Source organism: Chiloscyllium plagiosum, unplaced genomic scaffold, assembly GCF_037043375.1.
Source record: "Chiloscyllium plagiosum isolate Xiang-an unplaced genomic scaffold, Cpla_swu_hap1 HiC_scaffold_12, whole genome shotgun sequence".
NCBI lineage: Eukaryota > Metazoa > Chordata > Chondrichthyes > Orectolobiformes > Hemiscylliidae > Chiloscyllium > Chiloscyllium plagiosum.
The window spans coordinates 72893848-73096742 of NW_028270150.1; the positions used below are offsets into that span (position 1 = coordinate 72893848).

The following is a 202895-nucleotide window of genomic DNA, read 5'->3' on the forward strand; positions in this document are numbered from 1 at the left end:
GAGAGAGAGGATGTGAGAGAGATGATGTGAGAGTGGGAGAGAGGATGTGAGAGAGAGGATGTGAGAAAGAGAGAGAGGATGTGAGAGAGAGAGAGAGAAAGAGAGAGAGAGAAAGAGAGAGAGAGAAGAGAGAGGGAAAGAGAGAGGGAAAGAGAGAGGGAAAGAGAGAGGGAAAGAGAGAGGGAAAGAGAGAGAGAGAAGAGAGAGGGGGAGAGAGAGAGGGAGAGAGGGAGAGAGAGAGGGAGAGAGAGAGGGAGAGAGAGAGAGAGAGGGAGGGAGAGAGGGAGAGAGAGAGGGAGAGAGAGAGAGAGAGGGAGGGAGAGAGAGTGCTGCTCACAGCGCCTGAGACCCCGGGTTCAATTCCCGCCTCAGGCGACTGTGTGGAGTTTGCACGTTCTCCCCGTGTCTGCGTGGGTTTCCTCCCACAGTCCAAAGATGTGCAGGTCAGGTGAATTGGCCATGCTAAATTGCCCGTAGTGTTAGGCAAGGGGTAAATGTAGGGGCATGGGTTCGTTGCACTTCGGCAGGTCGGTGTGGACTTGTTGGGCCGAAGGGCCTGTTTCCACGCTGTAATGTAATCTAAAAAAAAACAATCCAGAAATCCAATGGTGAAATGATCTTTACAGAAACCATGAAAACCAAAAGAACTGTGAATGTTATAAATCAGGAACAAAACCAGGAAATGCTGGAAAATCTCAGCAGGTCGAGTAGCATCTGTGGATAGAAATCAGAATTAACATTTCGGGTCCAGTGACCTTTCCTCAGAACTAATGGTACTTAGGATGGGGGAAAGAGGGGATAAGGAGCAAACAATAGCTGGGTATAGAGGCCAAAGAGAGAGAAGAACAGTTGGACAGAAAAAGGAGTAGATAACAATCTGATGAGGAAGGTGAATGGCTATTAATGGGCACTATTAGTGGCTAACAATGGGTTGTGTGTAATAGCAGACTATATGATAACAAGACCTGGTGTTTGTGGGTTGGGGTAAGGAAATAGGAGAGCTCAAATCAGTACTTGAATACAGAAAGCTGCAGGATCCCCAAATGAAAAAGGAGGTGCTGTTCTTTCAGCTTCTGCCGGGCTTCGCTGGAGCACTATAGCAAGCCTGAGACAGATGTTGGCCAGGGAATAAGGTGGTTTTTCAAAGTTTGTGCGAAGATTTGTAGCTCGGGGTGCTCGTTGTTGTGGTTCTGTTCGCCGAGCTGGAAGTTTTTGTTGCAAACTTTTCGTCCCCTGGCTAGGCGACATCATCAGTGCTTGGGAGCCTCCTGCGAAGCGCTTCTTTGATGTTTCCTCCGGTGTTTATAGTGGTCTGTCCCTGCAGCTTCCGGTTGTCAGTTTCAGCTGTCCGCTGTCGTGGTTGGTATATTGGGTCCAGGTCGATGTGTTTGTTGATGGAGTTTGTGGATGAATGCCATGCCTCTAGGAATTCCCTGGCTGTTCTCTGTCTGGCTTGCCCTATGATAGTAGTGTTGTCCAATCGAATTCATGTTGCTTGTTGTCTGCGTGTGTGGCTACTAAGGATAGCTGGTCGTGTCGTTTCGTGGCTAGTTGATGTTCATGTATGCGGATTGTTAGCTGTCTTCCTGTTTGTCCTATATAGCGTTTAGTGCAGTCCTTGCATGGTATTTTGTACACTACATTCGTCTTGCTCATGTTGGGTATCGGGTCCTTCGTTCTGGTGAGTTGTTGTCTGAGCGTGGCTGTTGGTTTGTGTGCCGTTATGAGTCCTAGGGGTCGCAGTAGTCTGGCAGTCAGTTCCGAGATGCTCCTGATGTATGGTAGTGTGGCTAGTCCTTTTGGTTGTGGTATGTCCTCGTTCTGTGGTCTTTCTCTTAGGCATCTGCTGATGAAGTTGTGCGGGTATCCGTTTTTGGTGAATACCTTGTATAGGTGTTCCTCTTCTTCTTTTTGCAGTCCTGGTGTACTGCAGTGTGTTATGGCCCTTTTGAATAGTGTCCTGATGCAGCTTCGTTTGTGTGTGTTGGGTGGTTACTTTCATAGTTTAGGACTTGGTCTGTGTGTGTGGCTTTCCTGTATACTCTTGTAGTGAATTCTCCGTCTGGTGTTCTCTGTACCATTACGTCTAGGAATGGGAGTTGGCTATCCTTTTCTTCTTCTCTCGTTAATCGGATTCCTGCGAGTGTGGAGTTGATGATCCGGTGTGTTTTTTCTATTTCCGTGTTTTAATGATTACAAACGTGTCATCGACATATCTGACCCAGAGTTTGGATTGAATTTGTGGTAGGATTGTTTGTTCTAACCTTTGCATAACTGCCTCTGCTATGAGTCCCGAGATTGGGTGATAAAGTGACAGGCAAGTGGATGCATCTTTTTTGCAGCCATTTTTACAAGTCTTTTCTCTGTCCACAAAACAAGATCTGACCTTCCACTTGCCTGACACTGACAAACCACCTTGCTCCCTGGCCAACATCACTGTCTCAGGCTTGCTGCAGTGCTCCAGCGAAGCTCAGTGCAAGCTGGAAGAAGAGCAACTTATTTCCCAAATGGGAAACCTGCAGCCTACCTGCTCAATACTGATTTCAACAACATTAGGGTTTGAGCTCTCCCATGTCATTACCCTAATGCCACACACCAGGCATTGTTATAATCGTCTGCAATACACACAATCCATTGTTAGCCACTAACAGTCCCCACTGATAGCTTTGAGGAGAAAGTGAGGTCTGCAGATGCTGGAGATCAGAGCTGGAAATGTGTTGCTGGAAAAGCGCAGCAGGTCAGGCAGCATCCGGGGAACAGGAGAATCGACGTTTCGGGCATAAGCCCTTCTTCAGGAATGAGGAAAGTTTGTCCAGCAGGCTAAGATAAAAGGTAGGGAGGAGGGACTTGGGGGAGGGGCGTCAGAAATGTGATAAGTGAAAGAAGTCAAGGTGAGGGTGAAAGGTCAGACTGGGGTGGGGGCGGAGAGGTCGGGAAGAAGATTGCAGGTTAGGAAGGCGGTGCTGAATTCGATGGATTTGACTGAGACAGGGTGGGGGGAGGGGAAATGAGGAAACTGGTGAAATCCGAGTTCATCCCTTGTGGTTGGAGGTTCCGAGGCGGAAGATGAGGCGTTCTTCCTCCAACCGTCGTTTTGTTGTGTCTGACGATGGAGGAGTCCAAAGACCTGCATATCCTTGGTGGAGTGGGAGGGGGAATTGAAATGCTGAGCTACAGGGTGGTTGGGTTGGTTGGTCGGTCCGGGTGTCCCAGAGGTGTTCTCTGAAACGCTCCGCAAGTAGCCGGCCTGTCTCCCCAATATAGAGGAGGCCACATCGGTGCAGAGGATGCAATAGATGATGTGTGTGGAGGTGCAGGTGAATCTGTGGCGGATATGGAAGTTTCCTTTGGGGCCTTGGAGGGAGGTGAGGGGGGAGGTGTGGGCGCAAGTCTTGCACCTCCTGCGGTTGCAGGGGAAGGTGCCGGGAGTGGAGGTTGGGTTGGTGGGGGGTGTGGATCTGACGAGGGAGTCACGGAGGGAGTGGTCTTTACGGAATGCTGATAGGGGAGGGGAGGGAAATATATCCTTGGTGGTGGGGTCCGTTTGGAGGTAGCGAAAATGACGGCGGATGATGCGCTGTACATGGAGATTGGCGGGGTGGTAGGTGAGGATCAGTGGGGTTCTGTCCTGGTGGCGGTTGGAGGGGCGGGGCTCAAGGGCTCCATGTACAGCGCATCATCCGCCGTCATTTCCGCTACCTACAAACGGACCCCACCACCAAGGATATATTTCCCTCCCCTCCCCTATCAGCATTCCGTAAAGACCACTCCCCCCGTGACTCCCTCGTCAGATCCACACCCCCCACCAACCCAACATCCACTCCCGGCACCTTCCCCTGCAACCGCAGGAGGTGCAAGACTTGCGCCCACACCTCCCCCCTCACCTCCCTCCAAGGCCCCAAAGGAAACTTCCATATCCGCCACAGATTCACCTGCACCTCCACACACATCATCTATTGCATCCTCTGCACCCGATGTGGCCTCCTCTATATTGGGGAGACAGGCCAGCGACTTGCGGAGCGCTTCAGAGAACACCTCTGGGACACCCAGACCAACCAACCCAACCACCCTGTAGCTCAGCATTTCAATTCCCCCTCCCACTCCACCAAGGATATGCAGGTCTTTGGACTCCTCCATCGTCAGACCACAACAAAACGACGGTTGGAGGAAGAACGCCTCATCTTCTGCCTCGGAACCCCTCCAACCACAAGGGATGAACTCGGATTTCACCAGTTTCCTCATTTCCCCTCCCCCCACCCTGTCTCAGTCAAATCCATCGAATTCAGCACCGCCTTCCTAACCTGCAATCTTCTTCCCGACCTCTCCGCCCCCACCCCAGTCTGACCTTTCACCCTCACCTTGACCTCTTTCCACCTATCACATTTCCGACGCCCCTCCCCCAAGTCCCTCCTCCCTACCTTTTATCTTAGCCTGCTGGACAAACTTTCCTCATTCCTGAAGAAGGGCTTATGCTCGAAACGTCGATTCTCCTGTTCCCCAGATGCTGCCTGAGCTGCTGCGCTTTTCCAGCAACACATTCCCACTGATAGCTATTCACCCTTCTCGCCAGATCATTATCCACTCCTTTGTCTGTCCAACTCTTCTTCTCACTCTTTTGGCCTCCAAAAGAGCCTACATATCGCTTATTCCTTAGCCACTTCCCTCATCCTACCTTCTGCATATAATCCAACATTTTCCTAGCTACCATCTGTTTTGAGGAAGAGTCACTGGACCCAAAATGTTAACTCTGATTCCTTTCCACGGATGCTGCCAGACCTGCTGAGCTTTTCCAGCAATTTCTGGTTTTGTTTATAGAAACAATGCCCCCTTTTGAGTATTAGCTGTTCTGAGATTTAGAAGTCAGTAAGGCTTTTGCCCAAAATGTCGATTTTCCTGCTCTCCACTCTAACCAAGACTCTGATTTCCAGCATCTGCAGTCCTCACTTTTGCCTAGATGGTACAACCAGTCAATTTCACTCCCAACCCTTTGACTGTCCTAATAACCTTAACTTTATTTTGGTCCATTAATTCCCCATTCTCCCTTAATGGTAACTCCACTTAAACCTTCAACTCTCCGCCAACCCACTTACCTGACCCTCCAACTTAACCATCACCTCCCACCCTACCCACTGTAAGCAGTTGCCTTTCTACCTATTAATCACCCTAACCTCTTGGCATTCTTGCCACTCACCTTACACATTTACTAACATACTAAATAGCTATTTAAATATTCTAAACCTTTTCAGTGAATAAACATTTACCAGAACGTAGAAGAAAGTGAGGACTGCAGATGCTGGAGATCAGAGTCGAGAGTGGGGTGCTGGAAAAGAGCAGGAGAATCGATGATTCCGGCATAGGCCCTTCACCAGGATTCCTCAGCCGTTATGTTAAACAGGTTTATTTGGAAGCACTAGCTTTCGGAGTCCTGTTCCTTCATCAGGTGGTCGTGGAATATAAGATCGTAAGACACAGAGCTCTTCAATCATCTCGTGCACCAATTGTTCAGCAGGCGCCACAACCTTTAAATTACGATGGAGTCCACACACTCAGCCTGCACTCAGGGTACAGTCGTACAACTACAGGACATTGCCAAACAGGGAAGGCAACAAAACTACACCACATCCAAGAACAACAAATTGGAGAAACTTGGCAACACCACCAGCAGTAGCCAAGCCTGTCCTGGCACCATAGTGGAAAATGTTATCACCACGGGGAAGTCAATTGTCAACTTATCGGACCACACCCTTCAACAGGAAGAGATTGAAGTTCTTAGCAGAGGGCTCAATTTCTGGCCCACCAAGAAAATGAAACTCATTTACAGAAACTCAACACCCACGGACCAGTCGAGCTGGGAACATTCCTCGTAGCAATGGATGTTTCAGCACTCTACACCAGTATCCCCCACAATGACGGAAACGCAGCAACAGCCTCAGTCCTCAACACCAACAACTGCCAATCTCTGAGCACCATCTACAACTCATCCGCTTTATCCTCGACCACAACGTTTTCACCTTTGACAACCAGTTTTCATTCAGACATACGTAACAGCCATGAGGATCAAATTTGCATCCCAACATGCCAACATTTTCATGCACAGGTTGAACAAGATGACTTTGCTACTCAGGACCTCCAACCAACACTATACACCAGATATACTGATGATATTTTCTCCCTCTGGACCCATGGCAAGGAGTTACTGAAACAACTACACAGTGATATCAACGAGTTTGATCCCACCATCAAACTCACCATGGACTACCCTTTAGTATCTGTCTCATTCTTGGATACATGCATCTCCATCAAGGATGGGCACCTCAGCACCTCACTCTACCGCAAACCCACAGATAACCTCACGATGCTACTTCTCCAGCTTCCACCCAAAGCACATTAAAACAGCCATCCTCTATGGACAAGCCCTTCGCATACACAGGATCTGTTCAGGTAAGGAGGAACATGACGGACACTTGTACGTACTCAAGGATATCCTCATAAAAACAGGGCACGATGCTCAACTCATTGACTGCCAGTTCCGATGTGCCACAGTGAGAAACCGTAATGACATCCTCAGGAGACAGACATGAGCTGCAACCGACAGTGTACCCTTCATTGTCCAATACTTCCCAGGAGCTGAAAAACTACGTCATATTCTTCGCAGTTTGTAACACATTATCAATGAGAATGAGCACCTCGCCAAGACCTTCCCCTCACCTCCATATCTCGCCTTTAAACACCAAACCTCACACAGATCATTATTCGCAGCAAACTGCCTGGCTTTCAGGACAACATCATACAAGTCTGTCACAGTAGATGCTGCAAGACACCACCATTGCAACTGTCAACACACCACCATTACTCATGGGGACAGCACCCACCATGGATGTAGGTTTGCTCACTGAGCTGGAAGGTTCATTTTCAGACGTTTCGTTACCAGTCTTGGTAACATCTTCAGTGAGCCTCTGGTCAAAGCACTGCTGATGATTCCTGCTTTCTATTTATTTGTTTGGGTTTCTTTGGGTTGGTGATGTCACTTCCTTTTAGTTTTCTCAGAGCGTGGTAAATGGAGTCCAAGTCAACGTGTTTGGTGATAGAGTTCCAGTTGGAATGCCATGCCTCTAGGAATTCTTGTGCGTGTCTCTGTTCAGCTTATCCTAGGATGGATCTATTGCACCCAAAGTGGTATCCTTCCTTATCTGTATGTAAGCATTCCAACCAGAACTCTATGAACAAACACATTGACTTGGATCCCATTTACCACCCCTTGAAAAAAAGAACAGGAAGTGACACCACCACAGGAAATGATATCACCAACCCAAAGAAACCCAAACAAATAAAGTAGGAGTTATCAGCAGTGCTTCATCCTGAGGCTGACTGAAGATGTTACCTAGTATGGTGACGAAACATCTGAAAACGAATCTTCTAGCTCAGCAAGCAAACCTACATCCAGAACCTCAACCTGAGCTACAAATCTTCTCAATACACGCTACCACCCACCAAATATGCAGCAGGTACTCGTGACTCGGCCAATGTTGTCTATCTCATAAGCTGCAGGCAAGGATGTCCTGAGGCAGGATACTTTGGCAAGACCGAGCAGATGCTACAACAACGGGTGAATGGACACCACGCAACAATCAACAGACAGGAGTGTTCCCTCCCAGGCGGAGAACACTTAAGCGGTCCAGGACATTTGACCTCAGACCTTTGGGTGACCATTCTCCAAGGCAGACTTCAGGACAGGCATCAACACAAAGTGGTCAAGTATAGGCTGATAGCCAAGTTCGGTACTCATGAGAATGGCCTCAACTAGGACCTTGGGTTCATGTCTCACTCTAGGCGACCCCACTGCACTACACACTCTCACACACAAACACTCCTATAAACCCATACACTCCTATAGACCTTCTCTCATACACAAGCTCTTTCTCAGACTCTCACACATGCATCTCTCACAGACTTGTACCCCTTTACACTCACACACACTCTCACAGACCCCCACACACATAAGTTTGTGAGGTGAATTTGTATTTGCAGAATTACTTTTTATTTTGCTCAAAAAGTGCACGAATCCATGTAAGACTCTGTAAATCCTTTTTTAAGAAATACAATCAATCAGTCTGAATATTGGGGCACAGAAAACCTCACCTTCAAAGCATTATCTGAGCTGGCATAGCATGTATTGTAAAAGTTCACTTGAGAATGTAACTTTAAAAAAAGTTCTGGGATTTACATACAGTGTCATAGATGTACAGCACGGAAATAGACCTTTTGGTCCACTTCATCCATGCTGACCATATGAAAGAACCGACACCAACATGGTCATTCTAAACGTTGAGGGACTTAAACAATCCAGGTCTTTTTTTAATAAATAATTTCAGTTACATCATATTGTAAACTTTTGCTATAAATTCTGTCTTACAATCTTGTACTCCACAACCACCTAATGAAAGAGCAGTGCTCAGAAAGCTAGTGCTTCCAAATAAAGCTGTTGGACTCTAACTTGGGGTTGTGTGATTTTTTAAAAACTTTGTCCAACACCAGCACCTCCAAATCATTATTTTATCAAGGACTCTAATATCAGATAGGCCCCATATTTCTGCAGACAGATTTCAATCGAGCACAGGAAAAAAAAACGAACAGGAACAACGAAACAAGTGATTGCTACTCCTGCACGATTCAGAAGAAACACATCAAATCTGACACATTCAACTGAATAGAACCTCAAACAGATTCACCTCAAACAAACACACATTACAAAACTGTACACCAGATTTAGAGATTCACTCGGAAACTCACGCTAAACACAATCTCTATGCAGAACCACACATCACACCGTGCAAGCGACTGAGCACAAACATGCAAAACCCATTTTCACTGTCATGCCAGACTCTCTCAAACATACTCACTCCAATCACACGCCAGACGCTATCACACTCACTCTTGCCAAAGTACAGCAAACGTACTACCCAGTCACACATACTACAAACCAACATACTCTCTCCCACTGTCATGTGTTCTTCACACACACCCCATTTCCAAACAAAGTTAAAAATCACAACACCAGGTCATACTCCAACAGGTTTAAATGGAAGCACTAGCTTTCTGAGCACTGCTCCTTCATCAGGTGGTTGTGGAGTACAACATTGTAAGACACAGAATTCATAGCAAAAGTTTACAGTGTGATGTAAGTGAAATTATACATTGAAAAATACCTTGACACCTCGTCGCCCCCAAGTCAAAGTGCTGCACGACATTTAAATGGCTCCTATCAGCCGCCGAACGCCTGATAGAGTCATTCAGCCATAGGGATAAGACAGCACGGAAACAAGGGAGCGAGACTTATTGCGGACCAGGAAGACGATATGGATCTGGGAGCATCACATTCAGTAACTGCCAAGTCCCCAACGCCCAACCAACAGCAGCAACTTTTACAAATCTCAGCTGTTTGCTCACATTTAGGTTTTTTATAGCACGTTAACACCACAGAGGTGGAGGTGGAGATGAAGGCGGGGGCGGGTTTGGAAACGAATGATACTTTACTGAAATACCAACACACGGATTTAACGAACAGAATTTGCCATTTGTTCCGCCATTAACAGGCGCTTCGTTCAAAAGCTTAGCACGTGCCTCCGCATCCAACCGTCACCTGATCCTCGAAAGCCGGATTTATTCCTGGTTCGAGTATAAAATAGATAGTACTCACGGCTGTTCTCAAACAAATTGTACCAGTGGCGGAACTGGGACCCTTCAGGACACAAATGGCCTTCCTAACCTCCATAATGCCCCGATTTCAGCTCCCGGTATAACGGTCGGACAAGCAGCGAACGAACTGCGCAGCCGCATTGCAGCGTTCCTCTCCCGCCACGCAGGCGCACTTTGATGGATCAACTCGACAAGTTTCCACATGTTTAGATTAGAGTGGTGCTGGAAAAGCACAGTAGGTCAGACAGCATCCGAGGAGCAGGAAAATCGACATTTCGGGCAAAAGCCCTTCATCAGGAATAGTGGCAGGGTGCCTGTAGAGTGGAGAGATAAATGAGAGGAGAGGGGAGAAAGTAGCATAGAGTGCAATTGGTGAATGGGGGTGATAGGTCAGAGAGGAGGGTGGGGGGAAGGTAGCAAAGAGTACAATGGATGAATGGGGTTGGGGATGAAGGTCATAGAGGAGAAAGTGAGGTCTGCAGATGCTGGAGATCAAAGTTGAAACTTTATTGCTGGAACAGCACAGCAGGTCAGGCAGCATCCAGGGAACAGGAGATTCGACGTTTCGGGCACAGGCCCTTCTTCAGGAATCAAGGTCATAGGTCATAGGTCAGAGAGGAGGGTGGAGTGGACAGGTGGAAAGGAAGATAGGCAGGTAGAACAGGTCATGAGAGTGGTGCTGAGCTGGAAGGTTGGAGCTGGAGTGGGGGGAGGGAAATGAGGAAACTGGTGAAATCCACATTGATGCCCTGGGGTTGAAGTGTTCCGAGGAGGAAGATGAGGCGTCGGGCGGTGGGGTTGATTAGTGCTAGTGTCCTGGAAATATTCCATAAATCGCTCTGCTAGGAGGTGTCCAGTCTCCCCAATGTAGAGGAAACCGCATTGGGAGCAACGGATACAATAAATTATATTGGTGGATGTGCTGGTAACACTTTGATGGATGTGGAAGGCTCCTTTGGGGCCTTGAATGGAGGTGAGGGAGGTGTGGGCGCAGGTTTTGCAATTCCTGCGGTGGCAGGGGAGGGTGCCAGGAAGGAGGGTGGGTTGTTGGGGGGCGTGGACCTGACCAGGTAGTCATGGAGGGAACGGTCTTGGACTGGGGTGGACAAAGTTAAAAATCACACAACACCAGGTTGTGATCTAACAGGCTTATTTGGAAGTACAAGCTTTCAGACCACTGCTCCTTCGTCAGCTAGCCAGTAGGGCAGGATCGTAAGACACAGAATTTATAGTAAATTTTATAATAAGTTATATACTATAAATTCTATGTCCTATGATCCTGCCCCACAAGCTACCTGACGAAAGAGCAGTGCTGCATAGGCCTGTACTTCCAAATAAACTTGTTGGACTATGTGGGATATAGATAAAGTAGTGTTACTTCTGCAATCATAATTACTTATGCAAGGTAAATGAACTCACACTCGTATATAATTGTTTCAGCCAAGAGCTGAGTCAACAAAAATGAAAACTATGTGAAGGAAATACATAATTGTTTTTGTATTAGCTAAAATGTACATGCAAGAATGAAATGTGCCTGCAAACAATGATAGATGTTATAAATAGATAAGATGCTGTGAGGGGAGGGGGTTAAGCTAGATACGCCTGTACAAACAGTAGTTATAAGTATCTATTTCCCGCTTCTGCAAAAACAAGAACAAACCACAATCAAGAAGTCATGAGGTCATAAGATCATAACAAGTGAGGGAAACAGATGGTACTGAAGGAGGATATACCTAACAATGGACCACGGCGGGATATGGCCAAACAGCCTTGTGAGGCCAGAAATAAGCATTTTGTCACAGACAAGGCCGGATAAGGCAAGAGATGAACAAGAGTAATGGGCGCAGGTCTTAAGAGAGGTGGGAGATGTAAACAGGGGAGGAGCAATGGGATGAAAGAATAGGAACCAAATTACATAAATATTGTGTACTAGTTGAATTCAGTATGTGTGTGTGTCCCTGCCTTGTGGACAGTGGACACCACACCCCACTTGCAAAAGCGAAATAAATGACACTAGTGATTCAGATCTTGTCTCGGACTGAAATTATTGAAGTGAGTGAGCTTTGTTTCTCACAATTGTAACCTGGTGTTATGTGATTTTTAAGTCTGAGCAATGAAAGGAAGCATGTAAAACATCTTCTTAACAAGCCTGTCTACCCATGATGCAACGTTCAAAGAACTATGTATCTGAATCCCTAGGTTTCTCTCTTCAACAACACTCCCCAGGTCCCTAACATTAACTGTATAAGTCCTGCCCTTGTTTGTTTTACCAAAATGCACTTATTCAAATTAAAATCCATCTGCCACTCTTCAGCCCATCGGTCCAATATTTCAAGATCCCTTTGTAATCTTTGAAAACCATCTTCACTGTAGACTACACCACCAACTTTGGTGCTGTCTGCAAACTTACTAACCATGCCACCTAAATTCTCATTAAAATTATTTATATAAATGACAAACAAAAGTGGACCCAGCAGCGATCGTTGTGGAACAACGTTGGTCATAGGCCTCCAATCTGAAACACAACCCTTTACCACAACACCTTGTTTCTTACTGTCAAGCTAATTTTGTATCCAATTGCCAAGCTCTCTCTGATCCCATGTGATCTAGCTTTAGCTAGTCCACCAAGTGGAATCTTGTCAAAGGCTTTACTAAAGTGCATATACCACTCTGTCCTCATTAATCGTTTTTGGTTACACCCACAAAAAATTTAATCAAATTTGAGTGTCATGATTTCTCACACACAAAGCCATTCATAACCTTGAGTGATATTCATAACCTAACCTCTCCAAATGCATGTAAATCCTATTTCTCAGAATCCCCCTCCAATAACTTAACCATCACTGAGGTCAAACACACCAGTCTATAGTTCCCAGGCTTCCAGCACTTCCTCTTCTGTAATGTGGACTGTGTCCAAGACATCACTATTTTTCCCTAAGTTCCTTAGCCTCCATTTCTTTCTCCACAGTAAAAACTGTTCCAAATCTCTCCTATCTCCTGTTTTGTTTCCCCCCAACCTATCTCTGGTACTGAAGTTTTCATCACTAAAATTACTACAAATCTTTCTTGCATTTTCTTGATTTCACAATCTTTGTAAAACTTCAGGTGAGTTTGAGTATTTTATACAGATTTACCATAATCTATTTGCTTTTGTAACCTGTGGCCTCTGTTTATGAAAACTGGGATCCTATAAGCTTTATTCGCTGCTTTTTCCACATACCCCACCACTATCAGTAATGTGATATAGATTCCCACATCCCTCTGCTCATGCACCCTCTTTAAATTGGGATCTATTATTTTATATTGTCTCTCTTATTCTTGCAGCTTTAAAATCACCTTCTCTGTGATGCAGTACTTACCTTAGTTTGATTGACACCATTTCCACTGAGGTGATCACTTAACTAGTCCCCATGATAGCTCTGTAGCTTAGCTGACACTTCCATCATCTCTTCACCTGGATTAATGATAGTATTGACAATAAGAGCAGAAAGTCGATTTCTTGGGGAGAATGTGCCAAGAGACATCATCTGGACCAGACTGTAAGTGTTTAATAAAGTACAGCATCATTAACTGGTGAACAGTTAAAATCCTTAAGATTAATGAGTTGTATGCCCTCAAAATTGGCTAAGAGGCAGAGTAGTTATGATGAGTTTTCAAGACTGGAAGGGAGTGGTGTCACACAAGGCTCAATTTTGGGACCACTGTTCTCATTAATGATTTGGACATAAAAAAGTATAATAGTATAATTCCAAAGTTTGGTGCTGACACAGAATTCTTGTTAGAATACAAGTAGTGAACTAACAGTAACTATATATACTGGAAAAATGGGAAAACTCACAGCTTAAATTTAAGAGAAGTGTGAGATGATAATTTTTAGTGGAAAATAAGGACATGCATTAGAAACTAAATGATGTATTCTTAAGGAGATGCAGGATCAGAGACAACTGCATTTCCATACTGAAAGAAACCACATATTCTTACTCAGTAGACTAAGTTCTGCCTCTCTAGACTGGTATGTTGGAAATAAAACTGCACTATTCCTGAGTGGAGAAAATAAATAATATTTTATGAAAGTGCGCAAAATTCCTCAATTGACCGGTCTTTTCAAACCTGGTTGATTATGCACTAACTGGGTGTCTGTACTTAGCAAGTATTACTATTTATTACGTATAACATCAGTAGTTAAAACTTATTCTACACCCATACAGACACACAAAGAAATGAATGTCACAGGCAAAGGGAATAACTGGAAAGTAATTCAATGGTCCCTGTTCACAGGGCTTACTGAGATGATCCTTGTGGATAATTAAGATCTCTGTTCTTTCTCCAGGTACATTTGCTTGCTTGCAGGAGGCACGAAATGTCTGGTTAACAGTAAGCCATATCTTATCACTGATAAAGTAAATGTATTGGCTTTCTTCTGGTTGAGGTGTTTTTACGGCAACAAAATTAATGGGTTTTTTTCCTGCAGGAGGTCAATGGCATCTGCTAAGCATTCACACCTTGCTATGTCAGTCAGACTGCTATGTAGCCAAAATGACTGGAAAACTTTACAACCGGTGGGAAAAAAATCAGTAGGGCCCATTTTTGCTATTTGAGCAGTGAGATCGATCCATTATTAAAACTGAGTGGCTCAAAGAATTTTTAAAATTGAAGGTGCTCAGACTAATTCAGCAAAAGTTTGCTACAAATCAGTTAATACAGCAGATCCAGAGCTCGCCAGAGCCAGCAAACTGAAAATATCTCTCCCTTATTCTCCTAAGACAAAAAGGGCATGTCATCATTATTAAAAATCAAAAGGAATTGCAAAAAAGGAATTTAACCCTTGTGATCAGGACTTTTGATCTTCAGAATCTTTGTTTTCCTTGTATTTAAGCTTTTTACCCACAATGACTCCTAGGATGAGCCTCTGACTTCAACTGTAATTTAATTTCAATACCTTTCATTTCCCTCAGGGTTCCTTTGAAGCCACTTTTGTACTCTCCAGGATCATTTGCAGACTCATGTTTGACTCTGCCAACATATCAACCATGCCTCAGTTCAATTTTAATTATGTAACTAGGAAAGTCCAAATAATGCTATAATGATATTCATTTTTACAATGTAAAGTAGCAATTCCTCACATTGGTCCCTTTAACCAGTTGTGGGATATAAATGAATTAATGTTATTTCTGCAAGTATAAATTCTGATACAGAATAGGAATGAGAAAATACATATTCAGCAAAAAGAAAGGATATGTTAGCATGAGACATGAATACAGAACAATGGTGGATATATGGGCAAACAGGAAAGCATCTGTATCCCCCTACTCAAGACACAGGAACTAACCCTAATCAAAGAGGTCAAAGTGGCCTCTGGATGGAAATAGATGCTGATAGAAGAAAAGATATGCCTAATCAATAATCTATAATAGACTGACGTCAAACACCCTTATGGGAGTCAGAGATAAGAGTTTGTCACGGACAAAACAGGATAAACAGAAGTTGTGGGATAAGTCTTAAGGAAATGAGTGACGTAAGCGAAGCAGGGAACAGACAATGGAATAAGGAAAAACATATGGTATAAATTGCGAGGGTTTTTTGGATATAGTGGGCATTCTGTAATTACCTTACCTGGTAATTAGACAAGGCACCCACCTATAGGTGTATAAATAAAAAAGAAGCTGTTATTCAGATATTCGTCTCGGACTGAAAATAATTAAAGTGAGTGAGCTTTTGTTTCTCACAATTGGGAGCTCGTGTCCGGGATTTTCTTCCATCACCGGGGGGAGTGGCTGGCCTTGGACACTGGGAAGACGCGTCCCGTTCCCCATTGAGGAGCGGTCTCGTGTCCCGGTTTGGTCTGCTCCCTTGACTGATGTGACTGATGTGAATCCTATAAGAGAGACATCTGAATCAGACAGTGATAGGAGCTCGATAGAAGATACGGTGACAAAAGGGGCCAGACAATTCTGTGCACAGACCAAGGGAAGAAAATTGACTTTTAAGTATTGCCTTGGTGGCCGGGAAAAGAGGAATTTACTCGCTGGGGGACTAGCGAGGGCCCCGGGAAAATGGGGGGTAGGCAGAGTAGCTGTCACGGAGTAAGGGATGAAAAAGTCCCTGGTAACATTCCTCCTGAAAGTCCGTTGGGGAGGATGTTGCGGGATTGGACAAGTAATACTTGTACAAGGGCAAAAGATAAAAAGAAAATGATTAAATATTGTTGTTTAGTATGGACCAAAGAACCAATCTTTCGTCCGGCTGTCTTCTGGCCAAAGTATGGTTCGGACGAGGATTGGGTCTGTCAGTATTTAGGGTTGTATGTGAATGGAAAACAACCTTTTAGTCAAGAGGAGGCGGATTATGCGTCCTGTTGGAAGGGCAGTTTGGGAATGATGTTAGTAAAGACAAAGGATTCCCCCTCTGCCCCACCCAGTCCCTGGGATCCTCTTAACTGTTTGCCCCCCCCCCCCCCCCGTACCATAAAATCAGGTTAGGTGAACAAGGGGAAGGAGGACAGACAGACAGACAGGGAACAGATGATTCACAAGAGGAGGACGAAGGGACAGGGGCTGGGGATGTTGTTGTTCCTGACCCTCAATTCTCAGCAAAAGAAAGGGAAGCTACAGTAGATGTAGAGGAGGCCTCCGGAGAATCTAAATCAAAGTCTAAGGGGGGAAAACAAAAGAAAAAGGGGAAAAATGTAACGACTTATCCCCTTCGGGAGGTACCCATAGGGGACAAAGAGATTGGGTTTGTAAGTGCCCCCCTCACCAGTGGGGAGGTCAGAACATTTAAAAAGGAAATGAAAGTCCTGGTTGAGGATCTGGTGGGGTTGTCTGAACAAATTGATCAATTTTTGGGGCCCAGTCTGTATACCTGGGCTGAATTAATGTCTATTTTGAATATACTATTTACTGGGGAGGAGAGGGGACTTATACGAGGAGCTGCCATTAAAATATGGGACAGGGAACACCCGATTGGAGATGGGGATGCTGGACAGGGAGAGGTGAAGTTTCCCCTCAGAGACCCCCAGTGGGAAAACCAAAACCCGGAGCATAGAGAAGAAATGAGGGAATTGAAAGACCTGATTCTAAAAGGAATAAGGGAGGCAGTTCCGAAGTCACAGAATTTGATTAAAGCCTTTGAAATTAGACAGGAGAAAGATGAGACTCCCTCAGCTTTCTTGCAAAGATTAAGGGACTCAATGCGGAAATACTCTGGAATGAACCCTGAGGACCCAGTGGCACAGGGTCTTTTGAAAGTACATTTTGTGACAAAAGCATGGCCAGACATACAGAAGATAGAAGGATGGAGCGAAAAACCATTAGATGAATTGTTGAGGGAGGCACAGAAAGTGTTTGTAAAGAGGGAGGATGAGAGACAAAAACAGAAGGCAAAAATGATGGTAGCTACGGTTGATGAGGTAATTAAGAGGAGAATGGAACCAATAGTGAGCAACCGGAGCAGCAGGAGGCAGCATGTAGGACAGAGAGGAAGAGGAAGAGGGAGAGGACAAGGGGGAACATTTGATAGAGGGTTTGAGCGACAGGGGCAGAGATGGAAGTCGCTACAGGCAGGATGCTATTATTGTGGAAAGATAGGGCATTTTAAGCGGGAGTGTCCTGATCTACAAAGGGAAGAAAAGGCAATTCCGCTTATGAATTATGATGAAGAATAGGGGTGTCAGGGGTTCCTGCCCTCGGGGGCCCACCAGGAACCCTTGATAAACTTGAAGGTGGGACCCTGTAGGGAAGAGGTAGTCTTCCTAGTAGATACGGGGTCATCGCTAAATTTTAAACCAAAGAAAGTAGAAATGTTAACACGGTCAATTACTGTTTCGGGGGTGAAAGGGGAAGGATTTACTCTTCCACTATTTGAACCTAGGACGATAGAAGGTCCTAAAGGTAGGGTTACAGGGGAACTGCTGTATATCCCTGATATAGGAAGTAACTTACTGGGGAGAGACCTAATTATCCTTTTAGGACTGGAGATTGGAATTCAGGAAAAAGAATTAGTTGTACAACTGGCAATATTGACAGAGGATGCAGAGAGAGAGATAGACCCTATAGTATGGGCTAGAGAAGGGAATCGTGGAAAACTACAGATCCCTCCCCTTTTAATAAATTTAAAACGGAAAGGGGACGTTGTCTGTGAACGACAATATCCTATTTCCATAGAAGGTAAACGGGGACTGCAGCCAGTAATTGAGGGACTGATTAGAGATGGACTGTTGGAACCATGTATGTCTCCTTATAATACCCCAATTCTACCAGTGCGGAAATCTGATGGAACTTATCGATTGGTGCAAGATTTGAGAACATTAAATCGGATAGTACAGGTCAGGCACCCAGTGGTGCCAAACCCCTATACGTTATTAAGTAAGATCCCTCATGACCACAAATGGTTTAGTGTGATAGATTTAAAGGATGCCTTTTGGGCTTGTCCCTTGGCGGAGGAAAGTAGGAATTTGTTTGCCTTTGAATGGGAGGATCCCAAGACAGGGCGGAAACAGCAATACCGATGGACTGTGCTCCCCCAGGGGTTTACGGAATCCCCGAACTTATTTGGACAGAAGTTAGAACAAATATTGGAGAAATTTAGCAGCCCCAAGGGGACTACCCTGTTGCAGTATGTAGACGACCTCTTAGTATCAGGAATAAGAAGAGACAGAGTAGTAGAAGCCACTAACAAATTATTGAATTTTCTGGGCCAGCAGGGCCTGCGAGTATCTAAAAACAAATTACAATATGTGGAGCAAGAAGTAAAATACTTGGGACATTTAGTGAGTGAGGGTAAGCGAAAGATAAGCCCGGAGCGGATAGAGGGAATAGTGGGGATGCCACTGCCCAGCGCTAAACGAGAGTTACGCAAATTTTTGGGTCTAACGGGATATTGCAGATTATGGATAGATTCCTATGCTCAGAAGACTAGGAAATTATATCTCAAACTAATAGAGGGGGAGCCAGAACATCTAAATTGGAATGATGAGGAAAAAGAACTAGTCGAGAAACTCAAAAGAGATTTGATTTATGCCCCCGTGTTAGCCTTACCTTCCCTAGATAAACCCTTCCACCTCTTTGTCACCGTAGATAAGGGAGCGGCTTTAGGAGTATTAACCCAACGGTGGGGAGGGATGAAACAGCCAGTAGCATATCTTTCAAAGCTATTGGATCCAGTATCCCTAGGGTGGCCTGAGTGTGTGCAGGCTGTGGCTGCCACTGCACTGTTGGTGGAGGAAAGCAGAAAGCTTACATTTGGGGGAGCCCTAATAGTAAGCACTCCACATCAAATGAGAACAATCCTAAACCAAAAAGCTGGGCGATGGTTGACAGACTCGCGGATTTTGAAATATGAGGCGATACTGATAGAAAAGGATGATTTAGTGTTGGTCACCGACAATTGTTTAAATCCAGCTGCTTTTCTTTGGAAAGGGGAAGGAGACTCTCTTCAGAATCCAGGGCACGACTGCCTTGACATTATTGAATACCAAACTAAGGTCCGTATGGACCTGAGAGATGTTCCACTTCATGCAGGGGCTAGACTTTTTATAGACGGGTTATCCCGGGTGATTGAAGGGAAAAGGCATAATGGGTATGCAGTCGTAGACGGGACAGAAGGTCGTGTGGTGGAGGCAGGAAGGTTGCCAAATGGGTGGTCAGCTCAGACCTGCGAACTCTATGCATTGGAGAGAGCCCTTAGGACATTAGAAAATAAAGAGGGAACAGTATACACTGATTCTAAATATGCATTTGGTGTTGTGCACACGTTCGGAAAGATATGGCAGGAAAGAGGATTGATCAATAGCCGGGGGAAGGAATTAGTTCATGACGAATTGATTAAACGGGTCTTGGAATCTTTATTACTCCCCCAAGAGATAGCCGTAGTGCACGTAAATGGTCATCAGAAAGGAAATGAACCAGAGGTTAGGGGAAATAGATTAGCTGATGAAGTGGCTAGGGAAGCCGCCCTGAACCCACAAGAAGTGGTGATTCATTCCCTAATACCTACTGTTCCAGGTCCTAGGGAAGCTCCTATATTTACTGAAAAAGAAGAAAGAGAATTGAGAGATTTAGGGGCTACAAAGACAGCTGACGGGCATTGGAAGTTATCTGATGGAAGGGAAATGTTAAACAAAATGATGATGCGAGAGATTATGGCTATCCTACACCAAGGCAGTTATTGGGGAGTACAAGCAATGTGTGATTTAGTTCTTAGGGAATATGGATGTAAAGGGATATATACCATTGCTAAACAAATATGTGAGGGATGCATAATATGCAGAAAGGTAAATAAAAAAGTTCTGAGAAAACAGGCCCAGGGAGGAAGAGACCCAGGATTGAGACCCTTTCAGAGTATACAAGTAGATTATACTGAACTACCTAGAGTAGGAAGATTAAAATATATGTTGGTCATAGTAGATCATTTATCTGGTTGGGTTGAAGCATACCCCCTGGCTACCGCCACTGCAAATGGGGTGTCTAAAACAATTTTAGAGCACATAATTCCCCGATATGGGTTAGTGAACCGTATAGAATACGACCGAGGAACTCATTTTACCTCTAAAGTGTTACAGGGGGTAATGAAGGGGTTGGGGATTTCCTGGGAATTCCATACTCCATGGCATCCACCATCATCAGGAAGAGTCGAGAGAATGAACCAAACACTCAAACGACAGCTCTCTAAATTGATAATAGAAACCAGACTCCCTTGGACCAAATGTTTACCTTTCGCTCTCTTGCGAGTACAAACAGCCCCGAGGAAAGATTTCGGACTATCCCCCTATGAAATTTTATTTGGATTACCTTATTTGGGAACGCAGGGAGAATTGCCAATTCCTGAAACTAAAGATTTGTTTTTAAAGAAGTATATACTGGGCTTGTCCTCCTCTTTATCTTTCCTCAGAAAACAGGGTCTATTGGCACAGACTCCGCCCCTTGAATTTGCTGTTCATCCCATCCGGCCAGGAGATTGGGTCTTAATAAAATCATGGACAGAGACTAAGCTGCAGCCAGACTGGGAAGGGCCATACCAGGCTCTTTTGACTACCGAAACGGCAATAAGGACGGCGGAAAAAGGCTGGACTCATTACACTCGGATCAAAGGGCCAGTGGACCCTCCAGTTGAGGAAGAAGTCTGGACAGCCGAATCAACGCAAGACCCGCTGAAACTCAGACTAAAGAGACTTTGAGTAATTGACTATACAGTGGCGACGCAAGCGCGGGATTATTTCTGTAAGATTGTATATTAAGCCTTTTTGTGTTTTAGCATAGCGATTAGAATACTGGGAATGCTTAGAGTTATGATGCTAGTCCTCTTTGTATTAGGATTTTGTCAAATATCATTTTCATATGTATTATTAATGGTTCCTGAGTCTGATAATCCACAAGTAATAGACACTGATGTATGTAGCTTAGTAAATTGTGGGAATGTAGCTAATCAGAGACAATACCGCAACTCAGAGATACATCTTAAGTCCTATGGGGATGGCCTCGGGGATGGTACCTGGTATAATGGTCTTGTCACAATACACCGGGCCCCCTTCCGACCAGCACGCGATTGTCCCAATAAAAAGTGTAACTCCATATATTTAACGATAAGGAAAACCACATGGCACGAAGCAGTTTTGGGAGGTGGCACTTATGAGATACAATTAAATGAAACATTTGGGATTGAAATGAAAGCAAATGGGAAGGAGTTTGTGGGCAGTTGTTTTCGAATTAGCGTAGGACAGGGAAAACGGGTAGAATTACTGGGTAATGAGATACAACCTTTCACCCCTCCCGATGATCCTAAAGTAGTAAAAATTATAGAGGTAAAGGATTTGAAACAGACCATCGAGATAGAGACTGGGTACGGGGATGCAAATGCCTGGGTTGAATGGGTAAAGTATACTGTGAAAAGTCTGAACAAAAGCAATTGCTATGCATGTGCCTCCGGTAGGCTAGTGGCCCAGGTGGTTCCCTTCCCGCTCGGGTGGAAGCGAGACAGGAAGGGCATGAAATGTATGATAGCCCTGTACCAGGATGAGACTGCATGGAATGATAGGAATTGTACCTCCCTATCTCTGATGTTCCCTCCCTTGGAGGAGAAAGATGCAAAAGTTCCCCCCACATTTTCCGCCGCAGTTGGAAATCACACGTCATGTGTGCACAGGCGAGGTACGAGCCGGTCGAGAGATTTGGGGGAGCTGAAATTATGTACAGAGATTAAGAACGTTACCGAAATGGAGAAGGGAGGGAACTACTCTGCATTAAAGGTTCCCCGAGCGGATCTGTGGTGGTACTGTGGAGGACAAATATTGAGACCCACCCTACCTCCGGATTGGAAAGGGATATGCGCAATTGTACAATTGGCAATTCCATTTACCTTGGCATTTGAGAAGGAGAAGATAGTAAGAAAAAGGGGAAGGGGTAAGCGATTACTGTTAGATACTTCTTTTGATGACAGGATTTATCTTGATTCGGTAGGAGTTCCTAGGGGAGTACCTGATGAATTCAAGGCTCGTAACCAGATTGCAGCAGGCTTTGAGTCAGCTCTCTTTTGGTGGGTAACAATTAATAAAAATGTAGATTGGATAAATTACATTTTCTATAATCAACAGCGATTTATAAATTATACAAGAGAGGCGGTTAAAGGAATATCAGAACAGCTTGATGCGACGAGTAGGATGGCATGGGAAAATAGAATAGCCCTTGATATGATTTTAGCAGAGAAAGGGGGTGTATGTGTGATGTTAGGAGGAAGCTGTTGTACCTTTATTCCTAATAACACTGCGCCTGATGGTTCAATTACTCGGGCCTTACGGGGATTGACTACCTTAGCAGAGGAACTGGCTGAGAATTCAGGAGTAGACACATCTCTCACAGGGTGGCTTGAATCCTGCTTTGGAAAATGGAAGGGGGTGGTGGTTTCTATCCTTACTTCCCTGATAGTAGTAGTCGGGGTATTGGTGGCCATTGGCTGTTGTATCATACCCTGTATACGAGGACTCACCCAGAGGCTGATTGAAACAGCCTTGATGAAACGAATGCCCCTGAGGGGAAATTTGACAGAGGGACTTTATCAACTAAATAATAAGGAGATGAGTGAGACTAAGATGGATGAAATCTCTGAAATGATGCTTGCGAATTTTGGGAACAATGTTTAAAAAAAAAGGAGACAAAAATGCAGAAGATAACAGATAGTAATGAAAAGAAAAAGGGGAAATTGTGGGATATAAATGAATTAATGTTATTCTGCAAGTATAAATTCTGATACAGAATAGGAATGAGAAAATACATATTCAGCAAAAAGAAAGGATATGTTAGCATGAGACATGAATACAGAACAATGGTGGATATATGGGCAAACAGGAAAGCATCTGTTTCCCCCTACTCAAGACACAGGAACTAACTCTAATCAAAGAGGTCAAAGTGGCCTCTGGATGGAAATAGATGCTGATAGAAGATATGCCTAATCAATAATCTATAATAGACTGACGTCAAACACCCTTATGGGAGTCAGAGATAAGAGTTTGTCACGGACAAAACAGGATAAACAGAAGTTGTGGGATAAGTCTTAAGGAATTGAGTGACGTAAGCGAAGCAGGGAACAGACAATGGAATAAGGAAAAACATATGGTATAAATTGCGAGGGTTTTTTGGATATAATGTGCATTCTGTAATTACCTTACCTGGTAATTAGACAAGGCACCCACCTATAGGTGTATAAATAAAAAAGAAGCTGTTTATTCAGATATTCGTCTCGGACTGAAAATAATTAAAGTGAGTGAGCTTTTGTTTCTCACAATTGGGGGCTCGTGTCCGGGATTTTCTTCCATCACCGGGGGGAGTGGCTGGCCTTGGACACTGGGAAGACGAGTCCCGTTCCCCATTGAGGAGCGGTCTCGTGTCCCGGTTTGGTCTGCTCCCTTGGGTGACTGATGTGAATCCTATAAGAGAGACATCTGAATCAGACAGTGATAGGAGCTCGATAGAAGATACGGTGACAAAAGGGGCCAGACAATTCTGTGCACAGACCAAGGGAAGAAAATTGACTTTTAAGTATTGCCTTGGTGGCCGGGAAAAGAGGAATTTACTGAAAATAATTAAAGTGAGTGAGCTTTTGTTTCTCACACAGTGCACGCCCCTGCAGTGGCACCACATGTTCTGTGTAATCTTTGCTGGCTTTAATAGTAGTGCCCTTAACATCTCCCTGGATACTGATTCAGGAACCAGGGACACCGCTGTGCCTGTATCCATTTCCATTTTTAGTTTTCCCCTCTATTTTGGGAAGAACCCAGAAACTACCAGTTTTACCCTATACTGAGAGTCTATTTAACTAGAACTCTGGTGAGTCTGGGTTTTTCACCCGCAGACGCAGCTGATTCCATCAACTCCCTGGCTGGGGGCAAGTACCTATGCTTTGCCCTCTGACTCATCTCCTTCAGGCACCTCTTCTCTAAGTTGTGTTGTATTGGCAATTTCAAGCAACATGGCCCACTTCCTTATAACTGCAGCACTGGGTTTCTCAGGTCTAACATGTTGATTTCTTGTGGCCACTCTTGCCGCAAAGGTGGCATTTTACAGTTGATCCTGCAACCTGCCAAGATTCCACAACTTGATGCACCCAGGCATTGTCAGCCAACTTGGTTGCTTCACTAGTGTCCACAGAGGTAGCAATTTAGAAAGTTGCATAATATTCAGCTCTTTCCTTGTTAATCACATCCACTGGATGGCCTCATATTGAATGCCACAAACAGTCCTGCAAGGCATCCAGGAGAAATCCTCCAAATTTGCAATGTTATGTAAACCTCTTTGGATGATGGACTTTCCTTTGTGCTGTACTTGTTCATAAAAACAGAACTATTCAGCCATCATCAACGGCTTTGGTGCAAAGTAATTTTCTAACACTTCTCATAGCTCTTGAAATGTTGTCTCTGTGGGTTTCTCTGGTTGTACCAGATTCCTTAGAATCACAAAGGTCTTGCTGCCAATAGTACTTAAGAAAACTGTTACCATGATATCCTCAGCCACTTTGTTCTTCTTGAAGAACGAATTAGTGTCCTGTCAAGTCCAATTTCCCGACCTTTCATCAAATGCTCCCAATAGGAACTTAAGAGTGGTAGTGTTCTCATTAATGTGTTATCCTTGACCTTCAATGTGGAAGTGGTTTTGGGTTTGGAAGGTGCTGGCAAGGATCATTGGCAAATTTCTGCAGTGTATCTTGTGGATCGTATATACTTCTGTGACTGAGCATCAGTGATGGACAGAATGAATGTTTGTGGGTATAGTGCCAATCAAGCATGCTGCTATGTCCTGGATGATGTCAAGCTTCTTGAGTGTTGTTGGAGGCAAATGGGGTGAATTCTATCACAGGCCTAACTTTTGCCTTGTAGTTGGTGGGCAGATTTTGGAGAGTCAGGACATGACTTACTTGCTAAAGGGTTCCTAGCCTCTGAACTGCTCTTACAACCACAATATTTGAACAGTCTCAGTGATGGTAACACCGAATGTCAGGGGGTGATGGTTAGATTGTTTCTTATTGCTGATAGCTATTGTCTGGCATTGTGTGGTGTGAATATTTTTTGCTACTTCTCAGCATAAACCAGATACTTCCCAGCATTAACCAGAACATGGAGTGCTTCAGTAACAGAGGAGTCTTGAATGGTGCTGAACATTCTGCAATTATCAATGAACATCCCCACTTCTGACCTTAAAGTAAGTGGAAAGTCATTGAGGAAGCAACTGAAGATGGTTGAGCTTAGGACACTACTCTGAGGAACTCGGGCTCTTGTGGTGCAGTGATATTGCCCTCTCCCTGAACCAGGAGGCTGAGGTTCAAATTCCAACCTCGAGAGGTATAACAACTCTGAACAGATTGATTATACAAAATTATCTGCTCTGAAGGACTCCAGCAGACATATCCTGGAGCTGAAATGAGCTCCAACAACCACAAACAACTTACTTTGTGGCAGATACGACTCCAAACAACAGAGAGGTTTCCCCTAATTCCCATTCTGAGATGAAAGACTTAGTGATTAAACAGTGGCTGCAACTCACCATTCCAAATGTATGGCCTCATATTAGGATGACCACATTCTGTGGGACAGACACATTAAGCCTGCTTGGAATGAAAATCTGCCTCTTGCTATTGTTTTCTGAAATCATAATTAAAATGCAAGTTTTACTATTTGTCCTTGACTTTCAGTTTTTCCTTTTTATTTCAAATAATTCGTGAACAGCCAAAAATGCCATCATAACTTATTACATATTGCACTGAGTTGAGCAATTTCATTCTTGAACATTTTTACAAGGAAAACATAAATAATTGTTTAGGTTTTATTGAATCCTGCAAGTTAAAGCTCAAGAAAATTGTAAGCATTGTTTTTTCATTTCTGACTAGAATTGACAACTACCTGAAGCTCGCATAAGCGGAAATTATAAATACCTACAAAATTGACTGAATATTAATATCCATATTTGACTTTTTGATTTAAATAATAAAATGATAAAAGTTATCAGAGTAACATAGAATTTTACTGCAAAGAACAAAGATAAAGAAAGTAACTTCATAAAGAACGTTTTCAAACACTATGTAAATCTCCCACTTATGGTGAAACCTACTTCATTTTATTATTCAGCACACAGGGTATTACTCATTTCATTTTTTGACTACTTTTATTTGTTGGCTATTCCAATTATGCCCCAGGCTAAACCTTTTCCAGCATTTCCTGTTGCAGCACTCTCATCATTTTCACCTTTACCCAGGTCATCTTCATTCTCTGTAACCTTTGAGAAAGAAAAAGTTAATAATTTAACCTGCAAATAACAACATAGTAATGTTTTTACATAGTTACTTGAATAAAAATGAACAGTATATTCAAAAATATTTTCAATTCATCAACGAGCGTTTGATGGCCATTTTGCATGGTGGCTCAATACATAGCACTGCTGCCTCACAGCGCCTGGGACCCAGGTTTGACTCTTGCTTCAGGTGACTGAATGTGTGGAGTCTGCACATTCTCCTAAGTCTGAGATGAACTTCCTCTGGGTGCTCCAGTTTCATAGAATCCCTACAGTGTGGCAGCAGGCCATTTGGCCCAAGTCCACACCAATCTTCTGAAGAGTATCCCACCAGACCCATTCCCCTACCCTGTTGCTCCACATTTCCCTTGACTAATGCACCTAACCAACACATCCCTGAACACTAGGGGCAATTTAGATGGCCAATTCACCTAACTTACACATCTTTTGACTGTGGGAGGAAACCGGAGCACCCGGAGGAAACCCATGCAGACACAGGGAAAATGTGCAAATTCCACACAGACTGGAATTGAACGTGAATCCCTGATGTTGTGAGACAGCAGTGCTAACCACTGAGCCACTGTTTCCTCCCACACTCCAAAGATGTGCAGATTAGATAGATTGGCCATGCTAAATTGCTCATAGTGTCCAGGGATGTGCATGCACAGTGGACTCGCCATGGGAAATGCAGGGTTACAGGGATCGGGTAGGGGGTGAGTTTGCGTGGTATTTTCCTTGGAGGATTGGTGTATACTCAGTAGGCCAAATGGCCTGCTTCCACACAATAGGAATTCTATGATTTCATTCTCCCAACTGCAAGATCAAAACATATAAAAAACATTTGGTGGGCAAAGAGGTAGCTACCAATCTATGTCTTTTTCATAAACTACAGTATACAATTCAAAGAGGAGGAAAGTGAAATAATGATTCCTTTAAAAGGTTACACAAATGGGTTTAAAACAAACAATCTGTAGTTTATTTTGATGCTAATGATGCACAATATTGAAATATGGGGAGGAGAATTACTCCCATATAAATAACTTTGGATAGCCAGAGCAGGAAGTAGAAACATAAAAATAAGGGTCAGCCATTTAACCCCTTGAGCCCATTCTGTAATTCAAATAAATCATGGTTAATATGACAGATCTTCGCTGTCAGTTTTAAAAGACTGGAGCAACTTATGATAGTAATATCCATCAAGAATTACCTAGTTGTTTCCTTCAGTTATGACACAATTGTTCAATTATTTCTTAATGCTTTCTCACGAAATGGTACCTTGGGTTTTTGAAAGGCTTATAAATGATAACATCAGAAAATACTGAAAGAACGGAAGTGAGGGTTTGGACAGACAAGCGCAGAACAAGGAATTAGTTCAGAATTTTACTGACGTGCATTGTGAAAGAACTCCAAAAAGCTGGTGTTCCATTATCAAGTCACCCTTTATTTACATGTAGAAAGTCCAAGACACCGATCCAGCACTCTCACAGTTAGCTCTCACGCTGAACAAGATGTCTCCAACTTTTATCCATCAGCCAAAGCTTCCTGATTGAGGCTGTTAATCTGGTCCAATCAGGGAACACATGTGATCCACCTGGCTGACCTCATTACAATCACTACATTCCTCCCTTCTGGGTCTGAGGACATAGGCTGGTTTATTTTTTTGCAGCTCCACCATTTCAGAAAATCGGGTCAGGTTCCTCCAACTCTGCCTCTAATACCAGCAGTATGTAACGCACAGCAACTCATCTCTTGCGCCCAGAGCATTACAGAATTCATTCTCTTCTTCAGGCGGCAAAGGCATCAAGGTGGTGACATCCATCATGTTCATTTCAGATTCACAAGTATTGGAGTACTGTGCGCAGTTTTGGGCTCCACATCCCAGACCACAAACCCCTGCCAGATCTACTTAAGAGAGGTCAGGCAGTGCCACTCATAGTTTCAGGCTGAATTCAGCAGTGGGCTCTAATACTAAGTGCACATAATTACAAGTTGGTACACCTTCCAAGAGGCCAAGTAGCAAATGTGGATGTGTTGAGCCACCTCCTGCTGGCAGATACAAAACTGGTGGTAACTTTAACTGCCATCCCTTCATTGTTGGGCCCACTTCACTGAGGCAGCTGAACCCACACTCATCCCACAACCAAGAGTCCCTGGTTCAGATGCCAGGTCACAAGTCCCGCTTCATTTGTAGATGTTGCCTTTCTGGTGCTGCCATCTTGCAGAGTCCGTTGCCATCCCCAATCACTGAAGGAGCATAGCTGCTACTGCCACCAGCCCAAATGCCAGGAGGACGACCTCGCTGCCGCAGTCCCTTAATGGGCATCTTCAATTGGATATACTGAGTCAATGAGCATTCTTGGTTTGCTGCTGAGGCTCCAAGCATCACAGATGCCAAACTTCGACCAATCTGATTTAGTCTATTTGATATCAAGAAAGGACTGAAGACAGTGAATACTGCATATACAATGAACCCAAACAACTTTCAAGCAGAAATACAAAAGAGTTAGCTCTAGAGCTAGTCACTTCCTTGATCAAGCTGTTTTTGTACATAGTTAAAACACTAGTGTCTACCCAATCACGTCATAAATTAAACACATATGTCCTACCCACAACAAGTCAGGCAAATCCAACACAGCCAATAACTGCTCCACCAGTTCACGCTCTCAATCATGAAAAAATGTTGCAAGTTGTCACTGATAGCAATTACTCAACAATATTCTGCTAATTCACACAGTTTGGGCTCTTCTACCAGGTCCACTCAGCTCCTGACCTCATCACAGTATTGGTCCAAACATAGACAAAAGAGGTGAACTCAACAATAAAGCAGAGAGGGAGTGACTTGATAACAATGCAGAATTCCACAGTGTGGCTAAAGGAGCTGTAGCAAAGATTTCAAAGAAGCAATGGTGATCAGAAAAACTCACTGCTCATAGGAATCACATCTAACACAAAGGAAGATGGTTTATTTGTGGGAAGTGAATCATCTCAGTTATAGGGCATTACAGCAGGAGGTCCTCAAGGCAGTGTGTGAAGCCCAACGATCTTCAGCTGCTTTAATGACCTTCCCTCCATTACAAGCTAGAGGTAGGGTGATGTTTGCAAACTATTCAGGAGTATTCACAACTCCTCAGATTGTAGAAAAAACTAAATACAGGGAGATTATGCAATATTCTAAAGGAAATCTTATATGGAAGAAAAGTTTGCCTGGAAAACGTCTCTTCTGGGATACTATACATTCAACAGAGTGGGTCATTGAGCAAAGGTTGAGGAATAATCTTGTTAGCATGAAGGAAATGTCAGAGCAAAAAAAGATTTCCAAAGTAGATCGAGCAAGTCACCAGTTGTTACTGTTTTACAGAAAAGGTGCTTCCTTGAAGAAGTTAATGGCAATCTGAGATTAAGAGGCATTCAGGTGAAAAAAATCAAGTTTGGTGGGCGGCACGGTGGCACAGTGGTTAGCACTGCTGCCTCACAGCGCCTGAGACCCGGGTTCAATTCCCGCCTCAGGCGACTGACTGTGTGGAGTTTGCACGTTCTCCCCGTGTCTGCGTGGGTTTCCTCCGGGTGCTCCGGTTTCCTCCCACAGTCCAAAAAGATGTGCAGGGTCAGGTGAATTGGCCATGCTAAATTGCCCGTAGTGTTAGGTAAGGGGTAAATGTAGGGGTATGGGTGGGTTTCGCTTCGGCGGGTCGGTGTGGACTTGTTGGGCCGAAGGGCCTGTTTCCACACTGTAATGTAATCTAATCTAAAAAATCTAATCTAATCTAATCTAATTTTGTTTGGATCGCTTGATGACTAAATGTGTCATAATTATTTTGTTGATAAACTATGCCAGGTTGATTATGCTATAAAGAACATTGTTTTACTCTTGTCTTTTTTCTCTTCTACCAACGGCCCGGAGCAGAGGGGAAAGTGGCTAGTGGCCCTGAGTCAGGATGGCAGCCAGCAGCCCCAAGTGGAGAGAGGATCACAGCCATAGGCTGGAGTACAGTGCGAGCCGCCAATGGCCCAAGCGGAGCAGGGGCAACCAACAGCCCTGAACATGGGTGGTCAACCACCTGGAGCAAGGCGAGGGTGGCCAGCGGCCCCAGAACGATGGTTACTGGTTGGAAACCGGTGGAGCCTATTCAGAAGACGTGGAAGCCCTGACAGAATGACTGTAATGTCCATCTTTTTAGCTTTATCTTTTTCCTAACTTATTCTATGTATATCTCTAATGTAGTGTATTTTTTTTCTTTTCTTTGTGCCTAAGACTGGTATATAGGTACTTTGTACCTAAGATGGAACTGTGTATTGGCAATATTGCACACTTTTCAATGTGCAGAAAATGGGGGAGATACTAAACGAGTATTTTGCATCAGTATTTACTGTGGAAAAGGACATGGAAGATATAGAATGTGGGGAAATAGATGGTGACATCATAAAAAATGTTCATATTACAGAGGAGGAAGTGCTGGATGTCTTGAAATGCATAAAGGTGGATAAATCCCCAGGACCTGATTAGGTGTACCCTAGAACTCTGTGGGAAGCTAGGAAAGTGATTGCTGAGCCTCTTGCTGAGATATTTGTATCATTTATAGTCACAGGTGAGGTGCCGGAAGACTGGAGGCTGGCTAACGTGGTGCCACTCTTTAAGAAGGGTGGTAAGGACAAGCCAGAGAACTATAGACCAGTGAGCCTGATGTCGGTGACGGGCAAGTTGTTGGAGGGAACCCTGAGGGACAGGATGTACTTGTATTTGGAAAGGCAAAGGACTGATTAGTGATAGTCAACATGACTTTGTGTGCGGGAAATCATGTCTCACAAACTTGATTGAGTTTTTTGAAGAAGTAAAAAAGAGGATTGATGAGGGCAGAGCGGTAGACATGATGTTCATGGACTTCAGTAAGGCGTTTGACAAGGTTCCCCATGGGAGACTGGTTAGCAAGGTTAGGTCTCACGGAGTACAGGGAGAACTGGCCATTTTGGATACAGAACTGGCTCAAAGGTAGAAGACAGAGGGTGGTGGTGGAGGGTTGTTTTTCAGACTGGAGGCCTGTGACCAGTGGAGTGCCACAAGAATCAGTGCTGGGTCCTCTACTTTTCGTCATTTACATAAATGATTTGGATGCGAGCATAAGAGGTATAGTTAATAAGTTTGCAGATGACACCAAGATTAGAGGTGCAGTGGTCAGCGAAGAAGGTTAACTCAGATTACAACAGGATCTTGATCAGATGGGCCAATGGGCTGAGATGTGGCAGATGGAGTTTAATTCAGATAAATGCGAGGTGCTGCATTTTGGGAAAGCAAATTTTAGCAGCACTTATACACTTAATGGTAAGGTCCTAGGGAGTGTTGCTGAACAAAGAGACCTTGGAGTGCAGGTTCATAGTTCCTTAAAAGTAGAGTCGCAGGTAGATAGGAGAGCGAAGAAGGCGTTTGGTATGCTTTCCTTTATTGGTCATAGTGTTGAGTACAGGAGTTGGGAGGTCATGTTGCGGCTGTACAGGACATCGGTTAGGCCACTGTTGGAATATTGCGTGCAATTCTAGTCTCCTTTCTATCAGAAAAATGTTGTGAAACTTGAAAGAGTTCAGACAAGGATGTTACCAGGGTTGGAGGATTTGAGCTAGAGGGAGAGGCTGAACAGGCTGGGCTGTTTTACTTGGAGCATCGGAGACTAAGGGGTGACCTTATAGGGGTTCACAAAATTATGAGGGGCATGGATAGAATAAATAGAAAAAGTCGTTTCCCTGGGGTGGGACAGTCCAGAACGAGAGGGCATAGGTTTAGGATGAAAGGGGAAAGATACAAAAGAGACCGAAGAGGCAACTTGTTCACGCAGAGGGTGGTACGTGTATGGAATGAGCTGCCAGAGGAAGTGTTGGAGGCTGGTACAATCTCTATGACTTTATGCTCCTGTTCTTTTGTAACTTGAGTACAGAAGACAATAAACCTAATTCTAATTCTGAGGAAGCACTCTGGAAGACCAGTCCTGCTGATCATAAAGTCATCATAAAAATTAAACATTCCAGAAAGTATACAGAATTTCCCAATATACTGTCTTTTTGATAGGCTGTCAGAAAGCACAGACTACTTTCTGTAATTAACAAGAATTAATATTTATAACAGGGAGATAGAGAGAGAGAGAGAGCGAGCGAGAGAGAGAGAAATGCCCCACCAGTCTTTCTTCACATGTACTGCTACTGAACTGAACGAAAAACCCAAACCAAAAAAAGGCTAGCTACACAGATAGCTGGGCACTCCCCTTTGATTATACTTTTTTTTAAGACATGAAAGCCTTTGGCAGAGGCATTTTCTGTTAGGGGTAAACAAACAGGGCCCCAATACACCTTTCAAACCCAGCCGAGCTGGAGCCTGGCCAATTACCCCCTCTCTGGGAAAAAAACTCAAGGGCATAGTAACCTTACATAAACAAACATCATTGTGACAATGGTCACAAAAAATGGGTGTTATTGGTAGCAGGAAAGACTGATGAGGGAGTTCAGCGGTCCTTATTCATAGAATTTGCTCAGATGATCCTTTTGTTGATCCAAAAATTGCTGCTTAATCTTCTTTCGCCAGGTATTTTCACTGGTTTGCAGGAGACACAGGGTGAATGATTTACACTTACAAGGATCTCTGATTTCTTAATTAGAAGTCACAGTTACAGAAAATGATTAGGGAAAATAAACTAATTAATGACAGGCTTGAGATGCTTTTCACTGCAGAGCAAAAATACTTTCTTTTTCAGAGGTCCCAAGGCTTCTGACCTGAACATTTGCACCCCCAAACTGTTCAGTTATCAGGTAGCCAGAGTTTTGGCAAGCAGGAGGGCCTTTGTCATCAATAACTGGACACTAATCCCACAGACCAATCTGTTATTTGTTGTTAAACATAGCTCCATTGTTAGGTAACCTACCGGCTCCAGCTCATATGCAACTAGACTTGGCCCACTGCTTCAATCAAAGGCTGTGTAAACAGCATATGAGTGTCAGGTTACTTGCTTTAAAAATAGTGCAGCAATCCTTGGTTTTTAAAAAATGTTCCTTTTCTGTTCCAGCGATAAATCAAAAACACAGATAAAGATATTGTATTTACAATATGAAAAAATATAATAAAATTGATCAGGAACAAAATTTTGTACGTTAGATATACAGTGAATTTTCTTTTCATTAATTCTTAACTCAAGAAGCATTAAACCATCTAGAACAATGCCACCTGTTGATTGGATGCTTTTCCTTACCATCTTTCCTAAATAGTGGCACAATGTTAACTAACCTCCAGTCTTCCAGCACCTCACCTGTGACTACCAATGCATATATCTAAGCAAGGGGGCCAGCAATCATTTCCCTAGCTTCCCCCAGAGTTCAACAGTACACCTTATCAGGTCCCAGGGATTTATCCACATTTATACTTTTTAAGCCATTCAGCACCTCCTCCTCTATTATATGGACATTTTTCAGGATGCCGCTATTTACGTTCCCATATTCTATATCTTCCATATCCTTCTCCACATTAAACACTGTTGCAAAATACTCATTTAGTATCTCCCCCAACTCCTACGATTGCACATATGGGCAGCCTTGCTGATCTTTAAGGGGCCCTCTTCTCTCCCTAGTTACCCTTTAGTTCTTAAAGAATTTTCAGATCCCTTTGGATTCTCCTTAACCCTATTTGCCAAAGCTAACTCATGTCCCCTTTTTCCCTCTTAAGTATATTCCTACCACCTTTATACTCTTCTAGTGATTCACTTGATCTCTGCTGTCTATACCTGATATATGCTTCATTCCTTTTCTTCACCAAAATCTCAATTTCTCTAGTCATCCAACATTCACTACACCTACCAGATTTGCCTTTTACCCTAACAGGAACATACTGTCTCTGGGGTCTCATCTGATTTTCAAAGGCTTCCCCATTTTTCAGCCGTCCATTTACCTGGGAACATCCCTTCCCAAACAATTTTTGAAAGTTCTTGCCTAATACTGTCCTCCAATTCATAACTTTAACTTTTAGATCTGGTTCATCCTTTTCCAACACTATTGCAAAACTAATAGAATTACACTGGCCCCAAAATGCTTCCCCACTGACACCTTGCCCTGTCTTATTTCCCAAGAGTAGGTAAAATTCTGCAGCTTCTCTAGTAGGTATATCCACATGCTGAATCAGAAAATCATCTTGTACACACTTAACAAATTCCTCTCCATCCAAGTCTTTAACATTATGGCAGTCCCAGTTTATGTTTGGAAAGTCAAAATGCCCTACCGTAACTACCCTATCTTATCTTACAGACAACTGAGATCCTACAAATGTATTTCTCAATTTCCCACTGACTACTACTATAGTACAATCCAATAAAGGTGATCATATCTTTCATATTTCCCAAATAATTTCCGTGCATGTAGTTCAAGGAACATCCTCCCCAAGTATAGCTGTAATATTAACCAAAGAGAAACACCATGCCCTCTCCTTTCTTTCCTCCCTCTCAATTCTTCCCGCAGCATTTGTATCCTGGCACATTAATCTGTCATTCCAGTCCATCCCTGAGCCACATCTCTGTAATTGCTATGATATCCCATTCCCATGTTCCCAACCATGCCCTGAGTTCATCTGCCTTACCTGTTAGGCCTGTTGCATTGAAATACTTCAATCAGTTTAATTCATCAGTCTGACCTCATTCTCTGCTTTGCTCTTGCCTGCCCTGTTTGACTTGCTTCTTTTTCCAACTGTACCAGTCTCAGACTGATCTCTTTCCTCACTATCTCCTTGGGTCCCATTGTTTCCCCACTAGTTTGAATCCTCCCAAGCAGCTAGAGCAAATCTCCCCACTAATATGTTAAGCCCCTTCCAAGTCAGGTGCAATCCGTCCTTTTTGTACAGGTCACTTCTACCCCAGAAGTCTATCCAATGATCCAAAAGTATGAGATAATCATCAATAACATGGGAACTCCTCCTCATCTCCTACATCCAACAGGAAGCGGACATCACTCTACCAAAGGCCTAATTTGCTCCTTAACAATCTACAAACTCAGAAAATAGCACAGTCTTACTGCTCTAAAAAACACTGTTCCAGGCTAACTTAGTACCTATTTTTTGTGTTTTTAAAGTTTAATCAAGAATTGGATCTTAATATAACATATAATCTAAAAAGAACCCACTCAAGTCACTATCATAGATTTACAAGTAAAAAACAGCAAGTTTGCACTTTTAAAAACCACTTAGCTGCTCCTATGCTGTGAGCTTCCCCACACAGCTTTCTCCAAGGTCAGCTGCAAATTTCGCCATTTGTTAATTCTTCTTAAGACAAGTTTCAATGTCCAGATATACTTGAAATCAAACTGCAGAACAGTCAGCTGTGCAGATTCACTGCTGGGTCAGACAGCAGTCCAGGTTTATTTCTCCGTTTGATTTATTTCCTATGTGGTTGCTACCTTTGTCTGTCTTCTTCCTTTTTAAAGTGCCATTGTTTTGACCTTTCTTTTCCCCAAAGTTCCAAAACAATGCAACAGCTTAGAGAACAGCAATTGCTGCCTCTAGAATTTGAGGAAATCAGTTCCAACACTGAAAGTACCTCAAAAAAAGGAGCAGCTCTTACAGCCACAACTTTTTACCATCCTCCTTCTTGCCTCTCAGTGTCCCCCTGGACCTGGGTTCGATTCCATCCTTGGGCAACTGCCCATGTGGAGTTTGCACATGGGTTTCCTCCGGGTGCTCTGGTTTGCTCCCAAAGTCCAAAGATGTGCAAGTTAGGTGAATTGGCCATGCTAAATTGCCCATAGGGTCCAGGATGTGCAGGGTAGGTGGGTTGGCCATAGGAAATGCAGGGTGATTGAGTGGGGAGGTGGTTCTGGGTGGGATGCTCTTCAGAAGCTCAGTGTGTACTCGATGGACCAAATGGCCTGCTTCCACTTTGTAGGGATTCTAACAAAGATGACAACACTTGTGTCACACAAATGATGGTCAACTGACATCTCAAACAGAAGATAATCCACATTTACTGTCCATATTCAACAGCATTTTCAAATTTGACAAGCCACACCATCTTTTGTTGAGGTATCATATGGCATCAATGAGTCAGACCATGACCACTGCCACAGAACTGCATCATCTATCATGCCACCACTGTGATTCCATCTACATTGGGAGTAGTTAGACATCGTAGGAGGTTGAGGTAGGAAAAGATTCAACAAGAAAAAGAAATACCAATAAGTGACACCATGGGCTTAGAGCATGTAAGTAATGTAAATATAGTTACATCACTATATTTTCATTTATTTGTCATAAGAATGGTAGTGGCTGAATCCCTCCACTCATTTTCTAGTAAGCTCCTTGAACCACTTAACATAGTTGATGCATAACTTAATTCCATACCTTCATTCAATATCTTGATACTTTTCAGATCAAGTTTTGTGAGACAATGTTTTAAGTTGCAAATTTCTTATGATGCGGAGATTTCCATTATTTCACTATCCTTTTGTGTAAAATAGCTTTTTTCTGATTTCCCAACAAATTGCCTCACTGCATCTAACCTAACATATTAAACAGCTCAATCTGACTTTATTTAAACTTCCAAGAATATCGAGAATATGCAAAAGTTTGTGCAACCTGTGCTCACAACTGAACCACCCCATATCACTCTTTCCAAGGCTGAGATTTCATTCTCAAGATGGAATTCAATAGAACAAATAAGATCTGACTATTGTTTCAAATAACTCAAGGACAAGCTCCTCATTAACAACATAACTGATTTTGACTTGGGAAACAGTCGCACTAAATCAAAATTTGTAATGAGATCAAATTTGGGGACAGGGTGTGGGGATAGTAATTTCTGAGACAGTTATTTGTGGGTCAAGTTCAGGACTCGAGCGCAATAAAATCAGATTGATATATCAGTGCAACACTGAAGGAGGGAGTTCCACACTGTCAGATTTGAGACAAGGTATTAAACTGAGGGCCTTTCAGTTTTCTCAAGTGGACACTAAGGACCATATTGCTTCACTTCAAAGCACAGCAGGGTAGTTATCCCTGGCACCTTAGCTAATACTTATCTGCAAATAACATCACAAAAACAGACTACTTTGACACTATTATACTGCTGTGTACAACAGTTTGCTGTTTACAGATTGCCTATCACATTCCTACTTACAATAGTGAATATTCTATGATGCAAAGCATGGATTTAATTCCTGCACTGGCTGACGTTAATATGAAGAACTCGCTTTCTCAACATCTCCCCTCATCTGAGGGTTGATGACCCTAAACCACTACTAGTCATCTCTCTGTAATGAGACAGCATCCCTATTGTCTGGTTGGACTACAGTGACTTTACCTTTACTTCATAAGATTTTCATTGGCTGTAAAGTACTTTGGTTACCTGCTGTCTTAAATCCACAAAAGTAAAAAATTTGCAGATTGGGTGTGTAAATAGCAAATGAACCTCACATAAACATGTGTCAGGTGATATTTTCTGGACGAATAAGGAAACTAAATGGGATAGAAGAACAGAAAGATCAGGGGTACAAGTGTTATTATGATCCCATCCAATATTATTACTCGACAGATCATATCTGACATCAAAACCTAGCTTGCTAGATAATGTTTATTTTGGTTTTAACAAAGTGTTGTCTCATTGAAACATAAGCATGCAAGGTTGCAGCTTTTGTTTTAACCCTAAAACAGAAGTTTATTTACCAAAATAAATTCAATCAAATGAAATGATGATAAAACAAAATAACCAAAACTACTTATTTACAATACAAATTCAAATAATGTTAAGCACACAGAAACGTACAATCCCATTAATCCCACACATACCTTTACAAGTTCCAAACTAAAAACAATATGCCACTTATGTAACCTATTTATCTCACTCTGCAGAATCTGTGTCACTCTGACCCCTTGCCTCCCCAACCATTTTTATGTCATTTGTGAATTTGGATATAGTACAATCAATCACTTTCCTCATCAAGTTATTCATACATATTGGAAATAATACCCAGCATTGATTTCTGTGGCAAACCACCAATTACAGGTTGGTAGCTTGAATTTGCCCCTCCTTTTCCTAACTCTGTTTTCCATTAGACAATCCTTAATCAATTCTTATGTACTACCTCCAAAATCTTAGGATATTATCCGAACAAGTAACCTCAAGTTTAGTACCTTATTAAATACATTCTGAAAATTCATATTTATTACAGCCATTGCTTCCCCTTTATCTATTCTGCTGGTTACATTCTAAAAGAGTTCTCGTAAATTTGTCAAACATGATTTCCCCATTCATGAAGGCATGGTGGCTCTGCTTAATCATGTTAAGTATTCCTAAATGCTCTATTATCAAATCCTTTATATTAGTGTCTAACATTTTCCGAGTACAGATATTAAGCTAACTGGCCTATCTTTTTTATTGTCTCCTTCTATTTCCAAATAATAGGTTAGCTTTGCATAGATTTGAAGTTTTCCAATCCAGAATCTAAGAATTCATGGAAAATTACTACCATTGCATTCATGATCTTCCTTTCATACCTTTGGATACATCCCATAAGGTCCAGGGACTTAACGGTCTTTAGCCCCACTGGTTTCTCCCATGATAGTTATTGCATTTATTTTCTTTCCTCCTTTTGTCCCTTGAATATTTAGTAATTTTGGAATGCTATTTATGTTTTCCACTGTGAAGATTAATGCAAAGTATTTATTCAACTCCTTTGCCATTTCTTGGTTCCGCATTATTATTTCTCCTGCCTCATTCTCTAAGGGGCCTATATTCACCATGGCTTCTCTCTTCCTTTTTTATATATTTATAGAAACTTTTGCTGTCTGTCTTGATAATACTTGCAACTTTACTGTCAAAGTTTATTATTTCCCTTTGTTGATCTTTTGTTGATTTTGTAGTACCTTTCCAGTTCTCTGGCTTACCACTAACTTTTGCCACATATTATGTTTTTTTCTTTCCATTTAATGTTATCCTCATCTTTCCTGGCTAACCAAGATTAGTTCATTTTCCTTCCTAGACTCCTTCTTTCTCAATGGAATATGTCTTTGTTGTCAGCCATCATCATTGTTTCTCAACTGCCTTTCGCTGCTCCGTTCTCAAACCACTCCAGCAAGCTCTACCCTGATCTCTCTGTAATTACTATTATTTAATCTTAGTACAGTTGTTTCTAATTCCAAGTTCCTCCCTCTCAAACTGAATACTAAAGTCATCTGTGTTATTTCACTGTTCCCTGGCAATCTTTTACTCTGAGATCATTTATTAAACCTGAAACACATCACGAGTTTCAAAGTAGCTTATCCCTAGTTTGATCCACAACACAGTATTAGTGACAGGGAAAGGGTTTATTGAGGACAAAGAGAACGCTGCCCAAGTGAGAATGGAGGCAATGCCACAGAAGAGTTCAGAATCATTCTGCATTCCAATCTGTGATGGGGACATATTGGAATAAAATAGTCCTTTGTTGAGCATAGACTGTTCAGTGTCAGAGATCGAAGGTGAAACGGGAAAGTAAATACATGACGAGAGGTGGGATTAAAAGAAGATGAAATATGTAATATCGGTTAATAAAGCCATTGAAAAGTAAATGAAGCACAGAGGTTAATTTGTAGAGAAATAAAATTGACACTAGAAAATAAAACATTAGTTAATCATATTTGGAATATTGAAAATAGTTCTAAGTACTGAAGTGGTAAAATGGTTTATTAAAGTAATACCAGAATGGACAGGTTACACCTCTCAGTAAAAATTGGCTGGGCATCTTGAGCAAAAAAAAACGTAATCTTTAAGAATAAACATATAGAGATGTTATTACTTGTGGGTGGGACCAAAAGAAGAGACCGTAAAATGCAAGGCACTCACTGAAAAAAAAGTCTATAGAAAATTAACAGAGTTCTACTTTTCATCTAGAATGGCTGAAACATGGAACTCATGGAACTACAAAGAGTAGCTAAAGAAAACATTACAGATCCATCTCAGGGAAAATTGGATAAATGTAAGGGAGGAAAGATCAGGATACAACAGTGAGCCGAACACTCTGTATCTGTTCTTTAAATAGCTATTTAGTTATGTAATACACCTATCAAGCTTTGTTTGGCACTCCAAACTATTCATTCTGGGTAAAAAGGCTGAACAAGAACATTCTCAACAAAAGGAAGGAATCAATGTACAAGCCAGAAGAGGCAGGTGAGGTCCTAAACAAATACTTTGTATCAGTATTCACCAAAGAGAAGGAATTGGTGGAGGATATCTCAGGGAAGGGAGTGTCAAATTTCTAAGCCATGTTGCTATTAAACAGGAAGAGGTGTTGTGTTTCTTGAAAGATATTATGATAGTTAAGTCCTCAGGTCCAGATGGGATCTATCCCAGAATACGGAGGGAGGCAAAAAACCAAATTGCTGGAGCATTGACAGACATCTTTGTATCCTCTTTGGCCGCAGGTAAGATCCCACAGTACTGGAGAACAAGCAATGTTGTCCCATTGTTTAAGAAGGGTAGCAGGGATAGTCCAGCAAATTACAGGCCTGTGAGCCTCATTTCAGTGGTAGGGAATTTATTAGAAAAGATTCTCAGGGACAAGATCTATATGCATTTAGAAGCGAATGGAGTTAACAGCGATAGACAGCATTGTTTAGGATGGGGTCGGTCATGTCTCACTAACTTGATTGGGTTTTTTTTGAGGTTGTGAAGATGATGATCGATTGGGGAAAGCAGTTGATGTTGTCTACATGGACTCCAGTAAAGCCTTTGACAAGGTCCCTCATGGCAGACTGGTGCAGAAAGTGAAGTAACATGGTATCAGGGATGAACTGGCAAGATGGATACAGAACTGGCTTAGTCTTAGGAGACAGAAGGTACTGGTGGAAAGATGCTTTTTGGAATGGAGGGTTGTGACTATGATGTTCAACAGGGATCAGTGCTGGGACTCTGCTGTTCGTGGTCAACATACATGATTTGGAGGAAAACATACCTGATCTAATTAGTCAGCTTATGGATGATACAAATATTGGTAGAGTTGCAGATAGAGAGGATGGTTGTCAGAGGATGCAGAAGGATAAAGATCAGCTGGAGATGTGGGCAGAAAAATGGCTGATGGAATCTAATCTGGACAAATGTGAGGTGATGCATTTTGGAAGGTGAAGTACAGGTGGAAATTATACAGTCAATGGCAGAACCCTTGGGATTGATATGCAGAAGAATCTGGGTGTGCAGGTCCACAGATTACTAAAAGGAAGCATGCTTACCTTCATTGGAACGGGCATTGAATAGAAGGAGCTTTATAGAACTTAGACCACACTTAGAATATTGCGTACAGTTCTGGTCACCACACTACCGAAACGATGTGAATGCTTTGGAGAAGGTACAGGAAAGGTTTACTAGGATGTTGCTGGTCTGGGAGATTTTAGAAATGAAGAAAGGTTGGATAGACTGGATTTGTTTTCACTGGAACGCAGGAGGTTGAGGAACCGGATATAAGCTTATAGGATTGTGAATGACTAGGGTAGAGTGGAAAGTACAAGGCTTTTTTCTCAGGTTGGAGGTGTCAATTATGAGGGGACATGGGTTCAAGGTGCTAGGCTTTAAAAGAGATATGTGTGAGGCAAGTTTTTCAAAGGGTGGTGAGTGCCTGGAACACGCTGCTAAAGGAGGTGGTGGAAGCAGACACAATAGCAACATTCAAGAAAAACCTGAACAAATACATGAATAGGAAGGAGATAGATGGATACAGATCCTGTAATGAAGACAGCTTTGGTATGGAAGGGCAAAATGTGTTGGTGCAGATTGGAGGACCGAAGGGCCTGTTCCTGTGCTGTTTTGCTCTTTATTCAAAAGTGAGCAATTAAATACATTTAGCTTTTAAATTGATTTTGATTATTGCATAGCACAGCATTCGTTTTGTAAGGGAAAGTTTTCACATTGATGGAATCAGGTAGAAGGGTGTGTGACTGGTTGAAGTTAAAGTTAAGTTAAAAAAGTGACAATAGGTAACAACTGTTGAGATGGTTAACTGCCCTAGACTATCCAATGAAAGGGTGGGATAATGGCAGGAAAGTAAATTCATAAGATCAAATGTGTGCCGTATTATGCTTTAATTTTCATTCCAACAAGCCATTTGTTCAGTACAGCTGTATAACAACTGAGTCTGTGGGATGAAATATTTACCACCAAAGTGCGTCCAATTATTGAATAATTTCCAGCCAAGCGAAGAAGTCGGTCGTGCATTTCAAACTTAGCAACACCATCATCACTGGCTTCAACGTTACCCAGGTCACCAACATGTCTATAAAGAATTGTAGAAGTTTTAAAATTAGAAGTATGTTCTGCAAGAATAGATAAGAAATTACAATGACAATGCTTTTACGTAACTCTTTCAACATATAGAAAGGTGTTCAAGAACTGTCACATGAGGAAGATGGTGTTCAATTCAATTCATTCCACTGCAAGGCAGGGAGCCAATGTAAGCAATAAACGTCAGTGCTTAAATAATAGTTCACCCAGCCTGTATCACAGTCATGCAATACATGCCCCTAAACTATTTAATTGAAACAAAGTGTTCTTTAATTTAAAAGCAAATTACACAGCTATTGGAATCAGAAATTAAAAGAAGTTGTACTAAGCAGGTTAGGCAGCAACTGTGCAATACATTTTTTGGTTTGTGACCAATCATCATTTTAGGAAGATTGTGTCTGGATTCTTTGCCCATCCAATTGTACTGAGGATCAGGCACTTGTTCATTGCTGCACTGTAATTTCCAGCCAGGGAATTCACTTCGTTTTCTTAAAATTTGTTTTTAAATATCATGTGATATTGTTTAAACAGGTGATTTTCAGAACAAGAGGAGGGCAATACCAAAAAGAAAACAAGGATTACTACATTGCAGATCTAGACACACAAGTGTCACAACCAAAGCTGGAGAAATGCACTTCGCTCTTGTACCATTACCTCGTGGGTCACAGCTTAATATAAAAATATATTTCTCAGTTACTGAGATAGCCAACCAAGTATTATATTTATGTTGGTTTTAATTAAAAAGAGCCATCAACCAAGTTCCTTTAATAAACAATTGTTTATTATCAAAACAATACCTTTTCAAGGACTGGTTAACATATTCGGTCAGAAATATAAAGTCTAACAATGATCCCTCTAAATAATGCCAAATACACACTTCAGGAGAAGAAGAGAAAAAAGGAATTTTCTCTGCAATTCACTTAAAACAGCCACTTACTGACCAATAGGGTTATTCAGACAAGTAAACAAGATAATGCATATAATATTTTAAAGTCTGTCACTCCCTGACATTCTGGTACACATGGTTAAATTAATTATCATGCATGAATGCCTCTGGAGTATAGATAGACACAGCTTCCTCAGGAGAACAACTGTAGAACAAATAGATAAACACATTATGGAAAGATGCAGAGGCAACAGGATAGTGGTGAAGGGAGATTTTAATTTTCCCAACATTGACTGGGATTCACTTAGTGTCAGAGGTCTGGATGGAGCAGAACTTGTAAGAAGCATCCAGGAGAGTTTTCTAGAGCAGTATGTTAATAGTCCGATGAGGGAGGGGGCCATACTGGACCTGGTGTTGGGGAATGAGCCAGGCCAGGTGGTAGAAGTTGCAGTGGGGGATTTCTTTGGGAACTGCGACAATTCTGTAAGTTTTAGAATACTCGTAGACAAAGATGAGAGTGGTCCTAAGGGAAGTGTACTAAACTGGGTCAAGGCCAATTATATCAAAATTAGGCAGGAGCTGGGAAATGTGGATTGGACACAGCTATTTGAAAGGAAGTTCACAATTGATATGTGGGAGGCTTTCAAAGATAGGTTAAAGATAGTGCAGGATAGGCATGTCCTGTTGAAAGCAAAGGGTAGGAAAGGCAAGATTCGTGAACTGTTAATCACAGGAGAAATCGTACGACTAGCCAAGAGGAAAAGGGAAGCGTACTTAAGGTCCAGGCAGCTAAGAACCATAACAGGCCCTGGAGGAATATCGGAAGAGTAGGACCAGTCTTAAATGAGGAATCAAGCGGGCTAAAAGGGGTCATGAAATAGCTTAGCGAGCGGAATTAAGGAGAATCCCAAAGCTTTTTATTCTTATTTAAGAAGCAAGCAGGTAACTAGAGAAAGGATTGGTCCACTAAAGGGTAATGAAGGAAGGCTCTGTGTCGAACCTGAGAGAATGGGTGAGATTCTGAATGATTACTTTGCATCAGTGTTTACTGATTAGAGATGGAAGTTTGATAACTCTAGATCACGTTGACGTAAGTCGTGATGATATGTTGGGTAGACTAGAGGTTATTAAGGTGGTTAAGTCCCCAGGATCGGATGGGATCTATCCCAGATAGCTGAGGGAGGAGAGAGAGGGAATAGCTGGGGCCCTACAGATATTTTTGTAGCATTCTTAAATACAGGTGAGGTGCCAGAGGACTGGAAGATTGCTCATGTTGTCCCCCTGTACAAGAAGGGTACTAGGGACATTCCAGGTAACTACAGACCAGTGAGCCTGACGTCAGTGATGGGAAAGTTGCTGGAGAAGGTACTGAGGGATAGGATCTATTTATACTTAAAAAAGAATGGGCTTATCAATAATAGGCAACATGGTTTCATACAGGATAGATCGTGCCTTACCAACTTATTAGAGCTCTTTCAGGAAGTGACCAAGTTTATAGATGAAGGAAGGGCTGTAGATGTCATATACATGGACTTTAGTAAGACGTTTGATAAGGTTCCCTATGGTAAACTAATAGAGAATGTGAAGTCACATGTTGGGCAGGGTGTTCTAGCTAGGTGATAAAGAACTGGTTGAGCAACAGGAGACAGAGAGTAGTAGTTGAAGGGGGGTTCTCAACATGGAGAAAGGTGACCAGTGGTGTTCCATAGGGACCAGTGCTAGGGCCACTGTTGTTTGTGATATACATAAATGATCTGGAAGAGGGCACTATTGATATGATCAGCAAGTTTGCAGATGACAGGAAGATTGTTGGAGTAGCATAAAGCATAGGGGTCTGTCAAAGAATACAGCAGAATATAGATATACTGGAGAGTTCAGCAGAGAAGTGGCAGATGAAGTTCAATCCAGGCAAATGTGAGGTGATGCATTCTGGGAAGTCTAATTATAGAGCGAATTATACCGTAAACGGAAGAGCCTACGGAAAATTTGATGAGCAGAAAGATCTGGGAGAACAGGTCCATTATACCCTGAAGGTTGCTGCACAGGTGGATAGAGTGGTCCAGAAGGCATATGGTATGCTTGCCTTCATCAGACGGGGTATCGAGTATAAGAGCTGGCAGATCATATTAAAATTGTACACAACGTTGGTTCAGCCGCATTTAGAATACTGTGTACAGTTCTAGTCACCACATTACCAAAAGGACGTGGATGCTTTGGAGAGGGTGCAGACAAGGTTTACAAGGATGTTGCCAGGTATGGAAGGTGCTAGCTATGAAGAGAGGTTGAGTAGGTTAGGTTTGTTTCCATTTGAAAACAGGAGATTGAGGGGGGACCTGATTGAGGTCTACAAAATCATGAAGGGCATAGACAGGATAAATAGAGATAAGCTTTTTCCCAAGGTGAAGGATTCAATAACGAGAGGTCACACTTTCAAGGTGAGAGGTAAAAGGTTTAAGGGGGATACACGCAGCAAGTACTTTACACAGAAGGGTGGTAGGTGCCTGGAATGTGTTGCCAGCAGAGGCAGTAGAAACAGGCATGGTAGATTCATTTAAATGCTTTTGGACAGATGAATGAATAGGTGGGGAGCAGAGGGATACAGATGCTTAGGAATTAGGTGACAGGTTTAGACAGTAGATTTGGATTGATTCAGGCTTGGAGGGCCGAAGGGCCTGTTCCTGGGCTTTAAATTATCTTTGTTCTCTTTGTTCTTTGTTAAATACAATATTGGAAAGTTCCTGTAAGTATTCTTCACAAAGAAAGAAGGTTTCACCCAAAATCAATCACTTCAAAAAGTAGGATCAGCTGTGCAGCCCTTCCAAAAATGCTTCTGGTACCCCAACTATTTACAGATATCAATGCACTCTGTCTGTTAAGCCAATGTTCAAACAAGGCTCTGCAGCAAATCCAACGTCCACAATGGGCTTTCAATTATTTATTTTCATGAAATAAGTCTAGGCTTCTCTACTAAACTTCAACAACATCAGTTTTTCCACAATCCTTCAAAAACTTAAGTTGTGTGAGAAGCGTTAAACATGAAGAACCTTTGTAACAGAAATGACGAGACAGTTAGTACCAACATCATTGTTCCCAGAATCTGGGTCCAAGATACAAAAATCTTCAACTTATTTCATATAAGCAGGTACAATACGCAACACTATCTCTCTCGGGTTATGAGCGTGCTTTCCACTTTCTCCCTCAACAAATTTCAATACATTCTTCACCGTTAGTTCCAAATCAATGACCTCATCCATTGCAGTCCTCACATCAACTGCCAGTAGCATTATCTTTTCACATCTGACACATTTCCACTCTAATACCATGCGAAGGGGAGTAGCAAGACTGGGTATGAACAGTTGATGTCACAACCCTCATCCAAGTAGAGAAGGATGCTGTAAATATTAATGGCACAACAAAAAGAAACATATTCAGGCAAGGGTGGAAACTCATCTGAACAAGGTGTCTGCCTATCAACTGGCACTAATTCATATTCTATTTTCTTTGTAATGTACAACAAATTAATTTAAATTGCAAGTCTTTTTATTCTTTCTTGAGAAGTAGATGCCATTTTGTTACCCATCCCGAATTTCCTATGATTAAGTGGGCATGACACAGACATTACTGTTAGGAAAGAAATTCTAAGATTTTAATCCTCCAACATTGAAGGAACAGCAATATAGTTTCAAGTTAGAATTGTGAAGCTAGAGGTGAACCTGTAAGTGGGTTATATTTCCTTGTTTTGGCAACCCTTAATCTTCTAGCTTGGTTGAGGTTTCAGGTTTAGAATGTGCTGTCTCAGGACATATGATGAGCAGCCACAGTGCATCCTGCTGCCATTGTGCATTAGTGGCAAAAGATGCGACAGTTTGAGTTGGTGGCTGGATGTCAATCAAGCAAAGGGTTTTCTCAAGTGTTGTTGGAGCTGTACTTAACCAGGCAAGTGGAAACTATTCCATCCTACTCCTTAATTCTGCATTACAGGTAGTAGACAAACTCTAGGAAGTCAAAGAGTGAATTACTTGCGAAAAAAACTCTCAGCTTCACAGACCTGCTCACAGTCATTGTAGTTATATAGCTGGTCTAGTTCATTTTCTCATTAATGATAGCCCAGAGATGTTGACAATGAGTGGGTTTACTAATTCAAACGGCATTTCTTTTGCTGGAGTTTATTATTATCTAGCATCTTGTAAGTAACATTCAGGCTAACCCTCATCAGTATAAGTGATAACCCCACTTCTCCCATTGCCCCTATGAATGGAATGACACCTGATGATGAGGGAAACAATGTAACAAATAATTAAGGCAAAGAAACATATGTTTGAAGACGCTGGGGGTGCGAGACATCTTCAGTCTATAATATGAAGTTCAAATGATCCTATTAAATTTTCAGCCCTTAACTTGGCTTCCAGTATTCAAAGCTGATATGACCTTTAATAAAATGAGTTCTGGCCATCTTGATTCCAAACCTGGAACAGAAGTAATGTGTATTATATTATTGCTAGAGGAACTGGACAGATGAAAATCTGTAATATAAAACTCTGGAGAAAATACCAAGTTGTTAATGATAATTTCCCTTTATTCACCTCAAAAATCAGTCAATGAATTTAAAGAATTCAAGCTGTAATCTTCGGGCCAGAATCTGATATTGAGTTTGTCTTTGTAATGGTGACTCTTGTCCCTTTTTCTCGGTCTTTCTCAGCAACAATTTTACATGAGTTTAGATTAGATTAGATTACTTACAGTATGGAAACAGGCCCTTCAGCCCAACAAGTCCACACCGCCCCGCCGAAGCGCAACCCACCCATACTCCTACATTTACCCCTTACCTAACACTACGGGCAATTTAGCGTGGCCAATTCACCTTACCTGCACATCTTTGGACTGTGGGAGGAAACCGGAACACCCGGAGGAAACCCACGCAGACACGGGGAGAACGTGCAAACTCCACACAGTCAGTTGCCAGAGGCGGGAATTGAACCCGGGTCTCTGGCGCTGTGAGGCAGCAGTGCTAACCACTGTGCCACCGTGCCGCCCACGAATTTTTTTTTTTCCCTTCCCTTCACCCCTCCCCCCACCCCCTTTCTCCCCATAGGGGCATTCATAGGGGCAATGGGAGAAGTGGGGTTATCACTTATACTGATGTTCTCATAACATTTTTGGACTGACTTCGATCCATTCAAGAAAGCCTTGCTAGTTTCTGCCAAGTACTTTGTTTAATCAGTTAAAGTTTTTTTTAATAGATATTTTTATTGAAAATTTAACATATTTTTACAAGTTTACAAATTAAAAAAAACCCAAGTATAAACATATTAAACATATAACAAATTATATACAATTAAATCTTAAATAAATAATAAACAAAATTTGTCAAACAAAAAAAAAGATACCGAGAAAAAAAACAAAACTCAACTAACTACTAATTTAACCTACAACTAACCAGAGTGCATAATTAAGTCTTTTACATTATTCAAAGAAGTTAAAAAAAATGACAGATAACACAGAAATTGGGTAGTGAGATACATGCTCGTAATGTACAACATCAAATCGTAACAAAACCCATATTCGTGCAGGATTCCTCTCCCAAGTGGCCCCGGACCAGCCAGGTTTGCCATCTCAATTAAATAAAAGCCCTTGTTAGGATGGCCGAAATATGTGTACTTATGTAATTCAAGAAGAGCTGCCATATTTTACGGAATAATGCGGTATTTTGGTGCACAATATTTGTAAGGAAGTCAAGGGGAATACATTCCATGATTAATCTGTGCCAATTCGAAAGTCCAGGGGGGCCCTCAGCCACCCAGTTTACCAAAATATGTTTCCTTGCACAGAAAGAAAGAATAGAAAATAATCTCTTCCCGTGCATTTGCAGGGAGGGTAAGTTCGAAAAGCCCAAAAGGAGAGATACAGGGTCCACTCTAATTTCTGTTCCTAAGATTTCTGTCAGAGCACTTGCTACTTTAGTCCAATATCTACGGATCTTATGACAGGTCCATAAGCAATGTACAAGAGTGCCCACCTCTATTTTACATTTGGGACACATTGGAGATGCTCCTGCCTTAAATTTTGCCAATCGGTCTGGTGCTATATGGGCCCTATGAAGTATCTTCAACTGAATGACCTGAGTTCTGTTGCAGATGGTGATTCTTCTGGCATTTTCCCAAATGTCATTCCATGTTTCTATAGAGATTTCCAGTCCCAAATCCTGATCCCATGTTTTAAGCAGATTGTCCATATCTCCCGATACTTCATAATGTAATAAATGATAAATAGTGCTGACGGAAGATACCCCCATTGGCCATAGCACTCTACGTTCTCTACCTGATTTATAAAGACTATCTTTCTTCTTGTGTATGTAGTCTCGAATTTGGAAGTATCGAAAGAGGTCTCCATTAGGTAATCCAAATTTCTGACGCAGCTGTTCAAAAGACATCAGGACCCCTTTTTAAACAGTTCCCCTAAACATGAGATAACCCTGGATCTCCAGAGTTTGAAAGTGACATCTGTAAGCCCAGGTTGAAATCCCCATGTTCCCACTATCAGAGTATAGGGGGATGTTTTATGTGAGTTGCCCTCATTTTGCCACATTATATTCCAAGCTTTAATTGTGTTTAGTATTATAGGGTTTTTACATTGATCCGTAATGATTTTCCTCTTGTCTGAAAATAAAAGGTTAATAAGTGGGCATTTTACTTGAGAAGCCTCGATGTCCAGCTAGATTGATTGCAGGTCAGACAAGACCCAATCGGCCATGTAACTTAATAGGGAACTTAACTGATATTTCCTAAAATCTGGGAAATCCAATTCTCCCCTTGCCTGTGGAAGCTGTAGCTTCTTCAGCTTAATGAGAGGCCGTCTATGATTCCAGATAAAGGAACCCAACCAGCCATATAATTTACGTAGTGCCAGCCTCGGCAGCATCACCAGAAGCATTCTCATAGGGTATAGGAGACTAAGCAGGGCATTCATTTTAATTAGTGTTATTCTACCTAGCCAGGAAATTGGAAGGTCTTCCCATCGCTGGAGGTCCTGCCTTATCTTTCCAGTAAATGCACAAAGTTAGCCTTGTATAACTGACCAAATAGTGGGGTAATAAAAATGCCTAAATATAAGAAACCCTCCAGGGACCACCGAAAGGGAAAGTGGGATCCGTCCAATAAGTGGGATATACTAGCAAGGCCACCCATTGTCATAGCCTGATTTTGAGAAATTAATTTTAGAGCCTGAAAATACACTAAATGTATTAATAACTTGGATTAAGCGAGGCACGTTAATCAAAGGATTACTGAGAAATAGAAGATCATCTGCATAAAGGGTAATTTTATGTTTACCTGTATCAATCCTCGGGGCCGTTATATTAGGGTCAACCCGTATAGCTTCTGCTAGTGGCTCAATTATTAGCGTAAATAGCAATGGCGAAAGAGGACATCCCTGACAGCAGCCCCTACCTACACTGAAGCTATCGAGCCTAATCCATTGGTAATCACAACTGCTTTGGGATCACTAAACAGTGTTGAGACCCATTTGGTAAACGCCTTTCCAACGCCAAACCTTTCCAATGTGTAAAACAAATATGACTATTCAACCCTGTCGAATGCCTTTTCCACGTCTAATGAGACTACTACACCTAGTAGCTTTCCCTGATGGCAAGCTTGAATCACATTCAAAACCCTTCTGACATTATTGAATGATCTACGGCCCTTAATAAATCCCGTCTGATCCTCCTTTATGATATGTGGCAATATCCTTTCTAGTCTCAATGCTAACGTTTTAGAGAGGATTTTAAAATCTACATTTAGCAAGGATATTGTTCTGTATGACGCGCAATCTTCTGGGTCCTTTCCTTTTTTGAGGATAAGAGAGATATTCGCCTCTTTCAGCGAAAGCAGGAGACAACCCTGATTGTATGAACAGTTATACATGTCCATAAGTGGACCAGCCAATATTCCTGTAAATTCTTTATAGAATTCAGCTTGAAAGCCATCTGGGCCGGGCGCCTTACCGCTCTGAAGTTGCCTGATTGCGTCAAGTATTTCTTGGATTGTTAGGGGAACATTCAAGACCGATACCTGTTCCGGAGTTAGGTCCAGAAAGGTCAGGTTTTTAAAAAATGACTGCATCCTCCTAGTCCTGTCTTCGCAATCCTGCGATTTATATAAATCAGAATAAAATTTTCTAAAGATTGCGTTAATCCTTTTATGATCATGAATCAGAATACCCGTACTTTCCTTGATAGGCCTTCTTTTTCTTTGCGAGAAATGCCAAGTATCTACCAGGTTTATCGCCAAATTCATATAACCTTTGTTTTGCAAATAATATTTCCTTCTTAGTCATTTGGGTAAGCGTGGTGTTTAGAGCTGTCCTAAGGGCCGTAATCCTTTGTAATTTGATGATAGAAGATCTGTCAGCGTATGCTGTTTCAGCCGCTTTTAAGCGAGCTTCGAGCAGACCCTGTTGTTCTCCCTTTAATTTTTTCTGGGTCGCTGAGTATGAGATGATCAAACCTCGCACGTAAGCTTTGATGGTCTCCCACATCATTGATGGGTTGCTAGCTGTACCTGAATTAATTTCTAAAAAAGTTTTAAATTCTTGAGAGAAGCACTTTACAAATTTACTATCTTTCATCAGAAAGGAGTCCATACGCAATGCTGGGGGGATATCTCATTGTTCCTCACCTTGATTTCCATATATACAGCAACGTGATCAGAAGTTGCCTATTTTACAGGATGATATGGAATTTTTAAAAAATCAAGGGGGCAAAAAACATATTGATTCTGGTGTGACATTTATGTGGATTAGAGTAAAAAGAAAAATCTCTGCCCTGTGGATGAAGGCATCTCCATACATCTACTAGTCCTAATTCTTTGTTCAAATCCACCAATTGTCTAGATCTGGGAGATACTCCTGCAGTACTCTTGGGAATCCTATCTATTTCCCGATCCATAATACAATTAAAAATCTCCCCCTATAATTGTATGACGAGCACCGAGAGCCATCAATTTTGAGAAGGCTTCCGTTATAAATTTAAAAGGATGCGCCGGGGGGGGGGGGGCAATACAAATTTAAGATCCCATATTCCTCTCCATTTATAAGGGCTTTAATCAGAATATATCATCCAGATTCGTCTTTTATCTGATTTAGGATTTTGAAAGGGAAATTCTTCCGAATAAGAATAACAACTCCCCTGCTTTTTGAGCTGAAAGAAGAAAAAAAGGCCTGATCAAATCCACCCTGTCGTAATTTCAAGTGTTCTTTATCGAATAGGAGAGCTATAGAAGAGCTCTCCTGTAGGAGAGCTATATCAACCCTTTCTTTGAGGTTTGATAGTATTTTCTTCCTTTTGACTGGTGAATTACTCCCCTTGACATTCCAGATGCACCACTTAACCGACTAATCAACCATAATCGTCCGGGCAAGTCCAAGACCCTATCCAGAACATCCCGAGCATAGAGCATATAAATTTTACAAAAATAAAAGGCTCTTTAATACACTCACATCAATATAATAAAATAATTATTTCTAAATTTTAAAAATATAAAACATATTTAAATGGAGATTTTCCCCCTTTTTCACTGGGGGTATCACTTCCTTTCCAACAGTCCATCGTATCCTCTCCCAACCAGTGCCCCATCCTTTACCCAGGTGCTCCTCGATAGGATGAAGAAAATTCAAATATACTACAGAGCTAGAGTTAACAGTGAGCACCCTACACCCCACCCACACCAACATGTGGATATATTTGGTAATGTTAATACCATGTATAAACATATATAACTATAAAATTACAGCCTCAACAAGTAATAATTAAATATAATAATACAAAATAACAGGGGAAAACCTAAAGACAGAAATAAAACAGGATAAGGTAACCACCTCCCCCCACCAACATTATCTAGACCACCCAGCCTATATTTAAAAAAAGGGGGAGAAAATCGCTAAATAGAGAACAAATAAATAAATCCCTCTCCCCACCCCCTGAAGACAATATTAAACAGTTAGGTAAAAAAAGAGATTAATATAATAAAAAGGGAGGGGATGTAAACCGGAGTGGGGGGGAGAGCAAAACAACATCAATTAACTCTTAGGTAAATTTTAAGAGAGTCCAAAAATTCCTTGGCCTTTTCCGGCGATCCGAAGTTATACACGAACCCTTCATGGTTAAAGCGTAGCGTAAGGAATACTGAATATTTAAGTCCCTTCAACACTTCTTCGCTTCATCAAACGCCTTCCTCTTTCGGACCAGAGATGGGGAAAAGTCCTGGAATCCTTGGATCCTTTATAAATCATGATTTGGGGATCTTTCCCAAGATTTCTGGAAACTTCTAAGAGCATCTGCCTCTCCTTATAGCTCTGCAGCCGGAACAGGACCGGGCGGGGGCGCTGGTTTGAGCTGGGCCCGTGTATTGCAACCCAGCAGGCCCATTCCACCCTTAACTGGCCTGATCCAGCCTCCAGATTTAAAAGCTGTGGAAGCCATTGTTCGAGAAACGCTGTAAGCTGGCCTTCCTCTTCCCGTTCGGGAAGACCCAGCAAACGAATATTTATCCGATGACCTCGATTCTCGAGGTCGTCAATGTGATTCTCTAAGGTCCAGACTCACTGTTCGAGAGTCCAGACCCGCTCCATGGCCGATTTTGCTGTAGTCTTGGAGGTCGTGGTCTTTAGCACCGCCTGTCCGACTCGGCGCTCAATTTCCTTGATGTTTCAGTCATGCTTTTGTAGCGCAGCCGAGAGTGAGTCCCATCGGCTCTGGTACTCTTCGATGAAGGCGTCGATCTTCGCATCGGGTTTAGAGATTATTTCTGCGAGGCTCGCCACTGTAGGTAAGTCCCCCGGGGTGGCTGCGGACGCCTCTGCTGCAGCTGGAGAGGGTGGGGGAGGGGTTCCTGCCTGCTGTGGGCTCCCTTCCATTTAGTCATTTTTACTGGAGATTAAATTGTTTAAATTCAGTACTAAGCGACTAATTACATTAAGTAAAAACTATTTTGAATGATTTGGTGAGTGTGGTGGAGGTGGGTGACCCACTTTGCCCAAGTCTTGGGAGGAGCACTATAGACTCAGACTTGCTGGGTCGCCGCCATCTTGGATCCCCCAAACAAAGTATTTAACTTGGCATTTAAAGGAAAGACAGCAGGAATGCATAATAGGCACTCATCATTTTCATAGTTTATATTCCATTCAGGATGAAGAAGTTAAAAATCACTTCTGTTCAGCACCTAAATCAAGTCAATGGAAGGCCAACTTGTTTATGCAACTTATGATCCCAGAATAGAATTGACGGAAGGGTAGTCTCCCTCAACATTTGACACTCATCCAACATTGCCAAAAAAGAATACATGTTCTTTTACCTCAATTAAGGTTTTCGCAAAACATCCGTCGGATTTATTTAGCAACAGAGATTACACTCCAACCGTGATAGATTATCTGAGGAAAGCTTTGAAATATCAGAAATATAAAAAAAAGTGCTATGTAATGCAAGTTCTTTTGTCAATATTGCTTTATAAATGCCAGTCACTTTTGTTGAGATCCACAATTTTCTGAGTACAGGAGAAAAAGGGCTTACACTATGTATCAATATACAAAACTAGCTTTGGAGCTGAAAGACGAATGATACTTTTGAGGAGAACAGCTAACAGAACTTTTACTGGACGTTCAGCTTCTTATCATTCAGAGTTCCATTCAAATTGTCACCTTTAAAAACTTAGAACTATTTTTGCATGTCATAAAGTTTGGACCCTGAACACAAATCGAAAAATCACCTTTCTCAGGATATTTAATTCAAAAAAAGTTCTGAACAATTGATCAACTGTTAGTCTGCATAATTGGGGGAGAGTGAGTGTTGGGGGAGAGTGTGAGTGTGGGACGGGGGAGAGTGAGTGTGGGTTGGGGGAGAGAGTGAGGGGGCGGGAGATGAATGGGAGCGATGCCGAACAAAGAGACATGGGAGTGTAGGTTCTTAGTTCCTTGAAAGTGGAATTGTGGTGTTTGGCAAACTTGCCTTCATTGGTCTGTACACTGACTATAGGAGTTGGGATGTCATGTTGTGGCTGTACAGGACATCGGTAATACCATTTTCAGAATACTACGTTCAATTCTGCTCTGCCTTCTATAGGAAATATGTTGTTAAACTTGAAAGGCTCTGAAAAGATTGACAAAGATGTTGCCAGTGTCAGAGACTGAGGGATGGCCTTATGGAGGTTTTTAAAATCATGAGGGGCATGGATAGGGTAAAGAGCCTTTTTCCTAGGGTAGTCCAAAATAGAGGGCATAGGTTTAAGGAGAGAGGGGAAACGTTTAAAAGGGATCCAAGGGACAGCTTTTTCACTCAGAGGGTGGTGTGTGTATGGAACAAGCTGACAGAGGAGGTGGTGGAGGTAGTTGAAATTAAATAGTTAAAGAGCGTCTGGATGGGTACATGAATAGGAAAGGTGTAGAAGGATATGGGCCAAATGTTGGCCAATGGGACAAGATCAGCTTAGGATATCTGCTTGGACCGAAGGGTTTGTTTCCATGCTGTATAGCTCTGTGACTCTGTCGTATATTTGAAGTTTAAGAACTTTACTCAAAGTTACAAAAAGATTTATCAAAAACACAAACATAGGTGGCCTATATGTTTAATCTTTAAATATCTGAAGCACAAATTGATCTACTCAGAACTCTACTTAGAAACTAAATAAAGCATCTTAATGCAAGAAATACCTCACCTGTCTGCATCTTCTGGTCCACCATGTTTTTTGTTGCAGGGGTTATAATGAATGCCCGAACTCATGTACCCTAAAACAAATAATTTGCATTCGAGTTACTTTGTATTTAGTTCTGTAAACAACAGAAAATTACTAAACATGTCTTTTGACCTTGGATCATCACTTGTTTTCTGGCAATTTATGTTTTTTTGATCCCATAGAGGAAAGATGCAGAGAACAAATGGAAAATATGCAATACCAACACCACTATAAGTTTTAAATAACCAAATTAAAGAAGCTACACAGATACTCTCATACATGTAGACAATCAGAATGGAGGCATCTCCAAGAAGTACATTCAAAATGTATGAGAGAAGGAAATGAAAAAGAAACAAAAATGGAATCTTCAGGATTAATAAATAATTTTCTCCTTTAAAATACCCAAATATTTCACATAGGGAGATTGAGGAATAGTGGAAGAAAGATTGGGAAATAGGACCAAAAGCAAATTTGAACAATTTTACAGAAGAAGTTGAAGTGGCAGAGGGAATGGCAGAGAGAGGTTGGAGAAGAGAAGTTGAAGCACAAAAGACTAAATGTTATGAATTAGCTCTCCCATCATACATGATTTCAGAAGAGGCTAGAGTACCCAAAGTGATACTTTAGGGGAGGCTATAGTAGTTTTATTGCTGCACTAATAATCCAGTGACCCAAGTCATGTTGCGGGAGTTCAAATCCACACGGGAGATGGTGAAATTTAAATTTGATGCAAATCTGGAATCAAGAATCTAATAAGGACTATAAATCCATTGTTGATTGTTAGAAAAAAAACATTTGGTTCACTAATGTCCTTTAAAGAAGGAAGCTGCCATCCTTCCCTAATATTGCCTACATGTGATTCTGACTCGCAGCAGTGTCATTGATTCTTAACTGCCCTCTGGGCAAATTAGAGACGGGCAATAAATGCTAGTCTAACCAGTGATGCCCTCGTCCAACAAATAAAAAGAATTGTGTTCATTTATAAAACCTATCTCAGCATTTTCAATACTAATGAGAAAGGTAAACCATGTATAATGGGTTTTAGTTATGCATCAAAACTTACACAGGGGGGATCCAAGATGGCGGCGACCCAGTAAGACTGAGTCTATAGTGCTCCTCCCAAGACCTGGGCACAGTGGGTCATCTACCCCCTACCAAGCTCACCAAATCATTTATAAATCATTTTTAACAGTTTAGTAACTCAATTAGTTGTGCAATATTATATTTAAGCAACTTTATCCTAAGTTAAAATGACTAAAGGGAAGGGAGCCCGCAGCTCTCAGCAAGCAGGAACCCCTCCCCCACACTCTCCAGCTGCAGCAGAGGCGTCCACAGCCGCCCCGGGGGACTTACCTACAGTAGCAAGCCTTGCAGAAATGCTTTCCAAGCTTGACTCGAAGATCGATGCCTTTATCGTCGAATCCAGGAACCGTTGGGAGTCGTTGTCGGCCGCGCTGAAGAAGCACGACCGTGAAATTGAAGAAATTCAACGCCGAGTCGGAGGGGCGGAGCTAAAGGCCGCGACCTCGGAGACAACCGCTCAATCGGCCGTGGATCAGGTCCGGACTCTCGAGCAGCGAGTCCGGACCTTGGAAAATCATATTGACGACCTCGATAATCGAGGTCGTCGAAAAAATATTCGTTTGCTGGGCCTTCCCGAGCAGGAAGAGGAAGGCCAGCTTACAGCATTCCTGGAGCAGTGGCTGCCACAACTTTTAAATCTGCAAGCTGGATCAGGCCAGGTAAGGGTGGAATGGGCCTACCGGGTCGCAATACGCGGGCCCGGCTCGAACCAGCGCCCACGCCCGGTCCTGTTCCGGCTGCAGAGCTACAAGGAGAGGCAGATACTCCTAGAAGCCTCTAGAAATCTCGGAAAAGACCCCCAAGCTATGATCTACAAAGGATCCAAGATCATGCTATTTCAGGACTTTTCCCCGGCTCTGGTTCGAAAGAGGAAGGCATTCGACGAGGCGAAGAAGCGTTTAAGGGACTTAAATGTACAGTACTCCTTACGCTACCCCAGCGATGTTACGCTTTAACCATGAAGGATCTGTATATAACTTTGGATCACCAGAAAAGGCTAAGGAATTCTTGGACTCTCTTAGATAAACTGTAGGACATAATGGATGTTGGTCTGCCTTCCCCCCCCCCCCCCCCCCGTTTTGGTTTATATCCGCTCCCTTTTTTTTTTCTTACCTTATTGCTTAATATTATTATGGGGGGTGGGGAGAGGGATTTGATTTTCTCCCCCCCCCCCCCCGCCTTGGAGTTGTTTTCTGTTATTATTTTATGTATATATGAGAGGTGTATGTATATGTGTGTGTGTATATATATATATATATATATATGTATGTGTATGTATATATATGTATATATAAGCTGGGGGATTTGGTTAATGTTGGTGGGGGGAGGTGGTTACCTTATTCGATTTTACCTCTGTCTTTAGGAGCGGGGTTGTTTTTCCCTTCGTTATTTTGTATTATCATATTTAATTATTATTTGTTGAACTGGTAATTTTATAGTTATATGTTTATATATGGTATTAACATTACCAAATATACCCAGGTGTTGGTAGGGGTGGGGGTGGGGTGCTCACTGTTAACTCTAGCTTTGTATTATATTTGAATTTTCCTCATTTGATTGAGGAGTGCCTAGGTCAAGGGTGGGGCATCGGTTGGGAGAGGATATGAGGGATTTTTGGAGAGGAAGTGATGCCCCCTGGGAACAAGGGGGAAAGTCTCCACTTAGATACGTTTTATTTTTTTTTATTTAGAAATAGTTTTTTACTGTATTGTTGTGGGTGTATTAAAGAGGGTTTATTTTTGTAAATTTTACATGTTCCATGCTCGGGATGTTCTGGATAGGGTTCCCCCTCCCGAGGGGTCTCGGATTGGCCCAGAGGATTATGGTTGATCAATCGGTTAAGTGGTGCACCTGGAATGTCAAGGGGAGTAATTCGCCACTTAAAAGGAAGAAAATATTATCAAATCTTAAGAAGGAAAGAGTTGATATAGCTCTCCTACAGGAGACACACCTGTCAGATAAAGAACACTTGAAATTACGACAGGGCGGATTTGATCAGGCCTTTTTTCCTTCTTTTAGCTCAAAAAGCAGGGGAGTTGTTATTCTTGTTCGGAAGAATTTCCCTTTCAAAATCCTAAAGCAGATAAAAGACGAATCTGGACGATATATCTTGATTAAAGCTCTCATAAATGGAGAGGAATATGGGATTTTAAATTTGTACTGCCCCCCGGCACACCCCTTTAAATTTATAACGGAAGCCTTTTCAAAATTGATGGCTTTTGATGCCCGTCATATAATTATAGGGGGAGACTTTAACTGTATTATGGATCCGGAAATAGACAGGATTCCCAAGAGTACTGCAGGAGTATCTCCCAGATCTAGACAATTGATGGATCTGAACAAAGAATTAGGATTAGTAGATGTATGGAGATGTCTTCATCCACAGGGTAGAGATTTTTCTTTCTACTCTAATCCACATAAATGTCACACCAGAATTGATATGTTTTTTGCCCCCTCAATTTTTTTAAATTCCATATCATCCTGTAAAATAGGTAATATAGCAATTTCTGACCACGCTGCTGTATATATGGAAACTAAGGCGAGGAACAGTGGGACATCCCCTCGGCATTGGCGTATGGACCCCTTCTTAATGAAAGATAGTAAATTTGTAAAGTACTTCTCGCAAGAATTTAAAACTTTTTTAGAAATTAATTCAGGTACAGCTAGCAACCCATCAATGATGTGGGAGACCATCAAAGCTTACACGCGAGGCTTGATCATCTCCTACTCTGCGACCCAGAAGAAATTAAAGGGAGAACAACAGCGTCTGCTTGAAGCCCGCTTAAAAGCGGCTGAAACAGCATACACTGATAGACCCTCTATTATTAAATTGCAAAGGATTACAGCTCTTAGGACAGCTCTAAATACTACACTTACTCAAACGGCTAAGAGGGAAATATTATTTGCAAAGCAAAGGTTATATGAATATGGCGACAAACCGGGTAGATACTTAGCATTTCTTGCAAAGAAAAAAAAGGCCCCTCAGACTATTATGTCTATCAAGGAAAGTACGGGTATTTTGACTCATGATCATAAAAAGATTAATGCGGCCTTTAGAAAATTCTATTCTGAGTTATATAAATCACAGGATTGTGAAGATAGGACGAAGAGGATGCAGTCATTTTTTAAAAATTTGACTTTTCCAGACCTAACTCCGGAACAAGTATCGGTCCTAAATGCTCCTCTTACACCCCAAGAAATAGTTGATGCAATTAGGCACCTTCAAAATGGTAAGACGCCGGGCCCAGATGGCTTTCAAGCTGAATTCTATAAAGAATTTACAGAAATACTGGTTGGTCCACTTATGGATATGTATAACTATGCATATAGTCAGGGCTGTCTCCCGCCTTCGTTGAAAGAGGCAAATATCTCTCTTATCCTTAAAAAAGGAAAAGACCCAGAAGATTGTACATCATACAGACCAATATCCTTGCTAAATGTAGATTTTAAAATCCTCTCTAAAACGTTAGCACTGAGATTAGAAAGGATACTGCCACATATTATAAAGGAGGATCAGACGGGGTTTATTAAGGGCCGTAGATCATCCAATAATGTTAGAAGGGCTCTGAATATGATTCAAGCTTGTCAACAGGGAAAGATACCAGGAGTAGTGGTTTCATTAGACGCGGAAAAGGCATTTGATAGGGTCGAATGGTCATATTTGTTTTACACATTGGAGAGGTTTGGTGTTGGACAGGTGTTTACCAAATGGATCTCAACATTGTATAGTGATCCCAAAGCAGTTGTGGTTACCAATGGATTAGGCTCGGATAGCTTCAGTGTGGGTAGGGGCTGCCGTCAGGGATGTCCCCTCTCGCCATTGTTATTCACGCTAATAATTGAACCACTAGCAGAAGCTATACGAGCTGATCCTAATATAGTGGCCCCAAGGATTGGTACAGGTAAACATAAAATTACCCTTTATGCAGATGATGTTCTTCTATTCCTCAATAACCCTTTGACGTCCATACCTCGCTTAATCCAAGTTATTAATACATTTAGTGCATTCTCAGGTTATAAAATTAACTTTTCAAAATCGGAGGCAATGCCAATGGGTGGCCTTGCTGTGATACCCCGCTTAGCGGACGGTTCCCTTTTTCCCTTTCGCTGGTCCCTGGAGGGTTTCTTATATTTAGGCATTTTTATTACCCCAGTATTTGGTCAGTTGTATAAGGCTAATTTTGTGTATTTATTGGAAAGGATAAGGCAGGACCTCCAGCGATGGGGAGACCTGCCAATTTCCTGGTTGGGTAGAATAGCATTAATCAAAATGAATATCCTGCCCCGTCTCCTATATCCTATGAGAATGCTTCCGGTGATGCTGCCGAGGACAGCTTTATGTAAATTATACGGCTGGCTGAGTTCCTTTATCTGGAACCATAGGCGGCCCCTTATTAAGCTGAAGAAGCTACAGCTTCCACAGGCAAGGGGTGGATTGGACTTCCCAGATTTTAGGAAATATCAATTAAGTTCCCTATTAAGTTATATAGCTGATTGGGTCTTGTCTGATCCACAATCAATCTGGTTGGACATCGAGGCTTCTCAAGTAAAATACCCACTTATTAACCTTTTATTCTCAGACAAGAGGAAAATCATTACAGATCACTGTAAAAACCCTATAATACTGAATACAATCAAGGCTTGGAATATAATGCGGCAAAATGAGGGTAATTCACATAAAACATCCCCCTATGCACCGATAGTGGGAGCATGGGGATTCAAACCGGGGTTAACAGATGCCACTTTTAAACTCTGGAGATCCAGGGGTATCTCATGTCTCGGGGATTTATTTAAGGATGGGGTCCTGATGTCTTTCGGACAGCTGCGTCAGAAATTCGGACTATCCAATGGAGACCTCTTTCGATACTTCCAAATTCGAGATTTTATACAGAAGAAGACTACGTTATTAGATAGTCTTTATAAATCCGATAGAGAATGTAGTGTCCTATGACCAGTGGGGGTATCTTCCGTCAGTAATATTTATCATTTGCTACATGATGAAGTATCGGGAGATATGGATAATCTGCTTAAAACATGGGATCAGGATCTGGGACTAGAAATCTCCACAGAAACGTGGAATGATATCTGGGAAAATGCTAGAAGAATTACTATTTGCAACAGAACCCAGGCTATCCAGCTGAAGATACTTCATAGGGCCCATATAGCACCGGTTCGATTGGCAAAATTTAAGGCAGGAGCATCTCCAATGTGTCCTAAATGCAAAATAGAGGTGGGCACTCTTGTACATTGCTTATGGACCTGTCATAAGATCCGTAGATATTGGACTAAAGTAGCAAGCACCCTGACAGAAATTTTAGGAACGGAAATAAAAGTGGACCCCGTATCTCTCCTCTTGGGCTTTTCGAACTTTCCCTCCCTGGACACGTACGGGAAGAGACTATTTTCTATTCTTTCTTTCTGTGCAAGGAAAAATATTTTGATGAACTGGGTGGCGGAGGGCCCCCCTGGACTTTCAAATTGGCACAGACTAATTATGGAATGTATTCCCCTTGACTTCCTTACAAATATGGTGCACCGAAAGACCGAATTATTTTATAAAATATGGCAGCCCTTTTTGAATTACATAAATACAGATATTTCGGCTATCCTAACAAGGGCTTTTATTTAATTGAGACTACAGACCTGGCTGGTCCGCGGCCCCTCGGGGGAGGAATCCCGCACGAATACGGGTTTTATCATATCTGATGTTAACACATCCCGAGCATGTAAGAGACTTAAATATACACCCTGGTTAGTTGTAGGTTAGATTAGTAGATAGTTGAGTTTTGTTTGTTTGTGTTTTTTTTTTCTTTTCGTTTTTTTTTGTTTTGTTTTTTTTTCTATTTTTGTCAAATTATGGTTATTGTATATTTGAGCTAATTGTATATCAATGTTTATATCTGAGAGTTTTGTTTATTTTTGTAAACTTGTAAAAATGTTAAATTTCTAATAAAAATATCTATAAAAAAAAACTTACACAGATCATAATTAAGCAACATTCTACTTAGCTTTCCAACATGTTTTTTCTTTTCCCTTTAAAAATATACAGATGAAATATTGAGCCAAGATTTAAACTTTTTGCTTTGGAAGTAAAGAGAGTTAAAGAACAACTGGCCCATTCTGGAAATCTGAAGTAAAGGACTGAATCTTATAGTCTGAGCAATATTGAGTGTGGTGAAATCTGTGGGAGAAGCAGATAAGAATTCTAGTGAGGCCTGACACTGAGCCACTTGTGCCATATGTAATGCTTTTCAGAAGTGCTGTATTGGGTTTCTCACTCAGCAGCAGCAAGTTGCCAATTAAGGTGCATCTGGAGTACTGTGTACAGCACTGGTCACTGGAAGGCACTGGGAGCAGTTCAGAAAAAGTTGACTAGACCAAAAGCTGGAATGAGCAGACTGCCCCATGACGAAAGGCGAGACAGGCTAAAATTGTATTCTCTGGAATTCTGAAGAGTCTGAAATTACGTAAGTGAAACATATAAGATCCTGAGGAGACTCAACCAGGTGAGTATGGAAAAGATGTTTCCTCTAAAGGGAGAATCCAAAACTAGAGATCACAGTTTGAAAATAAGAGGTTACCCATTTAGAACAGAGGTGAGGAAATCAAAATCTCTCGGTATTGCAGGTCTTTGGAATTCCCTTTCTCCAAAGGCAGTGAATGCAGTATATTTAAATATTTTCAAGGCTGAGGTTGATAGATTCCTGATTACCAAGGAGAGATTATCAAGGGTGTGCAAGAATGTAGAATTGAGATTTAAACCAGATCAGCGATGATCACAGAATTCCTAGAGTGGGAACAGACCATTTGGCTCATCTAGTCCACACCAACCTTCCTAATAGCATCCCAGCCAGACCCATCCTCCTCGCGCACTCCATCCCCATTCCTATAACCCCACATTTCCCATGATTAACCTACCTAGCCCCCACATCCCTCGATACTAGGAGCAATTTAGCATGGCAACCTAATCTGCACATTTGAACTGTGGGAGGAAAACCAAGACATAGGGAGCATGTGCAAACTCCACACAGAGAGTCACCCAAGGCTGGAATAAAACCTGGGTCTCTGGCACTGTGAGGCAACAGTGGTAACCACTGTGCCACCTCATGCCACCCATGATTTCACTGAATGGCAGAGCAGGCTCGAAGAGCAGAATGGCCTACCCTTGTTCCTTGCTTCTAATATTTGTAAAGGAGACAAGCTGTAAAGTGCTTCAATGACAGCTCAACTCACCTCATTCATCTCCACCGATCTTTCCAAACTCACCTAACAAGTTAGACATTGAGAACCTCGACATGGAACTCAAAGCAGGTACTTGGCAGATTCAACTCTGAAAGAGTTCCATGCTGCATTTGATCAAACTGAACTTCACGATCCACAAGCACCAGCTGCACAGACCCTACGTCCAGGGACACTGGCATCTGCCAACCCATAACTATCAGTATTGGCACCTCTTGGATACACTTGAAACCTGCTTTGGAAGCACAGACTTGCATTTTTGGGCACACTGAAAGGTTGCAGCAATGACACTTCACACAGAGGGTCAGGCACCCAGTTCACAGACTGGAGTAGACGTCATCTCAGGGTGCCTGCTTACTCTCTTAACTCTCACTTACTTAGCACCTACCAACATGCTTTAAGCATCCATGCCTTGCAACACACCAGTTCTAAGGTTGCACTGAAGTGTTCTTTTGTGCAGAAAGTCAGACAGGCTGCTTGTCTGTAAGGATCTATCTGGGAAGGTGGAAAACAGACATTCTGGGTGAAAAGCACACTGAAAAGTCAATCTAATACTTGCAGCATGAACCAGCTGCTTGGGCAGCAAATTCACTGACATTAATATTTTGTGGTGAAAATCACCAGTCTCGGAGTGAGAATCGGGATTCAATGACAGAGTTTATTGTACAAAAAAAACCAGAGCTCTGGGGAGAAAGGGGCATCCGTCAGCATGGCTGTCAGCTGTGAGCCTTCTCTCTGTGAGCACATGTCATGATATTTTATACATTTCATGGTATACAAGTTCAAGTATGGAGTCTTTGTTTGTACAGCATGGTTTGTTTACAGAAAACATTTCAGAGTCATTGTCAGTTTCAGCAGCTATGCGCAAGTCCATTACTGCTGTAATTGGTTATGATCGTTCTTCCTAAGAAGGAAGATCGTTTTCCATTACTGCAAATCTGAAGTATTAACACTTGTATACAGGCAGTTCACATTTCTATTGAAGGTGGTGGCTGGACTCAGACACTTCGGCGGGCAGTAGACATTACTGATATGTATTCTCTCCCCCACCTGCCTTAAACTAATCATCTATGTTCTGTGTCTATTGTGCTGGTATCCTGTTGGCCTCTGGCAGTATCTTGCATATGCCTTCTGTACTTTTCCATGTAATGGCTCAGCAGCCATCTTGTGTGCTAAGTGACCAACTTATGGCTCAGCGGCCACCTTGTAACTGTGTGCCTTGTGTCAATTCCCACTTCAAATGGGAACGGTGGCACGGTGGCTCAGTGGTTAGCACTGCTGCCTCACAGCACTAGGGTCCCAGGTTCGATTCCAGCCTTGGGCGACTGTCTGCGTGGAGTTTGCACCATGTCTGTGTGGGTTTCCTCCGGGTGCTCCGGTTTCCTCCCACAATCCAAAGGTGTGCACTTCAGGTGAATTGGTCATGCTAAATTGTCCACTAATGTTAGTGTTAGGAGGGAAATGGTTTTGGGTGGGTTACTCTTCGGAGGGTCGGTATGGTCTGGTTGGGCCGAAGGGCCTGTTCCACACTGTAAGGAATCTAATCTAATCTCATATAACCAAATGGCCATGTTGGGAACTGGTAGGGGCTTGTCCTTAGTACAGTTCAAGGGCTGGGAGGGCATTGCTGTTGATCGGGGATCGTAGAACCATAAGTCACATACACAATCTGCATACAGTCCAGGGATATTACCACAGTAATTAATTTGTTTGGAATGCTCACAGTTATGTTCTCTACACTGGTTCACTAGATGTGAACTGCTGCTAGAAAATGGCAGAGATAAAACCCAGGATGGGCAGAATCATTGTCAGTTTGATGGGCAAAAGCATGAGATTTGGATTTGCTGAATGCTAGGATATTTTCGCAACAAAGACATGAGCCATTTGCAAAATACAGCTACACTTAATTTGAAATCATTAGTTCATTCATTTGTTTTGCGTACAGAGTGAACGTGATTAGGGGTCAGATGCTGGTCAAAGTCAATTTCCAGTAACCATTGATGCATGCAAATTGAACTTGGGCATTTCAATAATGTGGAGGGTCAGGTTGTAACTTTGCTCGCTGAGCTGGAAGATTTGTTTTCAGATGCTTCGTCACCATGCTAGGTAACATCATCAGATCTGAACCGGAAATGATAACACCCACCGTAACAGACCAAAACACATAAATAGAAATTGGGACAGAACACCAGCACTTCACTGGAGTCTCACTGATGATCTTACCAAGCATGGTGACAAAACGTCTGAAATTAAACCTTCCAGCTCAGTGAGCAAACTTACTACCTGAACGTCAACCTGAGCTACAAATCTTCCCAAAAATCACAATGTGGAAGTTATGTTAGTACAAAAGGCCAATAATGGCTGAAATGGAACCATTTCCAAAGATTTTGCATCAACCATACATCATTTCATCATCTCTTAGACAACTGCAATGATGGTCTGTACTGAACACAGTGTGAAGTTGAGAAACCAATGTCAGTTCAAGGTGGGATATTGCAGCATTGCAAGACTTCCCTTCTTGATTAAATTGGGTGGTCACTTGAATTCCCTTCTCAATTAAATTGGGTGGTCACTCAACTAGCACAACACCTTCACCAAGTTGATTCTGAGCATGAATGCCTCTGGATGATTGTGCCAGTTCCTCGTTATCAAGGAGCACAAATCTTACTGTATGTAGTTCTGCAGAATTCAACAATTAATGTACAAGTAATCTGTGATCACTCCTACCTCTTCTTGGAGGCATATGCCTGCCACCCTGGCTACCGGCACAACCCAAACATTCTGGAATACTTGTTTCCAGGTGTCTTACAAGGCTGGTGACTGGTGCACAAGGGATATAACTTAAACTGTGGCTCACAACACCACTGTGCAATCCTTGCTAATGCCAAACATAAGCTTCATGCTTCAATGAAGTCTGTGGCGGAGGAGAGTATAGGACTGCTGAAGATGTGGTTCCATTACTTGGACTGGTCTGATGGTGTCATCCCAGTATAGCCCACACAGTGTGTGCCGCATCATCCTGACATGTTGTGTTCTACACAATTACAATAAATGAGGTGATAAATGCAAAAGAACTGGGGAATGGGAGCAGTCTTGAGAAGGAAGCTGTTGTGGCCATGACAAATCCATGCACAAACCCGATAGAACTTAATATACGCCTACTTCCAACAAATGAGAGCTGAGTGCAGGAGACAACCAGGGATGGTAAAATATTCATTGGTCATGCTATCAAAATTTAGATAGCATTGTTGGGGTGGATTTCAAACTCTAATGTTTTATTTGTTTTCCCTTTTGCTTTTAATAAATAAAAGCTGATGTTTGGACTTTTCTGATTGCTTGCCTATATGTGACATACCTCTACTGGACAATGACAAGCTGTGGGACAGCGTAACACTGACTTACAGGTTGTTGAGTATGTATGGCACAGTGGTTGAATTGCAACACAGCTGAGAAAATGTAGTTTTATGTGCAGTGGTGTGTCAGCCATTTTGCTATGTGTCATGGGCTGCATGACTTTATGGCTACCATGTCAAGATGTTGCTGTTGAAATGCAACACTGGATTGTCTCTGGGTGCACAGTGGCCTTCAGGCAGATATCTACTCAGTGCTGGATTGTTCTGGGAACAGATGGGACCAGAATTGGACATATGTTACACCAAAGAGACAAGGTATGTATTTAGATACAATTTGTTAAGATACAGTGAAATAACTTATTAGGTCTCAGGGGAAAAAATCTCTCCAAAATAAAACAACTCCAAGGTAACTTAGGATACACAAAAAAACTAATTCTGCCCAAACAAAGACAATGTTGGAAATGCATGACAGCTCGAGCAATATTTGTAGAGAGACAGAATTAAAATTTCAGGTTGTAACCTCTCACAACTAGGACCCATTTAGCCATTCAAACCTGCTCTGTCATTCAAAACGATCATTATTTTAACTCAAGTTAAAATGTTAATGTCCACTGTACTATATTTCTATCAAAAAAATTACTTAATGACTGATCATTCACAGCATTCTCAGGCAGAAAATTTCAAAGGTTCACCTCATCTCAAATAAGTTAACACCTGAATCAGAGATAGTTACTCCATATTCTAGGATCCCTAGTTATAAAATTTTTAAAATTATCTATTAATCACCTTAAGAATACGATTGGTTTTCATCAGGCCAATTCTCATACCCTTAAATTCCAAGACATATATGTGGATGCTACTCAAATCTTTCTTCACCAAAACAATCCCCTTATCCCAGAACCAGTCTGGTGATGCTTTTCTGCACTCCTTGGATAAAAAAACCAAAGCTGCATACAATGGGTGACCTCACCAAATTCCCTAAACAACTGTCCTAACGCATCTGTACTTTTATACTCAAATCCCTTTGTAATAAACATACAATTTGTCTTCTTTACTGATGGGCAAATCTCTATGTTAACTTGCTGTGATTCATGTACAAGGACACTCAAGACCATCTGAGCTAAAACATTTCAATCTTTTGCCATTCAAAAGAACATTCAGCTTTTAAAACATTTAACCTACCAAAGTAGATCCTTTGCAGTTTTCTTGCTGATTTATCCAACTTGTCTGCATCATTCAGCAACATTCGCATTCTCCTCTCGCCCCTTACATACTCACTTAGATGTAGTCTTTCAGCAAACTTGGGATACTCACTGATCTAACTCATTAGTGCATATCACAAGTAGGTACGGTACGGTGGCTTAGTGGTTGGCACTGCTGCCTCACAGTGCCTGGGACCCAGGTTCGATTCCAGCCTCGGACAACTGTCTGTGTGGAGTTTGCACTTTCTCCCCGTGTCTGCATGGGTTTCCTCCCATAGTCCAAAGAATTGGACATGCTAAATTTTCCACAGTATTAGGTGCATTAGTCAGAGGGAAATGGGTCTGGGTGGGTTACTCTTTGGAGGGTCAGTGTGGACGTGTTGGGGCCAAAGGGCCTGTTCCATACTGTAGGGAATCTAATCTAATCTAGGTAAGGCCTCAACCCCAATTCTTTCAAACCAATTTGCTAACTCAAAATGCATCCTGTAATTCTATCCTCTGCTTTCCATCTATCAATATTCGATTAATGCTGATATATTATCCCCCATTCAGCCTTTCAAGCCTGCTCTGTCATCCACTATAATCATGATTGATCATCCAACTCAGTACCTTGTTCCTGCTTTCTCCCCATGCCCTTTGACCCCTTTTGCTCCATGAACTGGGTGGGTTACTCCTTCTTGAAAACATTCAATGTTTTGGCCTCAACCCTTTTCTGCGGCAAAAAATTCCAAAGGCTCACCAGTCTCAGGATGAATAAATTTCTCCTCATCATCATAAACTCTTGTGTGGTACCTTATTACAATCATCTTGAAAATCCAAAAATATTCATACTTTCAATTTTTGATATTTTAAGTTAGATCCTCAAGAATCTGACAGATTAGTTAAAGACCATTTTCCTTCCATAAATTCATGTTTACACTAAAATACCCTGGCACATTTTTCTCAGAACTCAAACTCAGTTTGGGTTTCTTCAAGATTACTCATTCCTGATCCAATTACAGTCATGGTCTAATCATGGATAAAAGAGCTGAATTCAAGAAGGAAGACGAGATTAACTGTTCTTGACATCAAAGCAGAATACTGCAGCAGGACTTTCTCAGTGGAGTGTCCTGGACTCAGCTGTTTCTTCAATAACCTTACCTTCATCATAACTCAGAATTGCAAATGCTCACCGATGATGCACAATGTTCAGCTCTAAATCATGGCACCCTAGACACAGACACTGAAGCATCCCACTTCTAAATGCAACAAGATCTCAAAAGCATTGAGCCTTATCTAATATGTGACAAGTAACATTTGCACCAGACAAGTGACAGAGAATAACTATCGTCTCACCTATACACTCAATGGCATTCACATTACTGAATACACCACTAGCAAAATCTTGGGAGTTACAATTGCCATGGTAGTGTTAAAATATGGATCAATTTTAAATTTCTGTCATCTGATTTTAATACCTGGAACATTTCATGGACTAAAATAGTTTCAAAAAAAGAGAAAACACTGATTTAAGGTTGCCACCTGAAAGATTACGCCAAGCTCATTAAGGCAATGCATAAGACGAACAAAGACATGAGTCATAGGCCACTGTTGGAATATTGCATGCAATTCTGGTCTTCTTCCTATCGGAAGGATGTTGTGAAATTTGAAAGGGTTCAGAAAAGATTTACAAGGATTGCCAGGGTTGGAGGATTTGAGCTGTAGGGAGAGGCTGAACAGGCTGGGGCTGTTTACCCTGGAGCGTCGGAGGCTGAGAGGTGACCTTATAGAGGTTTACAAAATGATGAGGGACATGGATAGAGTAAATAGACAAAGTCTTTTCCCTGGGGTCGGGGAGTCCAGAACTAGAGGGCATAGGTTTAGGGTGAAAGGGGAAAGATATAAAAGAGAGCTATGGGGCAACCTTTTCATTCAGAGGGTGGTACGTGTATAGAATGAGCTGCCAGAGGATGTGTGGAGGCTGGTGCAATTGCAACATTTAAGAGGCATTTGGATGGGTATATGAATAGGAAGGGTTTGGAGGGATATGGGCCGGGTGCTGGCAGTGGGACTAGATTGGGTTGGGATATCTGGTCGGCATGGACAGGTTGGATTGAAGGGTCTGTTTCCACGCTGTACATCTCTACGACTCGAAGACCTCAAGGATTCTGTAAATACTCTTATTGCTGATGACACAAGTTATACTGTTGTGGTCTCAGTTTTAACGTAACAACTCAGGACACTAGCAACCTTTTCAAACTTAATCTTTCTACTGAATCAGACTCCCTCTCCTTTTTAAATTTTTATCACGGTAATTGTGTTTGATATCACATCTTCTATTCATAGGTTTATTAAGTAATAAAATTCCTCTTTCAATCTGGAAACATTTTAATTGGTTCCTTAATTTGACTTGTACTATGTTTTAATTGAAGTGTGATATAGCTGCACACTAAAAAGATCAAGATTACACAAAGGGGGAACCAATTCACCCCTCCAGACTTGGTCATGACATCACTGACCAGAAACTGAATTGGGCCAGCCACATAAGTATTATGATGATAAATACAGATCAGAGGCTGGAAAGTCTTTGGCAAGCAACTCAACTCCACACCTCTTAACATCTACAGCTTCTTCATAGGTAGTCCCTGAGTCAGAAGATGGCTATCTTCCACTCTGGAGTTTTGGGTCCTGAGATTACAAAACAATATAATGCTGGATCCACACACCCTGCCCCAAGTGGGTTTTCTCACACTCCTTCCACTCTTAATTGTTGGTTTCCAACCATCAGAGATGTCTAAGATTGTTGGCACTTTCACTGATACTGTTTTTCCAATTTGGTCAGCCAAGGGTAAGAAATTCTCATAAGGTGGTAGAGATGTTGCCCTTATTCACAGAAACTTTGAGGACGTCCTTTAAATGATTTTCTCTGCCTTCCTGATAATCATTTGCTGTCTTGAAGTTCAGAGAAGAGAATTTGTTTTGAAAGTCTTAAGTCATGTGTCAGATGATTTGAACGAATAAAATAGCCTTTATTGTCACATGCACTCAACGAGTGCAGCGAAAAAAGTGTAATGTCGCCTCTCGGTACCAACTTAGGTACCGATACTTTAAGTGTTGTTACAGAGTTAAAAAAAATGTTAAGCATGGGAACACAGTTTAAAAGTTCAAAATGATAAAGATAGAATATAAAGTACTAAGTTTTGGAAGTTCTAGTACTTTCCAACATAAGTCCATGCTTGCTGGCTGCAGAACATGAGGCGATACTACCTCTACTCGCTGGCCTCCACCCAGACTAACTCTGCTGCCACTAGGACTACGACCCGTGCTCACCCTGCTGCTGTCGCTCCGGGTCCAGCCCATGTTCGCCCTGCTGCTGTCGCCCTGACTTCGGCCCTTGCCTTTCCAATGCAGCTGACTAACTGGTACCTTGATGCCAGAGACATTGGATTTGCAAGATTTTGTAGAAACATCACTGGTGACATTTTGTCTGGGATTTGAGATGCCTGTTATACATTTCCAACACTTACAGGTCAGGTAGCACTACTGCCTTGTAGCCTATGAGCCTGGTGCTGGGTTCAATGTCTTTGCCATCAAATTGTCTGTTCCTCAGGTGGTGAAAGACTGGCACACTGGCAGTGACGTTAAATTTCAAAATCAATGTCTGGTCTCACTGAAAGGAGACATCCAAACCGGTGGTTCACTGTAAATCCCAATGAAATCAGGGGATGGTGCCGCACACCAGAAGCAAGCTATTGGAGTATGTTAGATAAAACATAAAATGAGAGGCCCATTAGGTGACCTCCCCTGTGGCAGACAGCAGGTAGACCCCTCTGTTGTTATTACATTTGGTCATATTTCTTTACTTAAGGATGGTCATAATCAAAGTGTCTCAGAGATCCACGAGCATGCACTCCTCCATCCAGACAAGGGAGATGAGGGCAAGTATTCAGACCAAGAGTGCTTCTCTGCTGTAGTTCAGCAGTTATTCCATCTGCATTTGCTGCTTTGTTGGCTCTCAGTAAATCTCCTTATCATGACGAGAACTACGTCATCATTCCATCACTATCTGTAGATCAAAATCTTGGAACTACCTTCCTGAAGGCACAGTGTATGCACCTAAACCAGTTGCACTGCAATGTTTCAGCAAAGTACTTAACACCTTCTCAAGCGCATTTAGAGATGAGCAACAAATCGTAATCTATACAGCAAAGATAATACCAAGTGAAAGAAATTTTTTAAAATTCTAGCGCTCTTTCTACATCTGATATTGGACTAATTAGCCTACTTTCCAATTTTATCTCTTTATTCTTTCTTAACTAGCAGGATTGTGTTTGTTATCTTCTAGTCCTTGAGAAATGCTCTACAAGATTTAGAATATTGGAAGATTATAACCAATGCCTCTTATTTCTGAAGCTACCACTTTTTAAAACCTTAGCATGAAGGTCATCATATCCAGGAGACTTATTGCTACAAATTCAAATTAATTTCTCCAGTATTGTTTCTTCGATGACTGTATTTCTCACTTTGTAGTGCACCTACCTCCAAACGAGAAGCACTGAGTTCAAGCTCCATTCTAGGATTTATTGACAACAGAGCACTCAAGAGCTTGAGCAGACCATGTGGAAGCCCTTAGAAAAGTCTGTAATGTTTGTATTTTTAGCTTTATTTCTTATTTTTCTAACTCATACTATGTATATCTATAATCTAATGTAATCTTTTTCTTTATTTTTCTTGTACCTAAGATAGCACCGTGTGTTGCTGACATTGTACACTTTTTACTGTACTCCTGCTCTTATGTAACATGAGAACACGTGATAATAAATTTAATTCTAATTCTAAACAGACAGATAATCTGCTAATTCTTACTACACTTCCCCACCATACTCCAAAAGGGAAAAAGCTGTGTGAGAAGAAATAAAATGAACAAACTGATTTCATTATCTCTCGACCCGTGGTTTCCCATTTCTTCTGGAATGTATTTTATGCCATTTACTGTGAAGAACTAAAAACCCAATAAGATGTTCAAAAATCTCCACTTCAGATGTATATCGAGAAAAGAAATGCAAACACAATATTTGCTCAAGAAGATAAAACAGGTCAAGAGATATGTCTTTACCTATATAAACGACAATGTCTAATGGTAATTAATGATTAAGTAATCCAGGCTAATTCCACCTCTGCACACATCTCCTCCAAAAAATTCTATAATTAAGAAATGCAAAGGACTGCAAGAGCACCTTAGCATTGAAAACTGCAAATAGATTTATTATTTCCAGTTGTAGCATCTCTCCCTAGAAGCATTTCATTTTCTCAGAACCCCTGAAGACGACCTTTCACCATTTCTATAACAATGAAAACTGAGAACTGTTTACATTTACTTAACTTGCATGAATTAGCATATTGGCTGATAGATATTAAAACTATTGATTATTTGGAAACAGCAGAGCCTGTATAGTACGCACCATTAGTAATGTTGCCCAAAGAACAAACATAAAGACCATGTTTTCCTGGCTTCAATCCCTCAATAGTCCCTTGTACAAACACTTCTTCAGTTTCCTACAAGATTAAAAAAAAATCCAGGTTCATATAATTAAACATGAATCTTCATGCAAGTCTAATCATTCAAGTGAGGATATATACTGTTAATGTGAGTAGTTAGAAATATGGTTATTAGAAATGGTTTAGTTAGAAATATGGTTGCTTCTTGTAATACAGGAAAATGGAGATACAAAGGTCAGCTTTCACTCTCACTCTTCAGAGTACGTCAATTAAGCTTTTCCTGTACAGAATCCAATTCTTGGTACTGACAATCCAAGGGCTAATTTACAGTACGATTTCTCATCAACCCTGCTATTTATTTTTGGTGTACTGGGTTTCCATCAAATGTACCAATATAAGAACATAAGAAACAGGAGCAGGAGTATGCCATCTTGTCCTTCGAGCCCACTCCACCATTCTATAAGATTATGGCTGACCTTTTTGGGCTTCAGCTCCACTGACCAACCCTCTCACCATAACCCTTAATTTTTTGAACAGAAAAGGAATTATCATAGCTTTAAAAACATTTAATGAGGAAGCCTCAACCATTTCACTGGGCATGGAATTCCACAGATTCACAGCCCTCTGCATGAAGAAGTTCTTTCTCAATTCGGTCCTAAATCATCTTCCCCTAATATTGAGGCTATGCCCTCTTGTCCTAATTTCACCCGCCAGTGGAAACATCCTCTCTACTTCTATCTTATCTATTTCCTTCGTAATTTTATATGTTTCTATAAGATGTCCCCTCATTCTTCTAAATTCTAATGAATATAATACAGTCTACTTAGTCTCTCGTAATAAGCTAACTCCCTCAACTCCAGAATCAACCTGGTGAACCTCCTCTGCATCCCCTCTAGTGCCAGTATATCCTTTCTCAAATAATGAAACCAAAACTGCATGCACTACTCTACGCATGGCCCCACCAGACCCTACACAGCTGCAACATAACTACCCTGCTTTTAAACTCAATCCTTTTAGCAACGACAGACAAAAATATGCCTTCACACTCTGAAATAAAACCTCTTTGGAACTGTCAAAAGAACCAACATATGTCCTTCAGTCTTATTTTCAACATTAATTAATGTCTTCAGCAAATCATCTAGGTTTTGTTTAAAAGGTGCATTTTAAATTGCCATTGGGAAGTCCTACAAATAATCTAATGTAAAAAAAAGTGGGAGGCATGCCCATCAATGAGATCAGCTGTGTAGACTGTCAATCAAATGTTAACAAGATCCGGCCATAACATCATTTAGGCTTCACATCAGTGATTGTGGGTACAATCAACAGATCCTAAACTCACTTATCCTGTCTATAATTATAATCACATCACATTTTCAGTTATGCTTCTGATATCAAGATGTAGAATTAATTCTGTCTCAAGGAACACTTAGAATTAAAATCCATGTCAACATTATGCTGATTGGCAAATTTTTAAACTGTCTAAATACAGTCTTCAGATATGCCTATCAAGTGGTGGTATGGCATGAGTCTTTCAATTCTGCTTCCTAATTCCACAGATATTCGCAACTATCCCATAATTTCTTTTCCATTAATCTCTATCTTTAATATCCAATTTTTCTTACTGTTTCCAGATCTCCCATGACCTTAACCACACAATTTTGTCCCATGGACAATTCAAAACTCACTTCCCATTTATTTCCCTAAAGGTACAGGGTTGACCTTAAGCATAGCACCTTGGCTTCACATCTCACTTCACTTCAAATTGTGACACCTACCATCTGTATCCTGCATTTCTACAACCAAATCCTTATTACACAATGTCCAACCCTACAACATATCCTCACGTTTTCTGGGAATTTTCTCCTTAGTGAGCATTCTTCATGGTAATGGAAACATCATTGGATTTTTGAGAAAGATCAATGCCCGAGAAGCAATTAACATAACATTATTATGTAATCAAAGTGATCAAGTGTCACTGTAATTTACATTTATAGTCAACAAATATATGATGATTGATCATTATTTTGAACTATGGAAAAATTCAGGCCACATGACAGCAAAAAGTTCCAGACAAGACACAGAAGAGTCAATAACTTATCGTTGAAAAAGAATATCCACAGGATAAGCACAAGAGGCTATGAAGTCTTGGATTTTTTTTAAAATATACTATCTACATAGAAGTTGAACACTTGGTTCCTAAACAGAAATGGTAAAAATATAGAGGATTTTACCTGGTAACTGCTGAAGACAGCATAGTTAGTCTCAAAATTAAGTCTCAATTCAAGACGGAGACTAGGAGACATTTTATTGTTCAGAAGTTATGTCAGAGCAGGCCACAGAAAGCTGTGGATGCAGAACCCTTTTACATATTTAAAGCAGGGATAGACAGATTCCTGATCATTAAGGGAATCAAAAGTTATGGGGAAAGGGCAGGCCTCATTCCTGATGAAGGGCTCCTGCCCGAAACGTCGATTCTCCTGCTCTTTGAATGCTGCCTGACGTGCTGTGCTTTTCCAGCATCACTCTTATCTTTACTCTGATCTCCGGCATCTGCAGTCCTCACTTTTGCCTGTTTGAAGACGAGTAGAGTTCCAGCAAGTAGGCATTTTTGCATATCAAAACAGTCTTTAAGCATCTAATTAAGAGTTAAAACAAAGTCACAGGCTTTTCTGCCACTTGTCTTAACCTAGTCAAAAATCATGATACTGATTCCCGTGATCCTCGGGTTGCCAAGTAAAAACGACAGCGTTTCAGAATTAGAGGCGGCTTAGGATTGAAATATTCCTTAACTATGTTGTCAAATCTTGAAACATTTTAGTGTCTGGTGTCTCAGGGAAAGTTAGGCTTCTAATAAAGAAGAAGCTGCAGCTCCATACTGTCAGGAGAATTACTCGCTGCATTTCGTCTGCCACAGTGTTGTTCATCTGGAAACAATAATACATTTTTTCCACATATTGGGCTCGGTCCTCAATGGTAGGGTCGAATGAATCAAGCTTCCTAAACAAAGGCATGATGTAAGAAATGCTTACCATAACTCAAACACGATTATTGCAAGCAGGTTTCTTTAGGATCATGCTTTACCTCTATGACCAATGAAGTAACTCCACAGAGGCTGATATCCATCATCAATTGACCCTTTGTGTACACATGAACAGTCCTTGACTTTAGTACCACCAATTCTGTATCCAGACAGCCAGATTTCCCTGTATTCCATGCCTCCTTACTTTCTGAATGAGCCTACCATGGAGAACCTTGTTAAACGCCTTGCTAAAGTCCATGTACACCACATCTATTGTTCTACCTCTATCACTGTTTGGTCACATCCTCAAAGAATTCAATAAGGTTTGTGAGGTGTGACCAGCCCCTCACAAAGCTATGCTGACTATCTCTAATCAAACTATGGTTTTCCAAGTAATCACAAATCTTGTCTCTCAGAATCCTCTCTGATACTTTGTCCACAACAGATGTGAGACTGACTGGTCTGTAACTCCCAGGATGATCCCTATTCTCTTTTTTGAGTACGGGAATACTTGAATACTCCAGTGGACAGTGAGGATGCAAACATCATCACCAAAGACCTGGCAATCTCTTCCCTCGCTTCCTGTAGTAACCTAGGGTATATACGGTCTAGCCCAGGGGGCTTACCTATCTTCATGAATTTCAAAGTTTTCAGCCAATCCTCCTTCTTAACATCAACCCTTTTGGGCACATCAGTCTGTTGCAGGCTGTCCTCAGAAATGTCAAGATGTCTGTAGTGAATACTGAAGCAAAGAATTCATTAAGGACCTCCCTTACTCCTTCCGACTCCCGGGGCAAGTTCCCTCCACTATCCCTGATTGGCCCTACCCTCACTCTGGCCATCCTCGCATAGAATGCCTTATGGTCTTCCTTAATCCTACTGGCTAAAGCTTTTTCAGCAATGGCTCTCTCAACAGCCTCCACATTTCTATTGTGTATTTCCATGAAAATATCTGTTCCCAATTTAGGGTCCCCAGTTCTTGCCTAATAGCATTGTAATTCCCCCTCCCCCAATTAGATTAGATTCCCTACAGTGTGGAAACAGGCCTTTCGGCCCTACCAGTCCATACCGACCCTCCGAAGAGTAACCCACCAAGATTCATTTCCCTCTGACTAATGCACCTAACACTACGGGCAATTTAACATGGCCAACTCACCTGACCTGCACATCTTTAGACTGTGGGAGAAAACCAGAGCACCCGGAGGAAACCTACGCAGAGACGGGGAGAATGTGCAAACTCCACACACAGTCGCCCAAGGCTGGAATTGAACTTGGGACCCTGGTGCTGTAAGGTAGCAGTGCTAACCACTGTGCCACCCCTAAATACTTTCCCATACTGTCTTTACTATAATCATGACCATCTCTGTCCATGATTATATTAAAGGCAAAGGAGTTGTGATCACTATCACCGAAATGCTCTCCCATCTAGAAATCTGATACCTGGCATGGTTGATTGCCAAGCACCAAATCTAATCTGGCCTCCCCTCTAGTCAGTTTATCAGCATATTGAGTCAGGAACCCTTCCTGACACATCTGACAAAAGCAGCTCCATCCGAACTATTTGAACTAAGGAAGTTCCAATCAGTATTCAGGAAGTTAAAGTCACCCATGAAAACAACCTTGTTACTTCTGTACCTTGCCGAAATCTGCCTCCCAATCGGTCCTCCTTGTCTCTGTTGCTATTTGGGGAGCTGTAGAAAACTCCCAATAAAGTGACTGCTCCTTTCCTGTTTCTGACTTCCACCAATACTGACTCTGTAGACAAACCCTCCTTTTCTGCAGCTGTGATACTATCCCTGATTAGCAGTATCACTCCTCCAGCTTTTACATGCACCCCTATTCCTTCTGAAACATCTAAACCCTGGAACATCTAACAACCGTTCCTGCCCCTGTGATATCCAAGTCTCTGTGATGGCCCCAACATCATAGTTCTAATGCTGTAAGTTTGTCACCCTTATTCCTGATACTTCTTACATTAAGAGAGACACACTTCAAGCCATCACACTGACTGCCCCTTGGCCTATCAAGTGCCTATCCCTCCTCACAGACTCTCTGCATGCTGTATCTGGCTGCTCACTACCTACTCCATCATCTGATCCATAGCTCAGGTTCCCACCGGAGATAGGTGAGAATGTTTGTTTTGAAGAGTATATAGGTTCAAGACACATAGTTGAGTGAACGGACAAAAATCTGGCAGGTAGAATATAATGTCAGAAAATGTGTAGTTGGCTTCACAATTAAATGGAGAACAACTGCAGAATTCCATGAGCAGAAGAATGCAACGTTATTCGCGGGTGCACATGTTGTGGAGCTGTCACCCTTCTAACGCACATGCGCACCACCAAAATTCCGAGACCGTTATATCGACGCCCTGTCACTAAAGATCAACCGTTTAATATCCGCGACAAGTAATAGCTTGCAACGAAATATCGTTATTCCCATTCTATATTAATGTTTGAGAAACAAAATGAGACATTAATGTAACATTAACTGTACCTCATGGCGCCGCACCCTGACAATTTTTTTCTTTTGAATACATTTGAGACCAGCAACGTTTACTACACTTTATTACTATTTACACAACGCTTACATCCCATTCGAAGGTGACCGTTCCATGGATCGGGCTCTCACTTTCCTCACCCTTCAAAAGACAAATGCCCGTCGCAATCATTTTCTCGCCTCCACCGTCACCAATGAGAACTGAGCATGCGCCTTTTACACCACCTTCCCCCACCTTCCACTGCCCTCCAAAACCATCCAATGCACACGCGCACTCGAGAGACGGACTTCGCCACGTGCTGAGTTTGCACGTTGCATTGCAAAAGAGAAAGTACAAGAAAGACATATCACGGATGTGGATGCCTAATGACCCATTGGCGTAAAATATACAGAGGAATGATAATGTAATGAGGGTCATTAAGATGCCCAAACATTACTTACTTGGAGTTAAGAGTCAGACTTTCTCTGCAGCTTGAAGAGGGCGACTGGAGTGGGTTAAATGGGTTAGAATACCGTTGCAGTACCATCATTCGTAAATCGATATATTCTTCAAATGTGACCACCTCAGGTCACTGCCACCACAATATGAGTAAACTGCTTGCCTTATGCAAATAAAGATCTTGGTCCACTAATCACAAACCCCCTCCCTTTGTGTCATAGAATCATCAAGTCATAGAGATGTACAGCATGGAAACAGACCCTTCGGTCTAACCCGTCCATGCTGACCAGTATGTCAACCCAATCTAGTCCCACTTGCCAGCACCCGACCCATATCCCTCCAAACCCTTCCCATTCAAATGCCTTTTAAATGTAGCAATTGTACAAGCCTCCACCACTTCCTTTAGCAGCTCATCCCATACATGTATCACCCTCTGCATGAAAAAGTTACCCCTTAGGTTCTTTCTATATCTTTCCCCTCTCACCCTAAACCTATGCCCTCTAGTTCTGGACTCCCCCACTCCAAGGAAAATACTTTGTCTATTTATTCTATCCATGCCCCTCATAATTTTGTAAACTTCTATAAGGTCACCCCTCAGCCTCCGACACTCCAGGAAAAACAGCCCCAGCCTGTTCAGCCTCTCCCCATAGGTCAAATCCGCCAGCCCTGGCAACATCCTTGTAAATCTTTTCTGAACCCTTCCAAGTTTCACACCATCTTTCCGATAGGAAGGAGACCAGAATTGCACGCAATATTCCAACAGTGGCCTAACCAATGTCCTGTACAGCCGCAATATGACAGTTCAACGTCTGTACTCAATACTATGACCAATCAAAGAAAGCATACCAAACGCCTTCTTCACTATCCTATCTACCTGCGACTCCACTTTCAAGGAGCTATGAACCTGCACTCCAAGGTCTCTTTGTTCAGCAACACTCTCTAGGACCTTACCATTAAGTGTATAAGTCCTGCTAAGATTTGCTTTCCCAAAATGCAGCACCTCGCATTTATTTGAATTAAACTCCATTTGCCACTTCTCAGCCCATTGGCCCATCTGATCAAGATCCTGTTGTAATCTGAGGTAACCTTCTTCACTGTCCACTCCACCTCCAATTTTGGTGTCATCTGCAAACTCACTAACTGTACCTCTTATGCTTGCATCCAAATCATTTATGTAAATGACAATAAGTAGAGGACCCAGCACCGATCCTTGTGGCATTCCACTGGTCACAGGCCTCCAGTCTGAAAAACAACCCTCCACCACCACCCTCTGTCTTCTACCTTTGAGCCAGTTCTGTATCCCAACGACTAGTTCTCCCTGTATTCCGTGAGATCTAACCTTGCTAACGGGTCTCCCATGGGGAACCTTGTTGAATGCCTTACTGAAGTCCATACAGATCACATCTACCGCTCTGCCCTCATCAATCCTCTTTGTTACTTTCTCAAAAAACTCAATCAAGTTTGTGAGACATGACTTCCCACACACAAAGCCATGTTGACTATCCCTAATCAGTCCTTGTCTTTCCAAATACATGTACATCCTGTCCCTCAGGATTCCCTCCAACAACTTGCCCACCAATGACGTCAGGCTCACTGGTCTATAGTTCCCTGGCTTGGCCTTAACACCCTTCTTAAACAGTGGTACCACATTTGCCAACCTACAGTCTTCCAGCACCTCACCTGTGACTATCGATGATACAAATATCTCAGCAAGAGGCTCAGCAATCACTTCTCTAGCTTCCCACAGAGTTCTAGGGTACACCTGACCAGGTCCTGGGGATTTATCCTCCTTTATGCTTTTCAAGACATCCAGCACTTCCTCCTCTGTAACATGGACATTTTGCAAGGTGTCACCATCTATTTCCCTATATTCTACATCTTCCATGTCCTTTTCCACAGTAAATACTGATGCAAAATACTTGTTTAGTATGTCCCCCATTTTCTGCGGCTCCACACAAAGACCACCTTGCTGACCTTTAAGGGGCCATATTCTATCCCTAGTTATCCTTTTGTCCTTAATGTGATTGCAAATTCATTCTCTTTCATTCTATTTGCCAAAGCTATCTCATGTCCCTTTTTTGCCATCCTGACTTCCTTCTTAAGTCTACTCCTGCTCCCTTTATACTCTTCTAAGGATTCACTCAATCTATCCTGTCTATATCTTACTCATGCTTCCTTCTTTTTCTTAACCAAACCCTCAATTTCTTTCGTCATCCAGCATTCCCTATACTTACCAGCCTTTCCTTTCACCCTGACAGGAATATACTGTGAGAAACAAAGCCCACTCACATCAATAATTTCAGTCCGAGATCAAATATCTGAAACAGCAGCGTCATTTTATTTGTACACCTGCAGGTGGGTGTAATGCATGATGCCTAGAAAGGCAATGACAAATACACAGTAAACCCCAACAAACCCTCGCAATTTATACATTTTAAATTCCCATATTTTTTCTCATTTCATTGTTTGTTCCCTGCTTCGCATACGTCACTCATTTCCTTAAGACTGATCCCACAACTTCTGTTTATCCGGCCTTGTCAGTGACAAATGTCTATCTCTGCTCCCATAAGATTGTTTGACGTCATCCCATCCTTTGCTTACCATTATCTGCTCCCTCCATCTGCGCTGCCCCTCACAGCATCTTATCACTAAGCCCTTTTAATTGGGGTTTGTTCCTGTGTCTCTGTACAAGTGGGGAAACAGATGTTTTTTCCTGTTTGCCCATACATCCACCATTGTTCTGTAATCACGCCTCATGCTAACATACCATTTTCTTAAACGGATTATATGTTTCCTCATTTTTGCTAAGTCAGCTCTCGTCCGAAACAATCCCAAACTAATGTGAATTCATTTACTCTGTATCAGAACTTATAATTGCAGAAATAACATTAATTCACCTATATCCCACAATACTTTCTCTGGATTCTCATTATCTCATTTCTGAAGGCTTCCCATTTTCCAGCCGTCCCTTTACCTGCAAACATCTGCCCCCAGTCAGCTTTTGAAAGTTCTTGCCGAATACTGTCAAAATCGGCCTTCCTCCAATTTAGAACTTCAACTTTTAGATCTGGTCTATCCTTTTCCATCACTATTTTAAATCTAATAGAATTGTGTGTTACATATAAAGGAACCAGTTGTTACGAGAATATACAAGCAGGGTGCCACATTTACTGTGCTGACCAACACTATCAGTCCTGGGTTACATGAAGAATGTACATATGTACAAATATATGAATTAGGAGCAGAGGAAGACCTTTCAATCCTTTCAATCTGCTCTGCCTTTCAACATGCTAGTGGTTGATCTGATTACATAACATTCCCACCTATCCCTGATAACTTTTCAACCCCTTCTTATCAAGAATCTATCTACATTTGCATTCAAAATATTTAAATATTAAAAATGTGATGGGAGCAGAATTCCATAGATTCATTGCCCTCTTGAAACAAAATTCTCATCTTTGTCTGAAATGGGTAAGCCTCTATTTTCAAATCTAGCGAATGTTACATAAACTGTTATTTTGTTTCTCAAACATTTATATAGAATGGGAATAACGATATTTCCGCTGCAAGCTATTACTTGTCGCGGATATTAAACGGTTGATCTTTCGTGACAAGGCGTCGATATAACGGTCTCGGAATTTTGGTGGTGCGCATGTGCGTTAGAAGGGTGACAGCTCCACAACATGTGCACCCGCGAATAACGTTGAATCCCTCTGTTGAATTCCATAGTTGCCAGATATAAATTCACATATATAAAATACTATCGGATACAATAGCTAGAAATGTACTCAGCACTCCAAGTTTTGAGTATAAAATATGATTATTTCTAACTCGGGAATCAGAAGACATAATACTTCATTTATCAGCATTTTTGGTACATGATTTAAGATCTTTAGCATCTATCAAGAGGTCCTTCAGGCCTACTACATTTATGCTATCCATTCTTTGATTCATAATCTCTCAGTCATTTAAAAGTGTCTTCTCTTATTTTTCAAAGATCAAGCGTAAAGGGAGACGTGGTAGAATTCCCATTTCAAAGAAGGAAATGGTTCCTTCTTGCCTAACGAAGCTGGATGTTGTTCTCCGTAAGCATTACAGAAAATATCCAAAAGCTCACATATGCAGCCTTCAAATGAGGGGACTGAATCAAAGTTCGAGCCAAATTTGAAAAAATAAATGCAGGTTGTTCATTCCACTGACATTAAACTGCCCCAGATCTGCATTGCAGGACTTCTGATGTGCAATGAAGCACACAGACTTGACTCAGTGTAAACCACTGTAATTTAAATGGGAAGAAGCAGTGACAGTGGCAGTCACACCGGATGGTGAAATTTGAATTCAATAAAATTTAGAATCAAAAACTAACCTAATGGTGACCACCTGCTGTTGATTTTTGTTCAAAGACAAAATCTGGTTCACTAACTTTCTTTAGGGAAGGAAATCTGCCATCCTTATATGGTCTGACCTACATGAGTCCAGATTCTTAATGCCCTCTGAACAGTCCTCTGAATTGTCCATGCTAAATTGCCCGTAGTGTTAGCTGAAGGGGTAAATGTAGGAGTATGGGTCTGGGTGGTATACACTTCGGCGGGTCGGTGTGGACTTGTTGGGCCGAAGGGCCTGTTTCCACACTGTAAGTAATCTAATCTAATCAAGGGCACTCACATCTCATTACACCTCCCACTTTAGTGGGCGGCACGGTGGTTAGCACTGCTGCCTCACAGCACCTGAGACCCGGGTTCAGTTCCCACCTCAGGCGACTGTCTGTGTGGAGTTTGCACGTTCTCCCCGTGTCTGCGTGGGTTTCCTCCGGGTGCTCTGGTTTCCTCCCACTGTCCAAAAGATGTGCAGGTCAGGTAAATTGGCCATGCTAAATTGCCCATAGTGTTAGGTAAGGGGCAAATGTAGGGGTATGGGTGGGTTGCGCTTCGGCGGGTCGGTGTGGACTTGTTGGGCCGAAGGGCCTGTTTCCACACTGTAATGTAATGTAATCTCGTCTAAGCAAGCGATTCAGTTGTATTAATATGCTTTAATATCTAAACAAAGAGATGATACCAAACAGATCACTTGACCATTGGCAAACACAGCCCTACCGACACTGCTAAATCCTCCCTGATAGCAAGTAGAGATTTGTGCCAAAATTGGGATAGCTGTTTCACAGACTAGTCAAGCCCAGCTATGTCCTGTGTATAAAAAGCAAGATCAATCCAACAGTGACGACAAGGGTTGTTGAAAGTGTTACCTAGCATCACTGGTAAAGGAAATAACCTGATCAGCGATGCTCAGTTGGGTTTTGCTTGGGTTCCTGCTCTCATTACAGCCTTGGTGCAAATAAGGTCCGAACAGCTCAGATCTTACGTTTGTTGTTGGATCACTTAGCCTTGTCTTTTTCTTTTTTCTGTTTAGTGTGCACATAGTCCTGTGCTGAAGCTTCACCAAGCTGCCACCTTATTTTTAAGCTTCTGGCATGCCCTCCTGCATTCTTCATTGAACTGGGGTAGAATTCCTAGCTAGATGGTAATGGTAAAGTAGGGGATATGCTGGGGCATGAGTTTACAGACTATGGTTGAATATAATTCCGTTGCTGATGGGCCCAAAGCACCTTATGGATGCCCAGTTTTAAGCTGCTAGATCTGCTTAAAGTTTGTCCAGTTTGCACGATTTTAGTGCCACACAATGGAAGTTATCCACAATGTGAAGTCAGAATATTGTCTCCACAACAATGGTGCAACAGTAACTGCTACTGATATCATCATCAACAGATTTCACTTCAAAATGTAGATTGGTGAGGATAGAGTGGACTTTTCCCTCTTGTTGGTTCCCTAATGACCCAGTCTAACACCAACATTCTTTAGGAACTGTTCTTATCTCTCTGCTGTGTCTCATAAAATTGGAAAATGTAAACGTCTTTACAGGAATGTGATCTCATTGAGCAGTTGCATAGAAATATTCTAAATCTGCTCTATATACAAGAGATTGACTAATAAAGTTTGGCAGTAATATTTAACTGGTGCACCAACACAAAATGTACAAACAAACTCACATTTTGGTAACAAACTTTAATGACATTTGGTTAAAAAAAAACAAATTTTATATTGAGACATTTAATTTTATCCTGTATTAAACACATCTCTTCAAAAAAATTATAAAACAAATGCCTATTTTCTGCATTGTAGCACATTGGTATATATTAAATTTAATGTGAAAACATTTTTTTACTAACATTTGACTGCCGACATGGAACTGGTTAGACATGTGTGCTTTTTTAATTGGCAGTGACATCAGCTATTCCAATGACTCCCCAGGCTAAACCTGTAATAGCGTTCCCTGTGATGAGGCTCTCTTCATTTTCACCCTTTCCCAGATCATCTTCCTCTGCTTGAATCTTTAGAAAGTAAAAAATGTCTACATTTAAAACAATAATACATTTAAAACAACAATAATTGACATGCACACAGATTCACACAAGAAATAAGATTAATCATTCTTTGCAATCAACGTAATGGCAATTTCTGACAATTTCCCAGAGCATTTTCTCCTTCAAGGGTGGATTGATTAAAAAATTTACTCCCACGTTTGAGGGAAAATCTCAAATTATCCTTCACTTTTTGACGAAATAAGGTACAGAGACACATATGTATCACAATTTTATTATCAGCAGTAGCACAACATGATTAAATGAAAGGCCTGGTTTTCAGCAGGCAAAGAAGCAAAGCCAGCACAAATTAGGTTTTTTTAAAAGGAAGATCTCACTTTTATTACGTACTGTCATAAGAACTTAATTCTTTAGAAAATATTGGTCTCTTTTTTCCAAGTTAGGGTACATAGGGTACATATAATTATTACAAAAATAGGCCTGCATCAAGACAAACCATCAAATAAATACACAATTAAACTGCACCCCTGAATAAAACTGAAAATGAAAATTTTCATTTTCACCATTATATCTGCATTGTGTTGCCAGTCGCACTACAATAAAGAGTTTATTAATTATAATATTGAAAAAGTATTTAGAAATTAGCAATCTGATTAATCTGATTTAAGTGCATGGAGATTATGCTTATATCGCGTATAAATAAGAGTTGATTGTCAATAATTTTGATTATTGTCTCTTAAAATCTTTGCTTATTTACTTGCTTTGGCAATTTCTTGTTCGTTGTTTCAGAACATACAAGGTCAAAAATCCATGTTCAACATGTCACACTGATATGAATATAGATTATAGATCTTTGAATACCATAGTCTGTTTCAATACCTGGGGCTTTCATGGACAGAAATGGTTTTAAAAGAGGACCAAAAATGCAAACTTATAATGGCCACAGCCATCACGTGACCACAAAGGTTTCATGAAAGTAACAAGGCTACACTAAAAAAAGCTTGAGATGAAATTCATTTTCCTGATGTAATAAAACCAGTCAGTAAACAAATCCTTAGGCCCCAAGGGAGGTGTGAAAAAGCCTCCTCTCATATGTATTTGCACAATCGTGAGGGAAGAAACATTACCTGCATATACAACATGTAAACAGGCTGCAATTTCAAATGGATCTCTTTGTGACACTTGCAGAGTGGACTTTTGACTGTTGGATTGAAATAGACCAGGGCTGGAAAGGCATTTGTTCTCCGCCTTTCATTAGGAAAAGCCAGCAGCAACACTGACTGGAAAGGAATACCAGAAAACTGAGTACTTAAATATGAGGATCTAAAATTTGAATTTAGGTTGTTGTCAGAAGCAACAAGTATATGTAGATTTTTACTAACCACAAAATGGCTTTTCAATTTAAAATAACACAACAAAATGGCTGAAAATAATGATTGAACTCTGTGAACTTATACTACTGCTTTGCAGAATTAAGCTAAAATCCAAAGATAAGAAAGAACAATGGAGTTTTCATAAAATGAATACTGACACATTAATTGACCATTCAAACTAACCTTAAACTGCTACAATGACATGACAATTTACGTAATTAAGACCCCTTTCCCAGAGAATATCATTGGATTTGCCTGTTGTGGATCATGTCACCATATTACAGTTGATTGGACTTTTCTTGTAATTAAGACCCCTTTCCCGGGGAATATAATTGGATTAACCTGCTGTAAGTCATGTCACCTTATAATATATGATTGGTCTTTTCCTGTAATTAAGGCTGTACTGTCTCTAAAAGAAAACATATAAATAATGTGTAATTTTCGAATGTATTTGCACGGAACACAGAAGTTTTAACCTCTGTGTTGCTGGACAGAATTGTGTCACGGTGCCTTACTTTAATGACCTTGCTTTGTACAGACTGCATTCCGTTGATTCTTTTGACCGATCTCGAACCAAGATAACTGCGATATTCTCTACTTTGTGATTTATTTACTTTTATTAAAGCATATGTAAGATCTGCAGTGAGAACCATAATTGTTTTGGATGAATCAGTGGGTAGACCCAGAGGATCTCAAAGCAGGTTTTATCCTTGTCACCAGTTTTCATTTTATGTTACGTGCCAAGAAGGACCAGGATGCCAAAGTATTGAACATCAGGAGCTTTATTAAGGAGGTACTCACTCTGCAGGCAACAAGATTAGGCTAAACTGTTTGCTGCTCAGAATGACTGATAATGTTATCAGTACATCACACAAATACTCGACAAAGGTTGGAATCACAAAATTACAGAATTGTTCATAGAATAATCACAGAAAACTAATGGGGGAACAGGTGGCTTGGTAGTGATTTGACCTGAACTGCCTAATTCATCGGCAGAGGGCTTAATATTCATCATTAAGGATGAATATCGGCTGCCAAAGCTGGAAGAACAATTGGAGGCCCTTCAACATTGATTAAATAGCAGGATGCTAACTTCAGATCATGAAGAGATGGCACCTCAAAAGTTCCACACTGACAGGCTGTTTTTTTCCCCGAGTGTGAACCATCCCCAGTTGTCAAGGTTGTATTCTTTCTTTATCCAAATAATGTATTGCATCTAAATGCTGCTTCAGAATAAATTCAGTAAACTATCAGAAAATTGTAATAAATCATCAACTGCCTGTATTAAGTAACTCTGACCACTGTTATGACCAGGCCAGACCCCTCAAAACATTTTAAAAAGATAGTCCAGAATCTAACTTTTCTAGTTATTTTAAGCAGATGTAAGGTGAATATTCCAGGATCAAGGCAGCAGGGCAAACCATTGGGTTTTAAACAAATAGAATTTATTTACACACAAACAAAAGAAAACCAAATTTAGAATAACATAACTATTTGAAAACCCAACCGACACGAAAACACAACAAAGAGCTGTTCCGATTTCCTGCAACATCCCATAATACTTCCTTGGCAAAAAGGGTAAATTCAAACACAGATTATTACAGGAGAGAGATTACCGAGAGAGAGAGAGAGTGAAAGAATCAATATGGAGCTGTTTTTTTGCGTCCCCAGCTAAAACTAACCCAAAACGAGAAAAAATCCTGAACTGGGAGAACTGGTCATTCCCCTTTCATTGTACTTTTTTTTTAAATACTTAAAAGCCTTTTCAAGTGGGTATATCCAGATTAATTGGAACCTCTGCCTTTATGACCCCTCTCGACAGAAAAACAAGGACAGAATAACCTTGTTAAAGGAGCAATAGACAAGAGGTGCAGGAGTAGGCCATTCTGCCCTTCGAGCCTGCACCACCATTCATTATGATCATGGCTGATCATCCTCAATCAGTATCCTGTTCCTGCCTTATCTCCATAACCCTCGATTCCACTATCCTTGAGAGCTCTATCCAACTCTTTCTTAAACGAATCCAGAGACTGGGCCTCCACTGCCTTCTGGGCAGAGCATTCCACACACCCACGACTCTCTGGGTGAAGAAGTTTCTCCTCATCTCTGTCCTAAATGGCCTACACCTTATTTTTAAGCTGTGTCCTCTGGTTCGGCACTCACCCATCAGTGGAAACATGTTTCCCCACTCGAGTGTGCAATCCTTTAATAATCTTATACGTCTCAATCAGATTCCCTCTCAGTCTTCTAAACTCAAGGGTATACAAGCTCAGTCGCTCCAATCTTTCAACATAAGGTAGTCCCGTCATTCCAGGAATTGACCTTGTGAACCTACACTGCACTCCCTCAATAGCCAGAATGTCTTTCCTCAAATTTGGAGACCAGAACTGCACACAATATTCCAGGTGCGGTCTCACCAGGGCCCTGTACAGCTGCAGAAGAACCTCTTTGCTTCTATACTCAATCCCTCTTGTTATGAAGGCCAGCATGCTATTAGCCTTCGTCACTACCTGCTGTACCTGCATGCTTGCCTTCATTGACTGGTGTACAAGAACACCCAGATCTCTTTGTACTGCCCCTTTATCTAACTTGACTCTATTTAGGTAGTAATCTACCTTCCTGTTCTTGCCACCAAAGTGGATAACCATACATTTATCCACATGAAACTGCATCTGCCATGCATCTGTCCACTCACCTAACCTGTCTAGGTCACCCTGTAATCTCCTAACATCCTCTTCACATTTCACCCTGCCACCCAGCTTTGTATCATCAGCAAATTTGCTAATGTTACTATTAATACCATCTTCTATATCATTAATATACATTGTAAAAAGCTGTGGTCCCAACACTGATCCCTGCGGTACCCCACTGGTCACCGCCTGCCATTCAGAAAGGGAGCCGTTTATCACTACTCTTGGTTTCCTGTCAGCCAACCAATTTTCAATCCAAGTCAGTACTTTGCCCCCAATACCATGTGCCCTAAGTTTGCTCACTAACCTCCTATGAGGGACTTCTGAAAGTCCAGGTACACTACATCTACTGTCCATCTCCCTTGTCCATCTTCAGAGTTACATCCTCAAAAAGTTCCAGAAGATTAGTCAAGCATGATTTCCCCTTCATAAATCCATGCTGACTCTGACCTATCCTGTTACTGCTATCGAGATGTGTCGTAATTTCATTCTTTATAATTGACTCCAGCATCTTTCCCACCACTGAGGTCAGACTAACTGGTCTATAATTTCCTGCTTTCTCTCTCGCTTCTTTCTTAAAAAGTAGTACAACATGAGCCACCCTCCAATCCGCAGGAACTTATCCTGAATCTATCGAACTCTGGAAAATAATCACCAACGCATCCAAGATTTCTACAGCCATCTCCTTCAGTACCCTGGGATGTAGGCCATCAGCCCCCAGGGACTTATTAACTGATCCGGCATCTTCTGCATTATACCCAGAAATATCTGCCATTGTTCCTCCACTGCCATCCCTGCTAAGGTATTGCACCATTGAACTTTGGCCAGCTCCTCCCTCATAGCTCCATAGTTCCCTTTATTCAACTGAAATATTGTCACTACCGATTGTACCCTCTCCCTTTCAAATTGCAGATTGAAGCTTATTGTATTATGGTCACTACCTCCTAATGGCTCCTTCACTTCGAGGTCCCTGCTCAATTCTGGTTCATTGCACAATACCAGATCCAGAATTGCCTTCTCCCAGGTAGGCTCCAGCACCAGCTGTTCTAAGAATCCATCTCTGAGGCACTCCACAAAGTCTCTTTCTTGAGGTCCAATTCCATCCTGATTCTCCCAGTCTACCTGCATGTTGAAATCCCCCAGAACAACTATAGTAACATCTTTGTGACAGGCCAATTTCAGCTCCTTATTCAACTTACACCCTACATCCATACTACTGTTTGGGGGCCTATAGATAACTCCAAAGAGGGTCTTTCTACCCTTAGAATTTCTCAGCTCTATCCATACTGACTCTACATCTCCTGATTCTAGGTCTCCCCGCGCAAGGGACTGAATATCATCCCTTACCAACAGGGTCACCCCACCCCCTCTGCCCATCAGCATTAGGCAGCAGCATCACATCACAAACCCCAGAAAATAGAAGGATGTAATATAGCAGTCTCATGGCTCTAAATTCAGAATACAGCAGCTGTCCTGATGGATGTATCTACTCACCTTTCCACTTAACACTATGTATACAGCCTTGACTTCAAATTAAGAAATCACATTATTGTTTTAGAAATCCTTGTTGTATGATTGATACAATTAGAATGCATAATGTAACCTGGTGCTGAAGAAGGGTTATAACCAAAACATTGACTTCTTCATCTCCTAATGCTGCCTGGCTTGCTGTATACTTCAACCTTCTGTCTGTCTACTTTGAATTCCAGCATCTGCAGTTTTTTTTGTCTCTAATGCAACCTGGTGGCAGTATTAATTTTGAAGATTTGACAGGAAATATACAAACTCAACCCTTCATATGCAGCAGCAGGAATAATGTGAAAATGAAAAAATGTTCAAATACTTGTTTTACTGCAGCACTCTATGAATACGACATACAGTACCTTTGTTCTTGATATCTAACATTTCACATTATACAATATAGGCAAGTCAAGTGGATGGTGCAGCATCATTAAACCACACATAAATTGCACACCTTTAAACAAAATACATAATGCATGTGGTACCAGAGAATACAGAAAGTGTCAATACAGAAAGCAAAGGCCAGAACAAATTGTTTGGCATTGAGAAGCTAGATCCAGTGAAAACTAATACACAAATACTGAGCATACTCTACCTGATGCATATGAAAGAATGCATTAGCATACTGTAGTACCAAAACACATCTTTACCACATTCAGATTATGTGTCCTCAGATGCAACAATAGCACAAATTGTAGTCATAACTGAAAACCATTCTTCCACTTTGCAAAATGAATTGCATAGAAATGTGGCAATTAGATCAAAGGTATCCATGGGCCTCAATGTGAGTGAACAGCACTAAAGAGGCTTGTGTAAGGTTTGCCACCCTACTTATGATTTGCTGATGAAATCGGAGAAAGGTGATGGAGTGGCTGGAAAGGATATACAAGGAGTCACATGTTACAGAGTATCTCATAGAGTCAGACCCCGGAAACGAACACTCCTTTTGCACTCTCAACCAGAAGCCTGTCTCTTCGTCTGTCTTTGTTATCCAGATTTCCAACACTTTTTCATATTGAAAACTGATGCCAGTCTTCTTGACCTAGATGCAGTGCTATCATGATTCAGAACAGAATAGTTAGAACACATGTACCAGTCAAGATCTCAAGTTCAATGAGAGGAATATGGAGAACTACTCTGGTATGAAACTCAAACTGCTAAATTTGAGGTGGGCTATTTTCCTAGAAATTCAGAGACATTCTGATTGGTACATAGTTTTAAGTGTTTACAGACAACAACCCACTCACCTACTTTCAAACTTCTACCAAGCTTGGCAGAAACTGCTGAACGGGTATGGTTTCCATTCCAGACCTGGTACAGGTCATACTAAAGTTATGTAAATACCGTTGCTCTCAGACAGAAGACTGACCCCACTGGGAACCCACTCCTGCCCACTTGGAGGGGGCTCTGGCTGACTTCTTTCCCATGGCCAGGTTTCAAGTCAATGGGATGATTCTTACCCAGATTTCCTATGACAATCAGACCAAGATTATTGAGTGTCACAGGATGAAGTGGTGATTCAGATGCAAAATAGTTTGCCTCACCTCTGCTATTTATCTTCAGACACCAAAGACATCAGGAGAGACCACACCATTACTGGAAGGTTGAACATCCAATTACCCAACTCCAACTGACGAGGGAATCCTAACTGACACAGAAACCGCTGAGGTACTGGAACAGGAAGATTGAGACCTTTCTCAAATGATTTATGACAAGGAGAGAGAGGTGAAGCAACTCAGCCTTCCCGACAGCCTCAAGTATCACATGCTGGCAGCAATTCACAATCAAGCAAGAGACCACGTGACAGGAAGGTTGCCTGCCCTACCAGAAAGCACTGTTACTGTCCCAGGATGGTGGGGTTATCATTGATGTCTGCTGTTGAAATGCTAAGAAATTAACTTTGGTTAAAGCAAGGAATCAGCTTCGCCCTCATATAGGATCCCTAGCCACATCTAGAAATTCTTGCAATTAATTTTACAGCTCTTGACAATAACAGGACTGAGCAATTTCTTGTACTCAACGATGTCTCCACCAAGGTCATGCACACTACTTGCACCTATGACCAAAATGCCTCAATAATAATCAAACTGTTTGTGTGTGATTAGTTTGTCATATTGGATTCAGAGTGAACAGTGGCCCAACTTCAAAAGCATGATACTACAGGAGCTTTGCAAAGTCTGTAGCAGCGTCAAGAGCTGCACCACCCCAAAGCCTCCAAAGAGTAAAGAATGGTGTGAATAATTCAGTCATGTTCTGCATGATCATCTGCACACCTTGCCTTCTAAAAATAAATGAAAATGGCTTGTGTATTGTCTGGAACTGGTTTATGCATTTAACAGCATCCCACACGTATCCACAGGCTATTCCCCAGACTCTCTCTTCTTTGAGGAGAACCATTTCTGCCCTGGACCACTTCCTTCGGTGCACCACATCTGATGATGATGATGGCTAGATCAATTAGAAGATAACCAGGCCTCACACAAGGCATGCAAGATGGCATCCAAGGGGATTGAAAGAGAAGCATTGAGAAGAACATTAAATGATCACAAGTCAGAACTGACTTTTCGATCAGTGCAAGGGTACTTCTCTGCAATCAGACTATTAGGCACTGGAATAAGATGAGGAATGTGTTGGACTTTGAACTCGAGTCATCACGTGGCTGGACACCGGTGGCCACATTTATACTGTTGAGCAAAGAGGTGGAGCGCCTGTCTCTTAGGTATGTGTAGTGTGTCTTTCCACATTGCAAAGAGGCATTTTTGTACAGGCCAATGCTGCACACTATCCACCTTGACTCTTACTTCTGCTACCCAGGCATGTCTTGGCATGCTTTTTTGAAGGGCTCTCTGTGCAGGAGTCCTCCCACTTTCCATCAGGAATCTGGGGTGGAAGCTGTTGCATGCAGCAGTCCCATATAACTATAGATTGTGGTGGTTCACGGATGGTGCTATGGAATCCATTGATCATGTTTATGTTGGTTGTGGCCATATGCAATCATGTTTTGGATTGCTATGGTTTGGATGCGCTACAGCCCTATGTTCCAGATCTTTGGGCATCTGGTGCAGAGGGATGTGAGGAAATATTAGGACCTCCTCATGGGTCTGCTTCCGGGCCTGGCCAGGCTGGTTATAAAGAGGCCCAGGCAGCAATCTGTGGAGGGGTTCATCTCTACTGCCCATCTGGCCTGGCATATCCCTTGTTGTACAGTCAGGTAAGTGTGACAACTCTTGTTCAATGAAGAGTGTAGAGAGAATGCCAGTATTAGGACCATAAAAATGGGATGCCAATTTGTTGAAGATACAGTACAGAACATCATGCAAGCTACAGACAAACTTAAGGGATGTGACCTCAAAGCCATGACACATATGCAAGTAGAACTGCTGCCAGATGTGGAGCAGGAATTTGCTCTCTAATTGTTCTCTCATTTGTAAATAGCTGTGAAAATAGGGATCAGGATCTCGGCACGAGTATGTTTTGTAACCATTGGATATTGCTGAAGACGTTGGAGACTATGAACCTCTACAGAATTGTTAGTATAACATGAAATTTGATCACACACAAGGTCCAAAGATAATGAAGCAAGGATTCTTTATTCCACAGGCATCAGGTAATTACTAATATGTAGAATGCAATAGCAAAACATTAAGAAACATACAATAGAACATGCTGAGAAAGGGTCACTCAATCTGAAAGGCTAACTCTAATTTCCCTTCACAGATGCTACCAGAAATACTGAGTTTTTTTTCAGCAATTTCTATTTTTGGCTCTGATTTACAGCTTCCACAGTTCTTTCGGTTTCCACAAAGAGTTTCATCAGAACTGATGTGAAATGTGGAGGGGCAGCGTTTATGCAATATTGTGGTTTGGGGGGGGGTGGAGGGTGGATTACTGGGGGAGAAGGAAGGTTGATAGCTCAGGTTAAGTGATCAGGATGTGAGAATGGTAGAACAATGGTGTATCTAACTGACAAACTGGAAATAACAGACAGTCCCACTGGGATGGGCGGGGGGGGGGGGGGGGGGGGGGGGGAAGGGAAGAGAGGCCAAGCTGACAGAAAATGTAACAAGAAAAGGAAAGAATGGGAGTGGGTTCACAATTTGAAGTGTTGAACTCAATACAGAGGAACCTCAATTATTCAAATATAATTACCCGAAGGAGATCTCGAGGTCCCAATAGAAACATTACATCAAAGACGTGTTTCCAACAGTCATCACATCTTTTGTTTACAGTGATTAAACAGGCACTGTCTCCAAATGACTGACCTCCTTCCCTCTTTCTCCCCACACTGTCCCTGGAGTTCTACACTGGGGTGTACTATAACCTCTCCCCACCCCACCGCTTCCCCAGATAATCTCTCTAACATTGTCCTGTACAGGGGAAAGATGGAACCTGTCAAAACGTTGCAGTAAAAAGTTGTGTGTGTGTACTATTTGAAGACTTACCCCATAAAGGCAGCTGCAGCAGCAGTCTTGTTGGTGTACCGTCCGGCTGCCCTGGAGAGGGGGCAGGGGGCAGTGTTGGACAGGGTTGGGGGCAGTAAACAAGGTCCCCGATTTGTCTAATCATATGCTTTCTCCATATTAGACCGAAACTAAAAACATCCATCAGCCAAGTTTGTTTAATGCACATTAAATCACTAATTTTTTGCAAACAGACTTATTCAACAATAATACAAAACTGCTTAACACACACTGTTTGCAATATGAAAACATAAATATTTAACCCTGCAAATAACTCAAAATGTACAAACACACGGTAAAACGTGAAAGAAGTTGGTCAGTAAGTCTCGCTACATGAAAGCTTAAAAAAAGAATAAAGTGTGGAATGTTCAGATCATTGTATGATCTGATGTTCTGGCAGATAAAGAAGGATATTGTCAAGCATAAGCAAATACAAATAAGACTGGATCTTTGTCAATGGAGCTTGATCAGGAAAGAGTGTATCAAAGATTCTTCCGGATCTATTTCAGGCTGTCAATAGGTATTCGGACTGCACCAGGTCGCCAGGTACCACACTGGACCCACAAAAGAAATTTCCTTCTTTCCCACGGGTTCGTCACCAGCCAGAAAATTTAAACAAACAAACAAACAAACCAAACAAACAAACTCTAAAGCAGAAGCTGCAACCTGCTATTCATAAAGCCTGGTAGAGCTCGGCTGTAAAGACGCAGTTATCACAAAAGTTGTGACTTTCAAGAAACATCTTGTTAAAAAAAAGCTCCACTGTTTCTTCAACTGTTGAAAAAGAACATCATTATCCACTATCCTTCAAACACAAGTCCAAAAGGTCTGTTGAAAAAAATCAAGCCACATAACAAATGTGTTTCTCTTTTTTTAAAAAACATTAATCCTTGGGACGCGGGCATCACTGGTTTATACAGCATCGATTGCCCTTTTCTAGTTCCTTTGAGGTGGTGGTGATCTACATACTTGAACTCCTGTAGTTTGTTTGGTGTAGGTAGACCCACATGCTGTTAGGGAGAGAATGCAAGGATTTTGACCCAGCGACACTTAATAAATGACAACACATTTCCAAGTCAACATGGTGAGTGGCTTGGAGGGGTATGAACAGGTGGCAATGTTCCCATGTATCTGCTGCTGTCATTGTTCTAGCTGGTAGTGGCTATAGGTTTCAAAAGTGCTATTTATAACCACAGAACAGACTGAAAGCCATCTCCTGCAGGACTTGCCCAGTAGTGATACTACCCATACCACTCTTCATCATGGGCTTTGGTGTCCACAATAAGATAGCATTCTGTGTTCTTGTGACCCTCAGTGGTTTTCCAAAGTACAGTGGGAAATGGAAGTTTATCAGCTCATCCGCTGTGGGAGGGTAAAAGATGGCAGCAGGCTGGAAGTTTCCTTAATCTGTTGCCAGAAGACAACAGATGTTCACTGTTCAACACTGAGGATGTACAATGTTCAACACTGAGAATTCCAAAGGCTAGTCCCTCACAATTAAATGCAATTGTGCCTCAAACTCTAATGCTTAGGTCATACACAGGGATGGTGATGGAGGGAACTGGGACATTGGTTGTAGTATATGATCGGTATGTATTAGTATGCATGGTTGCTTCAATAGTCCATAGGACAACTTTACCAATTTTAGCATGTTCCTATTTGTAAACAAAGAGGGCAATGCAAAGATCAGCTTGGACAGTGTCTGCGTTTGTCAGTTTCGCATACATAGGTCAGTATCAGTTTTATTCTGAGGCTGTGTTTATTGATAGCAGACATTCACACATGCATTTAAATGGATCTGGCTTTAAACTTGGTGTGGCTGTGAAGAAGAGAGAGAGAGATTGTGCAAAGAAGGGGAGGGAAATAGGGTACAGCTATGAAGGTGATGGGAGTGTCAGGGAAAGAGAGTGCAACTGTGAAAGGGGAGGGAGGAGGGTACAGCAGTGAAGAGGGGAAAGAGGTTGTAGGGGCAAAGAGGCCTCATTTTCCCCCGCTTCCCTCATCCTCATTACCATGACACCAGTCATCGCTCCCCTTCATTCCCCACTTCCTTCCCTTACATTCTCATTCTCTCCAATCCTCACTTCCCCTTCCACCCCGACCTAACTCCCCACCAGCTCACTCTATCCCATGTCCTCATACCTCCCTGCTGAACTTCATTTAAATACTGCACTTCTTTTCTGTGCACGTGCACTTCCTTTGCATTTGATGACATCAGAATTATGTGCAATGATTAGTGAATCTGGAATTATATGCATACGTTTCCAGATTATCTGCAACTATGCACGTGCGGAGAAATTGAGGACTGCAGATGCTGGAGATCAGAGCTGAAAATGTGTTGCTGGAAAAGCGCAGCAGGTCAGGCAGCATCCAGGGAACAGGAGAATCGACGTTTCAGGAATCCTGAAGAAGGGCTTATGCCCGAAACGTCGATTCTCCTGTTCCCTGGATGCTGCCTGACCTGCTGCGCTTTTCCAGCAACACATTTTCAACTATGTACGTGCACCAACATGAAGATTCTGTAGATACTGGTTTCTTCTTATCCAATTTTTCTGTAGTGATTTGGTACAACTGTCTAGTTTTATAGGCCATTTCAAAAAGGTCAGTTAAGAGTCACCTATGTTGCCACGTGTCTGGAGTCACCGTGGAAGACCATGTAAAAACACCAGATTTCCTTCTCGGATGGAAATTAGTAATCCAAATGGTTTTCCTGACAACAATCCAATAGTTTCATGGTCATCATTACTGAGACGAAGTTTGTACTCCAGATTTACTAATTAATTGACTTTAAATATCTCCAGCTTCAGAGGTGGGAATTTAAACTCATTCTTCTGCAGAATTAATCTGGGTCTCTGGATTAATAATCTAGTAATCTTGGGGGGGATCTAAGATGGCGGCGATCTGAGAAGATCGCACTGTACAGCTTCGCATCGCAGCAGGAGCAGGACGGTCCTTTAACCCACCCAACCCAGGTCATTAGGATTTCTTGGGGCGTTGGAAAGATTGTGGAGCCCCAAGAAACATTTAAAAATTTGACACCTGTATCTTCAGCTGTCCAGAAATGCCTAAAAAGGGAGGAGGAGCATCTGAGGCCGGGTCTGCAGCAGCCTTGGAGCCGATTACTCTCCAGGACCAGGTGAACCAGCTCTCGAAATCTTGCGAGATGTTGGGGAAACAGATTGAAGAGAAGCTGGCTCCAGTCTCGCTCATGCTGCAGAAGCATGAGCAGCAGCTGGGAGACCTGGAGAAGAGGACGGATGAGGTGGAGCACATGGTCACAGTGGTGGAAGCTGATGCCAGTTCATTCAAGGATGAAATCAAAGCCCTGAAGACGTAGGTTCGTAATTTGCATGACCAAGTGGATGATCTTGAAAACAGGGGCAGGAGAAAAAACATTTGGATCATCGGTCTGCCTGAGGGTAAGGAAGGTGAGCAGCCTGCGGAATTTGTTGAAGATTGGCTTCCGAAATTCCTTGACTTGGAGGCTGGCATGAGAGGATTGAAGATAGAGAGGGCTCACCGGGTCGCAGCACGGAGGTCGGGTCTGGGTCAACGCCCTCGTCCTTTCGTGGTGCGGTATCATCATTACCGGGATAAGGAGAGAGTCATGGAGGCTTCCAGACTCCAAGGGAAGGATCAAATGGCCCCAACTTATAAAGGGTCTAAGATCATGTTTTTTCAGGACTTTTCAGCGGCGGTGATCCAGAAACGATAATCGTATGATGGTGTCAAGAGAAGACTGAAGGAGCTTGAGATTCAGTACTCCCCAAGATATCCGCCAGTGCTTCGGATCATGTTAGATGGATCCATGAAACTCTTTGACACATCAGAGAAGGCAAGAGACTTTGTGGACAAACTAACCTAATTTAAACAATTGTAGTGTGTATAAATATTGTTGCCTGGGTATGTGTTTATCATTCTGTAAAAGAAATGGAGGAAATCTGGTTGGAGCTTTGTTTTTCCCTTTTTCTTCTTCTATTGATAATAATTTGGTTCAAACTATGTCTGGTTGTGCTTAAGATGTACATTTTAAATTTGTAAGTTAGGACATACCAAAGGATGGGTGGGGTATTTATTCCCTTTTTTTAAAATAAAAGAATGTTTTTTATTCATATTGATATTCGATGGGGTGTTTATTCTTTTTAGATTGTGCTTGCGATGCAGCTCTAGCTGGGAAAAAGTGAAGGTGGTTGAGATGGTTAGATGCCTATTTATGGGCAGTTCGGGATGGGTAGTTGCCCCCTCCAGGTAGGGGGTGAGTTCCCCTACTCAGCACTATTGCCGCTTTATATATTGGTTTGTTTTCTGGTTTTTGTTGTTTTTTATTTTTAATAATTTTGTATGTTTGTTAAATGTAGTGGTTTTAGTTTATGTAGCTTTTATATTTGGTGGACCATGCGACACGAAGGCTCAGCAATTTGTGGTTCGGGTTCTTCCTCTCTGGAATTTAAATGTAATTGCAGAAGATTATGGCTAATGATTTGATTAAATGGTGCAGCTGGAATATCAAGGGAAGTCACTCACCAATTAAGAGGAAGAAGGTACGCTTGAGTCTTAGAAAGGAGAAGGTGGATATTGCTTTGGTACAGGTGACACAAATTACAGCAGAATGGCTTTGACCGAGTTTATTTTTCATCATTTAATACCAGAAGTAGGGGAGTGGGTATATTGGTTAGGAAAAATCTCTCATTTAAATTGTTGGAATGTGTTAAAGACATATACAGAAGGTTTGTAATTCTTAAAGCCTTGATAAATGGGGAAGAATATGGTGTTTTAAATGTTATTGTCCCCCAACTCATCCTCTTAAATTCTTGGTAGATGCTTTTTCTAAACTGATAAGTCTCAAGTCTCGGCACATCATTATAGGGGGAGATTTTAACTGCCTCATGGACCCCACAGTTGACAGGTTGCCTAAAGGTCCCTCGATACCCTCTGCACAAACTAAACAGTTATTGGGTCTGTGTGGGGGAATTAGGGTTGGTGGACGTCTGGAGGTGTCTCCACCCTACAGGTCGGGATTTCACATTTTTCTCCAATCCGCATAGATGTCACACAAGGATTGATGTTTTTCTGACCCCTGCTGTAACCCTGGATCTGGTGGCATCCTGTATGATTGATAATATTGCCATCTCTGATCATGCTCCAGTGTACCTCAAGGTTATGATTAAGGATGTTACAGTGGATTCAAGGTACTGCCGAATGGACCCCTTTATTCTCATGGGACAGTAAGTTTGTGGAATATTTCTCTAAGGAATTTCGGGCATTCTTAGACATCAACATAGGGTCGGTTGATAGCTCATCTGTTCTCTGGGAAACTGCCAAGCTTATGCCGGGGTTAGTTATTTCATATTCCACCAGTAGGAAGTGGCAGAAGGGTGAGCAGCAACGTCTCCTTGAAGCACGGTTGAAGGCAGCCGAGAAGGCCTACTTTGACAGACCCTTGTTGGTTCAACTCCAGAGGATTACGGCACTGCGGTCTGCACTAAATTCTGTGCTCAAGCAGACGGCAAAGAAGGAGCTGGCTTTTGCAAAGCAAAGGTTATACGAGCATGGTGACAAGGCAGGCAAATACTTAGCATACCTTGCCAGAAAGAGAAGTGCCCCACAAACCATTACAGTGATTAGAGAATGGTCTGGGAACCTAACGTGATTCTAAAAAGATTAATGTGGCATTCCAGAGATTCTACTCTAAGTTAGATCAGTCTGAGAATTGTGAGGAGGGGCAGGCCAAAATGGAATCTTTTTTTAAAAGGGATCTGAAGCTCGCAGGTGTGACTCCCGAACAACCGTCCTTTCCAATGCCCCACTATCAGAGCAAGAAGTGCAGGAAGCTGTGAGGCAGCTTCAGAGTGGAAAGGCGCCCAGTCCTGATGGACTTCCCAGTGAATTCTATAAGAAATTTATAAGCATACTGTCAGTATACTGTATGAATATGCTTAATGATTCATACAGTCATGATTGTTTCCCACCATCTCTGAGAGAGGCCAATATTTCACTTATTCTTAAAAAAGGAAAGGATCTGGAAGACTGTGCTTCATACAGGCCCACCTCGTTCTTAAATGTGGACTTTAAGATCCTCTCTAAGGCACTCGCATTAAGGTTGGAGACTGTTACCCTCTATTGTTAAAGAGGATCAGAAGGGCTTCATTAAGGGTTGCAGATCCTCCAATAATGTTAGGAGGCTGCTTAACATAATTCAAGCATGCCAACAGCAGTCAATAGAGGGATTGGTGATTTCTTTAGATGCAGAGAAGGCATGTGACCGAGTTGAGTGGCCGTACCTTTTCTATACTCTAGACCGGTTTGGTCTGGGTGAAGTTTTCATGAGATGGGTAAAGGTTCTCTACAGTGTACCTCTTGCGGCAGTCATTACCAACGGGGTACGATCAAGCAATTTTAATATTTCTTGGGGCAGCTGACAGGGCTGTCCCCTTTCACCATTACTTTTTACGTTGGTGATTGAACTGTTGGCAGAGGCCAGTCGTGGGGATCTCAATATATCAGCTCCAGAAGTGGGGTCAAAATTACACAAGATCTCACTGTATGCAGACGATGTTCTAATTCTCTAAACAAATCCAGTAGTTTCAGTGCCTTGCCTGATACAATGCATTCACGCGTTTGGCGCTTTTTCAGGGTATAAGATTAATTTTGCTAAATCAGAGGCTATGCCTATGGATGGTCTTAGGAAAGAGCTGGCTCTTGAGTGACTATAGATTCCCATTTAGATGGTCACAGAGGAGTTTTGTGTATTTGGGCATATTCATTACTCCAGTTCTGGATTGGCTGTTCAAAGCCAATTTTACTCAATTATTTGAAAAAATTAAACAAGATCTCCAAAGATGGGAGACACTTCCAGTCTCGAGGTTGGGTCGGATAGCACTTATTAAAATGATATTCTCCCTCGTTTGCTATACCCTATACGAATGCTCCCCCTGATTTTCAATAAACAAACACTCAGGAGACTGAACGTTTGGTTCAGCTCCTTTGTCTGGCACCGTAAACGGCCCCGCATTAAATTAGCCAAACTGCAGTTGTCTCACAGGATTGGGGGGAGAGGAGACTTTCCAGACATTAAAAATTACCAATTAAGCTCACTCTTGACCTATGTGACTGATTGGGTTTGTGTGGACCCTCTTTCACTATGGCTAGATATCAAAGCCTCCCAGGCAAGGTGCCCCCTTACCAGTTTGCTGTTTTTGGACAAGGTGAGGACAGTTAGAGAATATTGCTATTACCCAATAGTTATCAATACAGTTAAAGCATGGAGGGCAATTCGGCAGAGGGAAGGTAATATTGGCAAAACATCTTTGTTTAGTGGGTATGCTGGGTTTTCAACCGGGTATAATAGATTCAGGATTTAAACGTTGGGCAGCTAGGGGTGTATGTTACATGGGTGATTTATTTGAGGGAGACCTCTTTCGTTTTTTTCCCAAGTTAGGGATTTTATTCAAAAAAAAGACTACACTTTTGACTGATCCCTATAAATCTGACATAGAAAGAGGGGTACTAAGGGCTAAGAGTACACTCTCTGTCATTACTTTATATCACCAATTGGAGGGTGCCACCTCAGATGAGTCTGATCGACTCTGCAAGATGTGGGAAAGAGAGCTGGGTGTTGAAGTTTCTTCAGAGGCATGGGAGAATATTTGGGAGAATGCAAGGAAGATATCAATTTGCAACAGGGCCCATGCTTTACAGTTGAAGATTCTCCACAGGGTCCCCTTAGCCCCAGACCTTTTGTCAAAATTTAAACCAGGGGTATCTTCAGCATGTCCCAAGTGCAAGGTCTGCACGGGCACTCTTACCCATTGTCTTTGGTCTTGTGACAGGCTTCAAACATATTGGAGCGCTGTAGCGGGTGCAATGGAGAGGATTTTAGGTGTAGGGATGGAGAAGGACCCTATTTCTCTCCTTTTGGGCCTACCCATTGTATTTCCTGCAGACGCACATAAGAAAACAATTTTTCAATATTCTTACGTTGGAGATCCGAAAAAACCCCAGGCCTGTCGGGTTGGCGGAAGATTGTTATGGAGCATATTCCCCTGGGATTTTCTCACAAATATGGTACACCACAAAACTGAGAATTTTTACAAGCCATGGCAACCCTTTTTGAAATACCTGGACACAGATTTATCTGCCACACTAACAAGGGCTTTTATATCGCTGTAACAATTGTGTTTCATAAGTCCAATATCCAGGGAGGAGGAACTGTGAATGTATGAGTGTTTTGTTTGGCTGAGCTGAGTTATTACTATTTATTTGTTTGTTGTTAGGTATTTATTTAGTTAAATAGCTAGTTTAGGTTTTTTTAAATTTTATAATTCTCTATACATGTTTATACAGGAGGGTGGGTTGGGGAATTTTTTTATTATTTGGGTTTAGTTTTGTACTTTTTTGTACTGTTTTGAATTGCATTGTTTTGTATTTGCAATATTTAAAAATCTATTTTTATTAATAAAAATATTACTTTAAAAATCCAGCAATCTTATTTTATTATCATTCTGTTACCAGTCTCTGGATTTCAGGAGGGAAAATATCAGGTAACATTATCAATCATAGCTTTTACTTCATGATTCACAAAGCAAGCATTTGCAAGCATCAAGTAATGACAACACTGAGCTCATGCATCATCAGCTCATCAAAATTCTATGTAGGGTTACATTTAAATAGGGAACACTTGATTGATAGCTGTGGAAATAAATTCCATATGGCTAATTTCCACGCTCATTTTATAACTTCCATAATTAGCAGACATTTTGTTTCACTGCGAACAGTGTAAAGCTTTGGAAAAATGCAGTGGATTTTGCTTCTGCTTCAAATATCCTGACTGAAAATGCATGAAAACTTGATTTTAAGTAGGTAGCGTACATGCTTAAAATGAAGAAATTCACCATTTGTATCCAAGTTAACTGTCTAATCTGACAAGGTAGTGTGTCCAGCAGTCGAAATGCTGCTTTCTGCAATCCAAAAAACACGAAGATGTCCATTTTACAGTAAGGCATTTTCAAATAGGCATGAATTTCTTACAGCTTACTCTGTTGTTTAAATAATTAATATAATCAGATTAAGAGAGAGAGAGTCAGATGTTCAATCAGATGGACAGTTTGTTATCACATAAAATGCGTATATTTATCTGTTGCATCACTAAGTCTTTATATATTTGTAGATTGAAATACGTTTTACAAAAGAATATCTGTTTATGAGGCAAATAGGGTTATTTTTAATGCCTACCACCAAGGCTCGACCAATGATAGACTCAATTCCTGAAAGACTAATGAATTGATCTTCTATTTGAAACTCAGCAACACCATCTTCATTAGCTTCAACGTTGCCTAGATCTCCTACGTGCCTGGAATATATTGCAATATTATAATTAGAAAAATAAATCAGAACAATACTTGTAGAGCTTTACACTATACGGATTCACAAAGTGAATAACACAAGAAGCAAGTCCATACCTCAACTGAATATGTGTATTGACATGTGTTACCACTGGGAGGTCAAACCCCTCTGTTAATTAAAACCAAAACACACAGAAAAGCTAGCCTCACCTTGAAATCTGTTAAAATGCGAGTGAGTGAGTGACAAAGAACTCGTAATTTCCACTATTTAAAAGAAAATAACAATTTATTTTCCTAACATTGAACACTAAACAAAAGCTATTCACAAATCCAAACCCCAACTTTTTTCTTAACTACTTACTATCTGACTCCAACTCTACAAAAGAAAATGCTGTTGCAATACCACAGTTATTAAACAAGGCATCAAGTTAATCAAGACCACACAGTCTGTCTTCTTTGCTATCTTCAATCTTCCATCTGATCTCCCTGGGTCGTCTTCTTTCTTTTTACTCCAAGTATGTTTCACATGAAAAGGTACTTTTGATAGAGCGTGTTTTCTAATTTCTTTGAGAGCAAGACGGTGGATGAGCAGTTACCTCTCTGGCTCTACACACCAGTTGCTCTCCCTCTAATTTTCAAAATTCCAGGTCTATATACCCTCCATGACACATTAAAATTCTTAGAATTTGATTGTTTTGACACCTGGAAACCAATAAAATTAAAATTCTATTGGCTACTGGCATCCTGGGTATAATTTAAACTAATTGGTTAAATTCGAATGGTTATCGAAACCACAACCAAAACTCAGGTATCCACTAAACAGCCAACTGTTACATTTCAAACAATCTGATCTTTGGCTGAGAACTGTGGTTGTACTTTAAATTCAGGAAAGTACTTTCTATCCTAAAGTGACCATACATGCTTTCGACTTCATATGCATTTCTGTACATGACAGACAAGCTAAATATTGATAAAATACAGTTCTTTCATATCGATCTAACTCACATGGTTTTAACTTTGTTCTTTGTGGGTCCCATTAATTGTTTTGAAGCATGAAAAAGCTAGTGAGCTTGCAGAACTCTGTGGACATGTCTTTTTGTTGTTCTAGGGTCATGCTGTAGCTTCTTCCACAAAAGGAAGTCTGCAACTAGCAAATGCAGGCCCTTGCAGATTTTTGGCTGCTACTGAATAGATCCCTCATCAATGACTGTAAGGACGACCACATTAAGGTTCGGGTACAGTCATCTTTTATTTCCTCCAATGACTAACACCCTGCAGTCAGTAAATCATAGCTTGAAGTCATCCAGAGTATGTCAGGGATGGCCAATAACCTCCTTGGTGAAACATTGTCTTAAGATGCACAATGCCTCTGACATACAATACATGCTGTCTTACATTTTCTAGCACCGAAGGGAAATAAAGTGTTCTGGTGTCTCCAACCACAAGATCTCATTGTCAGAACATCCTGTCTATGGAAGTAATTTTGCTATAGGGGATTGAAATGGCCTACTCATACGTTCTTAATTTTAAGAGGTACGAATTGGGAAAGCCACGAGCGATCATCATATTGTCCAATAAGCATGGATGTTGCTGGTGGAACTCTCTCAACATGATGTTCTGCACAAACCCAGCTATCATATAACGCTAACAACATAAACCTACAACCTGGAATATCACTATTTATCAAAAATATTTTGTAAGACTTTACTTCAAAACATTAGTTATGAAAATTACAAAAGCAATAGTATACTTTCTTTCTTTGTAAACTTTTTTTTTCCTGCAGACTGATAACCCCCGAGTAAAATTACCAAGGATCAGGGTTTACCCGAGAAAGTACTCAGCTTAATTCAAGAAATTGCTATTCAAAATGGAAGTGAAATTGTTGTCAGATTAATATTTTCAGGCAGTGAATAAAGGAATTAAATCTTTTTCTCAGGATGAAATTTGTAGACAAAGGTTCTCATACTGCAATGGCAACAATTCAAGTTCCTTGAAAACTCATTAAAATATTTATATTGTCTTTCATGCTGGTATCTATTTGGTATATTTTACATTTAAATCACAACTCAGCTTTTCTACCTTGCGATCTAACATGCATTGTCTATTTATTTAGGAAATGTCTGGATATAATACACACCTTTCATTATCTTGTTGCCCACCGTGAATTCCTTTACGGGGATTGAAATGAGGTCCAACACTATGATAACCTAAAAGTAAGTTATGTATTTTAGAACTCCATGTGACTAAATTACAACAAAAAGAAGAAGTTATTTTCTTTGAAGGAAGACCTACTGCACTTGGCATACGTAGATAACGAATGCAAACATCACTGGCAAAGGAGAAAAGAAAAACAAATGCCAGCCACTTTAATGTAAAACTGTACGATTATCTTCAAGACAATTGTTCCGAGTTTACTAGTCATCTGTCTTCAAACTTGGTAATTATTTATGGTATTAATAAAGGCTCATACAGCACCTTGAACTAGCAAAACACCAACTTCTGCTTTGATTTTTAAAACATGTTAGAAGCTGATTTTTTTATTTTTCTTTCTCATTTGTGTTTTGGAGCTGTGAACGGTGAGCTGAGAGCTGAAGATAACCTTTGGACTGTGAGCATCACCTGGTTTCAGGTGATATTTACTTATGAGGCCAGGTTGATTCTTGGTTAAAGTACACTCTGTAGGTGCTTCAACTCCAGAGAGGCATTATGCTCAAACAGATGGCAAATATTTAGAGTCAGAGATGTACAGCACAGAAACAGACCCTTCGGTCCAACCTGTCCATGACGACCAGATATCCCAACCCAATCTTGTCCCACCTGCCAGCACCCAGCGCTTATCCCTCCAAACCCTTCCTATTCATATGCCTCTTAAATGTTGCAATTCTACCAGCCTCTACCACTTCCTCTGGCAGCTCATTCCATACACGAACCACCCTCTACGTGAAAAAAGGTGCCCCTTTGGTCTCTTTTATATCTTTCCCCTCTCACCCTAAACCTATGCCCTCCAGTTCTGGACTCCCCCACCCCAGGAAAAAGACTTTGCATATTTACCCTATCCATGCCCCTCATAATTTTGTAAACCTCTATAAGGTCACCCCTCAGCCTCCGACGCTCCAGGGAAAACAGCCCCAGCCTGTTCAGCCTCTTCCCATAGCTCAAATCCTCTAACCATGGCAACATCCCTGTAAATCTTTTCTGAACCCTTTCAAGTTTCACATCTTTCCAATAAGGAGACCAGAATTGCACGCAATATTCCAACAGTGGCCTAACCAATGCCCTGTACAGCCGGAACATGACCTCCCACTTTCAAGGAGCCATGAACCTGCACTCCAGGGTCTCTTTGTTCAGCAACACTCTCTAGGGCCTTAAGTCCTGCTAAGATTTGCTTTCCCAAAATGCAGCACCTCGCATTTATCGGAATTAAACTCCATCTGCCACTTCTCAGCCCATTGGCCCATCTGGTCCAGATCCTGTTGTAATCTGAGGTAACCCTCTTCACTGTCCACTACATCTCCAATTTTGGGGTCATCTGCAAACTTACTAACTGTACCTCTTATGCTCGCATCCAAATCATTTATGTAAATGACAATAAGTAGAGGACCCAGCACTGATCCTTGTGGCACTCCACTGGTCACAGGTCTCCAGTCTGAAAAACAACCCTCCACCACCACCCTCTGTCTTCTACCTTTGAGCCAGTTCTGTATCCAAATGGCTAGTTCCCCCTGTTTTCCATGAGATCTAACCTTGCTAATCAGTGTCCCATGGGGAACCTTGTCGAATGCCTTACTGAAGTCCGTATAGATCATATCTACTGCTCTGCCCTCATCAATCCTCTTTGTTACTTCGTCAAAAAACTCAATCAAGTTTGTGAGACATGATTCTAGGAAAAACAGTTTATTAGAAACTGCAGTTAGCTGGCAATCACAACTAATAGTTAATGTTTATCGCTTCATCCCACTCTCTCAAGCTTCAGACTGCTAAAAGCCTCAACCCACATCTCAGCTTTCACACTGACGTCTATTTGACATCAGTAGGCACATCAGTCAAACACATGGCATCATCTTCTTCCCTCTTGCAAACCAAGATGCTCTATAGTTAGAGAAGCACCAAACCAACAGAATCCAAGCGTGGCTGTATGTCCTCACCCACCTGAAGAGGATATTGTTTGCCTTCATTAGAGTGACCAGCAACATAGGCTGAAGCTCTATTCCTTCACACAATCTTGTTGGTTTTGCTGATTGTTTCCTCCCTGCTTCTATCCCTTCCAGTTTTCAAGCTGCTCAGTGTATTCTTTGTGGCGAAGACAATTCCTTCAAGAGTCATGATGAGGGGACCATCATGATTCATACAGGAAACAGTGGGCAAACTGCAGAACTACTACTTCTAAACCTCAAGGACCTGCTGCATAATGTATTTTTTGTGGCAATGTGGCTCTCACTGTATGCTTCCGCGGCATGTTTGGTTTGAGTCTGCAGTGAACCCTTGTGCTAGGTGGGTGGCTCTTAACACCCAACAGTCATCCTCTGGTTGGATAGAGTGGGTCAAACACTGAGGAACCTGTCCATCCCTGAGCTTTGTTTCTGTAATTGCTATGATATCCCAGTCCCATCTTCCTAACCATGCCCTGATTTCATCTGCCTTCCCTGTTATGTCCCATGCATTGAAATAAATGCAGTTTAATTTATTAGTCCTACCTTGTCCCTGTCTACCCCGACTGTTTGACTCCCTTCTTTTCTCAACTGTACCAGTCTCAGATTGACCTCTTTCCTCACTACATCCCTGGGTCTCACACTCTCACCTTCCTCGTTTAAATCCTCCCGAGCAGCTCTAGCAAATTTCCCTGCCAGTATATTAGTCCCCTTCCAATGTAGGTGCAATCCGTCCTTCTTGTACAGGTCACTTCTACCCCAAAAGAGATTCCAATGATCCAAAAATGTGAATCCTTCTCCGATACACCAGCTCCTCAACCATGCATTCATCTACTCTATCTTCCTATTCCTGCCCTCACTAGCTCGTAGCACCGGGAATAATCCAAATATTACTATTCTCGAGGACCTCCTTTTTAAATTCCTGCCTACCTCTCTGTAATCTCCTTTCAGAATCTCAACCTTTTCCCTTCCTATGTCATTGGTTCCAATGTGGACAATGACCGCTTGCTGGCCCCTCTCCCCTGTGAGAACATTCTGCACCCTCTGAGACATCCTTGATCCTGGCACCAGGAATCAACCTACCATTCTGATTTTTCACTGCTGGCCACAGAAATGTCTGTCTGTACCTTAGACTCGAGAATCCCCTAACACAATTGATCTCTTGGAACCAGACATACCCCTCATTGCATTAGAACCAGTCTCAATACCAGAAACTTGGCTGTTCGTGCAACGTTCCCCTGAGAATCCATCACCCCCTACATTTTCCAAAACAGCATACCTGTTTGAAATGGGTATAGCCACAAAAGACTCCTGCACTAGCTGCCTACCTCTCTTACCTTTCCTGGAGTTAACCCATTTATGTGACTGTATAGGAGATTATCTCCCCTTCCTATAACTGCCATCCATCACATATTGTTGCCGTTGCAAATTCCTCATTGCTTTTAATTGTCTTTCCAATCGATTCATTTGATCTGATTCGCAACCAACAGCATTTGTGGCAGATATAATCCGCAGTGACCCTTAAACTCTCTTTAAACTCCCACTTCTGACAAGAAGCACATATCACTGTACTAAAGGCCATTTTTGCTCCATCACACTCTACAGACCCAGAAAATAACACTGTCTTATTCCTCTACAAACACTGCCCCAGGTTAAAATTAATAGTTATGGCTTATATTTCAAGTGTAATCAAGAGACATATCTCCAAAAACATAATCAAGAAAGAACCCACTCTACTCACTACTGCAGACTTTCTGTAGGCCCCTAAAAAGAATACACTTATCGGATTCTGTGCTGTGATCTTCGCCCAAACAGTTCCTCCAAGATCAGTTGTGAATTTCTCTGTTTGTTAATTTTCCCAGACGCACTCCGTTGTCCAGTAATACATGAATTCAAACAACAGAGGCAGTGTCAGTTTCTCTCTCTCTCTCTTGCACTGACTTCACCATGTGCTTCCTTTGTCTGTTCTTCTCCCTTTCAAAATCGCTGTTGTTTTGACTTTTTTTTCCCCCAAAGTTCCAAAACAATGCAACGGCATATAAAACAGTAAATTGTTGCTCCTGGAATTCGAGGAAATCACCTCAGCACCTAAAATACCTCAAAAAAGGAGCAGCTGTTACAGCCAGAAATGTTTCCCGTCCTCAATCTTGAATTATCCAGTATTTGAATAGAAACAACTAGTCCAACAAAAAGAAACCAGAATTTTAACTGGTTTTTGAACTGTGTTTAGGTCAAAAGGATTTTGGGTACAGGATGGAGATTTGATTGTTCCCTGGCTGTCCTCTCATTATTCTCTAAATCTGAATAAGTTGATAGAGTCTCAGTTATAAACATTAAATTACTATTCCTTACAGTCTAGTGGAAGCTACCTGAATACATCACTGTTGTCAGAAACCAAGTAAGATACAATCCCATGTGCCTGTGGGACAACATGTCATGGAAATAGCTTGACTGAACTGACCAGTCAAATCTCAATTTATGTTTTTCCTTTTGAATAAAGGTGGAATGAACAAGGACTTTTCTCATTGGAGTGGAGAAGGATGAGAAGTGAATTGATAGAGGTGTACAAAATGTTGAGAGGCATAGATAGAGTGGATAGCCAGAGACTTTTTTCCATGGCGGAAAAGTCTATCACAAGGGGACATAAAACTTTAAAGTAATTGGAGGAAGGTTTCGGGAGATGTCAGAGGTAGGTTCTATACACAAAGAGTGGTGGGTGCGTGGAATGCACTGCCAGCAGTGTAGTAGAGTCAGATACATTAGGGACATTTAAATGACTCTTAGTTAGGCACATAGAAGATAGGTTAGTCTGATCTTAGAGTAGGATAAAAGGCCGGCACAACAATGATGGCCAAAGGGCCTGTACTGTGCTGGTCTGTTCTATGTTTATATCATAGACATTAATTAATTATCTTGTGGTCTAAATTTACTGTGCAAAAGCCTTGTGTCATTAATGAATTGTTAAATCTCTGGCTTAAACTATAAATCTGGAGGCTAAAGTCAGCTATTCAGACAGTCTGTACTTGTTATTCAAAAATTCTGGTTAGAAACCATTGGGGTCAATTTTGAGGGCCATTAAGTATTTTAAATGTTACTATGCTTCAAATGCAGGGTTAAAAAGAGGTTGATTTGATTTGGCTGCCTCCATGTATTAACATTAACAGTCACTTCCATCTAGATTTAGAAAAATTATTTGAGAACCAAAAATGCACAAGTACTATTAAAGGCAGAAATCAGAAGACAGAAATAAGCCAATTAAATAATTGGCTAATAGAGGATGCCTTAAAGAATTCCATAACCCATTGGGAGCTGTACAAGATCAAAAGATAGCAACACGATTTGTACATTTAAGTGAACACAGGAACGATTTACAACAGATTTTACTTACAGAGTCGTCATAATTAATTCTTCAAATCAGATTGTAACCTCAGTTGTGTGCTTAGCATGAATTCTACATGTAAGGATACTTATTTTTCCCTGTGAGCAGCTTTTCTTTTAAGTCAGTTAATTTCACGTTAACTATTGCATAGAACAGATTTAATTCAAGCTTTATATCAAATTGAAAAAAAAAAAGTGCTTTACAAAGGTATCTGAAATTACGTAAAAACATTGAAAATAAGAGCCAGGTAGGCCATTCAGCCCTTCAACATTGCTATTTTTACCATTCATTACGATCGCGGCTGATCATGTAATTCAATAGCCTGTTCCTGCTTCTCTCCGCCGTATTCTTTAATCCCTTTAGCCCCAAGTGCTATATCCAATTCCTTCTAAAAATCACGCAATGTTTTGGCCTCGCCTGCTTTGTGTGGTAGCAAATTTCAGAGGCTCACCATTCTCTGGGTGAAGAAATTTCTTCTCATCTCAAATATCTCAATATAAAATGGCTCAAACTGATGAATTTTCAAAGTTACCAGAAAAAATGATGCTACCAATCCCAGCAAGGGCTACAAGGAAGAATAAAGATGAACACAGAAAGATAAAAGCTGAAAGAGAAAAGTGTATAAAGAATGCACTGGGCTAGGGTATAACATGGAAGCGTGAGTGAGTTTTGGTGTAAAGAATTAAAAGCAGAGAAAGTGACAAACTCTCAGAAAGCTGGCCCACTGATTTCTATATTTCACTGGAGTGTATTCAACTGTGCACACAGAGCTCCCTCAAGAAAGATAAAATGTTAATTTTCAAAAGGCTAAAATAGAATAATATCGACATGCTATTATTCAGTTAAAAGTATGGTCCAAGAGTTTCACTGGCTTCTTGAAACTTATCCGTGAAACAAGAGCATGTGTGGGCCAAGGTTGAAGTCAATTCCAGACAAAGATCTCAGTAATTACTTAGCTCTCAGTTGTTTTCTAACTGCAAGTGGGAAGGGTTTAGTTTTTAAAAATTACTTTTGCTGAAATTTTACTTTGTGCAACTTAAAGATCATTTTCTACATTTTAGAAGTCAGCATTATCACATCAGGACAGACTAGACCTCAAAAAGGAGGACTAAAACGTCCAGCAATGTCACTTGCAATTCACAATCCTTCACAGTGGCTATCAGAGTCACACTACTCATAACTGGAAAATAAAATCCACAGAACAACCAAATCAGACAAAGAAAATATATCCTCAAATTCACTTTAAAGAGGAAGACCTTTTATTTTTAAACCGTAAGATATAGTTCTTATTGTCCCAACAAGATGTGGAGGTGCCAGTGTTGTTCTTACTACCCCCAGGAAGTTTAAAATCTTGCTATTGCCAGAGACAGAGCTAAAGTCAAATATAAAGATTAATCATGACATTCTGTAAACAAATTAACCCATGTTATATGAATAAGATAGAATGCTATCAATAAAATATAATTATATGCAAAAACATAGGTTGTACAAGTTAGAAAAGCAGCTTATCAATAAAATATATTTATAAATGCATTTGGAACACAGGTCATACCATTAAAAAGATTTCCAAAAGTACACACATGAAGCCCATGTTTTCCACGAGTTAATCCAGTAAAAGTTCCTTTTATTAATACTTGACCATTTGCCTACAAAATAAAATGATAAATAAAGAAGTTCACAATATGTTATTTTAACCAAGTAAGCATTCAAACACAGCCAACGATTTTTCATTAACAATGATGACAATCATAAAGGTCAAAGTACCTGGTTAGGAAATGTTGAAATGCCCCCAAATTAACAGCTAGGCAGGCACACTGGTTCTCAACTAATTACTTCCAAAAACTACTTCTCAACACATGCTACAATTATCCTTGCCATTTTCATTAACATATAATTTAAGGTCTTTTAAAAAAATTTGCAGTAAACCAAAATTGTTCAAATAGGGGAGTGTTACATTGTCAGAGATTCCATCCAAAGGTTGGCACAACTCAAACAGCAAGTGAGTTTTCCTTTTACCTGATATAGTGCTTATTCCTAAACCAACACGAATAATACCAAAACAAAGAAAAGTACAAAGTACACGACAGGAACAGGCCCTTTGACCCTCCAAACCTATGCCAACACCTTTTTGCCTCTATACACCATCTTTTGCCTCTACACACTCCATATGCCTCTATGCCCTTCCTATTCATGTATCTGTCAAGATGCCTCTTAAAACATTGCTGTTGTGTCTGCTTCTGCCACCCTCTTTGGCAGTGCATTCTAGACATTTACCACCTTGTGTAAAAAGCATGCCTCTCATCTCCTTTTAAACTTGCCCTTTTTACCTTAAACCTATACCCCTTAGTAAATAACTTTTCCTACCCTGCAGAAAAAAACTCCATAATCCATTCTATCCATGCCTCTCATAAATTTTGTAAACTTCTACCTAGTTTCGAAATTAGTATTGACAGTGGTCCTTAGGTAATTCCCAGGCAGGCAACTGGAACATGCCACAGGCAGGAGGCCAACAGCATGCAGAATCAGAGCCACACAACAGGTAGCGCAGAATGATTTTTAAAATCTCTAATTTTATAGTTTACAATTCATTGGTGGCTACAGGAACTACCTATGAATTGTGGTGCTTGGCAATTGATGACTGACAAGTTTTAAAACGGGCCCCTAAATGGGTATTAAAGTTCTTCATAAGTTTAGTTTTGCAAACAATGCTTGTGTGAAGTGGAATTATACAGCTTCACGTTAAAGATTAACAATTTTTCTTTTTCTTACTGGTTATATACGACAACAGCTTCGTCACAAAATCGCAAAAAAATTTCCAATGGATCCACTGGTGGGAGTGCTAAATTTACATAACACATACCTATTTACATAACAAATATTTACAGATATTATGTGATCTGGGATAACACATCATTACAGGTCCAGGAATTCCCAAACTGAATTATCAACTTTACTTTCCCATTAGGTTAGGAAATAGTGAGCTGCTAGTTGCCCCATATGCTTCATCAGTACTGTACTTAAAATGATATTGGTTGCAGCACGTGAGGATAGATTGGGGGTGGGGGGGTGCAGAGGCAGAAAGAGAGCTGCAGAGTATAACTCCACAATTTGTTTGGGAACCCATAATCACTCCATCCTACAATGGTCATTTCATCTTGTGCAGATTGCCACCTTAACATGGCCACAAGTTAGGTCATCTCTCCTTTATGCAAAAAGACCCGAGGGATCACAGTCAGTCAATCTCGATATACTTAACAGCTCTTTTTTAAAAATTTGTTCACTGGATCAGACATTATAGGCAAGGCCAACATTTATTGCCCATCCCTACTTGCCCATAAGGAACTACTGCAATCCACAGGATAAAAGTACACTTATGCTACCAATTGGCCTCCCACTACATCGTCAGACTTCTGTGATTCTCTTGGGAATAACATTTCAGAATTTTGACCCAGCAGCAGGGAAAGAACACAAAACAGTACAAGTCAGGATCAGGTGTGGCTTGGAGGGGAACTGGCAAGTGGTGTCCTTTTTCTTAAATTTAAATTTACTCATGGGATGAGGGCATCACTGGCAGGGCCAGCATCTACTGCCCATCCCTATGAGAAAGTGACGTACTTTGAACCACTGTTGTCCACATGCTAAAGGTGGACCCACAATGCCATTAGGGAGGGAATTCAAGGATTTTGACCCCAAAAAAAAATTGAAGGTACAGCAATGATTGCCAAATTAGGATAGTACGCAGCTGGGAGGGGAACTTGCACTCCCAAGTATCTGCCAGTCTTGTCCTTCTAGATGGAACTGGTGATGGGAAGGAAGGTGTCAAGAAGCCTTGGTGAATTTTTGCAGAATTTCCTGTAGATTGTACACACTGCTGCTACGGAGTGTCGGTGGTGGAAGGAATGAATGTGGTACCAATCAAGTGGGCAGCTTTGTCCTGCATGATGTCAAGCTTCTTGCAAATTGGAGTTGCACTCATCCAGGCAACTGAATATTACATCATTCTCCTGAATTCAGCCTTGCCGTTGTTTTGAGGAGACAGAAAGCAGGATTCCTCAACTCTGACCTGTTTTTGTGGCCACAATGAATAGTGCAGTTCACTTTCTGATCAACATCTTGGGGATTGCAATTGATAACGAGATACTCAGTAATGGTAATGACATTGAATGTCAAGGGACTATGGTTAGATTCTTTGTTAGAGACAGTTATGGCAGAGCAATTGTGTGGCTTGAATATCACTTGCCACCATTCAGCCAAAGCCTGGATATTGTACAGGTCTTGCTGCATTTAGGCACAGACTGCTTCGAGGAGTTGCAAATAATGAATTTTGCAAACTTCAGTAAACATCTCCAGCTCTGACCTTCATGGGCAAGAGCTCTTTGATGAAACAGCTGAAGACAGTTGGGCCTAGCACTGAAGAACTTGGCTCATGACGCACTGGTAGTATCCCAAAAGACCATATTCCAATTAATCCATAGGTGTATCATAACATCGCTGAGGAGCTTGATTTCAAAAGGAAAATACCCTGAGGAACTCTTGCTGTGACAACTGACCTCAAACAACCACAATCATCCTCCATCTTGAGGTATGACTTCAACCACACAGAAAATCTCACCCCTCAACTGTCCTTCCCACTGACTCCAGCTTTGACAGGGCTCGTTGATGAAGCCACACTCAGTCAAAGATGGCATTGATGTCAAGGACAGACAGTCTCACTTTACCTCTAGAATTCAGCTCTTCTGTCCATATTTTAACCAAGGCTGTAATGAGGTCAGGAGTGAAATGGTTCTTGCAGAAGACAGACTGAGAGACAGTGAACAGGTTATTGTGGATTAGGTACTCAGTACTTTCTTGTGATATTATTTATTCAGTATATATATGGCTGGTCCAGTTCAGGTTCCAGTTACCTTGATAACCCCAAGATGTTGGTAGTGGAGGATTTAATGATGGGCATCCCATTGAATATAAATGATGAGATGGTTAAACTTTCTTTTGCTAAAGATTGTCAGTGCCTAGCACTTGTATAGTGTAAATGCTACTAATCACTTATCAACCCAAGTAAGGGCATAGTCCAGGTCTTGGTACACATGGACATAGGCTGTTTCAGTGTGAAAAGTCACAAATGATGCAATCAGGAGTAAACATCCCCCACTTCTAACCCTATGGTGGAAGAAAGGTCAATAATGAAATAACTGAAAATGATAAGGCCTAGGTCACCAGCGAGGAACTTTGGGGACTGAGAGGATTGTCCCCCTCACTGCCAGTGACACCAGTTTTGATCTGACTCTTTGAAGCTGCACTCAGTCCAATATGGCATTCATGTCAAGGACCATCCACAATTCTTTATATCACATGAAGTGAAACAAATTGGCTAAACAGTGACACTTGTGATGCTGACTGAAGATGGCTGCAAATGCTGTCGCCTTGTCTTTTACACTGTGTGCTGGGTTCCACTTTACTGAGGATGGAAGTATTTGTTGAGCTTCCTGCTTCAGCTATTTGTTTAATTATTAACTAACATTCATGACTGTATATGTCAGGAGTGCATAGCCAAGATCTGATTTTTTAGTTGTGGGGTGACCGAGTTCTGTCTACACTTTGCTACTGCTGGAATTTAGCACAACGTAGTCTTCTATGGCAACTCAATAGTAGGTGTGCCTGGTGTGCTTCCCTACACCATTCACAGAACCAGGATCGGTCCACTGGCTTGATAATAATGGTAGATTGGAGAAATGCTAGGTCATAGTGTTACAGATTGTAGCAAAATACAATGCTCTTGCAGCTGATGGCCCACGATGCTTCATAGATGCCTGTCTTGGAATTGCTAAATTTGTTTGAAGATATTGTAGAAAAAGTATGGCGCTGAAAAAGCACAGCAGGTCAGGCAGCATCCAAGGAGCAGGAGAATTGACGTTTGGGTATAAGCCCTTCATTAGCCCTACCTGATGAAGGGCTTATGCCCAAAATGTCAATTCTCCTGTTCCTTGGATGCTGCCTGACCTGCTGTGCTATTCCAGCACCTCACTTTTCGACTCTGACCTCCAACATCTGCAGTCCTTACTTTCTCCACATTGAAAAATATTGTCCAGCATGTCTGTAGCAGGACCAATGTGAGTATTAGACTTCACCTCCAGAAGGACTGTCCAGTCATCACAATGACCAATAATGTCATATATCTGTGATGGATAGACCAGCAACAAAGACAAGCAGGTCTTTCCCTCTGACTCTGATCAGCTGCTGCAGACCCAGTAGAGCAGATATGCTCTATAGGATCTCACCAGTTGTGCATTGTCTGCCCTTGCTACTCTAATGCTTCTTCCAAATGGTGATCAATATAAAATCGCACTGATTCATCAGCTGTTCAAACCATTTGTAGTAATCTTGCTTGCACATTTGACCTAATATCATCTGGCCTCCTGGAGCGTAGAGACAGTAGTAAAGACTCTCAAGGCAACCTATTCCAAAAGTATACCACTGTGTCACCACCTCAGTGGGGTCTGTGTTTCTGATGGGATAGGACATATCCAAGGATAGTGATGGTAATGTCTGTGGCACAGTCATACTCACCAAATCAAATTTTACAATGTCTGGCTACTGTTCAACAAGTCTGCAGATTAGCCCTTCCAATTTTGTCATGTCTCCAGACATTGGTTGACAGAACTTTGCAGGTTTGCCTAGGCTGGCTTATCGTTTTTCATTTTCATGGCTTGGTTGATGCTCAGCACTCTTTCCAGTTTCATTCCTTTCCAACCTTGATAGAATTGATTACCTTGCTAGGCCATTTTAAAAGATATTTAAGAGAATCAACTATGCTGCTTGATCACTTACATTTGTAATTTCCTAAAAATGACATTTGACGCAAATCTCTCCATAATTTAGAGGTTTTGTTGTTACAGATGTCATACAGCATGGAAACATTCCTTCAGTTCAACCAGTCCATGCCCAACATAATCCCAAACTACACTAGTCCGACCTGCCAGAAACCAACTAATAGAACAGCATGGTGACTCAGTGGTTAGCACTGCTGCCTTCCAGTGCCAGATTCAATTCCAAGCTTGCGTGACTGTACAACTCCACATAAACATTCTCCCTGTGTCTGTGTACGTTTGCTCTGCTTTCCTCAGTCCAAAGGTGTGTAGGCTATGTGGATTGGCCATGCTAAGTTGCCCATAGTGTCCAGGATGTGCAGGTTGGGTGGATTAACCATAGGGTTGTAGGGGGATGGATCTGGTTGGGATGGTCTTCGGAGGGTTGCTGTAGACTCAATTGCCTGCTCCCACACTGTAGGGATTCTATGATATCCCTCCAATCCTTTCCCAATTGTGCTTATTTGTCATTCAAATGTTGTAACTGTCAGCATCCACCAATTCCTCAGAGTTCATTCCACAAGCACACCACCCTCTGTATAAAAAATTTGCTCCTATGTCTTCTAGAAATCTCTCTTCTCCCACCTTAAAATTATGCCCAGTAGTCTTGAAATTTCCCACCCTAGAGAAGAGATACCTACCATTAATCCTATCTATACCCCTCATGATTTTATAAAATGAGTCACAAGTCCTTGAACCAAGTACTGGCACCAATAAAGGAGATAACATTAGATTGTAGATATTTTCCAATCCACCTGTTCAGAGACATTATTACACTCCTCTGGAGCAGGTGGGACTTGAGCCCAGCACTCAGAAGTAGAACACTACCACTGCACCACAACAGCTCTCAAAAATTGCATATATTGTAAAAAGTGCAATAGGATGTTCTTAACTCTTTACCTGATCTTAATTTTCTCAGGGGATTTGGGTTTTGCAAAGTTCAACTCTACTGCACAGTAATAAATACCTCTATGGTGTGAAAGTCTGACGCCAACATCCGCCAATTGAAACAAACTGGTTTGGATCTCCCGTTTAACGGGAACGGGTGAGCTTCCGAAACATAAAGGAAGTTAAAAATCTGGATCAGAGAGGATTTACCGGCGGCCCTAGATTATCCATTCCTCACCACTAACATGGCATGAGCTTTACACCAAATAAGAATAAAAGCTAATAAAAGGTTGCTGCATTTTGCTTCCCAAATCGCAGTACAGTTAACCAGGAGCAGAAACTGGAGGATGACTCTCATTTGCCCGAATCGCCTTGTCCATGTCAAAATGAAACCCGGTGCGTCCATTTCCAAGCGTTCCTGCCTTTTTTTTTTGTTAAAACTCATTCATCTCAATCCGGAAACGAGGGCACTAAATTCACATTATTTAAACTAATCTCGTGTCTGGGTTTAACCGTACACACGGCGCAAGCCAACCCCTGCCGCCATGGTATTAAAGTGGGGGCGATGTTCTGGAAGGTTCCGCCGGTTGGGCAAAGAACCCCAGTGAGAAACTCACCTGTGATTCAAAAACGACGACTCCATTGACGCCGCTGATAGGGTCGGATAAATCATGGACATAAGGATAAACATCGTGCTGATCTTTCAGGACACAAACAGCTTTTATTTCCATCTCTATCCTTGTCAATGACCAGCAACGCCGCGCCTGCGCACTCTGCCCCCCACACTTGGTCGAATGGACGTGATGCCCTTCAGCTTCTGGGTGGGCAGCCTTCCTGCTGTTTACTCCATGTTGATTCAGGTCGTGGGATTTTTCTTCTTGCTTAAAGTGGTGTTTATTATAGTCAACAACTCTACAAGTTCGAAGGAAAGGTCACTAGGCCTGAAACGTTAACTCTACTTTTTCTGCACAGATGCTGCCTGACCTGCTGAGCTTTTGCAGCAACTTCTGTTTTTGTTCAAACTGCACGGCCTATTTCTTTTTCAGCAATAATGGCAAACAAGTCACAGTGGTCAATTAAAATGATTGACCATGACTTAAAACATATGGAACATAGATCAAAACAGCACAAGAACAGGCCTTTCAGCCCACTAAGTTTATGCCAACCATGCTAAACCATCCTGCTTGCCTGCACAGAGTCGGCATCCCTCTATTTCCTGCCTGCTCACGTGTCTGTCTAAATGCCTGTTCAACTTTGCTAAAATATCTGCTTTTATAAAGTCAACCGGCAGCATGTTCCAGGTACCTACCACCCTCTGTGTGAAAACGGTGCCTCATACATCTCCCTTGAAATTTTCCCCTCTTGCCTTGAATCTATGTGCCCCAGTATTTGACAATTCCAGCCTGGGGAAAAAAAGACTCTATCCACCTTATCCATGTTTCTCACATACAACAAACTGTGTTTTAACCAGCACCTTATGAAGCAACACTCTCAATAAACTAGCAAAAATTATATACTGGAAGTTTACTGTGTCATCACAAGCTCCACAATGTCCAAGTTGTCAGTCGAGGGTGCAAGTGAGAAGGCTCTCTGATTGTAAATGTTACTTAAGGTAAAGTTGCATTATTATTGAAATGTAAATAAATTGTAACAGTGAATGCTAACAACTGAGCCACCATGCCACCCATACACAACCTGGTAAAGCTCTTTCGTACCCTCTCTAAAACCTGCGTATCCTTCCTATAATGTGGGATCAGAATTGCACACAATACTCCTAGTTTCTAAATATATTCTAAATGCATAGATGTGTACTGTCATTTGATACCATTTCTAGAGATAATTGCTCAGTGGAATAGATGTGTAAGAAACATCAAGCTTCAAGTCGGGGCATTAAGTATAAAAGTTGGCAAGTCATGTTGCAGCTGTATAAGACTTTAGTTAGGCCACATTTCTCTGTATTGTTGAAACTTTTGGCTTTGGGTATTTGATCTCATCTTAGTTTCAAGTTTTTTTTAAGAGTGATGTTACACCAACTGTAGGTTGAGTTGGAATAAACTGCTACACTAAAAGGTGTACATAAACCATTAAGTATGCGAAGAGAAATTATTTTATGTTAGCTTATTGTCTTTAAATTGCCATTATGCATAAACCCTGCTTCTGTTCATATGGATGCTATTAACATATTCGGCCTTGTGCTAAATTATTAGGTCAAATGTCCTGTTAATTGGCAGCTCACCTCATGCAAGTTCTCCTGCCAATTAGTGAAACCCACCACTGCTTAAAGTGGAAGTATATTTTGATTGCTATAGATATTTTCTAATCAACCTGCCCAGAAGTATTATCACACACCTTTAGAGCAGGCGGAACATGAACCCAGGCCTCTTGGCTCAGAGATAGGGACACCACCACTGCACAAGAGTGATGGCTGTATACTATCTAATTAGACCTCAGAGAGATCAGAATCAATGTCACTGAGGGACCCCCAAAATATTATAAACAATTAGAAACTTCTAAAGAGAGGACCCATCGGCTGTGGTTAACTAAAAAGGTTAGAGAAAGTGTCAAAGTTAAGGAGAAAGCATGTAGTTGCACAAAAGGTGGGTGGCAGGACAGATGATTGGTCAGAATATAAAGGCCAGGAGAGAATGAGGCTCAATCAGGAGGAAGAAATTAAGAGTTCAAGAGGAAGCTGGTGAAAAAATAGCTGGCAAGCATTATTAACATATTTAAAAAGGAAAAGGGTAACTAAAGTGGGTGTTGGTCCTCTACAGATAGTGAGAATGTGAGTTAATAGTCTAAGAAAATCATGGATAAAATGAACAAATATTTTGCTTTTGTCTTCACTATAGAGTAAACAAAAAGGGTTCCAGCAATAACTGTAAATAAGGAGTTGGAAGGGAGAGAGGAATTCAGTGAAATTACAATCATGAGGGAGACAGTACCAAATAAACTGATGGACTTTGTCCTAAAAAGAGGTTGTTTATGAGTTCGTAAATATATTTGTGTTAATTTTTCAAAATTCCCTTGATTATTGTAGGCAAAGAAATCAAAGGTGTGGCAGTAGACAGAATGTGGAATACAAAAACACACACAGATCAGTCATGGCCTTATTGAATCACAGAGCTGGCTTGAGGAGTCAAAAGGCTTCTGCTCCCATTTTGTAAGTTCATATGTAAATAGAAAACCAATATACTGTCATGATATTGAATGACTCACCAGAGGAATCCAGCAGCAGAAATTGCATTAAAGCCAGTTCCCCAAACTACTGAATGAGCTAATATTAATTAGTCTGTTAGTTTTAAATTGCAGTTTTGAGACAGCATCATTCAATTAGCAACACTTTTATCAAAATCTTTATCAACATTATAGCTTTTAAGATACTGAATTTTAATTAACCACAAAATATTTCTCCTCATTACTGTTTCACAACTCTATTTATTAGACCATGACGTGTACATTCTCAAGACATCTCACTATGCAATCAATTACAAACATTTTTTTGTAGGTCAAGCTGATACAATAGTACCTGGGAAAAAGCACAAAATAGGAGGAAGGTGAGAAGTTTTCTCTGGATATTATGGAGGCAAGTTGTGAATCAGGTCATGGTGACTGGTGGATTTAGAGCAGTGCTTTTTTACATTTCTTATACTCTTGTTCCTTTCCCAATGCAATATTTTCCTACATACTATAGATGACAAAGTACATCTGTTTTCATCAGCCACTATTTTGACTCTGTTTACCAATACTGCTAACTATCCATCACTTTCAATTTCAGGTCTAGAATTTCTAAATGGCCTTGTGGGAACAGCGGAAGTGACATTCGCTGGTGAAGGGAAGTGAAGGTGAAACATCAGTTTTTTATTTTGGAGGCAACTACTCAGAAACTGGCATTCTACATAATTTATACGAATGCTCAACTGATTTACACAAGAGATACCAAATAATCAAAAACTCGATTAAATGCAGTGGATAAGACAGGAAAGGAAGGAGTTTGCGGGGGAGAGTTCACAACCTAGTGTTGCTGCAAACAGGACATAGAATAAAATTAGTGCATGTGTACTTTAAACTACTAGGTGCACTAGGTTTCCTGCCAACAAGCCTCTTCACAATGGAAGAGTGCAGAGGAGTTCAATTCTAATTATTATAGGATCTTTGTGCAGGTCAATGTAACGAACAGTCATGAATAGTGAATGGTATACAAAGGAACCGCGATTGTCTGAAGATCAATTATCCGAATTTCGGATTATCCAAAGAAGATCTTGAGGTCCCGATAGAAACATTACATCAAACAGGAGTTTCCGACACTGATAGCGTCTTTTATTTACAATAATTAAAAATGAACCCGCTAACTGAAATGTTGCCGAGAATAGTCCTGGTCATCGATGAGAGCCCAGGCACTGTCTCCAAATGACTGACCACCCACCCTCTCCTCACACTTTCCCTGGAGTTCTACACAGGGGTGTACCCTAAACCGCATCCCCTCTTCCCCAGATAATCTCATCAACATTGTACAGGGCAAAGGTAGAACTTGTCAAAATGTTGCAGTAAAAAGGTGTGTGTGTGTGTGTGCGCGCGCGCGCACTATTTTGAGACTCAGGACCCCCCCTCACCCCCAAAAGACAGCAGCAATTTTACTGTTGGTTTCCAGTCTGGCTGCCCTGGTGGGAGGCAGAAGGTGGAAGGGGCAGATCTGAATGGAGTTGGGGAGCGGATGGTGGGGGCCAGGTTTGTTTAGAGTTGGGGGCGGGGACGGGTTTGGATGGAGTTGGGAGGGCAGACGGGTTGGATGAGGTTAGGGCGGGGCCAGATGGGTGTCGGGGCAGGGCAGACAGTGAGTGGGAGGGTGCGAACGGGGTTGTGGGCTGCAGAGGGGGGGGTGGGGGCTTGCACATGGTGTGCTGGTGCCTAGTCTTCTGAATGGGGGGAATAGACTTAGCAAGTGCTCGCTGTGGCATTCCCATTGAACTGATGGTGGGGGGGTGCAATGGGAGGCTTCAGCAAAGCTGCAGGCCTCTTACACACAAGTGTGTGACTACTCAGAAACAAACCCTGAGACAGAGAGAGGGAGCAAGGCAGGCAGAGCAAGGAAAAAGGAAACTTCAGAAAACTCCGAGCCCCAGAGGAGTGGCATTGAATCAATTAACCGAATCATCAATTATCCGAACAAAATAGTGCCCGCCCATCTTGTTCGGATAATCAAGGATCCTCTGTTCCAAGGAAATTCACATGCCATGATCATATTAAATAAGCTAAATTGTCTGCAATAAATCCTCTATGATAGTTCCTATATAATCAAATTGATAATTTATGATGATAGATTAGAATGTAATATTTTATATTACTGTCATATACAGTAGAGGATACATCATGGTTAGCTTTGTGAACATGACAGGAAAGCCCATTGTGGTGAAATGTCTGAGGCCAGTTCTGGCAACCTCACTAGGAATTCAAAGTGGACTTAAACCATGAAGAAGACGATAGAAATCAGTTTGATATTTGCAGTCTGTTTTCAACAAGTGCAATGAGTGCTGAGACCTAACCCTACAAGAACGGCAGTGGCACTGGACGGAGCACCACAGTTACTGCTAGGATACAGTGGGCATTCTTGGAAGGTTTGGAATCCTTGCAAAATCCTGGTTCTTCAAACCTGCTGTCCTTGCTTCATGGTGAAGAAAGTGAAGTAATTCTCCTGAGAGTACATAGCTTCAATAAACTGAGTTGTCTTGCTGATGTTACCTGTTACAGTTGGAATGACCTTGTGACAGAAATTCACAAGACTGACCTTGACAGCTACTGATAATCCAAAGACCGGAGTCCAGCTCTGTTGCAACAGGTGTCATATTTTTGATACTATTTTCTGAAACAGAAGTTTTTGATGCCCACTTTGCAAGTGAGGATGTGGTATGAAATTCTGATCTTGAACAGCTAAGACTTATACAGAATGTATCTTCCCCTCCTGTCTCTTTCACAGCAGTTGCAAGTTTATGAATGCTATTAATGCTCCTTGTATTAAGGCTCCTTGTTCTCTAGCTGTAGAGTCAGACTCAACAGAACGTGTAAGAGCAGCAGAGCAGAATTATAAGAATTGTAAAATACTGCAAAATTATAAAGATGGTTATTTTCTTTCAAGTAAAACTGAAGAAAAATACATGGTTTGGAGATTCATAAGATAATATTCTTTCACTGCAATTGTGACGACTGTCCAGAAAGGAACTGTGTTGCTTGTAAGGTGCTATAAAAACTCCTGAGGTTGTGTAAGGTACTAAATAGCTGAAAGTTTGTCTTCTTTATACCCAAATGAGAAACTAAACTCAAGCATCCTTGTTAGATCCACAATCTAATTACCTACACTATCAAAGAACTGATGTAATCGATCATTTTAAATTTTTGCTTTCCATTCTCATAAAATATTATTCATTATTGTAAGCAAGTGGGCTTGAAAATATGTACTTTATGGGTTCACAAAATATTGCAAAGTCCACAACAAAGGCTCTGTAATTATAAACTTATCAGTAACTGCTGGAGCTATGCCAAAGAGGGTGAGATGGCCAAGGTCCATTGTTGAATAAGCTAAATTGTCTAAAGAGACTAAATGTTCTGTGATTGCTTTCTCGTAAGCAAATGTATTAAGTTATATTTTTTGTTTAATGTAGCATAAAAGATAAAAACAGTGAAACATCATATGGTCAAGTTGAAAATACATGGAAGAAACATTGGTTTCTGTCAAAAATTAGGGATTTAAAATGTGTATCCTTGTGACAAATGCATAATCTTGGTTAGTTACCTCGCCAATAGGCACAGGAAAAGATTTTACTTTGTACATTTAACTGAATGAATTATTTTTTCTGTATTTAATTGAGGTGAAAGGATATTAAAAGAATATTTTTTTAAAAAAACGTATAGGTTAGAACACGTAAAAGGACATGACAGTAGCTTTAGAAGGAAGAGTTCAAAACTGAATAAGTGAGACTTTGTAGTTGAAGAAGCTAGTGGCGATGTTCTTATCTTTCTAACCAGATTGTGATTTGACGTAACAGAGAAAATTGCAGGACTGAAAATCTAGACCGTAAAATTTAGAAATATAATACAAATTTAAGGATTTTTGAATGGAATCTATTTCCTCTATAAATTCCAACAAAATTTCTGCTCCATGTGAGGGAGGCCATTTCTTACATCCACCTTTTCACCTGTATACACATACAAATGTCAGGAATTGCATAAAGACTTCTATCATGTACATGCTATTAGTTATTATACTCCCAAGTTAAGATAGATAAAAATACATGAGAAAAATACAAACAATTAGCTTTTATTTTGCCTTAAGGAGTTCCAGATTTGTAATTCACTTTCACAAATTGAATGACTCTGGATAAACCTGACATTTTTCACGCTCACCCACAGTAGAAATACTATTGTAGCAATTTCCCCATTGAGGATACGATGATTACCAAGTTTGAAGAGGATATGCCCATAAGTAAGAAAAGAGACTGAGTTGACATCAAAGGGGGATTATGTCAATCCATGAGTTCTCATTTTGACTATGTAAGCTTTCAGATCTTATAAGACACTGAGTAAGGACTTTTCTCTTCTCAACTTTGTTTCACTAAAGATTCCCTATATTAGGTATGTCGTCTTATCTAAGAGGTTCCTCAGGTCCAGGAAATTACATAAACAAGTCTGGCTGACAAAATTCATAATCCTTTGACTATGTATCATTCAACTGTCCTTGGGAGTCTTATGCTACAATAAACAGTGAGCCATCTGAGCTCAGAGCTGCCAGGTCATCTTCAGAATATCCATTTTGGGCTAATTCCAAAGTAGTAGTATCAATGAGACACACTGGATTTCACATAGTTAAGGGGCAATCGAGAAATTCACATGGTGCAGCTTCTACTGTGGAGCTGTTGGATTTCCTGAAAAGAAAGAAATTCCACTCGATCAATGTTCTATGATCAGCTCCAATTAACCTTGCACATCAATCCAAAATGTTCAATGGGTTTCCGTACGAGCCACTCCAGAATTTCAGGAAAACAATGAAATGTTGAGTCAGCTTCTCAAGGACAAGATGCAGTGCTTGTTTCTAATATTTAAATGGTCTTTCCTCCTCACCTCCAACTGATGCCAAACTCATCAAAACCTTGTTACAATGAGACCCACACATCTCCCAGTCATATTATCTTAACAATTTGCATCTGTAAAACAACTTCAATAAAAAGGAGAAGAAGTTTTATTTTTGTCACTAACTAAATTTCAGAGAAGAAGTGACATTTTGGGGGAAAATGGCTGTACATAACTTTATAGAAATCATAAAATACATATTGAAAAACACTTTTACCATTGGTATAGACTGCTAAAGATATTAATACATTTAATCTTCCACAAAAGCATTCTAGTTTTAGTTTCATTCTCAGACTTCTTGAAATGTAGCTCAATGAAATAAAATGTTGCAAAGCGTTATCATTCTGTGCTGCAGCTACTTCTTTATACTCAAAACCTAAGTGTGATGCAAAATAGAACTGCAGACATTGGAGTACAATTGACATTTGATTCAAATCAAGTTTTCTGGTACAGAGCATTGTTTCACAAAAATTAGAAAGGAACATTTCTTAAGAATGGTTGGTCCCTAAAATAATTCATTTTGGAATTAAAGCTGAAAGAAAATACCTTTGCTCATGCAAAACCATGTTTCTTTCAGCTGGAAAACATATTTGCATGTCCACAAACAAGGAACATATGGCAAACAATCATAGATAAATATAATTTTGTAATGTGAACTAACAACTTTATTGGCTAGACTTTTCTTCAAAGACTTCCTCTAAAATATCACTCTGACAAATTCCTATCACTCCCCATGCTAAACCCTCTCCACTATTTCCTGTTGTCAGGCTTTCTTCATTATCACCTTTTCCGAGGTCATCTTCATTCTGGTGAATCTATGAAAAATAAAACATGCAAGCGTGTAACCATTACATTCAGTGTCATTTTATGATATTTACTCATAAAATGTAGTAAAGGCGGCATTTGGTACACTTGCTGTCATTCGTCAGAACACTAAGTACAGCAGTTAGGATGTAATGTTGTGTTTGCACAGGACATTGATGAGGCCACATTTAGAATACTGTAGTGTATAATTCTGGTCACCCTTGTAATACGAAGGATGTTGTTAAACTTGAGAGGGCCCAGAAAAGATTAACAAGGATGTTGCTGGGACTGGAGAGTTTGAGCTATGGGGAGCGGCTGAATAGGCTGCAGCACTTTTTCCCTGGAGCATCGGAGGCTGTGGGGTGACCTTATTCAGGTTTATAAAATCATGAGGGTCATGGATAGGGTGAATAGCCAAGTTTTATTTCCCCTCTGGAATGGGAGTCCAAAACTAAAGGGTAAAAGGTTATGGTGAGAGGGGAAAAATTTAAAAAGGACCTAAGGAGCAACATTTTCACACAGAGGGTTGTGCATGTATGTAACAAGCTGCCAGAGGAAGTGGTGGAGAAAGGTTACATTACAACATTTAAAAAGATGTCGAGATGGATTTAGAGGGTTCTGAGCCAAATGCTGGCAAATGGGACTAGATTAGTTAAGGATATCTGGTCGGCACGGACAAGTTGGGTTGAAGGTTCTGTTTCAATGCTGTATAATGTTATGACTGTATCCCAATCCTCACTGAACACCTAGGCAAAAAGGTATAGCTTTTCCCTGTACTTTAAAGAATGCTAACTTGTCCTTATTGGTCCACCACAATCTCTCAGCAGCCATCTAATATTTAAGTGTGAAGGGAAAATTTTGGGGTTCCTTTTTGTTGATAAGAAACTTACCTTGGTTCATGGTATAACAAAGGTTGGAATGAGAGGTTGGTCCTATCGTTGCATTAATTGCACTTTTACACTCTGGAGATAAGAATCAGAGATGTAATTGCTTTCAAAAATATATATAAGATTCTGTAAGGGCTGTACAGACAATCAGGCCTGAATCTTACAGAAAAGAAGGTTGTAGCAGTTTTAAGGAGCTTAGAGTCATAGAGATGTGCAGCACAGAAATGGACCTTTTGGACTAACTCGTCCTGCGACCAGATATCCTAAATAAATCTAGTCTCATTTGCCAGCATTTGGCCCGTGTCCCTCTAAACGCTTCCTATTTATGTACCCATCCAGATGCCTTTTAAATGTTGTAATTGTACTCTCCTCCAACACTTCCTCCGGCAGATCATTCCATACATGGACCACCCTCTGCGTGAAAATGTTGCCCCTTAGGTCTCTTTTTAATCTTTCCCTTCTGAACTTAAACCTATGCCCTCTAGTTTTGGACTCCCCTGAACGCGGAAAATACCTTGTTTATTTACCTTATCCAAGGCCCTCACTATCCCATCTACCTGCAACTCCACTTTCAAGGAACTATGAACTTGCACTCCAAAGTCTCTTTGTTCAGCAACAGTACCCAGGATGTTACCATTAAGTCTATAATTCCTGCCCTTATTTGCACGTCACATTTATCTAAATTAAACTCCATCTGCCATTCCTTGGTCCACTGGCCCATCATTGTACTCTGAGGTAACCTTCTTCGCTGTCCACTACACCTCCAATTTTGGTGTCATCTGCAAACTTACTAACCGTACCTCCTATGTTCACATCCAAATCGTTAGAACATTGGAATTCTGGTCTCCCTGCTCGAAGAAGGATGTTGTGAAACGTGAAAGATTTTGGATAAGATTTACAATGATGTTGTCAGCTTTGGAGGGTTTGAGCTGTAGGGAGTAGCTGAATAGACTTGAGCTATTTTCCCTGAAGCGTCGGAGGCTGAGGGGTGACCTTATAGAGGTTAATAAAATCATGAGGGACATGGATAGGGTAAAGACAAGGTCTTTTCCTCAGGGTGGGGATTTCAAAACTAGAGGGCATAAGTTTAAGGTGAGAGGGGAAAATTTAAAAGGGACCAAAGAAGCAACTTTTTCTCGCAGAGGGTGGTGTGTATGGAATAAATTTCCAGAGGAAGTAGTGGAGGCAGGTACAATTGCAACACTTAAAAGACATCTGGATCGGCATCTGAATAGGAATGTTTTAGAGGGAATATGGGCCAAATGCTAGCAGAAGGGACTAGATTTATTTAGGATATCTGGTTGACATGGATGAGTTAGACCAAAGAATCTGTTTCCTTGCTGTACATCTCTATGAGTTGAAAAGAGATTACTGTTAAGTCCATTCACCAGGAGAGGAAAAGTTAAACCTGATAATACACAAGTCTGATCTAATATTTTGGCATTGTTGCTATAGCTGGACGGCTATTTTGGTACCCACCACAAGAGAGCGTCCAAGAATAGAATGAATTCCTGTTAGATGGAAATGTTGCACCTCCATTTCCAGCTTGGCCAAACCGTCTTCATTCACTTCCACATTGCCCAGGTCACCTGCATGTCTATTTGGATGAAAAGTATTTTGTTTTAAAGAATCATAGAATTTGAAATAACAGAGGAAGTCCATTCAGCCCATTGGCAACATAGACACTATCAGAAAGAATGAATGGGTAAAGGATCTGTGGTTCTATATCGAACACTTTTATGCATATGTAACCTATTTCCTTAATAAGTGACATTTCCATCATAGTTTTTTTCTGGGATATTGCAATGTCCAAACAACAGTCGAGGTAAAACAAACTCCTTACCTTTCCTCTTGTTTCATTTAGTAATATTCTTAAATTTATATCTTCGATATGGATTACATACAAACATTGCTGCACACAGGGAAAGGTGAACAGACCCAAGTCATTGAAAATAAACCTACCTTGGGCTCTTCAATCTTTGTTACCTGTCATTTTCAGGCCCTCCAACAGAACAGCAATTATGCATAATGACAAGTTGAAGCTTGTTAGGTGATTTCATGAAGATGAATGACAGAGATAGGCCTGAAGCATTTAGATCTGCCTCATTATGAAAAGATGCTGGCTTGCTCCTTTTGCAGACACAGAGAAGCATCCCAAAAAATCACAAGGCAATGTAAAATGAGCAGAAACCTGACATTCCAGATCAACATTCCCTTTTCTATATCCAGAAATGAATATTTCATTGGAAGAGAAAGAAATAGCTCCAAAATTTTACAAAATACTATGAATTTATGCATCTCAGAATTGAAAGCATCCAAATTCAGCATATCTTTTTTAAAAAACTGCATTTTTTTTTTAGTTTCATATAAAACTGAAACAGAACTTACCTGTTGTTCTCTTCTGGTGCACCGTGTATTTCATTGTCTGGATTGTAATGAGGTCCTGCACTAATCCAATCTAAAACAAATAATTATACTCAGTACCTTTGCAAAACCAGCTTTTTGAAATGGGGAAGGATAGGATGAAAGGGAAATCAGCAAAAGGTACTACAAAAGTAAGTGTTTTCCAAACAAAGTGTAACTTTAATCATATAAATTTTGCATTAAAGTATTACATTCAACCAACCTTGCTATGAAGAATCTCAAATATAAACTGAGCATATATATATATATATATATATATATACCATCTTACTTCTTCCAATTGTTTGCCCTATGAAGGTGCAAGGATTTCAGAGTTTACACTTTAGAAGGCACAAAAGATTTTGAGCTCACGACCTGAGGAAAAGCTCTTTCCTAATTGAAGGATCACTTTTTCCTTTCAGTACCAGAGCATAAAGACTAAAGACTACAACCCTTTGTGAGTAAAAATTCCTTCATAAGACATTTTCAAATTGACACTATTAAGTATATTACAGTCCTTCATGTTGGAATATAAAGTGTTGGTTCCTAATTCTGAATCGGAACCTAAATACCTAAGAATTAAACATAAAAAGGCAAAGAGGTGTTGTAAACTAATTAGTTAATTGTACGCAAATGTACAAAGGACTCTTGTGGTTAAAGTACGACATGTCACAGAGGTGTCTGAATAGGTTGATTAAAGATAATTGTGCAAATATACATGAAGGACAGTCATCTGGGAAACAGCTGAGTTTTGTAGTGTGTGGTTGGTTGAAATAAAACTCTAACTAGAAATTGTATGGACTTTGCCTTAATAAAGGAAGAGGGGATAGTATGGTTCTGAGGCATGGTTTTCCTGCTGAAGTTAAATAGGGATCCGTTCAGTTATTGGACCATCCTGATGGCTCAAATGCATGTAAATATAGTCTTGTACAAGAAAGAGATGTCTTTGCTGGGTAGAGTCAAACTCCAATGTCAGAGAGTCATAGAGATATGCAAATCAGAAACAGACCCTTTAGGTCCAAGTCGTCCATGCCGACCAGATGTCCTAATCTAATCCACTCTCATTTGCCAGCACTTGGCCCATACCCCACTAAACCCTTCCTATTCATATAGCCATCCAGATGACTCTTGAACGTTGTAATTGTACCAGCCTCCAAAACTTCCTCTGGCAGCTCATTCCATACATGCACCAACCTCTGCGTGAAAAAGTTGCCCCTTAGGTATCTTTTAAATTTTTCCCCTCTCACCTAAACTATGTCCTGTAGTTCTGGACTCCTCGATCCAGGGAAAACAACTTGTCTATTTACCATATGCATGCCCCTCATGATTTGATAAATCTCTATAAGGTCACCTCTCAGCCTCCGACACTCCAGGGAAAACAGCCCCAGACAATTCAGCCTCTCCCTGTAGCTCAAATCCTCCAACCATGGCAATATCCTTGTAAGTCTTTTCTGAACTCATTCAAGTTTCACAACATCGTTCCGATAGGAAGGAGACCAGAATTGCATGCAATATTTCAAAAATGGCCTAACCAATGTCCTGTACAGCCGTTACCAATGTCCTGTCCCTCAGGATTCCTTCCAACAACTTGCCCATCGCTGATGTCAGGCTCACCTGTCTATAGTTCCCTGGCTTTTCCTAACCACCTTTCTTAAATAGTGGCACCGCATTAGCTAACCTCCAGTCTTCTGGCACCTCACCTGTGTCTATTGATGATACACCACCAAGGTGTATATCCCACCAAGGGGCCCAGCAATCTCAACCCTAGCTTCCACTGAGTTCTAGGGTACACCTGATCAGATCGTGGGGAATTTATCCACTTTTATGCATTTCAAGACATCCAGCACATCCTCATCTGTAATATGGACATTTTTCAAGATGTCACCATCTATTTCCCCACATTCTATATCTTCCATGTCCTTCTCCACAGTAAACACTGATGCAAAATACTCATGTAGTATCTTGCTTATCTCCTGCGGCTCCACGCTGCCTTGCTGATTTTTGAGGGGCCCTATTCTATCCCTAGTTATCCTTTTGTCCTTAAAGTATTTGTAAAAACCCTTTGGATTCTCCTTAATTCTATTTGCCAAAGCTATCTCATGTCCCCTTTTTGCCCTCCTGATTTCCCTCTTAAGTATACTCCTACTGCCTTTATACTCTTCTAAGAATTCACTCGATCTCTGCTGTCAATACCTGACATATGCTTCCTTCTATTCCTTGACGAAAACCTCAATTTCTTTAGTTATCCAGCATTCCATACACCTACCAGCCTTTCCTTTCACATGAACAAGAATATACTGTCTCTGGACTCTCGTTATCTCATTTCTGAAGGCTTCCCAATTTCCAGCTGTCCCTTTACTTGCAAACACCTGCCCCCAATCAGCTTTTGAAAGTTCTTATCTAATACAGTAGCGCCTCGACTTACAAAATTAATCCGTTCCGGGACCCGGTTCGCGAACTGAAAAGTTCGCAAACTGAATCAACTTTTCCCATTGTTCGGATGGCGTAAGAATGCTTGGACAGCTGTTCACAGCGCACGCGCCAAAGACTAACTGAATGAGATCACGCGGGGCCCGAGAGCTTTTGCGTTCAACAAGCGCGTAGCAAAGCAGAACAATGAAACCACGTGGTCGCACACAGGCTTTTTGCGTTCATACCTTTGTTCGTACCTTGAATTTCATCCGTACTTTGAAGCAAAATTTTACGTACAATCCTGTTTGTAAACTGATTTGTTCGTGAACAGGGTCGTTCGTATGTCAAGTCGCTACTGTACTGTCAAAATTGGCCTTCCTTCAATTTAGAACTTCAACTTTTAGATCTCGCCCATTCTTTTCCATCACTATTTTAAAACTAATAGAACCACGGTCGCTGGCCCCAAAGTGCTCCCCCACTGACAGCTCAGTCATGCCCGGCCTTACTTCCCAAGAGTAGGTCAAGTTTTGCACCTTCTCTAATAGGTACATCCACATACTGAATCAGAAAATTTTCTCGTACACATTTAACAAATTCCTCTCTATCTAAACCTTTAGCACCATGGCAGTCCCAGTCTATATTTGGAAAGTTAAAATCCCCTACCAATAACCACCCTTTAATTCTTACAGATAATTGAGATCTCCTTACAAGTTTTTTCTTAATTTCCTGCTGACTATTACAGGGTCTATAATACAACCCCAATCAGGTGATCATCCCTTTCTTATTTCTCTGTTCTACCCAAATAACCTCCTACTTGCCTACGCCTCCTACCTTTCCTGGAGTTACGCCATGTACCTGATTGCATTTGCAGCCTTTCGCCTTTTCTAAAACTGCCATCCATCACATTCCTAAGTTCTTGTAAATTCCTCATTGCTCCTAACTGCTGCTCTAACTGATCCTTGCAATCTGATAGGATTCGCAACCAAAGACACGTTCTGCAGACGTAATCATCAGTAACATGGAAAGTTTCCCTAATCTCCCACATCCGTCAGGAAAAGCACATCAGAGTCAGAAAGTGTGGCGCTAGAAAAGCACAGCCGGTCAGGCAGCATCTGAGGAGCAGTTGAGTTGACGTTTTGCGCATAAGCTTATGCTCAAAACATCAACTCTCCTGCTCCTCAGATGCTGCCTGACTGGCTGTGCTCTTCCAGTGCCACACCTTTTGACTCTGATCTCCAGGATCTGCAGTCTTCACTTTCTCCCAGAAAGAGCACATCACTCTACTAAAGGCCATCTTTGCTCCTGCACAATCTGCAGACCCAGAAAATAGTACCATCTTATTGCTCTAAAAAAAAAGTGCTCCAGCCTAACTTAGACTGTTTTCTTCATATGCTATTGTACAAAACCAAACTGTGTTTGTGATTTTTTTTGTCTAAAGGATAATTTTGAAATTCAAAAAAATGTCATTACCTCTTCAAGTATGCACTATATTCCAAAGAGTAGGACAGAAGGAGTGAATATATGAAATGTGCTGATAATATTTAATTGATTCCAGTTATGACTACTTTATGTGAAGCTATGGGGCTATGGTTGCATGAGTAACTGTGCTCTCGATCCTCAAGGTGGTGCAGACAAAAATACTGAATTTTTATAGGCTTGCACTATTTTGTGCCCGATTTCATCAATGCACCAATCTGAACTATATTTCTCAAAATCAAACAATTAAAGCCTCTACTCCTATATGGTGGACAACAAAACACAGCAGATATGACACAACCTGATGGCTTAGTCTCTGCTGAGGTATCATCAGACAACCTCCTACAATCAATGTTTGTGTTATTCAGTAATGATTGACTTAAACATTGCATCAGCACCAGACATCTGTCACTTCCTAGTTCTACAAAGATAAACTCCAGTTGGACAGTGCAACTAACACTAGAACCAAGTGTTATAATTCTGAAGGGCTACATCAGTGAATAATTATTTTATTTTCTAGTGCTTATCTACATTGGGGTGTAGGGCAAAGAAAAAAAGCATGAAGGATTTTTTTCACTCTTGTCTAAAAGCATCATTGTTGTCTCCATAATGAATCCTGAGACACTAACTCTTTGTTTGACATTTTCACAACATTGTCACCACATGAATAGAGTGACATGAAGTGACCCACTTGGATCCTCTGCCATTTGCAATCATGTGGTGATATAGTTGGGAGGGATAGATTCACCAACAATTTGTTGTCCTATTAAGATCTTAAAGTATAAAACAAAATTGTCATACTCTGCAGATTCCCTGTTGATTTGTCAAGACTGTAAAGTTTTACACTGTACCTCCTGCCTGCAGTGTACTGACAAGCAGCTTTCAGGATTTGTTACCTTGTCTATACTCCTACATTCTAATGAATAGACCATCCACATTCATGTGTACCTAATTATTCACTTCCTCTAAATTACATTGTCTTTTTGAGCTATCTGATTTTCTTTTGAGTCTATATATCCATAACGTGCTTCAGATTTCTTTGGCTCTGGACTTTTCTGCACTTTTTTGATACATCGTAAATAAACCCTCAGCATTATTTCACTGTAGATAAACCCTCAGCATTATTTTGGAAATTTGCTAAATAGGTATTTGTACATTTCAGATCCTCCATTCTCTAATACCGAGTAAGAAAGGTATGTGTCTCTCCTTGCAGTTGTTCCAAACTTTTGCCGTAAATCCACCTGGATGTCAACATGAAGTAGACATAGCCTTTAAATACATACTCCCTATGCCACAAATTCATTTTACATTAGGATTTTGTTGTTCTAAAGGCGAGACAACAGTGTAAAATGCCCTTCATGCTACTCATTGTTGCCTTGGAAGATCATGTCTGAGCTAAAATTAATATACTTCAAAATTCCCAGTTACTAATATAACATTGCACTTGGGGTCACTCACTATCATATGTTACTGGTTAGCCAAGCAGCTGGTTGAGATGGATATAATGCAAAATTCTATTCGAATACTTTATTTATGATGATGACATCCATGATGTTTTATTCCACATGGGAAAGCAGAACTTGCAAATATGTGAAAAAACTGAATAAATACATAGCAAGCAAGAATGGAAAGAGATTCCTCATACTTAGAGGGAAAAACATATCAAAGTGCTTGAAATATATGAACAGGTAATTTAAGTCTTAAAGAAATTCTGAGTTTGCCCTCACTGCCTGCAGGTTAAGATGTGAGAGTGTTATTGACATTTATTCTGTTGTCCTGTTGGTGAAGATTATTCAACTATAGTTGTACGAATGTTACAAGCATTTTTCTCCATGTAATTATTGTAGTAAATATTTGTTTCATACCATTGGTTAAGTCACCAAAGCAATGAATGTGAAGGCCATGCTTTCCAGGAGGCAGTCCAGTAAATTCCCCTTTTACAATCACACAGTCAGTTACCTATAAAAGCAAATTCCTCATTCAACAAATGTTACTGTCTTTGGAAAGTCAATTTAATGTAAATGCAATAAAAATTAGCAAATGGATGTACAAATGCCTTAATATGGATAGGTGGCATACACATTTGGCTGAATTTTCTTTTGGCTGTGTCAACTTTTGAGGACTTTCATGGGCCGGGATACTCCCCTCCATGAGCCAAAGAGACTTTTGTCATAGGAAACATCATGTCATATATAAAACCCAACTTTGCACTATATCAAACATTGTCAGTTTGATCTGAAGTAACCAACCGGGTCAGTGGGGTGACTAATGCCTGAAGGAATGCACAGCAAAACAGTAATAAGGTTGAACTTCTGTCCACTGCAAGGTTAAATGCCATGATCTTCATTCAGCTCCCACACACTCACTCTAATTCTGCAATAATACCCACCTCCTAACAATGTTCATGGTTTATCACTATAAATATTGCATGCAGCATCCTTCCTCAATGGTTCTCATTCAACCCATTTCCCCACGAAACAATTAACCCTTTCTAACCTCTGCACTTCTTACAAACTCAGGGCACCTCACCAACTTTCTTGACTGATGACAGAACACACACTGGACAGATGATAGTGACGTAATGGTGTATTGGTGCTAAACATGACATGCTGTCTGTATGCTAAAAGGTGAAGCAAGGCAGGGATACTATGTTGAAGTAAACAAAGTGAGTGAATGCGAAGGAAACAACTGAAGACCCCTGAGAGGCACCCTGTTCCGATGCATGAGACGAGTGTCTGCCCTTCTGCACAAAACAGCCTGGGTGCAGTATTGTAATGTCTGTGAGCTCCAACTGCAGTATTTAAATGCTGAATTGAGTGAGTCTCACATTGTCCATGATGTGGTGAAGCTGTTGTCTTGCCAATGTCAAAACTTTTTGGATGAATGGTGCACATGGTTGTTGCCCATGGCACGTGCCCTTGAGGATGCTGAGCTGAATGGAGGTCTGGAACAAATTCTGGTCAGCTGCATTGCCAGGTATCCACTTTGTCACAAAGAGATCAAAGTTAGGACCTAATTATTCAGGGATATTTGACAGATCAAAAGAACAAAAGGGAGTGGTGGTGGTTAACTTTTTCAAAATGAGATGAAATAGGTATAGCAGGAAATGATCTAAAGAATCCATTCGGGTGAAGGTAAGAAATAACAACAGAAGAAGACATTGATGCCAGTAATCTAAGCCCCCAACAGTAACTGTTGTATAGGAAAGCGAATAAATCACGGGATAATGAAAACATGTGAAAAAGGCAGTTAGCTAATCATGGGTGATTTTAATCTTCAATCTTCTAGATTGCAAAAATGAATTGGCAAAGATTGCCATGTAAGAGAATTCAGAGGGAGTATATTGATGTCGTTTCTTGGAATAATATGTTAAAGATGCAACCAGGGATCAGGCTATTTTGGTAAGAGATCCACTTGGGAACAGTGACCATATAAAAGAATTTAACATTCAATTTGGAGTGAGAAATGTGGGTCTGAAACAACTGTGCTAAATTTTAAGAGTAATTATATAAGAATCAAGGGTGAGAAGGCTGGAGTGGTCTGGAAAAGGAGTTTAACAGAAAAGACTATTGAGGAACAATGACAGACAGAAAATAGGTAACGACTCAGCAAAGAAATTCTTAGTAAGAAGGATTCTACTAAGGGGATAAACCAACCATCCTTAATCAAGTAAGCTAACAACAGTATCAAATTAAAAGAAAAATATTCAATGTGGCAAAGATTAGTGGTAAAACAAACGGCTGGAAAAGTTTTAAAAGCCAACTAAAGATGACCAAAACGATAATAAAAACAGAAAATAAACTGTAAGGCAGAGGATGGGAATCAATGGAGGAAATCAGAGGGAAGTAAAGTGGAACAGAAACAAAAGACAGCAAGGGGAAAAGTGAAAGTGCAAGGCAGAGAAACCAAAGACAAAAATCAAAAAGAGCCATATTACACCATGATTCCAAAAGGGCAATAAATGTCAAAAAAACGTCTGAAGGGTCTATGTCTCAATATAAGGAGCATTTGTAATAAGGTGCATGAATTAACTGCACAGACAATTATTGACGGATATGATGTAATTGGATTGATAGACCTGGCTCCAGGATGAACAAGGATGGGAAGTCAATGTCCAAGGTCATTCAATTTTCAGGAAACATAGATGGAAAGGAAAGAGAGGTGGGGTAGCGTTGCTAGTTGAGGAGGAGATTAATGCAATAGTAAGGGAGGACATTAGCCTGGATGATGTGGAATCTGTGTGGGTGGAGCTGCAGAACACCAAAGAGAAAAAGATGTTATTGGGAGTTATATACAGACTACTAAACAGCAGTTGTGAGGTTGGGGATTGATAGGAAATTAGAGATGCATGCAGTAAGGGTGCATGCAGTATGGGTGACTTCAACCTACATATTGATTGGTTGAAGCAAACTGATAGCAATGCAATAGAGGAGGATTTCCTAGAATGTGTGAGACGGTTTCCTTGACCAATATGTTGAGGAACCTACTAGAGAGCAAGCCATCCTAGATTAGATATTGTGTAACGAGAGAGGATTAATCAGCAACATTATGGTGTGAGATTCTTTGGGGAAGAGTCACCAAAATATGGTAGAATACTTCCGTAAGCTAGAGAGTGATACAATTAAATTTGAAATTAGCGTCCAGAACTTAAAGGTATCTTTGGTGGAATGAGGCATGCATTGGCTAGGATAATCTGGCCAAGGATATTTAAGAGGTATCTTTGTTGGTGGATAGGCAATGGCAGACACTTAAAGAACACATGGATGACTTCAACAATTGTACATCCCTATTGGTGTAAGATAAAACAGGAAAGGTGGCTCAACCATGCCTAACAAGGGAAATCAGGGATAGTGTTAAAGCCAAACAAGAAGCATATAAATTTGCCAGAGAAAGCAGCAAACCTAAGGACAGGGAGAAATTTAAAATTCAGCAGAGGAGGACAAAGGGATTAATTCGGAAGGGGAAAATAGAATATGAAAGTAAGCTTGTGGCAAACATAAAAACTGACTGCAAAAATTTCTATAGCTATGTGAAGAGAAAAATACTGGTGAAGACAAATGTAAGTCCCTTGCAGTTAGAATCAGGTGAATTCATAATGTACAACCAAGAGATAGCACACCAGTTGAACAAATACTTTAGATCTGTCTTCACTAAGGAGGTCACAAATAACCTTCAGGAAATGCTTGGGGACAGAGGGTCAAGCATGAAGGAGGAAATCCTTATTCGTCAGGGAATAGTATTGAGGAAATTAATGGGATTAAAATCTGATAAATCCCCAGGGCCTGATACTCTGAATCCCAGAGTAATTAAGACAATAGGCCTAGAAATAATGGACCATTCTGTACACTCTGGAAGAGTTCCAATGGACTGGAGGGTAGCTAATGTAACTCCACTCTTTAAAAAAGGAAGGAGAGAGACAATAAAGAATTATGGGCCGGTTAGCCCAACATCGGTGATGGGGAAAATGCTGGAGTTGATTATTAAGAATGTAATAACTGAGCATTCTGGTGACAGAATTGGTCCTAGTCAGCATGGATTCACTAAAGGAAAATCATGCTTGACAAATCTGCTGGAAGTTTTTGAGGATGTGACCAGAGTGGGCAAGGGTGAATCAGCAGATGTTGTGTATCTGGACTTTCAAAAGGCTTTTGACAAGGTTCCATATAAGAGATTAGTGAAGAAAACTGAAGCTCATGGTTTTGGAGGCAATATATTCGCAGACAGGAAGCAGAGAGTTAGAATAAATGAGTCCTTTTCAGAGTGGCAGGCAGTGACAAGTGGGGTGCCACAGGGTTCAGTGCTGGGATCCCAGCTGTTCAAAATACACATTAATGATTTGGACAAAGGAATTGAATGCAATATCTCCAAATGTGCAGATGTCATTAAACTGAGTGGCAGTGTGCACTATAGGGAGGATGCTAAGAGGCTGCATGGTGGCTTGAACAGAGTGGGCAAATACTTGGAAAATGCAATATAAGGTGGATAAGTATGAGGTTGTCCACTTTGGTCACAGAAACAGGAAGGCAGATTATTATCTGAATGGTGGCAGTTTAGGAAAAGCTGAGGTTCAACGAGACCTGGGTATCATGACAGAATAGTTGCTGAAGGTTGGCATGCAGGTGTAGCAGGTGGTGAGGTAAGCTAATGCCATGCTGGCCTTCATAATGAGAGGACTTCAGTATCAGACTAATGAATTCTTGCTGCTGTTATACAGGACCTTGGTGAGGCCACACCTTGAGTACTTTGGTGCAGTTTTAGTCTCCTAGTCTGAGGAAGGGCATTCTTGCGATTGACAGAGTCCAGTGAAAGTTCACCAGACTAACTCCCAGGATGGCAAGACAGACATATGAGGAAAGACTGGATTGACTATGCTTGTACTCTGAAGTTTCAAAGAATGAGGAGGGATCTTGTAGAAACTTACAAAATCCTAATGCGACTGGACAGGATAGATGTTCAGAAGAATGTTCCCACTGTTGGGGAAGTCCAGAATTAAGAGTAACAGTCTAAGAATAAAGGGGTAAGCCATTCAGGTATGAGATAAGGAAAGAAGTTCTTCACTCAAGAGAGTTGTGAACCTGTGATTGCATGATCAGCCATGATCATTATGAATGATGGTGTAAGCTTGAAGGGCTAAATGGCCTACTTTTGCACCTATTTTCAATGTTTCTGTTTCTAAGGGCAATTTTGCAAGTGAAGTAAAAAACAGACAACAAGAACATTTTTAAATATGAAAAAAGGCAAAAGAAAGCAAGAGAAAATATGGCTGAAGAAATAACAATGGGAATCTGGGAAATAGCAGAGAAGTTGAACAAGTACATGTTAGAAGATATTAATACCATTCCAAAACTATTAAACAATCAAGGCACTGAAAGGGGAGAAAGTACACACAATCTCTATCACTTGAGAAAAAGTACTGAGGAAACTAATTAGGCTAAAACCTGCTAAGTTGGAGCTGGTGGGTTGCATTCTAGGATTTTAAATGAAGTAGCTACAGACACAGTGGATGCATCTCTCAAGAATCCTTTGATTTGAAAAACATCCCAAAGAAAACTATCAATGTAACATCGTTATTCAAAATATGAGATAAAAACAGGAAGCTATAGGCCAAATACCTTAACATTTATTATTGGGAAATTTCTAGAATCTTGCAAGACAATGTAGTAGCAGAGAATTTAGAAATACATAATAAAATCAAGTCATGTCAGTATGGCTTCATGAAAGGGAAATCACACCTGACAAATTTATTGCAATTCTTTGAGATAGTAACAAACAGGATAGATATAAAGGAACTACTAAGTGTAATATATTTGGGTTTCCAAAAGGCATTTGATAAGTACTGCATATAAGGCTACTTATATAAGAGCCCAAGGTGTTGGGAGTAGTATATTAGCATGGATTGGCTAACTAATTGAGAACACAGTTGGGATAAAAGGGGGCATTTTCAGGATGACAATCTGTAACCAGTGGAGTGTTACAGGGATCAGTGCTGGAGCCACAGGTATTTACAATATACACTTAATGACTTGGATGATGTACTGACTGAATGAATGAATGAATGTACTGTTGACAGGTTTGCCTACTTCTGATCCTATATCAGATTTATTATGGTCTTGACTTTCATGTTATGGATTGTCACTGTCAAATTTTTCTACACTAACTGCGAAAATAGCAAATTGCATAAACATGAGATAAAGACTAGTTAATGAGATACAAATGCATTTAAATAGGCCTATCACTGCGCACTTGCAGGAATCTCGGCCTCTTCCAGTGGGTCCCAGCATCACAGATACCAGTCTCTAGCCAATTCAATTCACTCCACGTGATATCAAGAAACGGTTGGAGGTACTGGATACTGCAAAGGCAATGAGCCCTGATAACATTCCAGCAATAGTACTGAAGACGTGCTCCAGAACGTGCTGCTCCCCTTGTCAAGCTCTTCCAGTACAGTTACAACACTGGCATCTACCCAACAATGTGGAAAATTGCCCAGATATGTCCTGTAGACAAAAAGCAGGACAAATCCAAGCTGGCCAATTACCGCCCAGTCTTCTCTCCATCATCAATAAGGTGATGGAAAGGGTCATCAACAGTGCTATCAAGCAGCACCTGCTCAGCAACAACCTTGCTCAGTGACACCCAGTTTGGATTTCACCAGGGTCACCCAGCTCCTGATCTCATTACAGCTTTGGTTCCAACATGGACAAAAGAGCTGAATTCCAGAGGTGAGGTGAGAGTGACAGCCTTTGTCATCAAGACCGCATTTCACCTAGTATGGCATCAAGGGGCCCTGACAAAACTGGAATCAACGGGTATCGGGGCAAACACTCTACTGGTTAGAGTCATACCTAATACAAAGGAAGATGGTTGTGGTTGTGGAGGTTAATTCATCTCAGCTCCAGGACATTTCTACAGGAGTCCCTCAGGATAGTATCCTAAGCCCCACAAATCTTCAGCTGCTTCATCAATGACCTTTCCTCTGTCATAAGATCAGAAGTCGGATGTTCACTGATGATTGCACAGTGTTCGGCACCATTCAGATACTGAAGCAGTCTGTGCTCAAATGCAACAAGATCTGGACAACACCCAGGCTTGGACTGACAAGTGGCAAGTAGCATTTGCGCCACACAAATGCCAGACAATGACCATCACCAATAAGAGACACTCTAACCACCTCCTCTTGACATTGAATGATATTACTGTCACTGAATCCCCCACTGTCTTGGGGTTACCATTGACCAAAAACTCAACTGGACTCACCACATAAACACAGCGGTTACAAGAGCAGGTCAGAGACTAGGGATACTGCAGCGAGTAACTCACCTCCTGACACCCCAAAGTATATCCACCATCTACAAGGCACAAGTCGGGAATGTGATAGAATACTCCCCACTTGCCTGAGTGGGTGCAACTCTAACAACACTGAAGAAGCTTGACACCATCCAGGACAAAGCAATTTGCTTGATTGTTTGTAGATGTGGTGCCAATCTATCCTTCCAACACCGGCGCTCAGTGTGAACTATCTATAAGATGCACTGCAGAAATTCATCAAAGATGATTAGACAGTACTTTCCAAACTCATGACCACTTCCATCTAGAAGGACAAGGCAGCAGGTACTTGGGAACACAGCCACTTGCAAGTTCTCCTCCAAGCCACTTGGAAATATACCGGCGTTCCTTCAAAGTCGTTAGGTCAAAATCTTGGAAATCCCTCCCTACCGGCATTGTCGCATCAACCCACAGCAAATGGACTGCAGCGATTCAAGAAGGCAGCTCACCACCACCTTCTCAAGGGCTAATAGGGATGGGCTATCAATGCTGACCAGCCAGCAACACCCAAGTCCCACAAATGAATAAAAATAATTTTTAAAAATTCTCATCTAGCTGTTAAAACCTTGCATGGAAAAACTGGACTTTTCAATGTCAGGAATCTAATTTGCACTCTTGCCATATTTTCCCAACAGATTTTCCATTTCCTATGTTCTTCTAAGTTCAATAATGTTAATTAAATTATAGTAGTCCACACTCATCCATAAATTAAAACCGTATACATATACATGTAAACATTGTGTCTTGTACAAATTAGTGACATATTTGCCATAGGGCAGTACGGTGGTTCAGTGGGCAGCACTGTTGACTCACAGCACCAGGGGCCTGGGTTTGATTCCACTCTTGGGTGACTGTATCTGTGGAATTTGCATGTTCTCCCAATGTCTGTATGGGTTCCCTCTGGGTGCTCCGATTTTCTCCCACAGTTCAAAGATGTGCAGGTTAGGTGAGTGGCCATGCTAAATTACTCAGTGTGTCCAGGCAAGTGTAGACTGACTGTAGTTGCCAATGGGAAACGGGGATAGGATAGGGGATGGGTCTGGGTTCAGATGGTATTGTTCCACCTACGATACATTCTTATGGGTAAGACCCACTTGTACCCAGCTGAAATCGTCTACAGTCGAGCTATCCGCACGCCTTGGAATGATGCCTCCTCCCATATTCACTTGCACCACGTGACTGAGGACACGTCGCCCTATGTTCTTTCCTTGACTAATATTTTGCGAGGTCTTCACTCCCAAGTCCATGCTGCTCATGAGAAGCTCCCCTCCCTCAACAGTGTTCCGACTGTTGAATGAGGCTCCTTCAAACTCATCAAGAATTGGACACACTGCGGCCTCCAACCTCGATGGGAGAAGCCCTTTCAGGTCCTCCTCACCACCCGAACTGCTGTTAAGGTCACAGTCCGCTCCGCCTGGGTTCACCTCCATCATTGCAAGGTCATCGCACAAGCCCCTTGCAAGGGGGGAGATGATGGAGATGAAGACGATGGGGAACTGAGAGAGGAAATGGAATCAAGCCAGACTACTAAGATATAGCTGCATATTTCGAATAGTAATTCTTCTTCTGTTTTAGATATCCTATTCCTTGATCCAGAAATGACCATTATGATGAAGATCGAACTTAACCTGCTATATGAACTCGTCATCGCCGGCATCGGTACTCAAGAAGGGACTGTTTATCCGTGTGATCCTGAGCAACCAGAGACTGTATACCATTTATGCCGAAAAGATGTCCTTGTGTGCCGAGAGACTGATTCCTTCGATGCATGGAATGTTACCAAAATAGATTGCCACAACGGTCAACTGCATCAAGATTGGACAGTTCATTTACAGGACAAGTCTCAATGGTCTTTACCCTGTCAAGGTGTTTTATGCCAGTTTAATTTCAGTTGTGCTATGGACGGCCCTGATAAGCATTGCCCCTATTCAAAGAGATCTAAATTGGCACGTTGCTAAAGAAAAAAGGGGGAAATGTCATCCTTCACTAACAATTTGTTTCTTCAAAGTCACAATAAAATATTCAGCCATGATGAAGTCCTCTGTTATGCCCTCACATCAGGAAAGGACTCTTTGACCCCCTTCCTCCTCCCAAATCCCAACAACGGAGTATGGAATACTTCTAAGGCGTTTACCGGACATAATGTTTCTTTGGACTATTACTTATCCCCACCTGCTAGTTGCTTGGGACTTTCTCTAACATGTCCGGGGTAGCCTATCCCAATTGTTACGGATGGGGATGTACTTAAGTGAATGTGATTAAAACTGTTCCATGCGCCTTAGTCAAATGTACCAACCGCTTCTGCTCCCCTGTGGGGCCTCGCAGCTCATGTGCATGCCGACTGGAGGAGTGTATCTCTGTAATTGCTGGTATTCAGGCCCTTTATGGTATGGGTAATGGGATCCACTTTCACTGAGACCCCTAAGGGCACCTCCATCTTCCCAAATGTGGGATGGAAGGAACCAGTCTGGGACAATAACCGCATCTCTTACCGAGAGACCCATCTCTTTTTATTAAACAGCTTCCACGCTAAGCACCCAGGGCGACCATACTTTGTAGACATGGATTACCCATACGTTTGAGGTAGTCACAAAGATAGGTCTTCTTCCTATTGGGAAGCTCCCTCCATTATTTATACTAAACCCGGTTATTGTTTCAGCCAAGGCAGAGCGACCAACTTCCTTGTTCTTGATGAAATAGATACTCCCCATGCTGTAGCTGTCAGGACACTTTTCCCGACGATTCTTCCCTGTTCACCTACCTGGGAATGGAGTTGGGGTTTCCTTACCAAACATTCAGTTTCATCTAAATTCTGCGTGCATTGGACGGGTGCTAAGGCTTTGGGCAGCAGTAAAGCTCAGTCTGTGGCCTACGTTTGCCTAGGAAGATCCGCAGGAATTATTAGCCATCAAAACCGAAACTATTTTATTTGTGTCTCATCCTTTTGGGCAACGAGACAGCCTCGGACTTAGCAGAACTAAGGACACGGTCTCAGAATTACATCTATTTTCCCAGCAAAACCGGGACACCCTCGACTACCTACTTGCCAAAGAGGGTAGGGTTTGTGCCATAGTAAAGGGCAAGTGTATAATAGGGGTTACTGACCTCATCGAGAACTTACCAAGCATGTAGATAACATCTGCACCTTCGTCAATCAAATTGGTATTATTTTAATTTGTCTCTTTGCTGGAATTGCTATTGTTAAACATATTATTGCCAAGCTAATGACTTCCGTTGACAACATCGGTTCCCCCCAGAAAATGCTTCTTCTCCATCCAAATGAAGATAAGGAGGAGCGGTTGCCTACCCCTACTTTCTCCTCCTCGAAGGAGGAAGTATGGCAGTCTCTAGTGTCCATTCGATTGGACTGATCTAATCTATGCCCTCCCATGCTATGGTGTGATCATGCAATGACCAAATGGGAGAGATGAGGATTTGAAACTGAATACAGGCTGAGGTAATTAGTTGTTGTCAGGAACAACTGCTTAACAGATGCTCTTAATAACTTAGGTGGCAATAAAATGGTTTCTCAATGCAAATAACATGAGAAAATGACTTCTAGGCTGCAAATTGACAATTCTGCTAAAAGCTGCATAAAATGGCTTTTAATTTTGCCATAACTGCATAACTGACTAACCACAGTCTGCTTCAACAGAGATTAGCAGACTATGCTCCCTTTACAGCTTAGAAATAACTAGACTCGGTAAGACATTACGGGCCATCCTAACTGACCTTCAAATGCAGGTGCAATGGCTCGGTTAGTGAGATAAGGGTGGCCTGACTAATGCAAAACAAAGTTGGTTCCCAGGAAATATCACTGGACCAAGTAACTGGCAAATAAAACAATATCGTGTATTGATTGTTAATTGCCTGAATGTACTATGCCATCATAACCTGTACCTTTCTTTAAGGAAAGTATAAAAATGTCTTTGTTTTAAGCCATGTGTGTAGCTCCTCGGGGGAAACACGGAGGTGTAAACCCTCTGTGTTTCTGGTCGATCTGTGCCCAGCCGTACGAAGAAATAAAGAGTGAAATCTTAAAGGACCAGACCAATTGCGTGTGTTTATTGACTAATCGCAGAACTGAGAGACCCTGCTGGGGGTGCAGATCTTCAACCAAAGTCTTATACATTGCAACATGACTTGCCAACCTTTAGCTTCAATTCCCCAACTGACGAAGATAAGTGTGCCATATGACCATCTTATCCACTTGTAGAACATAGAACATCGAACAGTACAGCACAGAACGGGCCCTTCAGCCAATGATGTTGTGCTGACCATTTAATCCTCATGTATGCACCCTCAAATTTCTGTGACCATATGCATGTCCAGTAATATCTTAAATATCTCCAATGACCTTGCTTCCACAACTGCTGCTGGCAACGCAATCCATGCTCTCACAACTCTCTGTGTAAAGAAGCCGCCTCTGACATCCCCTCTATACTTTCCTCCAACCAGCTTAAAACTATGACCCCTTGTGTTAGTCATTTCTGCCCTGGGAAATAGTCTCTGGCTATCGACTCTATCTATGCCTCTCATTATCTTGTATACCTCAATTAGGTCCCCTCTTCTCCTCCTTTTCTCCAATGAAAAAAGTCCGAGCTCAGTCAACCTCTCTTCATAAGATAAGCCCTCCAGTCCAGGCAGCATCCTGGTAAACCTCCTCTGAACCGTCTCCAAAGCATCCACATCTTTCCTATAATAGGGCGACCAGAACTGGACGCAGTATTCCAAGGGCGGTCTAACCAAAGTTTTATAGAGCTGCAACAAGATCTCACAACTCTTAAACTCAATCCCCCTGTTAATGAAAGCCAAAACACCATATGCTTTCTTAACAACCCAGTCCACTTGGGTGGCCATTTTAAGGGATCTATGTACCTGCACACCAAGATCCCTCTGTTCCTCCACACTGCCAAGAATCCTATCCTTAATTCTGTACTCAGCTTTCAAATTCGACCTTCCAAAATGCATCACCTTGCATTTACCCAGGTTGAACTCCAGCTGCCACCTCTCAGCCCATCTCTGCATCCTGTCAATGTCACGGTGCAGCCTATAACAGCCCTCTATACTGTCAACGACACCTCCAACCTTTGTGTTGTCTGCAAACTTGCTGACCCATCCTTAAATCCCCTCATCCAAGTCAATAATAAAAATTACAAACAGTAGAGGCCCAAGGACAGAGCCCTGTGGAACACCACTCACCACAGACTTCCAGGCAGAATATTTTCCTTCTACTACCACTCGCTGTCTTCTGTTGGCCAGCCAATTCTGTATCCAGACAGCTAAGTTCCCCTGTATCCCATTCCTCCTGACCTTCTGAATGAGCCTACCATGGGGAACCTTATCAAATGCCTTGCTAAAGTCCATATACACCACATCCACAGCTCGACCCTCATCAACTTTTCTCGTCACACCCTCAAAGAACTCGATAAGGTTTGTGAGGCATGACCTGCCCCTCACAAAGCCGTGTTGACTGCATTTAATCAAGCCATGCTCTTCCAGATGGTCATAAATCCTATCCCTCAGAGTCCTTTCTAACACCTTGCAGATGACAGACGTGAGACTTACTGGTCTGTAATTGCTGGGGATTTCCCTATTTCCTTTCTTGAAGAGAGGAATTACATTTGCCTCTCTCCAGTCCTCAGGTACGACTCCAGTGGCGCAAGTAGCGAAGCAATTGCATTTCTCGTTTCCCAAAGCAACCGAGGACAAATCTGGTCCTGGCCTGGCGACTTGTCAACCTCAATGTTTGACAAAATTTTCAGCACATCAGCTTCCTCTATCTCTATCCATTCCAGCATGCACACCTGCTCTTCAAAGGTTTCATTCACTACAAAGTTCGTTTCTTTCATAAAGACAGAAGCAAAAAACTCATTGAGGGCTTCCCCTACCTCCTCAGACTCCACACACAAATTCCCTATGCTATCCCTGATCGGCCCTACTCTTTCTTTGACCATTCTCTTATTCCTCACAGAAGTATAAAATGCCTTTGTATTCTCCCTAATCCGTTCTGCCAAGCCTTTCTCGTGCCCCCTCTGGCTCTCCTCAGACCATTTTTGAGCTCCTTCTTCGCCTGCTTGTAATCCTCTAGAGCTGAACTTGACTCTAGCTTCCTCCACCTTATGTAAGCTACCTTTTTCCTTTTGACGAGAAGCTCCACCGCTCTCGTCATCCAAGGTTCCTTTATCTTACCACTTCTTGCCTGTCTGAGAGGGACATATTTATTCATCACTTGCAACAACTGTTCCTTAAACAGTCTCCACATGTCTATAGTGCCTTTACCATGGAACAATTGCTCCCAATCCATGCTTCCTAACTCATGTCTAATCGCATCATTGTTTCCTCTTCCCCAATTAAATATCCTCCCATTTTGTCTAATCCTCTCCTTCTCCATAGCTATGTAGAACATGAGGCAGTTGTGGTCACTATCACCAAAATGCTCTTCCACCACAAGATCTGATACCTGCCCTGGCTCGTTTCTGAGCACCAAATCTAGAATGGCCTCTCCCCTCGTCGGCCTGTCAATGTACTGAGTTAGGAAACCCTCCTGAACACACCTTACAAAAACAGCTCCATTCAAATCTTCTGCTCGAAGGAGGTTCCAATCAATATTGGGAAAGTTAAAGTCACCCATTACAATAACCCTACTACGTCCACACTTTTCCAAAATCTGCCGACCTATGCTTTCTTCCATCTTCCTGCTGCTATTGGGGGGGCCTGTAGTAAACCCCTAACGAGGTGACTGCTCCCTTGCTATTCCTAATTTCCACCCATACTGACTCGGTAGGCAGATCTTCCTCGACAATGGAAGCTTCTGTAGCTGTGATACCCTCTCTGATTAGTAGTGCTACACCCGCTCCTCTTTCCCCCCCTCCCTATTCTTTTTAAATGCTCTAAACCCTGGAATATCCAGCAACCATTCCTGCCCCTGAGAAACCCATGTCTCTGTTATGGCCACAACATCATAGCACCAGGTACTGATCCATGCTCTAAGTTCATCACTTTTATTCCTGATACTCCTTGTGTTAAAGCAAACACACTTTAACTGATCCCTTGGTTCCTTTCCAGGAAAAGCCTTCCCACTAGCTGGTCTACCTCTTGCTATTGCCTCATCTGCATCACCTCCGGTATACAGCTCAGTCTCCCACCCCCCTGCCATACTAGTTTAAACCCTCTCGAACTACTCGAGCAAACCTTCCACCCAGGACATTGGTCCTCTTCCAATTCAGATGCAACCCGTCCTTCTTGTACAGGTCCCACCTTTTCCTGAAGGCATCCCAATTATCTACATATCTGAAGCCCTCCCTCCTACACCAGCTGCGCAGCCACGTGTTAAGCTGCGCCCACTCCTTGTTCCTCGCCTCGCTATCTCGTGGCACCGGTAGTAAACTAGAGAACACTACTCTGTTCGTCCTACTTTGCAGCTTCCATCCTAACTCCCTGAAATCACTTTTTATATCCTCGATCCTTTTCCTGGCTATATCATTAGTGCCAATATGTAACAAGATTTCTGGCTGTTCGCCCTCCCCTTTTAGAACCTTATACACCCGATCGGAGACGTCCCGGACCCTGACACCAGGGAGGCAACATAACTTCCGAGAATCCTGATCCTGACCACAATGTCTCCTGTCAGTTCCCCTAACTATCGAGTCCCCTACCACGAGTACTCTTCTATTCTGCCCCCTTCTCTTCTTTGCCACAGTGTCAGGCTCAGTGCCAGAGAACTGACTGCTATGGCTTTCCTCTGGTAGGTCATCCCCCCCAGCATTGCCGAGGGGAATGTCCACAGGGGATCTCTGCACTGTCTGTCTGTCCCCTTTTCTCCCCCTAACTGTAACCCATCTATCCTTGTCCTGAGCCTTAGGAGTGACCAACTCCTGGTAACTCCTCTCAATTACCTCCTCAGCCTCCCGAATGATCCGTAGTTCATCCAGCTCCAGCTCCAAATCCCTAACACGGTTTTCAAGGAGCTGGAGTTGGGTGCACTTCCCGCAGACGTAGCCAGCGGAAACGTGTGCCATGTCTCCCACCTGCCACATTCTGCAGGAGGAGCAAGCAACTGCCCTAGCATCCATATCCGACTTATCTGAACACCCACTCAGTACTAAAGTAGAAAGCTATAAAATTAATAACAAACTTATATTCAATAGAGGAAGTTTAGAATGAACCTTACCTTATTAACTAGGTTAGATGAGGAGGGCGGGTGGGAGACACTACAGTTGTAGAGATTCGGGTTTAGCCGCCTTGCTGATATATATGGTCACTGCTTTCCTTCCCGGCTGCCCCTCTGGTCCTCGTCACTTCCTTCGCTGCTTCCACTCCTTCTCCACTGTTGCTCGCACTCAAAATGAGCTAGGGACTTGGACCCCAAGATTCCTCTGCAGATCAAAGCTCCCAAGGGTCTGGCCATTTACAGTATACAGAGGAATCTCGATTATTCAAAGGACATGGGCGGGATGTATTTTATTTGGTTAATCGAATTCCGGACAATCAAACACCGGATAACAGTTTAGCCGAGCATCGGGACATTGCAATCTTGTCGGATAACTGAATGCCAGATAATCAAGGTTCCTCTGTACTTTCCTCTTAAATTTGACCTCCCAAAATGCATCACCTCACTCTCCTCGGATTAAATTCCATCGGCCATTTCTCTGCCAAACTTTCCAGCTGATTTATATCCTGTTGCATTCTTTGACAACCTTCCTCACTCCCCACAACTCATCAATTTTCACGCCATCTACAAACTTGCTAATCAGACCACCTACATTTTCATTCAATTCATTTATATATTGCTGGAAATTAAAATGGAAACCAAAAAGAGAGCCTAAGGAATCCTCAGAAAACTATACAAGTAGTAGAACGAGACTAAGTTTACTTAGAACATACTAAGAAGGGGCAGTGTCTTAGAAGATCATAAATTCTTTGAATTTTGATGAGAATCAGATTACTGAAGGTTCTGAATATTTTATCTTGGAGGTATTTCCTTATCCTTCAAATCAAGGAGCTAAACCAATAATGATATTGACATTGAGTGGAGCGAGTCAGTCACTGATGCTGGCTGACTGAAGAGAAATGGTAAAATGAGAAGTGTTAATGTTCCATCAGTTGCCTTAATTTCTCTGCTCCCCTCATGCATTTATAAGCTGTCTCCCCCTGAACCTGCTGCACACTGTTCTTTTCGGTCCAACTCTGACTTGGTTATGAAACCCATTGATATGGAGAGTATTGCTGTGGTCTGGAGTGGGGACCTGTACCCTGCAAAGGCTGAGCACCAACTCTCAGACACTTCCTCTGATCTCACCTTGGATCATGACCACATATTGAAGATCAAGCTATTATTTCCAGGACAGTCTTGTCTCCACCGGAGATCTCTCCTCTACAGTTTCCCACTCAAAGCTGTCCAAACAGGCGTAGCCCGTCTCTAGTTCCTCTGAAAAATCCACAAACAGGACTGCCCTACAAATCCATTGTTTCAGTCTGTTCTGACTGCCCTGACCTTATTTCTTCTCCTCTTGACTCTAACCTTTCCTCCCCTGTTGAGTTGCTCCTCATGCACATTTGTGAAACTTCTTATACTTTACTTTGGTTCCACAATTTCCAGGTCCTCTTCAATATAGAGTACAATCTCTCTACTCATGCATCCTCTATCAGGTTGTCTGAAGACTGTCCACTTCTTTCATGAAAAGAAGCTTGAACAGTCTATAACCATCAATCTCCAATCACTTGACTGAGCTTGTTTTCACTTTGAACAACTTCTCCTTTAAGTTATTTCACCTTCTCCAAGTCAAAAGTGTGGATATCAGTCCCAGTTATTCCTTTCTCTTTGTGATAAATGTGGAAAATCCCTTGTTCTGATCCTACTTCAACCTTCACCCACAACGTTTTTTTCTGCATCAATGATATCATTGATGCTGCTTCCTGGGCTCATACAGAATTAGAAATGTCAATCAATTTTGCTTCTCTTCTCTCACCTTCACCTGGCGCTTCCCTCTCCTTGATTTCTGTGTGTCTATTTCCGAAGATCAAGCAACTTCATTGGCTGGAGATAGGCTATCCATTCAGAGCCCACAACTCCCAGAGTTACCTCAACTATACTTCTTCACACCCTACTTACTATAAGGATTCCATCTATTCTTCCAGTTTCTCCATTTGCTGTCTCGTCTGTATCAATAATGCCAAGGTGAATCTGATATGACCTTTTATGTCAATCAATGATTCTATCCCCATGGTGAACAGGGTCCACAGTTATGTCTGACCTATCTCCTACACTTCTGACATCACCCTTTTCTCTCCCTCCCAGAACATTAGTAGGGGACTTATTGTCCTCACTTGCCACCAAATGAATAGTTTCCAAATGAATTAAAAAATTCAAATGATCATCCTCCACTATTACCACCACCTGCAGCATGATGCCACTGCCAAAGATATCTCCCCATCCCCTCCCCTCTACTTTGAGGACTCCAAAGAAACTGGTCTCTCCATGACACCCTCGTCCACTGCTAAGATTTTGTCACTCCTCTAAGGCTCCTTCCTATGCAACTGAAGATGTAACACTTGCCCATTCACCTGCTTCCTCCTCACTGTACAAAGCCTCAAACATCTTTCAGGCTTATTTGCACTTTGTTCAATCTGGACTACTACATTTGCTATTCACTATGCAATCTCCTTCACACTGGTGAAACTAAATGTAGAGTGGGTGACCACATTATGGGAACAACTTTGTTCTGACTAGAGGATTATTTTGATCTTCAGTTGCATTCCATTTCAATTAACCACCTTGCTCTCATGCTAATATTTCTGTCCTTGATGCTACATTGACAACAGATGAGGTGAAGGACAATCTCTCCAAGAAGCAGATCCTCCAGCTGTTTGAGGTGAGTCACACTGATGTGCGCTGCCAACGGACAAGAGTGGGTAAGGCATTTCCTGACACAACATAAGAAATAAAAGGTCATTTGCCACCCTTTTGCAGCTCTGAGCCTCCTCCACTGCCACTATCTCACCACCTAACGCCTGGAGGAAGAATACCTCATCTTCCACCTCGGGACCCTTTAACTCCATGGCATCACCAGTTTCCTTATTTCCCCTCCCCCCACTTTACCCCAGTTCCAACCTTCCAGCTCAGCAACGTCCTCATGACCTGTCCCACCTGTTAATCTTACTTCCCTCCTGTCCGCTCCACCTTCCTCTCCAACCTATCACCTTCACCCCCACCTCCATCCACCTACTGCACTCTCAGCTACCTTCTCCCCAGGCCCATCCCCTCCCATTTATCTCTCCATCCTCCAGGCTCCCAGCCTCATTCCTGATGACGGGCTTTTGCCTGAAACATCGATTTTCATGTTCCTCGGATGCTGCCTGACCTGTTGTGCTTTTGCAGCACCACTCTAATCTTGACTTTTGCCACCCTGTCATGTCACATCTTCAAGAACAAAAATTAAAGTTCAGGCTCCAAATAACATTCAGACTGAATGTTTTGTTTGCTAGGGCACCTGACCCCATTGGATAGTTGAGACACTATTTTGTCTAATTCCAGAGCATGCATTTTACTTATCTTGGAATTTTGCTTTTCTGAAACAGAAAAGAAGCCAACAAGTCAGTGATGTGAAATTTTGCAGTTAGCACTGTTCATGACACATGAGGATTATTTTGAGTTTTGACAGAGGCATTCACTTTATGAATGAGGTTGCTTGATCATTTTATGGGGGGAGGGGGAAGACACCAATGGTTCTCAAACTTCTTTTAATAATGGGCCACTTTTTCAAGTGGAAATTAGATGACAGGTTGGACCAAAGTTTCCATGCTGTACATCTCTATGACTCTATGAAAGAGAGGTAATCTCATAGAAATATATAGGATTTAGAGGAGAATCAAGGGTTATGGGGAAAAGGGCAGGAAAGTGGACATGAGGAGTGTCAGATCAGCCAAGATCTTATTGAATGGGGAAGCAGGCACAGAGGCCGAAAGGTCAATTTCTGTTTCTATTTATGCTCTTCTGGTCCTGGGCCAGCTACAGTGTTTCAATGGAGCAGATGAGAACTTGAGGAACAACACCTCACTTTCTACTTAAGCACTTTATAGCCTATAGGACTGAAATATTGAATTCTACAATTTCAGAGCCTGACTTCATGATGCCTGTCCTTTTTTGTTAATTTTTCTCTCCCCCGTCCCCCCACACAGACTTGTTTGTGTCGCTTATTTTACTCTCAGCCAAAATTATCAATTTTCACCCTTCCATACTTAAATTTATATTCACTTGGCATCCTTATTTTTCAATTAGCAATCCCTTTGCCTTTTGCACTGAACCTCCACACCATCTGCTCCCCTTGTACTTCCTCTATGTCAAAAATATAAATAACACCATTTTCCAAACACTTTCAGTTCTGAAGAAGTCATATCAGACTCAAAATATAATTGTCACTTTCTCCACAGCTGCTACCAGATCTGCTGACCTTCTCCAACTTCTTGTGTTTGTTTCAGGTTTGCAGCAAACAAAACATTTTGCTGTTATTTGATTATACCATTTGCCATTCAGAAGGGTAAGTGAAGTAGAAGATATTGTACACAGTTAGATTAAAAAGTGATTTAGTAAATTAAAAAGATGTAGTTGGTATAGTAAAGGAAATTCCTATGGAAAACCAATGGAAGTAAAAGAACCTGTCTCACAGGAGAAAGATCCTGACTGTGTCTTGACTGTTTGACTACATCTTATGCCCAGAGAATTAGGAAAGTAGAAGAGGAGCCTTTGAAACAGAGAGATAACTCAAATATTCAGTTATCCAAAATAATTTTGGAAAATTTTACTGGCAAAGATGAAGGTAAACAAAATAAGATTGATGGTCTCTCCATGGATGCTGCCTAACATTCTGTGATTTCCAGTATTTTTTGTTTTCAGAATAACATTGACATGGTTAACCAACTTCTTCACTAGAACCATAACAAATAGATACGGAATTAAAGGGATTATATCAAACAGCCAACTCAGAAACGGAGTCAGAATCAATGCCAAAGTGGTGCTACTTGAAAAACTAAGTAGGAACAAAGAAATGGAGACTGACTCAATTTCTAGCCGATGAGGAACAGACAGTGATGAAATATTACATGTGACTTTCAAAAGTCCAATTGTGGGTGACTTAAACAGTCAGGAAATTCAGGCTAAAATATTATTTTTATTGGCTAGGGTTACATAAAAGATGTGGTCGCATTTGCCAGTTATTCATACATGTCAGGTAGTGCCGAAACCCCAACCATTATTGGAATCAATTTCTTCATTCTGATATCAGCTTCTGAAGAACTGTTTATCAGACTGTTAATAGATTATATCGAATCCCTACTTAAATCCAGGAATGGGAATCAGTAACTTTTAATGATTGTGGATTTTCAACAAGACTTCCTGAAGACATGATTTGGAGATGCCGGTGTTGGACTGGGGTGTACAAAGTTAAAAATCACACAACACAGGTTATAGTCCAACAGGTTTAATTGGAAGCACACTAGCTTTCGTCACCCAGGTGAATTGGAAAGATGGCATCAAATTTTGAAGACCAGTACACTTCTAGCCCAAATTTCAACTTTTGACAGCCAGTAACTTAATCTCTGGACTTCCCAAAGCCTGTGCATAAGTCAGGCATGTGATGGAATACTCCCTACTTGATCGGATGAGTGCAGCTACAAGATGCTTATCACATTCAAGGACAAAGAAACCTGCTTGACTGACACCACAGCATCCACTCCCTCCTCCACTGATATTCAGTAACAGCAGTGTGTATTATCCACAAGATGCACTTCAGAAATTTGCCAACGATTTTCAGAAACCACTTCAAACCCAAGAGCACTTCCATCTAGAAGGACAAGGGTCATCGGATACATGGGAAAACCATCACCTGCAAGTTCCCCACCGAGACATTCACCATCCTGATTTAGAAATATATTGCCAGGTAAATAGGTCAAAATCCTAGAATTCATTCCCTGACAACATTGTGGTCTACCTTCATGAGGGTTGCAGTGCTTCAAGAAGATAGGTCACCACCACCTAATGAAGGACAACTGGGGATGGGCAATAAATGTTGGCCAGACATTTGACTTTTGTTGGAATTGCACGCATCCAGGCAAATGGGAAGTATTCTATCACATTTGTGCCATGTAGGTAGTAGATAGGCTTTGGAGAGTCAGGTGGTGAGTTATTTGCTGCAGTATTCCTAGCCTCTGACTTGTTCTGTACCCACTGTATTTATAGGGCAAGCCAGTTGGGTTTCTGATCAATAGTAACCCTTAGGATATTGACAGTAGGGGATTTAGTGAAGGTAATGCTACTGAATGTCAAGGGGATGGTGAGTCTCTTATTAGAGATTGTCATTGCCTGGCATTTGTGTAGCATGAACGTTACTTAGTACTCCTCTGCCAAGCCGAGATATTGTCCAGGTCTAGTTATATGTGAACGTGGACCACTTCAGTATCTGAGGCAGGTGGTGCTACGCATCATGGAATAATTGGTGAACATTCCCACTTCTCACCTTATGATGGTGGGGGGGGGGGAAGAGTGGGTATAACTGATGGCAAGCTGAAAATGGTTGGGTCTAGGACACTACCCTGAGGAACTTCTACAGAGATGTCCTAGAGCAGGGATTACTGCCCTCGAATAACTGCAACCCTGTTCCCACATGCTAGGAATGAATTCAATCACAGGAGGTTTTACCCCAAACCCCAATTTATACACTGATTAGTGTTTTGTGAAGGCTCCCTGATACCACACTTGGTCAAATGTAGCCTGAACATCAAGGGCTGTCACTCTCACCTCAGGAATTCAGCTCTTTTGTTCACTTTTGAACCAAAGTTGCAATGAGGTCAGGAGCTGAACGGTCCTGGCAGAACCCAAACTGGGCATCACTGTTACTAAAAAGGCGATGGACCCTTACAACATTCTGGCAATATTACTAAAGTTTTGTGCTCTACAGCCCCTCTGTAGCCAATGCTTTAACCTGTTCTTCGATATCATATGAAGCAAACAGAAATGTCTGAAGACGTTTGTGATGTCAAAGAGCACTGAATCATCCACTTGCCCCTTCTAGCTGAAGACTGTTCAAGTTCCATTGATACAGCCAAAGAACTATTAGCTTTTATAACAGCAGATGAATTTTATCAATGCAAAGTCTTGATGTTTAGAATGAAAAATGCATGAATAATGTTCCAGTGAAGGCATTAAGGAATTATATAAAGTCATGTTTACATCCATGACTTTGTTGTTTTCAGCAAATCCTAGAGGGAACATTTACACCATTTGATTGAACTGTTTGATGACTACAAAGAGCCAATTTGGTTAAAGAAGTGGCTAAGAGTTAATTTGTCAAAGCAAAAGTCACTTATTTGGGCTACAATATAGAACCAAGCCAAGTTACACCTAGACATGTGAATTGGAAGGGCCAGTTTGAATTGTGCCATTCCTGGGACAAAACAACATTTTGCAATTATATTGACATGAGTGGATTTTAATCCAAGTTTGTTCCAAACTTCAGCAGTATCAGGTTTCTTTATCAGATTTATGAAAGAAAGGCAGAACATTTAAGTGAAAGTGAGAATAATGTCACAGTGCCTTTGACAATGTGAATGTTGTGCTGATAATCATACCAGTTTTACCAGCTCCGACTGTTAAGAATCATTCAAATGGCTGTTGATGCTGACAGGAATGATGAAGGGCTTATGCCCGAAACATCAATTCTCCTGCTCCTCCGATGCTGCCTGTCCTGCTGTGTTTTTCTAGCACCACATTCTCAACTGTTGATGCTGACAGTATTAGTACATGGGCCATTTTACTATAAAATGATGAGATGGGATCAAATTTTTTTAAGTGACCATATCATCAGAAATAATTAGTAGAGAATAAGACATTGAGCCTTGTGTTAACTCAATATCATAGAAATATATCATATCTTTATTTCAATGTAGATAACTGGAAGAAACTGCTATTTAGATGAACCATGACCCTTTGAAATTCTGGGGAAAACAGCCCCCTTCCTCCCAGCGGACTGACCCAGTCTTTCTGGGCATACAATCATCACACAGATGCCAGATGAAACTGCCCTCACCCACTTACCTTCAGTCACATACCTGTCAAAATGGTTTTGGAACCTTCAAGCATTTTACTTATTGCAATACAGGTACCTATTGCCTTTTAAAAAAAGGGGAATGGGACCTTGCGAATGAAAATGACCACACTGAAAATTACATAGAGTACTCTTTGGTTAGAGTAAAACAGTAAAGAATATAATTACTCAGCAAGCCAAGCTGCATCTATGGAGAAACAGGTGTTTTTTGTTAGATTTTTTTAATTTCATACTTCAACCATGGACAGTACAGTTGTACTTTCCTTCTGCTCTTTCATGGTTAAATGCTCTTTTACTTTTAGCATTGTTAATAATCGGAGAACTGGCTTCAGCACTACCATACCTGTACGTGAAAACTTTTATCAGGAACTCGCAGAGAGCATCAAAAGTCCAGAAAATGTTGGTGGTGGGGGATAACTAAAATGCCCAATTATAATTTTCATAAAACTAGGATTTAAAAAAAACTTCTCTTCCGTCACATTCGAGAAAGTATTACATCATTCCCGACGATGCCCGAAATTAAATCGACCGCACAGCAAGAGACAGGAGGATCCCTGTTTAAAGGCCAGGATATCTTTCCGACTGGGGGAAGATGGGTCGCCCATATTGTGGCCTGGGTCGCTCTACGGTATAAACCCGCACCAAGTGGGCCACAACCGCTCTCAGTGACACAACACAGCGCCAGCCCAGTTTATAACCGTGCCCACTACTCACGTCCGTCTTGAAGAAGACCACTCCGAAGGTATTGAAGTGACCTGTGAGGATACAAATGGCGTTGGCCATGTCTCCCACACCCAACCACTCCTCCACGTGAGCGAAACCACTGAAGACAGCTCACTTCACACATGCGCAGAGCGCTCTGTCCCCACTCCAGCAGCAGAGAGCCAGGCTGAGAAGATGGACTGGACATTTGCCCTACTTTAATGCAGACGCTCCCCATCTCACTCGCTGAGCTTATTCTTCGTTGGATATAATCTCTTCTCGTTTCTTCCGGATTTTTCAAACATGATCACAGAAAACTAGAGATTAAGTACTAGAGCAAATTTCTCTTCACGGCTGGTCTATTTACCCTCAACAGGACTTTGTGGACTCATTGAAGAATAATTAATGCTATCTAGACTCAAAAGGTTAAGTTTGCTTTCACTGTGATCTCTGACATTTGTTTGTTTGTTTTCAGTACAGTTCACAGCATCTGCAGTAATTTACTCCTAGTTGGATCCCAGCCTTGTTCCTGTAAGGGCAATTTTTCAGTATCAGCGTCCATATTAAGATAACTCAGTGTAAATTGGTAATGAATAACTAAATGATAATCTCATTCAATACTATGAAATAGATAAATTATTTTAAGACCAGTTTTCAAAAGATTAAAACCACAACAATCATCAAAGCTGCACCTAAAACACCAAAATGAAAACTGCAAGCCACATGGTATCCAAACAAAATTTAGCAACTTCTGCCTTGGATATACCCACTGTTGGGACACCCAGAATTTATAGAACAGAAAACTATGAAGACTGACGACTTGAGCAAATTTCTCATCACTCCTAAACTTTTACTGAGTTGGCCATCCAACATTCTAGATTACCTAGTAAGAAACATTCCCCTTAATCTATCCTTCCAAGTTCCTCACGAATTAGGTTTCAACTAGATCCCTTATAATTTCTTCTAAAGCAGAGTATAGACCTATTCTTCTTGAATGATTCCCTCACCCCATCATACCCAGAGGAGCACAAATTATTGAAAATCCTTTAAAGACCATAAACTGCATGCTTTACCCAGCTATTACTGTACTGATCTTCTATATAAAATAGATCATTTACTCCAATCTCCTTGTAATAAAGTCAAAAGCCTTTTGTCTTCCATGTTTATCGTATCCGCATGTTAACTTTGAATCCACCTGAGTGCTGTTTCCCACCCCCCCATCCCTCAATTTCCTCACCAAAAAACAATTCATTTCAAGTTTGCTACCACAGCAAACTCATTTCACATCATGCCCAAACTGCCAGGTTTCCTGCTCACGTCCACCCTTTTGAAGCCCTCTAGTCATGTTAAAGTGTTGTGAAAAGTGTCAAATTCAAAATGGTACACATTTATCTTTCACTAAAATAGCTGGTGACCAAACCAAACCCTCAAGCTACAGTGTTTAAAAAAAAAACTGCCCTAACTCTTAAGTCAGTTTTACAACACAGGCAGAGATATTTCGGCCAATCACGTTCATTTTGTTTATCAAGCATCTAATTCCTTTGTCAGCACTTGGCACACAGCCTTGTAAGTATGGCATTCCAAGTGTTTGTCTCAATACTCAGAGGCAAGGTTTCCACTTCTCGCATCCTTAAGTTGAGTCCCTTCCTGTTTTATTATTGATAAAAACAACAGATTCTGGAGAGATGAAAACAAAAACAAATTGCTGGCAAAAATCAGATCTGGCAACATCTGTGGGGACAGAGTTAATCGAGAGTCCAGTGACCTTTCATTAGAGCTGCTCTGATGAAGTTACCAGACTTGAAATATCTTATATATTGAAATATATGTTACTTTCTCCCTGCTGAACATTGCCAGTAATTGCTGTTTTTGTACTCTTAGATGTACAAATTGAGGGATGTAGCTAAGGGAGATCCTCCCCTCTCTTTGTTGTGGAGAACAACCCAGCCTATCTAGTCTCCTTTTGTTACTGAAAAACGCCAGTCCAGACAATATCCTTGTGAATCCCATAAACAAATTAAAACAAAACTCCCTCATACCATGTAGTGCAAGCATCCTTCCAATTGTGCAGCAACTGGAACTGCACACAGTACCTATGACTGACAAATGTTTGTACAGTTTGATCAAACTCCCAGCTCTTATATTCAATGCCTTTCTGTACTCAAAGTGCAAATCAGCATTCCACTCCAACTGGAACCCTCAGCAGATGAACTGTTATTCTCTTGTATGGGTGAATGCACAAAAAGGGGCAGTTTGAAGATATTCAGAAAAGGCACTCCTGTCATGCAAAGAAGTTTCAGCAAACTATTACTGGTGGCCCTCTTGCTGAGATTCTGGCCAAGAGGAAGCTGAAACTGGAGGTGGACAAGATTCAACATGAACAAGCAAACAGCTGCCAAAACTGCAACAGTTGGCTACAGCAACATCTACTCAGAAGGCAGCATTCAAACAGAAGAAGAAGTTGATTAAACTAAAAAGTGTCAGGCTTCACATATTGTGAAGCATTAACTAAATAAAACCTGAAAAATAAAAAAGGACAAGCATCCCACATACCTTAACCACCTTTTCTAATGCCTTCAAGGATCAATGGGCACCAACATCCCTGTACTTTAAGGTCTTATCATTCACCATTTTGTTGTTTTGTCATTCCAAAATCCATTTCCTCACACTTAGCATTAAATTAAATTTAGTTGTTCTGCCCATCTCACCAGCTTGTCTATATGGCCCAGAGACTTTCCTCCATTATTTACCATATCAATTTTCAAGCCATCTGCAGTTACTGTACAAATCTATGAATTGTAGTGTACTTGAATTATTTAGACAAAGTAACGAAGCATCAGGCTCTGCAGTACACACTGGACATGCTTCCAGTCACCAGAACAACCCTCTCCTTTCTGCCACAAAGTCAAATTCAGATCCAATTTGTCAAATTACCCTGGATCCCATAGGCTTTTACATTCTTGACGAATAGTGACACCATGTCAAAAGCTTAACTGCTGACACCCATACAGACAGCACAACTCAAACCAACAAGTCTAGTCAATTCCTTGAAAAATCAACACTGTCAATCTTCCCAAAGCCAGGCCGATTCTCCATTTAATTGTTGTTAAATTGAGATTAATTGTTAATCAATTTCTTCCAAAAACGTTTCCCTACCAGTTACATCTGACTACAGTTTCCTGGTTTGTCCCTACCACACTTGAAGAATATCATGAGCTGCCCTTCAGTTCTCTAGCAACTCTCAGATGGCCTGAGAGACTTGAAAATGAAAGTCATATCTTGGCAATGTCCTCCCTCAGCTCCAAAAGTCTGGGATACACCTGGGGATTTATCCAATGCTGTCTGCTAAAACTGTTAATAGCTCCTCCATCTCAATGCCAAATTGAGAAGTTATATCATAATCACATTCCAAATTTCTACACCTACGTCACCCTTTTGCATATGCAGTACAAATGTCAAAGTATTCGTTGAAAACCTCACCTATCTTCCAGCTCCTTTCATATTGGCTCCTAAAATCAACTCAACTGCTTCCCTGCTTTTGCTCTTGCTTCTAATGTACTTGAACCCTTAAATATTCCCTTACTTTACCCAACACTCTCAAATGTGTCTTTGTGATTCCTAACTTCCATGAAATTCCCAGCACTACCTACACTCTGGTTTCTGATTGGAGTCCTTTACCTGCCACAAGCCTCTTTTTTCCTTATCCAATCCTGTACATCACTTGACATCAAGATCCACAAACTTGGATTTACTGTTCACCTAAAGTAGAAATCCATGCTAACATATTATCCCCAATACCAAGTCCTAATTTCATTAATACAGTAGAAAAAGTACAATTTATTGAAGATCTCTATAGAGAACCAAGAACCAATCTATGACTAGTCAGGGCACATATCCCTTGGAAACTCTTGACAATTCACTAGTATAGGCAATATTACAAACAAAAATGCTATTTTGGGTTTTTAATACTTACTTTAGAAAATGCAGACAGGTTAATTTCCCTCATGGCAGTAGAGGGCCAGAGGGCAGTCTCAGAATAAAGGGAAGACAATTTAAGACTAGAATGAGGAGGAATTTCCTGAGAGTTTAATGTGTTTGGAACTTCTGCCATAGAGAGCTGTGGGGGCAGAGTCCTTGAAGTACATTTAAAGCTGAAATGGATAGGTTCTTAAAATCAAAATCAGTCGTAAATCTAAAGGTTGAAGAAAGCACAGGAAAGTGGACGTGAGGACTGTCTGATCAGCCATGATCCTATTTATCAGCAAAGCAGGCTTAAGGGGGTAAACAGATTCCTCTGGTTCCTACTTCTCAGTCTTACTGCCTGCTGTTGACCCAGCATGACCTGAACATTCTAGCTCTTAAAAAGGTAGCAGCTTTCAAAGCTATTACTGTTAGACAAGACAGTCATGTTGGATCAAGCTGGAATCTTACTATTCTTTAGGAAAGCTGTGAACTTTTAATTTATGAACAAAGCAAATGCACCTGGCCATCTTTCAGTTCTGAAGACAAGTTCAACTCAAAGTTGTGGCTTTGCATACAATGAACAAATGACTGATTGCTTAATTAAAAGCTTAATGTTTGAGTACCCATGCACTGAAGTTCAGATTTATGACAACAAGGTATTCAAATTTCTTGGAAATCTGATCACAATCATCATTCTTATTCACAACTTCCATTTACATACCACCGTCAACAAAAAGGATCAAGGCACTTCGAGAATCTGATGAAATTTGACATTAGGTGAAGGTTAGGTGAAGTGGCCATGTGCCAAGTCAAATTAACCACAGCATCCAAGGATGTGCAGGTTAGGTGGGTTAGCCATGGTAAATGTGGGGTTACAGGGTTAGGGTTCGTAGGCTGAGTCTAGGTGGGATGTTCTTTGGATAGTTGGTGCAGACTTAATGGCCTCTTTCTGTACTGTAGAGATTCTATGATGGTGTAAGATATTAGGACCAAGGGCAAAAAAATCAGGAAAAGGTACATAAAAGGAATATCAAAGAGGGACTTAGGGAATTGAAGGAACAGAGGGAAGGAGGGAGGGGAGGAAGGAATTGTTTACTCCAGAGATGAAATAAAAATAAAATCTAACTTTTCAATGGGATTTTCAGGTCAAGATTCAGCCAGTTACACCATACACACTAAAATAAAAACACATTTTACAAGGGCTACATAGCTACCTTGGAGCTCAAGATCCCAAAGTTTGGCAGCACATTATTTGGGAAAACTCAGTTTGGATCACAGTACTGCTAGGACAATATATCAAAACTTGGCAAGTTTTAAAGAACATATGGAACATTGTCTAATGCTGACTTTTTTTTTTAAACTAACACCCCAGTTTCACGCCACTGTCCTTGGTAGTTTGTAATTTGCACAGTACTGCAAGAACCAACTTATTGTTCAATTTTGACAATAAAGATGTTAACATTTCAAATTTTGAAACTGTTCAGTGCTTAGCATTAAGACACTTGGATAATGAAAGAAAAGAATGTTGTCTTTATTATATTTGTTTGACATTACATTATTCAGTACTTTCAACTATTGAGTTAGCTCATGTTCTTCTAGATAAACAAATTCCAATAGTTGGAAGTATACAGGGCCAACAAACCAAGAATCAACTAGACATCTGCATTTAGGATTAAACAAGTCTCAAGGAAATTAAAGCACAACTCTGCAGGCCAAATAGTCAGCTGGATCAAAGTTGCCAGTTTCTTTTCTGTAGATATCAAGTACACTGAACAAAGTTGTTGTACATTCGACTATTTTGGACCAATAGTCATCAACAGCTAGGTATGCTGACCTACAGAAAAATCACTTTCAATTCTTGCCCCCCACCACTTCCGTAGACTAGTTTGTTTCAATCTTAGCAATTCCAATCACACCACAGGATAAACGACTTCCGGCATTTCCTGTTCGGGTACTCTCCTCATCGCCACCTTTTCCCAAATCATCTTCCTTCTCATGAACCTTCAAAACAAAAAAAGTCAAAAATCAGCATCTCTCAAATGACAACTTGTGACCCTATCAGCATCCGAGGAGCAGGATAATAGATGTTTTGAGCATAATCATCAGGATGAAGGAGGGCTTATGCTCGAAACGTCAATTCTCCTGCTCCTCGGGTGCTGCCTGACCTGCTGTGCTTTTCCAGCACTACAATCTCGACTGATCTCCAGCATCTGCAGTCCTTACTTCTCCTCTCCTTGTGACCCTATCAGGGTGATTACGGTGAATCAAGAATCAGTTACTTCTTCACTCCAAGTACAAGCAAACGCACAAATTAGCATTCAAAGTAGTGCTTAAGCCACACCTTTTGGCATTTTTAATCTAGTATCAAGTATCTTTTAGCCTTAAATTCAGAATTAATTTTGAAGAAACATGAAAGATAATCTTTAACAGAATATCAAATGTCAATAGTTTATTCCATTCTACTGATGCAAGATTTACTTGTGGCAATGCAAGAACAAAAAAAAAAAATCAAATTTTGCCTGTTATGCTAAACACGATTTGCTCATTTGAAGATATCCTGTTCAACATGTGGCCTCCAAGGTTATCTTGAAAAAAGGTTGAACTAAAATTGAAATACAACAAACTTGTTTTAACTGGCATCTTATGAAGTGGTACTGCTGATAAACTAGCAATTATGCACCTCAAATATTGGAAGTTCACCGTTATCATGATATCTAAGTCAGTTGACAGTGAAGGCATGACGACTCTCTGCAAGTTTTAGTTCAGGCAAAGTTGCATTTTTGAAGGGACTAAAGCTGTAAATAAAGTATAACAATGACATGTACAATCTCTGCACACACTAGTAGCAATTTTTACATTGATTGTGTGGACCTCTTAATTTGTTCAGTATGCACAATAAAGTTCTGATTCACTATGTGGGTGTTCCCATAGAAAAAAGGTACAGAACTTTACCTGCTCTTGGGAAATAATGCAGGGCAGGTGACTTGTGCTGTCAGTGGGGGAGCACTTTGAGTCCAGTGACCAGTATTCTATTAACTTTGAAATAGTCATGGAAAAGAATAGATCAGATCTAAAAACTTGACGTTGTAAATTGGAAGACAACCAATTTTGACGATATTAGGCAGGACTTTCACAAAGTGACTGGAGGTTGATGTTCGTACGTAAAAGGGACGGCTGGAAAATGTGAAGCTTTCAGAAAAAAGTAAGAAAACAAGAGTAGAGACTAGGATCCTGTTCAAATGAAGGGCAAGACTGGGAGGTGTAGGGAATGCAGGGTAACTAGAGAAATTAAGGGTTTTGATCAAGAAAAAGGAAGCATGGAAAAAAAGGTACAGCAGGTCAAGCAGCAGAGGAAAGGGGGAGTTGACATCAGTTCAGAACCTTTCATCAGGGTCCTCCTCTCCTCTGATGTTGCTTGACCGGCTGTGCTTTTTCCAGCTCCACTCTGACTCTCCAGCATCTGCTGTCCTCATATCTTTGAGGAGGAAGCATATGTCAGGTATAGACAGCAGAGATAGAATCAATTCTTAGAAGAATATAAAGGCAATAGGAGTATACTGGAGGGAAACTAGGAGTGCAATAAGGGGACATGAGATAGCTTTGGCAAATAGAGTTAAGGAGAATCCAAAGGGATTTTATATCTGCATTAAGGACAAAAGGGTAACTAGGAGGTAAATAGGGTGCCTCAAAGATCAACAAGACTGCCTAGGTGTGGAACCACAGGAAACGGGGTAGATACTAAATGAGTATTTTGCAGTGTTTACTGTGGAGAAGGATATAGAAGATACAGAATGTGGGAAATAAATAACATCTTGAAAAATGTTCATGTTATAGAGGTGGCAACACTGGACATCTTAAAATGCATAAAAAGGTGGATAAATCCGATCTGAATGCAGTCTAGAACTTGGTGGAAAGCTCGGATAGTGATTGCTGAGCCCCTGACAGAAGCATTTGTCTCATCAATAACCACAGGTGAGGTGCCGGAAGAGTGGAGTTTGGCTATTATGGAGGCATTATTTTAAAAAAGATGGCAAGGAAGAGCCAGAGAACTATAGACTGGTGAGCCTGACATCGGTGGTGGGCAGGTTGTTGGAGGACATCCTGAGGGACAGGATTTACATGCATTTGTTAAGGGAAGGACCGACGAGGGATAATGAACATGGCTGTGCGTATGGCAAATCATGACCCATTAACTTGATTGAGGTTTTTTGAACAAGTAACAAACAGTATTAAGGACGACAGAGCAGTGGACGTGATTAAAATGGACTTCTGTAGGGCATTCAATAAGGTTCCTCATGATAGACTGGTGAGCAAGGTTAGATCACATGAAATGCAGAGGGAACTAGCCATTTGGATATGGAACTGACTCAAAAGGTGGTGGGGTATTGCTTTTCAGATTGGAGGCCTGCAACCAGTGGTGTGCGACAAGGATTGGTGCTAGGTCCACTGCTTTCATATAAGTGATTTGAATATGAACATAAGTGGTACAGTTAGCAAGTCTGCAGATGACACCAAAATTTAGTGGACAGTGAAGATGCTTACCTCAGTACAAAAGGACCTTAATCAAATGGGCCAATGAGTGGCCGAATTTAGACAATTTAGATAAATGAGATGCTGCATTTCGGAAAGGCAAATCAAGGCAGGACTTCTACACTTAATGGTAAGGTCTGAGGGAGTGCTGCTAAATAGAGAGAACTTGGAATGCAGGTTCACAGTTGCTTGAAAGTGAAATTGCAGGTAGATAAGCATATCAAATGCCTTCACTATCCTATCTTTGTTGGTCAGAGCATAGAGTACAGGAGCTGGGAGGCCACATGCGGCTATACAGGACACTGGTTAGGCTAATTTTGGAATTTGCGTGTGCAATTCTGGTCTCCCTCCTATCAGAAGGATGTTGTGAAACTTGAAAGGGTTCAGAAAATATTTACAAGGATGTTGCCAGGACTTGAGTGTTTAAATTATCGAGAGATGCTGAATAAGCTGGGTTTGTTTTTCCCTGGAGTGTCAGAGGCTGAGTGATGACCATATGAAAAGGTTTATAAAAACCCGAGGGGCATGAATAGGGTAAATAGACAAAAGTCCAAAACTAGAGGGCATAGGTTTAGGGAGAGAGAGTGCAAAATTTCAAAAGAAACCCAAGGAGCAACTTTTTTCAGTGTGGTGCATGTATGGAAATGAGCTGCCAGAGGAAGAGGCAGCAGCTGGTACAGTTACAACATTCAAAAAAGGCACCTGGATGGCTATATGAATGGGGAGAGAATTTACAGGGATATGGGTCAAACACTGGCAAATGGAACTAGATTTTAAGATATCTGGTTGACATGGGCAAGTTGGATTGAAGGGTCTGTTTCTGTGCTGTACATCTGACTCTATAACCAGAACACACCTGGCCCTGAAGTACCACATGGATAAAAAAAATTACTGTACTGCAGCGTTAAACATACTGGTTCAGCAACTCAATTCTGCTTCATAAATCATTGCCTTATTTTTGAACATTTCCATTGGTATGCAAGACTTAATTCTGGGAAGAGCAAAATAAAAAATAGTTAAGTAGAAAATGTATACAAAGGGTCAATGCACTGGATGTTACCTCAAAGTCAGTTCAAAATGAAAATGACAAACTGCTCATCACAAAGCTACTCTGTATACATGCAAAGAACAGTAAGGGTGCCAAGATTCAAAATCAGGATTTCTTAATTTTGAGATACTATGTTCACCCACTAAGTGATATCAGGTGAAGGTTTAACTTGAATTTGTGTGGAGGACTTTTAGCCCCTTGATTAAATCAGTTTCTTTCATCAAACAAAAAGGAATTTTGTGCAAATTCAAGTGGATAGACAAATAAGTTTAATCATTAGGTGGCCTAGAATTAAATAATGTTGTACGTACAGGTTGTTGACTTGCTCATGGAGCAGGAAAGCTAGTTTGCACGCATTTCGTCACCATACTAAAATATCAGTGTACGTCTTGTGAGCCGTTGTTGTTCTGTCCCACTTGCTAGGCGTGTGCCCAAGTTGGCTGAGGTAGGTGGTATTATTCTCAGTTTTGTTGCTTAGTGATTGGTGTATGGGGTCTGACTCTACATGTTTGTTCATGGGGTTCCAGGTTGAGTGCTTGGCCTCCAGGAAATCCTGTGCATGCAGCTGTACAGGACATTAAGCCACGGTTGGAATATTGCATGCAATTCTGGTCTCCTTCCTATCAGAAAGATGTTGTGAAACTTGAAAGGGTTCAGAAATTATTTACAAGGACGTTGCCAGGGTTGGAGGATTTGAGCCACAGGGAGAGGCTGAACGGGCTGGGGCTGCTTTCCCTGGAGTGTTGGAGGCTGAGGGGTGACCTTATAGAGATTTATAAAATTATGAGGGGCATGGACTGGATAAATAGACAAAGTCTTTTCCCTGGGGTGGGGGAGACCAGAACTAGAGGGCATAGTTTTAGGGTGAGGGGGGAAAGATACAAAAGAGATCTGAGGGGCAACTTTTTCACGCAGAGGGTGATATGTGCATGGAATGTGCAGCCAGAGAAAGTGGAGGAGGAGAGTACAATTGCAACATTTAAGAGGCATTTGGATGGGTATATTGAATAGGAAGGGTTTGGAGGGATATGGGCCAGGTGCTGGCAGGTGGGACTAGATTGGGTTGGGATATCTGGTCGGCATGGACAGGTTGGACCGAAGGGTCTGTTTCCATGCAATACATCTCTGTGACTATGTCTTTGTTTGGTTTCTCCCAGGATGGATACATTGTTCCAGTTTAAATGGTGTCCTTCTTTGTCCACGTATGGACACCAACGATAGTGGATTCTGTCTCTTGGTGGCACGAATGTCAACTAGCCTCCAAGAGACAAAACAGGAAATGATGCCATCCACCTCAGAAAATTGGGAGGCAAATAGCAAGTGGGATAGAACACCAACACTTCAGAGACAGACGGATGTTACTAGTATGATGATGAAACATCTGCAAAGAAACTTACAAGCTCAGTTATCAAGTTTTTCACAAAAAAAAATCAGATTTCATTGAAAACTGCAGGAGTTGATTTGAAAGTCAATCAATTCATCTTCCTTGAATCAGACATTGTAACCACAAGGTGGTCACAAGTTTTTCAATACTTACCACAAGTGTACGCCCAATAATGGACCTCTCCCCGAAAAGAGAGAGTTGACCATCCTTCATTTCAAATACTGCCACACCATTCCCATTTGCCTCCACATTGCCTAGATCACCAACATGTCTAAAATAAATCATAAGTTACAATTAAACCGGATAATTGAGGTAATATTGAATGCAACATGTAACCCAAAAATGTTAGTTTATTGCAAGTGAATAGCATTCGATATTTACAGTAACTTTAATTTCAGTCTTCAATGTAGTAAAAGCATCCTAAATTGCTTTGAGTGTTACTGTAGAAAAACTAAACAGGCCACTAAAACGCCCTTTGCTACAAAGCAGGCAAATTCAATTTCAGCTTGGACTAAACAGTTGGAATGAATTTATGATAAAAGGTATTGAACCATACACGTGATGGAAGTACTGAACATATAGACTGAATTCTCCCCCACCCCAAAAAACCAAACATATGTAGTTTAAGAGCTGACTTAGATCTTACTACATTCAAATGGAATATTGAAGTTTAACTATTTCAGTTGACTCAGAACCCTCAAAAATATAGACAGCAGTAAAGGTGTAGACATCAACTCAAAAGTACTTGAGGCATTTTATTTCACAGCCTACAGGGAAATCTCTGTAGACAAGACTTCAACAAGCACCCAAAGTTGTCTTGCACACGGCAATCATTGACCATCTTAAAACTTACAGAAAATTACTCCAAGTTATTCTTCCAAAAAAGAAAACAGTCCATATAAATAGCTACCATGAACATCTTAAAAATAATGCTCAAAGAAAAATTGACATATCAGTTTAAGACTCAACTTTATGAACCCATGAAAGACAGGGTGAACTTGTACACCAGCATCCATGTTGTTGGTTGCCAGTTCAAAATGTGATGCAAGAAGAGTTCATCGGTTTTATTTTTTATTTAGAATTTTGAACTAGATGCATGTGGGGTGACAAAGGTTAACTAAGCATTAGGTAGCTATAATTTCTTTCAGTTCTTGAAGATTAACTTAGTTACTTTGGGAAAATATTACATGCACAAAGTAAACAGTGTAGTGCATTAGAAGGTTCCAGAATGTGTTTCCTTCTTTAAGTTTAGAGGGAAAGACAGCTTGAAAGCTCTTAGTTTCAGTTTGGCAGTTCATAGAAGTCTTGGCTGAAGCTGGATGCGAAAACAAATGATTGCTATTGCAAGATGCTTCAAAACAGTAAACAGAATGAGCACACAGAGGTAACCTATTTTAAGGTCCACATTAGCATGTCTATTAAAATCCTGAAGGGTTTTTGAAACTCAACTTACACTGTTGTATGGAAGACTTGAAGTGATAAGATTCTCACAATAAGGAATTCTCTCTCGTACTCAAGTACTGTTGAGGCACTTTGGAATTAATAGTTGTCTTTTACTAAAGTGTTTTTAAATCTTTCAATACAAGTAGCTTAGTGCATCTTCATCTCTTCTGCATAATAAACTTGTTTTACTTGAGAATGTGTATAGGGTATAAGCAGGCAGGGAAAGAGTTAAGTTTGAGTTTTGTGAAAGGAGGTTCAGCTGAGACTCAGATCAGATAAGAATTTACAGTTAACAATGGGGTGCTGGAGGCAAGGGTAATGGGTTAACAAAATGGACAGGCAGTCATTCTGTAGAGCCATTTAACAACACTGAAAGCATATAGTATGCAAAGGTCAGCAAACAAGGAGAAAGTATTCATTGTAGGAGTCCAGTTAATAAAGTTAAGAACACCCATTGTATAACAGTAAAGGGTTTGGCATCTGCTATTGGTACTCGTTGTACCGGTCACCCAATTAATATGTATGTTGCCTTATCTCGATGCTCCTCCCTGTAAAATTACTACATAATTCATTGAGAAGGTGTTTGAGAGAAGACTGAACTCATGTCCCTGTGCACACGGGCAATCATTCTCTCTGCCTCTCCAAGGCCTGAAACAAAGGAAGGTAAAACAACGGTGTCTGAGCATTTTGCTTCGACTGAAGAGGGGAAAAACAGGACAACATACTGATAATGCTGCAGGTTTGGTTGTGTTTCAGGTGAGAGGAGATTTCATTTAAACATGAAAATGATATTTTAGCTGTCTGGCTGGTTGTGAATAATAATGAATTTCTGGGTTTTCTTAATGTGGCAGTTTGAATAAAATTGTCCAATATCTTTAGCACACTGAAGGGAGTTTTAAAACCAGCATTTCATGGTCTTCAGCATCTGACAGAAATTGAGTCATTTGGCTATATCATAATGATTGCTATGTTGGATTCAATGTGTGCATTCAGAATCATCCTGCTGCAATAAAGACCATCCAATTCAATGAAGAGAATATAACTTTTGCAAATAGTCTGTTAACTGTGCATAAAGGGCATCACATGATCTCATGGCAAAATCTCACAAATCAAGCATTATGTTACATGGCAAAGGCACCTCATTGAGGAGAAAGTGAGGTCTGCAGATGCTGGAGATCAGAGCTGAAAATGTGTTGCTGGAAAAGCGCAGCAGGTCAGGCAGCATCCAGGGAACAGGAGAATCAACGTTTTGGGCATAAGCCCTTCTTCAGGAATGCACCTCATTGTCAAATTATGCATCCAGATATTTGATTCTGCACAAGCAGTTTGTAGAAATGGCTAGAGGCTCTCATACAAAAAAAGCGGAATCCAAACCCCAGTACAAACGCAACATGGGCATTATTTCTTTGCACTTCTCAAACTCAAAGTATTCATTGTATGAGTCCAGTTAATAAAGTTAAGAACACCCATTACATGGGATCTGATGATAATTACTCAGATAAGTTGCACTCTTACACAGGCCACTGGGACACCTATTCCACACATTAGCTACCCCAAACTTCATTCCATCCCCATTGTGATGAATCTCCTGCAGGAAATTTGACTTTTGGCATCATTTTCCACTTGAAAATTAAAATGGACTGGAGTTTCCATTCTGTCAGTCATGCAGGTCTGCACCACTGAACTGCAGCCTGTAATGTCTTGCCACTTTGAAATTTTTTCCATTCCAGTTTGTTTGCTGCACGTAATGAAATTTATGGGTATTGCATCCATATCTCCAATATGATTTTGCTGACGTGAAGAATCATCTGAAAACTGCTAACATTGGTACAGGGTCTTTAGCAATCTTAGTAATTTTGTGAAACCCACAACACTAAATGTGTTTTTCATCAAGTGGTTACATCAACTAACTTGACACTGAATTCTATGCTGGACTCAATTTAATTTGACCAACATGCAAGAAAATTCCAGTTTTAACTGATATCGGCCTATCCTAGCTGGTGGTTGTGTTTTGGTTAACGATGTAACCTTCTATGAAAAGGTGGGAGCTTTCACATGTTGTGCAAGGGCATCAGGAGAATTCCTATACTGTCTTTAACATAATTTGATTACAGAAGAGATAATGCTGGAGTGCCTTCATCGGAGATGCTATAACTGAGATGGTCAGACAGCTTCATTAGTCATGATTTCACAGTGGCTGTATTATGTTCACGTAAAGCTGAAGGCAGAAGTCTGACGTGAGTGGAAAGGAGGAGTTGCTTAATGTAGATGCTAAATAAGAAAAGTAGGAATATTTTGGTAGCTTTAATGGGAGGTCAGGTAAGAAAATTTCAATACATCAAAATTCTATCCAGTGTCACTGTCCCGTTTTCCTGTATTCACATACATTTGGTCAATTCTTTACTTTATCAAGGTAGCTTCTATCTTGCTGGCTGCTGTTAATGGCAGTTCAATTTGTATGCTGCAATGTAAAATAATCTAACTTTGGGGCAGCACGGTGGCTCAGTGGTTACCACTGCTGCCTCACAGCACCAGGGTACCAGGATCGATTCCAGCACCCGGTGACTTTGTGCGGAGTTTGCACATTCTCCCCATGTCTGCGTGGGTTTCCTCCAGGAGTTCCGGTTTCTTCCCAAAGTCCAAACATGTGCAGGTCAGGTGAATTGGCCATGCGAACTTGCCCATAGCGTTAGGTGCATTACTTAGAGGGAAATGGGTCTGGGTAGGTTACTCTTCGGGAGGGTTGCTGTAGACTTGTTGGGCCAAAGGGCCTGTTTCCACACTGTAGGGAATCGAATCTTTTCATCCAAATGCATGCTTCACATCAAGTTTATAACTTGGTGCAAAGTGATTTGGATGTGAGCGCAAGTGATATAGTTACTAAGTTTGCAGATGACACCAAAATTGGAAGGGTAGTGGGCAGCAAAGAAGGTTGCCTCAGATTTCAACAGCATTTTGATCAGATGGGCCAATGGGCTGAGAAGTGGCAAATGGAGTTTAATTCAGATAAATGTGAGGTCCTGCATTTTGGGAAAGCAAATTTTAGCAGGACATATACACTTAATGGTAAGGTCCTAGAGAGTGTTGCTGAACAAAGAGCCCTTGGAATGCAGGTTCATTGCTCCTTGAAAGTGGTGTTGCAGGTAGATAGGATAGTGAAGGCAGCGTTTGGTATGCTTTCCTTTATTGGTCAGAGTATTGAGTACAGGGGTTAGGATGTCATGTTGCTGCTGTACAGGACATTAATAGGCCACTGTTGGAATATTGTGCACAATTCTGGTCTCCTTCCTATTGGAAAGATGTTGTGAAACTTGAAAGGGTTCAGGAAAGATTTACAAGGATGTTGGCGGGGTTGGAGGATTTGAGCTATAGGGAGGGGCTGAAAAGGCTGGGGCTGTTTTCCCTGGAGCATCGGAGGCTGAGGGGTGACCTTACAGAGGTTGATAAAAATCACGAGAGGCATGGATAGGGTAAATAGACAAAGTCTTTTCCCTGGGGTGGGGAGTCCAGAATTAGAGGGCGTAGGTTTAGGGCAAGAGGGGAAAAGATATAAAAGAGACCCAAGGGGCAACTGTTTCATACAGAGAGGGTGGTATATATATGGAATGAGCTGCTAGAAAGTGGCAGAGGCTGGCACAATTGCAACATTTAAAAGGCATCTGGATGGGTGTTTGAATAGGAAGGGTTTGGATGGATATGGGCCAGGAGCTGGCAGGTGGGACTAGATTGGGTTGGGATATCTGGTCAGCACGGATGAGTTGGACTGAAGGGTCTGTTTCCATGCTGAACATCTCTATGACTGATTAGGCAATACAAAAATACACAGATTGGGCACTCCTGCACAGCAGACCCCATGCTGCAAGCTATTAAGTAAAATGACTGTGTAATAATGAGGTATGACTCTTTTAAAGTAAACCTCATTTGTTGACTTAACTGCTGGAAGTGAGAAAAGTTTGGCTCAATGGACAAGTCATGCAAGAATGAAAGAATGAATCTACCTTGAGGGACCAGCGTACATCACTGGATAATTTTTAAATATTCACTGATATGGTGGAAGATATTTCTCTGCCATTTCTAAATAGCTTCCTAAAAAATGAATAAGGTAATTTAAAGAGAATAGCGCCACTCAAAGATCAGCAGCAAGTCAGCTGATGTGCGCCACTGCAGGAGTTGGGGGATATCCTAAAACAAGTATTCATTGTGGAGAAGGGCATGGAAGATATGAAATGTGGGGAAATAGATGGTGACATCTTGAAAAATCCCATATTACAGAGGTGATGCTGGATGGCATGAAATGCATAAAGTGGATAAATCCCCAAGACCTGATCAGGTGTACCTCAGAACTCAGTGGGAAGCTAGGTAAGTGATTGCTGGGCCCCTTGCTGAGATATTTGGATCAATAGTCACAGGTGTTGGAAGACTTGAGGATGGCTAACGTGGTACAACTATTTAAGAAAATTAGTAAGGAGAAGCCAGAGAACTGTAGACTGGCAAGTCTGACATCAGCGGTGGGCAAGTTGTTGGAGGGAATCCAGAGGAACAGGATTTATGTATATTTGGAAAGGCAAGGACTGATTACAGATTGCCAATGTGGCTTTGCATGTGGGAAAATCAAGTCTCACAAACTTGATTGAGTTTTTTTGAATTAGTAACAGAATTGATGAGGGCAGAGCGGTGGACGTGATATATATAAACATCAGTAAAGTATTCAACAAGGTCCCTCTTGGTAGACTGGTTAGCAAGGTTAGATCTCACCGGATACAGAGAACTAGCCATTTAGATACACAACAGGTGAGAAGCTAGAAATCAGAGGGTAGTGATAGAGGATTGCTATTCGGACTGGAGGCCCGTGACCAGTGATGTGCCACAAGGATCAGCGCTAGGTCCACTGCGTTTTGTCATTTATATAAGTGATATGGATGTGAACACAGGAGGTATAGTTAGTTAAGTTTGCAGATGACACCAAAATTGGAGGTGTAGTGGACAGTGGAGAAGGTTACCTCAGAGTACAAAGGGATTGTAATCAGATGAGCCAATGGGCAGAGTGGTAGATGGCGTTTAACTCCGATAAATGTGAGGTGCAGCATTTTGTAAAGGCAAATCAAGGTAGGACTTAATATATTTAATGGTAAAGTCCTAGGGAGTGTTGCTGAACGAAGAGACCTTGGAGTGCAGATTCATAGCGCCTTGAAAGTGGAGTCAAAGGTAGATCGGATAGTGAAAACGCATTTGGTATGCTTTCCTCTATTGGTCAGAGCACTGAGTATAGGAGTTGGGAGATCATGTTGCAAATGTACACGACATTGGTTCGGCCACTTTTGGAATAGTACACACACTTCTGGTCTCCCTCCTATTGGATGGATGTTGTGAAACTTGAAAGGGTTCAGAAAAGATTTACAAGGACGTTGCCAGGCTGAGAGAATTTGAACGAGAGGAAGGAGGTTGAATAGACTGGGGCTATTTTTCCAGGAGCATTTGAGGCAGAGAGGTGACCTTATAGAGATTTTAAAAATCATGAGGGGACATGGATAAGGTAAGTAGACAAGTCTTCTCCCTGGGGTGGGGGTGGGGAGCAGAGTCCAGAACTAGAGCAGATAGGTTTAGGGTGAGAGGGGAAAAAAATGTAATAGGAACCTAAGAGGCAATGTTTTTAAGCAGAGGGTGCTGAGTGTATAGCATGAGCTGCCAGAGAAAGTTGACAAGGCTGGTAGCAAGGGTTTAGAGGCTGGCAAATGGGACGAGATCAGGTTAGGATATCTGGTCAGCAGGGATAAATTGGCCCGAAGGTTCAATTTCTGTGCTGCACATCTGTGACAATGACTAAAATAGTAAATTTTTTTTAAAAAAAGTGTAAAATTGCATTATAAAATTACTTACATATATTGCTTTGAATAGTGCAAAATATCATGGAAAATCATTGCATAAAAAAATGCTCACCTTTCTTGGTCATCAGGTCCACCATGAACTTTTCCAAAAGGATTGTAGTGAGGTCCTGCACTAATACAGCCTGTAGTGTACACAGATACAGCAGAAAGCAGGTTATCTAAACTTTGACGGGTAATTGATCATAAGCTTTCCAGCAACATCAGGTGGTGAGGAATTTCTTTAAAAATAGAATCATGTTTACACATAATAGAATCAAAGGTCAGACAGTAGCTCATGTTGAGAGGGAGGCAAGTGCCCACATCAATACTTTCCATTGCATTTTCATTTCGCAGCCAGCCAAATGAACAGCATGCAACAAGCTGTTAGAGGCTGTGGCTTAAGACAGTTAGAAACAGTCCTTTAAAGTGCTGCGGTCATCAACAAGTACTGAAAAGAGAAGGGCACAGTTAAAGTGATGGTGATTGGCAGTGGCTTCAAATGACACTGAAGATGCAAACTATGTGCATGAGAGATATTCTGCTTCCTCACTGTAGGAACTGATACAGTTGAGAACAGACAGCAGAAGCATATGTTGCATTTGAGATACATTGTCCAGATTTATGTATTAGCAACTGCCTATTGCATGGGAACTGATTAAAGTGTGGGTATGTTGGAAGGCAAATTTTGTGCCAAATATGCATATATGTTAAACTTTGAATTGCAGATTAATCCCCAATAAAAAAAAACATTTGTGATTCACAGCTATTGTCCAACATCCTTTCCCCACATTTTACGACCATTTCTGGCATTGCTGAACGAACTCTAGAATTCAGGGTTTGATAAATAGTTGGGTAACTAAAATACAGCTTCATTATGGAACTTTAGGAGCTAAATAGGAGGGTCATGGATAACGTGAAGAGTCAAAGTCTTTTCCCCAGGGTAGGAAGTCCAAAACTAGAGGACATAGGTTGACGTTTGAGGTTAGAGGGCAAAAGTTAAGGGACATAAGTGGCAACCTTTTCCATTCCAGGTAATATGGTGGGTTCAATCATAACACTCAAAAGGCATCCGGACAGGTACATAAATAGGAAAGATTTTAGAGGGATAATGGACCAAATGGGACTAGATGAATTTAGAATATATGGACGACAAGGACAAGTTAGCTGAGAGGGTCTATTTTCATGCTGCACAACCAGAGGACTCAGAATTAACACATTTTGGACATCTGCGTTAGCAGTGAAACACTCCTTACTCTTGGTCAAGGTGACAGACGATGACACCATTGCCTAGAAATCTGATTAGGCCTGGAGTGGGTCACAAGCACCAAAGTTATTTCTTCCACCAACTTGGTTTCTCTTTTGTTTTATCTTAACGTTCAAAAGATGCCAATCTCTCCTGAACCCTTTCTCTACTCCGATATAAGATAGTAAATGCTATAAAAATGTTAGCAACAAGCAAAATACATTCGTGAGGCTGCAGACAAAGTCTTGTTTTACACAATTTCTAACAGGAAAAGAGATGTAATAGTCTCCTCTTCCAATTTAGTCACCATGTCAAGTCAATGTGTTTATCCAGATACACAAACTTTTGCCATTTTCTTTCTCTGCTGGCACTAAAATGTTGTCTCAGTCAAAAAGTTGTTTTGGTGTCTACATTTTCTTGGAGCAGACCAGCTGTGCAAAGATCTGTTGCACTTGCCTTTCTGAACCAACAATAAGTTTGTTTTTTTTGAATGGTTATGGCTTTGATGGTCAATAAAGCAATAGAATACCATTCTTTCAAGGTTCATTGGAAGAAAAGATTTTGATTACACCACTTGTTTTCAGAGTGAACTACTGAACTAGGTTTGAATGTGCAAGGAAAGTACACATTAGCCCTCACTAGTTAAGTATTTTTAAAACCTTCAATCATAACTGGCACATCCATGTTAACGCTTTCCTAGGTCAGAAAGCAGCATAAAAAGGTTTTAAAAGGATTATTGAAAATGAAAGACATTTTTAAATAAAGAAAAAAACTTCCCATGGACAAACAGTTGGATTATTGAGATGGGTTCCCTAGCTTCCTACTCATGAAGAGAAGTTTGTTTAAAATCAGGACACACGGGTAAACTGCATGAACAGAAAACGCTTGCCTCCCATCTGGTTGCCATTTGCCCAATGTTAATAATATTCATTGTCACATACAAAGCAAGTTTACAGGTTTCACACTTCATTGAATGCTTCTTAGCATCACTCCCTGCTTTGCTGATGCTGCTTTCATCTCTACTGATCCCCGGGCCAACTCATTTGATTCTAAACGGCCTCATGCCTCGACCGATTAGTTTCTTATTCCAGGTTGTCTGGTCTCTTCAAGTTCAAGATAGAGGGGAAGGAAACAAGGTTCAGAAGTAGATGCCATTAAGAATTGGATGGACTTTTCAGTCTCATACCACTGAAGCTACAGATTATGGCCCAATTGATAACTGATCCCTTGCTCCGATGATTTTGAAAATAGTTCACCTCTTTTTAATGCAAGTGCTCAATAAAGTGGAGCCATTGGATTGTGGGCTATATTGTTAAACACAAATTTTGATCCTCCCTTAATTTGATGTATTGGCTTTTTTATCTTTTGCAACAACTTCTCTCTAATGAAAGCTTCATATCTGAAGAATCAATTTTGTGCTCACCATAGATGCCTAATCTGCCAATTGTTGCCAGCATTTGCTAGAGATTTAAAGCTAACTTTTAAACAATTCTAGTGCAAAATGCAAATTTTAAAGTTTAAAATGTTATACATCTACACAGTAAACTTATATTCATTAAAATAAACTGGAATGAAACTAAGTACATTAAGTTTTTAATTCACACAATTGTCATAACAGCAAATATTTACTCCATACCATTTGTATTATCTCCATAAGCATGAACGTGGAACCCATGCTTTCCAGGAGTCAATCCAGTGATGCTTCCTTTCACAGTCACAGGTCCATCTCCCTGGAGAAAAGTTCCATAAAGATATTAGGTGGATTTTTTCCAGTATTACAAAATGTGTTAATCAGCAATAACAGTTTGTTCTTTTTGGATCGCTTGACTTCTATCTCACAAAATTAATTTTCACTTTTCACAAATACTTTCAATCAATTGGTGCTTCAGGTTTTCCCTGTTTCAGGGGCTTCATTTTATTACACAGCCAAATAGAAAAGAGAGGTTACTTGACTGGTGGCCCATGTTGGCAAGAGTGATCACATCGTTGTGGTTCTGTTCGCCGAGCTGGGAATTTGTGTTGCAGACGTTTCGTCCCCTGTCTGGGTGACATCCTCAGTGCTTGGGAGCCTCCTGTGAAGCGCTTCTGTGATGTTTCCTCCGGCATTTATAGTGATCACTATAAATGCCAGAAGAAACAACACAGAAGCGCTTCACAGGAGGCTCCCAAGCACTGAGGATGTCACCCAGACAGGGGACGAAACGTCTGCAACACAAATTCCCAGCTCGGCGAACAGAACAACAACAAGCACCCGAGCTACAAATCTTCTCACACACAGTGATCACATCTTCAAAATGAAGTCTAATTTGTGCAACTAGCTAAATTAGTAACTATTGCAGTGCAAAAATAAGTATTTCGCTTGCCTGATATTTTTGGTTGAGATCACAGTAAGTTTAACCAGAATTTTACACAATTAAAGAAAAACAAGGAAAATGCAAAAAAACTAATGCTTCTTTATTTTGAAGAAACATATATAGCATTTATTATGGACCAGATCAGAACCACATTCCTTCAACTTTCCAAAATGTACTGAGGAGATAACGTAGAACTCAAGTTTTATACTCAAAATATAAGGGGCTGTGTTCAGGATGTCATTTGCTTGATCCACCACAAGGCTTTAAACAAAAATACACTTTCTTACAAAAATTCAAGTAAAAAAAATTTGACAGAACTAACTGCTGAAAGACTGAAGATGTGTATTATTCAATCACTAATCACCCATCCCATATTTAGGCGGTGTCCCATGAACACACCCTTTGGCAAAAATTCAATTCAGCAAAACACCTAATGATTCTCACATGCTGTGTCTCTATCGTCCAGAACAAACTATTTTTAAGAGAAAGCCTCACTGTCTCAGACTGCTCTCCAGAGAACTCAAGCTTTTTGCTCAGCATCCAGCAGACCTCTAACTCAAAATCAAACCAAGCCAAACCCGAAGGTCGTTGGTTCGGAAAGCCTGACCCCACACACTCATCTTTTACTTCAAGGAAAACTCCAATCAATTTACTGACTGCCTGTCTGAAACAGAGACGCAGTACCACTGTGCCATCTCACTTCAGGATGCACAAGACAGAACACCTCTCAAATAAACTGTCCTGTCACATGTCCCTAACATCTTTTCTAGTATATGTTTCTTACAGCCTGCTGCTTTCTTTTGGAAACCATCAGCTACCAGGGTGCAGCTATCCACCAATTTCAGTTTTGAGATTAGTCCATTATCCACTTTAAATGTCATGAAAATTGATCCATAATCTTTTCTCATCTATGCAAGGTTGAATGCATATTATCCCAGATGGATTTATCAGCACGCACGCAACGGGTCACAGGTTCAAAGGTGTACATCACAGATACGGACCCTTCGGTCCAACGTGTCCATGCTGACCAGATATCCTAACATAATCTCATCCCATTTGCAGGCACTTGGCCCATATCCCTCCAAATCCTTCCTAATTCATATATTCCTCCAGATGCCTTTTAAATGCTTTAATTGTACCAGCTCCACCACTTCCTCTGGCAGCTCATTGCATACACTTACCACCTTGGTCTGAAAAAATTGCCCCTATGCCCTCTAGTTTTGGACTCTGCCACCCCAGGGAAAAGACTTTCCTTTTTACCCTATCCACGCACCTCATGATTTTATAAGCCTCTGTAAGGTCACCCCTCAGCCTCTGACATGCCAGGGAAAACAGCCCCAGCTTATTCAGCTTATCCCTATAGTTCAAATCCACCAACCCTGGCAACATCCTTGCAAATCTTTTCTCAACCCTTTCAAGTTTCACAACATCCTTCTGATAGGAAGGAGACCAGAATTGTGTACACTATTCCAAAAATGGCCTAACCAATATTTTGTGCAATATGACCTCCCAACTCCTACACTCAATACTCTGACCAATGAAGGAAAACATACCAAATGCCTTCTTCACTATCCTGTCTACCAGAGACTCCACTTTCAACAAACTAGGAACCTGTACTCCAAGGCTTTTGTTTAGCAACACTCCCCAGAACTTTACCATTAAGTGTGTAATTCCTTCTGATTTGCCTTACAAAATACAGCACTCACATTTATCTAAATTAAACCCTATCTGCCACTCAGCCCATTAGCCCATCTGATCAAGATCCCAGCGTGCTGCGGTAACCTGCTTCGCTGTCACCTAAAACCTAATTTTGGTGACATTGCAAACTTATAACTATATCTATGCTCACATCCAAATCTAGCAGTGGACCTAGCATTGATCCTTGTGGCACTCCACTGGTCACAGGCCTCCAGTCTGAAAAGCAACTACCCTACGTCTATCTTCAAGCCAGTTCGGTATCCAAGTGGCTAGTTCTCCCTGTATTCCATAAGTTCTAACCTTGCTAACCAGTTGACCATGAGGAACCTGACAGACACCTTACTGATGTCCATACATGTCACATCCACTGCTCTGTCCTCAATCCTTTTTAGAATTTCTTCCAGTTGTGACAAGAAAATGCCACAAACTGAACAAGGGTGAGTAGCTCCACTGGCAAGATACTTTTAAACTATTCTGATCAGAAAGTACAACATTTACCTACCTCTACAGAAAAAAGAAAACAATTATGAACTCTCCTGAAATTGAAAATCCACCAGATTTGCATAAGCATCACTACAAAATTTTTACATTCCTGGCATCTTCCAACCTTAGCAATATATTTTTAAAAAATCATTTTTTAAAAATAAAATTGTTCAAATATCATCCGCACTATAAGACTTCACAGTCATAAGATTCTAACTCCATAAACTGGCACCTAGCCTTGTTTGCGGGGTCAGATAATTCAACTGTCCAATTAGACCTCAATTCCTCCACTTCCATTTTCAAGTTGTGCATAATTGAGAGGCCCGACTGACAAACAGCAAATATGTTTCAAATAAGAATGCTGAAGCAAAGCAAAGCAACACCGAATTGGAAATCAGGCAGAACATACTTAGCAAAGCTCCAAGAGTCCAATTTCCAATACTGAATATTGCTTTAAGTGTATTTTTGACTGCTCTCAAATTCATTGCAGCACCCAAAAGGAAAAAACTATGCGCAACGATACCTGAAAACTGCCCTATGCTACCAATAAAAGATTGAAAAATCTGCTTTCAACTGCCCAATTCAAAAGCCTAATTTTATTTAGAAAAACTATTTGGAGAAATATCAAAGTTGCATCATTTAGATCATTAATTTACTGTGAGGGTGTTCCCACTGTATTTGATGCCCCTTTTGCACTAATCTCACTTCAGAAACAGTTTTAAAAGTCAACTGGTCTGCGTTCACATTTTTATTGCTACCAATTTTAAAAAATGATTTAACATTGCTTTTCTTGCCACTGGTGAACCTATTCCTATCTTTATCACTCAGTTGGTCCTCAAAACCATATGTCTTCAGCCTGCCTTTAACCATGCAAGTCCCATCAGGAGATGCATTTTCCCTGCATAACCAGATGATAAGGCTGGCTACCTCCCAGCTAGCACCTGTGTATAAATTCCCAAGTTTCCCCAACTTAGTGATTCTTGTTCTTTGAAAGCTTTCACTAACATGTTTATTTTGCTAGTAGCCACCAAGAGTTCTTGTTGTATGGGTTTCAGATTCTGATAGCACCTCTCATCTGTACTGTAGTTCTTGGCCTTGTTAAGCTGTAAATCCTTGCCTTCAAGTTTTTTTTCTAGTCTGCTGCAAATTGATCTTCCACTAACAGATTTCCATTAAATAATCACTTTTGAAGAACATTTTTGCTCCCAAAGCAATTGTCTGAACATAATCAGTCTTCCCCTTTTTTGTACTTAATGTTGCCAACCCATTGGTGCAACTGCTTGCCTCTCATCCTGTATCGTCAATATGTTCTATTTTGCAATGGTTTTCCACACTTTCATAATAGCTACACTTCTCTATTGAATAGCATCTGCTGGTAAATAGTTCAAAAATAAAAGCTAACAAAAGTGGGTACAGATCACTTCATTTTGATCAGAAATAAAAAGTGATTAATCAGACCAACAGTCAATTTCAACATACAAGTGTGTGCTGCACAGCTCTGAAGTACTGGTTCTTTGTAACTTTCTATAACTCCTTTACAATCTGCGAATGTGTAATCCATACACCAAGCTGTGTTGAAGATGCTTTTTGAAGAGTCTGGTTCTCTACATGGTTTAATTTTGCACTCTTTACCAGAAAACTTTTTAGAGGTCTCTACTTTCAGCCCTTCCTTTTTGTGTAAAAAAACCACATTTACCAAATGAAAACTGGCTCTCAAGGGTGTCACATGATAAGTTTAAGCATCAGTTCCAAAACTTGGACTTTGAAATTTAAGTCTTTCTTCCAACATAATGCATTTTAAAAAATGCTCAAAAGGTAAAGGTAACTATAGTCTTGTCCCAAGCTGAGAAGTGATCACTTAATACTGATGGAACTTTTGGATTTCTACTAAAAACCAATATGGACTATATCCTTCTCCCATCGATAGATCATGCTGTGTTTTCTGATGCTATTGCATGATTTGCACACCTCAAAATTCAACTTTTTGCAATTTCAACCCCATTATTAATGAAGTTTTGCCAGAAACCCACCTTTTCATTGACTGATGTATTATTCTCAACAGAAAAAGTTGTTGCCAAATCTGCAAAGTTTTAAACTTTTCATTCAATCACTACCTAGTGGTGCTTGCTGGGGCGAGACAAGTGCCTTCTGATATTTCTTATAAAGCTGACATCTATCACATTTTTGAAACAAAGATTGCATCCCTCATTTTACTCTTGCATCTTTTCATTTTTTAGCTAGATCAGACAGATAGCCCATGTAGTTTTTAAAATACCTTTGCCGTCAAAATTTCTAAAGCTGGTGTCAATAACCTCTCCATTAAAGAAATTAAAAAAAAGTGTTATACTGCATTACTTTAATATCACAATCTCAATCTGTTTTTCCAAATAAGAGATTTCAGTCTCCTTATTAAGTTTCATCTGCACTTATCACTGACATCCACTAAAACTGTTAAATAGGTTATTACTCACATACTAATAATAAAGGGATCAATCCTAGCTAAAATACTTACATTTCTGGTAAAATAAAGTTTTATCATCATTTCTGAAGCTAGAACTGGATGAAGTCAATTTTCTTAACTTGACACCAATCCTTAAGACTCAGATCCAACACCGTGGCCAACCACTTCCACTCACCCTCACACTACATCTATCTGCTCCACCCTCCCCATCAACCTATCAAAAGTCACCTACTGCAATCCCATCTATCTTCCCCACAGCCCCACTCTACTATTTATCTGAAGCTCCTTCCCCTCCACATTGCTGATGGGCTTATGCCAGAAACGTCTGCTCTCCTGCTCTTTGGATGATGCCTGACCTACTGGGCCTTTTCCATTGCCACATTTTTTGACTGCCTCTTGCATCTGCAATCCCGAGTTTCTCTTAGGTTCATTTTAGCCAATTTCACAATTGAAATATTTTTTCAGCGCAGTTGCACTTATTGGGAACCATTACAATGCCCTCATTGATCCCGATCTCCATTTCCTTTCTCAGAATCTTCCATTTCATGTGCAGTTTCAAATCATCAATTTTGGACAGATTAGGTAATGGCCTTTAAGTTACACCTGCTGCATTGACTGGCTACACCCTGGACATTTTTGGGGTTCAATTCTTTAATTTTAAATCTCAATCTTGGTGTATCGTCAAACATTTCTGTCCATGGTTCGGAGTATAAATAGTTTAGTACCACTGCCTACAACCTGTATATGACAATGCACTGATTGACTGAATCTGACAATTGTTATCCAAACAAATTTAATCAGAGCAGATAGAATGATTTGCCAAGGAATGTCCCCAAGTATGAGCCAGAGAATATCTGTTACCTGTTTCGTCACGTTAAAACAGGCATGTTACTTCTCCCTGCAAAGAACATAACGAAAGTGCGCCACTGATGAGCAAATCTACAAGCAAACTAAAATAACCCATCTAAAAGATTTATTGTAACAGTAAAAATGACTATTGGCAATATATAATTTACAAAATGTTACTTAAGTTTGCAAGCTGTTACCTTAATTTAACATTACCAATAAAAAAAATTAAATTCACCATAGTCCGAGCAGACCACAGGCTCACACCATTGGTGGTACTTTAACCAAGGGTTAACATGCCTCAGTGTTGAGAAGGTGGGATCTTCAGTAATCTCAGCCCAAATGAAAACTGAACCCACGTGAAATAACCATTTGCAAATTTCTTTGCACAAACACTTAATTAGAATACCAACTAATGTTCAGCCTAATTGTAATTACTTCTTCAGTGTTAGTATAATCTAGTCTGCAAATTACACAATAAACCTTGCACTTAAAGTTTATATCTGCTTTCCAACTTGTTAATTTTAGCAGCTGTAATTACAAAACCAAAGATTCTATGGATAATTAAAAATGAGACTCACGATACCTGTATGTCCAGCTCCAAACATCCAATGTTTAAGATAGAGTTCTTCACTCAGTATGTAGTGCCATGGAACTTACACTATTCACAATCCAAACATCCTCTTTTGTTGCTTAAGCAGTACTTTTAGTCTTATGAAATAAATCGATCATATTTCTAACCTAAAGTTTTTCTATGTAAATAGCTTCACTGCCAACATGTGGCCTTACCACTAACTGTCGTTTACAAGGACAGACACTCCAGTTTCGCTCCTTCCTGACCTGTCAATTTTAAAGGTTATACTTATAGTTAAATCATGAAGTGATGAAGTATCAAACTATACCTTACTCTTTAAAGAAAAGAAAGGGAAAATAAAAACCAATACACTACACTAGAGAATGAGGTACATTTGCCAACTAGTAAGAAATCTGTGGTTACAGTGTTAATGTGCTGGAAGAGAGACAATAAAGTGGAAGCTTTTAGTATTTGTATTAGTTGTTAAAATAACCTGAACAATAACTTTATTTTTATTTCGAATTCAGTTCATATCCATACATGCCAACTTACAGATTCTCATTTTCCATTGAATTAGAGCTGGTCAGTACCTTTTGGAAAACAAACACAACTATTTGAAACCAAATAGATGCAGAGCTGGACTGAATACCATTGGAACAAATCAAAACATTGTTTACACCCCTCCTTGGTTATCTAGTACAAAAATTAAACCACAATTTTGTGAAACAGCTCTTGAAGTTGCAGCTTTTCTCAAAAAAAGCTAGCTAATCTCAGGCATGTCTATTGCATCTAAAGATCAATTTTAAGCATTTCATAATGTCAAAACAGTAGTAGTGAATTAATCCACTGAAATTAGAATGTACAGCTTCAAGTTGTCAACAATTTCAGAAAGGAAGAGAACCAACTACAATAATAAAGTGCTGGACAAACTCAGCAGGTCTGACATCTGCAGAGATAAGCAGAGGTAAATGTTGCAAGTTCAATACGACTCTTCCTCACACAATAGTTGCTAAAGCAGTGACATCAGACTTGAAATGTCAATTTCATTTCCCTCTCATGTTGAGTTCCTCTGGCCTTTTCTGTTTGCTTCTGGTTTCCAACATGCATAGTATTTTGCTTTTATTAGAAAACAAAACTGGAAGTTGCATACTAGGAAACACAAGTTTGAGTAAAAAGCTAACATCCAAAGCTAAGTCACTGCAGTCCAAGAACAAATGGCTGCTCTCTCATTAGAGATGCCTGATGATGGTTCAACCATAGGGTCATCATGCCTCAGCCAGTTCAGCAAATAGCAACAGGATCCTTCGAGATTGCATAAAGAAGCAGCATAAGCAGACTTCATAAAGGGACAAATTAGTAAAGATATTTTTGGGAGTGCTACTATTAAAATGGAGCAGTGGATATAGAGTATCAGATTCTCAGAAGCATTTGACAATGCAATGATTATTTCAAGACTCTGAAGATTGGAGAATTCAAGAATGAAATGGACAAAAAGTGGAGTTAGGTTGAAGGAGCTTGAAGATTGATAATACATGACGACATGTGGGGCTTGAACTCAGGGACACTACCACTATGCTATCAGAGCTCCTAGCTGATCCAGTTCAATTTTGGTCAATGGTAGACTGTAGCACGTTGATAGTGGGAAATTTAGCAATGGCAATGCCACAGTCATGGGTCAATAGCTAGATCTTCCTATTGGTGCCAGTCAGTGCTTACATTTTTTTGCCAGCTTGAATGTTATCCAATAGTCAATATATTTGGACAGACTTCTTCAATATGGAGTCATCATGAATGATTCCCATCACCTCCAATTAGGACCTTGTATTGCAGAGGAAAGGTGATACGTGATACAAGTGAAGATAGAGATTTTAGAACATAGAGCATTGGCATGTCTAGCGGTCTGTGCTGTTTTGTTCACCTTACAAAGGAATAACATACTTGGCCAAGAGACCGTACAGAAATTCAGTACGTTGATCTGCTCAATGAGAATTGTGGTAAATTAGGCCCATAACAAATCATTCTCAAGGGGTTCAGTATAGTAAATGCTGGGAAGATGCTTTCCCTGGCTGAGGATTCTAGAACTGAAAATGTATTGCTGGAAAAGCGCAGCAGGTCAGGCAGCATCCAAGGAACAGGAGAATCGATGTTTCGGGCATAAGCCCTTCTTCAGGAATGAAGAATGGCTTATGCCCGAAACATCGATTCTCAAGTTCCTTGGATGCTGCCTGACCTGCTGCGCTTTTCCAGCAACACATTTTCAGCTCTGATCTCCAGCATCTGCAGACCTCACTTTCTCCTTGAGGATTCTAGAACACAAGGTCACATTCACTAATAAGTGAATGGCCATTTAGGCTTGTTAATTAAAGGAGAAAATTCATAACCCAAACATCACAATTCTTTAGAATTTTCTACTAAAGGGCCACGGATGCTCACTTGATGAGTGTATTCAATGCAGATGAAAACAGACGTTTCTGCACATGCAGCATTTGAATGCGGATAATGCAAGGAGATAGAGTTGAGCAATAAAGTTTTGATGAATAGCACAGCAGATTGAAAAGGCCACATGGTCTACTCCAGCTCCTCTTCCTTATGCTATGCTAACACTGGAGTAAAATCAGGATTTAAATATGGAGCGGCAAGCATGCGGCAAATAATCTCACCTTGGGATTCCAGAAGTCTGCAGCTGCAGTGCAACAGCACATCTTAACAGCTGCTCGTTTCTTGCAAGTTTACAGGAATAATTTGCCATGGTATAATTTCCAAGACTATTGACTAGTCAAAGTATGCATGAAATCTACTTACACCTCAACCACTTTAAAAATTGATTAAAATAACTTTAGTTTGTACTTAATTTCTCAAAAATAGTTTCAATTGCATATGCAAGAAATAGCTGTATTTACAGCTACAATTTTTCAAATTAAAGAAAAACTGGTCAGGGTGCAGGCTTCAGTCCAAGTTTACATTCACCAAGAGTTACAGAAAAGAATTACAAAAAAAAAACAGAAAATAAGAGGTAAACCAGCTTTTAGTTTTCCAGAGGGAGGTTACAATTCTTCCACCCTATAAACAAGCCCTCATACTGTGCTTTGACCACTTGAAAAACAAATATGTGCACTTTCAATCTTATGAAATGCAGCACAGTAAACAAGCTCAAGCTCACACAAACACTAAAAGATACCGTTTCAGGCGTTGGCTGAACGACAAATATTGGCCAGGAAACAGGGAGAACTTGCTTTCCCCCCTTCCCCCCCACCGCAAGTTAGGAACGACAGATAAGGCCTCAGCAATCTGCAAAACAGCACTTCTGTTATGCGCTCAAATCTCTAGAATAACACTTCCTGCTTTAACTTCGAGTGCAACTGGAGTTTCTAATTTAATGTTATTCCCCTAATTTTTAAATTAAAAAGCAGTGTTCTACATTGCTACAACCATCACTCGTTAACGCAGCAAGTAACGAGACTTTGGTCAGGATGGATATGCCTTAGAAGGCAAGTTGGAGGCGACGGTATCCATACATGCATATCTATCTTAAAAACGCGCCAAACTCATGTACTTGCGCATTTCCAACATAATGAATTAAAACACTTGTGCCAAGCTCTGACAAGTAAGCAGTCCTTCAAAAGAAAACATCACCACCAGCTGTTGTTAGGCTCACAAATTGGCATGCATGCATACAAACAGAGTCCAAAGGTATTCCGGATGAACTCTCCAAATCAGCGACCCCGCGAAAGCTCACAGGTTCTACAACACAACCACTGACGATAGAAAGTTGCTCTCGCTTCACCTGTTCCGCAGCGCTTTGCACTATCTTCCCATAACAAACATTCTTACCGGATTGGCCACGTTAATTCGCTGCAAGCTGCGGCAAAGTAGCGGTGCAACCATGACACAGCAAAAAAGAAACACAGCAATGGCAGGGGTAGGGCGGAAAGAGCAGTTCTCAATCGCACAGGATGACTGAGACGTGCACTTTTGAAACGAAACACAGGCCGCTATAAGACAGGGACGATCTGCATCTGTTCTCTGCAGCAGCTCTGCCCAGTAGGAACACAGCGGGGGCCCTGGTCCAGCTCTGCAGCTGATGGGGAGGACACAGGGGGTGAGGGGACACGGTGGGTGGGGAGGGGGATAAAGGCCCTGGAAGGACGGGCGCTCTCCACGACAGAACCCGCGCCGCCACCGAGTCCCCAGCGCCGGGGAAAACGAACCCACTGCCGAACAGGCTCCGGGTAACTCACATTTTGCTCGAAAGAGACGGTGCCAGTCACCTCGCCGGCTCCCTTCAACACGCAAATCGCTTTCATAACGGACATGATGGACTTTCACCACAGAGACGACACCAACTGCCCGCACACTGGATATAGACCGACGCCGAGTCCCTGAGGGCACAGCGCCTGCGCAGGCCCCGCCCCGTTCCCGCCCAGCTGGCGCGCTTGCGCAGTCAGCGGCCAACCTCTCAGGCTGAAAGGGGTGGGAGATGGACCTGAAGCGTTGACTTTGTGTTTCGTATTGCAGATACTGCACAGCCACGGTACAGAAAACTTGGTTAGGGACAAAACGAAAACCTACGGAAGCTGGAATCCAAAGTAGACAAGCAGGAGGCTGGAAGAACACAGCAAGCCCGGCAGTATCAGTGAGTGCTTCTCCACCTCCTGATGCTGCCTGGGTTGCTGTGTTCTTCCAGCCTCCTGTTTGTCTACTATGGTACAGAAAACGGGCTACCGAGTATGCCTATGTTACACTCCACTCAAAAACCTTCCTCCCCATTTCCCTCATTTCATCTCTCATTGGGTTACACACGAAACGTCGACTTTTCCATCTCCTGATGTTGACTGGCTTGCTGTGTTCTCCTGGTTGTCCACCTGGATTCCAGCATCTACATTCTCTAACCAAGTGTGTCCTATCAAATGTATGGTTACTGCCTTTGGTGACTAGTTCCATGTGCTGGAATAGAATAGAACAGCATAGAATATCCTTTATTGTCACATGGACTCAAGTATACAAGTACCGGAGTACACTGAAAAATTCACAATTTCACCTTTCGTATCACCATCTCAGGTGCAAAGTACCCAGGTACAAACCTTTGATACAAAAAGAGCAATAAAAAAGAAAAGTTGCATGACCTTACAGTGATTCGTAGTATAAATTATAAATAAGGCACAGTTAAAAGGATAGACAGAGAAACGATGACTCAGTGGTTAGCACTGTTGCCTCACAGCGCCAGAGGCTCGAGTTCAATTCCCATGTCAGGCAACTGTCTGTGTGGAGTTTGCACATTCTCCCCGTGTCTGCGTGGGTTTCCTCTGGATGCTCCGGTTTCCTCCCACAGTCCAAAGATGTGCAAGTTAGGTGAATTGGCTAGGCTAAATTGCTCTTAGTGTTAAGCATATTAGTCAGGAGTAAATGTAGGGGAATGAGTCTGGGTGGGTTGCTCTTTGGAGGGTTGGTGTGGACTTGTTGGGCTGAAGGGCCTGCTTCCATGCTGTAGGGAATCTCATCTAAAAAATAAAAAGGGAGTTGCATTTTTTATTAAGATGAGTATCACAGCAGTAATCAGCATAAAATAACTGAAGAATCGTCCAGTGAGGCTTTGTGGGTGGAGCTAAGAAATAAAAAGGGGATGGTGACATTGCTGCAATTGTACTATAGGCCCACAAATAGTCAACAGGAATTAGAGTGACATATATGCAGGGAGACTGGGAGTCTTGCAGGAGCAATAGGGTTATTATAGTGGGGGATTTTAATTTTCCTAACATAGACTGGGACTGTCGAGCATTAAGGGCTTAGCTGAGGTGAAATTTGTTAATTGCATTCAGGGAAGTTTCCTCAAGCAGTATCTTGAGGATACTACATGGGAAGGGCAAAACTTGACCTATTTTTGGTAAAAGGGGCAGGACAGGTGACAGTGGGGAGCACTTTGAGACCAGTGACCATAGTTCCAATAATTTTAAAATAGTTATGGAGAGGGATAAAACTGGTCCACGTGTTCAGATTCTAAATTGGGGCAAGGTGAATTTTGATGGAATTAGACAGAAGCTTGCAGAGGTTGACTGTAGTAGTCTGTTTGCAGGAAAAGGGACCTCCAGCAAGTGGGAGGCCTTTAGAAGTGAGTTCAAGGTCTGTGTGTTCCTGTGAGGGTGAAAGGCAAGGTTGTCAGGAATAGGAAACTCTGGACGACAAGATATATTGAGACATTGACCAGAAAAAAGGGGATGGCTCAGGTACGGGCAACTGGGATTAAGGGAATCCCTGGAGGTATTTGAATGTATAAAAGTTTACTGAAGAAGGAAATCAGGAGGGTGAAAAGACAGGTGGGGACAAGATAGCCTTGGCTGAGAAGATTGTGGTGAATCCAAAGAGGTTCTTTAAGTATATTAAAGGAAGAAGAATAACTAGAGAGAGAATAGGAGCCCTCAAGGACCAAAGTGGACAAGTATGCGTCGAACTGCAGGAGATGGGCGAGGACCTCAGTGAATACTTCCCTCTGTGTTTACCATGGAGAAAGACATGAAGACTTGGAAACTTGTTGAAGTTAGTGGTCATATCTTGGGGACAATCCATATTACAGTAGAGGATGTGTTGCATGTATTAGAATGTATGAAGGTGGACAAATCTCCTCATCCCAAACCGATATATCCAAGAACAGTGCAAGATGCTAGTGAAGAAATTGCAAGGACCCTGGCTAATATTTTTGCATCATTGTTAGCCACAGGTGAGATTCCAGAAGACTGGAGGGTAGCAAATGTTGTGCCCTTATTCAAGAAGGGCTGCAAAGAAAAAACCTGAGAACTACAGACCTGTAAGCCTATCATTTGTGATAGGTAAATTACTTAAGTAGATTCTGAGAGATGAGATATGCATGCATTTTGAAAGACAAGGTTTGATTATGAATAGTCAGCATGGCTTTATATGTGGGAGATCATGTCTCACAAATTTGTACGAGTTCTTTGATGAAGTGACTGAGAAGGTTGATAAGGGCAGGGCAGTAGATGTAATCTATATGGATTTCAGTAAGACCTCTGATAAGTTTCCACATGGTAGGCTGCTCTGGAAGATTAGACTGCATGGAATCCAGGGGGAGCTGGAAAATTGGATACCCAATTGGCTTGATGGTTGGAAGCAGAAGGCAATAATGAAAGGATGCTTGTCAGAGGCTGAGACTCGTGGAGTGTTTCAGTGGTCAGTGTTGGGCCCATTGCTGTTTATTATCTATATCAATGATTTGGATGAGAATATACAAGGCATGATTAGTGAGTTTGCAGATGACACTAAATGATTTATATAAATGACAAATAAAAGTTGACCAAGCACCAATCCCTGTCGAATACTGCTGGTCACAGGCCCCCAGACCGAGAAACAACCCCCACCAACACTCTGTCTTCTGCTGTTAATATCATGTGGTCCATGCTGGATGGGATGTTGCATATAATTCAACTGAACCCTTACAATGCTGTTCTGATCACTATGTTCAGATGCACATCAAACATGTGATTTCTCCCCTTCATTCCCCTCCTTCTCATTCCCTTACAGCCTCCAAACATCTAACATGGAGAGACGACACACACACACACACACACCCCAAAATCTCTGTGTTATGTGTTTGATCTTGTTCCGTGTTATGCATAGAAACCCTCTGACCCTATACAAAGGGATGTGTATCAGTAAACTGGCACAATAAACATCGATGTTTCGGGCAAAAGCCCTTCATCAGAATTCCTGATGAAGGGCTTTTGCCCAAAACGTCGATTTTCCTGCTCCTCGGATGCCGCCTGACCTGCTGTGCTTTTCCAGCACCACTCTGGTTTCCAGAGTCCTCACTTTTGCCTGGCACAGTAAACAATTCAGCATAGTGGCTCAGTGGTTAGCACTGCTGTCTCACAGTATCAATGATCTGAGTTTGATTCCACCCTTGGGTGACTGGCTGTGTGGAGTTTTCACTTGATTCCTGCATGGGTTTCCTCTGGGAGCTCTGGTTTCCTCCCACAGTGCAAAGATTAGAGATTAGAGATCACTTACAATGTGGAAACAGATCCTTCAGCCCAACAAGTCCACACTGACCCTCCAAAGAGCAACCCACCCAGACCCATTCCCCTACATTTACCCCTTCACCTAACACTAGGGGCAATTTAGCATGGCCAATTCATCTAAACTGCACATTTTTGGACTGTGGGAGGAAACCGGAGCACCCGGAGGAAACCCACACAGACACAGGGAGAATGTGCAAACTCCACACAGACAGTTGCCTGAGGGGGGAATTGAACCTGGGTCTCTGGCGCTGTGAGGCAGCAGGGTTAACCACTGTGCCACCGTGCTGGTTAGATAGACTGGCCATGGAAAATTCAGGGTAGGGGGTGAGTCTTTGGAGGGTTGGTGTGGACTTGTTAGGTTGAATGGCCTGCTTCCACAATGTAGGTATCCATTTTCAAAAAAAAAACTTTTATGCGATGTGGGCATCATCGAAACATGAAAGCTCGGAGCAGAAATTGGCTATTTGGCCCTTTCAGCCTGTTTCACCATTCACGATTATCATCCAACTCAGTAGCCTGTTTCCATTTATCCCCCATTTCCGTTGGGCTCTTTTGTCCCAAGTGCTATATCCAATATCCAATACAAATAGAACAAAATTTCGCACAATATTGCAGGTGTGGTCTCACCAAAACCCTGAATAATTGCAGCAGGACATCCCTGTTCTTATACTTGAATTATCTTGCTATGAAGACCAACAATACTATTTGCCCTCTTTACGACCTGCTGCACCTGCATGCTTACGTTCAGTGACTAGTTAACTAAGAACACCTGGGTCTTTTATCGCATTCCACTCTCTCAATTAATAGCCATTCAGATAAGCTGCCTTCCTGTTTTTGCCAATAAAATGGGTAACTTCATATTTATCTAGATCATACTGCATCTACGATATATTTCACCACTTACTCAATTTGTCCAAATCACTTTGAAGGATCCCTGCATCTCCTCAAAGGTCATCCTTGCACCTGCTTCAACTTGTCTACAAACTTGAAGATATTACATTTAGTTCCCTCATATAAATAATTACTGTGTTATGAATAACTGGGGTCCTAGAATTGATCCCTGTGGTGCTAATCATTGCCTGCATTCAGAAAAAGAACCGTCTATTCTTACTCTTTCTTTTCAGTCTTCGAGCTAATTTTCTATCCATCTCAAAGCACTACCTCGAATCCCTTGGAATTTTTTTGAAAGCTTTCTAAAGGTCCGAATAAACCATATTCACTGGCTCGCCCTCCTCAACTCTATTAGTTCCATCCTCAAAGAATTTCAGTTGATTTGTCAAGCATGATTTCCCTTTTATAAATCCATGTTGACTCTATCCTATCATGCCACTGTTTACCAAGTGTTCTGCGAATAAATGTTTTACAATGGACTCATGCCATACTGAATGGTCTGCAGTTCCTGGTTTTCTCTCTACCTCTCTTTTTAAATACAGGGGTTACAACAAGAAAGAACTGTTGCAAAGACTATAGAATCATCAAAAATGACCACTATTTCCAGAATCACTTCCTTAAGTGTCTGTGATGTAAGTCATCAGATGTTGGAGAATTATTGGACTTCAATCCGATCAAATTCTCTGACACAGTTTTCCTATTAATACTGATTTCCTTTAGTTCCTCCCTCTCATTAAACCCTGTGTTCCCAAACATTTCTGCAGTGAATTATGTCCTCCTTTGTGAAGACAGAACAGCCATTCAATGGTCAACTATTTCTTTGTTCCTAATTATAAATCCCCTGTTTCTGATTGTAAGGGGCCTTACAATCTTCACCAATCTTTTTTCTCTTCACATAGCTATAGAAACATTTACAGTCAGTTTTTGTCCTCCCCCAAGCTTACTCTGGTACTCAATCTCCCATTTTTAAATCAATCCCTGTGCCTTTCTTTGCTGAATTCTAAAATGCTTCCATTTCTCAGGTCTGTTGTCTTTTCCCAGCCAATTTGTATGCCTTTTCCTTGGATCTAATACTACCTTTAATTTCTCTTGAAGCAATGATTTGATACCCCTTCCAGTTTTACTCTTGCACCAGACAGGACTGAACAGTTGTTTCAGCTTACTCATGCACTCTTTGGATGTTTGCCATTGCTTTGCCACTGTCATCCCTTAAGTAATGTTCCTGAATCCATCATAGCCAATTCATGTCTCATACCATCATAGTTTCCTCTATTTAGATTCAGAACTATAGTCTCACAATCAATGACACTAATCTGCACCTTGATGAAGAATTCTATGATATTATGGTCACTCATCCCTTTGGATCTCGCACAATTAGACTGTCAATTATTCCTTTCTCATTGTAGAGTACCTAATCTAGGATAATCTTTCTCCAATTGATTCCTTAACATATTGTACCATGAAACCATCCCGTATACACTCCAGGAATTCCTCTTCTATTGTACTGATATGAATTTGATTTCCCCAATCTGTATGCAGATTAAAGTCACCCATAATTGCAAATCTTCTTTTATTGCATGTTTAATGCTAAACTCAACATTGCCTCTATAGTTTGGGCGTCCATATAAGACACCCACGAATGTGTTCTTCCACCTTGGTGCTTCTCAGCTCTACCCGTACAGATTCCACATTATCAGAGGTCATTAATTTCTTCATTATTGTGTTAGCTTCCTCTTTAAGCAGCCATGTAACTCCATCACCTTTTGTCTTTGTCTGGCACAGCAGCATTTGTTGCCCTTCCACAATTGCCCTTGCAGTTGTGCATTCAACCTACTGTTTGTGTTTAGAAGCAGCAGAAATTATTGACGTTTCAGGATAAAAGTATTGTGGGTCTGTCATCCTTACTTTTTCAGGAATGATTAAGAAAATTATCGCTGCTTACAAATTGTTGACTTGTATGTGTCAGTCCACAAGGAGCAGCCAACATTGCTTCCCATGCGTCAAAGTTTATTCGGGCTGATGTACTACAATTGGCTATGCAGTCTATTGTTACTAGGTGGAAGGATATGAATCCACTGCCCCCTTTTTAATCCATTGGCTGGCCAAAACAAAGATATTTTATTCCCTTTAGCACACAGATATATCAAATTCCAATTAAAACATAGTTCACTTGTTCAGAAAAGAGCTAATTTCAAGCTTTTCTTGAGTGAAAGGAAAAGGTGTTTTCTTACTGAACAAGGTAATAAAACACAACATCAAAGTAAAAGACTCTTAAACAGAAGACCTCACTGCCTCTATAGTCTTCACCTCATACTTTGGTTATCAACATCATGACATAAATTTTGGAAACAATTTCCAGTTCATGTGGTAACCGTCTAATAACTCACCAAGCAATAGCATATACTCAGACTAACAGTCCTTTACTGAGTACCGATGTACAAGAGTTCTTGATCACTCTGCTAACAAGTCCTCTGCACAGCATCATGTGACTGACCATGTTACATTCCCTGAATGCAGAAGTGATGTTCTTGAAGGCTGTGGCTATATAACCCTTACTGAACCTGGTCCCTTGGCAAATAAGATAATGCTTTATTCTACTCTCAGTACGCAGGGTCTTTAGGTACATGCTCGTAGTGAGTGTGATTTCTACATTTAGGTAGGGTAGGAAATAGGTTATTCAC

At 41.2% G+C, this 202895-nt stretch overlaps 4 protein-coding genes and 1 pseudogene across 5 annotated transcripts in view; 1 reads left to right on the forward strand and 4 right to left on the reverse strand.

Moving 5' to 3' along the window:
- LOC122555061 (uncharacterized) overlaps positions 1-9900 on the reverse strand; it is a 62958-nt gene extending 53058 nt beyond the window's left edge. The window contains exon 1 of the mRNA XM_087992311.1: positions 9767-9900. Coding sequence (XP_087848437.1) covers positions 9767-9900 — 134 coding nt within the window. The remainder of the gene's footprint in view (positions 1-9766) is intronic.
- A 15957-nt stretch (positions 9901-25857) lies between these two features.
- LOC122555060 (superoxide dismutase [Cu-Zn]-like) lies at positions 25858-163497 on the reverse strand. Of its 2 annotated transcripts, none has more exons than XM_087992907.1 (8): positions 163418-163497; positions 139643-139736; positions 133875-133944; positions 132966-133083; positions 115479-115572; positions 56309-56378; positions 42596-42713; positions 25858-26450 (listed from the first exon to the last, which is right to left on the reverse strand). In XM_087992907.1, exons 1-8 carry the CDS (start codon positions 163484-163486, stop codon positions 26340-26342), a joined length of 744 nt encoding a protein of 247 aa, XP_087849033.1. In that variant the 5' UTR covers positions 163487-163497; the 3' UTR covers positions 25858-26339. The 2 variants fall into 2 exon arrangements, with proteins under 2 accessions (XP_087849033.1, XP_087849032.1); XM_087992906.1 differs by lacking the exons at positions 25858-26450; positions 42596-42713; positions 56309-56378 and adding exons at positions 86689-87023; positions 106290-106407; positions 108537-108606.
- On the forward strand, positions 148202-148816 carry LOC148148547 (uncharacterized; annotated as a pseudogene).
- On the reverse strand, positions 153764-154624 carry LOC148148548 (uncharacterized). Its single transcript, XM_087993179.1, has one exon. It carries the CDS (start codon positions 154622-154624, stop codon positions 153764-153766), a length of 861 nt encoding a protein of 286 aa, XP_087849305.1.
- A 5743-nt stretch (positions 163498-169240) lies between the features above and the next one.
- On the reverse strand, positions 169241-195685 carry sod1 (superoxide dismutase 1, soluble). Its single transcript, XM_043700711.2, has 5 exons — positions 195535-195685; positions 184517-184610; positions 181711-181780; positions 174484-174601; positions 169241-169369 (listed from the first exon to the last, which is right to left on the reverse strand). Exons 1-5 carry the CDS (start codon positions 195607-195609, stop codon positions 169250-169252), a joined length of 477 nt encoding a protein of 158 aa, XP_043556646.1. The 5' UTR covers positions 195610-195685; the 3' UTR covers positions 169241-169249.
- Positions 195686-202895: the final 7210 nt, after the last annotated feature.

Bases quoted from the DNA above. Each gene is read 5' to 3' on its own strand.
- LOC148148548 (XM_087993179.1), bottom strand. From the start codon at position 154,624: ATGGCACACGTTTCCGCTGGCTACGTCTGCGGGAAGTGCACCCAACTC.
- LOC122555060 (XM_087992906.1), bottom strand. From the start codon at position 163,486: ATGGCCAACGCCATTTGTATCCTCACAGGTCACTTCAATACCTTCGGA. The intron at 139,737-163,417 runs GTGAGTAGTGGG...TTGCTTTTATAG, and splicing joins TGGTCTTCTTCAAGACGGAC to GTAACTGACTGTGTGATTGT. The intron at 115,573-132,965 runs GTGGGTACCAAA...TTTATTTTGTAG, and splicing joins TTCTTGGACGCTCTCTTGTG to GCAAATGGTCAAGTATTAAT.
- sod1 (XM_043700711.2), bottom strand. From the start codon at position 195,609: ATGTCCGTTATGAAAGCGATTTGCGTGTTGAAGGGAGCCGGCGAGGTG. The intron at 181,781-184,516 runs GTATGGAGTAAA...TGTACACTACAG, and splicing joins TTATGGAGATAATACAAATG to GCTGTATTAGTGCAGGACCT. The intron at 174,602-181,710 runs GTGAGCATTTTT...GATTTATTTTAG, and splicing joins GGACCTGATGACCAAGAAAG to ACATGTTGGTGATCTAGGCA.